Source organism: Phalacrocorax carbo, chromosome 4 (genome assembly GCF_963921805.1).
Source record: "Phalacrocorax carbo chromosome 4, bPhaCar2.1, whole genome shotgun sequence".
Taxonomy (NCBI): Eukaryota; Metazoa; Chordata; class Aves; order Suliformes; family Phalacrocoracidae; genus Phalacrocorax; species Phalacrocorax carbo.
In genome coordinates, this window is record NC_087516.1 from 55,987,857 (window position 1) to 56,276,214 (window position 288,358).

The 288,358-nt window shown below is 39.3% G+C and overlaps 3 protein-coding genes and 1 long non-coding RNA gene across 8 annotated transcripts in view; 2 read left to right on the forward strand and 2 right to left on the reverse strand.

Annotated features, from left to right (window-relative positions):
* The first annotated feature begins 6,065 nt into the window (after positions 1-6,065).
* Positions 6,066-160,235, forward strand: BANK1 (B cell scaffold protein with ankyrin repeats 1). 2 transcript variants are annotated; one of them, XM_064450025.1, is made up of 17 exons: positions 6,066-6,174; positions 27,468-27,866; positions 36,770-36,835; positions 48,676-48,824; positions 49,976-50,114; positions 52,177-52,319; positions 58,657-58,777; positions 73,895-74,091; positions 132,987-133,083; positions 135,237-135,542; positions 138,369-138,650; positions 148,757-148,822; positions 150,564-150,748; positions 152,393-152,456; positions 153,936-154,006; positions 157,376-157,425; positions 158,611-160,235. In XM_064450025.1, exons 2-16 carry the CDS (start codon positions 27,473-27,475, stop codon positions 157,418-157,420), a joined length of 2,325 nt encoding a protein of 774 aa, XP_064306095.1. In that variant the 5' UTR covers positions 6,066-6,174; positions 27,468-27,472; the 3' UTR covers positions 157,421-157,425; positions 158,611-160,235. The 2 variants fall into 2 exon arrangements, with proteins under 2 accessions (XP_064306095.1, XP_064306096.1); XM_064450026.1 differs by having other exon boundaries at positions 150,564-150,658.
* LOC135313114 (uncharacterized) lies at positions 155,472-162,234 on the reverse strand. Its single transcript, XR_010372708.1, has 3 exons — positions 162,002-162,234; positions 161,542-161,705; positions 155,472-156,295 (listed from the first exon to the last, which is right to left on the reverse strand). It is a non-coding gene; the product is annotated as an uncharacterized LOC135313114 (long non-coding RNA).
* A 33,995-nt stretch (positions 162,235-196,229) lies between these two features.
* On the reverse strand, positions 196,230-223,340 carry SLC39A8 (solute carrier family 39 member 8). Of its 2 annotated transcripts, none has more exons than XM_064450035.1 (8): positions 222,896-223,340; positions 215,434-215,602; positions 209,394-209,563; positions 208,717-208,839; positions 207,509-207,676; positions 201,448-201,655; positions 200,740-200,924; positions 196,230-198,069 (listed from the first exon to the last, which is right to left on the reverse strand). In XM_064450035.1, exons 1-8 carry the CDS (start codon positions 223,085-223,087, stop codon positions 197,923-197,925), a joined length of 1,362 nt encoding a protein of 453 aa, XP_064306105.1. In that variant the 5' UTR covers positions 223,088-223,340; the 3' UTR covers positions 196,230-197,922. The 2 variants fall into 2 exon arrangements, with proteins under 2 accessions (XP_064306105.1, XP_064306104.1); XM_064450034.1 differs by lacking the exon at positions 196,230-198,069 and adding an exon at positions 199,336-199,452 and having other exon boundaries at positions 222,896-223,225.
* A 37,760-nt stretch (positions 223,341-261,100) lies between these two features.
* NFKB1 (nuclear factor kappa B subunit 1) overlaps positions 261,101-288,358 on the forward strand; it is a 59,187-nt gene continuing 31,929 nt past the window's right edge. The window contains exons 1-5 of one of the 3 annotated variants that reach the window (XM_064450030.1): positions 261,101-261,463; positions 273,532-273,584; positions 274,752-274,833; positions 282,620-282,657; positions 285,267-285,365. In XM_064450030.1, coding sequence (XP_064306100.1) covers positions 273,540-273,584; positions 274,752-274,833; positions 282,620-282,657; positions 285,267-285,365 — 264 coding nt within the window. In that variant the 5' untranslated portion in view covers positions 261,101-261,463; positions 273,532-273,539. Of the gene's footprint in view, positions 261,464-261,548; positions 261,568-273,531; positions 273,585-274,751; positions 274,834-282,616; positions 282,658-285,266; positions 285,366-288,358 lie in introns of those variants that run through there. The other 2 variants (XM_064450027.1, XM_064450029.1) reach the window with 2 other exon arrangements.

Here is a 288,358-nt window from a genome sequence, read left to right on the forward strand (position 1 = left end):
CATCTATTTATCAGGCAATCTAAAAAAAGCTTAAAGCCTTGCAAAACCTCAAGCTGAGAAAAATATGAAAAAGAACTGTATCTTTGCAAGTAGTTAACTGCAGGCAAATGGCAATGTAATGTATGCTGAAATCGCTTCTGCAACAGGAACTGTTAGATTTTCTCATTAGTTGAAAAGTAAAATATTGGCAAATTAGACTACAATTTCAGCAAAAAACTCTTAGGTCACATGGTCTTTTTCTTCTGTTCTGACAGGACTGAGCTGTTCATTTTGAAGTGTTTTGTACAACCTGGTTTTGAGTAACTCCAATTAAAAAGTGAACAACATCGTTCCAGTGAAAGGTTCTTTATAATTCATTTGCCACCTGACAAGCTGTCTTTGAAAACTACCACAAAGTACTTAAACTTCATGCTATTAGAAAATATTCCTTAATAGACATGTTATTGGTTTCTTCATACTGCTTCAGTTGTACCTGAAAAGGAATTTCTTACTTGAAGAATAATGACTATAATCTGGACTAAATAATTCTAGGGTCAATGGTCAAAGGTAGGCACATTACTAAATTAACAGGAAGAGGCTGTAAATCAACATTGTTTTATCAAAACTTTACAGCACAATAATTAGTTCTGAAAAATTACAAATAGACCTCAACAAATCAAATGTCAGGACTGCATGATGTTACATGGCTACTGAGAAGAAAATGATGCCACCTTAGTCTCTCAGGTGCACACAATCAGTAAGAAGCAAGTGCTGACTGTTGGTCAGGAATTATATACCACCTTTGCTCTGGTTTCATTATTGGATATCTCTCTTCACAATCCCAAATGCTGAAATCAATAGCCTCGTTGGTTTTAAATCTCCACATGTTGCTACAATCCTAGTAGGTGTTTTAAATTAGTCCTTCCCTGTTTGCAACACACGCATTTGCTATTTTTCAAGAATGCAATTCAAGTGCCCCCTTCCTTTATCTTCCAGATCATTCTTAACAATTGATTTTAAAGAGGAGCTAAGCATTACTCTCGCGTGGTTCAAGCAGTCACTACTTTGCCAGACATACTGGCATATATTTTACTAATTTGAGAAGAACGTACAATATAATACAAAGGAAAAATGAGCGATGCATAGGAAGGTATGTCCATGAATTCTGAGGAGAGTGAAGAGGGAATTGACTTGCATTGGCCAAGAGTACCGCCCAAAGACACTGAGTAATCTAGGTCTAACAAATCCAGTATGTATGCATCCAGTGATGCTTTCACTGAAGTGAAGAAACACGGTATTCTGCTGTTGGGGGTCTGAAGAGAGTTGAACAAGTATTTATTGTCTTTCTGCTCATTCCTTTGTTTGTGGGTTGCATGTGGGAAGACAAACCAGCAGTTCATTTATGACAAAGCCACTCCATTGTCTATTCAATGGGATTTGAGTCCAAATCAAGTCAATCTAAATTTTTCTAACATCCTGTTGGGCACCGCATCAAGGTATTTATTAGCAGTGTAGTTCTTTAATACAGATACTCAAATAAAGGTATAAAACAACCATGATGGCAGGCATTAAAAATTGATATTTACCAACAATTACCATAAGATATAGACAAGATACATCAGGTATTACCTCTCTAAGTACGTAAGAGTAGCTTGCTATATAGCATTGTATTGTGGCATTGACTTTCTTCTGCTGTAAACAGCATTTGAACTGGTTTCTAATCACAACATGATTAATTCAGTTTGTTACCACTGAAGGCTTAAATGTCACCCAATTCATAGACTTTTTTGTTAAGCAAAATTTTGAGGATTAATGTGACCTGTACATGCATACCAAACCAATAACAGCTAATGAAATGTGAAATTATATTCCATAGATGGCGGGGTGAGGGGGGGAATTTCATTTCTGCTCTCTGTTATACCTGTAAAAAGACTTTTTAAAAATCCACACAAATGTATAATATATGTGAAGCTTCTTCAGAACTATATACAACTCTGTTGTGACCACCAAGGATTTTATGGGAAGAAACAGAATTTATATATATATAAGAATGAAATTAAAGGATGACACAAATAATTTTCATGACATACTGGCAGTGCTTTTATGCTCCAGGCCACCTATTCTATATTCTCTTATATTTCATCTCTGTCATTAACCAATTTAATCATAATGATATTAGAGAAAGAAGCTATTAGATTTGTCTCACTTGACCCATTTTTTCCTTAACTGACAGTGTTACTGTATACAGTAACATTTTCTTTTGGACTCTTGTTCCCTTCTAGATCTGCTGTATTATTATTTTAGTAGGTGTGAACTTAACAAAAGGAAGGTCTCAAGCACTATTTTCTTGCTTTCTTGAAACCTATCACACACACTAACACTTTTAATTCTATGGTATCTCTTCCTAAGATTTAACCAATATTTAGAAATATACCATATACCTAGTTTCTCCTTTCTTCCACCAGACAACTAAATCTGTTTGAATTCCTAAAGTAATATATGATAGCAAAATGAAGTATCTGTGCGCATGGGCAGGTAAACTAACATGACTACAGCATGAACCTAAAAAACCCCACATACATGCAAACCCCTGCTAAAATACGAAACCAAACAGCATCATCTCAAATGCAATACTACCAACTGCTTATATTGGTGATTATAGCAATACTACCTGTATTGTAGTATAAGCTAGCAATTTTATCAGTGGATTTTACAAAGAAAGCTGCAAGTAAAATTAAGAGTTAATAATGAACTACAAATAAATCTTTCAAGACAACTTTAAGCTCTTTAACAGCCAAAAAGTTGTTCAAACCTTAGCAGACCTGTAGGAAATGAACATGTATATATGTAGGAAATTAAACTGGCAATGTATTGAATATTAATTACTTCTAAACAAGAAGCCACTATTCCAACAATAGCAGTACATTCACGAAATGAAAAACAAAATTAGCAAGGAATTAGTTTTGAGAAGATCAGTGAGAAACCATAGCTAAAAAGCATTACAGAAGTATGTAAGTATCCCCAAATGAGTGTAATCAATCTAGGATGTTTGGAGGAAAGATAACACTTGAAGTAAATTTATTAAAATTGAAGCTTTAAATTCATATTGAGGACACCCAGACAACTTGAACACAACACTGACGTCATTCCCAAGACATGTTTTTTTCATGTTTCAACATGGGTTTTTTGTTTGTTTTCCCCCTAATATAGCACAGCTTCATGATAAGTGCTGAGGTTGCTTAATAATTTAACTAGATTTTCCTTGCCTAGAAACAGTGAGTGTTCTTAGACCTCTGGCATGAATTATAAATTCCTTGATTTTATGATACATAGAAAGGGCAGTCATTAGGAGGCTGAAGAACTGGGGAAGCCTACTTCTTCTCCTGGGCTTGTAGAGAAGACCTTGATGTGAGAGACTTCACAGCAAACTTAGTTTGTCAGCAGCAGTCTTTGCTGGAAATGGCACTGGCAGCAATACCTAGTCATATGCAGACATTACACCTCACCAGAGAAAACCTTCATGACCGGCTGGTATAGGAAGAAGTATAAATTGATGGCAGTAACCCTGCAGTTAGAAAATTCAGCTGCTTTGTTCTTAGAAATAAGGCTGCTGGCTGTAGGCCTCACCATACTGAATACTGTCTTGAGCTGCAAAGAGAAACCAGCACCATACTCACCATTACCCCTGTTGTTCTCATCATTCTCCTGGGCAGGCCAGGGAAATCCAGTATCACGGTCTCAAAAACTGATTGCAGCAACATAGCTGAGGAAAACCCAGTGTTCAAGCCAGAACTCATTCAGCTCAGTAGCAAAGGCTCAGTCAGGAGCAACTGAAAGCACAGACCCAACACATTCAGCCTAACGGTCAGCAGGTAGAAGTTAAAGTGCACATACCATGACAAACAATCTGCATCACACCAGACAGTGCTTCTTAAAACTGCCACAATCCTCATCAAGTTTTATCCTCCATTAAACTGTGAGCTAAAAGCAAAACTCCTGCAGTACGTTCCATCTCTACCTTCATTTTCTCAGCAACGTGTCCCAGATGGTCTCCTTCCAGCCTTATCAGGATCACCCTACACCTAGCACCATGCTTCCTCCTTTCCCCCTGGATGAGAACACACATTTTGCCCATACCATTGCAAGCCTTCGCACATACCATGTGCATTGCCCAATGCTCCAGCAAGGCCTCTGTGTGGAGCAGAGCTTCTTGCTTTTGGCACCTCCTGAAGGCTTACGCTTCTATGACTAGTAGAAGCCTGCCTGTTGTTTGGTTTAAAATATGAGTAGAGCAAATCTTATTCTTCCTTTTAGGACTCAATTCCACAGTGCTGGCTTATTTTTCTTTCCTCTCAAAATGTAAATAATTGGCCTATCACAATTCCATTTTGTCCCTCATTCTAACACCCAAGAAAAACTCTGAATTTTGTTTTGGTTTTACTGTAATGACAGAGTTCCAAGTTCCATTTTAGTTATTTTTATATTTAAATATGTTTATAGTTATCTTTCTTTCATTTTATGAATTCTTATCTCTACAGTGAAGATCATCACAGTTCAGACTACTAAATGATCCCAACAACAACCAATCACATTATCTGACCTGTCTTTTAAGAAGCAGCAATCCTTATTGCCTTCGCAAAATAGTCAAATACAATATTTCCAAATGTTTTATCTTTGACATATTGCTTCCTCCATTATAAGATATCTCCTTCCTGCTCATGACTCAAGATTACTGACACTCTAGCACTGCGTCCCCTGCATCAAAAAGTACAGTACTGGAATGAAGTACTGCCTAGGTACCTGTCACTTCAATTAATGAAACCTGAAGTGAAAAATGAGCAGAAAGGAACAATGGGAGGTATTCCATGCTCTTCCCAGTGTATGTGTAGACTGACATGATTGGCTCTAGTCTGGATTTTCCCTGTGCATATGTAGTTAGAAGTTTCCTCTGTGTGGTAGGCCAAGCCTAGCCAGAAATTCACCAAAACCACTCAGTCATCAGCAAAAGTATACTGAAAAAAAAACCCAACCCCAAACCATACCAAATAAAAACCAAGTATGTACCTGTGTAATGACAGAAACAGGAACAGCTCACAATGGTGCAGGCTTTTCACATATTTTGGTTGGACATGGTCCCTGCAGTGTGCAAGGGCTTTACAGAAGCAGTTCTTTGACTGAGCCTAGCCTCCTGCAGATTGGTGGTTTGTGGCCGGTTGCAAACCGTGAATGTTTTGTCATGCTGAGGCATCTATAAAGCCTGCCTCTATGTGGATTTTCCTTTCCCTAACACTGCTTGAATTCACACTGCAGCCTTTCCTTCAGTTCAGGCAGAGCTGAGCATTTGTCTTCTCTGTTTTGGCCACCCACATTCCTGAAACTGATACATAGCAGCTTCACCTTTGAGATATTTAAAACCTTTGACAAATTTCACTAAAATCAGCCACAAGTCACTAAAGTTCTGGTAGGGAAAGGGAACACAGAAGTTCAGACAGGCAAGAAGCACACACCCATGCGTGAAGTGCAGTTGGACAAGCTTCGCTTCCTTTGGAAACCAAATGAACATTTTTTTCTTCCAGAAGGTACTTGCAGTTTTCCTGTAATCCTATTTTAAGGGGTAACTCCAGCTCCTCCTGGTGGGTCTGGCCTTTATTTTGAACTTGAAAGATGCTACCTTGATCAATGGCTCCTGACTGAGTTGGTGGCCAGCACAGCAGCGAGCTTAAGCGTTTGCAGTCTCTCTCATGGGCTGCTTTGTCTCACTCATTTAGGTTTTGGTTTTCCTCCGTGCCACATCAAAAAAGAAATATATGGCATAACATAGCGGAGGTGTTTAATCATGCCTCACCAGAGCCCAAAACTGCAGAACTGGGAAGGCTCTACTCATTTTCTCTCCCCAGCCAACCAACTTCGACGGCCGAGGGCTCTTGCGGCGTCTAACGGAGGGAGGAGGGGGGCTTCAGCGGGGATCCCCTCAAACTCCCGCCTCAGAGGCGGGTGGCGACGCTTCCCGCCGGGGATGGAAACGGGGGGGCGGCCGGGGCGGGCCACGGAGCCCCAGGGCCGGGAGGAGCCGGGGGCGGCCCCACGCTTCCGGCCCGGCGGCAGCGACCTCGGCGGCGGGGACAGCGCCCACTGGCCCGGGGGCGAGCGAGCGAGCAAGCGAGCGAGCGGCGGCAGGAGCAGCGGCGGAGGCGGGTCGGTGAGGGGCGGCGAGGGCGTGAGGGTGGCCGCGCGCCGGCCCGTCCGTTGCAATCAGCCGTCGGCGGGAGGGCAGGATGCCGCCATCCCACGGCCGAGGGGCGAGCGGAGGGGCAGGGCCGGCAGCCGGGCTAACACACGCCGCGCACGGGTGGGCCTCGTGGGAGAGGAGGGTGTTGTTTTAAGGGCTGGGCGTGAAGGAGGGCGTGCTGGCGGAGCGGATGCGGTGGTTTTCTCTAGGGCTGCCCGCGGGGGGCTGTTGGTGAAGGGTGGAAGCAGGGCTGTGAGGTGAGATCCTTGTGGGGAAATGGGATGAGATGCGCTGCTCGCGGGGAGGTGCTTTTGCTGCCCTAGGTTGTTGTCCAAGTGTCGTGTTGGAGAGTGGAGAAACTTACGTGAGATATTGACTGCTTTTTCTTGATAAAGCTGGGTGCTTATTGGGTACATACCCTGTTAGCATAGCTAGTCCAAAAAACCGTTTTCTTTTCCTTTTGGTATTTCAACTCATGTCACCTGTTTGCATGTCTTCGTGACAAATTATACCAGAGTTTTTATTGAGGCAGCTGTTCTTCGTACCTCAAGACAGTTTAGGCAACTTTTCCTTGAAAATAGTCCTCAATTGCAAGTGGTATTCAAGGCACCTCTTATTGTCTTGCAGTACACAGTGTAACTTTTCTGAGAAGTAGGAAGTCTGGCACCAAAAACGTAGGAAATGAATGAATAAAAGTTGTATGAGCAATGTTAATTCTGTCCTACATGCATATCCACTCTGGGTTATTCTTAATTGGCCAATCATATGCTATGTAATTAATTAAAAATTGATCATCCTTTTTCACCCTCTCACCATTCAGTATGGGGTCCAGCCTTATTTTATACTGTACTGCAAAACCCTGCCAGACTTTGCACAGAAATATTCATTTCCTTATTTATGTTTCCTTGGTGTTTGTTACATTATCTGTGTGCCTCAAAATTGTTAGCGTGTATTTTGTTACTCCCTTCATAATATTGTAATGTATTACCATCTCATTTATTGGTGGATAAAATTGATTAAAAGAGAAAATTACTTATGAAAGTCACATGTAAATCAGAGGCCGTCCTGAATCTAAACCAGGAACCCCTGACTCCTTGTCCCTCTGTTTGTTCTTCCTGGTCATGTTTCCGTATTCACAGAAATACTGTGTATTTATTGCTCCCGTTTTCTTCATGTGCATTTGCAAGGCTCAGCAACACGTAAATCAAACCCATGACTGCAAAGCTGGGTGCTCAATAAAGGGGAAATGAAAGACATGCAGCCAAATGTCAAGAGTTTCGACTTGCTTGCAGTAGGGAGCTCGGGTTTGTGTTTGTGACTCTTCTATTAGTCGGGATAATATTTTATCCTTGTTTTATGAATGAGGAATCAAGAAAGAGAGATCTGAAGGCCTGACTGTGTAAAGGTGACTCGGTGCTTTGGTTTACTGTTCTGGTTCAGCATTTTAAATGACTGCTTCAGCTGTCAAGACAGGGTTTGGGTTTTGGTTTTGATTATTTTTAGAGTACCTAATGCTTTGTATTATTTTATGACATCAAAGTAACCATATTAGGTATTAATTATCAAATACAGCATTCTAATGACAGTAGCATTGCAAGCCATCTCTCTACCTACTATTCTCATTGTACAAATGAAACCACTAGAGAAGGAAGGCAAAGTGACTTTCGCAGCTGTTGTGGAATAAGTTAGTTGCAGATAAAATATCAAAACTCAGGACTGCTTTGCTTTCTACCCAAGGCTGGTTGGAAAACGGATATAATTATTTGACTAGTATCTAGCCTTTGACAGATAGGATTTTTCTGTCTAGACTTGACTTGCAGTATTACAGGCTTCCTTAAGGAAAAAGTAGTCTGCATGAGCAAAACGAGACATTTAATAGCATTTTTAAATGTGCATGTACTATCCCAGTTATTAGGCAAACAGATATTTCTAGATGTGAAGGGTCAGTTGTATTCTGATAATCACAGGTGTTTGTTTAGTAATCACTTTATATAAATGACTGTATGCAATTGTGCATGACCTGACATCCAGTTTAAAGTCTGGCATTTGGTGAATAAAGGCAGTCAGATCCTGAGTATGCATGCGAAATTGCTGCAGTAATTGCTGAGCAAATATGTAAGAACACCAAAGAAGGATGGTTGTTTTCCTAGCTGCTTGCAGCCAGTTCCCCATGTTGGCGTTGACAGAGAAACAAGTAACTGTAGGTTCAGCCAACAGTGGATGTGCTAGCCTTCTACTCTCTCATCATTTGTCTCCGTCATTTTTTTCATGTATTGCTCTGTGCAAGCCTCATCCACCTGGGGCCACCATGCATAGATACCTCTCTTCTCTCTTGCAGTTTTACCACAGCACCAAGCTTTTGTTTCCACAGTGAAAAGAGGTCCATTTTCTCCTGATGGGCCATTAGCTGTGAGGTATTGAAGTAGCTTTGGGTGGATGGCCAAAGCCTAGTCTAGCTGAAGTCTGAAAACTGTTTGGGGTGCTTGGTGGGAGAGACAGACTTGGTACTAGTCAGTACTTTGTAGGAAACCCTAGCCTAGATGAACTTCTTTATGCAAATTCCACGTGCCTAGTACAGATAAAATGTCCGTAATGCATGATCCTTGATGACACCTGTCTTCACTTGAGGCAGGAGCCACTGATGGGATAGCTCAAACATGGCACAGCCATTAACAAGTTATCACCCCTCACCACACTTATGAACATAAATAACATCACTGAGGTCTTCCATTGTGTGCTTTTTATTTAAGTGATGTATGTTTCTGTGCCTCCAACTGTTTCTGGGACAGTGTTTACATGACAGACATCCTGTGAGAGAATCTAGCCAGTGAATAGACACACGTAATACTTGATTTTTGTTTTTCTCAAGAATTGGGGATTGCTTGAATTTTTGGTAGCCTTAAATAATTTTAAACTCCTCACTTTTTAGGGACAAAATAGTCTCGGAGCATTATTTGATTGAAAATCTGAGGAGTCTAGTGGTGGAGTTCTGAAGCAGGTTCAGCAATAACATAATATGAATAATTAATATTACTAATAATAACATATTAGTAATTTGAGTAACAAAGTGCTGTGAAAGCTGCTGTCATCTGTTTACAATCTTATTATTCTGAAAGGAAGTTCCTAATTTTTATTATTGAGGAAACATTTTGATGTTTCTGCAGTGAGAAAGAAAAATATAATATTCAGTATAATATTCAGATATTTTAAAGCTGACGTCTGTCTCCTTAAAATGTAGCAATGGAAATCTTCACCGTGGATAAAGAAGTTATTCTGGTGTGTACTCCAGATGCAACATCTTCAGGCGAGTCTGTTGGCTAGAAACTAGAATTTCATGTTAAAAAAATATTGTATGAGGAAAAATTAAAATGGGATCCATTAAGCTTTGAAACTCAAGTACCTTATAATTAACACAGAGCTATCATTTGTCGTCAGAAGTGTTGGGTTGCTGATTCGGATTCAAAAGTTGATCCTAACAAGATGTTTTCCTGTTGCTAATCCTCTTGGGTCTCCCTTCTGTTGCAAGCAGTGATTACTGAAGTTTGCATACAAGCAATTGACCACCCACATCTGAAAAACTCTATCACTGATGCCACAACAAAGGTGAAAGAAAGAGCAGCGATCTCAGTTTCTAAAAAGAACACTTGTGCCCAGGGACTCAAGAACTACAGGGTCACTGTTTTCTTGGCTGTATATCTCCTGAAGCTGGTCTTTGAGCATTTGGTTAGCTTATATACTCCTTTATTTGCTTGTAGGTAATAAAGAATATTTTGACTCTCTACACACTCCTCTAATAAGTTTAAGTGCCACAGTGCAAACAGCGGCAATAGCTTCGGATATAATTGTATCCTCTTAGGAGGTCCACTCATTTCTGGCTATCATTAAAAAAATAAAGTTGCCCTAACGTTTTGTATAAATTAAAATCAGAGAGTTGCAACATGATAAATGGCTAGGTTTTCTTAATATAAACAAAAGTAATAAGTTCAGAATGGTAATTTAAATATTCAGGCATTTTGAAACTGCCATGAAAATAAGAAGGGAGTCACAAATACCAAGAGCTAAATTTTAAATTGGGATCTATTTCATGGCATAATATTGATTATTTAGTGTTTATTGGCTCCCTGCATAGTATGAAAGCAAGGCTGTGTATTAAGCCACAGAATATAATTTGTGCTGTCGTAGGCCTGACAGTGAAAGCAACCCGGTCTTAAGCAGTCCCATCATTACTTTGGTTTTCACTGTTTATGTAAGTCTGTGTACAATTAAATAAGATTTACACATGTTTGACACCGAGATAGCTCAAGCAGAGGTATAGCTGAGTTTGGAAAGCACCCTGTTGCTTTCGGATCACATGCTTAACAGCTGTAAACATCTTGAAACTTTATACAGTTGTTTATAAATAGCTGCAGTTGGTGGCTATGGTTCATTGCCTCTTGTAAGCTTAGGGGTGATGGGCAGTTGTTTTTATTATACGATCAATTGCCAACTAATGAATCTTCATTATTGCCAAATATTACGTACTATTAAAAACACATTTACAACAGTAAGTACAATTCAGTTTAGCAGTATCTTGAAATCACTTTTATGATAAATGAGAACTCACAACATAGCTATAGGAAATACAGTTACTGCCTGAGTATAGCCTACTCGGAATATCAGCGTTCACTGATACTCAGTTACTACTTTCATCAGAGAACAGTGTTTTACTAGTATACCATCTGAGCATTGATTCGGAGTGTTCAAACCCTAAGGTACGCAGTACTCTGTACCTGCAATTACAAAAGGAAAGCAAACTTTTTTCTTCCTTCCTTTTTGATAACGAATATAGTACCAGTGTACTTCAAAAATATATGCAAATGACAGTTCTTATTAAAAAAGATGTCATGATTTTTCAAAAGCATGGGTAATGTGGTTACTGAAAGTATGCAGGTCTGCCGTAAACCTAAATGTTAACTAATAAGCTGCATGAGAACTTTCAGGGCAGTACTTTTCAACTTGTGGGGAAACAAAACATTAAAAGATAACATTACATTTATTTGTTTCTGTATTTATAATGACTTGCTTCTGCTGCCTGTTTATAAAATTGACTTGAACATCATTGTTAGAGTAGTATCTCTCTTATTTGTATATAAAAGGCTGGAAAACTATTGTTACTCTTCAGGCATGTGCAGAAGACACATTTGTGTGTTCTATCAGATAAGAGCAAAATTTGTTGTGAGTACACCTAATTACAGCTCCCATACTTTTTTAAGCAAATAAATAAAATGTACTTCTGGTGAGGGCAGAAAGAGTCAAATATTCAGGGTGCTGTAATAGTCTGAAAAAAGCAAAGGGTAAGTCTTCATACAGCAGTTCTTTGCTGTGCAGACAGATCCAAAACTAAATCTAGAGAAAGAACATGATAGTCCTACCAATAAGAATTCCCTTGGGTGGGGTGCTGCACGGAAGGGAACTTGTTATGTTATCTTGGTGTTGAATGACTCACTTTAAGACTATGGTAATATATTTTTTAAAAATTAAGATAATTGGTGTCCTAAATTAAACAGCTTGTCCAAGAATGACATAGTTAATTAGGAATGATACCCAAGATATGAGTGTCTTAATGCTACAAACCCAAGACCCTTATCTCTCTAAGTAAAAAAAAAAAAAAAGATGAAGATATCACAGTACTAATGTAAAATAGTAATGTTTGCTTTTAACTGGAAAAAAAATTTCAAAGCCTATTCAAATTTTTGCAGTCTTTTTTGAGCATCTGTGCAGCATTTGGGCACAGTGGTAGTTTGCAATGTGCAGTGTAAGGCTTAGCTTTCCTGTCCAGATAAACTCTTAGAAGATGCTCATATGAAAAAGGAGGAGGTTTTACAAGCATATAGTCCACCTTCCTAGTGGTCAATGCAGTAGCAGGTTCCTCAAAAGAGGTATTAAGAGTAGTGGGCTTTTCTTGGAAATGCTGTCTCTAGCATATCCAGCGGTCTTGATATACCCCATAGTTTTACTGCTACAGCTGAGATCTATGTGTGTATCAAGTACAGATTCATACTGCAATATTTCATTGTTGTTATTAATAAATACAACACTAAAATCAGGAAATCAAAAAAGAAAAGCAAGCAAAAGAAAATGGGTGAAAAATTGTTGAGACTTCACTGTTGATCTGTTGGCATTTTAAATAGTTCCTTTGCAAGTGACAAGTGCAATGTGCATGCATATACCTAAAGATGTTCTTTAGAGAAAGGGAGTGGGGGTTTTCGTAACTGCTGTTGCTTGTGTTTAAGAACTAGGGACAATTCATTTAAGACTAAGAAGCTGAAATGCAATACCTTTGTCAAGTTCTGTATTTCTCCCCTCTGTACCTACTTGTAAACTTCTTCAAGTGAATCTTGCAGATTTTCAGAGCTGAAAAAAAAGAACTGCAAATGTCTTCCCTCTTTTCTACTAGAATGTCTTAGTAGATGTTTTTATTTCTTATTTCCTTCATCTCACACAAAAACTTTTCTTCCTCTACCTCTGAAGTCCGAGAGTCCTGCACACATTTCTTGTTCTTCTCTTTGCCCTTGTGAAACATGTCTAGCAGTTTTCTGATTTTGCACATGAGTTTGGGGTAAAGCATTTGAAAGGAATGAGGACACTGCATTCTTATAAGGTTCTCCATCTTTCTCTATTTAGCAAAAACTGTTAAAACCACAAGGAAAACATCATCTCATTAGCCAAGTGACTTTTATGGCTGTGTCTGGTACTTCTGCTGAAGTGTGCCACAGCTCCTGTCCAGCTCAAATTGTTGGGTTTCTTTTCTATGGAAACCAAAATCAGAGGTGGGAAGAAGTTTTCATGGATACCCAAGTTTTGCCCTCACACCAAATGAAGGTGCAGCTGGATGCAGGAGCTAATACCTGATCCTAGATCCCCTGCTCTAGACATACTGTATTAACCAGATAAAAGATTTTTCTTACAAGAAATAAAGATAATGTCAGTCTAAAAGATAAGCAACACTGCCCCTGCCCAAACCTGACTGGGATCCTGTCAAAGGCTCTTTAATGCATTCAGGTCCTTGTGTGAGAATGCACATTCAGTTCAGTTCATGCCCTAAAGTACTTTACCCTCCTAAGCTTCTCAGTGTTGGGGACGTGCCTGTGTTCTGTTTCTTGAATAATGCAAGCTATTTTCCTGTCAAAATGGAATGAAGTAATGATATTTTCACTTGCTATTTATTATTAGAATTTCTTCCAAATAAACAAAAAACCCCCCCCCGAATATTGCATTTTTCAGTTGTTCTCTATGGCACAGGGGGAGTGTTAACTCATGAAGAATAAATAATTCAAGTTTGTTTAGGCAATAAAAATGGTGTTTTTTTAATATCAGATTAGCAGTATGACTGAAATAGTAAGCATTTTTTATTTTCTAATGGAAAATATGAAAAATTCTAGAAGCTTTTGGAAAAATAGAAAAATGAATGGCACTTATGAATTGAACTTTTAAGAAATTGAATAATACATATGTTAAACATATTTTCATATAGTGCACCCTTCTATTATTCATAATTTTAATTTATTCATGAAACATTTACAGTATAAATAGCTGAAAGGAAAAAATATAGTATGCCTGGAAATAATTGAACAAGGACAATTTAGAGCCATTTGAGGACTGAAAATAAAAGCCCCCATCTTAAGTAACATTTGTGTCTTCTGGAAAAGTGAAGGGCTAAATACAGTACAGGCTTCAGAGTTGTTTAATGCTAATGTGATAGTGGGCAGTAAATGAAAACAAGCAGTACTTTTATCAGAAGCTACAAGTGTGGTGTTCCTCTGATTTATTAAGACTTATGTGATTGAAAAGACCTGGGCACTTGCTCTTTGTTAAAATATAATATGCACGACTGATGGAAATAATTTTTTTTATTAACAAAACCGTACAAACAGAAAAACACCGATATCATCTGACTTTAATTAGCTTCCTTTTAAAAATATGAAATACAGTGGGAAACTGGAAGATACGCAGTATTCAGGATAAAATCCTTCATCACCCAGTGATTTCTCTAAGGGTTTGTTACTAAGATTATTTTTTTTTAAGTGTTTGCAATAGCATTCACATAATTCAGTTACGACTGATAAGCATGTAATGGTAGCCAGGAGTGTGTGCTTGAGCATACATATGGAAAATCCTAAGAAGGTGGCCAATATAGTCACCAGTGTACAAGCAGACTGTGTCTACTTAGGATAACTTCCTGTTACAAGCGTTTAAAGAGAAGCTGGCTCAGTCAGATCTAACATGTTTACAACTTTGGAGCTGACTTTAAAAAAATAGGCCTCTGAAAAATTACTGTTTGATCATTATTATTTCTCAGATGCATTATGTTTGTTTGAGGGAACTGAAATAAACAATTCATGTGATTTGAGTCTCAAATTGTGTTTTCTTCAAAGCAAGTTGATCAGGCCTTTAAGTAAACTAGAGTAAACATCTTTATGAGCATCTAAATATTTTAGCTCTGTCCAGAAAGTAATTTCTAGCAGGTCAATCTTACTTTTAATCCCTAAAGATAATTTACATTTCAAATTTATCTGAATCTTTTAAGTAGTATTTTTTAAAAGTACAGCTACATTACCAGAAAATTTAATAAATATTGAATCAAAGAATAGAAAAACCCTTGTTTGGAAAGGATGTTCAATATTATCTAGAAAATACAATAAAAAACCCAGAAAACTCAATACACCTTTTACACCTTTTTTCCTACGCTCCCCTCCCCCAAGATGTCTGCTACTAGAGCATTTCACTGAATCTCCAATTGCTGTAGACTTCCTCCCTGTAAAAATGTAAGGCTAATTCCCCAGCTAGTGTGTGTCAGAATAGCTGTATTTAATCAATGAAGCCTTGTTGCTGCGCACTATCAGAGGAAATTTTTCCAGTGTTTTTAATAAAAACTTTAAGGTTTTCATACTCACATTTTTTTTAACACCATAATGTTATCATAAAAACTTCCAAATTTGTTTCTCTCCCTTATCAATTCTGTCCCCTGCTCAAGATTAACCATTTTAGAGGAGGCCAAATCCAATTTGGCCTGGAATGCATGAAACAGCCTGTAATGATTGAATTGGAGAAAATATTTTTTTTTTTTTGTGAAAGTTTAAGGCAGATCCTACATATATCAGTTTGGAAATAGAAGTATTTTCTGCTTACAGGGTACATTCAGGACCATTTCATTTTTGTTTTCTTGTAGTGCTCTTGTCACTATTGTCAGTTGGTTTTCTATGAGAGTTTAAAAACAGCTGTGTTTCATTGGCAAACTTGTAGCCTGTATTTCAACACTGAAGCTTATAGAATTCATTAAAATGGCAATCCATATTGCTGTATTTTAGCTTGCAAGTAGATAGCGTATACCATAAATCTTGCACTGTTCGTTGTGGATGACATGTATAATAATCATTATTATTCATTTTGTACACAACCTCTTCTTTAAAACGTGCCTTAAATGACGTAATAAAAAGGCAGAACTATCCCTTGAAGCTGTGACAACTCATTCATTGCATTTAATGTTTTGGAGACTTCTGTGAAAAGCTACTCCTTTTTATCAGAAATCAAGGATTGAATATTAACCATACTTAAAATAATAAAAAAGTAATTTATATTATTTCTCTTACCACAATTATGTCACAGATGAGCACTGTAAAATTTAAATTGCCAAAATGTACATAATCTCCCCAAAACAGTCTTTTCAGTGTACTAAACAAAACAGAGCAAATTTTTCACACTTATATAGCAAAAACAACAACAGGCTTGACTGAAACAATCCAGTACTGGATAAATGATAGTTAAGAATCTAAGTCTTTATTAAAGCATTAGGAGTCTTTAGAGGAATGTTTCCAAACTTAAATTCCTTTCTTTTTATAAATTTATGTTTTTCACTGGAAGATCAGATTGATGAAAAGTTTCACAAGAGATTTGAGCAACTGTCATTTTTTGAAAATGACTCTTGGACATGTTCTTTTCTTTCTGGATATTTCCATTCTTAGTATATTGTTGAAATCTTGTTCACTGAATTTTGATTTCATAATAAGCACCTAATGTAATAAGTGTTTCATTTTGTTGTAGTCCTAATTAGCCAATCCAGGTACATAAGTGCATTAAATACTACAGGACCATATGGCATTGCAGCCTGTACCAGCTATGAATTCAGTGAAAGTGTGTACGTTCAAAAGTGTTGCTTGAGGTACCTGCTTTGGCACAAGTGTGCAAGAGTGAGCGGGAGCTCAGATGCATGCTTATGTTACTGCAGTTTAGCATTGAGTGGCTGTGGCCAAGTCAGCGAGCACTCTCAGGGCTTAGTTTCCCAGATGCTGTAAGGCTACTTCCACAATGGTAAATAATGCTCCCTGCAGAAGGAGATTTGTAGAGGCCAGCAGTAGGTGCTAAGGTCCTGAGAGCCATGCAGGGTACATCAAAGGGAGCTTATTTTGAACTTGCTCTAGTCTGGTCCTGTGACATTAGCAGGTGCTGCACATTAGGTGTGATTCTGAAGCACGTGTTCTACTTCACTTTCATCTGAAAGGTATGTACTTTATGTGCTCTGGGGCCAGTCGGTAAAGTGAGGCAAAGCCTGGTAAGTGAGGACAATAATATGATTTGTTTTAAAAATATACTCATGATCTTAACTGAATATTGATGTTGGCTCACTGTAAGCCAGAGCTGTTGCTGTGAGTGGCAGTCTTCCCCTCCCAACAACTTCAGAGGCTTGACATTATACCATGCCTTATTTTCCCTGCTGTCAACAGAAGTGTTTAGGCACCTGCAAGGCAAAGCAGGCTGGGAAGCTGATTGAAGTGGCAAATGAAAAAAATAAGTTGCTGGGATGGGTATAAGCAACTTTATAGTAAAGATGTGTAGGACTGTCCCTTCTGGTAGCAGTGAGATTTTTTTTGTGTGATTTTAAGATGTTTGTGAAGTTATACCAGAGATCTGCAGTAAATGGAAGATGGAGCATAGGTGATATAAACTTCAAGAGGAGGAAATGTAAGACTGCACATTGTGTTTCATATCTATACCAAACATGCAATCAGTTATTGCTGAGTAGCTGGCATGCAGTAGCATGTTAAACTGTGGTATCTTGCAGAGTCTTAGATTAGAAGCTAAGAAAACATATGTACAAAGAAGACAGTGATAAACCTATGACAGCATCAGACTGTTTTCTTGTAAGGTTTTTCTTTTTCTGGATATTCAAGAGGAAAGTAAAAATTTAGTCATATAGATTTTGTCAAACAATGTGTGGCTTGATTGTGTAAAAAAGCAGGATGATTCATAATTTCCTGGACCTGTCTTGTCCCCCTCAAGCTTCTGAGTTTTAATATATTTGAACTACAAACATTCACTGACTGTAGTGAGATAAGGTTTAATTTGGTCTCAGAAATGATTCAATAAGGATTTGTTTTCACTTTCTATTCTGTATCTTTCAAACTAGAAATGGAACATAGTGTGCTTGAAACGCTAAAAATACCGGTGAGATACTTCTCTTGCAGTTTACATAATTATGCAGACATAGTTTTCCTGTTTCTATCCAACAGTGAGAATATACGGCAGCAACAGTAAAGTATGGTAGGTATGTATGGTATGGTAAACCTGTTTCGAAGAACCTGAACATACAGAATTTCCAATTGGTTCATCTCCAGGAAGCAACCTATTTGGTCAAAGGCAGTAATAGTTATGTTAAACCTATCTGTGAGGGCTGTCCACTAGAGGGAGACCCAGAATTGATACCCAGGTAACTCTCCAATTTGGTCCAATTTTAGGACCAGTAATAATTTGAGAATTTATGTTTTGCAGGGGGGGAAGATAATTGCATGTGTTAAACCTATACTGAGGAGATATGCTTCTTGGAAAAATGTCTTTTGAATCTCATGTAAGCTTTAATGGTATTTGGGCATTGCAGTTGATTTTTCAATCCTATGGGTGATTTATGCAAAAGCAGGCTTGGCACTCGTGTGACTAACTTGATTTCTTTCTGTCTAATGGGCAGAAATAAAAGTAGTTGGTTATAGAGCTAGTGTCTGAAATCTTTGTCTTAAGGCAATAGAGAGGAAGCTGAGGTGGGTTTAATATAGAGAAGTCAGCTTTCTACTGAAGTTGTTGCTGAACGTTTTATTTAGCTTGGTTTCTAACTCACTGTTAGCTCTGTCATTGCTCATTTTATGAAGCTACACATATTTATGTAATGATTTGCTACTTCATTTACTTCCTTCAGTGTGCATCATTAGCATGAATGCTGCTAAGAACACTAAAATATTAAATGTTTGTCCAGCACTGATTAGAGATTTGTCTTGGGGTTTTTTTGTTGTTGTTATTGTTTGAGGGGTGTTTTTGGTGACTGTCACCTATTTGTCAGAAAGGGGCAAAAGAAACCAGGCAAAAGCTGAAACCAGAGAACGCTTTCTTCTACAGCCTCATAGCTTAGACTTGTTATACATCAAATAGAAACTGCTTCTCACACTTCGTTTTAGTTTCTGGATGAGTGCTCAAGTAAATGAGATGCATTAAAAAATGGGTTTAAAACCCGTTTTCAAAAGCAGGAGATCAAGCCATTTGATTGATGGGGTGTCAGAAGCCCTCTCTGGATATTCTGCTGACTTGTGGCACAGGAGACATAATAGTTTTAGAAACCTAAAGAAGTATGGGTGAGACACTGGAACAGGTTGCCCAGAGAAGCTGTGGATGCCCCATCATTGGAAGTGCTCAAGGTCAGATTGGATGGGGCTTTGAGCAACCTGATCTGGTGAAAGATGTCCCTGCCCATGGCAGGGGTTGGACTAGATGATCTTTAAAGGTTCCTTCCAACCCAAACCATTCTTTGATTCTATGACTGCTCTAAGAGTTCTATGAGACAGCTTTCTTGTGTCAGGGACAATCTGTAACTTAGGAACTGTTGGGATGTCATCTATGGTTACTTCAGTGTATTTGACCATGTTACAAATGCAGGAAACACAGAAATCTCTGAGCAGAAATTGCAAGCCGTGATATTAATTGAAAAACATTGTCATATAATGGCAGTTGATGATCAGTATCTGCCAAGTTAAGTTCCTGTTGTACAAATTACACTGCTCAATGTGTAAGACATCTTCCTTGTTTGATACAGCAGTGCTATGGTGTGTAGCGCGCTACTCCCCACATCATGGCAACTTGCCCAAACTGTTATTGCTTGCAAGATCAGTGCTTTCTGTTTTGTTGTATGCACACCATATTCTGGGGTGTGTCCTCTTGTGATAGAGGTACATATGCTGTATTTCATGAAACTGTTGCCCTTAGCACTAATTAATATCTGCAGAACATGTTTTCCATTCTCTGCTTCTTATTTTGAAGGAATTAGAGATAAGAATTTGCAAGAAACTGAAGTAACAATGGAATCAAAGGTGGCAGAGGAAAAAAGCAACAGAAGGCAGAAGAAGAAACCATGAAGTTGAATTTAAATGACCAGAGTTTAAATGTGATAGTAAACCCAAAAATCCCTGCAGTAAGTCAGGATGGGTGCATCTAGAGAGATCCTGATAAGAGAAACACTGGAAATTTAATAAATCAATCAATAAATAAAAAGACACTTTGGTCTACCCGAACAGTGAAATTTTGAAATTGAAATTTTTAAAAATGTTTATAGGACTACAGCTATAGTGATAATGTAAGGGAAAGCTTCAGGTAGTGGTTGTTTCTAATAGCAAATAGCATCAGTTAATACAAACCTGATACAGCTTGTTCAGGCTTTCATGTGACCTTAAAGACTTGTTCCACAGCAATTGTAAAAAAAAGTAGTGTATTAGTTCAGCTCTTTATACTGTGATTATGGTATATTTTTCTCTTCAGGACTTGTTCTGTTCCTGCCTAAAGCATTTCTGAATTACCTGATTGTATTCTGCTAAAATCTACCAAAGGTGTGATTTGCTCTCAAGGAAGTGACTGTAATGACGCAAAACTTTGCCTCATTATGATGGTGATAACGGAGAAGGTGTACCTTGAACTAGAGAACTGAGTTCTGATCTCTATATCCCATGTTCATGTTTAGTCTTATTCATTAGGAATGACAGCACCTGTCCATCAGCAGGTATTCAGCTGTGGATGGCCAAGGCCTCTACAGGTGAAGGTACTGTGGTAATCATTATACTTGTATATGTATTCACAGAACAGATCAGAGAAAGGGAGGGATTCCCTAAATCAGGGAATGAGGCTATATTACTCTTGAGGAGAAACAGTTTTTTGGGCATAATGTTAGCTTTGTCAGGTTTGATAGTCAGGTATCTTTCTAGTCTACCTGGGTCTGGTCCATGTGGTGGAAAGGTATCCCAGGAACTTATTTGGCTCTGTGTTCCTGTAGGGAAGGTCAATGGAATGGCTTTACAGGGAAAGCCAACAAGATCAAGCCTAAACTCATCTCATTCACAGGAAAATTGTTCTTCTCTGTAGAACTTCATTTTGCCCCCTCCCGACCTCACTAAGCTTAGTGAGAATGATGAAGACATGAGGCTTGATTTTATACAGCTAGAGCAAGTATTTGTTTTCACACACAATTTAGCAATTAGCAACAGAAGGTACATAAACAATGAAAATGTTCTTATTACATGATAGTTAAATAGCCATTTGAGAACAGAAGTGCAGCCGCTCTGCTGGCTGATACAGTGATGGCAGGAATGTCCCATGCTTTAGGATAATTGCTTTAATTGAAACAGGTGTGCCACAGTGCTGCAGCAATTTAGCTACTTTGTGATCTCACTCTAAAGTTTACAAGCAGGCTTTTATAATTTTCATTTCCATTAGTGGAACGCCTCTGAGAAGCAACATGACTTACTTGAAAATATTTTCCATTATCTCCAAGTAGTTCTAAAGTGCTTTCTGCTGTCCTCCCTGCAATGAATCCATTTTGGCTTGCTTCAGGGGATTTGCCTTGCAGAATTCCAGCAACCAAGAGCTAGAGATGCATTTTGAGATACATTTACTGGATGCATGTCAGGTGTGCTGACTGGGAAAATCAATGCCTTCTGGAGGGGTGAGTGTCAGTTCATTAAACTAAGGCCACTGATTAGTGCAGAATTAAATGCTCTCATTCTGTTTCCAAATGTTAAATTGCAGGGATTGTTTGAAGTACTAGTGAAAATTTTCCATAGTTCCTTATTATATCATTTTAAGTGACCAGAGCAAGCAATATGAAGAGATGAATGGCTGAATCTTTGTGAAGAGATTGCAAAGGGGACAAGAGACTAAAGGTCTTTTGTTTCTGGAGTCTCATCTGAACTAGTATGTATGCTTGCCGTTCTCATCCTATATACACCCCAAATGGAAATGAATCTTCTTGAGATTAGAAGACAGGTTTTGCAAATCTCCAGGCAAAGATGGGAGTCTGGGTCTCTTATGCTTCCTTATGTTTCTCATGCTCCATTTCTTTTGGTCAATGTGTCATGACCCTTGACTATACCCATACAGGGTGAAAGGAATGTGGAGGGAAGGGAAAGCAGAGGAAATGCCTCAGAGGGAAAACAGACATTTTTTTCACACCCTAGTGGTTTTAAAAACCATGGACTAGAGACTCTCTAGGTGAAGGCATGTTTCTGTGGAATGGGGACTCATGGGAGAATGTTATGCATTCACCTTGGGAGGCAATTGATTTTTGACAGTGAAACTAGAATCTTAAGATACATAAAAGTCTAGTCAGATGAGTGTGGCTGACTTCTAAAATCTTGAATTTCCTTACCCTGGTTCTCCTTGCCTGGGAAAAAGTAGCACTTCTTTTTGTCTAAGTTTTTAGTATGGGAAGATACTCATAGTAATCCTGGAGAGTGTAGCCTGCTATTCACAAAAGAATTAAAGATTCAATGGATGTCATTTGGTATTGCTTATGTTGCCCCAATTTTACATCAATATATTACGAGAAAGTGAAAAATAGCTTCCATTCTGTGCTTTTCCACTTTTCCATTGAGATATTCAGCAACTGTACTTTTAACAAATTTTTGCTGATGGGCGGTAGCTCACTACATACTGACAGAGTTCATACGCTTCTTTCTCAAATGTCTTTCCTTTTAAGACTGCCATTTAAAAAAAAATATTAAAACAACCTCCCCTTCCCCACCTGAGGACACACACCTGTGATAGGAAGAAATAAAAGGGATGAATTTTCTTTTTTCACTAGCAGTTGATCCTCTTCCTTCCCAACTTAGCATTTCAGAACAATGTAAAAGGGAGTTTTCTTCACACAGATATCAGAAGCTAATGCGATTGAGTCAAGGATTGTAAACAGACTTGGATTACTTTTTCATTAGGGTTGACTGTGGCAGGCTTGTGTGGTTATAGGAATTCTTGGGTAGCTGAGTGAAAAACAGGGAATGACATTGTTGTGCTCCAGCACCCTAACTGGAGAAGGCTGTGGATGACCCTGAGAAATATGATCATCCATCTTTCAATTAAAACTTGGGTAAACATCAGTGTTCAAGTGTCACTTTCCTTTTTTTACCAAAGCATCCTAAGGCAGTGGGACTGTAGAGCCACTTTTAAAACCCTAACCTAAATTAAATCAGCCTTATTTAAGTCAAAGTATGTTAATGCTGATTTGCTGGAAAAACTGTAGTAAAACACGGATATCTAGAAGTAAAGCACAATCATCTACAAACATTAAGCCTTTAAAAGGCAGGGAATAAGTTGGCATCTGTGCAGAGGACTTCCTTTTCTGAATCTAGCAGTGTCATTATCTAAGATGAGTGTTACCAAGTACTTCTTGCTCACTTCTAAACACACAGAAATTGTCTTTTACAAGATTGCAAGATTCACGAACTGAGGTACCTGTTTAAGAGTAGCCACCAGCCCCCAATCTCTGATTTGTTTCCTTTGCCTTCCTCATGTGTTTAGTGCAATAGAGTTCTTGAGATTTCCTTTCACTTTCTAATATAGTTGCCTTTTTTTTCCTCCATACTATATATTTTAATTGTTGCCATAAACATGATGTTCTTATGCCTTATGTATGCAAGTTCTTGATTCCTGCTTGGCCACACTAGCCTGCAAAGATGTTCTCATAAGATTCAGCAGGTCTTTTCAAAGAAGGCTTCAGATGGTATGTTTCACAAGATGTGCTTTTTTTTGGACAACCACACACCAGTAACTAGAGAATAGTTTTGTTTGTGAGAAGAACCCTTTTAGGTTATGGATGACTGCATAAATTCTCTTACTGTTTCTCATTGCTGAACTAATAATACATATCATTGCTACCTTTGAGTCAGTTTCCAAGTAGGAGTAGTTGAAGCATGGCTTAATTTTGTCAGGATATGATAGTTTCTATTACATTAACTTTCAAGGGAACAAAATTAATCTCAAGTTACGTTATATTCCAAGTGCAGTAACTTCAAAGAAATATTCAGTGAGAGATGAAAATAATGATGGGGAAAAAACTGAAAGTTAAGAATAATTGTGTATTCAATATTGGGTAGTGTTGCATTAAAGCTAGACTTCAGCTTTTGTTGTTTCAGGTTAAAATGGTACTGTTTTGAAGGCAGAGTTTTGGGTGGGCTTTAATTTTCAAGTAAGCTGCATTCAAGCATTTACATCTTAATAAAATTTCTGAAGGCAAAAACATTGTCTAACATGAAAAAGCTAAAGGCACATGGAGTAGATTTTAGATAGGGGATTTATAACTGTTCCTAGGGTAGACTTTGACTCTACATTTAAAGTCAGGCAAGCATTTCAAAATATTAATACTTCACCTTTTAATACAGTTTTGGGGAAGTCAGATGTAGGTCTCACAGTCCTGCTTAATATCAAAGTTAACTCTCAATCTAGAAGGCAGATCAATGGCAGAAAAAACATACAAGCATATAATTCAAAACAAACCCACATTTGCATTCCCACAGGTAACTTGGTAGCACTAGCTTCTTTCTTCAAACCAATAAACATTGCACTAAACTGCAGCATGAAATACCGTGCTCATACGAGTGTCTTCTCAATAGTATGACTGTTCCCTCTGTATACAGGTAGAAAAGACAAATTAGATACGGCAGCCATATTAAAGTTTTATGAGGTGTATGTTGCAGAGCCTTTCTTCCATCAAGTGTGATATTAGATATATTTCACTCCCTTTTCTTAAGCAAATAAAGCTTTCTTTCTCATATATAAAAATCAATATAGTTAAAAAGAAATGAAGTCGAGCCTTCAATAAACATGTTAAAAGCTCTTTCTCATTCACACTTAGCTAAGATCAAAGCTGCAAACTTAGGTGTAGATGTACCGTATGGAAATAGAATTACTTCATCTTCTTTTATCATTTTAATGCAACTTCCTCACTTTTATCTTTAGAATTTCTTGAGTACTCAGCTGCTTACTGTCCATTTGCGCAGGGGTGAACTTTATACCTTATGTGTATTTTTATTATTATTATATAAAGTCAGCTCTTTAAGAATATTTCTACTGAAGGACTTATTCCTCCATGCTCAGCACACAGGGAGCTCTGCAACTGAGCCTGAATCATTGGGTCCAGCAGCTCTTTCCTGCTCTGGGATATGCGGATGCCTTTTGGGTGCTTCTAGTCCACACAGGGATGAGGTTCAGTTGTACACCACTCCTCACCAGTGCTCTCCTTCTAAGAGGAGAGGAAACTTAGGCTGTTGGCCAAATGGGTGCTGTGGAAGACACCAGCAGATCATCATAATATAAGGAAATGCAGCTGAGCGTGAACTTAAAATGAGACCTTTTACCTTAAAGACTGAATGTGAACTTTCTGTGCATATCTGAGGTAATCTCAAGTGAGATATTTTTATTTTTCCTATACACTGTATCAAGGAACTCCTACCCTGTATACAGTTTTGTGTTCCTCAAAAAGTATTTTGGAAAGGCAGGAGGGTTATTAAAAGTGCAGAAAGAGTGGTAGGAGTTCTACAAAGCCTCTCATGTAGTGGGACGGGTAATAATCCCAGTTTACAACTGTAACGAAGGCAAGGCTAAGAGAAACTTCTTGAGACTCTGAAGACCTTAGGGGATGGATTTCTGAGAGCAGACACTTCAAGCTTGCCAAAATAGATAAAATTATATTCTGTGGCTGGAAGTTGAAACTATGCAAATTCAAACAAAGTGTAAAGAATGAATTCTTAAATCTTCTTCATGGAATAAGCCTCCTCTTTAAATCTGTATTTTTAAAGGACCACTACAGTGCTTTTAGTAAATAGGGACTGAAAGTAAAAGTTGCTTGGTGATTCCATTTTCTGTGATATGAAATGGTGTGGTCAGACTGAAAGAGCTTCTGGCCTTACAGCTCTGTTAATATTTCTTTTTTTGAGACTGTGCAGGAAGCTTCATAGCTTTTTGTTTCTACTTTTTTTTTTTTCTATGAATGTTATGAAAAATCGAATGAGATTCTGAAAACAAGTAACATTGCAGCAAGCAGGTTTCTTAACCTAGTGTCATAAAGCACAACTTCGTTCCGGGTTAAACAAGAAATACACAACTATTTACTTTTACAATTAAACTTCAGCATTTCAGCAGAAACAGGCATTTTTTTCAGAATGCTTTTACCATGGAAAATGTAGCAGTCACCTTTCCAAATAGATTTTGACAAATATTACCCTGCTGTAATGTATTTGTCAGGGTCAGTCATCTTGAAATATCATCACCCACTACTGTATTGAGCATGGCCCTATGTGATTTCCTGTGACAGAAAATGTTTTGAAAGGAGTATTATTCACAAATGTTTAAAAGATGGCAGTTATCCTTCAAGCAGTTTATAGTCATATAGTGACCTCAAGAGACTAAGCTATAGCGTCCCTATTCTATAAGTTTCAGTCAGATGTCAGCTGGGTAAACTTTGTTTGAAACATCTCCTGAGTAAAGAACAAAATGTAGAAATAGTTTCTTCTAGAAAGTCCAATAATTAAAACAGTAATCCTGGACTGGAGATTTAGGTTCAGTTTCTTCTTTTGTTCGAGGACTTGTGTGGGATCCTTGACAAGTTTTTTATTGTCCTTAGCTGCATCTGTACTATGCTTCCAAGAGTGCATCCTGCTATCCAGATCCATTGTGTGTCCCAAGAGCATTTTAACTTTGTGTATGTCCACCACTTCCATATCTCTTGATGATCACAATGAAGCAGCTTAAGATATTCACCTGCAAAGAAGCTCTGGTGCACTGCAAACAAGTGCCAGTCAGGTTGCCTCACCCATCAGGAACCTGGGAGACACAGTCAAGTTCAGTGGAGGTGAAGTACAGCAGCCGTATCTGCTCCTGAGTCTCTTATTGTTGCTCCACAGGGCCATGATTGTGAACTACTCCAGGGGTATTAAGCTACCCTGGCATTTAATGTATATTTTATTGGTCAGCAAATCACAGGTTTTTATGGTTTCACAGAATCACAAAATGGTGGACGTTGAAAGGGACATCTGGAGGCCATCTTGTACAGCTGCCCTGCTCAAGTAGAGCCACCTAGAGCCAGGACCATGTCCAGGCACCTTTTGCATAGCTCCTTGGAGAGAGATTCCACAACTTCCCTGGTCAGCCTGTGCCAGTGGTCACTAAAAAATAAACAAACCAAAACATTTCCTGTTGCTCAGAGGGAGCCTCCTGTGTTTCAGCTTGTGCCTGTTGCCTGTTTCATACTGTCACCCTAGTAACACTGTGGAAGAATATTAGTCGTCTTTCTAGCATCATGGTTTACATCTTAAAGGGAAAGCAGGACTAAAAAAGTGTGTAGATTTATATTTGTCAGGTTCGTAAGTAATTTTGTTAGCATAAAGACAGTAAAGAAAGATCACTAATGACTATCCTAATACCATGCTGCCAAAATACCCTAAACACCAATCCTGTTTCTAATGAAGTCAGATCATGTCCGGTGTTCAAGTATATATTCTGTACTTCTGCCATTGAAAGCTAACTGTTGCATTTTTAATAGTATCACGTATTTGTCAAGAATCTAGGAGTGAGCAGAATGTGTGAATGCACTCTGCTTTCTACACTGCAATTTCAGTATTATTCTGAAATACTAGTTGAAGCTCTTATCAACATAAAATATTCTGAGCTATTTTGCCAACATTTCTGTGGATGATCTTTCTGCCTTGGTCTAGAAATAAGCAGATGGTTGTCATTTCAAGGTGATGACCTGTCCTGTTTCTGCAGCAGCTCCAGTTTGTTGTTTTATTTTTTTGGGGGGTGGGGGGTGCGGTGTACACATGGGAGGTGGGGACGGTCCATTAATGATCTGTCTTCTTGTCTTCTGATATTTATAATTGATTCAAAGAACATTTGAAATTTAAAAAAAATGTTTTCTTCTCTCTAGAAAATATGAAGGATATTCTTGTGATATATGAACAAGAAGCAGAAGAGTGGGCTCTGTATTTAAAATCTCTTTTTGGACACATAGTGAATGAAGGAGGAATCTTACTCTACGATATAGTGACTTCGTCTTTCAAGCATGAGGAGCTGTGCTCTTTACCCTCTTATAAATGTAAACTCCTGATACTCTCGTGTGGACTTCTTAACTGCCTGAATCGAAAGAGAAGTTATTTTCTGAAGCAAGTTCTAAAACCTCTGGATAATGTGGTGATTCTACTTTGTGGGGTACAGAATTCAGAGATTCTTTATGAGATACTATCCTTAGATGGAGGCAGCAAAGAGATTTCCACTGATCAAGAACCTGAGGAATATCTATCTGTTGTTACTGGAATTATTCAACCAGGTAATCTAAAAATGAAAACTTTTTATGATTATTAAGAGTTTTATTAGCTGTATTAATATCATTTGGAGGAGAGAAAAAGTGATAATTCAGATTTTCTGGAGAAATTATCTCCCTTCAGCTTGGGCCAAGGGTTTTGGTTTGATCATGCATTTCTCATTGAAGTGTGATGAAACTGTTTTAGTCCAGCTTCATTTTCACAGGGAAGCAGCTTTGGAAAGTCTGAAAGCTGCCTCTGCCACCTGTGAACTATCACTACTTCATGGCAAGTTTGAATTGCTGACATAGGCTTGTTTCTGTTTCCTGAGTTTACAAATCTCAGAAACTGTACAAAACTACGGGTTTATGTTTCATTTGTTTCAAAATGCCTTAATGTGACAGTGCACATATTCCTTTAGATAAATCTGACAGTGTGAAAAATAGTTACTGAGTAAGACCTGGTTTCATGGATGGCATTATTTCCTGTTTGAAATGTGGAAGATATAAGAGCAGAAGTTCCCTCCCCCTTTACCAACCCAAGTAATAAGTCTGTACTGGAAGGACTAAAACTCCAGTTTGCACATCCATGGAAACTACAAAGAAGCATTAATGTAAAAATCAGCACTTCTGGAATGTAAGAAAAACCTCTCTTCTGAGGGTGAGAGGTACCGAAATGGCAAAGTCTCTGCATGTGGTTTACTTCAACCCAAAGCTTAACTTTGCCAGGTTGCACAAATGAAACCAAGAACCAACTTTAAAAAGATAGATGCATGGGCCACTTTGGAAGGGTGATGTAAGCTGTGCACAGGTTTCAGGTAGGTGGCTGCGTGTTTTCCTTTGAGATCATATTTATTACTGCTTTTTCGTAGTCTCTAAGTCTCCTGCCTCCTCTCAGCTCTTGTTATTTTGTCATGATTTCATCTACTAAGCACAACATAGTGCTTCTGTTTTTGTTACCTGTAAGGTGCCGTTTTACTGGCGTGGGAGCTTGTGCTTGAGAAAGACATCCTGCAGTTCAGGAGTTTTATTCAGAAATTAACCTGGATTTGGATGCAGATGAACAACCAAGAATATCCTTTTGAACACAGGGTTAGAGAGACCCCAGCTGAGTCAGAGTGACCTAGCTGGATGTCCCTGCAGTCTTGTGCTTGATAAGCTTAAGCATACTTTAAGGCTTTCAAACCTGCCGAGAATGTGTCTACACCCAGCCCAGATATATCAGATCAGTACTTTCAAAACTAAGTTTTAAACTCCTTCTTCCCGACCATCTTCTGTTCTAATATTTCTTGCTGTTCAGTATTTGTTAACCTTTTCCTCAGTATATCTTTTTCTGAGTGTCTTTTAGACTTTAAGTTTTGGGGCTAATTACAGTTGCCTGGTTTGGTTTCAGGAGGTAATGTTTGCAATTTCTGACTGTGTGTGATATGTAGCTTCAGACTGAAGTTCCTTGGCAGCTTTTTAGTGGAATGAAAACAGTGGGTCTATACTATGTGTGTGTATATATAGGAAGGAACTGGGCCCAGAGACAGTCAGTTGAATCATGCACAGGAAATTGCAAACTTTCCTGCAAAGATAAACAGTTTCCTAGAAGGCAGATGACGGTTCTTTGCTTAGGCCTGTGCATTCACAAAAATATTTATTGCATCTGCCCTTGGAGTTTTACTTGCATTGTAATGTCAGGTGGCTAATAGGTGCTCAAATGGTCTTTTCTTTGGCAGTGGTCAATATCAGCAACTTCAGAGACGCGTATGAATCTGAATTAACAAATAGTTGTTGAAGGCCTCAGTCTCTGTGTGTACATATTTACCAGGGGTGCATAGACTGTGGCTGGGATCAGACAATTCAATTGACTGAACTAAATCCAGGACTGGGAGTAGCATTGCTACCTGGTGCTTCAGGGTGTAAGCCCTCCTCCATACACATAACTGGCAACTGCACTGGCCCTGTTTTTTTTCTGTACTGGTGTGCCCTGGCCATCAGGCAGGCCAGCTCAGATCAGTGCTTGCTAGGAGACCTCTGCACTGCTCTCTGTACAGTGAAAGTATTCCAAGTGCGAGGTTTGCTGTCATCTGGTTGTTAATTTAGGCTCTGAGGAGTGAAGATGTGTATGTCTTGTTATTTACCTTTGCTTAAAGGTAATGGTGACCGTTTGCAGCGTCTGTATTTATGATACTCTTCTGTAGAAACTTATTAAGCTCTTAGCCTTTGTGATATCTATGGCAGGAATTTTGATAGATTACGCATCTGGGAAAAATCTTTTCCCTTGTATTTATAATGGCTTGCTAAGGGGTTATTAAGTATACTTGGATTGTTTTTTCTTTGGAGCAATATTTTTATGTCTGTCTTCAGGACTATACACTCACAAGATTTCCCATCTCTCTTCATATGGATCACCGTCATCTGTTGCTTTTCATTTTTGTCAGTTCTAATTCCTTATCCCTTATATTTCTGCTTTTGGAAATTGTAATGAAAACACTTTTGTGTATGTTCTTCATGCTTTACTGTTCCTGTTTTTTTCCTAAATGGTTCATTGCTGGTAACTTGTTCCTCCATGCATTTGTACCTTTTTGTCTCCCCAGTACTAACAAGAGCTGTCAATGTACCAGAATCTAAAAATTTACTGATATGCTTTAATTACAGTAATTACATGGCACCACACTGTTGTGCATCACCGCAACTACATTCTGTTAATCCCTTAGTAGAGCAGGCCATCGAGATCCTAGGTCTAGTTGATGCTAGGGCTCAGGATTGGCTTGTGGGTAGTTAGAACAACTGAAGACAGATGCTAAATCAGGTTGTTACCTCACAATCCTGGAGAGTGTTAATAATGGTTTTGCTTAGGTGCTGGTAATCACAAAATCCCAGGTTGGAAGGGACCTCAGGGATCATCCAGTCCAACCTTTCTAGGAAGAGCACAGTCTAAACAAGATGACCCAGCACCCTGTCCAGACAACTCTTGAAGGTGTCCAATGTGGCCGAGTCAACCACTTCCCTGGGGAGATTATTCCAATGGGTGACTGTCCTCACTGTGAAAAACTTCCCTCTCGTGTCCAACTGGAATCTCCCCAAGAGCAACTTGTGTCCATTCCCCCTTGTCCTCTCCATGTGACTCCGTGTAAAAAGGGAGTCTCCATCTTCTTTGTAGTTACCCCTTAAGTACTGGTACACGGTGATGAGATCCCCTCTGAGCCTCCTTTTCTTGAGGCTGAACAAACCCAGTTCTCCCAGCCTATCCTTGTATGGCAGCTCCCCAGTCCTTTGATCATCTTGGTGACCCTTCTCTGGACCGCTTCCAGCCTGTCCGCATCCTTTTTGTACAGCGGGGACCGGAACTGTACACAGTACTCCAGGTGTGGCCTGACTACCCTTCCTTTACAGCTTTCTCCATACTCTGCAAAGTTCCTAGGCAAGATAAGTTCTCAGGAGTAAAGGGAGAACTGAGGCATGGAAACTGACCTTTTCTAACATGTGTTTCCTGGATGGTGACAGATTTTATTATACTCACCTTATACATGAAGAGGAATGCAAATATTTTTATTGCTGTCAAAAGATTCCTTTAGGAGGAAAAGCACTGTTTGAAACTGCTACATTCAGATATGGAGTTGGTTTTGAATTTTGTGTAAGGGCCCATTGCCATAAAAAAAGAGAAATAGCCAAGAAAGAGAAATTTTGTTTTTCTATGTTAACATCTAAGATGGCCTAGTGTGACTCTAGAATTCTGACTTTTCTTTAACAGCTTTCCTTAATATTGCTGAAGTAGAATCAGGAGACACATTTTGTTTGCATCTGTCTGTCTTCCTTTCCGTTTTTCTTTCTACAGCTTCTCCTTGGTCTGCTGAACTGTGTACACCTTTTTATATTAAATTGATATACTTTCAGTGTATTAATTTAGTACCCTGGAGACTTTTAGCCTAGACATAGCTAGGGTTTTTGTTTAGTCATGAAACACTTCAAATTCAGGCTAGCAGGAGATTTGTAGGTATAAATAGATATTTGCAGCTGGAGGTAGTTACTTAGATCTTGAAATGTCCTGAATTCCTCCTGTAGTTATTTGTGCCTCAGTATTGATAATGCAAAAAGAGAACAGGTCTTATCAAATACAAAAAAAAATTCTGCGACACTTTCTAAAGTGTGCAGACACTATTATGACACATTTTAGTAGGACTTCTCAGTACAGCTCAGGAGTTGTAAGAATCAATTAGTCTGCATGCTGTTTTATTAGATTTCATTGTTTACAGCTCAGCAAAGCAACTCTTGTCACTTCTACTCCCAGCCTTTTCTCTAAGCACTGGTATAATCTTCCCACCTCCCACCCCCAAAATATGAAGAGAATCTACTTCTATAAAATTTGATAGTTGAGAACCACTCAACATACATGTATCTATTCATTATCTGCTTTTGTATTGAAAAGTGAGAAGAGGTACATAAAGTAACATAACTCAGCTAGAAAACTGTATCCACGGTCTTTGACAGCCCAGGAGAGATTCTCAGAATGAATATGTAACTTCTACTTGAGACAGCAATATGCCATTAATTTCTGTTTGTTACCTAAGAAGTATTCAGTGTACCTGCACACAATTTTAATCACCAAGATCATGAATGTTAAGAAAACTACTTTTACATCTACTAGTAAGGTATAGATCTGGAGTAATGAGACACTAGCATTAGGTATTTGTCTCCAATAAGTAAATGTAAGACAAACAGGCTGGGAGCTTAAAGTAGGGTTTAACATACACAAATCTTCAGCCTGTTTCACATATGAAGCTCATTTCCATTGTGCAGGTCACTGAAAAGGAATCACTAAACTTTTACCATAAGTCTTTATGGTATCTGTCTGCTGTTTCTTTTCTAGTACAGTGGCACAGATTTTATTCTGCCAGGAATTGGGTATAGTGTTGAATACTGAAGCAATACTTCACATTTTCAATCTACTGCTTTGCTTGTTCTCCAGTAAAATCCTCTTCATGTTGGTACTCAAGTATGAGTAACCAACAAAGATGGATTTTCTTAGGCTGTCAGCAAGACTTGTGCTGATGAGCTAGAACACTTAATTTAAAGTGGGAACTTTACCATTGTCTTCAATGGGCAAGAGTTTCACCTAGATTTTGACATTGACTTGGAGTCTACGAAGAAATGAAGCTAAGTGCTAACAAGAACCAAAGTTGAAGAGGAAAGAAAATGACTGAAATTTGGGGTTGTTTTTTTTTTTGTGAATACTGAATACAGCTTGGTTTTGTGTACGTGTGCTGAAGCTTGGTTGTAAAGATTGCTCACATGGACACACAAGATTGAGTAAATAGAGGGAAGTAGGTAGGTGGTTCTGGCCTTGTTCACTGCTGGGAGGGGTTGCAGTAGATGAGACCACATGCTTGTACCTCCCTTTCCTCCTTCCCCAATGTAGTTACATTCACACAGTGCATAAAACTGTTGGTGCTTAGAGGTCGTCTGCTTTTTGAGGAGCACCCCAAATGCCAATTAAACTTTTTTATTAAAATGACAATAATCTGTATTAATTTGTTGTGAGCAGAAGGGGCATTTTGTTGGCTGAAGTGTGCTACAGTATCATCCTTGTTTCCTTTTTCCCCTGCCAATGAGTCTTTGAACTGCTCTGCAGGGCCTGCTGCTAAGATCTTCCTGAGATGCATTTCTCCATCTCTGCACAGAATGATTGCTGGGATGCCAGTGCAGTGATGGGGGTTTGTACCAGGGATGACTGTCAACAAAAAATGGTGGTTAGTGTCAGTAACTTGTTTCATCTGGCACGTGATCCTGGCTGTTTCAAACCAGAAGGGAAACTGAAGTGGCAGCCTGGAGGTGGCAACCATAGACAGGGTGTGGAGACTGTCATCCCCTGTTGCTTAAACTGAGTTCTTTGTTCTTTCATCTGCTATTTCTGCAAGATCCAGAGAAGATTTTTGTGTGTTATATAATCAGGTTTCTTAGCAGTTCATATTTCGATCTGTCTAGCCAGTCATGGTGACCTGTACACTTGGATTCTGAAGTATGCATCATGCATGTGATGTTTTTTCCTCTTATTTTTGACACTAATTGGATGAAAACTGCTTATACCTGGAAAAGTGAATGCACTGACATCTTAAAGTGAATGTTCTTTAACAGCATTTAGGACAAGCTCATAAAAAGTTTTATTAATAATAAAAGTCAAATGACTAGAACATAAACATTACTACAACAGTGTGCGCTAATTTAATGTACTGTGGTTTTACTGTTGTTTATTTAGGTTATAATTTTTTATTTTTAAAATGAATTAATGGATTTATTATTATGCTCTTTCAAGGTTGCAAGTGGACACCATCCAAATTTATGTATTGTTTATGGTACTACAGCCATCAGTCAGTATTTAGCTGCAGCTGTGAGGCTATTTCTAAAGCTTACAAATAATTTAATTTTAAGATTTCCATCAGGTATTTTGCAGCTGGCACTGTGAAATGTCTGTCTGAATCTGTAGTCTTAAATGTCCTTCATATAATGTATTATCGACTCTTTTCAGGTTTTGCACTGTGGTTACCAATCACAATTACTGAAAAGTTGTTATTGGAAGGTGTTGAGAGACATCGTCTGTAAATACGTTCTTTGTATATTTTTTGGCACACAAGTGTTGTTATAACAAAATCGCTATTTGTAATTTCACCATGATGTATTTCTGTTAAGGTAGTGTCAGCGTCTTGGAAATAGGATAAAATAAGGGTCATGTTGTTTTCCAGATTAAAAAAATTGTAACACCTATCCCTGAAAAAATTTAGCGTAGCACCTATTTAAGTTCATTCTGAAAAAAAAAATCAGAATTAGGATAGCAAAATAAGAACTTTTTTAAAATATAGAATCAGATTTTGCTTTCGGTAGGGTCTCTTTGTACTTACTTAAATGGCTGTGAGGACAGAACTTGGTCCAGAAAATGCTATTACAGTTACAAAGTTAGGTGTTCAAAAGTCAAAAAGCTATAGGTACAAAGTAGCCTATTAAACATTAGTTAGGACATTGTTCATAGCATTTATTGCCTTTAATTATGTGAGCGCATTCTTTCCCACTCCCCACACCCCCCACCAAGAACCTGCCCTCATTAGTACACAGGGTAAATAGTGTTCAGTTAATTAGCGGTTATTTAATACTTTGTTTTGTGTTTGAGTTTGTGATTGCATTATTTATGTACTGAATGCCATTCAAATCCTGTTGAGAAAACAGATTTATTAATTTCCTAATGTGCATTTCTGTAGAACTCCTTTCTGTATTGAGTGCTCTCCAAACATTATTTTATCATCATTTTACATACTAGTGTTTAGCAATATTAGGGGGAAGCATTTCTTCCACTTCTGATACCACTTTACGACATTACTTTTCATAACACTTACAAATATACAGTATTTTTTACATCCATATTCAAACTCCCTTAAATTTCAGATGCATCTGTGACTGCTGAAATGTCTGCAGGTCAGCTGTAAGGTCTTTCATGGAAAGTGCAATACGAAACTCATGAGTACTTCTGAAAAGCATGTTTTAAAAGCCTTCTAGCTTTTTGCCTGAAAATTTCAGGGTGGGAACCTGAAATTACCTGAATTCTCTACACCAGTAATCAACTAATATCACTGTCCTATCTCTCACTGGAATCCTCTCCTCATTCCCTGGACTTTGGTTATTACAAGAATAACTGAATCAGAATACAGTAAACACCACCTTCTTTAAGTACAAAACCACAATGCCCGAGTAGGTCTAACTTGTGCACTGTCCACAGTACAGATCAATTTAAAAGAAATAGTCGACAATATACTACAAAGGAGAAAGAATGCTTTTGAGTGTTTGATTTTATGTGACCTTAATAAAGTCATTATAAAACTATTGCTTTCCCAGGCTCCTCATCCTAGCCTTGGAGTCTTTACCCAGTGACTCTTACTTTTCAGTCTTGGCCCCTTGAATATTGGTTATTCACTTCTGGAGCACTCTGCAGTATACATGGGATCGTGATCAGGATCCCACAGATGCTGTACAACAGCATGTTTGTTGAGTTAGCTAGCTCTCACAATATGGAGTTCAAGCAGGCCTTGTATCTTTTAAGTCAATGTTACCTCAGATGTGGAAAAAGAGGTGGTAACTTGATCCAGCATAGAGTGGCATAGACAGCTATTGCATAATACAGCAGAAAGTCTCCTGGTAGCTATTAAGCCATCAAAATAATTTCAACATATCTGAACTGACAAGTTTCTTAATATTTTACCAGTACTTTACTTCATGTGGCCATTGCTTTTTTGACGCAATACTGGGAGCTCTGTAGCTTGATTGATTGTATTATCAAACGCAGCCCTGCACAGTTGTCTTGTCTTCCAAACCCCAAGCCTGCATCCTTTTTCCATTTCTCACTTCCCTGTACCTGGTTCTATTCTCTTTCCTTTTGCCCAGCTCCTCACCCATTGTTTGCTGTATTGACATTCAGGGAGACTTTTCTTCCTCAAGCCCACATTCCTTACCTGCTATAGTAAATTGAAAAGATCAGTCACAGGGATGTTTACTGAAAAAGGATAAATACAGTTCCATCTGAAGATCTGTCTAGGCTTGTTCCTCTCCACTAGCCTTTGTATTTTTATTCCTATCTGCAAAACGGTAGCTTTACAATAGCTGTACCTTGCATTTAAAATAACATACAGAATTTCGTCTAATAAAAGAAAGTGGAAATTGGTGGCATGGTATTTCCTTATTTCTGAGGTTTTAGGTTCTTTGTCCATTTGTTTTCTTAACTCTGTTTTAGTTAGCCAATTTTTTTCCCCCAGCTTGATATCAGATGCTAAGATCTTCCTTAGAGCAAATTAAACACTGTGAAACAGTCAAGTAGGAGGGCAATGATCACTGTCATCAGAGTTGATGACCAGTTAAAGATATTTCCAAGTAGATACCATTAAAGAATTACTCTTTTTCCCTAGGTAAGCCACAAAATGAAAATCCTGGAGACTCTTTGTCTTACATCTATGAAGCAGTTCTTGCAGATGGTGAGTTGAATTCCCCTTGCATTTACTCAAATAAAGCCAGTACTCTTCAGAAAATTAAATTTGTTTTCTTGCATCTTGTCAGACATGAAAGGCGATAAAACAACCTTACCATAACATACAGCTGTGTAGAGGAACATGCCTTGTTTTCAAACATCCACCCACACATCTATACCCACACAATCTTGTGAGGAGTGTGAAAAGGGGAGGAGATTCAGCAGGGACGTTTCCTTTGATTTCAGAGTATTAAAAAAAAAAAAAAAAAAAAGACATGGAGATCTTTCTTTTCTGTTCCCAGCATGAGGAGTTTTGCTTGCAGTAAAGAGAGAATTTATTTGAAATTTCAGATAAATCTGTCCTACTCACATTACATTTGCAGCATCATGCATTGGCAGCCAGTGGTTGGGAGAAGCCCTGCATCACAACTTCAGCACCTGTTGACATTTACCATTCTGGTTTATTTATATTTGTGAAAGCCCATAGAGTCTTAGTAAGGAAAACAGACTGCAAAAATCTCCACTTGCTTTTAGTAACAAGCTACGTAACATGTTTCCTATCCCCAGTTCTTACGTAAACAACATCAGGGGAGGTTTAGATTGGATATTAGGAAAAAATTCTTTACTGGAAGAGTGGTCAGGCATTGGAACAGGCTGCCCAGAGAGGTGGTAGAGTCACCATCCCTGGAGGTGTTCAAAAAACATGTAGACGTGGCACTTCAGGGCATGGTTTAGGAGGCATGGTGGTGTTGGGTTGACTGTTGGACTTGATGATCCTTAGAGGTCTTTTCCAACCTTTATGATTCTATTTTGGGGTTGATACTGTTGTGAAGTGATTAGCTTAACAGCACCAGCATGCTGTCTGATGGAAACGACAAGTAAGTTATTTTGGAATTCCTGGCATACCAGTTCTGTACTGCTGGTTACTCTCAGGTTACTGGCTCTGTGGTCTGTTTTGCTGGCAAGGTGTAAAGGCAGAAGGATGCTGCAAGGGCACTGTCTCTTCCTCGCTGGCACAATTTCAATATACATGTCAGTGATGTATGGAGTTTAGAATTTTAGATTCTTCAGTTAATTACAAGACACGAGCATCAACCTGTGTGCTTTTAAATACTCCAGTCATTCCTGCTTACTATTCTTTGGTTCACAATCCAGAACAAACTTGGAGTATGTGAATTGGATCCCTTTCTGATAAAACTAAAAGGCAAAGTGCACTCTGGGAGCTCACTGGGTGCACTTCATACACTAAAAGGTGTGCATTCTACAGGTCCAGACCAGAACTAGTTGGAAATATGCCCCTTTGAAATATGTGTAGTGTGGAAGGGAGTATTTAGCACCAACCATTTCTCTCTACTAAATCTTCTCCTATTAGTCCTCCCTTTCTTTCTGACAGGGACTGTTTGTGACTCTCTTAGCATCTCAGGTGTACTGGTGTGATCTCAAGCAGAAAACTACAGTAAAACAACACTTTTTTTACCCCTACAGAGCTACTGTCAAGGTTTCTAAGGGTGTCTCTTGGTCCTGTGTTGAACGTGCCATGGGTCAGTGCATTGAAGAAGTTTGTTTGTATAAAGGCGACTTTTTGTCATTACTGGCTCATCATCCAGGTGCTTAATAAGCTGGCATCACTGTTCCTCTCATTCATGATCATGATGTCCAAAAAACGAGACAGTAAAAGAGGGAATAATGGTCAGAGAAAACAGAGAATCCCAAGAAAAGAAAGGACTGGGGAGGTGTTCCGCCAAGCTACTCCCACTTTAAACCTTGACTTTTTTTATATTAATCCTTTTCTGCTTTTACATGGGGACTTGAAGAGCACCTTTAAATCAAAGTTTACCATCAGCTGAATGGTTGATGTTGTAATAAAGTGAATTGAAGATTTTCTAGCCAGGAAAGGCTTGGATTAAAAGCAAAAATTTCACTTGAAATCTTTGCTGAAGTTGCCTGGACCACAGTTCTTAGTCACCTTTTGGCAGTCATCTTGATAGCACTGATTGTATGTCGCCTCTGCTGGCTAATGATGTCTAGTTATTGCTAAGAGGACTAAAGAGGTTCTCAATTGCTGTGATGAGTGAAAGGGACAATTAGAAAAGAGGGATTCCCAAAAATTGTGTCCCTTATGTGAGGTTAAGACTGATCCCAAATGAGTGTAAGGAAATACATGGGTCAACATTTCTTCTGTGGTGGTGCAACAGGGAGCAGTTATCTGATACCACTGCAGAGCTTTGGAGGGAAAAGTAGACCAAGAAGTGAAATTATGTCAGTTTCCAAGATTCAGCATATCAATCTTTATAAAGCCAGGAAAGGTAAGAGACCAGATGCAAATGACCCAGTATTTGTGCCTGTAGAAAGTAGGTGAACCTTCAGGTAACCAGACAGGATTTGACTTTGGACAAGTTGTGAAAAATACGTTTCCAAGGACTCTCTCTTCTCTTTGCTCCTTCCTAATAAGAAGGAAGTGTACACAGTGCTAACTGTATGTAGGACGCAAAACAGAAGTGTCAGGAGAAATTATAAAACAAGAAAGTATTTTCGCTAGAGCCCTATAACTTCACAAAAGAACAGCACTTCCTGTAAGGTCTTAAGTGGAAACTGGCATGCCAAAAGCTGAAGTTTGAGTGTACAGATATTGTACAAAAGAAAGGATAAGCTGAGAGAAGATGGAATGTAGACTTGAACTGGAATGAAGGTTGAACAGATCAGAAGTATAAAGCTAAATGAGAAATCTAAAGCAACAAGGGTGGAAAGAGCAGCAAGTGGATGACAGGACATAGGGAGAAAGAAAAAAAAAACAAACGAAAACAAACTGAAACAAACTATATCCAATAAAGCAAAGGTAGATGGGGAATGAGCAAGCACTAACAATCAATAAGAAGTGATTGACTAAAGTGAATTGTGCAAGGCCTTGAGGGAAAAGGTCAGACAGTACACAGGAAAATGGAAAAACAATATGATCACTGAGATCCTTTGGGGAAATATGAGCTACAATCAGATGTGAAAACAATTGATTTGCTAGTGAGTGATGGAAAAGATCCTGTTGTGGAATGCTAATCACCATGATATGAATGTATGAGGACTCATTCCTGTAGGTGATAAGTGAACAAGTCAGCTCTCCAGCCACTCACAAATGTTGTTATGTGTTTATTTTGGGTTTCTATGTAAGAAAAGCAGACTTATTTTTATGGCTAGAAAGCTGCATTTTGAGAAATTCGCTTGTGGTTCCTCAGGAAATTTTCTGCTCCCCAAAGAGCAACTAAGGTTGGAAAAGTTAAGGAGTCTTACTAGGATCTGGGTACACAGCCGCATAACCATACAGATAAAATGTGAATGCCTTATTGTGGAACTGGCATTCATTATTTTACCTGCAAAATAGAGATAACCTCAGATTTAGATACCCATTAGGTGATATTCAGCTTCAAAAAAGGCTGTTCTCCTGTCAAATAGCTTCGTCTTTTTTAACATTTGCCATTAAGGCTTGAATCCTAGCACTTACTAATGGAACCAATTAGGAATGGGGGAGCAGAGCACAAAAAGATGATTTTGAAGTTTGGTAGCTGTCTGCCTATAAGTTTTAACAGGAGACATCTTTTGGTCCTGCTCAGAGGTCTCAGCAAACTAACATATATGTGCATACCATGTTACCTGTATCCTTTACCAAACTAATCTGGAGAAAAGCCAGCACTTTGTAACAAAATAGATGGCATCCCTTCTGCAGATAAAGAAGAGCTATCAGAGTAGAATCATAGAATGGCTTAGGTTGCAAGGGATCTTTAGAGGTCGTCTAGTCCAACTCCCCTGCAGTGAGCAGGGACATCTTCAACTAGATCAGGTTGCTCAGTACCTTTGCTATGCTATTCTTTCCTATAATGCCATCTGAAATCCTATTTTAGTAAAACACGCCTATTTTGGGGTCTAGGTGTTTGATAAAAGGACAGTGCCTTAAAAGATAATGACCTCAGATTACTTTCCTATTCATAACCCTAGTAAAAGGAAAATAATCAGGAGTTAGAAAGCAAGCATGGCTTTCAGATGTGTCTAAAAACATTACTCTTGATTGTGTTCCTCAGAAAGGAGCACACGTTTTAGCCTGCTTTAAGGGTCAATAGATTTTAGCTATTTCAAACCAAAAGCGGGAGTAAATTGCAAAGCAGCAAAGCAGCGTGTCTCCTAGTGAGTCAGTCAGTCTTGGTAATCACATCCCCCCCCCCCCCCCCTTCTTTAATACCAAATTACCAAATGTGTCTGGCATGAGTCTTTCTGCTGACAGCAGTTGTGGCAGCATGGCATGGAGAGATGTGGTCTCTTAGACAGAAAAGTCCCATGTAATTTAGAGCTGTACAGATTAAGAACAGCATCGTAAATTTCACCCAGGCATTGATACCCTGTGCAGGTATTGGAGCTCTGCTGTCATACTCAGACTGATACGCTATTTGGTGAATGAGCTGTTACAGTTCAAGCTAGCTGCTGTTACCAGAATGATTTAAAGGATGCTATAACATGGAGTATATTGTCTTGTGTCAGTAAATGTGTGGATACTATTAATGATATGTATGCTGTACTTTGAGTCAGGCAAAGGCTGAGAATGCCAGCTACCAGCGTCTCTCCCCCTAGGCTCTCCCAATGCAGTTGTTAAAGGACTTCTCAGTTATGTTAAACTTCATGACCTTCCAGACATGTAATTTTTTTACTTTGACCATAAAGAATATTCTTCATCAAGATAATAGCTTCAAACATGGCCAAGAGGGGAGAGTTTGGCTCCTCACTAGTAGTTCCTTGAGGGTGATATCTGTAAAAACTTGAATCCCTATTCAGCCTGAAATCTGAGCCTTTGGCCTGCCTGCCGCGTGTGCTTCACTGAAGTATGACTTGATTCTAAAATGATCCCCTCTACCTGTGTTCTTTCATATCTATATAATACAAAATGTAGCCACATGCCACTTCTGTGTCCAATGTGTCCAGTGTGCAGTTTGTGCAGGCCAGTTATAAGAGGCTTGAATAGTAGTTTAGAGATAATAGAGCCACTAGGCAGCTGTAGCTAGCCCGTTTGGAATAACAGGGAAGTTGCAGGACTATTTTATCAAGCAAACACATTTTGGAGGTCTGCTCACAACCCAGGATGCCTCTGCTATCAGTCCTTTTGTCTTCAGCGGTAATTTGAGTCAGTAGCGGGAGGATAACCTGTCTCTGTTGTTGTAACAGCATGTCTCAGATTTTGGGCTTCACTGAAACAGATGTGATATGTGTGTGCTGATACCACATAGAAATGGAACAAAAATGCCAAAGTGTTCTTATTGTGGTAGAACTTTAGTAACTCTGAAGTGGATAGATGGACTCTTTAATAAAGCATTAGGCTTTAATAACTGAGAACTGCTGGTGCACACAGAGGGCCAGACAGACTTCAGTTTACTTTTCCCTGGAGAAGAGGCAGGATGAAAGTATGAAGAATGTAGAAACTGGAAATAACAGGCCTAGGCTCCATCAACAGTTCTGCTCAGCACCTAAATGACCTCAGGCAGGTAGTTATTTCCAAACTAATCAGTGTGCCTAATAGTTTAGAAACTCTTTGGGACAGTCTTACTATGTGTCTAAAGCTCAGCAGAATGGTCATTAGTGCTACTGCTGCAGCTGAAAATCATAGCTTTGATTGCAGTAAAAATAATAACATGAATTGATAAATTCTGGTAAAAGATAAATTTAGTCCCAAAAAGCCTTTAAATATATGCATCCTAACCAAAGTACTGATTGCAGACTTTAAGTCAAATCTTTCTTCCAAGCCACAGACCAGTTAGGAACTACCTTGTCATAGCCTTAGATTGCCTCAGAATATACAGTTAAAATCATATGAAAGTATATATATGAAGAAACACCCACAGTTTCATGCAAATTATTTCTCAAACATTATTGATAAATTAATAGTAAATGGCTTTTTGCTGTTTTGGGGTTATTTGAAGGCAAGATTTTTGGTTTTTGCTACCAGATCCAATATGACTACACATGATAAGACTCTCATATTGTGTTTAGATGCTTTTATGATTACTCCATTAGGCTACAATTAGAGTGGTAAATTTTTGTGTACAAAAACATAGCTGATAATATAAGAATAGGTGGGTGTGCACCTTTGCAATCAGATCAATCTTTGCCTACACGTATATAGTAATGCATAAAGCAATAGATGCAAGGGGGTTCCAGGGGTTGCTCTTATGGGAGAGAAATAGACGTGAATGAAAATTGCAGCACCATCGGTTGCTAAGATGACATAAACACCAACTCCAAATATTCAGAAAAACTGCCCTTCATAGCTTTTAAAGGAACTGTCAAGTTGATGCTTATTTGCAAGAAAAATTGTTCACTATAAGTAAAGTAATCGAAACAATTTGGAGGCATGGGCAAAATAGGCCAACTCACAGAAAGCTACTGGTTTTGACAGAACTCAACCATGCAGGAGAAACTGGGACTAAGAATGCTTTTGAGAAAGACAAAGGTAACTGTCAATGTATTTGCAAAAGATAGATGATTCAGCATAGAGAGAAACATTATTTAAAGCATGTTCAATAATGAATATGTTTACTTTGGTCTGGAATTTATACATGATAAAAAACGAAAGAAAGATTTAAGTTAGATGTTTATATGTTTGAGTATGTATGTAATCATTTTCTGTGATTTTTAGAAATCTTCCCATTCCTAAGCCCTCTCTCACCATCAGTAAAGGAAAACTTTTCAGCAGAGTAGAAAAGGGGATTTGTTTTGAAATCATATCTTAGAAAGGACTTACAGTAAAAATTAATAAATCCCATGTTCATGCTGAGGTAAACAGGCTCACTGAATGAAGCCCAGTATGGTGGATGTTTTCTGCCTCCATGTTTCTCTCAGCCTTTCTCAGGTCATTTATAGAGCAATTTGTGCAGTTAGAGGCTGCCTTACAATCACACTCTGCTGCGCTCTCAGCTGAGTTCATACAGCATTTGCAAATACCCATACTTGGAGAGGATTAACTTTCATGAATATCTGTGATAAACTTCTGGTGGATTGCAGGAAGAATATGGTGTGCATAAGTCTTTTTTTCCTGATTTTTCCACATTGCAGAAGGTTACTTTTGTTTTTTTTCTGTATGGCTCTACTTTCATCCACATTCCTGCAGAGCATTCACACATGTGTTTGACTTTAAGCTTTTGAATTATGAGGAAGTCACTTATACATGAGCACCTTTCCAATTATACCTCACAGAACCTAGTGGGACCACCTCTGCCTTCATCTCGCATTGTGCTGGGGAGTGGTCCTACCATATTGCATGGGATGACTCTTGCACTTAAATGATCTGCTGAACATAGCCTAAGTGTCCTTCCCTGTAATCCTCTTTATTTTCATCTTTGACACTGGAACATCCTGTCTTTTCATTCACATGGCAAGTTAACCATGTGTGCTTAATTACCTTTCCATTCCTTGTCATCTGCCTAACATGATTTGCCAGTATTTCTCAGCCTCTTATAGTTGTGTGATCTAGGGATAAATGAGGACCTTTTTTGTATGCAGTTTCAGTTCTTCATCTAGCATTGCTTTAGCAAACTTGAGGAAGAACTGGAATTTGTAAAGCTAGCAGGCATTTTGCTTTTGTAAAACCAACTAAATTTTGGCTGTGAGATTCATCCTATGGGTTGCCTTAGAAAACACGTAAATCTTTCATAAGTTTGTTTTCTGCTATTTTTAATACCCCAAATCTGTCACATACTTTTTTGACTTGAAACATGTAGCAATTACCAAGCAAAGACAGAGGCAATTTATAATCCTCATGTAGACTGCAATAGGGATAGCTAAAGAGTATATTTGAAAAGTTGGAATTTGGGGGTAGGGGAAGGTTGGATGTGGCATGAAATTTGTTCAGAAGCCATGGTACAGCATTAATTGTTGAATCCACAAGAGACTAGAGAGGGTTCATTAAAACTTCACAGTTTATGCGAAGGAATGCAATTTCAAAGTTATTTGATGAATTCAGTTGAAAATGTTAAATTGAAAGCAATAATGCATTCCAAGAGATTTTGTGTAAAATATACCAAATTGATGTATTGAAGTTACATGAATTAAGACAGAACATTGAAGTAAAATTGAAAACATCAGCACTGTGCCCAATTAATTGAATAGCTGTTACAATAAACGTGTGTAATATTTTATTATTTAAATATGAGCTTGAATTTAAGATCAGTCCTTTCAATGTGACTGTCAGTAGTAGATATTTATCAAAAGTCAGCCAACAGAAGTAACCTAATGGAAATGGAGAATTACCCTCTGTAATAGACGATAATTCCCAGTAGGACTGCCCTGAATACTCAAGGGAAGATGATAATAGATTTTCCTTTCTTTTTAGCCTCTAGCTCATAGTGCTGTCTAAGCATCATTAGATATAGTTAATATTTCTTATACTTCGATCCTACAAGAAAGGGTCTGGTTTTATTCATCCATTATTTTAGTCATTACTGCTACAGTTTAAGAACCTCACAGATAGGTCACCACTATATAAAACGTTAAAAGAACACACTCACCAAGGAACAACTACCTTTTAATAAATCCTCTTTCAGATATTCCAGCATTATGGTGATGTTCCTTTTCTTTTAAGCTAATCTTCACCTACAGCTCCAAATCCTTGTTAAGTGATCATTTTTCTGAAAGCCTTAGCAATTAGTGGAGCTCCCTAGCCATTGCTTTCAGGTTAAAAGCAAGACCATAAAGGGGATTCACAGTGAAGATGTCCAAAATTTAAGTGTTCAAAAGACCTGTACATCAGGCAACACTTTCTGCCCCCATTAAACAAATATTGTCATACATTGCTCCATTTGTGTTACTAGAATGTCATTACTGTAAACCCTTATGAACTATATTGTTTTAGTTAATGCCACCAAGCCAAGGCTTGCTTAATCTCTGATGTATTGCTTATTCAGCATTTATAAATATCACTTCATATGGTTGTTTCATGTTCTACATTTTAGGACAGATAGTGTGCAACTGCAGGTGGGAATCTGAGTGCTAGAGACATCTGGAGTTTGGTTATTAAATAGAGAGTAGTGATAACACTTGTTATTATCACTGTTATTCTGGGCTGCTGTAAATGGCTTTCACTGATTGTCAGGTAGACCTGACATTTAGTTAAAGAGGTCTTGCTTGATGTTTTTTAGCTAATAAATTTCTAACCACTTAGCAGGGGAACCTCTCGTTCTCTTAAATATCCAAGCTTTGAGGTAAGAGCCACATTTCTTAATAATGTGTCTAAACTCTAGGGCTGTGCAATCCCGATACTGACTGGGTTGAAATCCTGATATTGTAGTCACATGTCACTAGGCATAATAAAAGCATTAAAGCGCAATTAATGCATGAGGAAAACGTTATCCTAATTTAAACCAACTTGTTAGCACTAGCATTGACCTTCTCAGTAGATGAATTATTCTGGACATTAAAAGGTGGAATTAACTACTGTCATCTTCAATAAGTAGAGTGCAGACAGTAGAAATAAAGCTGTCATGAACTTCACATAGACAAGAATGCATCCACACGATCCTTGAAGAATGTTCACTGACAGAAAGCTGACATCTGAGAATCCAGTGCCTACCAGATTTGTTATTCAGCCCTTTCATTTTGTCAACCTGATAATGAAGTGCTTCTTGTCTTTGCAAGACTCCTTTGCCTAAAGTGGCAGAAAAAAATTCAGAAGCAGCATGCACCTCATATGTGTTGTCTTCTGAAGTAAATTCTCTAAGATTTATGAGTGACTCAAAATATGAACACATAATATTCCCTAAATATGTGCTGTGGGCATACAGTATCCTAACTGTTTTCCTCAGCAAGGGTTCAGGCCTTCTTTTTTTCTGAAGGGCAGTGCTAAATAAAGTCTAGTCTTCACAGTGCTAATCAGAGAAATTGTACTTACTTTTTAACCTGGATTAGTTAAACTGTGTTGAACTGTGAGTAGATTCTAATTCAGAATCAAAATAGCCTTTGTTCAGTGTAGCTTATTTAACTTCCAAAATAAACTAAAGCAAATGGGATTAAAACAACTTCGATTCAAGTATGCCTACACATAGGTTCAGTGTAATTTTACCAATCTGTACTGAATTCAGAGCTTAAATTAAGAATTAGTTTGCCTTAAAGGCATGAGAATATAAGCAGGAGTAGGCTGGGGAGATTCTACTAGCTGGTGATGAACACTGAACCTGTCCACCTTAGGTGTTCAAAGAACCTTTAGCTTCCTCAGTGAAACATGGATAAATGATACTAGGGGTTTTTTGGGTTTGTTTTTCGATTTTTTTTTTTTCTTTTTTTTCCTGAGACCTCTCTAACAATCAACGCACATCTCTGGGGAAGAAAATATTCTACATCAGACAGAGCGTACCCAAATTTCTGTACTACAGTCCCTGGCATAACTTTACTTAGCAGGCACATTTATTATAGAAGTTTATTAAATCTATGTCTTCTTAAGCAAGGCGAGGTTAGTAAGGAAGGGGAACATTCTGTATCAGACAAACTGGTACATATGGGGGAAATAAAGGCAAGCAAGAAGTGAGAAAACTAATTGTAAATTATCAATACTGATGCTGAATGGAAAGAGTTCTGTGCCACTTAGGAGCACTGCGTGGTTTGTGTACCTCAGTCACTTGGGCGCTTCTGGAAAAAACTCAAAATGGCTGTTGTACTTGTTTGAGCAAAGCCAAATTGCTACTGTTCTGTATTCTGCCCATCACTAATTTGTATTAATATTCTATATCCATTTAAGAAGAAAAGATGTGCCTGAAAAGTTATGTCATTGAATGTAATTGATCGTGAGTCTTCCATAATTTACAGTAATACAAGATACTGTTGTTGTCTCAGGATATTTTCTCACCAGCTAGTCAAGATTTTTTAACTCTGAGTTGGTTGGAATTATATCATTAATCTAAGTCGGTGACTGCAATACACTGGGTAATCCTGCATGATGAAGAGCTGCTGCAGTCCTTTGAGATGGGTGGCAAGAGCATTTTGTACAGGGTAATAGAGTGTCTGGAAAGCAGTAGTAATGATACAGCTGAGAAGTAGCAGGTGTGAAGAATAGCTTTTCTAAAATACAGGCTTAGTCAGAGCTCTGCAGACGCAGTTGTCAGTTCTTTTATATTTCCTCATTAAAATTCTGTGATTTGGTGAAGGATTCACTTTTGCTTTTGGGCCTTTACTGGTACAGCAAAACAGAAAAGAAAGTGGTTGCAAGCTATCTGTATGACTGGCACAGCATTTCCAAACCCAGAATATCCTACACAAAAATGTATGCCTTCAGTCCATCATTTTTTCCATGAAGGAAGGCAAAGACTATGTAGTCTGTGTCAAGAAAATCTGCGTCTACTGTCATAGTTTCCTGTTCATAGGTATCACTGCCGTCACATAAATCCTTCCTGTAGACAGGTGGGCTGACATTGTAAACATGTAGCATGTCTTGTTTACATATAGGGAAAGTAAGAGCAATAAAAACCCCAGTTTATCCCAGTGTAGGAGAGTTTGTTCTTCTGAGATTACAAAACCGGCTGATCTCTGTGACCTTGTTGGTCATGACGACTTTGGCCTAAAGGCCATGTCCCTTTTGACTTTAGTAAGATGAAGCATATGAGAAGAACCTGCTCATATAAATAAAGGCTGCATGATCAGAACTTCAGAGGCAAGCGTTTTATCAAAGGGGGAAACCTCACCACATTTACACGAAAAGGAATTTTGTCAGGCTTTCATGTGGTGCCCTTAATGTGACTCCAAATGCCATATGAGGAATATGTTGGAAACCACGTCATGTTTTGTTGTTCTGGGATTATTAACAGTGTCCTCATTCCACATTATTTATTTCAGATCACCAGGCTAGCTCTGATGTGAACTTGTCAGATGTCAGGGGAGCATCAGAAAAAACAGACCTCAGTTTCAAAACAGAGGTACTTTCTGAAACATTAGAAACTAACAAGCAGTCGATTTTGGTGCTTCCAGGAAGAATATCATGTGAGGTAAGCTTTTTGGATGCTAAAATCTTTGGGATAACAGTCAACGTTCTTCTCCTCTTCCTGCTGCAATCTCAGTCATACTATGACAGTTAAGAAAGCAAATAGCATATACGGGGCCAAAATGAGAGTGCTTCAAGACTGCAATGGGATTTATTTTGCCTTTGTGTCACGTCCACCCTGCAGCCCAAAGATTTGCAAATAAAAGTTTTGAGACAGCCTCTGAGGGATTTTATCTCTATTAGAATTATTTGGCACCTGTCTACTACTGTCACATGGACCTTGTAGTTTAGAGGGAGCATGTAGTCAGGAACTTCCTGAGAGATGCAGAGTGTCTCTTGGCAAGAACCCATAATGGGATATACAGGGATATGCATGTGTGCCCATACCAGGAGTTACACAAGTGCTTGTGTGAGCATATACCTTGTCTGATTTTTAAATTAAATCACAAATATTTATACGTACATATCGGTATGCATACACGATGGACACAGATGTCCGTATGTGTTTGTTTTTAATCAGACCTGCTGTGAGAAAATATGTGAAAATGTAAACAGAGGAAGTACAATATCCAGCACTGCATTCCTTTATATAAGTGAGTGGCCACGGTCATATATGAAGGTTGCGGTGTGCATGGAATGTCACATATCTTGCTCGCTATCTGTCTTTCAAAGATGACTTACACTCATTACTTCATTGCTGAGATTAGTACAGTTCCAAGGAAGTAACATTCCCTTTGGTTCAGGAGGCAGTAGGGGGGTATTGTGTCATGCTACCTGATGCTTCTGTCTTACTTTACTGTCAGTTCACTGTAAGAGTTTAAGTGGGTCTAAAGTATTTTAGGTTCTTCTTCTTAGGCTGAATGTAATTCTTCTAGACTATAGAGTAGAATAGCCTTAGAAAACGCATTTAAAATTCTGTTTTAAAATATTGTTAGGTAAGCTGAAATTAAAATACTACATTAATTGTGTCATTTATGTCAGTAAAATACTATATGATAATACTGAGATGGCATCATGTTTTGGTATTATGGTTTTTTTGTATGAAGCTGTTAGTAAAGGAACTTTCCTTCCAACTTACGGGTTTTTTGCATTTGCATTTTACACTTCCAGTATAATTTTCTGAAGGACTAATGGGAACATATTTTACTTTTATAGAACCCTGGTGAGATATTCATTTTGTTGAAAGATGAAATAGGTGATGAAACTTTAGAAATTGAATTCATAGCAGATAATCAACGAATTAGGATACAGCCACCCTCTTGGAATAAGAAGGTCAAGTACATGAAAGCCTTAGGTAAGAAAAACATTCTTTACCTTTAAGTAAATAGAAAATTTTGGACTCCCTTCACTTTTTCTGATAAGTAGATTCACTTCCCACTATTCTGTAGGTGTTTCCTGTACATGTTTTTTGCACACAGAGATTTATTAATAATGCAGAAAAGTGAGGCCTTGTGATTTATGGGAAACTAGGTTCTGTTAGATTGGTTTTGTGTAGTTAAATGGCAGGTGGCAGTCCTGAAATGGCATTGATTAGTCACGGATTAACATTCTTCAAAATCACTGCCATAAAATGTGAAGCTAATACTACTTTCTTATTACTGTATTACTAAAATGTTTCATTTTATGTTTAATGCAGTAAATTTGGTTATACTCCTCTATAATTCTTGCTGACACAGGAAATAATTTTTCTTTGTTCATGTCCATGCCATTTCTCTGTATCACACAGCTCTGCTAGTTTCTAATGATTTTTTCAACTGCTCCATCCGTAACTATTTGCCAACAGTTTCAACTGGTGCAAAACAGTTTCTCTTAGGAGATCTGTGCAGATTTAAGGGCCACACCTAACCCCAGTCACTTTATGTGAGTTAAGAATTAAAAAATTTTCACCTAAGTACTCAGAGTGAAGCTTGCTACTGCACTGCATGCTGTGAATTCCCAAAGGAACTTATATAATATTTTATTCTAAAACCATTGCAGTACAACATTAGATAGGAAGAAATATATATGTATCGGCTACGGTTTTCAACAGTGGCTTCTTGGAGCTGTGTTTGGGTAATTCTGTGGCCTGATTTTCCTCCTGAACACTGTCCTGAGGTGAAAGCCACATATGGTCTGAGAGTTCTTTATCACTATGATGGTGCAGAGAGTTTGTTTTTAGAGTCAGTCCTGATTGGAAAGTACATGACCAACAGGAAACTTTCATCTGTAACTGGATTTCAGAGGAGGAAAGCTGAAATCCTCATTCACAGATTGTAAAAGATTCTTCCAGAATTATTCTGCGAGAACATTGTTGATCACAGGAAGGTTTCTGTAGTGGATGAAGAAATAAAATATGAACAGTAAATGAAATATCATGAAAAATTTGGCAGAGAGCTGCAGCTCAAGTTTAATTTTGTTTCTTGTGTCATTTGTATTTAATACTTCTCTCTGTAGGCTTTTTTCTGTTCCAAATCTGGAAAAGTTGGAAGTTTGGGAGTACCCTTTTCTAATAAGGGTCCAGCTGATCTGATATTATAAGTAAAAGGGGTTTTAAAAACAAAACAATACAAACAAATTAAAAAACCCACCAAAAAACCCAACAAACATTTGGGCATTCCCACTTAATTGTTTTAAGTTTATGTTCTATTAATTTAGGGTTTTGGGCCTCTTCTCCACTTTCAGGATTGCCCATTTTTATCACTCTTTGGTGGGCAGAATTAGGATTTTAAGAAAACCACGATAGTGCTGGTATGGTACAGCAGGATGCCTGGCACAATGAATACTAATGAATTATAAAATGTGCTCATAAAGAGGGCTCATGCTGCATAAACAGAGCAAGTCATACTTAAGTAGCAGTCTGTACAAATGCCTCTTTCCTTTGCTTTTACTAGGTAAACAACTGGAATGGAAGTAATTATACTGCAATTTCTGCAGCCTAGTTCAAATCCACTTTTGAGAACCTTGCCTGCAATTAAGAAAAATGTTTCAAAAGATGAAGAGCAATTCCACTATTTGTAATAAATGAACTTTTCCTTAATTTGTAGGCATAAGGGAGCTGATTGTAGGTCATCAGTCTATCAAAGGGAAGTTGGAAATTTGAAGTATACTGTTTTCATCTCCTTTCTAACGTGCAGCTATACAATAGCTTTGTTTTATATAGGTTTACAGCTATGTATTTTCTTCTGTCAGCTTTTTAATGTTAGACTGAAAGACCTGGATGAAAAAATGACTACACTGAACCGTCTATGAAATACAAATCCAATTCATCTACTCTGTGTTTTCTGTGATATTTTCCTTTTCTTTTACTCATTCCCTGAGACCTCTGGTCTGGGACTGTGAAATATTTTCAGCTACTGTTCTAATTTGTGTTTTATAAGATTTTCCTGCTGGCCCTGTATATATAAATGTCTACTGTGGGGGAGTCATTAAGACCACAGCACAGATTGAGTACTATACTGCACTAGAGGAGATTGAGCACAGTTTTAAGAAAGTGGCTGATCCAATAGCTTTCACTTGTCAGGTAAGTTGACTTCTGCATTTTTAATTAAAAAAAAAAGAAAGAATATAAGTGCCTATATGAGCTAAGAGATAATACACAATCTTTTGCACAGAAATGAGTAATGGCTCAATAACAGGCTTAAGATTACAGAGGCCTGTCTTTGAGGTGTCTAGCTGTAAGCAATTCAGGCAAGTGAAAACAAATTGTCTCTCTTTTTTGTTTTTGTTTAGAGAGTGATATATACCTCCTTTGTGCTATATATGCCTAATGAACAACATCCTGCATTACAGAGGATGAAAGTAATAACAAACAGTAGGGATATCCCTCTCTGTTTAAAGTCTTCTTTTTAGTATGTTCTAAAACCAATAGAAGCAAGTAATCTTAAATCACATTGTATTTGGAGGATTATTATTCATTCACCAGCAAACAGAATTTTTCTGGCGTAGCTTGTATGGAAGACAGTAGGTTCCTATTCATATAGAGTCCATTTACAGCTGCTGAATTATCATTCATGTGGTTTGCTAGTTGCCATGCAGATTCTTTGCATATATTTAGAAGAGTTCAGGTTTTGAGCTGGGTTTCAAATCAGCACAGCAGGCTGCAGTGCTCTGCAGCATGCCCTTTGCCAATGGCACATACAATATAATAAGAAAAGAAAGCATCTATTAAGAAAGGACAGAATCTCAAGTATCGTTTGTTGAATGGTGGGTAGCCCAAGCAGACTTGTCATGATGTCTATATTGTAATTGCAAAGCCAGAACAAAAATAATAGTCTGTGTTTCCAGTGCAGACAGTCTCATTTTCCTGTGACAAATCTACCTTATCTGCCACCTAAGGCATTACACTCATAACAAAAGGATTAATAAAAAAATGATGTATTGCATTATTAGTCTTCTGTTAAGGATGGGGGTAGATTCCGTCCAAGTACAAGTCACTTCTAACAGTCTGTTGCACAAGAAAAATACTGCAACTCTAAGTACAAGTATAAAATCTTTATAGTATCCATCATTCTTTAGCCTGTATTTTGAAGGGTATCGAAGGAAGCTTCTAACAGTTTTAATTTAAAATTTTATGCATAAGAAGTGAGTCATGATTTAAAAAGTTATAATTAACATGGTAACCTCGATACCTACAACACACCTGGTATTTCCACTGGAGGTTTATTTGTGTTATTCAGGAGTTTGACCCTGCGTTTAACCAGCACGACTAATATTTAGTAAGACACATGTAATTCAAATTATATTCAAATGCAAAAAGAATTCTGTGCAGTGCAGTAGTTTACACCAGTAAATACAGCTGTAGCGTTATGACTATCAGATATGCTTAACAATATCCTCACCTTTACTAATCTGGATAATAAGCAAGGGTTTAAATGAGGAGACACTGCCTGCTCTTAATTTTTTTGTTTTGGCAACTAAAAAATTAATGCTGAGATAATTTTTATGGTCAGGTAAGTTTTACAATGCACACAATATCATGGCTGCTCTGTGGGAAAGCATGCTAATGGCAGTTCTTTCGTAAGCATACATATGTGTTGGAAGATTTGTCATCATATTTAATGGTACTTGCTGGGCCACAGAGTGAGGTGCACTAACTACCTAGGTAGCTAACTATTTCCACAAACTTTTAAAATACTTTAAGCTCTCATGTAAACCTGATTTAATGGCAATAAGATACATCATAAAGATGCAATTTACAGAACACAATTTAACTTGATCTTTTAAAATATGTTCACACAAGGAAAAACAAAACAGACTTGATACTAATTAGAATTCCCATCAAATAGCAGGGGTAGTAGTAACAACTTTTTTTTAACCAGGATAATTAAAACCTTTGAGACTATCAGCTTATTTGCAAAAGTATCCTGGGGCAACAGCAGTTTATCTATGCAAAGTAACAATCAAACACAATGGAAAACAAAATTAAAGTAAAATAGAAAAGCTTACAGCAATTATTGATCAAAGTAATATCACTCTGTGGTTCAAAGAAAAGTTCAAGATTTTCACAAATGCTTCCAATCTGAGGAGTATCTCCTTATTAAAATTCTGTGATGAATGCAAATTGCTACAGTAAAGCATACCAAAGACAATGTTTTGGTAAAATGCTTTCATTGTATTGTATATTCTGTTGCCTACCCTTCCAGCTACTTTGAGATGCTATCGTCGTTGAGATTATTGTCCCCTTCTCCACTTTGTCTTCCAATAAAACCAAAGAGAGAAACAAAACCCAAGAAATAGGCTTAGAGTTACCCATTTACTGCTGGTCAGGTCCGTTCATATATCTTAGTGGGAGACCAACCAAGTATGGTACTGCTGTACTTACTCATTCCTCTTTTCGGAGAGGAATTAGAGATTAACACTAGCTATATTTTAGATTAAATCTATTCTAAGATTTTTACAGATCATGTTTTTGGATTAAATTCTTTGTCAAATCTGATAGATTGTCATTTTCTATGTTCCAAATTTGTCTGAATTTAAAAAGTGTTTACCAACATTAGCAAGACATTTTAAACAACCAAGTAAATATTTAAAATGTAAGGAAATAGAGTAAAAAATGAAATAAGTTTCTTTGCAAAAGTTTTGAAAGAAAAAACCTTGATATTTTATAGTAAAGTAGGAAGAGTTGGGATGATAATAACTGAATCATAATGCTGAATGAACTTGCTATCAGAATATATGTGGGTGGGCGTTGGCTAAAGGCCGTGGATTTTTTGGTTCTCTCACTCTCATATAATTCTGCATTAATGAAACTCTCTTAGGGTGTTTGTGTTCTTACAGCAACCTGGTGTACAGACTGATTTTAAGGTTCTTATAATTCATAATTAAACTTTTCATATTTCAGTTTTTACTTTTTGTCAACTTTTCAACATTCTGCTGGATTTACATGCTGTATTGATTTTTCTTTCAGACTTTCTACCAAATACAACTACTGATTCAGTTACTTAGTGTTGGGGTTTCCTGGTACAGATTTCTCAGATTTAAAAAAAAAAAAATTGAAACTAAGGTCATATCCTTGTTACTGATCTTGATATGTTTATGCTGCTGGTGATGAGCTCTGGGGCAGGTAGTAGCACTTGCAGAAGGACCAAGACTGAAGGGTGGAGCAGAGAGCAGCTGGCTGTGCTGCAGAGGGCATGGGAAGAACTGCCTACAAACTCACTAACTTAATTCTGAGTGGCTCCTGGAAAGAAGAACTTGCCTGCAAGGACACGGGGAGATAATGCTTTTACTTTTTTTCTGCCATGTTTTAAATCTTTATTCAGAAAAAAATGTGGGCTCGGTGCTCCCTTGCAGTGTGCTTAACTTTATTTAAAGTTCTACTTCTGTTGGCTTTGGTGAAGCTTCAGCATGAACTTTGGCTGCGTAGTTTTGGTGGGATTTCTTAGGAAGGTTTCATGGGCCTATAGAAACCTGTGTAGAGTACATCAAAATACGTAAATGCAGAATACTTAGTCTGTGAGTGCTCTGGAGAAGGAATGGGCAGTATCTAAATTGAATTCCTTCTTCAGGGAGGTGACCTGATGTTGGTATGGAGCTGGGTAGTGCAGAGCGGTCTTATTGCGAGTTCTGTTTCACTGTTATTTCTTCTATTATCCTCACATAAGTATTGGAACTGTCCCTCCTGTATGTGAGACAAGGCATTAAATAGACTTTTTTTTTTTAAGTAACTAAACCAGATTTTCAAACTATGTCTCTGCTGTCGAGTAGCAGAACAAAGCTACTCGTTATGGTTTAGTTAGCAAGATAACTTGCTAAATCATTGCTTCAGATTTCAGATCCCTGGAGTAAGAGAAAAAAATTGAGGTGGAAAACTTGAAGCAAATTGCACTGATAACTCTGTGTCAGAGGTGTATTGCGCCTGACTTGGAAATTATAGAAATGGATAGGCTGGTCATTGGAAGGCAGGCCTGATAAAGCATGAGAAATTTAACTCTAATTTAATCTGTCCCTTTGGAAGAATAGACAGTCTAACTTCTGTTTCAGCAGCTTGTAAAAACTGAGCTAGCCTGGTGTGGTGAGGTCATATAACTGTTTATGTCCTTGAAAACTTTGCGGCAAGTTCCTGAAATGGTGCGCTTTTCTTATTTCAAGAACTTGCTTTATCTTGGATTGTGAAACATAGTTTTATCCCATGTAAATTTGTTTGTCTGAGTGCAAAGTAAGCGCTATACACTCTTAAGGTACTCCTCTCCTCAATTTCTCCCTGAATGAAAGGGAGAAGAAAGGGTTCCTGCCTTAGCTCGTATTAAAAAGCAGAGATTTGTAGGCAAGATTACCCTGAATGCTTGCTGAAAAGAGACTGTGGGGTGTTTATTTGGCTTTGATATATAAGACAGTCTGAAATGGATTCTGTCTGAAATTGCTCCTCGAGGATTTCAGGACAGATGATAAGGGGCAGGTGTTGTTGGGGTGGTTTTTGTTTGTTTGATTTCTTTTGAACAGAGAGGGCTAGATAGGTAGCAAAATGTCTAAGGGGTGTCTCTGCCATTTTAAATGGAAATTAAAAATATTACTTCGGGTTCAGTTGGTCTAGAAGCCCACCTATATGTTTATTCTCTATATAGTGGAATTTCTGTATTGCAGTTGCTTCAGTGAATACCAGTGTTTTGGGCCGCCTCATGGCACAGTATCTGCATATACACTAATCTGAGCTAGTTCCTGTGTTATTACTTATTTTATCCTACTCTAGATTGAAGTCTATTAAGGTAGTACCAATGATGATACCATATCTAAGAAGACCTACTTGGAATAAGAGAGAATAAAATTCAGTTAGGAAACTGTAGTAATATTATTCCTCTTAATTTTTAAACATAATGTTAATGTTAATTTTAAACATTCATGTTAATGGGGGGGTGTTGATAGACGTTTGGGAGGTTTTGCATATTCTTTCTCAATTCCCACTGTTAGTCTGATACTGTGGATAGATCTTTATCCTAGAACAAGCCTTAAAGATTTTTTTTTTTCCTAGGTGGAGTCTTTTTTTTTTTTAATGCTTACTGAGAACTAAATTATGTATTCATAACTACTGAATAACAAATACAGAGAATGTAATGTGACAGTACAGAAGGGGTGAATTATGGAAAGAAATAAGTCACAAGTTACTAAATGTAATGGCTTTTATGTATCATAATCAATATTGGAAGGGCCAGTATTAATTATGGGAAAAATAAACAATCATATGTTATTGGTAACTCCCTACCTGCACAAACTTGTCTTCTAATTCTGGGTAGGACTCAGATTAAAATTATATCTTGCCTGCATATTCAACGTTTTCTGATCATGTTACACTTATTTTCTTATTCACTCTTAACAGCCTCAGGAATTAAACTTCATGTTTCATCAGTAGACCCCTCTGTCCTTTTCTCCTCAACATGTCAGTCACAGAGTTTCTTTTTAAATTTATATGCTAAGTGTGCCTGCAGATATTCCGTTAGTGACCCCAGAATTGTCTTGACCAGAAATGATTCAGCTATGGGAAGGCAAACTTCAACGTAGGGCTGCTGACATCTGAACAGAGTAAACCAACTCCTCCTGAGCAATTCTCTGCTGTGGCTGAGCATCTTTTGGTGCCCGGTGCAGCACAGACTGAACTAGCACAGTAGTACTCAGTACGAAATATACATACTGTTCAAATTTCTGTAGTCATGCTTCTCTTGTGACACCAAGCAAAGAAACACTCAATTATGACTACCTCGAGAGTCATTAGGAATAGATCTTGGCCTTCTGTCCAGAAAAAGGCAGGCAAAAAAAGATCTCATGGCAGTCAGTGAGGATTTCCTTGTCTAAAGACTATGTATTTAGTAGGAAGCAAATCTAACTGATTGCTGTCAGTTTCTTAATCCGTCAGCAGTGTTATGCCTTGGCTGATGGAACTGAAGCAGTTTCCTACCTAGCAAATTACGCAGTCTTAACGTAAAGGTTTTGGGTAACAGAGAGCTACTGTAGTCTTTAAACTCATCCTGAATTACTGCTGTAGTAAGACCTTGGATTTATTGACACCTCGCATCTGTCAGAACAGTTCCTGGTTATTACACTGCATTGTTGTAGCTAAATCAAGAGTTTGATAAACACAAATATTCCTGTCTTTACCCTTCATCCAGAAGTTTTTAGTCATGGCTGAACTCATAAGTTATAATACCAGTTTTTCTTCAATTGGATTGTGTTATCATGATCCTTCTATATTAGATTCTCTTCTGCAGCTTTCCAAAACTATGCTGCTCTTAGTAGGAGTGAGTCTGTAATAATACTGTTTTGAGTAACTTGATTCACCAGCACTCTAAAGATAAAGTTAAAAATACATATGCAACAAATGCACTAATTTTTTAATTAATTTTTTTCTTTTTTTTTCTTTTAAACAGGCTTTTAAATTTTCTTCTGTTGAGAAGCTGGACAACATTATGACTTTGTTATTGAAAAGCAAAATATCTTCTTACGAATTCAGCCCATTCCAAAGTGAAGAGAGGTGCCATCAACAAGCTAGTGAGTCATTTCTTGTATGCGTTGATTTTTATTACTGATGCTATGGTTATTACTTATAAATGTTAATAAGACAATCTTTAAGTATTTAAAGCCCCTAGTGAAATGGAGGAATCCACAATAAAGACACCCTAACTAGGAAAAATGGGAAAAAGAATTCTGTAACTCATTACTTCATGACTCTATACTGTGTATTTATACTTGTCTGGATGTTTGATCAGCTTTGGATTAACTGCAAATTGTCAGCTTTACAGCTGAGCAAATTTATGCTTACAGAGAAAATGGGCAATAGGAGACATGAAGAAATCCCTGTGCATTATATTTTTTTTTACTAATTGCTCTCTGCAATACAATTTAAAATTCACTTTTTCAAAGTTTGGTAACATAAAAAGAAAATCAGAAATTGCACTATCTGAAGAGAATGGATGCTTTTTGAACTTAGAACAGCACTAGAACTTCTCCATTTATTTTAGTACCTATGCACTTAATAGTTTCCATTACTTCTAGCCAAATGATAATGATATTATATTTAATTTCTTAAAAAAGCATCCCAGTGGGTTAAAATAGAATTTGTCTATAAAGTATACACACTATTTGCACAGTTCAGTAGTGTATCAACAGAAGCTACTGTTAAGGATGAAATGGAGGGTTCTGGTTGAATTCATTAACCACTTATTAAGGATCCAAATTGGTTTGCAATAAACCAAGAGTATGATTATTTAGCTTGTGTTATGGAAGCATCGTTGTTATGTTATTTCAGGTGTGTGTTAGACCTCAGCTTTTCTTAGAAACTTCTGAGGAAAAACAAAAGCCAAGAACATGTGTTTCCCTTCTGAAATAATTAAGAAATACGTGTTTGAGTTGTTGCTTGACTCCTGTTTTATGTACCTGGACTATGGTTTTGAGAGAAAATGAGCTCGCTACAATCAAGTACAATGTAGCGCTTACTTCTCATAACCAAATATAACAAGTTTTGAAGGTAGCTCTACTGTGATCGCTATCATGCTTCCTTTGCTTTTCAGTAAGGTTTCTTTGATGATGGAATTCACCCCTCTGTAGCAGATAAACATGATTCCACTTGTATTTTAAAAATGGGCTTAAATGTGAGTCTAGGTTAGTGGAAGCAAACAAGTAGGATGTTAAGTGAGGCACCTGTCCTTGACATTTTCCAGTGCAAAACTGCAGGATGGGGGTGTATAGGACACATTGAAAAATCATTCCCAATGTGAAATGTTGGTTCTGATGAACAAAAGATTTTCTGCTTCTCTACTAACTAATTAGATCTGGGCATGTTTTTGAATATTTAGAATAATGCTTACCAACCTGCAATCCCTCCCCAAGAGTCCTGTGCGGTTCAAGAGCAAGTTGACTGCTTGTGAGCTTGAACCAAGCAGTGACCTTCTTAAAATGAACTGATTTGATGTACAGCACAACAAGAAAGTCCAAAGTTAGACGCCTAGATTCTTCATGAAAGAAAGATGTGGTTGCACAGCTCAAAGCACTTGGAACGTAGGAGGCCTAGGCTCTGATCCCCCTTCTGCCTGAAAGGTGTCTAAACCCATGTTTTTGACTCCCTATAAGAGCATCCGAAACAGGCCCTAGACAAATCAGGTCTAATAGAGGACTAGCATCTCCTTGTTCATCCATTTTTATAGCGTTTTATTCCCAGCACCATTTTTTTCTTCCAAAGAGAAAATGCCAAAGAATGAAAACTAATTAAATAATTTTGGGAAGGAAGTGAAGCTATCAGACAAAAAGGTCTTTAGCACTGAGATGAGTTATTCTTGTATCTCTGAACAGACAGATGAATCAGCCCTAATTTCATCATTCCTGTATGGTCAAAATAAGCTAACTTATGCCAGAAATCCAATTGTCTCTTTCCAGGGGGAATACAGACACTTTGCCTTGAGACATACTTGACTGAAATAAAGACATGTCAATAAGTCAGAATAAAGATGTTGTGGTTTAGCCCCAGTCAGCAACTAAGCTCCACGCAGCCGCTCGCTCACTCCCCCCTGGTGGGATGGGGGAGAGAATCGGAAGGGTAAAAGCAAGGTAACTCATGGTTTGAGACAAAGACAGTTGAATAGGTAAAGCAAAAACTGCATGCGGAAGCAAAGCAAAATAAGGAATTCATTCACTACTTCCCATCGGCAGGCAGGTGCTCAGCCATCTCCAGGAAAGCAGGGCTCCATCACGTGTAACGGTGGCTTGGGAACACAGCCACCATCACTCCCAATGTCCCCCCTTCCTTCTTCTTCCCCCAGCTTTATATGCTGAGCATGACGTCATATGGTGTGGGATGTCCCTTTGGTCAGTTTGGGTCAGCTGTCCCAGCTGTGTCCCCTCCCAGTTTCTTGTGTACGCGGCAGAGCATGGGGAGCTGAAAAAGTCCTTGACCAGTGTAAGTGCTACTTAGCAACAACTAAACCATCTCCGCATTATCACCACTGCTTCCAGCAAAACTCCAAACCATAGCCCCATACTAGCTACTACGAAGAAATTTAACTCTATCCCAGCTGAAACCAGGACAACAGATACACTTCTAACTTCTCCGTGGTAACCTGTATGCGATTCTATAGGATTCCTGCCACTTCCAAACTGTGCTTCTAAAGGCTTCAAAGCCTGTTGAACTCAATAAAGGGAGCCTCTGATAAGACTTGGTATCAAATACTTAGTTCATAAAGCTTTGAATATGTAATTTTCCTGCAAAAGCTGAAGTGAGTTTTTTTGTGCATCTAGCATCTAATGGAGTATACTTCATCTTCTGGCTTTGCAGTCTGGTGTAATAGCTCTAGCTTAATAATAATTCCTCTACCCAAAGGTAGATGCTTCCAAAGGAAAGATGCACTCCTTTCAACCAACCACTAAAATAAGTTTAAATCTTTTTAAACCTTATCTTTCAGAGACTGTTTCATGACTCCAGTCATTGGCATGACTACAGGAGGTCAATCTTGCAGTATGAGCATAGATAAGAGAAACCCTTGTCTGCAGGGTTTTACCTTGATGCTTTATTTTAACTTTATAGCTAGGGTACAGCTGATAAATTGCTGTACTTTAGAGTTCTCAATACAGACTCAAACAAATAATGAAGAACTCATGACTGATTTTATTGGATAACGAATGAATTGCATAGTTTGACTTCTCACAGTGTGTACAGCTGTGTGATAAAAAACTTAGTGTAAAACTAAATATGAAATCTAATAGGAAAAATGCACGTAGTGTAATCAAAGAAAAATGCAATGTGATGCTTGCCTATATTAACAGTGGTTTAGATCGAGACATCACCAGATGTATGTGTGCTTGCATAATTTCTAAAGACCTTCTCCCCTCCCCAGAATGGCTGTTTAACAACTTTTTAGTATGATGAATCCAGTACTTGTGAGAGGTCAGTGTCTAGGCTGGCAAAGTCAAGATAGGTCGCAAAGGTGCAAAAGGTCAACTCTGATACCATCTAACTTTCAATGCATCTATTACAAATGTCTGAATAATCATCTCAGCTTTGTTTGGTTCACTCTTCAATCGTAGTTTCAGATTGCCTAATTTAAGGCAATCTTATTTTTATTGTTTTTATTTTGTATGCAGAATCTCCACCAGAAATGCCATTTCGTCATTCTAGTTGATAAGAATGAAAGTACCTACATATTACTATAGCTCTCACTGTGTTTCCTATCGTGTACGTACATGATCATATTTATAGTATTGTTTTCTTGCAAATTCTGAGGCTGTTTACTTGTGTCATGGTTTAGCCCCAGTCAGCAACTAAGCTCCACGTAGCCGCTCGCTCACTCCCCCCTGGTGGGATGGGGGAGAGAATCGGAAGGGTAAAAGCAAGGTAACTCATGGTTTGAGATAAAGACAGTTGAATAGGTAAAGCAAAAACTGCATGCGGAAGCAAAGCAAAATAAGGAATTCATTCACTACTTCCCATCGGCAGGCAGGTGCTCAGCCATCTCCAGGAAAGCAGGGCTCCATCACGTGTAACGGTGGCTTGGGAACACAGCCACCATCACTCCCAATGTCCCCCCTTCCTCCTTCTTCCCCCAGCTTTATATACTGAGCATGACGTCATATGGTATGGAATATCCCATTGGTCAGTTTGGATCAGCTGTCCCAGCTGTGTCCCCTCCCAGTTTCTTGTGTACGCGGCAGAGCACGGGGAGCTGAAAAAGTCCTTGACCAGTGTAAGCGCTACTTAGCAACAACTAAACCATCTCCGCATTATCACCACTGCTTCCAGCAAAACTCCAAACCATAGCCCCATACTAGCTACTATGAAGAAATTTAACTCTATCCCAGCTGAAACCAGGACAACTTGTCTTTCAGTTTCCATTTATTCAGATTAAATTCGTAGAATATTTTGGGTTGGAAGGGACCTTTAAAAGTCATCTAGTCCAACCCCCCTGCAGTGAGCGGGGACATCTTCAACTAGATCAGCTTACCTAGAGCCCTGTCCAGTCTGACCTTGAATGTTTCCAGGGATGGGACATCTACCACCTCTCTGGGCAATTTGTTCTAGTGTTTCACCACCCTCATTGTAAAAAATGTCTTCCTTATTATCTAGTCTGAATCTATCCTCTTTTACTTTAAAACCATTACCCCTTGTTCTATCTCTAAAGGCCTTACTAAAAAGTCTGTCCCCATCTGTCTTATAAGCCCCTTTTAAGTACTGAAATGCTACTGTAAGGTCTCCTCGCAGCCTTCCCTTCTCCAGGCTGAACAACCCCAACTCTCTCAGCCTTTCTTCATAGGAGAGGTGCTCCATCCCTCTGATAATTTTTCTGGCCCTCCTCTGGACCTGCTCCAACAGGTCCATGTCTCTCCTGTGCTGAGGGCTCCAGAGCTGGATGCAGCACTCCAGGTGGGTTCTCACCAGAGCGGAGTAGAGGGACAGAATCACCTCCCTCGACCTGCTGGCCACGTTCTGATGCAGCCCAAGATATGGTTGGCCTTCCTGGGTGTGAGCGCACATTGCCTGCTCATGTCCAGCTTTTCATCCACCAGTACCCCATGTCCTTTTCTGCAGGGCTGCTCTCAATCCCTTCATCCCCCAGCCTGTACTGATACCAGGGGTTGCCCTGACCCAGCTGCAGGACCTTGCACTTGGCCTTGTTGAACTCATGAGGTTCACATGGCCCCATTTCTCAAGCTTGTCCAGGTCCCTCTGGATGGCATCCCATCCCTCAGGCGTGTCAACTGCACCACTCAGCTTGGTGTTGTCTGCAAACTTGCTGAGGCGGCACTTGATCCCACTGTCTGTGTCACTGATGAAGATATTAAACAGACTGGTTCCAATATGGACCCCTGATGGACACCACTCGTCACTGATCTCCATCGGGACATTGAGCTGTTGACCACTGTCCTCAGAATGCCATCATCCAACCAGTTCCTTATCCACCGAACAGTCCACCCATCAAATCCATATCTCTCCAATTTAGAGGGAAGGATGTTGTGGGGAACTGTGTCAAAGGCCTTACAGAAGTCCAGAGAGATTACATCCATAGCTCTTCCCAGTTGGAGACTTTGAGCACTTGATGACAGCCCTTATCTGTAGTTCCTTGTTTAATAAGATCTTTTCTGAATGACTGGTCTGTATACCTTGTCTATTATATCAATATAACCAGGCCTCATAAATGTGTATGATTACCTGTCTCTATACTAGCATGTGCAAGCATGCTTATAAATAAGATGTGGTTAGGGTAAAATTGTCCATTGTTATTTCCCAGGCGTAGACTCAACTAGAACATTTTCAGTGTTCCTATTTCTTTTAAATACTAATAAAAAAAGCAAGATGTCCTGATAAACTTACTATGTTACCATAATATCTAATAGAACAACTTTACCTGCTTAGGATAGGTATATCACTGGATATAATGATTTATGATAAGGGAAGTTTTTTAAAAGATGCCATGGATCACAAATACGTATCCTGGAAATTTGAATCTTTTGCCATCTAAACAAGGAGAATTTTTTGAGCAGCAAATCAACTTTCTCTTAAGTTTCTCAGCATTATTCCAAAGAAATTGATTTATAAAAGGCAGCGATTGGAAATGGTAAAAATAGAAATTTGTGCTGACTTTTGTATAAAATGTGTTTCCCAGTGACAGCCATTGGAATGTGTTTTGCTATGCACAAGATGAGTTTCAGTTGCTTGCTTTTGATGAAATATCCTATTGTAATAGTTATTGTAGTAACCAAAAAGTAAATCAGGAGTCTTTACCAGAAAAATGTTGTTGGACCTGCTGTATATGTAAAAGCTTGTCTTAAATAAAGTGCACACTTCAGACCTGAGCTGTGCCTTTATTTTTAATTGCCTTTTTTTGTTGTTGTATCACATGTTTTATGTAATTCTAAAGAATATAAAAGTATCTGAATGTTGTGAAAATATATTTAGGATTATTCATGGATATTACCTACTAGCAGTATAGGAGAATTAAGATAAAGACTTTTGTTCAGCTTATCAAGGGGAAGAATGTTTTAGTAACAAGTGATATTTAAAGATATTATTCTGCAGCCTCTGAAGGGGAGTACAGGAAGCCCAATCAGATGAGAAAGCTAAATGCAGACTGAATAGAAGCCACTGGAAAAAAACACTGTGTTTAAAAGCAGCACTAACTGAAAGACAGAGCCAAGACATGTCTGGGATTTTTAGTGGTGGTACCCTGCATTCCTTGTGAATGCATGTAGCTAAAGCTGGAGGTACTGTCCTGAATATTGTATGTTCTGTACCTAACTAATTTCAGGATGTCTTGTATCTATATTATTCCTTTATATTCTGGTAATAGAATCCAGTCAAAACATACCAACAAATCCAAACTCACATTTCAAAGCTTTTCTTGAACTTGAGAAGCTGTGATTCTGCTTTTGAAACCTCAGGTTTGGGAATTCTTGGTGCATCGACTCCTGTCCAAGACAGCTATTTATTTGAGGAAAAGCTGTTTCTTTTTCCACTATTAATGAATTTTTCTTTTTTTTTTACAAGTTATCTGTTACTATTTTTCTGATTAAACTCAAACATTGAGACATATGAAAAGTCCTGAATTTACTCTTTTTGTAGAAAATACTGCCTTTTGTCACCTAACACTGGTAGAAATATAGCAAGTCGTATCCTAATTTCTGCAATTCTTTCTTTCAAGCTGAACTATCTATCCCAAAAGAAGAAGCAAGAATCTGGGTTTTCATCTGCTAGTGAAAAGATAGACTGGGGGAGAAGAAACAGATGGGGCTTTAAGGTTTTTTTTGTTTGTTGTTTTTTTTTTTTATTGTTATTGACACTGTAGAAGTTATTTTAAGTGTCTGTTTAAATTGACAAAAAAAAGTAATGTCCAGTATCAATAATTTGCGAAATAAAAGAAGGATGTCTTACAAGATCTGCAGAAATATTACTGTAGGCTATTCTGTTTGCTTACTGCAATTTTATGAAAACTCCCACAAGCTAAGACAGTGCAACAATACAGTAATATTAGATTTTATGTTCTGTTTTATAGCTGAGGTGTTCCAGAATGCTCTGCAGAAAGAGTAGAGAGGCATTATGACAGGACAAAACATACAAAACAGCAATTCCCTCTTAACCTTGTGTATGTCAACTAAAACTTTAATTAAAAGCAAGCACTAGCCTCAAAGTCAGTTGAAAGTTGAAGAAGCCACCTTAATGCATTTAAAAATATGCCAGTTGGGCGCTTTCTATTTAACCTTTCCTTCCAGCTTATGATCACCAGCTAACTCGTTCTTAACATAGGTGCCTATCAGCGGCAGCTTCTCTCTGTTAACATTCTTCATTAAAGGACTGCTACTGTGTAAAAGCTGATCACTTCTAGTTATCCTAATAACTACTACTTTTGTTCGGTTCTATGTATTTAGCTGAAATGTATCAGTTGTTCTAATTCCACAGCTGATAAAAGTTCCAGCAATTTTCCCCAATTCAGTGTGACAAACTTGCAAGTTCAAGAATGGTATTTTCTGCCTGAAGCATGTGTGCTTTCAAATAATTACAGCCTCTTCCTACTGTGTATCATACAAAACTTCAGTTAAAGCAGTTAAACACAGTATGGTGGAAATTTCTTTACAGTAGAACATCTAATTTGTCTTAAGAGCTCACTGAATTTCATGAATTTGCAATTAAGTGAACAATTATAATTAAAAAAAAAATACAAACCATAGATAGATCTTGCAGTGGGTTATTCTTACTAGGTTATTTTGACAATCCCAGAATCACAGAACAGTAGGGGTTGGAAGGGGCCTTTAGAGATCATCTTGTCCAACCAATGGTACCCTTAGTTGCCATTGACTTTTTGCTGTAGAACCTGGAGGAAAGAGGTAACTACTTCACGTTCAAGAGAGTGATCATACCAGGGTGGCCTCAAGTAGTTCAATATTTCTGAGTTTTCTATCAGCAAGACTTGGAAAATCTGGCCCTTGAAGATTGTATCCTACTTTGTGTAAGTGCAGGGGTCTGCCAGCTGTGTTGCCTAAAAAGGCTTTGCGAATCAGTGTGTTAAAAGCTGTCTTAAATTGGTTAACCTCAGTATGGTCGTCTGATGGTCCTCACAATAACTTTTTACCTTGTGTCACAACTTGGTGTTTCCTGGTGTTTTTGTGGCTCCTTCCCTCTGCACCATGTGGTATATATGAACCATCTGTGGGAGTAGCTGGTACAGTTTGATGTCTGAAACTGTTCATGGCTGACTGGAATGCAGAAACAGCAGTTGTCGTGGCTGTAAGCTTTATCCTCCTACATTGTTCATTGCTGAATCTCTAACTCTGCAGTAGCAACCAGATCAATCTCATGCCTAGCATTAATTCCTCAAGGGACAGGGAAAAGAAGTCTGAACAGAGCTTTCTCTACTTCTAATCCCAACCTTGTTAGTACCCAGCCTAGGCTGGAGAAGGAATATTATCATGACCAAAAGAAAGCAGCTGAAGTCCAAAGTAAGGTACGGGGAACAGTGTGATGTTGTGGTTCAGAGATGTTTGGATTCCTTAAATAGAAAGTCTCCCAGGTGGTCTCTTGAGTTAGGAGCCTGTATTTCTTGTCAACAGAGAAGAGTTTTTGGTTGTTCATTTGGTTGTTCATTGTGCCTGAGGAAAGCATGATGGTGAGTTTTGTTAGCCCTGATGACCAGCTTAGGGTGGTAGGACTTGTGTAAGAGGAGTCAACTATTTTCAGATATCTCTTTGCTCTTAATGCATCTGTACAATAGGAAGCCCCAAAACCATGTGTGTGTTCATCTGATGTGCATTTTTTCTAGACAGTGTCCGTGTAACCACCCTGCTGTATGGGGCCTGTGTAGTCCAGATTTCTTTGCACAAGAAAATAAGTCTTTGAGTTCTGCTCATTTTGAACAGAGTATAAGCCCCAAGAAGTTCAGTAATGTCTGAACGGAAGGACTTGGAACTTTTGAATGTGGCTGTATATTGTGTTTTATGATCATGTCCACTAGCTAACAGTGATATTACGTATTAGGTTACATGACCTGGCAAAAATCCAGTGTTTTGTCAATACTGGAGTTTGCTAAATCTTTGCTGGGAAGAAGAGTGTGTTCATACAGTTATGCTACTGAAAAGGAACTGTGTTTAATTTCATGGAAGGCTCATGCTAAAAAAACCTCTGGTCGTAGAAAGTGCAAACTGCATATTTAGCAATACAAAATATTTCAGGCAGCCAGTCTTACTCTGTATTACTATAACATTAATACCAGTATTATATAAGAATAATAATACTGTTAATAATACTGTACTGTAATAATAATGTTAACCATAATAACAGTATACCAATAATGGTATAAATGTGATGATTATTTTTTCCCCCAAAGCATTCAATTCCTGTTAAAATTGCCATTATGCCATCATGCCATCAATTTTATACAGCTGAAAGACTTTCAATTCAAGGGACAGTTATACATTTGTTTATAGATAATAAAGCCATATTTGTTATAGAAATGGATTTCACCATAGGATTTAAATTTATCTGTAACAGTAGATGTTGCAGAGAGAGCTCTTGAATGAAATTAGGAGATAGGTTACAATATTTTGTAATCCCGATGCAATTTATGTCATTTGTCCTCTCTGGACTTGGGGGTCTTTTCATGGTACTCTTGTCTGTTGCACCTGTGTTAAGCACTGGGTGAAAACTCATACTGTGAAAGTAATTTGAATTATTATGTGAACAGAACTTTCCCTTTTATGCTCATTTTTGAAATGGATGCTGTGAAAAGATAGAAGAGAGAAAATTGTTTATAGTGGCTGTCAGTAGATTTGTCTCCAACAAGATTTGTATCCTGGAATTAACACTTCAGTAATTAAGTTCAGTCTTTAGATTTAACATACCCCCAAGAAAATGTAATCCTTGTAGCTTCTTTGTTCAGATATGTAATAGTGATGCTAGCATTGATGCTCATTTAAAATTAACCTTTTTGGAAATTGCTTTTCCTCATTGGATCTTGTACAAAAAGAAAATCCCTCTGCTATTGAATAAGACCAGTCCTGCTTGTATGTGCATATATGTATGGAATTTTGCTGCACTGTTGCACACAATTGCTGACTGCTGAGTTGGTATGTAGCAATAGCACTATCCTCAATGGCTCCTTCAGCTATAGTCGTAATTGGAACCAACATTTTGAGGTTGTATGATTTTATAACAAAGCTTATGTAGCCCAAGTAGTTGTAAAGGTGTACAGGTCAGATTTATCTGAATACTCATTATCAAAATAAGAAACTAATGAAAGTATTTCTATTTCCTGTTCTTGGTGAAAGTGCTTTAATATTGTTTGTGTGGTGTTAAAAACATTTGTTTCACTTATGTCTTTTTTCAGTATTATGTAAAAGATCTCACTACCAGTGCTGATGTTAAAGTTTTCATACCTGCGGACAGCCTTTTTTTCTGCTTACCACAAGGAGTAATATAAAAAAGTTTGTTTTGGGAAATTGATTTATTGTATTTTACCATCCTCTGTGGCTAGCTGAAGTATTTAATTATGTGATCATGTAGCCTCCTGTCATGTTTGAAGTATGTAAGTGTAGCAGTCCTGCTTGAATTATCAAACCTAGCTAGGGAGGAGTTGAGTGGTGACCAGAAAAAACAGCTCAACTGCGAAGAAGCTGAAGGGATTTTGGAGTTGGTTCTGGGATACGTCTGTTTTGTGTTACTTTGAAAACTCAGATGTAAGCCTGGAACAGGCTTACTGACTCTCCTTCTTTTACATTGATGAAGAAATCATAGCATCCAGTCCATTGGTAATATAGACTTGATTCCCTTTTCGGATTTGTAACCATCTGTTTGAGGTTTCATTAGCATGAGCGGAAATTCTCTTAGAGCATGTTATTAATAGTTTGTTAAGGTTCTTTTTACTGACTATATTTAACCTTCTAGAGTCTGCTAACAGGATGTAGTCTATTGACTGCAGTTCATGTAATTTGCCCTTTTAAAATTTACTGTTCAGCACCTATTTCATTGTTGGACATCTCAAAAAAAAAAAAAAAAAGGCAGAAGACAAGCATTAAGAAAAGCAATTTGACCATGATTTGTGCATACTTTTTGAAACATTAGCTTGGGCTTGGACACTTTTTTTTCTTCTGTTCAAGAGAATCCTGTGTAATATGTAAAAGTACACATTGCTTTGATGCTGTCATCCCAGCCTTAAAATTACTTGCATACATTTTTACTGCTCATGCGACAGCTCCTTAAGTTGGCATATATTTGTCTTAGACTGTAGGGGGGTTAGTTTTGCCCTGCAGTTAGCGCACTATGGACAGAAGTACGAAGTCAAATAGAAGTAAGATTTCTATTTCTATTTACAGAATTAAGCCCAGTTTGTGGAATTTCAGTTGAGCAATATGGAGTAAAGCACCTAATTCTCTCAGAAAACCTTAGCTGCTATACAGTTTTAAGACTGCCTATTGTAACCCAAAGGATTTTAAAGCACACTGCAAATACAAAGGAATATAAGCTAAAACACATACCCTTGTCAATAGACGCTCAGCCTTGATTTACACAGGTGCTGTGTATTTACAGTTTCTTGACTGGATTTTTTGATTGCATGGTGAAAATAAAATTCAGGCAGCACCCAATTTGTTTAAAAATCAGTTTAGGGTTGTTAATGTGACTTCCAGCTGGAATGTAGACCACTCAAATACCTTGTGTCAAAACACTATTGGAGTGGGGTAGTGATGGAATACTTTTTCTCCAAAATACAGTCAAGAATTGTCCTAACAATTTTTCTCATCAATCAGTACTTAGCTATGCCTGTTCCAAGGACTGTTCTTATTCCTTGAATCCTTATGTCTAATGGTGGGGTAAGGTTTTTGCTCTCTCCCATATCAACATTCTGCAGGAGCAAAAATGGGGGGAGGGAAGGCACACAAATTCACCACTGCTGAGCCAAATTTTAATATGTTAAATGAATGTAAAAATGAGAAAGTTTGTTGAAGACTGGCAGCTAAGATAATTCTGAAATGAGTCATAACTACTAATGATTCTTTCTTCCAGCATATGAAAGGCTGAAAACACAGTGACTAGTCTGTAGGACAACTGATGACTGGGATATAAAAGAGAACTCAAGAAAGCTAGGAGAAACTGTGTAGATTCCCAAGCTGGGAGACATGTGGAAAGAGACTGTCTGGAGTTGAAGGAATCATGAAGTTATAGCAAAAATGGACAGGTTGAGCACAAAGAAATTACCAGGACAAACTGGTATTCATTAAGAGCTCTGAGGAAATTTAAAAGTAAAATAGCTGGATTTCTAACAGTAGTGTGCAATTTTTCAGTTCTGTAGTACTAGAATGTGTAACTGTAGTGCCAAAACTCAATTTCTCTGGGGACCTTGAGAACTAGGAGGAGGTTGATATGTTGTCTCTACCAGACAAATTAATAGAAATTGTAGTAAAATAAATTTTCTGTAATGTGAAGTCTTGCTTTATAGATTTCTTGTAGTTTTTTGGAAGAGTCAGCAAACCTGATCAAGTCAGTAATTGATTGGGCATGGATGAATAACTGGCCAAAACCAGGGGACAGACAGTTGGAAAAAACTTCTGCCAGTGTTACAAAGTATTCAGGGTAGTAAGGAGGAGGGCTAGTTGGGGACAAAATGGGGAAAAGGCGCTATGAGACTTAGTAATGATGCAGTAAAATGTCAGATGATATTAATTGTAGGTAAAAAAATGAAGTGATGCAAGTGGAAAAGGCAGTCCTATGTTGTCATACAAAATGAGAGGCTTTGAGCAGGCTGTTAGCACTGACGAATGAAACCGTTGTGCTGGTTTTGGCTGGGTTAATTTTCTTCATGGTAGCTAGTATGAGGCATGGTTTGGATTTGTGCTGGAAACAGTCTTAATAACACAGGAATGTTTTAGTTACTGCTGAGCAGGGCTTACACAGAGTCAAGGCCCTTTCTGCCCCTCACCCCACCCCACCAGCGAGCAGGCTGGGGGTGCACAAGGAGCTGGGAGGGGACAGAGCTGGGACAGCTGACCCCAACTGACCAAAGGGACATCCCACAGCATATGGCATCATGCTTATTGTATAAAGCTGGGGAAAGAAAGAAGGGAGGGACATTTGGAGTGATGGCATCATTTGTCTTCCCAAGTAACCGTTATGTGTATGGAGCCCTGCTTCCATGGAGGTGGCCCTGCCTGCCCATGGGAAGCAGTGAGTGAATTCCTTGTTTTGCTTTGCTTGTGTGCACAGCTTTTGCTTTACCTATTCAACTGTCTTTATCTCATTGCACAAGTGTTTTCATTTTTACTCTTTGGATTCTCTCCCCCATCTCACTAGGGGGGAGTGAGCAAGCACCTGTGTGGTGCTTAGTTGCCAGCTGGGGTTAAGCCATGACAGCCATGCAGTTCCATGATAACATCAACGTGTTGCTAGGCAGCAGACCAAAAAGCAAACAAAATACTAGGAATTATTAGAAAAGGGATAGAGAACAAAACAGGACATAATTATGACAACGCATAAATTATATCGTTCACCCAGAAGTTGAGTATCATGTGCAGCTTTTCTATTAACTCAAAATAGTTACATTAAAGCTGGAAAAGGTTCATAAAATAGCAGTGGGGGTGATGGAGTTGAATCTCTGTAAGGCACAGTTAAGTAGACTAAATCACAGAATCACAGGTTGGAAGGGACCTCAGGGATCATCTAGGAGCTCTTCAAGAAATTCTGGGAATGAGTAAATCACTAGAATTGCAGAGGGGGCAGACAGGGATGGAGAAGACGACAGATTAAGAGCTATCAATTGAATCCAGCAGGAGCTAGAGGAAGCACTTCTTCATACAGTAGCTAGTAAAGACGCTGCCAAAAGTCCTGGAGGGTGCAAGAAGTTGAAATGCTGATAAATAGACAAATCACTACATAAAAAACCACAAATTATTAGAAAGTTGAGTATAAAGGCAGTGGGAAGTATTGTTTATGCTTGATGGGTTTTTTTTTTTGGTGGTGGTTGTTGTTGTGTGTAACTTGTGGCCACTCTTAGAGTTAGAATACAGGACTGTGCTGAAGTGATAAACTGACTTCAGTTTAGCTTTGTCCCGGTTCTCCAAGGTGAAAACTAAAGTCTGTGATAAAAATTAGTATCATGCTATTTCAGAGAAATCCAAAAAACCCTTATCTGATCCATTCATTTTTAAATTCTCTGATTTTTCATTGCAGGGATAAGGAAATTTTTGCAAGTCACTGGTAGTCATGTGAATTTTCAGAAGTGTCTTCTAATATGAAAATGTAGCACCATAAACCTATAAAAATGTCCCATTCAAATGTCTCAAATTAAAAATATTCATAAAGCATTAAATAAGATATACCTAAGCAAAAGCATGTCTTGGTTGTTGAGTTTTCTCCCCTTGCAAGAAAACTTACTTCTCAATAGAAATAAAATGCTTTAAAGCCTCTCTGTCGGGGGGGGGGGAAGAGATTTCTCAGTTATGCTAAAGGCTCCCTTATTAAAATATATATGTGAATTGTAAAACTGTTTGTCGGAGGAATTGTTCTTTGGATGCCAGTTCTGTATTAGCAGCTTGATAACTGTGATTCCATAGCTCTAGCGTTCAAAGGGCTTTTGTAAAAGGTGGTGAAGGGTGTTGTATAAAAGCAAAACTGTTCTTTATGAAAACTTTTTTTTCCATATACAGATAGCCATTTGGAAGAATTTCCTACTCTCCTTCACTGTGCAGCCAGATTTGGATTAAAGAACCTTGCAACATTTCTACTCAGTTGTCCTGAGGCCACACGGGCTTGCAAAATAACCGACAAATATGGAGATGATCCAGCAAGTATCGCTGAGAAACATGGGCACAGAGAACTAAGAAAATTAATCAAAGAATTGTCAGTAAGTCTTTATGCGTTTTCGTGTCATCTATAACCAGGGGACTATAAAGTTTTACTACTGAGATCCCTTAGTATCTCTTCTTGTAAAGCCTAATACGTTGTAGTCCTTGTGTCTGAAAATATTATTATGCTCCTTCTGTCTCAGAAAGAGGGGTCAAAATGGGGTGCAGCCTCTTTGTGCACTGTCATAATGGAGAACATATTTTTTGTGCTGCTTGAATTTTAGGCATGTAATGGCATAAGAACAGTGAATCAGAAGTACCTCATGTGGCCTTGCTAGACCGGTGTTTTCAGCTCCCAAACAATGGTTACATTGTAAGTAGTCTAGCCCAACCACCTAGAGTAGGAGATAAAGGCTTCTTTAAAAGTCACTTTAAAAGTGACTCTGAACTCTCGTACCATTGCCACCCTTCAGCATTCAACAAAGAGTGGTTGCCCTGCCTTGGCTGTCCACTCCACTGTGAAGGAAGGCTAAATTTTACCACACTTTGCTAGATGGAGTAAATCTTTCTTCAGCTGGGTATGCAGGAGGGTTTTTGGGCAAATAGTTGCCTTTCAACATGAAAGATAATAATAGAATAAAGTTCTGTGCATAGTTCTAGCACACAAGCTATTGCCAATAAAATCTAACAGAATTGGCAATATAAAAAAACAATATACTATAGTAACATTTGAGAGCTTTAACCAGTTTTAAGTCTTTATTGTGCTAACTATAATATGAGCAGAGATTATAATTCTTCCCCCAGAGGTTTTAAAGCCTAGAGAGCAAATTACATATATCATATACCAAAAGAAAGACAGGATGTGAACATTGGCATAAGGAAGTCTGCGTTGTGAAGACCTGGTCCTTAGAAACGCATTCATATTTAACCTACTGCTATAGTTTGGGGCCTCTGTAAGAGGAGGCACAAGCACACATGGTACAGGCAGGCTACAACTGATATGCATTGAGAGAGTACATTGCACTTCTATAGTTTTTTTTTATATTTTGGTAGACCTTGTCAGTGACAGAAGGCAATGTTTGTGAGGGTAATATATTTCGCTGTAAAAAGCATGTAAAGTATGTGCATAGCTCTGATTAGCTTTTCTCTTTTAGTAGGATTATTAATTGTCCTGATAGTCTCAGTATAAAATTATCAATCTAAACCATGGATTTATAATGATAACTCTGACTTTATACAATGTAATTTTTCACTAAAACAGTTCCTTCATGGTACATATCTGTTACTGTTTTCATGTAAACAGTTAACAGTTGTTCTTTGCTCATGATGACTGCTCTCCTAAGTGTGAATACTTATACCAGCACTGAAGTAAAAGCAACTCTACTACCATCATAAGCATGGTGTAGTCTGGTTAGGACATGCCATTTTCAGTTGATTCAAATGGCATGGTTTACTACTCTGACACAAGTAAAAATCAGAGCATGCTTCAAGTCTGCCAAATGTGAAATATGGTATTTTAGAAATGTTAGCTCCAACCACTGGAAGAGAAATGGCTTATTTGTGTCCCCTCTAATAGTGCACTTAAGAGCAAAAACACTTACTGTTCTTCTGTAATTGATGGGGTTGTGGAAAAGAAATATTTGCATGGCTCTAAGCCAAGCAGAATTCAGTTTAATCACATTGGAACTTCCCGTTACCGCTGAAGTATTGAAATTGCTCATTATTACAATAGAAGTACTTCTGTACTCGGCATACCTCTCACTGTTTTAAAATTGTTACCTGTGTTTTGCCATTCCTTAATAGCCCAGAAATATACACAGTAATCCATCACTTCTATCTTAAAGAGCAATAGGGTTCCAGAAAAATAAGTATATTAAAACATATGTTAAATTTGTCCAAAACCCTATGAAGTGTCTTTCATTTGCCTTGTGCTAGGGAATCCTTAGGGGAGTAAGAATTCCCTGAGGTGGTTAGAGAGAGAGAGAGCAGCAAAAGAAGTGGCAACACCACATCTACTATTTCTACCCTGAAACCAGGACTTTGCTGTGCAGCCCTCTTTGGTGGCTGGTGAACAGATCTGTCCTCATGGCTTTTTGGTGATGCAGTTTTGCCGGTCCAGCAGGCTTACCGGAAAGGTGCTCAGGGCTCTGTTGGCAAAAGTGAGCTGTGGTAGCTGGCTAGCTTGCACACTGGGTCATCTGTATGGCACAAGTTCCCTGTACTTGTTCAAAGGGAAAACCTCTGGAACTGGACACCGACAGTGTTGATGTTGGGTGCGTTACAGCCGCAGAATGCAGATCTGGAGTGCCCGGTGGACATGCTGGGAGCTGGTCTCCTGATTTGTGGCAAAACAAAGCACAAAGGAAGGATCACATAACATGTGGCATGTTTCCGCTGATACAGCTGTATGAATGGGGGGGAAGAGGTTTTCCCTTTTTAGTACCAGTGTTATATGCAGGGTCATTAAATGCTAAAACATCACACTCTCTGAGAACCTGTATAAATGTGTGCTCCCACAAGTGGTAGTGCCTGCCTTCTCAGTCAGAATCCTGCATTTCAAACACTCCTTGAAAATGTCTCCTTTGTGCTGAGGGACCACTGAAATACTTGATCCATTTGTATTAAAGGTACTAAATTGATGGAGCTGTCCCTGAAAGAGTCTTTAGTGGGGGTTATGATAAAGCTCAGTTTTAAATGTGCCAGCAGTTTATTAAGCAATTTGTATTTTTCTTGCATTTTAACATAAAGCTACCTAAATTGGTCATTCATTTCCAATTTCTACATGTTTCATTATAGTTTAGATTAAGTAATTCCCTCTTCTGTAGCATAAAAGAGGGATATCGCTTAACATTCTGCGATAACATCCTGAATTGTTACTGTCTTGTGATTTTTCCTCCATAAAACCAAGTACTTGAACATTTTTCATAATTGCTTTTAGGTTGATTTGCTTGAATCAAATGTGTCCATTTAAAACTAGTAAGAAACATTCACTAGGAATACTGGCAGGGATCCTTGTCTCAGACTATCTGAACAGGGGAAACGATGAGCCTTTTGAGTTTAGTTAATCCAGCTGATGGCTCAAAAGCCAGTAAGAAAGGCCAAAGTACTTTTGCTTTCCGTTAGCCACAGGCTTGAAACGTATCTGTGGTCAGTTGTTACAGTACCCGTGATAGATGGTACCTTGTTAAGCCACAGTAGTTTGCTTGGATATTGGGGCCCTATTTCAGATATTTGTCTTCTGTGTATGGTCTGTACCTGAAAGGTGCTTTGACACTAGCTTGTTGTTCTTGTCGCCAGCTGTGGTCTTCTAAGCCTACGTAAAAGGTTCCGCCTGCAGAAAATAAAGAAATCACTTAAATGAAGTTCTTTTCCAGCACACAAAGAAAGACTTTAAAAAATAGATGAGAGAAAATGTCTAAGCATTAAGTGACTAATGAGGGGAGTATGTTCACTTTGTGACCTAACCATTTAAAACTGGAGGTCACGCTGATAGCTGGTTTAGGCATTTATGCTTTGGTATGGGCGTAATTCTTTGTTCCAGCACTTTGGGTTGCTAATTTCTCCCTTCTGTTACTAAGAACTGTGCTGCTGGATATGTTGTACTCAGGAAGATTACTGTGTACCACTTCTAGTATACATCACAGTTTCTAAGAAAAATACAAGCCAGAAAGTATTTTATTGGTTGTTTAATGCAAATAACTACTGATTGTTGACTTTGGCCCTTAAAGCCAATTTCTAGGGGTGACATAAATCCTATTTAAATTTAAAAACTGAAACAGTCATTTCAAGTTGCCACCATACAGATAGTACAAATACATTTTTGTTTCTAAAGTACCTTCTAACATTGCAGAATTGGTTGCCTGAAATCTAAAGCAGAAAATGCAGGTCAACTGAGCTTTCTTAAACCTGCCCAAGATCTGTGGTCAGGCCAGTGACAATCCATGGAAGAACAGTGGACTGACAGCAGAATCTTCTTCCTCTGCCACCAGCAACACTGTCTAGATTTCTTGTGTGATATAATTTTCTGTCTGCCTGCTTCAGGTAGCTATTGAAAAAATAATAGGTATTTAATTCTGTACGTATTGGTGAAGTTCCTTTAGAATTGTATAGATTGAGACAGTGCCCTGGGGTACGCCTTTTGTAAGAAGCCTGTTCTTTCAAGAAGGGAGAGTTACATCAGTTCCTTTCTCATTCTATTGAGGCACATCGTGCAAAGTCTAGATCCATAGTTACTGAATTCCCTCAGTAGCAGAGAGAAACATTATCATGCAGGTAGTCATAATTTTCACTCTGAGTCTGTTTTATGGAAGACACATGTTTTATGTAAGTTGGGGGAGCAGGGAGGTTTTGAGGTTTTGGTTCTGAAGTGCCAAGCTATATTTTTATAAATCTTAGTGAACTTAGGATATAGGTTGGCAAGTAATTCGTCATTGTACGCCTCTCCCCTCACCTCTTTTTTGTTTTGAAATGAATGGTTGAACCAATATGCAGAACTTCTTCAATTATCTTCACCTTGATGAAATAGAAGATAATCTACAAAAACAGTGTATTGTAGAAACTGAGGGTACTTTTTTCCTCAGTTGCTTTGTGCAAAAAGAATCTTTCATGGTATTATAGCTACTATCACCAAACAACAATAAATCCTTAGATTACAGGAATCCTTTCAACAAGGATTCTCATTATTTGCTAGGGAGTTTTAGAAGCTCATCAGAAATCAGCTTTTTTGAACACAGAAGTATTATTCTTACATTTATGTTCAACTTCGTGTTTCTATAAAAAGTTATACGATACGGCAGCATGATACCCCAGCATGAAACTATTGTATTTTTAAATTTGGCTGAAATATCTTCCTGAGCTATTAATTTTCTGCTGGGGAAGGACGATGTGTAGAAAGATAAAGTAGATATAAGTTAAAGAATCTGAAATGAAATTAATCTGATTGCTATCAATATTTGTTTAATTACTTTAAATGCTACTATAGTGTTGCACTGGCTCATAGCACATTACTGAAAGAGAAGAGGATTAGTCTGGTTTCTGAAATTTGTGCTAGTCCACTAGTGATTCCTTGGTGAAGCTCCCTGGGACTTTATTCTTGCCACAATATTTTAGTATTCAGAAACGTTGATTCCATGCATCATTTGGTATACTGGAAGTTACTTAACCAAAATGAGTAAGTGAATATATTCTTCGATAGTCCTTTGGTGACTGGATATTCACAAATCAAATTCTTAAACTTCTTGAGGAATTGGAGCTAGGTCCTGTGAGTTTCTGCCAGCTGATATGCAAATGTTATCCTATGATTTCTATAGGATATTTGTTCACTGGGTTCTCTTTCTTTTGCACAATTGCTTGTGGAGAGGCTTCCGGTTATCAGTGCTTGGTGTCCTGTGTTTTGGATTTGGTTTCAGGAGTTTATTATCTTTCTTTTTAATAGCTGACAAGATTTCCTTCTTCTCTTTTTCACATGTTCTCAAAGGGACAAGTTCCCTGTAACAATAACTTGCTGGCTATGCTGCCTTTTGAGGCCAGACAATTTATGTTACAGTGAAGAGATACGGTAAAGACTGAGCATGGAAAAGCTTGGCTTTAAGGAGAAATGGCTAGATTTCTCATTTTTAAAAAATCACAGTCGTTACGCTGAACACGTTTTTAAAGTTTCTGTGTAGACTTTTATTCAGGGTAGAACCTTGCACCTTAACTGTGATTAAATCTTCTGTCATAACTATGCAATTGAGTACAACCTTCTTAAAAAAAGAATGATAAATGGAACTGCAGATTTGGAAACCTTACTTCTGTATGAGAAGCCTATTGAAATTTGTGTGTAATTTAAAATGAGCGGGGATAGTTTTTCAAATGAATTGTCTGGTATTTTGTCTCATCTTTTGATATTCTGTAACCATATCAGTGACACAGTGGAAGTCAGTAATTTGCAATTCACCATTTCAAAAAGCCTTTACAATTTTTAAGGCCAACTTGAATACTAATGGAATTTCAGGCAAAATGCTTGTGAATTAGAACCAGGGAAAATGAAAAGGGTTCTGTAATGATACCTCTCTTCTTAAATGTGTTTAGGATTGTAAAATCAAGGGATTTCCGGAGGTCCTTCTGACTGGTTTGTTGACAGGGCAACATCAGCAAAGATACTTAGCTAAGGGACTTTTTGGGAAGGTGGGGAGTGTCCAGTCTTTCAGAAGTAGCGTTCAGGCTGAAAAGAATCATCTGTATCATTCATCTGCATTATTAGTCTCTGAATTTGTTTGAACACGTGAAAAACATTTGGCTAAGCTCTTAATGAAAAATGCAAATACAATGCTTTACAGAAGGGAGAGAAAATAAAAGTGACCATGCTACACTGTTGTGGAAATAAATATGTTCAGGTAGAGAAAGACTTTGTACTAGCCTGAGGAGGTGTTAGAAGGTATATGGTAAAGATATGTAGAATAATGACTGTTTTCAAAGTAAATGAGTTGCTTCTGCTTAACCTCTCTCATGGTAAGTGAACAAATAAGTTTGACATGAAGTACTGTTCTCTGTGAGATGTAATTTCTCTATAGAGCTAGTTAAGATACCAGTGAAGCTAGAGGCATAGGAAGGATTCAACAGGCTAGAGATTTTTGTGGATGTTGAGAGCTTTTGGTCACTATGTAGTGTGTTGGTTTTGCATCATGAAGGCATGAACCCTCTACCTGAGTTACAAAGCAGTTGCATGAGGTTGAGGAAAAAACTTTCCAAGGGAGAAGCTACCCCATAGTTGTCCATTAAAACAATTGCTCTTTGCACCTTTCCATCATCTTTCCTGCACTGACTGTTCCAATAACTGTATTATTAGGTGAGAAGGTTGCCTTTCTTCTTCCTCCGAGACAGACATCTCAGAAACCCTTACAATGCAAAGGAAAAGGTGAAATGATCTAAAATCATCTGCTAACTCCAGGTTTACTACAGAAGGAAGGATTGCTGGGGCATTCCAATGGAAATTCTAGAAGCAAGTTTTGGGTCTTGCCTCTGTCAACTGAAGCAATTGGAAGATAAACATATAAGTGGCAAAAGCAGGTTTACCTTGAATTAGTATATGCTCTCCGTGAGGCTATCTAGAGTATTACCTTTGGCTGCCTCCCAGTGATCTGGAAGGAATCAAACATCTGTCATATCTTACAAGTTGTTGAGCACAAAGAAAGATAGCATATCAACACTGCTTTTCTCCAGCCCCTCAGAAGGGAAGAAACAGGAAAAAAAAACAACAAACCACAGAGCAAAATAAAGGCTTTTCAGTTTCTTGGGGGAAAATAAAGGAAAATTAGGAGGGAAAAGGAGCTGTTAAAGTTATTGCAGTATATATAATCTGTGAGTCAAAACCACCTAGCTTTTGAGTGACGTAAGGTCTGAAGGGAGATTTTTGATCTCAAAGCCCTAAGAAAAACTAGGTGGAGATGCAAGAATTAATGACTAAAGTTAGGTAGGAGGCTTGCAGTGTCCTTAGCAATCGGAAAGTTCAGAGCTTTGCACAGATCTAATAGTGACTTACCAGACTTTCCTACAGCTGTAATTTATTGCTTAATTAGAAAAATTGTCTTTAGGCTCTACATCAATAGAATGACCATTAGGGAAAGGCATTTCTCAAAGCTACCAAGCCCATTATATGAAACTGCTTAAGAAAATCCATTTCTGCCCTGCATAGTGTTAGTTCTGTTTAACACAGCCATGCACAATCTTAATATATAATTCTGTCTGAGGACCCTGGACAGAAGGCACACTTTTTATTTTGCCTCCTGTTCTTCCTGCTTCCATATATTGTTTTACAATAAATGATTCAGTATTTCATTGCCAGGTCTCTGGGGTGTCTGGCAATAATAATTTCCTTTTCTTATGTTTGGTGCGAACTTAAAAATGATTTCTGAGTTCCTACACTCTACCAACCTCAGAAGAACGTGCAGAGATTGACATATATATGTTCACTTTCATGAAGAAAGCCAATAATATATTAATAGATTGCTTTATAATATGTGTTTAATAACCATCGCAATCACTGTAATTGAAATTGTATGCTGTGTCTGTAACAGACATGGGCAGCCTTCCTCAATCCCATGAGCTATGTGCCAGAATCTTGGTGTGGCTGGCAGCAGCAGTGTATGTATGTCAGATGTTTGGGAGTTGTTCTCAGGCAGAAGTTGTTAATGGTTCTCTACAGCTCTTACTGGGACCATGAGGCATATAACTGGATCTTAGCACTCTCTGATTATGCCAGTCTTATGAGCCACATTGGCTTGATTTCACTTGCTCCTGGGATTTCAAGTTATTTTGCTGCATCTGTATGGTCTTGGGATGACCCGGGAGCTATCCTTGAAGTATTAGAGAACTGCTTAAGATCTGCAGTTGGCCACATGTGGCCTTCTGAATTCCAACTCAATTAGTCTGCTGTTAATAAATACTGCTTTCTGAGAGCCACAAGAGTGAAAGTAGACAGGAAGATCTCCTACCATATGGAAGACACTAACAAGTTCCGTTCCATGTACCTAGGAAAATGCAGAAATCGGTATCTGTACCAGGTGTGAAAGTAATATAATAAGTGTGGTTCCTAACTGGATCACTTAATCAAACCTTCAAAGATCTTTTATTAATATGATGTATTTTTTTTAAAATGCTGCCAGTTGATAGCATGTACTGTCCTACCTAAATGGGTCAAAGGATCGAACAAAAGTTTCCATGGAGACTTTATATGACTCCAAGGTGCTTTCCAAATTAATCAGAGTCTTGTGTTGCAAGGAAAAGAGGTTAAAGGTGACAAAATCTTGTACTGCTATATACATCTGCAGTTAGTTCCGGCCAGCTTGTTGTAGGGAATCTGTCATCACTGGCAACGTTATCGGTGAAGTTGTAACTGTAAAAACTAGTGATTTTTATAGATTTCTTTGTTCCTCTCTTCAGAAAAGTTAAACAAGACAGACCTAGGTGCAGGCCTGAGCTAATCATGCACATACAGAAAAAGCAAAAAAAATCCTTCTGGAAAATCAAAAATATATAATTTTAGAAATCTGAAAGCAGTCATGATTGAGCTCATTAGTGAGCTCCTATCTTCCAGATTGTTAAATAAAGAATAAGTTTTCATTTTCAATTTATTTTCCTTTTGTGCATATTAAATGCACCCATGTAATGCAAAAAGAAAGATGATATTTCTTACTAGTTTTTTAGTAAATAAAATTACAAAGAAGCAAGTGTGCCTGTACAGTACATTGGGGCTGCTTTGTGTTGTGTTATGGCTCATGAAATACATTGTGTTTAGTTTGAGCTTGGGCACTCAGTGAAACAGGCTTCTATCAGACCCTTGACTGTGAATCATTACTGAAGAACAAATAATGCACAGTGCCAGGAGCAAAATGTAGCACATTGTTCAGGCACCACTTAACTAGGAGTAGTTAAAAGACTTACTGGAGTTGAAAATCTCCAGAAAGGTGGTAAACAGCTGGGTAGGGTTTTAACAGCAATTCACTCTATATCTGCAAGCAGCAGATGCCAGCAAAAAGAGTAGGTGGTAGAAGTACATGAACAGAGGCTGTAAGCAACCTTGGAAAAATGCAGAGCTGGTGGGCTACTGTTGAACAAAAGAGAGAGAGAGAGAGAGAGAGAAACTTGGAGAAAGAGAACTTCGGGATCTGCTGCAAAAAGGGCTATGGAAGGTTTGTGGATAGTAATGATGACAATAGTACAAAGCAATAAAGGTTGCATATTCCCAATTATTACTGTAATAAGTTTTTCTGCTATATAGGTAGGATTTCTTCTTTTTTAACTGTAGCTGTACGCTTCTACGGGAGAACTTATCTTGGGCCGCATACCTCCGGGACACAGGGCTCTACCCGCCCTGGGGACAGTGATGCACAGACATCAACATGATGGATACAAAATGTCCGTTTATTTGGCTGCGTCACACACTTATATAGCTCTTGCGGTTCCTGTTCCTGCCACTCCTATGGGGAGGAGTCTATCTTTCCGTCACATCCCGTAATCTTCCGGTCGCCGATCCCTGTCTATTCCCCTACATTTAACTGTGTGAGACTGGAAAATTTTATACTGTTTTGGCTGAATACATTATAAATGATACAAAAGAGTACAAATCCATTTAAGAACAGAAAAATCTATGGCAGGAGAGGCAGAGGTATTTTATACTTGCACTGAATGAACCATATGATTGGAGACACAGCTAAGACTTTTCATATATGTGAAAAATATAGGCCAGGTCAAGTGAAAGAATTCATTGTCTATACTTTATGAAGAATTGGCTCCCTAGAGAAAAGTAGACACAGGTTTGTTTTTATTGCTGGGGCAGGGGAAATCGTGTGTTCTATACTTATTCTCATTTCCTTAAGAGAGCTTCAAAATATCTTCCAATAGCTCACAGAGCAAATGTAGATAAACTAGTGATTGGATATATCAAATCTTGATTTTGCTGGATAACACTATACTTCACCTAATATATAAAAATTGACCATATTTATATGGGCAAGAGTGAAAGGCTTTGCAGTTAGATACAGGTTTAAAAATTTGAGTGCTGCTATTCATTATTTCCATTCTTAAAAGACTAGAGAAAAATGATATTAAAAAGTAGCTATATGCTAACAGGCTGTAGAATTACACTTGGATCTGTATTAAATCCTATAAATTGGCAGAATAATGCAAATGAATCATGGATTGTCATCTGTAACCAAAAAGGTTGTGCTCTGGGTAGCAGAGGACAGTTGCTGTAAATGCGAAGGACTACAGCAACAGAGAACAGTCAGAACTCAACATGAATTTGTGATCTAGCAGCTCTCTTATTATACAGGACTATTCAGAGTGGTCTCAGTGATTGCAGATTTCAATGTTTTCACAAAAAATAGTGGGCTATTGTTCAGACTAACAGGAGATTACCGTAAAAAACTGAGACATCAGAAGTGCAGGATCTAACCCATCCGGAAGAAAGAAATAGGTTGTTGCTACCTGACAGCAGCAACGTTGACATATGTTAGAAGACTTGGAAATTAACCACATTTACAAGGAATCACGTGGAGTATTTGAATGCTACTATATTGTTTAGTTAATAAATTGATTGTGAGAATTTTAATTGCAAAGAACCTTAGCTTCATAATGCTCATTTCAAACATTTTCCCTGGTATTTTGTGAGACTTGAATTCATCATAGCCTCAATAAGTTTATGAGTCATTTTTGATATTCAGAATTGTAATTTGACCTTTCTTTTGGATTTCTCTAGTTACAGATATTTCCATTTCTAATACTTAATAGTTGGGAAATTTTATTGTGTTCATTATAATTCAGTTAGCAGTGAAATGTTAATTGCATACTGCTAGTTTGTTTGGATAATAGCTCTAGATTAATTTGCAGATTTTTTCTGATTGGAGGAAGTTTTGTGTTAGATTGGTACACAAATTATTATAATGGGTTTATAACTGTTATTGATTCTATTGGTACTACACCAAGCTCATAGCATGTTGGTGTATAGGATAGGAATGTGGTTAAGAATTGTTCCTGAGTGATTTGGGGAGTAAATGATTCCATGGTTACTGAATTCTTCAATTTTTGGTCTCAGCATTGAGAGGAAATGTATATTAACATCCCTATCTCTAAATTAGTGTCAATAGTGCGATTTAACAAACTTACTCTAGTCTTTGGCTCATAACATTTGCAGTTCTATGTTTTTAGTGAAACATTTTGTAATTTAAAATTTGTAATGTTCTTTATTATATCCTTCAAGTGTTGCTTTAGATGTAATATTCACGTAGTATAGCTTGTATGTAGAAGTACGTGGTGATCTTTCCTAGAGCTCAGTTATATGAAGCATCATGCATTAAAATGTGGTATTACAAAGAACAACTAGAATTATCTCACATTACAAAAATCTGCCAGTATTTGTGGTCCTATATATCAATGGTTAATTACCAAACTGTATTCTAAGTTTTTGTGCCATCTCCAACATGTTTTAAGCATTGCATGCTCAGAGTATGCTCACTTTTTTCAAGATTTAAAGCTCAAAGTCTACTTGGTAAATATATGTTTTATACCACATACTGTGGTATAAATGGACCACGTACTGTGGTAAATACATGTATTATACAGATTAGACAGCTTCTATTCCCATCACCTTGAATGATCTGCAAAATGACTAGAGATCTAAGTTCAGAAATACCAACAAAATCATTACCCTGACCCATTAAGCTCATATTCTATACCTGGGTACAGAAGAGCGATAGAGGCAAATTATTCAAGTCACAGACTGTACATGTGTTATTCCACATTTCAGTTGTCTGTAGCTACTGAGAGGAGTGAATGTCAGAGGAGTGCCTGTGAAGCCATTTCTTTATAAGAAATGGGCCTACAGAATCTCAGCCTTCCTGGTATTTGCAAGCTTCTAGATCTGGCTTTCTGTTACCCCTGTCACAGCTAATCTCTGAAATAGGCCAGGGCCATGTGGGTGTAATATGCCTGACCGAATAAAATGTCAGATCCTGTTTGTGATTTTGATCCATTTCTAATTATAATCACATTTTTTTGTTGTAGTGCTGATTAGGAATGAGGTGCAATGTAGTTACAGGTTTTTCTTGTTAACACCAGGACTGTGGATATTTTAACATCATGAATTTAACATCATGAATAAGGAACTTATTCTGCCCAAAAAATAATACCAACAATACTCAAAATCGTGATAGTGATGTGCCCCTTTTGAGTAGTGTTTTCAGGAACACAAAATTGTCTGTCTCTTTCGTGATGGTGAATCCTCTTTCCCTTGTTCAGGCTGTACATGATGGTTAGGCATTATTGCTGAGTAAGGTTGGTTTGACTGAGATGGAAGAAGGCTAAATTTTATTCCTAGAGAAGCTTTAAGTTCTGGAAGAGGCCTTTAATAAATATAATTCTGGGTAACGTGATATTTTGTTGAGATCCCAGTTATATCCATGTGAAAACTAGCTCTTGAAGATACTAATTTTATCTTTGTCTGTTTTTTTCTTCTGTCTTTTTTCTATTACTTTATCTCCATGCACAGGAAGCTGGTAAAAAAAAAGTTGTAAATGTGTCTTTAGTGTGTCAGGTGTCTTTAAACCAGCCCCCATCTGGACTTAGTCTTGCACTGTGCTTTGCACTCTGGCTTTGCGAATACTCAGCAAATGAAGTACTAGGCCCCTGAAGTTCAACAGATGCCACTAGGACTTTGGAAAGGAGAAAATGTCCTTCAGAAAAGTTCTTCAGTCCTTCTCCAGGAAAAGCTTCTTTTCCTAACCTTTTTATACAAAATGGGCTGGAGTAGAGTAAAACAATGAAATGAAAGCAAGGCAATATTTAAGTGAGAGTCCTAACATTATTTGCAAAGCACAGGACAGTGGTGAGCAGAAGGCAGAATGTAGAGATGACTCTAGTCTGTGGGCTAAGCGGGAGGAGGAGGAGAAATCAGTGCAGAAATCTAATATTTATTTTATTACTGATTTCTAAGATATCAACCAGTTCTACTTCACAGAAGTTACATATGTTACATATGTAAAATTTAGGATGGTAATCTGATTATGATTATTTTGTTTATTTTGTCTTCCCCACACTGAAATTTCTGATACTTTATCTTGAAGTTGCTAATGTAGTAGAGGTGGATTTGTGGACATCTACCCAATTCTTTACAGTTCTGGCAAGTGAAAATGCTCTAATTTGCCCATGACATGGGCAATGTCTTTTGAGCTGAGTGAGTTGGTGATTCTGTCCCAGGAAACTCAGCAGATGAAGAATCAAACTCCCAGCTGAATCCAAAGTTATGAAAGTTAACTCTGATTATTGGTTTTTGTTAGACCTGGTTGCTATTTTCATTGCAAACAATTTTTTTTTTTCATATCTATGCGGTTTATCAGTTTATTCACAGCCACTGAATTTTGTTATGACTTTGTTCCATAGTTCCAAGCCTCTATAAACATGTCGTAGTTCAGGTGCTTTCACTGTCATTTCTTCTTTGTCACTTGTTACCTCAGTCAAAATTATGTTCCTTTTTCTATTGATCAGAGAAGCGCAATACTAATTAAGAAAAGGATGAATGCCATTGGGGCTGTCAAGTTTTATTTCCTACACAGAAATAATAGGAGGGTGTTCTCTAGGGTTAGAGAAAGGTAAAGGGAGTAGAAGTCAGGAGATTTTGTTGTATGTATATGTGGGGTTTTTATGTATGTGGGCTTTTTGTTTAGTGCTACCTAAATTATCTATGCTAATAAAATTATGGTGCTTGTATAAGATGCTTTTGTATTAATTATGTATGACGTGGATATGTTAAGAAGATGTAAAGCTATTTTAGTTTAGTGTTAATTTTCTCTGACCTAGTAGGATGCTGACTGGTGGGCTTGGGATGTGATAAAGCTGTTGTTCAGCCTTACGTGTTCTTATTCTACATAGAGAAATGTTTCATACCTTTACATCAGCAGAGACTATTTTATTTTGAGGTATGGGTCTCTGATATCTCTCTCTCTCTTTTCCCCCTTGTAACTCCCCTTATTGCCCTCAGTGGGGTTCACTGTACATGTAAATTATGATACCCTTGGACAGTACCCCTGAAATAGCTTCTAGGTCTGGAAAAAAGGCAGCAAGTCTGCTTTTTTGAAATTACAGGTTAGCCTGCCCAGTATTGTTTGTGCTGCTTATCAGCATACAAAAAGAAGAAAAGAAATAGCTGGAGCAGAGGTTTCAGCTTAGCTTTGCCTGGCATTTTCAGTGATAGCAAGCCGCAGTGATGTGCTACAACAAGAAGAGCTGTATTTTTGTCTCTTTTCCACACTTTGAGGAATATTAAGGCAGTCAGGCTTTTGATCTTCAGGTCGCAAACAGGGAATTGGTAGTTTTTTGCACACAGGAAACTTGACCTAGGCAGTGTATCTAATTGGAGGGTAATGCAGGTTAGAGCATTATTTCTGAAGAGGAAAGGAATTTGTCTGGATGACACGTGCCATGTCTGTCTTTCTATGGAGAGAAAAGCAGATAATGCTCTGGGAAAATAATGCAGCTAGCCTGGGAAAGAAGGAAAAGTAGGGATCCTGAGGTTAATAGTGGTAGACACAGAAGAATAAGAGCATTTTGTAAGTTTTGTATGCCGGCGTGGGAGTTGTTAAAAAATTTTGCAACTGTAGGGATTCTCCAAGGAAATGGATGTGTTCTATAACCAAATGACTAGAAAAATTAACCAACTTCATAAAAAAAAAAAAAAAAGAGATGACTGCTAAATTCAGAATGCAAATTCAAGTATAACTTGTCTTCCTGTATATTAATACAAAAAGTAGCCTTTATCCCTGAGACTTTTGTTCCTTGTTGTATACAGGCTTGCACTTTGTTGATCATACTGGTCTTCTGAGTGAAACAGGTTGCTCTCTAGGTAATCAGCTGTTCCACATACAGGCGTTGCCATTAAACTTAAGTATCTTCAAATCCTGACTTAGCTGAATAAACCTAGTATCCTTATCAAATGATCTCAGCCACGTTAGAGCTGGCAGTGCAAGGTATTCCTGTGTGTGTACCCTGTATGTGTCCTTTAAAAAAACTTAAGCACTTACATGATGAAACAGAAATTAATTCTAAGTATATATAGTTATTATATATAATAAATAAATATTATAGATCTATCTATATTATAGATAAATCTGCACTATTAAAAGCTGGCAGAGAGGAAGACAGTATTTGACAATCAGTATTTTTTAAGTGCTTCCAAATCTTAGTCCTGCTGTAAGTCTAGTAGTAGACTCGAGATGAACAGCTAAAGATGAATACAGCTAAAAATGCTTATGAAAACCTCTGTTTGCAGATCAAATGTATTATAAAAGAACATATGTGGGAAAGACTGGAGAAGTGAAAACTATTTTTACAGAAGTAAAATTTATTTTGAAACTTAGGAAACCTTTGTGTTTTGCCTGCTGTGATTTCTCCTTGTGCTTTTCCCAGCCACAGAGCGTGTGGATGTTTAAGTGGGTTAAGGACATATAAAATGAGGTGCTACTGAGTATTACAGTGATAATTCAGAAACATTTAGTAGACGGATTCTGTTGTTAAGTGTACAGTCACAAAATTCATAACCATAGTAAGGGAACAGAGTAACTCCAGTGACAACTGAGATATTTTATCCATTTATTTCTATTTAGATGTTTCGTCATATATTCTGTAATTTGCCAAGTCGTTATCTAACAGCAAAGAATAGCTTGATTAAGGTGATGAAAAACAGAAGCAATCTATTAAAAACAAAAGAGCAGGACAAAATATCAGAAGGAAACTCTTCAGAACAAAATTAGTCCTGGAAGATATATTTGACAACCAGTAGAAACAGCATGACAAGGCTCCTGCTTGGGTTTTGTGCTGCCATGACCAATGAAATGTAGTCAATAAAGAAGGTACTGAAAGGTTTGCGCTTTTTTTGGCTTCTGAGTCATGTCCAAAATTGGTTTGTGCATGTTATCTCACCTCTCATTTTCATAAGGAACTGTAGGCTGTTCTTCAAAAAGCTGGGGGAAGTGGCCAGTGTGTTATGCCATGTATGCAGCAAGATGGTGAGGTTTTTTGAGAAGCCAGACTGCATATGAGGAGCTTGAGAAGAGGTTACATATCTGCTGTCGCTCTTCAATCTCCATGCTACGAAAGAGTTGTATAAGACAGCAAAATGAAGGCAAAGGAAAAGACCTGCTTTCCCTGCCGCTTTATCTGTCTTGCCCCTCCTTCCTTCCTCTTCTGGATCATTTTGAAGGATCCAGAGAACGGCAGATTGTGCAATTTTAGGGATAGTGTAGTTCTGTGTCTGCAGTTCCCAAAACTTAGAGTATTACCAAGATGTGTTGATCAGGGCTTTCTAAACGGTGTTTACTGTAGCTGATGATTCATTCACAGCTGTTTCAGTAACTGTTACTGTGTCATTTGTGCATTTCAAACAAAACAGACAAGTTTGGAAGTGGCTCATGCAGTAGGAGCTCAAGATTTGTAACTGATGCAGGAGCCCTGCCTCTTCGGTGAAGCTGCTAGATAAGGAAGGCCTTTTGACTTCAAGGAACGTTTTTGGTTTTAATTTCTGCTATCATGGGTCTGCCATGTCTCCTATGAATGGAGCAATGTAGAGAGGAGTATCCCTGCCCTTTTCCTGCTTGAGTGTGAGGGGCGGAATGGTTTGCTGTTGATCTATACACAGTTGTTCTACCCAGTTTCCCTTATGTTGTAGTACACACTCAGAACCTCCCTCTTGTTCTGGGACCACAGCAAAAGGCCAGCGCGCACAAACAGTGAGAGAAATTTAAGGGTGCTTGCAGGCAGGCCAGTGGGATTTTTGCCACCCTCTTCTAGTACTGGTAAATTGCATAACTCAAATTGTGATTTTTATGCTGCGGCAGTTTGGAAAAACTCACAGATTGATATGCAGATGTTTACTGAGGATTTCAGAATAATAACATGGAATTTGTTAGTATCAGAATTGCTGCGGCTTGTGCAGAAGGCTCTTTCTGGCTCCATTTTTGCATGCTAGGATGTGTATTTTCAATCCAATTTAGAGACCAATGCCTGTCTGAATTCGCTAATCTGATGCCTGCTACCCATATTTGGTTTTTGCGATTCCCCGCTCTGTTCTGGGTTACCCATTCCACAAGCAGGGATGAGTCATACTCGTCTTGTGAGTCTCTTAAGACTCTTTCGGAACTGGAAGTGGAACTAAATCACACAGGAAGTTCTGAAGAGTTGTATGGTAAGAAGAGTGCGTACTAGTTGTCTCGAATTCAGTTGCTTGGGGGAAAAGCTGCAGAACTTAATGGTTCAGAATTGACGAGACTGAAAGAAAAGGAAGCCGTGACAAATGTGATTTTTAAATGCAAATTATTATTTTTTAGCCTAATGGTAAGAATTACTGGATTTTGGTTCTTAACCCACAATTTTAACTAATATAGCACCATATTATGCCCAGTCATTGGTAGCATGCTCTGACATAAGCGATGGTGATAATATATTATCCTTCTGATTTATTATTCATCAAATTAATCCATTGGATTTTTCTTTTTATTTCGTTTGCCTTACTTCTGGAGTGAGTCTGTCTTTAGCCCCTTTTATGCAGGAGATCTGCACATGTTTTAGCAATTTTTACAGATTTCTCAGTAACAAAGAACTATTTTTTGCTTTTCTAGTAAGGCCTATGTATTAGTAGAGAACTTCCTCTTTAGAAGATGCTTTTTAAGGGAGCTGAAGTGTTAGACATACAAACCTGCTACAGATATATTTTTGAAAACATAAAAAACCAAAATCAGTATTCACAAACCATTTTTCTGTGCTTATTTATGAAGTGTTTTGTGTTTTCTCCTTTCTTTATCTTTTCTTTTCTGTGAGTGTTCTAAAAAATGCCTGAACATCAAAAATAGCTAGAACTTGATGCAAGCAGAGCAAGACATTCACAGAGTTAAATATCCCATTATGGAATCATCAGCATTATTTGTTATGGCACCTCCATGAGAGATTTTAGCAGTGACTCTCATTTATACCCATATAAGAGATTACAACCAAGGCAAATCTGGCTAGCCAGGAATATCTTCTCTGTAAAGCCCTCTTCTCCCTTTCTGCTATACAATAATATGTAACAAAATAGCCTTTTCTCTGGATACTTTAATAATTGACATTGCTAGTTAACAAACATCATTCCCAGGCCTTGCATATTTGTTTGTTTATTTTAACTTTTGCATATTTATTTGTCTTAAGTGTTGAGCAAAACAGTGCAGGGCTTCAGTAAAAAGAATGAAAAGATGAAGGTGAACTTTTAAGGAGTAGATAAGCTATTGGAGAACTTGAGGGTGTTCAAATTTTAAAGCTATTTGGCATTTTTAAAATACTCTTAATGATTAGAGCCAAGTTACTTATTTACATTTCTGCGTGTGCTTATACATGCCTATTTGCTGTATTAGCTGTGATTTTGAAGATGTCTACAGCTAAAAATATTTGATGCTGACTGTCAAAATACTGCTGAGGGACAGTCTATTTCACAGGACTTGATGATGTTTTCTAAGCAGATGTTTCCAGTTTTTATAATACCATTGATCATAGTTCTAGCAACACAGTCTGAACTGGTGTAAATACGTTCAGATGACATATGTATGTGGGAAGTAGTTTTGTCAGAATGTTTCAAGCATGATTGTTCTAGAGATGTGTATGACAGCAGGTCACTATTTAGCCATCAGTATTTATGGCTGAAGTATATTTTAGAGCATAGATTTAATTTGACTTGACACGTGGCAGAAGACATCTGTCATCTGTTGTTTTTATCACTTCGCCCTTCTTGTATATTTCTAAAATAATAGAAAAAAAGGGGAAAATTTATATTAAAATTTTTCTGACAAGAAAATGTCATTTTGCCTTTTAGCCTTAGTGCTGATTTCACAGCAATAAACTTTAGTTTTAAGCCCTTTTAATTTTTTTATTTTATTTTTATAACTTATTGAAAAGAATTGTCTCCTTTTTGCTGCTCAAGCGTTGATTAATTTGATCCTAATTTGTGGAACTAATGCCAGTAATGCAGTTCTTTTAATTCTATCAGACAGGCTAAAAGATTACCATTTTCTGCACTTTTTTTTAAATTGTTCTAGTAAAGCAGTGCTGTTATTACATTTCTCCTATTTTTAGAATTAAAAGGATTGCACAGAAACTTTCAACATTAGCTTAAGATATTTTTCATTTGGAGATGAGAAAGTTGCTGACCTGGGTCAGAAGTTATCTGAATAATAAGGTAGTTTCCTCTAACCTCTGCAGAAGTTGTAGTATGAAAAAAAAACTTTCATAATTCTAATACATATATAACTCAGTATTGAAGTGCAGATAGAATCTTATCCTCTTTATTCATGTCTCATCTCATTAAACTGGGTCCTGTTCATATACATATATGTATGGTTTTATCATAAATATTCTGTATACAGGGCTGAGGAGGTAGTCTTGTGTCACGTTCGCTCTGTATTTGTTACAGTACTTCTGTAAATAGTAATGCATGCAGCTGGGGAGAGCCGAGTTGTACACCACTTTACATCCGCCTTCTGCTACAAGAATACCAAAAGATAAGACTAGAGAGTCTGTTTCCTGGAAAAAAAATTTGTTTTCAAGGCATTAGGCCCAGAAGTAGGAGCTCTTTAGAGACTATAGGGAAGAGAGGTTAGTTATCCTCTGGTGTTTGGAATCAGATAGTATTTAGGTTCAGAGCCATGCATCCATCAGGCTACAGTGCGGTTTTCTTGAGCCTCTATGGAAACACTAAGGCAGAGGTTTGCGTATGCCCTCTGGCCATGGACTTGTGTGCTACTCTAGTTCATGCATTGAGGTTCATTCTTCAGGATTGTGCAGGTAATATTCTGTTTTACAGATGCCTATACTTTCTGGAAAACATTGATGCAACCATCAGGGAGCCATATGCAATGTACTACTGTAGGAAAAGAGGAGACTTCTTCCCACCCTCACCCACCCCCCCAGTGGATATGAGTCTAAGACAACATCCAGTTAAGGCAGTAACTTCATGGTTTATGTTGTAGAGGGTTTTATTGGTATGACTCTACAGCCTGAGTTCACATTTGAAGGTCAGAAGAGAGAGAGTTCATTACATAAATAGCCTGCATTGTTTATACATCTTGCATTAGTGCTGCTGTGCTGACCTTTCAGCTCTGGAACTGATATGGCCCCCAGGATTTAAGGCAATATACTTTCTCCAAATTCAATTGTGTCTTACAAAAATATTTGCACTAAGACAGTGCTTCCCATGGAGCCTGTGGATAGAAGGGGAAGATCAAGGTTTTATGAAACTATGTATTTATTCCCCTCTTCCTCTCCTGAGTCCCATAGAGGACTGAGTAGGCCCCAGCTGTGGCAGAAAGGAAATCCTCTAAAATCAGAAGATACAGAAGACAAAGGGTGGGGCAGAAAGAAGCATTGTAGTTGCTTTGGGTATTTTCAGATTTCTTTCCTCTGAAGTATGAAAATGGATGCTGGCAGGAAATCTCTTTTTCTTTCACTTTTGAGTTTGTAGGTGGAGAAGGAACAGATGATGGACAGCAGCAGCTCAAATCTCTGTACCATCTAAGCCATACAGCACAGTGCTGGGCACTCATCATCAGTGTTGACAGCAACAGAGATGGGGGTGGACAAATGATTACTAGAATAGCATGTATATCACCAGGAGAATGTAGTCCACCAAATGTGAGAGCTATTCCTGCTTTTTGAGAGGTTAACAAACTCCTTACTTTTAAATACATTGGCTGTGCGTTACCGAAGGGGTTAAGCTGTTCTGTGTTCAAGCCATCCTTTTATGCTACTGCAGGAGAGTAATATCTGCATTGCAAGGTATTTAATTTCCTTGCCTAATTAAACTAGAAGGAAAATGAGTACTGTTGTACAAACAGTAAATTCCTCAGTGATTTACTTCATGTTAAGTAGGTTTGTATAGAAATTTTTCTTTGTTGTTTCGAGGCTAGACAATTCCTATCTGCAGTGCCATCTGTCTAGATTAGCCATTCAGATCTAGCCCGTGTCAGAAGAGACTGAAAGGTGACAGCTAAAACTTAATTTAGCTTCTGTTCTTTGCCTTACTTTTGCAGAATACTATCACCACTGCAGTTACTTGATGTCTTTGTTGAATGTCTTGGTGGAAAGGCCAAAGCATGTTCTCTTGGATGATGGACTTCCAAGCCAGAGTTTATAGGCACAGCAGGGTGGGAAATCTGTACAGTTGCTCTCTCCTAGCTAAACAAACAAACAAATAAATCAGCCTTCAACTGACAATTGCCATCTTCATGAGAAATGTATTGGATGTTTTTTAAATGTAAGAAGAATCAAGCCTACAACTCTTTCGTCTGAAAACCTTCAGAATACTTGAATAGATTACAAGCAAAGCTACACTGGGATGCTGTAATTAATTCTTATTAATATAAGAATGTATAGAGCAGATTTTCAGAATATTACTTGCCTCGTAATTTGACTGAAAGAAAAAATGCAGTCATATTGCAGAATTGTAGGGAAGGATGAGACGCAGCACTGAGCTGAAGAAATAACCCTGTATGGAGTCGTGGATGCAAGAGCAGAGAAATGTTTTTCGTCTGTGACAGCATGTAGGACACTAGAGTGTTCTTGTCCCTGATGAGGGCTTTGCCATAATACATGTTAACAGTTTGGTTTAATTTCTTATAATTTTATTAAGATTCTTATTGCTCAGTCCCAGATATAGGGCAGAAAAGGGCTTTCCTCCTGTTTTGATTTTCTTGACTGGATATTTCTATACTGGTTTGGGGCCTTTTTTTATAGAAATATGGTCCACGGATGCACACTTGGTTCTGCTTACAAATGTTTTTGGGGTGTATTAAAGAAGTAGTAATAAATAAAACTGTGTAGAACTTAGCCTGTAATGGGTTTATGTTTACTAAACAAAAACAGAAAGCAAAAGTTTAATGCAGTTCATTGGCAGGGGGAGAGCAACAGGGAAGGAATTTTGATACCTGCATTGTTTTACACACATGCCAGAAGAGGGAGACTGTGGTGCATCCAAACACAGCATTATTGCTAATTAGCCAATAATGTAAAAGGAGAAATCAAAGGTGTCAAAATGTGGACTGACTACTATGCTCAGGGAGTGTGCTACTTCTTGAAGGCCATAATCAGATGACTCCAGTACAGAGTATGATACTGTTTGGGCAGATGGTCCCCATGAATTATTCCAGTAAGGATTCAGTACAAAGCTTCATTTGAAGGGTCCTTCCCTGAGGAACCCTATGGGTGCCGAGTGAAGCAACTGCACCTGAAAGGTACTTGTGTGCTTGTCTGGTCCCATTCATCTCTAGATGGAGGTGATTAGCTTAACTAGTTCCAGTCAACACTGAGTAGTTGTTCAGAGTTTACGTGGTGTTGTAAAACAATCAAATGAAGAGACTTGCATTGCCTCCATGCACTAGATTAAGAAAAAAGAACATTGAACTGCGGTCTGTCAAGGACTAGCAGACTTGGAAGAATTTAAAGCATCAATTGTCGAGTGTGGTAAAGGAACAAAATTTAAGACCAGTTTGTCTAAAAACTCTTGCTTTTGGCCATGGGGGTGAATGTAGTTTGCCAGAGCTTTCTTTTCTTCTCCAGAATCCCCACAAACTACTGCTGCTTGACAAAATGGCAATGATATGAGGACTCCAGCATTTTATTTTGTCTGGCAAACCTTACATTAGTTATACTAGTGTGTTTTAACATATTGAAAGTAACGTTCTTCAAATCAGAAGGGCGTGAGTCAGATTTCAGGATGATACATTTCACTTAGATACCATTGGGATTTAAATGTCAGGCTTGTCTTTAATTTTCTCATCCATGTATTTGGAAGGCTTTTGGGCATTGATTTTTATGCAGAAGCACTGAACAATAAGCTGGCTTCTAGAATCTGACTATTCCTATTGTTCTTGTTCACTGACCACCAAAATCTCAGTATGTCATAGTTCTGTGTACAGGTTAGGGTTTGATTGCATTGATTTAATTTTTTCAATTTTCCATTCTGTCTTTAGTCTGTGTTGTTTACATCAGCTTAACTGGCAAACTGCTAACAGTAAACATACGAGGTTGACTGTGTAAACAGCTCTAGCAATCCCAATGGATCCTAATACTGGCATTTTACTGTTACCTCAAAGGTAACATGGGGAAAGAAGAGAAAGTAAAAAGAATAGAAAATTCTGATCATTGGTTAATAAAAATTTTACACAATCCCAACCTGGGTTGGAAAGGACCTCAGGGACCATGTGGTCCAACCTTTTTAGGAAGAGCACGGTCTAGACAAGATGGCCCAGCACCCTGTCCAGACGACTCTTGAAGATGTCCAAAGTGGCCAAGTCAACCACTTCCCTGGGGAGATTATTGCAATGGGTGACTGTCCTCACTGTGAAAAATTTTCCTCTCGTGTCCAACCGGAATCTCCCCAAGAGCAACGTGTGTCCATTCCCCCATCTCCTCCCCATGTGACTCCTTGTGAAAAGGGAGTCTCCATCTTCTTTGTAGCTACACCTTAAGTACTGGTACACGGTGATGAGATCCCTTCTAAGCCTCCTTTTCTCAAGGCTGAACAAACCCAGCTCTCCCAGCCTATCCTCATATGGCAGCTTCCCGTCCTTTGATCATCTTGGTGGCCCTTCTCTGCACCCCTTCCAGCCTGTCCACATCCTTTTTGTACAGCGGGGACCAGAACTGTACACAGGACTCCAGGTGTGGCCTGACAAGTGCTGAGTGGAGCGGGATGACGACTTCTTTATCTCTGCTGGTGATGCCCTTTTTGATGCAACCCAGCACCCTGTTGGCCTTCTTGGCCGCAGCAGCACACTGTTAGCTCATGTTGAGCTTCCTGTCCACTGGGACCCACAGGTCCCTTTCTACAGAGCTGCTCTCCAGCCAGGTGGATCCCAGTCTGTGCTGCACTCCTGGATTATGTTTTCCCATGTTACATTCATAACCACAGGGTTTAGTGTGCAGAAGAGTGTAGATTTGGCTTTTGAGCTTGGACTTTTGCTCCCCTGCATCCTGCTTCGTTGTCTAGGACAATAATTACCCATATGCTAAGTCAGAACAAGGTATGTATTGTAAAAAGAAAGAAAAAAGGTATGAATGTGCATAATATGAGGTCACCATTTGTCATTTGTCTGCTCATTTGTTCCTTTTTTTTGTTTAGATTTCTTCTGTGAGCTATGTTCTAAAATGAAGCGCTTCTAGTCATAATTAAACAAATTAACTATAACTTTAGAATTTAACCATCCACAGACCATATACAATCTTTTCTCATAATCTGTGTCCAGGGCTCATTTGAGAACATCCTAAAGACCACACATCCATTTGGCTGGATTTCCTAATGTTTCTAGATAATTCCTTTGGCCTGTATACAGTAGGTAGCAGTAAGGGATCTGAGAGTGGAAGGAGAACACTTCCTCCTAGATTTGTATTTTGAATACCATGTTGTGATTTTTATTGTTGTTTGTTATTGTTGTTTGTTGTCCTTTGAGAGCTGTGTTTGTGGAGTGTTGATGTGGCAGGTGAGCATATTTGACAAGCAATCAGACTCCTCTCCTACACCTCTCTAGTAGGACAAGAAGTGGTAACTTTAAGATACTTTTCCTTTGATAAACTGCATTTTTTAGGTTTTTCCTTTGCATGTAATTGAGGAGTGACAGATCTTCTCAGTTTAAAGTCTGTAGAATTTAGTTGAAGGCTGTGTGGAAAAGAACCTGACGTGAAACCCATGTTTATATCATTGACACAATCCTCCTTTTGCTCTGCTTAGTGTGAACTAGTAGTATCTCTACTAGTGTTAGTTTAATTGCATTGTTATAAGCCCTTGAGCTACCAAAACATTTTAGGTGAGACTTATTTGAAAGCTGTAAAGAAGATGTAGGCATTCAGCATCTTTCTTCCCCATAAGCAGCAAATATTTGCTTAGTTTTCAGTGGAGCTAGTTTCTTCTGTCAAGTGCTTAGAGATTGTAGCTGTGTGGCCTACTTGGAATCTGAGAGAGAGAATAAAGTCTTGAGAGGTTCGAGCAAGGGTTTTTAATGACATGTTCCAAAGAGTATGTATTGCACAAAAATAGCAAGCTTGCAGATCACAAGGAAAATAGTATCTGTAGATGAATTTTCTCAGAACTGTTTCTTGTGATTATGATGTGGAAAGACAAATGCTTCTCTGATGTTATGTAATTTTAAAAAATAGACTTTTAAACAAAATTACGTCTTACATGTTTTGCACTTATTTGGCAAACAGTTCCATTGTATGATATTTAAGAGAAAAGCAAGTCGATCTTGGATTGAGACCATGAGAACAAGTTAAAAATTATAGACAATCTTTAGGATTTGTGTAATGAAGCGATAAGTTAGAGAAACAACGCTGACCCATCAAAAAAGTTGGAATTACATCTTTCTTTTTAATAAACCTGAAGTGTCAGCATTGTGAATTAATTTCTTCCACAGTGTACAGAGTGATATTTTTCCATGTCAGAGTAAATCCTAAAAGCCAGGCCTGAAGGAGGAGTCACTGTTTTGACATGCCTGTTTGTGCCTAGATGCTTGGAAGGGTGCTGCAGCGCACCTAACCAGTTGTGACAGAGGAAAGCTAATGTGGCACGCGTTATTCGCCTCGATAGTGTGATGAGAGTTTTCTCCCTTTATAAAATGCAAAGCTGAAGAAACGTGGAAAATTACCTGCCACTAAAACCACTTTTACATGCAGAGAAGACTTGCATCTCACATTGTTATTGCCTAATACCACCACATTTGAGACATCAGTTTAGAGAAAGAAATTCAAACTGAGCTATACAATAGCTCAGGAATTTGCAAAGGTAGCATAGCAAGAACATAGTGTAAGGTATTGGTTTTAGTCATGATATTGTAATGTAGTACTGAGGAATATCTACTTCAAGAGTCTTACCGCATGCACCTAGAAATACATAACAGATTAGAGCTACTTTTGTTGTGTAGGATGTATATTTCTTAAGGGTCTTTAGGACGTTCAGTACAAAGTCTTTTTCCTGATTGTTTGCAATAGTTTACATAGAAGTTTTGGTAATCCCCAGTAAATGCATAAGCATATTCTTTTCCATATGAGTTTCACCATAACTATAAAAGCAAAACGGGGCTTAGGTTTATTGGTCCATTTCCAATTCACTATGATGAAAGGTTTAGTATTTGGTGGAAATAATTTAGCTACTGTTACCTTTTAAAGATGGTTGCTTTCTGCAGATTTTGTAAGAAGAGATACAAGTGTGGAGGAAAGACCATTGGGGTTGTGCTCTAGGGAGGAAAGCAGCCCATGTGAGCTCATGCTGGTTACTCAGCACTCTGACAAGATGTTACATGCTAATGAGAAAGCTTTGCTTGAAGTTTGACCATAACAGTTAACAGAAAGTTCATTCCTCATTCCAGCATCTCTGTTTCCTTTGATATTTGGCCAGTTCTAGACCCACAACTAAATCCATTTCCATTAGTATGATACAGGCGGTCATATACAATAAGCAGATCACATGCCTTAGCTGAGATCAAGGTGTGTAAACACACACACAAAAAAAGCAGTAATTCCTGCTTCTCTCACTCCCTAGTAAATCTAATCTCCAAATAAGAATAGCTAAAATCAAATGTTTTTACTGTAAGATGTAATATAGAAAACAGAATATAAAATATGTTAAAAAGGAACTATGCTGATATACAACATTTTGCTAAGACAACAGCTTTTTTCCCCCCTTTGTGACCTGTGGGGAAAATTCATTCTAGTTTATACTCATTTATTACTAACTTGCTGTAGTAATTTCCGTAGAAATAATAAGACACTGTTTTGTTTATTTGTATGTGGTTCATTATCTAAGTTTGTTTCAAACAGAGTCTTTTGCTGTTTGGACATTTCATAAAATGTGGAATAAGTCAATACAGTGTCTCCACAGGATAACTCCAGCAGTATGTACCTTAAAATTTTCCAGTGGAGCAAAATTCAGGTTCTAAAGTAAGAGAAAACAAATGCTGGGCCTCTTCAGTGATGATTCAAATAGTAGTTTAAGATGTTAATTAGGTCTGAGTTTTCAAAACGAAATGCAATAGAAGGGTGGTGTTACTAGAAATGATTTTGGATTATTATGTGTGTGCAAAAAAAGTATCTTAATCAAACTCAGGCCCTGAAGTGAGCAGTGTTCCCTGTGATCTGGTGATGCAAACATGGAATTTGATCACACAGCGGGCCCAAAAATGTGCAGGTGCAGCTCATATCCTCTTCTACCTCCTTGCCCTCTGAGTGTTAAATCAGCTCAAGACGACTCATCTCACACCTATTTTCCACTTGGTTCCTATCCTCATTTATAGCAATACTGCTTGTAACCAAGTTGTTTTCACAAAAGTTTCTTTCACTGGACCCTGTGCTTTCAGCAAAGTGGCTCAAATTAGGTGCAGCTTCAAAATCTAAATAGTGAAATTACCATGATTAAAAGCTAAGTTGATGTCAGAATAAATTTGCAATTGTAACGCGTCTGAAGCAATCTACCATGTGACCCAGGTGACTAAAATAAAACACAGAGAAGAGTCAAATATTGACATTCCCAGCCCAAAGACTAATGCAGATGGCCAAAATGTGTCAGGTGTTACAATCACGGTGACCACGTATATTGTCAGCCTGAAATGGTGTCTCTACCCTTAGAGTGTTAAGTCTATCACAAAATTATGAAACAACTGGAAAGTTTTGAATAGTCCACTCCCAATTCTTCCAGTTATTTTATAGATTTGATATCCTGGGAAATAGCGCAATGGGAAAGGTTAATAGACCATAATGTGTAATAATTTGGAATTAATGTTCAGATCTTCACCACTATCATGCCATATAGTTAAGAGATTTTTTTTCATTACACCCTTTTCCTGAAAATACACTCCAGTCTAATTAGTGGAAAGCCATACCCTCATTCTTTTAGTTGCAAGAACAAAGGTAGTTGTCAAAGATTAAAACTAACACCAACATTTCTATTTTAAATGGGGTCTGGCTCATAAGCCCATTTACTTTTCCCACTCCTCACAATACTTGTACTCACCTCCCTTCTTATGTTGATTTCTGAGCTCATTTTTTATCACAGTGCTTGACTTCATTGCTGGATGGCAAAGACTCAGGCTTCTGATTTTCTGGATTCAGGGAGCTCCTAGCCATGAAATCCATTTGCTGATTGTTCTGCCCTCCTGGGCCAAAATGAAGTAAATGTATTCTCGCTGGGTGTGATTTTGCAACAAAATGCTAAATTAATCTATTCTAGTGGAATGATACTTAATACTGTTTTGTGTACTTCAGGAGAAAAATGAATTGGGAACATGCTAGCACCAAAACTCACCTGCATTGCCCACAGTGGGTTTTTAATAACGGAGCTCACCGGCATTGTCTAAGGGTCACAGCAGGCCTCACAGTGGCAGGTGTTTGATGAGGCTGATATCAGAAAGTGTGGACAGTGTTACGAGAAAATGAAAGCATGATTGCCAGCTTTCACTGAGCTCATTTGCAACCTTTTGACTGTCAGGCATGTTTTAATGTCCTGCTTTCAAAACCTTGATTTGACACAGAAGGCAGTTGGGCACTTTAATGATTCATAGCTTTCTATGATACTTAGAACAAGATAAATTGTGCCCATTTAAATGAAGTTATGGTACCTTGCTTACTGGCAGCTCTAAAAGTACTTGTTCCTGCAAAATGATGAGCCCTGATTCAGCAAAGGGTCTCTGTCCTGAGTTCATTGCAGCACTGACTGCTGAAATTGAACGCAAAGCATGCAAAATGCATAAACTCATGTCTAGCTGAATGCAGTGGATTTGCAAAAGCATCTATGACTCTAAAAATGAAAAGCTGTTTTGATGGGACTTGGATATCCATGTTCTTTGGATGACAGCGTTTTTTTAAAAGCTTTCCCTGATTTCATCACTATAGCTGATGTGTAACCTTTGTATTTTTTATAACTGGTAGTCTCAGATAAAAATGAAACCAGAATTAATTGGGGTTTTTGCATTAAAAGTAACTCCTGAATTTTCAGAGTGGAGTTTAGAGGAAAAGTCCATTGGTTCTGACACACAGTGATGGTAATTGTGGTGGTAATATTCCTGATTCATTTAATTCTAATTTAAAGGGAAAACTGGGTCTAGAGAGTTTGCTACATTTTCTGGACTTCCAGAGGTAAAGAACCGGAAACTGATACGGCATGATAGCTCAATGATGTGAATCATTAGGGACTGGTCTTGATTTCATTACGACTCCTTGGTCTGCAGTGGAATTGCTTCTGACTTACGCTGTGTATAAATCAGCTGAGAATTGGGCTGAAAGAACGTAGACAAGGTAAAGCCACAAGTTTTGTTTGATGATATAAGCAAATGCAATCCAACACAGAATATGTAGAGAAATGTTGAAATAATGATTTGAACCCCATGAGTAATGCCAGGAGCTTTACAAAGGCTTTTCTTCTTTGAAACCCCAACTTCACTACTGTCATGGTAATACTAAGATATAGATTGCAAGTAGGGGCTGAGAGGGCAAAGCAACCAAAATAATTCTGTTTGATTTGTATTACCCCATAGCATGATATTAAAATAAGAAGTAGAGTTTTCTAAGGAGTGTATGGCAGAACGTAATAGATCTAGTGCTGTGAATAATGAGAAAATTTTCAGTTAGGTGAATTCTACCAAAGACTATCATGTTGACAAAAGTTATTCCATGATTTTATGATTTAGAAAAAGTTGCTTTATAATCCAAATCCCAGGAAAATATTTTATTAAATCTTTTCAACAAGAATGTTTAATGCAGATAGAACTGAAGAATGTTGTTTGCATCTTTATATTTTACAATTCAGAAACAGCCAGAAGGGTTTTAATTATACTTTTTTGAACTTCCAAAGAATAAAATACAGTTCTGTCAAGAACTTGACTATTCTGTCAAGAAGAGGTTTTAGCAGTAGTAGTAGTTTTACAGATCTTTTAGTTGCTTGGTACAGTTTACTTAGGAAAGGAACAGCTCTGAGGGCAGGATATTTGTGTCAGGTAAAGAGCTCATAGTTTATTTTGGAAAAGGCAATACTATTATATAGCACCGAGCCAGATCTTTTAATTAGTTTTTAATCACAGTAAGAACAGCAAGTATAGATAAAGTTAGGATTCCTTTATCAGTCTTGGGCCAAGACTGATGCAATTCTATTAGAATATATGCTTCTGGAAGAACTTGCTTTACATAAGTAGTGTTCTTCAGCAATGCATCAGTAGGTGGGAATACAAGAGGGGAGGGACAGAGGCATCTTGAGGGGCAGGGAGTGGGGCAGTAGGCATCCCTCCATCAGCATGTCCTCTGGTGCAAGAGCTAGGGAGCACTGGGTGAAACTGGCAAGAGCAGAGTTCAGAATAGATTATTTTTCACAGAGTAGGCCATATATTCCTGGAAATCATTGCCACAGGGTGCTGTGAATGCTCAGAGTTTAAAAGTGTGTCAAGGAGTGATTAGGTTAGTATTGGAAGAGAAAATCATGGTGGGTTAATAAGTGTAGGGAAACTATAATTGGCTCAGGAAATCTCTTGAGCTGAAAATAGTTGATTTGAAGAGCATCAAAAGTGTTTTGCCCTATGCCTACTGTTGGCACTGGGTTGACCCAGTATATTAATTTCTATTTTCTAATGGAATTAAATGTTGTAAGGCAGTTTGTTTGCCCTGGGATTCCAGATGAGTTGGTAAGTAGTAATAGTGTGTAATGTGGTCATATTTTCTAATAGAGCAGTGTGCATCAGGCTGTTACAAAAAGGACATGCAACTGGAGCTGTTATCAAACCCTTTCTAACATTGGCCCTTGACTGACTTGTTGGATGGAAAAGGAAAGTGGGTTCAGGCTCACTAATATTCTGTTTCATGTGCTCTAGCAGCAGAATTTCCCTGTCTAGTTTTACCTTCATAAAGGTGATCATTTGATCCTCAAACTAAAAAGAAGCAAAGACCCTTAACAGCATTTAAATCTCTAAGAGAAGTGCAGAATTATGCCTCCTTTTGTAAGATATCGTTTCAGTATTTACAGCAGTATTCTTTGACAGTCATCCAGACATGAGTGCTAGTTGTGGATTTTCATAAACTACTATGTTTATAGTCTCCCATGGTTAAATTTGCTTCCTGTTTTATTCAGGTGGCTATGTAAATTCTGTAACTGGGCCAGTTTGCTGTATCTTTTAAGATCTGTGGCTTTTCTCATTTGCATATGTACCAGAACAAGAAGCGAACGATAACTTTATAGGCAGTCAATTTTTTTCTAAAGAAATTTTGGTGCAAAGTTCCACTCACAGCATTATCTTTCAAAATACATCGTTTATTATATATTACCATTATTTTGATTATAACTTTGCTATTATTTCTTCCTGTCTGCTATTTTTTATGGAACTGTCAGACCTCCGGATTAGAAAAGCCTATTTTGGCTAGAATCCTCCTATTTGCTACTTGTTGTATTGTTTCTGTTAATTTGTCGTGGAATTTATTGTTTGAGATCAGAAAACTTAATTTTGCATCTTTTCGTATATGTCTGTCTTGTTAAGTTTATATTAAAAAATATTCCCTCCTTAAGGAAATGTGTGCATAAAATTATAAACATGAAAGCAATTAAAATAATTGTAGAAGTCGACATTATCAGTAGGTGACAAGCTTTGTGCTTTGACATTACTTGCACAGGATGCCGTTTTGGGTCTCATTGTGTCAAGGCAGAGATTTGTATTTTAATGGAGAAAGCATGAAATACAGGCCCTGTAACTGTTGCATTGCTATTTAACAAAGGGGCATTGTTTAGAGCATATTGTGTTTGTTTTAAAGAGCTGGTGCTAAGGTAGTGCAGGGCAGGTCTACACTTTCCGTCACTGCAAATAGGCTATGTGGGTATATGTGTGCTTGACACATGCATGCATCTCTTAAGCTTTACTGTTTTCTTCAGCTGTTTGCTTTAGCAAAGCTGAACTGGACTATGGTGTGTTGAACAGAAATTGCTTCAATCCCTAAGAGAAGTGGAAAACACAGCTTCCACTGCACATCAAAGTGGGCATCGAAGCAGCTAGAGTATTCTGCAGAAAGGCACCCCAGGAGCTACAATTTAATCTCTCTTAACCTCAAAATGGGAGAATGGCTATTAATTCCCACTTCTTCTTTTAACAGTCTCCAAATTCTTCCCTGTAGGCTTCCGTCTTTGATGTCTGCCTACCCTTATCTGGATTTTACTCTTCTTTAGACTGTAATGTTTTTAGGGAAATGAGGCAGTTCCATTTTAGGGAAATGAGGCAAACCTCATCCTGCATTTGCATGGCTTTGGGAATGCTGTGTTAGTCTTTTACTTCTGGTCACCAGCTGGACAAAGGAAAGTATGTTGACTGTGTGTTTTGGACTGTGCTACATATAAGCCTCCAGTGAGCTGATTTAGACGTTTCTGTGCAGGAGTGATACTCCAGTGCATATCTGTGGTTACTTCACATTGGTTTTGAAGTTCTAGGTGGCCTTAATTGTAGACAAAGCAAGAACATAGTAGTGTCTGCTTTATATCATGTGGGAGATAATATTTGCAGTTTCTTTGAATGTTGAAAGGAAAAGAGATTATTGCTACTCTCTTGCTTTAACTCGGATGCCACTTTTCTTCCCAGTACACTGAATTAATATTTTGGTAAGAGGGGACTCCAAGTGTGTGATATAGCTTAATACATTGGCTGAACACAAAGAAAGTCTGAGATCAGAAAAGAATATATACATTCAATGCACAGAGCTTTGAAGTGACTTTTGTTGGTCAAAACCTGTAGAAACTAAACACAAGGCATGTGCTCGACTGCAGCTCTGAGACTAGCTGCCCCCAAGAAGATACACGTACCAGTCTTTCATGGAGACATTGCATTTGTTTATTCTTGTTTTCCCCTAATATAAAAAGCAATTGAGGATAAAAGTGCATTTTTCACAGGGAACAGAAAATCTTAATGACAATGGGAACATTACTCCACTGTGTCAGAACTAGCAGTCTCTATATGTATGTGTGTGTGTATATCAGGGGAATTAATGTAACCAGTCAAGAAAATAATAATGCATTGGGATGGTGGGTTGTGCAGCTGCTTGTAGAAGCTACATTATACGTCACAGTATAAAAACAGCTAAAAAGCACACTGAATAGTATCAGTAGTCATGAATGTAGTCCATTAAATCCCTGGAATAATAATTGGACTTTTAGTCAAGAGGTGCAGAAGTAAATAAGTGCATCCGTCCTCAGTTTAATATAAGCTTCAGATTCTCATAAGGCAGCGCCTCAGCTGACATAAATTGATTTCAGGACTCCAAAACGCTATCTGAGGATCTGCCTCACAGAATATAATACAGTCAAGGGTTGTGTGCTCAGTCACAAATGTTCAACATCTTTAAGCTATAATTGTTGCTTAGAGAGAGCTTTCTATTTTAGGTTTATATATTATCACTCCTTACCATATTATCTTCCAGCTTTCAGCATAAGAATTGATAGCAGTAGTAAGGTCCCTGTGGAACCTTTTCTTTTTTCAGTGAAAAACTTGATATTTCTCCTTTTTTTTTTTTTAAATATCATTATTGTTTCACAGTGATACGTGAGGTTGGATTTTGAGGGTAGAAGCACAGGTAAAACAGAGACATCATGCAAATATGTCAAATGCCACAATGTAAATACAAAAAGGAATTTGATTAGTTTTGGAAGGAGAGCAAACTTTGTACTTAGCATAAGCTGAGCTTCATACTTTGTTGCGCCCTACTACTCTTTTTAACGTCATCACCTTGTTGATAGTCTCCGAGAATCTTAACTATATTTCTTGGGAGACACATTCCAGCCTTGTCCCGAATTCCCCCCAGCACACAGTTCCTGCTAATGGCAGTGGTGGTGTGCCTGGGTGCACAGAACGCAGCGCCTCACGGCCCTTTGCTTTGGGACAATAAATGGTTTTCCAGTCAACCTGCAGGCCTCGTTCTCTTCTATGACTGTAAAGATATTAGTGGCAAATACATGGACCCCAGAATAAGCGTCTCTTATGAGACAGCATCTGAAAAACACATAAAGGCTGTATTCACATTACAGGGCAGATACTCTGCAGGGTGTTCCTCAGTCTGGATTCCAATGCAGGGTCTCAGGAAGGCCCCTCAGTGGGAAATGTGGGCATCCATGTGGGAAGGGAGCAGTTGTGCTTTCTGGTAGGTCCGCTCTGTGGTCATTGACAGTGGTCTAGACAGATGATAAAAACTGCTTTATAGAACAAAAATGGCCTCTAGAACAGCAATCTGGAAACAATTTCCTGTGTAAGCTTACTCTGTGTACTTCCAGCTTTTTAGCTATTTTAAGTTACTTCTGTGTATCTTTATCAGCTAGATTATTTTAAATACTCTTGAGGCCAGAGTTTTTATGGCTTTACTGTTAGTAGTCCTTTATCTTGAAAGCACTTGCACTGTAAAATATAGGAATATAATGCTATCTAATGAAAATAAGGCTGTAGGAGATAGTTCATGTAGAAAACATACTCATTTTTGAACCTTGAACTACATCAGATCTCATGCTGTAAACAGTTGTTTGCCTGCAGAAATAGAGGAAGGAGAAAAACTTTTGTCGCATTTTATCTCAATTTCTTGTTTCTCCACTCATGGATGCTTAGGGAATCTAGAACAATTCAGCTGAGGTGGGGGGAATTGGTGTGGCTTACAACTAGCAACTGGGAAATCAGAATCAGGCCTGTAACTGCAAATTTTGAGGAAGAAAAAGAGGTATGGTCTGGGGAAATTTAAAAGATACTGTGTAAGAAGGTCAAACCGTAATGGATTGAGTTCTGATGGAAACAGCAGAACCAGTTCATACACCACCCAGCAGCACAGTATTAGCATGTTGTAAGTGGGTTTCTGCACTTCACTACAGCAAAATACAGCTGGCACAATTAACTCCATGTAAAACAAAACCACATATTTGGAGTATGTTCTCCAGGTTTGTAACATGCTACTAAAATATGGGGTTTTTTTCAGTTTTTGTGCAGCATGGGACTTCAGTGCTAGGAACAGAGTCTGCACAAAGCTGCAAACCCCACTTTGAACATGGAGCTTGGTTTCTTTCTTGGCAGCCTCTATTCCTGTGTTGTTATGAAATCTACCAGGGAGAAAAGGGAGAATATCTGCAGTGCCAGAAAGCAAAAATAACAGGTCATTTTAACTACAATGACCATGTATTTAAATAGAGCGATATTGTACAAAAAGTTGGCTATTGCCCCAGACAGATCACTTTTGAGTCTGAAACACAGAGGAGTAGTAACTAAGCAACAGATCGGCTGATACGACTTGGATCACCTAAGGAGGCTGATGGAAGAGTCCCCAGGTAAAGAGGACGGGGATTATAAAACAGAAGTGCTTGCAACAGGGAGGTTCTGAGAGGAAGAAAAGGAAACGGATTGCTTTAAAAAGGGGACACTGGTTCCCTTTTCTCAAGAAAAGCTGTACATTGAACCTCTGACCTAGCCCCAAGGAGGGCTGAAGTATGGCAAGGAATTTGAAGTGTAGTAGGGCATGTAAGCATCTGTTGTTTAACAGATATCTTTAGGTTTTTATGCTACTGCTTTAGGTAAAGAGTCTGGACTCCTTGAAAAATTTAGAGACTCTGTGAGCTTTAACTTGTCCCCTTATGCACAAGGTTGGAGCTCCTGACAAATTAATGCCTAAGGAATTATGGGGGCCAACACTGCCCCTATAGCCCTTATATTGTACTCCTGGGAAAGTCGTAGTAACCAGTCTACCCAGCAAGAGCACTAAAGAAAGGAACTGGAGTTTTGCAGAGATCTAAGAAAAAATGAAACCAAACAGCCTAAGCATTATAGGACATCAAAGCAAAGATGTGGCTGTCTGGCAGGTAGGATATAATCAAGGCCATATAGCCCTTGTATAGATAGCTAAGACATCTTGCTTTCAGTAAAGGAGCAGAATTTGATTATTTTTTTTTAATACCACACATTTCAGCTTCACCTTTTTTTGTTATCATCTTGGAATACAAGAGAGTAGAAAAAGCAATTTTATGTCTATGTTTGCCAGTATCTTTTTCTACAGGTCTGCTATGATAAAAACGCAGCAAGATGTTCTCTATACTATGAGTCTGAGTAGAAGATAACATGCTTTTCTTCACTACTGTAGAAATTATCCAGTGCTAATTGTTGGGTTTTGAAGAGGAAGTGGCAGTGTTTGTGGTTGACAGGAGGTAAAAATGGCATCAGTGGTGTGAGATCCACTGAAGCCAGCGCAAAACTTGTTTGCTTCAGTGCGCATTGAGTCATGGCATGTATACTTCTCTGCCTTGGTAGGAAGTTGCCTCCCTGTGTATATACCACAGTTCATTTTGTTGGTCAGTGAAGGTCAGCTGCTACCCTTCCTTTGCAGGCACAGTATTGCTCTTCAAAGGCACTTAGGACAAAGAACAAACTTCTAAGTATTGCTTAGTCAGTATATCAGGATGGTGGTTCTACTGCTCGCTTATTGGAGCTCCCAGAGGATCTTCTCATTTCTGTTGTTTCCTGTTCTTTCACAAGAGTCACTGTAGTTATCTCCAGATACTCTCAATTTCTTTTTTCTTTTTGAACCCCACAAAAAAAAAACCTTGTCTTCAGATGGGTCTGCTAAGTGTAAAAGACTGGAGATGGCTGTGCTGCTCCACTGATGTGAAGTAGTGCTTGTAATGAAATGACTATTTACCTTCAGCCACAGACATCATAAGTAGTGTCATAAATATCACGTTTGTGTTCATACAAAACCCTTGTTTCATATGAAGAACATTAACTAACTTCTTTGCTAAAATTGAGTTATGAGAGTTATCTCTTCTGCCTGAAGAGGAGTCATAATATTCTGACTATTCTGCTGAAAAGCACCATAGCTTGATTTAATATTCTTTTCTCTTTCCTTAAAACTTTCTTTCTCTTTCTTTCTTGCTGTCCTTCTCTCTCTCTCTCTTCCACTTTGTATCTTTTTGGTGACCATATATAATTTTGCTGTACATTCTTTGGAGGTTTGGGGAGTGAGTTGGTTTTTTTCGGGGTGGTGGTGGTGTTTGTTTTGGTTTTGTTTGAAAACACCTTTCAAGTATTGAATTCTGCACTTAAACATTGCAACAGTTGATAACAGTGACACCTTTACTACTGTAACTAGAAGAGAGTTAGGCAGCTCAATTAATTTCTGCCTTGTAATTCAGTGAAAGCCTGTTTGCATATATACCCCACAAAGACTTGGGTGTGACTCCAATCTTCCACAAGATGTGCTGATGTAGATGAACTTTTGTAATTATACTGCATTAATACATTCTGTGTGTTATTCTGAGGTATGTCTGAAGATGCACAGTATTTTAGGCTGTGATATCTATATTCATGTGGATTAATTAGAAAGCTACAATGAAAAGCATTATGTATTTCAGAGATTGGCACCCTTGGTACATGATTTGTGGAACAAAGGGTTTACACAAAGAATTCCTCTGACCAGTTTTTCTTTTCTGGCTGAAAATCTGCTGGGCTGGTAAACAATCTTCTGGTATGTTGATTACATGAGACCTTCAAGTTATTAAACATGAGAGAAGAGATAGCTCATTCCCTAAAATTTTTCTCTGTTGGTTTTAATAGGCTTTTCCTAGTTACTTGCTTGCTTTTTAACTGAACGGGTGCGTAGTTTGGCCGTGAGTTTTGGTATATACAATCCTGCACTGAGAACTGTGAGGACAAATTCTTTGTTTAAGCTTCCCAAGCTGTTTGAGGGACAAGAGCCTGTCCCTGAGCCCTTTTTGTGCCAGTACTTTGGGTGCTGCAGAGCTCTAGTTTTCATGGGTTTCTATTTGTTTTTCTTACATCAACAAAACCAGTTTGGATGTTGCACATTTTTTCTAAACTGAGCATTTGCATCTTAAACATTGAGAGTATTTTATTATAGAAGGCAATCAAAAAGTTAAACTGGAATAAAAAGGGAAATCTAAATGTCTTGACTGGTTAAACAGCCAAACATGTAGAGCAAAACAAAGTGCAATATAAAAATGTAAATGAAAGTTGTCCCTAAAGCTTGTAAATTAACGACATCATGGTTTGCAAAACTGCAGCTTGAACTGCACAGGAGAGAGGTATGATTTTATTATTTTCTTCCTACTTTGTCTCCTCTTATGGGAAGGGAAAATGATATAAGGTGTGTGTCCCTAGGGCTATGGAATCCAATTCCATTATTCACTTTCTGGCAGCATGTTGGGGGGTTATGAGTCTTGTATAGGTCTTGGAAAGAAGATCCCAAGCAAGAGAATCTGCTTATATTTCAGTCCCTTTTCCCTTGTTCCGGATGTGCCAAACCACTGTCATCATTAATGAAATGGTTTTTAACAAAGCGTCAAAATCTAACTTGTCTTACCTTTTCGCTGGAAAACGTGGGTAGTGTTTGTATTCTTTCAGTATTTCCATTGCATCAGTCATACAAAGCACTTGTATGACTGCAGAATCTGCTGTGCTGAAGGGGAGGCATCCCATTTGAATTGATGGTAAAGAAATAATGAAATCAGCTGCGATCTGCTCAGTACTCATGAGATGGTTTTCATTTATTAAATCTGAGCTCATTTAACGTATAATAAACATTGAGTGCAATAGTCTGCAACCACCCTAAGATATGAAGCATTGACAAGTTACCATGGAACACTGAACTGCAGGCGTGACCAAGTGTCAAAGCCATGTATCTTCTGTATTAATGATATCTGTTCCTGTGTGGTTTTTGCTGATCGCTAGTTCAGCATGAGTTACCTAGTGTAGTAAGTCAACGAATTCATGACTCGGGCCCCAAAGCCTTTGTTCATCTGTCAGTCTGTTAGCTCTCTCTTCTGTCAGTCTATCCTATCTACCTAGCTGCTGAAGTAGAGACAGGCTGGAAGTTGAGCAAAATTGCAAGTTTCATATTAATCTATTATGTGACTGCCTATTTTTCAGGAATGCTTGGATATTTTTAACCAGCTTGTTAAAGCTAGATATTTGGTCTTGTATATCCCTCCTGCCCCTTAGATATGTTGTTAATTTTTTTTTGTTATTCTTGGATTCCTCAGCACTCAATAACACAACAGTTCATCCAGCACTCATGTGGAAATGAGCCTTTCAAGCATTTTAGGCAGGAATGGAAATACCAGTATGAAATACACTTGGGTTATGCTGGTTTTCATATCCTCTAAACTATAATTCCCCTGCAATAGCATTGTCTCTTCTTTATGGTGTCTGCTAAAGCTTTTGAATTTAAAAATATATTGAATATTAAGGTTTCCTATTCACCCATTCCTCCTCAACCAGCAAAGTTATGTCTCTCAATGCTTCGCAATTTCGTGCTGTGACAATAAATAACCTCCCTTCAGTATTAGAGATTATTTTAGAATAGTTTCCACCCTCCACAATAAATCGGATTTCTAAACTTCCTCAGGATCATACACTACTGTATGAAGTTACATGTACTGTGAGTTTGTTCAGTGAAACATGAATATCAAAGATTTGCCCATCACAGGAATTGTGTGTCAGAGTTTATACACATTATTAGATTTCCACAAAAGGGAATTTACATTGTAACAGAGAAAGAAAAAGACACGGCAGGACACTCAGCAGTCCACTGAAAAACAACACCAGAGAGCTGTGGGCAACAGGTTATAGTGCCATCTCTATCTTGCTTTTTTTTTATTCCTGCCTGCTAGGGTAACCACATTTAATAAGAGATCATCTGTGACAAGTGACTTTGAAGTGATAGTTGGTAACAGTAGTCCATTTGTCTGGAACTCTCTTTTCCTCCACAGACCTGTTTTTATAGGTACATTTTATAGACCTTTAGATTCAGACATTCTTCCTACACGGCTACATGTATTTAGACAAAAAATAGGCTTTAGTGTTTCGTGTAAAGTATTATAGTTCCTTTGAGGGGGACATATGTTTTACTGCACATGAAGATCTGCCCCAAGAGTGTTATCCTGCATGCACATGTTGCAGCAAAGTGTGTGCAACACGGCTGGCAGAGGCCCCAGCAGAGAGAATAAAATGGGTCTCCTTGTGTAACTGGCTGCTACTGTTCTTCCCATCTGCTGCTGGGGTCCGTCCAGCTCCTGAGCTCTTGTAAATTTACCCACTCTTTACACCCAAAAGCTACTTTCTGTGTGGTGCTGGGGGGGGAAGAGAAGGAGGGGAACAAGTTAGTTAAAAATTGCTATATGTCCTGTTAGGGAAAAACAAAAATTCTTTTAAAAAGACTAAAGTGAAAAGATAGGATCCAGTCATTCAGTAACTCCAATATCTCTGCTTGTTTATATTCCTTTTCTGTTATGTAATGTTGTATTATTGATAGTAGTGGCTACAAGGTGTCTGAGAGAGATGGGACCAGGAAAAAATGAATCCACTAATGTATTCCATCCCATGTTCTTAGCATCTTGTTTTACTGTAATGTAGCAGGTACGTCTGCCAAATTCAAAACTTGGCCCACTGCTCTAAATTATGAAGCTGAGTAACTAAGCTTCTGGATCCTGATTATGAATTAGAAAAATATAAGTGACAGCAAAGGCAGTTGCAGTAGACTAACACTACTGGTATTAGATAAGAACGGGATGCTGTAGGAAGCGACATGCTGAGAGAGAGATGTAAGTTGGTTTCCCCTTTTTCTCTCTTGCTTTATAGTCTCTTTCTGCCTTGGCTTTTATTTTGTTCTTTGCTCCATCTTTCTGGTCTTGAGAACTTAAAGTCCTCTCTGAAAAGGTAATAGTTGAAATCCATATTCATATCAAGTTCTGATCTAGTAGCAGCTGTCTTTAAAACGGCTGTCAAACACATTTTTAGTGAGCTGTGCTTGCTAAGCATTTTCTAATACTGATGGAATTAGCATAAAAGAAAGCTGATTACCCAAGTGTGATTGGTTCCCCCCTTAAATTGAGAATAAAAATATTACAGACTTTTTCTAACAGAAATTACATAGATTGGTGTCTTAAAGTTATAATTTGTCTTTATGTCTCTCTTGCCTTCCTGAAGCAGAAGTAGGCCTCACCCTGTCATGCAATCAAAAGCAATTTTTATGACTTTTAGCAGGTACCCCACTGCTTCCTGCAAGCAACAACTATTTGTATTTCTGTCATCAGTCAGGGAAAGTATTTCTTTCAGATTTATTCAAAACACTCATGTTTGTTTAACCTTTCCTCAGCTGTGACAGATTTTATGGTATATAGCATACAATTCAGTGCATTATGCTGTTCAACCCTTATTTGCTCAAAAAAATTCTGAGGGGATACAGTGCCTCAGGTAATACATATTTCAATGCTGATTGTGTTTATGTGGAAAGCAGTTACAGTTGATGGCAAGCTCTGGTGAAGATGGAACAAATGGAACACCATAGATCAAAAAGGATGCTCTCATCTAGAGGCAGAAACCATTTACCACAGGAGGTTTTACAATAGGTCACCAAAAGTCAAAGTACACATGGCCCCTGGTACAAATCACATAGGTCTAGTCTCGGAAAGACTATCAAAGCACAGGTGACTGCTCACTGTTAGTTTTTTGCTGTTCATAGAACAAACAAAGCTAAGAGGACTAGATATCTTCATTAAGATATGAGAGCATGTCAGAGAGAAATACCTTATAAAATTAGGACAAATAAACCTTTATTTCCTTCAATAGTGTGCTGTTTTTGGCCGGGTAGAGTTAATTTTCTTCATGGTATCTAGTATGAGGCATGGTTTGGATTTGTGCTGGAAACAGTCTTAATAACATAGGGATGTTTTAGTTACTGCTGAGCAGGGCTTACACAGAGTCAGCGCCCTTTCTGCCCCTCACCCCACCCCACCAGCGAGCAGGCTGGGGGTGCACAAGGAGTTGGGAGGGGACACAGCTGGGACAGCTGACCCCAACTGACCAAAGGGACATCCCACAGCATATGGCATCATGCTTATTGTATAAAGCTGGGAGAAGAAGAAGGAAGGGAGGGACATTCGGAGTGATGGCGTTTGTCTTCCCAAGTAACCATTATGTGTATGGAGCCCTGCTTCCATGGAGGTGGCTGAATGCCCCTGCCTGCCCATGGGAAGCAGTGAGTGAATTCCTTGTTTTGCTTTGCTTGTGTGCACAGCTTTTGCTTTACCTATTCAACTGTCTTTATCTCATTGCACAAGTGTTTTCATTTTTACTCTTTGGATTCTCTCCCCCATCCCACCAGGGGACAGTGAGGCGAGTGTAGTGCTTAATTGCTGCCTGGGATTAAACCACAAGAAGTAGCATCTTCTGTGGATTCACATTCCATGTTGTATAATTTTTTGCTCAAACATCAGGATTTTCTCTGCATAAAACTATTCAAGTGAAGCACAATGTTATTTTACATTCCATAAATGTAAATAATTCTTTTCAGGTCACTGAAAAGAATTGTGTTTTGCTAAGTTGCAAGTACCTTAGTTTGACTTTTTTAAAAGTAGCTTGGTATTCTTTTTCTTTTTTGCTACCTTCTGTCCTCTGGAGTTCTGGATCGTCAGAGGGCTTGTAGAAGCCATGAAGATGAACTTCATATTGTTTGCATGCTGTATGCAAAATGGACCCAAATTAGACTGGATTTTTGGCCTCTTTTTTCTGTTTTGTGTACATGATGGATGTATTTCTGAGACAATGGTTTACAGTTTGAAAGTAGTAAATATATAGCCATCACATAAAACCGTCACCGAAATATGTGAAAGCAACAAAGCACCTTAAAGGGAAATTATTTGTCTGAAGACAGTACTGTAGAGGTCACTGATCAAAGGCATAGATTGTCTTTCTGGGAGAGAGAGAAGAGCTTTCACTTAAATTGATGTCCAAAGGTCTCAAAGTAGTTTGCAGCCTGTTACCAAGTCCTGAATCTTGCTCACAGATTTAAAAAATTATCATCTCCATTTTACACAAAGAGATGAAGTTTTTAACAGACCCTGTCTTCTGATTTGCTTTCTAATGTTTTGACTACAGTATCACCATCCTTCAGTTTGTATGTGAAGATGTACCTGAACTAAAACAATAATACAGAATGGCCAGGGTACTAGCAACAATTTTATAATAGTTGAATCTGAAAGCCAATACATACGTCAAGTTTGGACCCCTTCAGAGTTAAGCAAAAATAAGAGGAGGACCTTGGATGTCTTTTGAAAACTGAATTCTACAGAGGCTAATTATTTATCTGATTGACTAGGGGTATAATTTACATGATACATGTTTCAAACAGAAAATTGTGTTTTACCTTTTTCCCTGTCTTTGTTTCTCATAAAGTGCCTAATTTTACCACATGCTGTACCAATGTTTTCCCCACAGAAGAAATGTTTCACTAGGTAATTTTTGCTAGTGTGTACATGCATAGCCTGAGAACAGTAGCTTTTCTTAATTGACAGAGCTGAGTGCAGTACAGATAATAACTGCTATTTCAACTGCTGTTCTCATTCTTTATCTTAACTATTGTTTAGGAATGTAAAGATGATTTTAAGAACCTGACTATGAAAACCTGTATCTGAAAACTGACTATTGATAGCCCATGTATGTGGAACATATTCTAGAAATACCATTACATTTCAGAGATTTAGGCACTTTATCCCATTCCTTTTTAATTCAATATATAAAAAAAAAATGTTGGCTAGACAGAGTAAAACTCCCGCTGGTTTCTGTGTAAGAAGAAAAATTTCTGGGCATGCAGCAGGATCAAGGGGAAAGAGCTGAATCTCAGAGGTCACCAGAGAGCTTAGAAATTTCTGTTATTTGAGTGCAGATGACAATACTGTGACTGTCAGTATCTAAAATGTAGTTCTTCTGGTGCAAAAATATAGTATCTGCTTAACACATTAGAGTAGCACTGTGCAGTATACAGGGCATAAAATGAGGAATAATTTCATGATGCTGGAGAGCTAGAGCCCACTGATAAATCATAAATGTTCTACCGGTAGCATATATGCAACTGTCTTTGACTCCAGCCCATGACATACTTTTAAGTAATCTGGAGCACAGGCTTTGAAACACGCCATACTGAAAGACTGCATGTTCTTTTCCTCAGCCAGACCATGTTTGTCCTTGTTAGTCTGGAAAAGGGTTGAAAGGCTCCTGGGTGGTAGGCACGTTTGACGCATTTACTCAATGTCTTCTCCATCTTCTTCCTTTCCTTCCGGTTAGAGTCACTGATTATTGCAGTGGTCCCAAACCTTGCAAAATGCCTGTTATTTACTCTTCTTTTTTTAAGCATAAGCTGTTCAGTTGTGCTAATCTGAAGTTTTCCACAAGCGTTGCTCTTCCACTAGCTGGTTATCCTCTCAGGTGCATTCTATCTACCTGTTATTTAGCTGCTGTGTCCCTGCAGTATTTGAAACATTTCACACACCTAGATGATATTATGGTAATCTAAAACATAATTATGCTTTATGAAGCCAAAATTCTTACCTGTTCACATTATTGTGGTCTAAGACAAAAAGCTCTTCAGAGCTAATGAGCTTTTTCTTACTTTGGATTAAAAAAAATAAAAGTTTTAATATTTGCCATTAGGAGAAACAAAAGCAGAAATAAATAGGTATGAGATCTAAAATTCTGTCTTATTCTCTATCTGTTAGTCAGGCACTGCAAATCCTCTCTTTCATTAGCTGAGGAACCCTTATAGCAGGTACAGCATTTTTGTTCCATTACAGAGTGAGTTTTGGGGGTGCTAGGGGTCTAGATGAAGCTATGCCAGAGGAGTTTTGTGCTGGACAGCAGCTTCTTGAGAACTGTCACGAAATGATGGGAGGAAGCATTCACTGCATAGTGGCTGATGCTGAAGTTGGCATAGGCTGAAAAGCTTTAGAAATTAATGTTATGCCACACATGTCCCTTTTTACAGGGCTATACTTATCTAATGTGGTAAGTTGACCATAGCCAGCAGCTAAGCACCCACACAACTGCTCACTCGCCCCCTCTGCCCCACCCCCAGTGGGATGAGAGAGAGAATAGGAAGAGCAAAAGCAAGAAAACTCGTGGGTTGAGATAAATACAGTTTAGTATGTGAAGGAAAGAGGGGGAAAAAAACAAGTGAAGCAAAGGAAATCGTTCACCACCTCCCACAGGCAGACCAATGCCCAGCCAATCTCCAAACAGCCACCTTGGAAGCCAAAAGCCCACCCTCTTCTTCCTCCACCCATTTTTACTGCTGAGCATGGCATTATATGGCATGGAACACCCACTGGATTGTGTCCCCTCCTGATTTCTAGCCCACCTCAGCCTATTTGCAGGGAGGGGGGACAGAGGTGGAAAAAGAGGGGCCTTGAGGCTGTACAAGCACTCTTCAGTAGTAACCAAAACATGGGTGTGTTATCAACACTGTTATAGTGACAAATCCACAACATGGCACCACAGGGGCTGCTATGAAGAAAGTTAACTCCATCCCAGCCAGACCCAGTACATCTGTATTTATAAATGCTGTTCAGATTCCCACAGGGAATCCTTATGGAAAGGGTTCTTCATTTCACACCATACACAAACCCTAGGTGTTACTTAATGAACCTTCCACCTCCTCTCTCTGCTACCGGTTGGTCTGCTAAGAGAGCACTAATTTAGTAACTACACTGGAAGTTCAAACAGTGTCATTGTCATCAAGTGAAAGAGAAGCTCTCTGGAGAATTGTTATCATTTTTGCCCAGAACAAAACTAAGAAAAGCAAGAAAAGTTCTTATCCTGCTAGATTGAAAAATTAACCTGTTGGCGAGATGGAAGTGCTTTTGTGGAGTTTGCAGTGATTACACAGGCTGTCAAACAGCAGTGGATATTTTGTTCAGCAGAATCAGTACTCTACAAGATTTGAAAGTCTTTCAAACAAGTCATGTGGGTGTGTGAAAAGTGAAGTAACAACAATTGTCATTACAGGAGAAATGAGCTAAAATGAGTCTGAGGAGGAATTTTATTTTTGAATGCTCAAAAGAAAAATCCCTTGATACTCAGTAGTTAGATTAGAGAACAGCACACATGCTTAAAAGAGAGAAAGCGGGCACAAGTTCTTCAAATGGAGACTGCAGTGATTTGATTTAAAAAAAAAAAGTATATATACCAGTAAATTAAGTTCTGTGATTAGAAGTCCCTTTTTTGTTCTGCTGCAGTAATGTTTTACTCTCAAATCCGTAGTCATGAGGGCTGTATAATAATAAATGGACATTTAAAATACAAAGAGGTATACGGTTATCGACACACCAAGCTTTTACTTAATTTGTTCTTTGCTTATTGTTTGTTTCTCAGTGGTGGTGAATTTTTACAAATGGAGGGCCTTTTTTTCCCAGAAATTCAGTTAAAAGCAGGAGATGAAAAAAAAGTTACAGAAAGTTTACTATGATTTGATAGAAAGGCATACAAAGTAAGTGTGAAGTTACACAGAATAGTGATGCAAATAGGGATCGGTTCAGGGGTGCTAGCTGGCTGATAGGCAGTGTGGTAAATCTGTTTGTAATGAAATTAAAGGTAGACATGCAAATGAAATGGTATCTTAAGAGACCCCAGGAGGAAATTGTTTAAGATTACAGTAGATTATTTCAATTGAAGCAATTCTTTTTGTTCTTATCAAAATATCTGACCCCAAAGTTGGGTTTTCATTGATGTTTTAATTTGTTTAGTTTCTTAATACACTGAAAATCATCTGTTTCAGTCATACATTTACTCCAGACTGATCCCAAAATCATTAGATTTTAGCAGTGGAGTGTTTAATGTCTCATTTCTTTTATTCTATGTAATCTTCTGTCTTTGGTAGTTCTGTGCATTTATATACTTTCAGTTTGTTGACATGAGAATTCTAACACTTTGTTATGTTCTAGTATTGCAGAGAATATGGTGGCAGTTGGGACTTCCGGCAAACTATATGCTGAAGGAATTTTACAAATTATTGTCAATGTCACAATATTATTTTTACCATCATTCTGTATCCTTGCTTGGTTTTCTACCTGATTTAGTATGTGTTTGCTTTGTTCTAATTTGTTAGGATTAGTTTAATCGGAATGTAAGTATGCTCGTCCCTTAGATCATGAGATAACTCCTGATTTAAACTAATATGAACAAAGCAGAAACTGGCCGGTTAAACTGAAATCCATACCGATAAATAAAGCAATTACACACACCAATGACCCAAAAAGAGAAATCTGTGCTCTGGGGAAGATGATGCTGCAGTTTTAGACAATGGGAACATGCCTTTGAAAGAAAATCATGTGTACTGCTGAGAATGGTTTGGGTCAGGAGGGAATTTTAAAGATCATCTAATCCACCCCCCCTGCCATGGGCACAGACACCTTCCACTAGATTATGTTGCTCAAAGCCCTGTCCAACCTGACCTTGAATACTGCCAAGTGTTAGGAGTTAAAGGCATAATGGACATATGTTAAAGACATAATAGGGGTAGGGGTCATATATTAAAGAAGTGGCAATACTTCTGCTTTTATTATGTCCTGATTAAAAGCCACCTGGTTTAAGCAGCTGCATGAGAAACTAGAAAGGCATGAGGGGTTTGCGATAAATTATGATTGCTTGCTACTCTGAGAACTTATTTTGAGTAATGGAGCAATCATTGCCTTTTGTTCATAGAACGAGCAGCTTTATTGAAAAATACAGTTACTGATCTTAAATACCCATTCTTTTTACGTTCTGACTCGTGTGGCACACACAGGTTTGGGTCAGTTGCTTCTTGCTCAGCTGACTAATGGATGTTAACGGCACTGTGGATGCTGTCTTGTATTGATATCATAAGGCCTCAGTAAGGCATGGAGAACTGAAAGGAAATCATGGAAAACATAGCACTGAACAGCATCAGTGAGAAAAATCCCAGGAACAAGGAGAGCAGAGAAAGGTCTTCTAACGCTTATCTGGGCATTGGTTGTGCTGATCTCTGGCTCAGCAATGCTGCACATGCAGCTTCTGGGCACAGCCTGAGATGTGCATGAGTCAAAGATGTGGTGTAGAGCTGAGGCACTGGGGCATGCGTGCTCCCTTGTACATGGTGAAGCAGAGAAGAAGGAAGCTGAGGGCGCCCTTGTACAGCAGCATGGAGTACGTCAGGGATGGCTCAGCCATGCTCTTTGAGAAGGCAGAATGCATTGCACATCACACAGCTTGCTCTGACAGATGGGGAGCAAGCAGGAGAAGGCAGCATTTTTGGCTGGCAGGATAATATATGCTGTTCTTGGCTTTCTCTGAAGCAAGCCTTGCTTAGGTCAGGAGGCCAAGCTCAAGTGTTCAAGGGCTGGATCCAGCCCCCAGGCTACTCAGCCCACGCTGCTTTAAACTGCTCTCTGTTTCAGCATTTCATGGCAGAACATGTGCAGCAAAACTTCTCTCCACCCCCTTTCTTCCCACCTGCTCAGCTTTAAAACCAGGTTAGATTCCCAAGTGTTTTTTGTCTTTGTATTGAATGTTTCACTGTGCTCATGCTTTAAAGAAATCTGTGTTTTCTCATCTGTTTTTTTGCAAGCATGAGTTATTGAGCAAGGTGGTAGGGCAGTAAAAGTGCTTAACATTAATAAAGCTAATGAACGGCAATGCTGGATCTGTCCTCATGCATGCAATCAATTTTATGAGGCTGGCTTCTTCAGTCATTTCTCCAGGTGCTCATACAGGGCCCTGGGAAAAATGAGTAATAAATACTTAAACACTTCCAATACTTTGATGAATATTTTACATTGTAGAATATGTGAGTATTAGTAACATTAATGCAGACTTGAGAGTTACAATAATTTTTATAACCTGAATAGCTGGTCACTAGGCTGTAGCTCAGGGATACGAGTAAAACTGGATGAAAGAAAGTGTTTGCCAAATTCTCTGCTTGCATTTCATGAAGTACTGAGAGCGCAAATGGAAAATGTTTCCTAGAGTATATCTAGTTCTCACCTTTGCATTCTGGAAAGCTCTGGCAGGCCCAGTGACAAAGGGCATAGTACAGACTAGACTGTAGCAAGGGTGAGACAAAAGGAGGGGTAACTGCAAAGATGGAATGCCAAATGGGACTATATTTGAGGTCCCTTCTGCTTTGGTTGCTGCATCTAGGGTCTAAGCAGACAGTGCTGGTATGTCTGAGGATTGGTATGGGCAAATCACCTGGGGCTGGAAAAGTAGTCCAACTACTGTGTTTGAATCCAGTTTCTCTGAAAGCAAAACCAAATACTTTAGACAGCAATTCTGGTATGCCTATGACGGGGAAGTGGAGGAAACACACAGCTAAGGAAAACAATTTCTTCTGCCTTGAGGTTCTGAGATGACTTACCCTATTTCCATCCCATTTTCCTCTGTAATTAAGCTCACTCCCAGTGAGAGGATGCTATAGCTGTAGTTGTGGTCTGTGAAGCAATGCAAGTTTCCCACCTCTGTAATGCCTGCCCAGTGAGGTCTGTATCCATGCGCTGAAGCCCTCTGCCTAATAAAGCCATCGGAGCACAGGAGAGGACTCCCTCCCCTGGGAGGCACCCAGCATGTTGCTTGGGCTAGAGGGCAGAGCTTTTGGTTTTGCCAGCACAGTTCACCTCCCATGGAAATAAATAACCTGCCAAGTATGCTACTCAATATCTGGTAACAGAGGAAAGTGATGTTTTATTGTTGCTACTGCCTTCTAGGAGCAGATGGCATAGAGTAGGCCAGCTCTTACATGCAGGCCAGAAAGACAGCCCTTTCTTTTGAGAAGGGTTCTCCACACCCATCCCAACATCAGTTCTTACTGGAAGGCAAGGCTGTCTTCATTGTCATCAAAGTGGGAATGCTTGTCCAACAGAAGCTACCCTGAAGTACTCCATAAAGTTAGCCTTAAAATCATTATTCTGGTAGGACTTAGAGAGCTGGAATCTAGTCCTACTTTTCCTAAGTCCTTTCTAAATGAAATGTAGATGTGTCACCCATCCAAAACCAGCTAACATTAAAATGCAGACAAAGTTGGCTGTGTAGAAGGCACTTGGAAGCAGTGTAGGTAAGAAATATATTATGTTGATGTTTTAATGCTAGGTAAGGAAGAGAGCTGGGTTTCCAAATGAGCATGTTAGCATCAAAACCGATGGATGATTCAGTAATGACACATGAACTGATGAAATCATTTGAGAAAATACTTTTCTGCTCCTGAGACTAGAAACGCCAATATAGGGCATAGAACGTGAAGTGTGGCAGTATTTTGAATGATATTTAATCTGTTTCTACATCTTTACAGCATACTTGAAAGTAGATTTTGTGGGAAGACCAGCTGAGTTTTTTCTATGAGTTTTTTCTTATCAGAGGCAATCTTGGTTCACAGTTTGTGAAGACATCAATAAGGTTTCCATTAGGTCAGGCAGTCACATGGAAAAGGCCATGAAATTACTGAAAAGTTCTGTCACTTAGAAAAAACAAATTCATAGTTTTCTTTTTAAATTATCTGGAAGAGTCTTTCCACTTTGCCCTGGAGAGGGTGTAGACACTTGGGTTTTATATTCGTTTGTTTGGGGGGTTTTTTTGTTTGGTTTTGGTTGATTGGTTGGTTTTGGTGTTTGTTTGTTTTGTTGTGGGTTTTTTGTTGTTTTTTTTTAAACATGTTGACCTTGTTTAGAAGAATCCAGCATACTATTTTAGAAGGAGGCCAGGATATAATTTTTTGGTGTTCATGCCATTGTTTTGAATTAAACAGATGAAAAAACATCACTCTCTTGGAGTAGAGGACTTCTCATGATCATATTAGGGCTTGTTGTTCTCAAAAATGGATTGAGGCTCAGGTTGCTTATGCTATCTCCCTTTTATAGAATCTTAAATGCTGATCAGTAGTGATTTGCATTGTTGTCTGCAAACTGGGAAGGCAGAAGTTTCACTACAATTTCATTTGGAGGGGGTTTTTAACCTAGAGGAATAATAAGGAAGAGAAAAGTAGCCCAGTTTTTAAAAAACTTAGGTACTTCTGTAAAAATTTAAAAAATATAGAAATTAAGATAAGGATACATTTCTTTTATGTGACCAAACTTGCAGTTAATTCATGTAACAGATAGTTGATGGAATAATCTACATGATTTATGTGAAAGAGTAGAGCTTGTTCAGGAAACGCAGTCAAGGGGTAACAGGAAAAAGTGCTGTGTTTGTGTACCAGCGAGGCGTAGGCTTGCGCTAAGGTCCAGATCACCAGCGTCTGCCTGGGAAGGCGTACAGCAGGAGACATTATCCAGCAAGTTTTTAAATGCATTGGTAAGGTTTTGACATTTAAGGTGAAGGAAATAACTAGAGGACTCTTTTCTTTTTAAACAAAGAAGAGAAAGTCACTGAGATGTCTAGACAGGGTAAAGTTGGTGAGAGTGATCTAAGATATGTTGTTATTATATACAGCTCCTATAACGGGGATAAGAAATAATGGTGGATTTAAAAGTAGATTTAAAAAAAAAAAACAAACCAACAACCCGCCAACAACAAAAAAATCACATATCTAAGTGCAGACTTTCCTCACTGTGGAGGAAAGATTGAAGGCGTAGTAAAAGAACAACCCCAAATAGGAGAACGAAGGAATTAAGTCCATAAGAAGTAGTAAGTATATCAGGTTACTAAGGTTAAAGACAGAAATGTAGCACAGGAACTTAGGGGCATTATGAGAAAGATCAAGGCAGAAAATAAAATGCAGCTAACAAGAAAAATCAGAAGTAATAAGAAATGTATGTTTCTATAAGGCTAGTTTTCAGTGGTTCATTGTCAAAATGGAAAGACTTACTGATTAGAGTCATCCTGGTCCCTGTGCTATTCAGTACCCTATTAGCAATTTAGATAATAGAAAGATTTTTCAAATTCCTTCCAACTCCATGATCCTGTGTTGTGATTTATGGGTTGGCACACTTTTATCCGGTTACATGAAGTTTTGAAATGTTCCCAGTTCACATTTACTTCCAGGTGTTCAAAGCTGTTGATTATACTTTTAAGAAAGGACAGTATGCAATATTGAGGTATGCACTGAAGAGAAGAAAGAAAGAAAAGACACTGAAAGTATAAGTGCAAATGAGTCCACATCCACTTGGTTTTCTTTTATAATGACATTTAGAGAAAATAGTGATTGTTTCATTAGGGTGCACTGACCCCAAAGACATAGTCATCCATGTACCTGCATAGTTGGTATTGGATCATTTTAAAAGCACTGCTGATTCTGGGCTCTACATGCCCTCGCAGCCTGTCTAGCAAACCCATATAGACTGTGATAGCTTTGACCAGCATGTGTCAACTTGTTTCTCAGAGCCCCAAGAGAATCAGGGCTCCAAATCAACAGAGGGAGAGGGCAGCTGTGGAGTCTTTCAGACCAGTGCATCTCAAGGAAGCCACACAGTAGAAAGTTTCTCTTCTGATGTTCAACTCCAGGTGACTGGCAATGTTATCTTCTTGCTTAATAGTCAGAAGGTGATGCCTACGGCTGTGCCTGTAGGACAGCCATACCAAGGTTGTCCTCTGATCTGAAATGCTGAGCTACAGACGAATGAGCAACGCTCCTCTTGGCAGAGCTGCAGACTTTGAATGTTGGGAGTGCGATAATAAGGAATGTTGCAGTGACCTGTTATAAACAAATCAAGCAACCAGGTCTGTCTCAGCTCTGGAAGAATGGGCCTTAGTGTGTGTCCTGGTTTTGGCTGGGATAGAGTTAATTTCTTTTCCTGGTAGCTGGTATAGTGCTGTGTTTCGGATTTAGTATGAGAATACTTTTGATAACGAACTGATGTTTTAGTTGTTGCTAAGTAGTGCTTATACTACTGAAGGACTTTTCAGCGAGAAGCTGGGAGGGGGCACAGCTGACCCAAACTGGCCATAAGGATATTCCATACCATAGGACATCATGCTCATTATATAAACTTGGGGGAGTTACCCGGGGGGCAGCAACAACTGCTCAGGAACTGGCTGGCCACCAGTTGACAGGCGGTGAGCAATTGCATTTTGCATCACTTATTTTGTATATTCTTTTATCATAATCATAATTATTATTATTATCCCTTTCTTTTCTGTCCTATTAAACTGTCTGTATCTCAACCCGAGAGTTTTACTTTTTTATTTTCCCTGATTCTCTCTCCGATCCCACTGGAGGGGGGAGCAGCGAGCGAATAGCTGTGTGATGATTAGCTGCCTGCCAGGTTAAACCACAACAGTGTGACTGGATGATATTTTCAAGATGTCTGATAGCAAGCCTGAATGCTATCCAACAGGCAGCTGGAAATGCCCTAGAGTACAGAAGAAGGTCAGATAGTCTTTGTCCTCAACAAATTAAAGGCAGCACCTTCCGGTTAATCTAGTGTTTGAAGTCTTGCTTCTCCCAGAAAAAGGCTTAATGAAGAAAACTGGTAGGCAGTTGCCTGACTGAGGTGTGAAAATTGAATTAGAATTAAGATTAGAATTAAAATTTAGATGTGGCCTGTGGTAATCCTATAAATTATGGGCTTTGCAAGACTGGCTGCAGGGAACTGCCTTTTTTGTGCTCTCCTACTCGATATACTGGCTACAAGAAAGATAATTTGTACTGAAAAGGAGAAGGGGATCACCTAGCTCAGGCAGTAATTCCGTGACTTTCAGGAAAGAAAATCTTGTCTTAAGGAAGGAACACGTGATGTTCTTCAGGCCTCTTTTACATAGGATGCAAAAATATCATTTCATCCTGAAGCAGAGGATATCTGGGGAGAATGCTGCAAAGTATATCCTGGTAGGCCTGGCAGAGTCTGACTTACAGGTAGGGAAGAAAATAGCCTACATTCCAGTGTTTTAATTGAAAGATTCACTGCAGAGCCCCACAGAATATACATTTCATTTAGTGTTGTAAGAGGTCTGCAATAATGTATCTTGTTCAGATTCAAGGAGTTTGCCAAGGCGGCATGCGAGCTGTCACGTACGATGACACTGAACACTGGACAGCATAAAGTTGTGACTTGAAAAGACAAAGTCTGCAAGAAATGGGAGGTTAATCAACAGAAGGGATGACAGATTTGTCAAGACAGAAACACAAAACTGTTGAGGCCGTGTCAGCAGTGCTTGGTATTTAAGCCTAAACAAGCAACTCTTTGTTAGTCCATACAACAATTTAAATCTTCCAGTGCACTTCTATGAGCTATTCTGTATCACATCAGGGAGCTGACTTCCATGGAGTAATAATTCTTTTTTAATTCAGCCATAACTGAGGAGAATGTCTTCTCAAAAGGTTCAGTGAGAATTTTACAAGCAATGGTAAGGATTTTCTCCTGCAGTTTTCCCAATTGCTGCAATCCAGAAAAACTGAGGACATAAGAGAAAGCATGAATTCCCAAATTACAACACAGACATGGAAGCCTCTGTTACATAAATTTATTTTTTTTTAAGAAATACCAGTACAATAAGATGAAATAGAGACATGAGTCTGAATTTAGACTCATAAGGGATGTAACTATTTGGTGTAAAAAAGATAGGTAGATAGATGGGTAGGTAGCTATACCCACAGTTGATTTTCAACTTATTAAGGGCAATTTTCTCAAAGAAGAGGACAACTAATAAGGAGACAATTGGAAAACAGTGGAATCAAACACATAAGAATCATATGGATTAATGAATTACTACCCTAGGCATTGTCCCAGGCCCAATTTGAGCATGAAGGTCTGATTTTGAAAGCTGTTGAGCAATGTATCATAAGGTGTTCTGTGTTACTTTGTTTCTAGGAATATAAAGTATGGAGAGATGCATTTATATCTTAAAGGCTAATGTGATCTGTGATTGATATATTTACCTCTAATTTACTGTTTATTAATGAAGTGCTGATGTCCACGTGCTTCTCACTCTTGCCATAACTTGATACAATACCAGATTTCAATGGTGTGGGCCCTTGCTGGGGGGATGATTCCCTCTCAGTATATATTCAGTGGAGAGGAATATTACTGAGGGGTAAGGAGGAGGAAATCTTTAGAAAACGTGCCTTAAAAGGATGGCTTTTCAGAAGAGCATTGCAAAAAAATGCTGACAAGGTGGTTACAATAATTTTGCTAATGTCATTCCTTAGAAAATACCTGAAGTAAATCGATTCAGGCTTTGTATAAGAGGGACAGCTTTGAAGCTATTAAAAAACTTGGCCTTTATGAAAGTCATTAGTTTGACATGAAGCTTAATCAAGACAGTTAAAATACATAACTGAAAGAAAATCTAGCATCTATCTTTTGATGTTGAGAGATGGCATTTAATCTTAGGATTTGGATCATCATCAGTCTCTCGGAGGACTTTCAATTCATTCCAACATTCCTGTTGCATCTTGAGGTAAGGAAATTTTAGGGCTAACTCACAAACCAGAGTTTCAAACCTTCAGAGTCCTTTTCAGTAGTCTGTTGTAAGCAGTCCTGCGCTGACAACAACTTTGTTATACCTTTTTTTGTAATACCAGTTTCCAATAAAGCTCATTTTTCCTTTGGAAGGCGGCTTGGCATCCATAAGAAATCTCAGTGTAAATTAGAGTCATTTTCAGCCACACAGACTCAAAAGACTTTAGTTCAGGTCTGTATGCATATTGTACACCACAGCCTAAATTCTACTGTAGAAACATCGTGCTGGCTTTGCTATTATGTTCAAATTATGTGACCCAACCCCTATAAAAGACAATCCAAACCTAAAAGTAATGGATATTCATTCAGGGCATCATGGCAAGCTTTGTAAGCTGACGCATGCTGCTGTTCTGATTTAGGTACGTTACTTTGTATTCTTAAATGAGGACACACTCCACTGCCTTTGGAGATGCAGCACCATTTTCAGCTGCATGGTGTCGTCACGCCCAGTGTCATAGGAGGCTTTTATCAATAATGTATGCATTACACAGAATCTTTTTCTAATGTAAACATAGGTAGTGTAAAGACTTTCCATCTATCCAGCTTTTCTGTGTCTCGCAGATCCAGGGGACTTTTTAGGAAGTGCAGTTAGGGGCTAAACTTCTGAATTGCATCCTGAATTCCCTAAGATTCAGCATTATCAGTGGAGCCACTATAAGCAAGCAGTGCAGGCTGACCTTCAATCTTGCGAAACACTGAGGTTCAAAGATGCGTATTACTCCCATCTATTCTGTTGTTTTCCTGTGAGTCACCACGTTTCCTTCAGTGGAGAAATATCTATTCCAAAGAAGAAAATCAGAAAGTGCCATTTGTTTCTTCCACTTACCCTTTTAACCTCATTCTACCAACTATACATCCATGTGTACTTCTTATTTGCAAAGATAAAAGTGAACGCCTTTAAAGAATTTCTCTGGTGTGGTACTCCACTGTAATAGCTGGAGAGCTTAATATATCTAGAGCTCTGCTTGCTTGATTTCTTCTGCACGCATCCTCTATTCACAGGAGAAATCCAGAACTTATCAGAAGGCCTTCCCCCCCCCCCCCCCCCCCAACTATACAGTTACATTTAGCACATGCAGGCCTAAATCTTTTGAAAATAAGTATTCTGAAAAGCTCTAAGCTTTTCAGGCCTTTTAAGAGGTATCCTGTTTCTGTGAAGTATAGAGGAACCAGATAAATGATGCGGAAGTTAAAGCAAAGCAGAGATTCTCTCACTGATGTGCACATTATATGGGCATAGAAGAAAGAGTTTAATACTTTACTGTTGGAGGCAGGTATAGCTTTGTGGAGATCCAGGCGTATTCTTAAAGCAGCAAAGCAAAGAGGGCCAGGGAAGCACCTGATGTACAGTCTGATGGCTTCACTGTCTTAAGATTGGTATTCACGAGATGGCTGTGTACAGGAGCAGCAGGGAAGAAGGCATTCTCAGTTCCCTAGAAAAACCCACTATTTCTCCAAATTTTTTCCCCTTTCACACAGTGAGAACTCTGACCCCGAGACAGTGGCTCTGGATGCCAGGAGGCAGTGCGATGCTAGGAACAAACTTCTTTAGTGTCTGGCACGAGCTCATGGGAATCAGTTTCTGCGCCATGGAGAAGGGTATAACCACTCATCAGTTTTTCCTCTTGACTTCTCATGCCCTGTACTCAGTACTGGGGAGGCCACACTTTTAATATTGTGTTCAGTTTTGGGCCCCTCAGCACAAGAGGGACATTGAGTTGCTGGAGCGTATTCAGAGAAGGGCAATGAAGCTGGGAAGGATCTGGAGAGCAGGTCTTATCAGGAGAGGTTGAGGGAACTGGGGTTGTTTAGTCTGAAGGAGGCTGAGGGGAGACCTTATCGCTCTCTACAACTACCTGAAAGGAGATTGTAGCAAGGTGGGTGTTGGTCTCTTCTCCCAAGTTACTAGCAATAGAATGAGAGGAGATGGCTTCAAGCTTTAGATTGGATATGAGTAAAAATTCCTTTACTGGAAGAGTGGTCAGACATTGGAACAGGCTGCCCAGAGAGGTGGTGGAGTCACCATCCCTGGATGTATTTAGAAGATGTGTAGAAGTGGCACTTCAGGGCATGGTTTAGGAGACATGGTGGTGTTGGGTTGACTGTTGGATTTGATGATCCTAGAGGTCATTTCCAATCATAATGATTCTATGATTCACCATCCACTAATCTGCTTGCAATTAATTTTGCAGACTGGGTGATATATGGACCGTGCTATTTCCCTACCTGCTTTGGGGTTGGTGTATTCAAACCCCAGAGTTAACATTTTTGTGATTCAAAATTCCCAGATGATTACTGAGGGCTCTGTTGTGCCTGTGCAGGATAGTTTCATATTACACTTCCATGGGAATCAAGGTCCTGCTGGGTTCCTTGAAAAAAAACTGTCACCTTTTGAAATTCCAGTTGTTTCTGAAAATCAGCGATTAACAAGTGTGTGGTGTACATTTTAAGACAACAGAACTATCTGTATTGTGTTACAAGTTTGCTTTTAGTGGCTATGGATGGACAGAAGTTTGTACCTCTTCTGGTTGAAGAAATACATTGATAATGTTTTAGAGAACCGATTGTTCTCACCCTCCTGAGGCTAATTTTGAATAGTGCTGGGTGAACATAACAGCTTTCAAGAGGAACAAGAAACAACGCTTTGCCACATTTGGGCACTGAGGTAGAACTGCCAACATGCTTTGCAGTCCCATTTCTGGTTTTTCAGTGCACGTGCAGCTTTTGGTACCGACCACTAGGACTAGGATATGGGAACTGTTTGTAATGAGCTCTCCAGAGCTTTCTTGCACTCTGCACACCCTTGAGCTATTCAGTAATGTCCTATAGACTTTCTGGTTTTCTGTTACTGATCATTCTCATTACCTATGAGTGCTTCACAGTTGGGAGCAGAGTTTGGAACTGTCTGGACAGCCCAGCACAGTGCTAAGGAAAGATCAGTTTAGCTTCAATCCTTGCTGTGCAAACTTGGGTATCACTTCATGGCAGAACCTTGTGTCCTCTATATGTACCCAGATATATGCACTCCTTTTGCCTGTAATATGTATGCCACTACATAGCTGCAAATGCATGATGTTTCTGCCTCCCACTTTACCCTTAGTATAATGTTGACTATTATATTGATAGCAGAGTCTGAAAGTAGGAGATGATATCACCAAAACAAATGTTCTCCTTTATTTTTCTATCTAGATTAATACTGCAGATAATTTCACCAATTGTACGGGGGAAGCAGAAGACGATGACACTTATGTGCTTATGTCAGGTTCAGAAACTCTACCAGCCGTGAGTAAGTCATGTTGTTAGACAGCTTTATCAGTAACAAAGCATGTGCTGTGTGAAGTAAGTGGGATTATGTACAAAAAGAGAGGACAAATTATTTTAATATTTTCAATTTCCACATGTTACTGCAACTTCCAGGGACGGCAGATGACTTAGGAGAAGGGGGAAGGCAGGTGAGGGATTCAGTTGTGATAACAAAGTCATCACTCAGTAAGACAGACCTCAGTGTCACCACCCCTCCTGGTAAATTCTGGAAATTTGTGATCTCTGCTCTGAATCTAGAAAACAGATTAATTCTCCAAGTTCTCAGAGAACAGCCTTCATATAAGGGGAGGTACTGCCTACAGGTGCAGCCAATTCCTGTGCAGGGGCACAGATAGACATTTTGCAGTTTGATGTTCATATGTCTAAGCATAGATTGATGACAAGCTTGTTGACAATCTGTGTGGTCATATGCATTTGCCTTGAAAACTGCAAGCAAACTTGCTTGTCTGCATTTATTGATGGCATATATTTTGCATGTGTTTTACAGTATCATGGATCTGTAAAGCTAAACTTTATCCTATTTCTATCTTATCTATTTGTTGACAAATCTATCTTTTCAGCTGTCTCAAATTTTGTGTGAAAAGGGTATTTGTTACTTGCTGCATTTAAACTGGTTGTTTAGCACATCCAGGTAGATGATAGACACTGAAAATGTGAGCTAGAAACCTGATGTCGTGGTTTAGCCCCAGTCAGCAACTAAGCACCACACAGCCACTTGCTCACTCCCCCCACCCCAGTGGGATGGGGGAGAGAATCGGAAGAGCAAAAGCAAGAAAACTCATGGGTTGAGATAAGAACAGTTTAACAATTAAAATAGTAATAGTAATAATTGTAATGTTAATAATGATGATGACGATATAAATAAAAAGGAAAAGAATGAGAGAGAGAAATGAAACCTGGGGGAAAAATACAAGTGCAACCGCTCACCACCCAGCAACTGACACTGCCAGTCCCTGAGCCATGATCGCTGCTACCCCGGCCAGCTCCCCCCGCTTAATATACCGGGCATGACGTCATATGATATAGAATATCCCTTTGGCCAGTTTGAATCAGCTGTCTTGGCTGTGCCCCCTTCCCTCCCGGCTTCTTGTGCGGCTGGCAGAGAATGGGAAGTTGGAAAATTCCTTGACCGGTGTAAGCAATAGTTAGCAACAACTAAAACATTAGTGTGCTATCAACATTATTCTCATACTAAGTCCAAAACACAGCAGTATACCAGCTACAGTGAAGAAAATTAACTCTATCCCCAGTAAAATCATGACACCTGGTTAGCCCTGATCTCTTTTCACTGTCTGTGTCACACTGTATATGGGAACACCTCAGGAGGGACATACGGAAGAAGAACACAGACTGTAACAGCTGGCCTTGTTAGCCAGCTAAATGCCCTAACCTCCCACTGGAATCAGTGGTGGAAGAATGGCATCACCAAAGGATAGCTCAGAATGGAAACCTACCTCAGGAGCTCGGTATTACCTGCTATGCGTTGACTGTTAGTCTACTGACAGACTTGTATAGCTTACTCTGTTACGTTACTGAGGTTGCCTACCCAAATCTTGATGCTGTACATAGTGATTAAAATGTACACTTTCACATCCCTCCACTATATTCTTGTTTTGTGGTCCGTGGGCCACAAAAGACAGAACAGCTCCATTTCTACAGGAATTGACAGCCATGTCTCCCAGGGGGAATATTTATTTCCTTTTAGAGAGATTTAAATAAGCACCCAAACCCCATTGTATAGAACAAGTTACACAGCAGTGTGAGCTACCGCTTTATTTTACTAAGTGTTGCACTGTGCTGCATTGAAAGTCAAGTAATACAGATTATGGTGGCAAGGCTAAGTGTGTGTGATTTTATTCTGACAGCAACTCCAGAAGAGTTTAACATTGTGTGCATGAGGATGGTGTGTATAAGAGTAGTAAGACACAATAAAAACTTCCACTGTTGATCTGGTAAATATTTAAAAAGCTGTTCACTGACAGTATGTATTTGACAGCTTTCCTACTGTATCAGTTCATAAAAGTTTTATTAGCCATTGTGTTGCTTCTATGGGAATTCTTGAAACAGGAAATGTTTCCAGATGGCAAATTTTAAATGAAATAATGCATTCTTTAGCACTAAAAGCCAAGCAGAACCCAGGAGATCAATATGGAATTGGATCAAGATGCCAACAAGAAGCCAAGGTGGATCAGGAAAAGAAAGATGATGTAGAAGACAGCATAGAGGAGACAGAACATGAAGATGAAGAGGAGGAAGATTCATACAGCTTTCAAAACAGTCCTGACAATTTGTACGCCAGCATACCTGATGATCTCGAAGAGAACAGAAGAGGCTGCTTTTTCTGTAAGAGGCCACCCCCTCCTCCTCCTCGAAATCTGCCTGGCCTCCTAAGACGGGACGATCTGCACAATTTATCACAAGGTACAATCTTGGGAGGAAAATAACCCCAGATACAAACATGTGTAAGTGCAGACTAGGTGCTGCTATAGAGATTATGTATGATCACTTGTTCTAACAGCAGTAGCTAGGCAGTATGGCCCTAGTTCTGCAAAGCAAGCGTGCACATATGAACTTCGCTGCGTCAAGATATTCATGACCAGGTATGTTGTATGGGCTGCTGGGTTCAAGGTTCAGGTTTTCCTTACTCTGCCCATCTGGGAGAGCTGCCAAATAATACGTGATGCATTGGATTTACAAAAGAGGCTTGAAACAAAAGATTGAGCTTGTATTTTGTCAGGTTGACTTAAGTATTTACCAATTAAAAATATTAAATACTAATTTGATTTAATACAGCTTGGAATTTCACAGGTAGAATTAATAGAAAGTGACTGTGCGGAGAGAAATAACATAGTCATTTATTACATTTTACCCGATGTTGTGGTTAGAAACAAAAACCTATATTGTGTTGCAGGTTGAAAAGAAAGGGACAAATTGTGACCTTTAATTAAATGCTTTGCTTATTTCGTGTTTTTTTGCCCTTTTTTTTTTTTTTAATACTTCTGCCCCAGAGTAAAAATCTAAAATTTAGTGTTGGAGTTTGATTCAGGTGATGAGAAGACCAAAATACTATTTGCATCTATTTCAGGAGGCATGATTACCATTTTTTTCTCTTTGGGAAAAATAAGTATGCAAAAGAATTCAAGCTTAAATACCAGTCTTAAATAGTTGTGTAGGAAAAAAAAAATCTATTTTGTCATGGACACTACTGACAAGTGTGCACACAAATTGCTTCTCAGTTTCTCCACTGCTTATTACTGTTAACCTGGGTTTTAAATGTGGCATAACCTATTGCAGTCTTAAATTACCATCACCAAGCACTTTGAAGTTCACATAAGTAGATACAAATAGCTTTCTAGCCTTATAGCCTGCTATAGGTAGGTTTTCGTCCTGTTTTCTGCTGTGAGAGAAAAAGCTGGTTATATGCAGGAAGTCACAGGTAGATTCTAAGAGAAAGAGGGGTAGAATAAAAATTAATGTTAAAGATGCATTTTACTTCCCACAAAATACTCAACTGCAGCTATATGTGTGCATGAATGAGGGGCTGGGCTTGGCATACAGGATTTGTTAGCTTAGGTCTGATATAAATGCCTGTCTTGGAATAGCTCTCACGTGGCTATGGAGTCAAATAGTCATGTGGCCCTCTCTGCCAAATGGTGGTTGTCTGCATGTGGGTACCAGCAGAGGAAGTTTCTTGGCTATGTGGTGTCCTGTGCTGAATCCTGTGCTGGTAGGGCAGAGTTAATCTCAAAACACTTCTGTGTGAATAGTTCATTTAAAACATGCTGTGGATTTTCCTGAAGTCTTAGCCTTGGTTTCATCGTTGGGGAATGGGGTGGGGGGTATCAGAATTCCTCTAAATGAGGATGATGCTTGCTTTCAAAAAGGAGCTCTAATGAGTCATTGCTATGTACTTTCAGTCAGCCACTTGCCTGAGGTATTGCTGTGGAACACCTAAAAGGCAAGTCCCCTCTTCTCAAAGTCTTTGTTTTCGCAGTGGCATGAGAGTGCCACCTGTGGGAGTTGAAAGAATATCCTGCAGAGAAAGAAATGGAACTTTTATAGTGACATGGAAACAAAATTTTTTTCATATTAAATATTGCAGGTGTATTAATCCCACTTGTTGTTTTAAAATATTTTTATATCCTATCCAGAATACATGTTGATAGTACGTATTAATAATACATCCCGTTTATAAACAACCCACCCCATTTATAAATGTATCCCACCTACAAAGATTGTTTAGCTCCTCTGAACCCATAAAGAGATAAAAGTCTTTAAGTAGCAGCCAAAGCATTGAAGACACCAGTACTGACCACGGCCTAGTTTAGCAGATACACATGTACAGGCAGATTACAACGCGACGAAAACATGACTCAGTACAAGAATTCCAGGCAGGTCTACTGTTTTTGCAGGAAAGATGCGTGATCAGCACAAGGAAGTTATACACATTTATCGCAACACCAGCCTCAGTAACAGTTTCTAAGTCTTTGCAGTTTGCGGGGGTTTTAAAGACAAATCAAAATAAGCCCAGGTATCAGGAAACTCATTGATTCCTTATAATGCTGTAAAATGTAGAAGCTAAAGGAAAGCAAGTTCTGAGTAGTTTTACTGCAAAATATAGGGAGTACAGAGAGTCAGGGAAGTTACTGGGGGGGGGGGGCGGGTTGGATAGTCTTAACAAAGATTATAAGAGGTCATAAATTTCATCTGCACTGTAAGGGGCTTTTTCATTTTTTTTCACCTTGTCATAGAGTACATCTTAGTAAAGCCCTCAAAACCAAGTAGAACATTGAAGATGTAGGATAGACAAAACCCAACATTTTCTAAAGTAAGTTTTAATTCTGAAGTCACTGCTGCAACAGCTAACAAGTAACATTGACTTTCCAAAACGCCAAGGGCCACAGGTACTACCTACTTGGCTTCACCATTAAAGAACATGTTTGTGTGACTCTTGCGGAAGCAGCTGGGGCACTGAGTATTTCTTTTAAATAAGCCAGTTTATTTTGGGGCTGATAGCTAAGCATCTATTTTTGATAACCTGATGTGAAATCATGAGGAGGCCCTGAAGTTGGAATTATTCCTTTGGGACATCCTCTCTACTGACTTAGATGATCAGAAGCCTCTGAAAATCAGACTGCTGTAGTTTAGAAGTGAAATTAGGAAATCACTTTAGGAAACTCTAAAGCTTTAAGTCCCCATCTCCTTTTCTTTACCCGATGTATGGAACACAATTCCTTGCTTTTTCAGAGAGGAATTTTGTGGAGGATGGAAGTGAAAGAGAACATGGTAATGGACTCATAACAGCACGCTACAGAGAAGACCAAGATACATGCAAGGAAGACAGCAAGGAGGAAGACCCATACACTTTTGCAAAACTGGATGAATCTGTGTATGATTTCATACTGGCTGAGGAGGACGGGAAGAAAAGGAATGAACACAGGTCTTTTATCTTGAACAGGGCACCAGCCCCTGCCCCTCGTCCCATGTGTTTGCCAGTCAGAGAGGAGAACACTCCCTATATAGTACAAGGTTAGTGCTGCTGCTTTGTAAATATTTGACAGTAGAATATAGAAGTGTATCTTTTATTTGATGAATAATATTTTTTTAAAGATTAAGATCCTTGTTCAGTTACTTTCAAACCAACAAATTGGTTGATTCAGTTAACCTTTTCTCACCTTTCGAAGGAGCTGAGAACATTTCTGACTAATATTAATTTTCAATTTGCATCTCAGATAGCATCACTTTTTTGGTTTAATTTTACAAAATTTATGACAATATGATGGAAAATAAGAATCACTGGGCTAGATATGAGTGTGTCTGTTTTAATGGTGTGATACAGAATGTGCTATTTGAATCGCTCTTCCTTTCAGTTTCTTCATCAAAATGTTTTTACTTAATTCTAAGAGAGAGATTTTAGCCAATTATTTTCTTCTGATGAGAAGGGTAGGGTGAAATGCCTGTGTGAGAAGTCCTCTTTCAGCTATCCTTTCTCCAATGCGAGATGCTAGAAAAGGCCACGTGAGGAAGGATTATGTCCTGTTACCATTTCTGTGAAAACTGGGGGACCTTTTTGAGCCTATTCATGGAAATGTAAGGCTGGAAGAGATTTCAGGTATCTTGTAGAGCAATTCAGACTAAAGCCAAATGTTAAAGTAACAAAAGGAATTTCAGTGAACCTACCCAGAGATCTCTGTGTAAGCCCCAAAATCCATACTGCCTGCATTTCTAGCCTCTTCTACAAAAACCTGCCAATGTATAAGAATATGCATAAGAACAAATAGTAGAAAACCAGTCTGAGAAAGGACACCAGTAGATTGCTTACTCCATCCAGCACATTTTGCACTAAAACAGTATTAATACTTCCCAAATCATCCCACTAAATACAGAGAAGAACCTCCTTTTTCATGCCTATTTCAGTCAGTGATTTATTTTATTCTCCCTAGCTAGCTCTATGCCTCCAGCCTGTATAACTCCAGGTGAGGTCCAGAATGTCTGGGCAAATGCATTCATCATTTAGTTGCTCTTTCTTCAGCATCTTCAGGAGGTATAAGGATGAATCATTACAGTAGTTGAAGTGTAATCCAAGAACGGATGTGTATAGGGGGGCCTGTTGCAACTAAGAAGTCCTGAAATGGCTGCTTTTACTGAGATTGCTAGAGAAGTGTCTCAAATCTTGGTCCTCCATCATCATAGACAGGTCAGTGTCTTGAAAACCCTTACTGTGAAGATGCTTTATTTGGGAGATTGCTTTTACTGTCTTTTATTGCAGTGGAGTGTTTCTGCTTTGTCTGCCCTAACTGGTCACTAAGGAAGAGACTATCAGAGGAACTGCTTTGATGGGACTGTGGTTCTTTTACATGAGATAGATATATATATATATACACACACACATATACACACATCCATATATACACACCCACACCCCCAAGGTTGTTAGCTTTGCTTTTATGAGCAGGCAGTGGCATCAAATTAGTTTCCTGTTGTTCTGTGAAATCAGCCTCTGGCTCAAGTTCATTTACTTATAAAATAAATGAGAAAAGTGGAAGCACTTCAAGAAAGCTTCAGCTGATCACTCAGGCCTCTGTTTTGCCTGGCCATCCTGCTAGTTCCAGATCTGGAGTTTCTCACCCTCCTGTTTTGTGCAGGAATTTCTGAGACAGATAGTGGAATTTTATATCTTCACCTGAAAGATTTTTCTTGCTACTTGGGTTGGCAATTTTTGTCCTTCTCCACAGCAGTTAAAAAATTCTTCAGCCAGTCTAGCAATATCTGAGTTTCCAGTTTATTATATTAAACTGCTTATAATCAGGAAAAAAGATTGTTTCGGCTGTAAGAACCAGAAAATTTCATTCCAGTCCATCATTAAAATCTGCATGTGTTTGCAGCCATTGCTTTATAATTTAATCTAATCAGTGTAAAATAAAATTATTCTGACTAGTGCATATACACATATTTCATCCCTCAAATAAATTGATGATAGTTTCAGGTTTTGTTTTCATATACTATGTTAAAAAGAGCATTGCAGAAGTTGCAAAGTCAAATACTCAAAAAGTTAGTATTAAGGTCGTTTTGCTGTTTTACTTCTTTCTCCCTGCCACAAACACTACAATACAGTCCTTAAGTATAGAGCTGTGCGCTGCTATTTATCACAGATATCTTGTTTCATCTAGTGTTTAAAGTCAGGGAGCATAAGATGCAAAACTCCTCAGTGTTTTTCGTTCCCATTTTTGTTTGAAATATAATTCATGGCTGCCCTAGGCCCAATGTGTTGTTTCAGACCCTCCCATAATAAACCCTTTGATTTCTTCTGTACCCGTTCACGTTTTGGATGCCCAATATGAAGCAACTAAGATGCCGTTCTTGGGATTAACAGCATTATATAATAGTTAACTCTTTCAAAGCACAGATCCCACTGCTTTCAGTCGCCACTATGAGTGCTCAGAACTTCAAATTAAATCATTAGTGTGTCTAGTCAGCACCCGAATGTCAGGGAGTCGTGAGCCTGGGGTTATGCTGGGGCTTTGTTGGAGAGAGAAGTCCTGTTCCACAGAGCAACCTGTAGTTACTTAACAGAGGCATCCTTCCCTCCGTCTGTGTTCTCTCTCCATTCAACTAAATACCTTTTACCTTCTAAACAAATCAAATAATATTCCTGTAAGAAACAGGTTGTCTTCACTGCCCAGTTCTGGTTGATCTTCAGAACTGTTCCCTTCTGGTGTTCAGTAAGACACAGGTCCTATGGGAAAAATGGGACTAGAGAGTGGAGCATAGTGCACAGAGGAGGGCTGTGTTAAGGCTACGCAGTCACCCACAGCTGGATCCCCATGTACTTTGGGAGTTCATGGAAAGAACAAGCTTCATGCTCCAAGGATTGCAGGGGCTGTTGTGATAGTGCCATGCAGAGATGCAAGAGGTGGATTCCTTTTTGCCCTTTATGTACACACAGAGGTGATGGAAAATTATGAGCTCACTTATTGGCAAAACAAAAACTTTAAGCAAAAATGCCTTTTGCCTCTTGGATTGTGTGCTGGTGCTTCTGTTTTAATTTAGGTTTTGTATCCATCAGGACAAATCAAGTGGCTGAATTCCCATGAGGGCTTTCACCACACATTGAATTCCATGAAGTTTCAAAAGCATATTTTCTCCGTTAAGCAAAAGTGGTGGTGTTTCCATGAGAATAGCAACAAAGAAAGCAAGCGAACAGCCCTCTCTGTAATAAGTACCTTTCAAATACCTGGAAGTTCAAGTTTACACTAGGCAGAAAGCCTGCTCCATGTAGGTTACCGCTTGCTGCTCTGCAGAATAGGATAGTGGAACTGTTGATCTATAGAAAACAAACATGGAATTTCACAAGCCCGTTTTTAGAGTCTCTTTCAGAGCAGGCTCTACACATCGAAACCTAGGCAGTAGACACTCAGTGATGCAAGTTGTCATAACTGAACTACTGTAATTTACAGTTTGAGCATCTGACCTGAATTTGCTGATGAATAAATTCTGGGAAACATGAGTGAGTTGAAAGATTTAAAACATAAGTGTTCTAATTGCTTTTACTCAGTTTCGTTTATCCTATTTTCAAATTTTAATGAATGTGCAAACTACTATATGGAACACTGCTAAACGTACTGCATCTTTAACAAACAGAGAGTACATTTGTTCTTTAATTTAGAGTACTGCAAGAATTCTGCCTTCTGTGTGAAAGGCTCATCAACCAATGGAGCTGCAAACTGATGCCAAATAGCTTGTTGTCCAGATGGTGCGCACTCTTAGTGTGCTCCCTTTCCATTCTTCAAGTGCTTAGTATTCCTTTGTAGGTTATTTCAGTGTTTTTTCAATTGTGTGCTGCCAAAACAACTGTTAAATAAATGTATGAAGGTGTCGTGTTTTCCGTTTACAGTGCAATTTTAATGTTCCCTATTGATACCAGATTTGATTGAGCTAGAAACTTAAGTCCCCGGTGTATTCTTAGGACAGGTGCCTGAGTTTCTGTAATGCCTCCCTACCATTCCTGAAGTCTGACCTACCACTACTGCCTCAGGGCTTAAGGATTACATTACTGTCCTGGTTTGATCATTTACCTCTTATCAGAGACCACCAGTATGGGAGGGGTTCTCTGCAGCAAGGACACCTGTCCTACAACAGCATAAATAAAACTTCATATGCTATAGTCTTTGTACCTTTGCAAACCTCTCAAAAATCCCTGAAGGAATGCATTTCCCCTCTTGTGCACTGGAAACATTTTACTATTGAAAGATAGCTGTCTGTGGGACTTGGCGCTAGGGTTAAAAGTTAACAGTGGAAAAATACATTTCCCGGTTACTATCCCAGAAGAGAATAGCATTTGCATTGCTCATCAAAATCATAGGGTATGCAGAAAAAGTAGCAGCCAGTGGATACTTCAGGGAGGTGGAATATCTCCTGTACAGAAAAGGCAACATAAACCCGAATGAAATAAAAAAAAAACAAATCCAGAACAGAACTGTTAGTGTCTTGGAAACCTACCAGGCTGATTACTGGGAACGATAGTGCTTGCGTCCTGAGTTAGTAGTTCTTATTACGCAGATTGTTTAAATGCTCTAAAGCAGGGGTTTCCAAAGTGAAACCTCGGAGCCCGTGCAAACAGCAGAACATTTATGTCCCACAGAGGAATTTTTTAGTACTTTCCTACAGTGAGTATAAAATACTGCACTGCAGATGAATTTGATTATGTATCCCCAACTCAAGGATGTTTTTTCCATGAATAAAATACTAAGAACCACTGTTCAGCTGTCTTAGAGCACTTAGACTGTTTTTACAGATGTGGTTGGAAAGTGCTATACTGGTTTTGTCCCCTGTGTTCATCCAATCAGATTTTTTTGCTACCTTTACTTTTGTAGATTGAAACATGTACTGAATAAGGTGCACAGAGAGAAGATATTTATAGGATGCTGCCTGGTTGAAAAGCAAACTGTTCTAAATAGAACAGGTAAAGCTAGATGTAGAGTCTTCCCCTTTTTGCTTTTCCCTACTGAAGAAAAATGGGACAGCAGAGGTACATTCAGGTTTTACATGCTGGAGCAAATATCCTTGAGTATATTGCTCGAGTCCTTCCAAATTCCATAATCCACTAAGTTAAATTTCTGACAAGAGCAACAGTGGGAGAGTTCTCTTCATCATGTGTGGTACAGCAAGTACATTGACACCACCTTCTGAACGGCATCTGAAACTAACCACCAGTACCTATTCTTCTCTCTCACTCTTTACTCCTGCTGTAAGAAGGGGTTCTGGTATTACTTTTATTATCTTGCCTGAGTGGTGGTGGGGAGTCATCTCTGTGTAGTCTCCTGAGGTTCCTCCCTGATCAAGGTCACTGAGATTCTAACAGATTTGAGCTCATATTTGACAGACTCAGAATCTTACTGCAAATTGGGAAGAGAATTGCTGGTGAGCATATGTTTATTTTTGGATTAATGTTTTCACATTGTCATTACACTCTGATTCTTTTTTAAGTCATTTTACTTTTGATCTCAGAAAACTGGGTTTTTTCAGTCTCAACTGACTAATTATGTGGCTGTGGAAGGTAGAGGCTGACAACAGCCTGTATAAGTTGTGATAAGCAGGTGTGATGCTGTGGCTGAAAGACTCGGGCAGCATTGGGCCACTGCAAATAATGGAGCACCACGGCAGTTTGATATTTCTGAAAGTGCATTTGACATCACCTAGTCTTTATTCTGATGAAATGACTGTTGCATGTTCTCATAAATGTCTTGAGTGTCAGGCAGCACATTTAGAATGGATCAGAACTTCTGTACCACTTTAGATGTGGCCACTGGTTTTCTCACACCAGTGCAGTTAAAACTGGCCGGTCTTTTTTCCCTTGCTTTCTGACGGTGTAAGTGCATTCAGACACCTATGCTACCATAACAGGATAGGTGGTGGGACTTGAGCCTTTGTTACTTTGCACGGCACAGCACAGCCATCCCTCCTCCACGTGCTTGGACCTAACTAGACCAGAGTCATGAGGCATGCTGATGCACTGTTGTTGTGTGCTCAGCTGTGTTGCCTTGGAAAAATAAGAGAGGCCATACTGTTTACAGTGTCCCACTTCCTTAGTTGATTTCATATTATGAAGAACTAGAATTTTGTGCTTTAATCTTAAATATGTGAAACATTTTGTATAAATTTTAGGAATGGTCCTTAATCATCTCTTCCAAAACTTATTGGTTAGCATTGCATTGGTGACCTCTGTCTAGTCCTCATGCTGAGTGATGCTCAGTGTGTTAGCAAACAAAACAGACAAAAGGAAAATGAGATCTAAAAAGATGTGAACAAACATCTGCAGAGTTCTCATCTCCTGAATAATAAACATCATTCTACTATATTCCTTCCTTAGTATTCTCTGTGTATTTGTCATCCCTCGGTGTGCTACAACTAATTTACAATCTAATCCCTACCAGAAAAAGAACTTGCAAGTTTTATTTGCCTAGGTTCTATGCACACGCCGTTTAAATGTTGAAATAATGGGTAAAAAATGGAGTAGGCAAAGGTAGGAGCCTCTCACTGCAACATATCCCAACTAGCAATTCACCCCTCCTCCTCCTCCATTCTTCCATTAATCATGAGTTAATTGCGTGACAATTCTAAAATGAATGAAGCAAAACCCTACTAAGAACAAGGAGGAAGCTTACAAACTCACTGTAATTTGCAACTGAGTTGAGATGTGTTAATAACTGCAACCCTAGTGTATTAATTAATTTGCGTTTTCACTTAGCCTTGTGTTTCTATAAAGATTTTGTTCCCTTGGATTTTAATTTTGAATGTTTCCTAAATAAAACAGTTGTGGCGATAGATAATTTTGTTTGGAATAGCAGCTCAATGGAGCTGATGAATAAATGCATCTTGAATTTCCCTAGACAAACTGAATTCAAATTAGTGATATCTATTGATTATTTTTTTTTTTTTTGCTGTGTATTTTCTCCTTTGTGTTTGTTCTGCTGAATGTGTTGAGTAAGTAGGTAAGTATTAGGTATGATTAGCTCACATATTTTTCCAGAGGGTAGGTGTAGCTTTATTTGAATTGCTAGTGTATAGTGGTAAACAGTTGTTTGATTTTTAGAGGTGACGTTGCTAATACAGCAAATTAGGCAACATCCCTCGTAGTTTAGTTGGGTAAAGTAAAATGTAAATTAGAAACCATATCTTGGTTGATCATCACCCCTTAACTTACACAAATTGTCCTTGCTCAGAATATCTCTTCCCACATTTTGATTGCCTGTGTTTCTCGTTATGTCACTTCTTACTGGCCTACCACTAAGCAATTTTTGAAATGTCATAGTGCATCTCTGATTCCTTCCCATTATGGCTTTGTGTTAGAACCTCAATTAATTCCAAAAATCAAATTCCGGTTCTTTTTGTCAACCTGCAGCTACTGTAAAAAATGTCAGTCTCTCTTTCTAGACCCTTTATACTCATCACAGCTTCTTGCTCAGTGTGTGACTATAAAATGCTCTTCTTGGTACAGAATTATACACAAGAGACTTAGATTTCAAATGTTTCTAGCCCTTCTGTTTGTGGTGATAACCGTGAAAATATTAACCACGTTTCAGGCCTCATAACATTATTTACCTGGATGTGCAGACAGCCTGGAACAACATCCGCAGCTAGTCCCATTGAGATTAAAAAAGGCAATTCAGATTTCCTTGGATCTCATTCACTTTCCAAACCTTCTGTTAGGGATTTTCCCAGACTTCTGCATATTTGCCACAAAATTTGTGTTCTGTCACACTGTGTAAATGTTGTTTTCTGGTTTCATGTCCTTCTAGAAAATATTGCAGAAGTTTCTTACTCTCTAAGTTTGCTTTCCTGGAGAAATATTGAGGTTACATTACATTCCTAAAAAGCGATCTCACTACCTAAGACATAAAAATGTATTTAGGGCATGCAAAGAACTTCATCTGTGTCCTGTAGCAACTGAAAAGAGGAGAGGGAATAAAGTAGAATAACTGATTAGTTCTCTCAGCCTCCTTTAACTCTGAGAGAAGAGGAGATACGTTGTAGCATAGCATATGTCAGGTTGGGACATTTGATTTGTAGATTTTGACTTAGAAGCATCTATGGGTACTTTAACCAGTCACAATGTGATTAAAAAGTCAAAAGGACTCTCCTGCTGATCATACAGATATTACTGAAGGGTACATATTAAGTAAAAGCGTAATAGAAGTACCGCAAATTTTTAATCAGATTGCCTATGGCAGAGAGGCTCTGAAAATATAAATATATCCTTCCTCAGCTGAAGGACTGTGGCATTCTGACACTTGAAAAAAATTGCCATGTTCATATTGCTTTACTGAAGGAATATTCACTCTATCTTCCATAAGAAAGAATGGAGTATATCCCTGTGCAAGATTACCTGTTTCTTTCATTCCGCTACTGCATTCAAGCAGTTTGTAAGTGATCAGAATGTGGGAGTGAAAGAGTAAATTGCTGGAGTCTTCCCTAAGCCAGTGGCAGTTGTACAGTGGTGTGTGCAGACATCTTTCCAGGCATTCCAGAAACAGGAATTTGTTTTCACTGACCTCAGCCACACTGATTACTTGCTGCCAACTAAAATATTGCAGTAAGATGCGGCATGTAAAGTGGTTTTAACAATTTTACTTTGAACTGGAAGAGTAATTCCATTTCTGATTACTCCAACGCTGCAAAACTCAGCAGAAATTTCAAAGCCTATCAATTAAAGTGCTTTCCAATCAGGGACATTGTTGAGTATATCTCTTCTCCTTACACAGTAAAATTCAGGCTGATGGCCTTACCTGTGTGTTCTGGTTACTTTTCTTCTTTAAAAAGAAGAAAACACTGCAACCATATTTAGCAGGATTCTTTGACAATTACGGAGAATTTTGTAGTATTACAAAAGCTGAAATCTATCAGTGTTAGACTGAAGCTAGGGACACAACATCAGCAGATCGCACTGCCTGTATAGTTCTTTTACTCTCTCCATTTAGCCTGAGAACATTTTAAGGAACGTCAAGTCCCCACCTGTTCTCATTCATCATCACCTTCTGTACAAGCCTGCTCAGGAGTTGTTAGTGTAAAGACTTTATTCTGCAGTGTAGAAAATACACCCTTAGGAATTGTTCCTTCCTCACCTCTGCATGTAGCATGTGCAGAGTTTAGATGTCACGGTGGTCTTGAGCATCCATTTTACAAGTTTCCCTGAGAGAAGTGGATGCCTTGTACAAGGCAGCCTGAGCAGGCAGACAGGGAGGCACCCAAGGTCCACTGGGTTTCTCCGGTCAGCAGGAGCAAGAAGGCAGGACTCCGGGGTACCGTGCAGAGCTTGCCTGCTCTGGCGCTTCAGCAGAGCTCTGTTGTACTGGGCCTTGGTCCCCAAGCAAATATTTGCGCCATTGAACTGGCACGTTTGCTGCATTGCAGTAGTGCCAGAAAGATTACTTAATGGGGAAGAATTAGGCTAGATTATCAACTTGTTTAGCTAAAATCAGAACTGAGGCTTGAGAGGGGAAGCCTGTATGGCAGTAGGCATGTCAAAAACCAAGCAATTCCCACCAGCTGGGTTTTATATATGCCACCAGCAAAAGTTTGACTGCAGCATTTCAGGAAGTATCCTGGCTGGCTGTACTGTGGGCACCTCGCAGGAGTGGTGATGATGGGCTACTCTCATGGAATAAGTGATCATGCTTTGCTGTTCCTAGTGCTTGAATAAAGTAGAGGAAAATATACACATACTCTTTCTTAAGCAGTGTCATTATTCTCACCTAGTACTATTGATTTTTTCTGCCTTAGCTTCCCCCATAAAATAAGAAACAGGCTACAGTAGGTGTCTGTACTATGTGAAGAACTCCGAGATCTAGCTGTTTTTTTCTAAACAAGTAATATGTTAATGTGCTACATCTATTTTAATTTCTTCAAAGCTTCTTGTCATGAGATCTGTAATATCAGTAATCCTGCCATTCTGTGCAACAGAACAATTTTTCCAGTAATTAACATTAGACTGACAAGTGGGTTGAGAATTACTCCTAGGCTAGAACAAGAAATTTATTCCAGCCTGCTTTCATGAGCCTCCTTCCTTCGTTCAGAATGTGTGATGGTTTTTATTGCCATTTTTCACCAATTTCCTTATATTCTTTATTTTGTTGTAGTGTTTCAGCAAAAGGCTGCTCGAGTGCCCAGTGATGACAGGACGTACTGCAATGCCAGGAAGCCCGGTACAGAATTTAATCTAGCTTTTTAACTGCCTTGATGCTTTTCAGTAGAACTAGTAGAGATTTGCTGTGCTGTGATTTTGACTTATTTAGCATCTGTTTGCCCCACATATGATTTATATCCTGAATGGTGTTGCAGCATTAAAAGAGCAGATTAAAAAAGAAAAATAAAAGTTACAGTCTTGTGGGAAAGATTTGTAGAGGAAGAGTTACTTTACGCTTTTGCATTTCCTTTCTCCATTGTGACAAAAAATCAAGAAAAGGAAGGGCGGGAGGGCTCAGCTGTGCCCTAATTCCATCCATGAAAAGGAAGCAGTGTGGGGAGCAAAAGTTCTCTCCTGGGTACCCCAGGACCTGTGTAAAATGAATTACTCGTGGCAGTCCAGTTGTTTTTGGAGTTGTACCACACCAAAATGTTGCTACCATAAATTCCATTAATGGTATGCTAAAATAATTAACAATGTTATGTACAAAATGACTGAACATTGAGTGTGTTCCCTCCCTCTTCTGTTAACAAATAGCAGGTCAGGATTAAAGCATATAGAGCAGTGTGTCATCGCCTGTTTATTTCTGCAGTGGGGAACTGCAGTCTCCAGCGCTACTGACATTACTTTTCATGCATGCTAAACCACTTAGGAAAATACAGACACTTCCAGACCTTACTGTGTTGGAATATTGGTGGCATACCTCTGAAAACCAACGTAGTGGCCTTCTATGATGGAGTGACCACATTAGCAGACAAGGGAAGAGCTATGGATGTCATCTCTCTGGACTTCTGTAAGGCCTCTGACCTGGTGTCCACAGCATCCTTCTCTGTATATCGGAGAGAGGATGGATTTGATGGGTGGACTGTTTGGTGGATAAGGAACTGGCTGGATGGTCACATCCAGAGGGTAGTGGTCAATGGGTCAATGTCCGGATGGAGATCAGTGACGAGTGGTGTCCTTTGGGGATCTGTATTGGGACCACTACTGTTTAGTATCTTCATCAATGACACAGACATTAGGATCAAGTGCACCCTCAGCAAGTTTGCAGATGACACCAAGCTGAGTGGTGCAGTTGACACGCCTGAGGGATGGGATACCATCCAGAGGGACCTGGACAAGCTTGAGAAATGGGGCCATGTGAACCTCATGAGGTTCAGCAAGGCCAAGTGCAAGGTCCTGTGCCTGGGCCCCTCCAGTTGTGCACCTATACCATAATCTCTAGGAGGACTAGACTGTAATGTTTTTTTTTGTCACTGTCTGCTTTATTCAATTTAGTAATTCAATATTTTGGGGGGAAGAAATCACATGAAATTTCAAAATGCTTTCTAACCAATTTTCAGCCCCAGCTTTTCAGAAATGTAATGTATGAAGTTGAGAAGGAAGGGGAAAAAAGGCACTGTGCATATTTTTTGTGTTAACATAACAACAATTTTCTTTAAAATGTCAGTACTATAGCTTTAGTACTAGAAGGAAGTTCTTATTTGAACTGACACTAATGGAGAATCCATGGATCAGAGCAATAGTAATGAATGAAATGTTCAAGATTCTACTCTGTCAAAGTGCAATGGTAGAATGCTTATTGATTCATTGCATTTCTCTCGTTGGGGGGGGAGACACCCTAAAGATGGTGCGATTTTATTGATGGCAGATTATAAAACCACTGCTTACATGCCTCTGTTGAAAAAAGTGCTTGTATCATAAAGAGAAAGGAATTAAATGGGTTAATATTTTCTACCTTTTTCTTTCTCATTTTGTAGGAGCACACAGAGGCCACACTGACACAATAACTGATAGCACTGCGAAATACAACATCTCTGCTGAACAGGAAGCACTCATCCACTTGCAGAAACAGGTGAAAAAGGGGGCAATTTCTGTGGATGAAGCACTTGACAGATTTAAACAGTGGCAGAATGAAAAACAGGGACTACAGCCCAGTCAACAGGTACAAGTCTGAAATTTATGTTTCTGGATAGGAATCTTCATCAGAAATTCCAAAAACAAACACTTGTTTGGCTCCTACACGTGAGGTCAAAAATAAGAGTCATGATTTACATGCCCATCAGCTCCCAAGGAGCTTGCTGCTTATGGTTCTGAATCTTCTAGATGGCCATTTGCACTGTTGTTTGATTACTTGAGAGGCTTCCTGAATTTATTTTGCCTAACTTCAGGTGCTGTTGCATGTGGTTAAAATCCTGAGTTAAATATGATCATCTTTCAAGACTTTTGTTCTAATCTGTTAGGTCATGCTTAGGTCTATGCAGCTTTTATGAAACCACAAACCTTCTATAGCTGAACAAACCAAATGCACTATTGAACAGTGTCAGCTAACAGAAACATAACGGTATCGAGCATACCTTTTTAATATACATTGGCTTACATCAGGCTTATGCCTCTCTGAAAGTGTTGAACTGTGAAATTCACAATTGTTAGCAGTGCTCTTCAGCTCCTTTATATTCAATGTACGGAGTAAATTGAGGTGCACAAAACCAGGATTTACAAAAGCCCACACACTGAGTCACTGAAAGAACTGCATCAGAGCTAGAAGCGAAGGAGAAAGGCATGGTGAGGAGGTTTGTTAATTACTTCTAAGGAGACAGCTGGAGGAAGAGGTTATGCCCTCATTTTATATGAGGTCTTGCGTTAACAAAAAAATATTTTCTTGTTGTCCTTTAAGTACATTTAGTAGAAAGAAGAAAACTAAAGCTAGTCTACCATACAGAGTGGGAGAGCTAGCAGATGCTGCCAGTGAAGAGAGACGAAATGTTCTTTGTGTTTCTATTTACTGAAAAAAAGAGTATGAGCTTTGTCATCACAGTGGAACGCTTAACAGCAAAAGCGCAAGGGCTTAGAACGGTTCAGGAGCCCGGTTCCCAGCTGGGCACCAGCAGCACAGCACTAGCTGGTCAACAGTGGTCTGTGAGTGTGGTGGATGCCCCCTTCCAAATCTGTCTGCAGCCAAGCACGCAGATGGGAACTGCTGGTATTGCTCTATCAGTCAGGGGAGCTACTTGTGGTAGAAGATGATATCTAATCTGTGCAAAGATAACAGCACTACGTTGTAAGCATGTATTTCAAGGAGGATTTACTTGGCCAGTTTTCACTGCTTCAGGGAAGAAGCTACTTTCTAGTGGTGGTTTATACCCTGCATTGCACGTGTGACTTTTCTTTGGTTTTATACCATAGAAAAGTCTTTCACTGTTACCCCAACATGAACATGATGAATTTATTTCACAATACCACTGCAGTTGTCTGGTCTTCACTGGGATCTCTGAGGAAAAAAATTGCTTGTCCAAAGCAAAAATAAACTCCCAATCCTCTGTAATCTAACACCACAATCAATGTAACTTACTGATAGGAAAAACTCTGCAAGACTCTTAGGTATAAATGCTAAAATTAGCATCTACTTATTGTGCATCATAGACATTTTTCAGCCTTTTAAAATTATTTTTCTGGAGAGAGCAGCTTAGACTTCAGAATACTAAAGAATCCAGCTTTTTATAGGTATTCGTTATTTCTACAGTAAGCTTCCGTTACTGATTTCTACTGCTTGTTTTATGGGGTTTGTTTTTTTTTTTTTTACTTAAAGGAAAAAATGCACCACCTTAGAGACACCACTATTGGAAACAGACTAGAAAAGGAAAATCTGAATGGTAAGTTGCACTTTCTTTGCATTTCAGAACACTGAAGCCTTGCACTGTAAGTACACTGCAAAGGTCTGATCCAAAGCAGAAGCAGACTTTTGGACCAGGCATTGAATTTGTAATGAGAATTTTCTGTATCTGACCACATTTAAATTGTTTTAGTGTAATCAGGCCCTCAGCAGGGTCAAGATTTCGTCCCAAAGATGAGCTCACTGAGAGTTAATGGGGAGGAAAATTTACCAAGTCTTTCTGGCTCAGCTTTTCTGTAGCCCGTTTCCTACTCTTTCATCACAATTACAGTAGATGATTTCTTTGGAACAATTTACTTGATGACTTCAATGTTTTATTTGCAAATCAGCAATCAGTTTGCACTTGCAAATTCTTGATGAACTTTCCACTGCTACAGCAGTTTAGTATTGTGAGTCATTAATAAAATCTGTACCGCTGGTCACTTAAGATGCTTTTTTCCCCTTTGTGATTGAATGGCATCTGCAGCAATTTAGATCACCTGTATTTCCTGCAAATTATTTTCTCTCGTCATTATGAAAAGATTGTATTAGATGGCATTGACTTTAGGCCTATGATTTCTGTAAACTTCAGTACGTCCATGTTCTTGGAAGGGAAGCATAGTATTTCTTTTTCACATTGGACTTAGTACCATTTGTATATCGCCATTTAAAATTATCACCTAAATATGTTGTCTCCTTACTGCAAAACAGAAGAATAATCCACAGTACTGCTTTCATTATTCTGTTAGACAGTGTTGTATTTATGCGGCCCAGTGCCAGGGTTGCAGTCCAGAGTATTTATATTTCAGCTTTAATCTCCTCCATGGTTGGCAGGGGTGCAGCATCCTGAGCCCATGAACAATCTCAGTCCATAAGCCTTCACAAGGAGCTCAAGAGCCCGAGGGCCTGGGATGACTGCATTTGTTCCTACAGTCTCTTTTCTATACGCAAGGCAAAGCTCACAATGACCTGAGGGTGATTCTTGAAAAGTATTGGTCTGTAGGGTTTTCTTTTATAGACACATAAGTCGTGCCTCTGTAGCTGTCCTCTCCCTCCAGAGTTCGGTTACTGAATCATACCAGCAGAAATGTAGTATCAACACCAGAATTGTAAATTTTGTGAAATTATCCAGTAACTCAGATAATGATCACTATAAGTTCCCTTCTTATCCTAACCTCTCTGCCCTCAGTTACACTCTCTCTCTTATATCCGGTGATGCATATAAATCGGCAGCTTTGCACTGCAGAAATACAACGGAAAGAATCATTATGGAGGCCCCTGTCTTGTCCAACGGTGCACTTTATTATCAAAGATTTAAATTCTTCAATATAAGAACTCCTAAAAGACAGAACTCCCTCTAGAGCTGGAGGCATATTGATAGCAAGAGTAAAGAAGGATCTCAGAAGACCAATACCTAAGTCCAGAAATACATAAAGTACCTGAAACAAAAATGACGGTCACATTCTTTTCTCTTTCATAGTTCCTAAGGAAAGCAGACCAGACAACATTCATTTTAGAGACCTTTTGTTCCACATGCCATTTCATAAAACGGTAGGTATGAATGTTAGCACTTCTCAGATTTGTTTAATGAATTCCAGTTTTTACATCTGATACAGACTCTCCACCTGAACATTTAAAAACATGGGCTTCCTGCTCCAGACCCCATGTTTGAAAGCAGGATTTGGATAGTCTCTTTCATAGATGGTTTTTGAAGACTTGATTGAGGATTTAAAGAGGTCACATCGGAAGCCTGTTAGAAAAGGAATTTGATTTTATTTTAATGAGAAAAGAAAATATCTCCTATAAATTAGTATGGAACATAATTCTTAGGTTTTTGATAAGTTTAATCTTTCTTCCACTGTAATGAAAGTTATTAATGAGAGTGGCACTCAGTTCAGTCTTCCATTATAACATTTGATGCTATCTCAAAGTTCATGTCTCATTTTGCAACAGTTTAATACAGGACTGAATAACACCCCCAAAAATAATCAACTGTAAAGCAAAAAGTTCTGTCACTCTTGGAGTGAAAAACCTATTTTACAAAACCTACAAAAACCTATTTTAAGAACAACTAAGTATGTAGAAAGTTTATTTGCAGAAAGCACAGGCGCAGACAATGAGTTAGCTCATTGCTGTATAATACACATATGGTCTTGCCATAGACATTGATAATATCCTATCTTTTTTCCAAGAAGAGAAGTAACATGTTAGCCAACAGAACAACCACCACAAAAAAAATAGCTCTAATAAAATTTCATCGAAATACATAAATGATTTGGGGACAAAAAGCCCAGATGTATTTAAAGTTTTCCTCATCATCTTTCCTGACACCACCAATGTACTGAACTAGAAGTAGCCTATTGTCTATGGCAAACTTTATCTATAAGCGAGGCTCATACACTATTTGGAAAGCCACCTTGCCAACCGTGACATACTACAGGGTAGGAGACAAGAAAGAATGGAAAGAACAGACTTGAAACAGCTGAACGGATGAGGCGTGTCTTGGCATTTGAAGTCCTCAGCCATAAGTCTCCTCTGGGGGATGTTGCCACATTGGGCCAGACAGAATGTGCCCATGGCGAGGTAGATGTGTGCTGCTCTCACAGTACGATGCTGCGCACTCATGCTAAGGCAGACACATGCTGCTGCTGTGGTGGGGTCCCACAAGGCACGAGCATACAAACTTGGTTAGACCTCAGCTTACACTGTGGTAACTGATCCTTTGCCTATACCCTTAAGCATAAGCCGAGGCTTGAGAGTCTTGGGTTTGTGCATCTCTACTAACAGAATGAAGAGCAGCAGCTTAGCCAGCATTTATGTAAGGATGACTAAAGGAAACTTCTCTAAAGTCTTAAAAGATAATGCAGCTTTCATATGCAGTCCGTGTCCATACTTTCTAGCACATAGGAATTAAAAAAAAAAACCTATATGATGCCTATCTACGTCTTTGGACATTTGAATTACCCATGTGAATCTCATTTAGCTGTTTCTGAAAATGAGATTTCAAAATCTGCCTTCTATTGCAGTTACGCTATGGCACCTTATGTGCCACATCCCACAGATTTAGTCATACAGCATCTAAAAATAAGTGCAAGATTGCTGAAACTACATAAGATGGTTTGAATTGCTTGTAGTTATTTATCCCCTCATAGCTAGTCTCTGCAGAACCTTGAACTGGGTCCTTAGGGCTACAGCTAGTATAGCGTAAGATTCCTCATCAAAACCAGGAATGACTGATACGCTGTTCTCCACTCTTGGCATAGCAGCAAGAACCAAGTAGTAGGTGTCACTGCTTCGTTGCTAGGTAGTGAGCCAGATAGAGGCCACAGAAGACGAACTATAACTCAGATGGACTTCAGTAGACTAATACTGCATTAAGCAAATGTTAAACTTGACTCTCTTTTATTATTTCAATGCCAGCAACTTACACAATGGTTTTGAATGAAGGTAGGTCTTGGGAAACATATCAGGTGCTTCGTAGTCCTCCAGTGACAAATATACCCATGGGGCAAATAAACAATTCAGTCTTTGCATCTGTTCCAGTCTTGGGTTCCTTGGCAAGACTGGCAAGGTAGGTGGCCTGTTGTGGAAAGGTCAGAAGTTTTCTCCACAGGGAACTCAACTGAAACCATTTATTTCTTAGCTGTTAAAATCAGTAGGTACTTACAGTGAAAGCGGCCTTCATATCCAAGAAGGACAACTTTACTGTCCGTTGCTATAGTCTGTTTAATACTGACTCACTCCTGTAAGGCACTGTGAACAGCCAGGTCATCCACTGCAGAAAAGGCATCCTCCACAGAATTTCTTCTTCCAGATTTTGATTTCCAGATTTGTAGATGCCTATGCCAGTAAAGCAGGTCTGGTTTAATTAAATTTGCTCACAACTAGCTGCCAAAGACCAAATCTCTTCCTCAGCTTCATCCAAAAAACACTCAAGAGAGCACTATGCACCTTGCACAGCCTGGCAGGTTATTGATTACGTTTGTGATCCTAAATGTCTGGCTTCATTCCTCAACCCTCATCAGCACCTTGTTTTTAGTCCAAGTTGCTAACAGATTGCTTATTCATCAGTTGATGCCACTCCAGCTTGCAGGTAGTATCTAAGTAGAGTTCCCTCAAACCAAAGAACCAGCACTTAATTTTGAGCACGTTAACCAACTTCTGTTGTCTCTGATAGGTCAATGGAAGATGAACAAAGACAGACCCTAATTTTGATATTTGGATCCATGGGACCTCAAACTTCTGTACTCAGCTCAGTTAGCAAAGTTGAAATAACTTGGGATCCTGAAGCACATACGAGCTTTTGTATGTGTGGAGACTGAGGAAGTCATAGAAAAGAGAGTTTTGGGTTTTTTTCATCACTTCAACAGTATGCATTTCAGCCAGGACCTCTAGTCTTGAAAATACTTATTGGTTGGTAATTTACAAGTGAGTCCACTGGACTTGTGAAGCTACATCTTTAGCCTGGCTTATTTCCAGTTTCTGAAGTATTTTGTAGCTTCACATGATGCTCAAATAACAAAAATCAGTTTCCTGCCCATTTGTCACTAAATCGGGTCTTCATGAGGCAAGCCCACAGGCAAACTGTTGACTGAGTTCACCAAGACAACTGGATATCCATGTACCCCTCAGCCCCTCCTAATTGCCACAATAAAGACGACCCATGCTGTTAGAAGTAAGATTTGTACAAACTCCACCTCACGTCACTCTCCCACACAACACCTGCCTCTTTTTGTGGATGTCTCTTGCTCCTCTGCTCCCAGGGACATGTGTTGTATTCGCATTTAAAGTAAAACACATTAGAAGTGACTCATCCTAGTTATGTATTTTGTGAATTATTCAGCTGTGAAGGACATTCAGCACTGGCCTAATTTATCATTGATATACATGACTATATTAATTGCGTCTATTTCTTTTTAGTCTCCAACTAGGAGCCTAACAGACAAGGAACAGATGCCTAATTAACAGAGGTAAGAGCACGTATATGAACACACACGGAGACATTGTCATGGAAACTAACGCTTGTGGAAGTACTTTCCATCAGAGTGCATTTTTGTAGTGAAAGAATGGAAGTGCATCTTAGAGGTCTGGTTTCACAAGACAAACCATAATCGTCATACGTTCTGGTTTATCCTAGAACTTATTTTTTGTCAGGTGTCAACCTATTCTTGTTACTTCAGGGCAGACTTGCAAGCAGTGGGAAACTTACCTGAGCTGTGGTGAGAGAAGAGAGTTCCCATTAGCTATTGCAACTAATTTTTATGCAACTATAAGCTGTAGTAGAGCGTAGTCCTATGTACCGATAACACATGCAGTATCAAACATATTGAATATTGAAATAAAGTTTAAAGGTATAGATATGCAAGGATGTGTCTAGAAATGCTGACTAACCAGGAGACTGATGGTCATTTAAGTGCTGGAAAGCTTACAGGTGATGATACTGTCTCCATAAACAGAAAATTTTGCTGGTGTTTGTGTTAGTGATTGTGGGTTTCTTGATTTGGGGCAATTAATGAGATCTTTAATAGCTGAGGGCTTTAATTACTATTTGCTACCTGTGTGCTTCCATGTATAGAACAGAATCATAGAAAAGGTGGGAAAAGACCTCTAGGATCATCAAGTCCAACCATCAACCATGTCCATAAACCATGCCCTGAAGGGCCGCATCTACGTGTTTTTTGAACACCTCCAGGGATGGTGACTTCACCACCTCCCTGGGCAGCCTGTTCCAGTGCCTGACCACTCTTTCAGTAAAGAAATTTTTCCTCATATCCAATCTAAACCTCCCCAATGCAGCTTGAAGCCGTTTCCTATTGTTCTATGCCTCATAGCAGTTTTAAAACTGTATGTCTACCTTTCAGTGAAACTTGATCATTAGGATTGAGGGTTCTTTAGAACTCAGGCGGTTTGCAGACTTCATGAATTACCTTGCATTCGTTCTGACAACAGGATACAGTGAAATAGGCACCTGGAAAATTTCTTATTTTGCTAATTCCTCTGAAAATGAAGGAGTCGTGCAACCTTTCTTATGCATGGAAGGATGATTGGCATTAGAAGTTTAAGGCCAAGAACAAGGATGTCTGCATTCTATTAATGTATGTGCAAATCTTTTCCTTGAGATCTTTAACAAATTTCCAATCCCTTGGTTTTCTTAGGCACTGAATTTCTTCAGGTCGTTGATCTCTGCAAGAACAGTCTGTGCTGAACAGCTCTGAAAGTCAGAGTTAGATTTTCTTCTTCAGTTTCCTTTCCTTCAGATGAGTTCAGGACATGAAAGTGTCAGAACAAAAGGCTACCGTTTTAGATATCAGTAGTATTTGCAATTTTGCATTATTATAGTTACAAAAGGGATTAAATAATATTTGCTCGCATTGTAACAAAACGACACAATGTATTCCTGAAGGCATGTAATTTGAAAGGTTTTGTTAGCTAAGTTACTTTGATTAAGTTGCCTCTCCAACTTTTCCAAGTGGGGGGAACATGTTACACTGTTGTAGTGTCATTTTTGTGGCACTGAAAATGGATAATCTTCATTGAGGTCTTTTCTGCCACCCTTCTCTCATGCAAAAAAGAACACAGCTGCTCCGTGTGAGAACTGTGTTCCCATGTCTCATTTTTTGAGCCACCTGCCCTCCTGCTCACTGGAGTACAGTGCCCACACCATAAAACAATAGGTACCTCCTCTGCTGCTGCTTATCCGCTAGATCACTTGTTCAGGCCCCCCTCCTCCAAAGTTCTCATAAGACCCAAAAAATTGGCCTTCTGGCATGACCTGAAAATGAAAAATTTTAACTCCTCCTTCAAGAGGCAGCTCAACTCCTACATGGGTTTTCCTAACAGAGCTGTTTCCTTGAGTGGGGCTGAAGTCACCTACACTAAATGCGTAAAAAAAAGCTTTGAATGTTAAAAGCTCTGAAGTTGGAGAGAACTATTATGAAAAACTTGGTAATAGCAGAGGTGCTTATAAATTGCGGATTGCTAAAGTGAGATGAATCGTTCAAGGGGGTGAGGGGGAATTACCCCTGGGATCAGAATAGGTGATCTGTTGCTTTTAGACATTGTTATGTGGGAGAGAGAAGGTGAATTAGATGTGGGAGAACTTGAAAAATACAATTTACCCAGCATATTCAATCGATTCTGTTTGTGAATTATCCACACCAAACTCCGAGGATCTCCTCTTCTGCAAAGTACAGCTTTGCCATAGCTTTCTCGCTGTTTTCTGTCTTTGGATTGGTTCAGAGGCCTTATAATCCCATAGCACTAAATTTACTAGTATTTGAAAAGCAAAGGGTTTATGTAGAGGCACATGTGCCACAGCTGTAAAGTAGTAGAATGGCCCTGGCAAGATTAAAAAAACTTGGTGGTTTGGGGGTTGCTTTTTTTTTTTCTTCTCTAACGCCACTTTCAGGGAGATCAGCCTGACAGAGAGATGAGGTTTTATATAAAGATATATTGCGTGCTTTGGTTAATTATTGTTAAACTCATTTCAATTTTTCCGTAATGCTTGATAGTTTTTAAAGAGTAGATCATATACACAGAAGAGGACGATCATGAAAAGTTGTGAAGATTATGAAGTTATAATACATTAAATTTAGTTTTTACTTTTTGTTAAGACTTTTTTTATAAGCTTTGTCTTTCCTAGGAATAATAATTGTACTCATCACTACTTCAAACAGTTGTACTCAAAGTAAAGCTAATTTCTAAAGTCAAACTATGTAAATCAGTACTAATTATTTACTAATGCATTAAAGTGATTACAAGAATCGGGTTTACAAGGAAATTTTGTGTTGTTTAATGTTACTAAGGTAAGTGATAGCCAGAACAAAACCAAAAGAATCTCTGCTGCATTTACACAGCAAAAGTAAAGACATTAATATGGTTTAATGGGTGTAATAGTCTGCATTCCCACAGTGATATACTCCAAAATTTAAGTGAGCATGTGATGATACAGGAGTGTGCAAGAAGACTTGCCCGATTTCATACACAAAAAAAGGAAAAAAGGGATCTCGTATGCAACCCGCAGAGGGTATAAGAGAATGTTTTAACTTTCAGATAAGTAGGAGCTTACACTTCCCCCACCCTAGTCACTTGAGCTTTGCACAAGCCTCCTTAAAAGCAGGTAAGCTGTTAGCCAACACTGCCTCTAATCTTCAATCTTTACTAACCCCTTAGTTGTGCGTTATTCACAGGCAGCTTTAGAAACCTAAATTATTCTTAGTGAGCCTTACCTCAAGCTCTCAGTAATGTTGAATCTCTGCTTTGCATATACTAAGAGATGCTTGCACTTGACCTTTAGTTAGGAAAAACTGAAAACTACTTCCAATCAGAAACCCTTAAATCTAAATAAATGTTGCTCCTTAACTTCATGTTAATGTGACACCCAAATTTGGAAGAGGGGAGCGTGTTCAGACTTATGAGCCTTGAGGGACATTATATTTCTATTTTCAACAAATCATCGTGCCAAGAGTCATTACAAATAAAAATAAGACAAAGAGACAAGGTTGGGATGTTAAAATAATGACAGAATCTTCTGTTTCCCATGTATAGCTTTAGGGTAATTAAAATTCTATTTTAAATAGGTTGATTAAACATTTTCAGGAAATTATCTGTTCTCTGGGGAAACCCCCCCATTTCAATTAGAAGCACTCCCACAAACACTGCAGATATATTGCTATGAAGTCATAAATATTCAGTGACTGCTGTATTAGTGTGACAGCATAGCTTTGTATTCCATACAAAGGCTTCTCTTGAGCTGTTTGAGCCACAGTAAAAGCCTTGAAATGTATGAGGTCTCGCAGACCTGGGAATACAGTCAGTGCCTCTGAACTGACGGACAAGACTGTCAGGCTTTATAGGCGAGGAGCTGTGATGTTTTAGACTTACCTGGCCACATGGAAACGGAGTGGAGAGAATTAATAGGAAATAAGCTGCTATTTTCCCTAAGAGGTTACCCTCCCGCCCCCCCAAAAAAGTTTATATTCTTATAAGCCTAGTTAGTCAGTGTATCCCCAGCAAGCATTCCTGACGAGCCAACATATAAATTGAAAAGATAATACAAATCATGAAAAGTTTCTTCATGTCGGTACCTGGTGTCTTTGCTGAAGTTTGTTGCATGTTCTGGTAGCAGAGGAGATGAAGGGACCTTCCTGGGGTCGGTCCCCACAGACCTCCAGGCAGGATCCGGGTGCTCTCTGTGCTGCCAAGTGAGAGTCAGGGCCCCAGCGGCTCCTTTGCCCCAGTGAGAGGGCACCTGGAAAATGTAGAGATTTGATCAATTACAGATTGGGCAATGATAAGAAACTAATGAAACGGGAAATTTACAAAAATAAAGCACAGAAAGTTACATCAAGGAAACACTATGGGTTTTCTAGGGAAAAGAAAGAGCATAACAATATAGCAACAGTGCCAAACACCCAAACTAGAAGCCAGAGTGTAGTTCCCCTCAGAAAATAAAGAGGTGTGCTCTGTCTATGTATGTACACGTATTTGCATCTAATGCATGGTGTGATACTCCACAAGTTCCAACCCAGCGCAGTTGAGGATTACCCAAAACAAAGCAGCTCTTGTTCTCTGCTTTTGCTGCTTCATTCAAGTGCGGCTCTCAGCGTACCAAGTACAGTAGTGCCGGCGTTAAAGGTTTCAGCGGCATCCAAGCATAGCACCGGTTCCTGTTGGGAACACAACCAGGGAATTCCCGTTTGCTAATGAAGAAACTATTGCCTTGTTACAGAAGTAACAATAGCAAAGAGGATTTTAGAATTTTAAAAGGCCAAATTCAAGCCCCAGCAGCATTAGCAAGATTTAAAAGGCAAAAAGTTTCAGTAATCCTTGAACAGGAAGGGTACAGGAGGACAGGCAGAGGAACCTCTCATTTTTCATCAGCAAATCATTTGCTTAGTAGGGAATTTCCATAAGCTAGCTTTAGCCGCTGAAGGCACTGAAAAATTTCAGGCTAGCCCTCCCAGCCAACATGGTCTCTTTTGGGTTTTTTTTCCCTTTTCTAATCTCCCCATAATTTTCTATGGCTGTGTCATTTTTTCAGGCAGCAAGTGCACCTAGCGTTTGACAGACACAACGTCTCACTGTCACACAATAGAAGTGTAATAACAGTAAATATTTAAACTAGCTAAAGCTGTCACTGAAACAACTTTAAACTTGAGCCCTGATGTACAAAAAGCAGTAATATTTCCAGTTCCTACAGCTGGGACAGCTGCTTTTGCCACTGTCACAGAAATACAACTATCCTACAGAGTGCAGTGTAGTCTCAAAAGGATGCGAGACATCAACGGGGAAGAAACGCAGTGTCACTTTAATGAAAAAATACTTTAGCTACACCACAGATTCGCTTGCTTCTATCACTCTGATCTTCTGCTGCCGGTGGATTTGACACAAATAGGTTAATATCTCCTCTGATTCCTGGTATTTTACCGCAGAACCAAAACCACACCCCACCAAAACCCTTTCAATGTCTTACGAGTCCTGCATCTCAGATCAGTTGTTGTCGGTGTACGAAATCTTTCTGCCAAATTGTACGTAATCCATGACAATGTAATTTCTATGGTATGAAATTCCACCCGGCTAAGCAACAAGTTGGGAACAGGGCTTTTGTTCGTTTGGGTTTTGTTCACACGCACACAGAGCTCCCACCCACCCACCCATACTCTGAGGCATCCAGCCAAGGCCCCAGAGGAGAAATGAAGGGATGGATGCTTTTTTTTTTTCCCCCTCCTCCAAAGGGAATTTCTGAATCTCAGTGTTGTTAATTCTGTGCAAGCTACAAGGAAAATCGTCATACGTCTTCAAAAATAAAAGCATCTGTTCCCCACCCCTCTCATGTTCAATATTCACGCTCCATTTTTCGCTGCAGGTTTCCCATGTACTTCCCCAAGGTGTGCTGCTAAACTACAGACACGTTTCTAAGCAGTCATTCTGACACAAAGGAAGGCCTGAAGTTTTGCTAACCAAGTGTGCGTTACTGACAGGAAACATCAGCAAGTGTCTTTAGCAGTCCATGAATGATTACATAAGTCACAAGAGCCTGAAAGCCTAGCCGACACGAGATCCCTGTAGTAGGTGCTCTAAAACATTACCTTCATTGTAAGCTAGAAGATTCACTAACCGACTGATCGGCAAAACAATGCCACTCTACCCTTCCAGTGGCCAGTGTGTGTTCTATTAAACTTCAACCGATAATCCATTCAAAAATAAATATTTTAAACATGGTGACACCCAAGAGAGAGGAAACAGTACAGAGAGATTCACAGTGACTCGTTATCAGCAAGCCACAACTCGTGCCAGGATCCTGTGGGTGGCCTGGCTGACCTGCCAGGAGGAGCCTTGTTACAGGAGAGGTTTCACTGGGTCATCAGTGCGCAAAGATTGGCCGCTTTTTGCTGAGGTACCTCACCGGTCAGATGTAGCCTGTCATCCATGAGGGTGCGGTATAGCCTCGCTGGATGTTCACCCTGTGAAAAAAATACCTGTAGCATTTCAACAACAGCGTAACATATAGCAGAATAAGAATAAATCTGAAGTCCTGCCTTCTTTTTATTAAAGAAGCTATAATCCTTGCAGGAATGTAAGTGATGCTGAAGATGCATTTCAGTCTTGGTAGGAAAGCTCTGCTGTGATAAGAGCAGGAGCAAAATGACAAGAGTTGTCCTGACAGCCCTCAAGGGGGTGTTAATAATGAAGGGGAGGCAGGACCACGCAATGACTGCTCGTTCCCTTCATTTACTGCAACCAACATTAGTCCTGACAAACTTCAGCATTACTGAAATGCAACTCTGAAGTGATTCATTCCAGAAACAGGCCCGAAGATGAGCATCAACAAGCGAGGTAGAGGGATGTGCTCAGTCTCATCCCACTCCAGACATGCTGGGGTCCAGTAAGTGAAATTAAGAACTGCATCAAGAGAACAGGGGACAGTTTGATGGAGACGGAAAACGGTCCTGGGGAAGGGACAGCCAGCTTATGCCAGACTCCTAGTACAAGAAATCAGAAGACCTATACCAACATCACCTCCAGCTCTCAACAGTTATTCCAAAAGTTTGGGTGAGCCTCTTCTGAGAAACCTCAGAAAACCCAGAGATAAAGTGCCCAGGTCTCAGCTCACTTCTGCAAAGACCCCATACGTGCAGGCAGCAGGGGCTCAACATAGGTGAAGAATCCATTGGGACTGCCCAACACGGATGCTCCCTGGTCGGCATGGTACGCAGTGCAAAGCAGAACTAAAAAGTGAAAAATACTTGTATTAGGTGCAATTGTTTGCAGATGCAAGTGGCCTAAGATACTTGCTCCTGAGGGATATCTAAGCCACAATAGTTGTCTTAAAAAAAAAATAAAACCATGTGGGGAAACATTTTTCTGTTAGTAAAAGTTTACTGTTGCCATCTCTACAGAGAATGCACCTACCCTGGTGAAAGAGAAAAAAGCAAAACAACAACAAAAAAAGCAAAAAGCGGTATTTTTTACTCAGCGAGTATTCATCAATTGCAGCACTAAGATGGCTCATTATGAACCTGTGGTCTCACTACTGGCCGAAGACAGGCCAGAACATTTCACCCCAGTGCACTAACCTACAAAGCTTGGTTTGGTTACAGCAGCTCTTCACACGTAACCTTGGATCTAGTGCACTTCAAGGCGAGACAGACAGGTGTAACAACTATCGCCATGTCAGTACCAGTGATTATGCCACAAATGCAAGCTGCAGCTTAGCCTGACAATTCCCAACTGCTGCTAACCAGATAAGCAAATACCAGCAGCTGCCTAGCTGCAAAACAGAGCCTGCATCGGGTATCATCCTCCCAAGTCATAGTTTTGGCCTCACGGCACACAAAGGGCGTATGGAGAGACACATACTGCTCTGGTGAAGGAGATGGGGAACGGGAAAGGACTAGCAAGGGCTAAATTGCATCATTAGTGCAAGAGGGAAGCCTTCGTTTAAGTATGTCCTCGAAAACCCCATCACAGCCAGTACAGCCCCCAACTTAGTCTATTTTACAGTAGATTCAGTCAATCTATAACGACAGGATACAATAAATGGAGTTCCTGATGCTGTCTCTACTGACCAGTTAAATCCCTTCGGAGCCAAGCAAGCTCCTTTATTAATATCAGCACCATTAAAACCAAACTTTTTCTAGCCCTGACACACTAAAAACTTTTGGAGTGATATTAATACAAAGATGGCACACAGGTACTACAGGGCAATCCACAAACTGCAGTACGTATTTTATCTTGCACAACCTCCACAGCCTTCCGCTTCCATAGCTTCAGTCTCACAATGTATCAGGCCCAATGGTGGTGCGAGTGCTCTGGTAAGCAAGACTGACCAAAAAGTGATGAGGCCAAAACAGGTGAGACACTTCAGCCTCAGCTCGACAGATGATCCTTCTCCCCTTGATCCATCTAATGAGTTTTAAGTTGCCTTTACACCATACCTGACTTGCCTTAGTTTATTAAGAGGCAGCTAAAATCACACTAACATAACCCATCTCCTGTGGGAAAAATGACTGAAGTATTTTTGTTCCTCAGCATTAGACACTTAGGGTAACAGCAGAATGAAAGGAAAGAAAGAGGCAGCAACGTTCCTCTGCTCTGATAATTCCGTTGCCATTTGAGCAGCGTCACATCATTTCTTATTTTCTCCTGCCCACCTAAAGTAGAAGCTTATGCGATGTGAACTCACCGTAAAAGGAGTCTTGGAGGAAAGACACATTATAAAACTTCTCAGGCAGGACTATTTCTTTTGTTAGTATTTCCTGCTAAGTGAGCTCGAACACCGAGTTCACTTGCTATCACACAGTATGCGTTACCTCAATTTTTATGGGTTTTGTTTGTGTTGCACAAGAGTCATTAACATTTTGCGTTCTATTTCTGACTCCTGATCTGAACGCGGTTCCTATTCCTTTTGCCAGTTTTACATACTAGATGTCCGATTTGTGTTTGATTGTATGCCTTGCAAGCACACGCAAGGTAAACAAAACTGCACACTGGAGGCATTTCAGAGTGAAAACACGCACTGTTTGCAAAATTAAGCTGAGATCAAGATTCTAACAAAACGAGCTCTCTAGAGCATGCATCGGCTTCCCAAAATAGTCTTAGAGAAAGCCACGCTTCTGCTCCTGCCACCCCTAACCCACCAAGCATCAGCTATTCTGAAACAGTAAGTAACACTTCCTACAGCCCAGTGCTGTGAAACACTGACTATTCTGCCTTGTAAGGACCGCAGGTGTAGTAATATTTTATAAAATAAGGTAAGTAAATAATTTTGTAGATCCAAAGTAGGCTCCCTTCCTCCTCCCAAATGAGGCAAGATGGCTTAACCCCAGCATGGGAGTTGGTGTTTGAATATCCCTGCGCTGGGATATTCCCTCCAAGTCTCTCCTCTCCAGCTCATCCAGAGCAGGGACTCAGCTGTCATCACTCCCCGCTCAGGACCAGGGTTAACTGGATGAAGGCTGAAATAGTGACAAATTTCTGATGCTTAAATGGTAAGAAAAAACATAGCTTCCCATTTGCAGCACAGATCAGCTGATACTTCAGAGTTGGCTGTTCTAAACGTTATGTCCACAACCACCGTACTGTCTGTCAGTCATCCAGGCCTGACAGTCATTATCACCCTGAGACTCCTAGTTTCGCAGGGTAACTACTCTTTAATTCACCTTTGAATGCAAGATGGCTGGCTGGCACCAAATAACGCAGATTAATAGTTAAGATTGTAAAAGCTCATAATTTGAAGTGTTTATGACACTACAGAAAAAAAAAGCAAACGTTTCACCTGCATAGCCTATCGGGACACTGTCCAACTGAAGTCAAAGCAGCAGTGTTCGTATCAAGGCACGTGAATTGAATTACACGTGCAAGAATGCCTGCGTATTCCTGTGGTACCAACAACAGGGCAAAAAGAAACTGCTTTGCCATTACGAGAAGACTTTTAGTTCACTGACCAGGTTAATAACTTTAAGGCTACAAAGCAAACCACAATTAAGAGTACAAAATACCTTTTCTTACAGGCAGTTGACAGAAGGCTTTTGAGGTACTGTACCATTTCCCACAAGATACCAAATTAGCATAAATGAAAATTAAGGCTAATGAAATTAGACAGGGCTAGAGCAAGTCACGCTACTACAGGAAACGAAGTCCCCTAGCTCAAAGGAAGCCACACAATAGTTGTTTGTTTCTCTCCTGCTCTGCCGTGCTCAAACGCTCACTGCCTCTGTACAAGCAGCTCAGCCTACCGCCCCCTCCTCCCTCAATTCCCTCCATCTTAGCTTGGTACGTGCCTTGAGGAAGAAAAGCCGATATCCCACCCACATACTTCTTACTTCTCCCTTCTGCTCGGTTGCCTACCCAGGAGGCCATAAAGGGCATGCCTTTCCCCGCAGCATGCCAGCTAACCCTTCTGCAGCCACACAGAGACTTAGTTCTTTTTTATTCTCCCTTCAATTTCTGCAAGCCAGCTACGGCCAAACCACAACATAGTCCAGAGAGAAAACAGTTCAATGGTGGGAAACGTTCTTTTTTTTTTTCCCCCCTCCCCATGAACAGGTCACAGATACCATCAAATTGGAGAGAGGAATGAAACATCCGCATGTGTGGTTTGCCTCACTGCCCTAATGGCTTTGCTAAACTCTTTGGGTTTTAGGATATCAGAAAATCCCACAGTCAGTTGCTTGCTCAGTCTCACACAGCCAAGCTCTCTTTATCTAGCAGCTTTCCATGGAGCATGAAGTTAAGCAAGATTCTCTGCACTCACCACAGGAGCTGCAGCTTATTTATTCGGGAAATCCAAGCACGTTTTTAAGAACACTGGCAGCCGGGGCATTTTCCCCATTCCTAAAGAGAGTGTAGAAACAAAAATATGCCCAAGACAAAACCACATTAAGTTCAAAAGGCTGGGGGAGTAAGGACCTCTCCATCCTCTTCTCACTTGTATACATCATTGTAAAGAACATATTAAAGTGGTGGGTGAGCCGATTTCAAGCCTTCTCTTTCCACCCACAGCTTTTGTTGCATTTACCTCTGTTCAATCATTCATTCATGCTCCCTCAGCCACTCGCCCACATATATTCCTTGCTGACAGCCCAGCTGCACGTATGCATTCAGAATTACAGTAACAGCTTTTGTGATTCTGCTGTTGAGAGAATAAGAGAAGCAGTGGGGAGAGGAGGCCCTGAAAGGCTGTGCAAGATGGACCGTCACAGATTTACAGCACGCGCACACGTAATGTTCCAGTGTTCAAGCTAACGGATGCAAAGCCACTGAAACAGCCCCTAGGGGCTATTTGCAAGAGCAAGTAGTTGCTAATTTTAGATCCGGAGGCTGCATCAGTAACCATCAAACGTGGAAAGCAGGGTTTTCAAAGAAGCTGAAGGCAGCTGAAATTGAAGAACCTGAACTTAAAGAGCTCAGCCTTAATAGCCATGGAAAAGGTAGTTCCACGTTACAGTCCCTGGGTTGGAGCTACCCCCGCTCGCCCAGCAGACCCATTGCACAGGAATACTGGGACAAACCACGCCATCCTTTCCAGAGGCAACGGCAGCTGCCAGGTTCAGTGTGCTCAGCTGCAGGCCAGCACTGCCCATGGCCTCACCAGCCCTGCACAGAGCACAAGCCTCCCGCTGCTGAGCCCAGAGCCCCACACTGAAGAGCTTGCTCTTCCCAGGGCGGACACACAGCACCTCCACCACCGCTCCAGGGATCTGGTTATTCAACAGGCCAGCTACAGCCCAAACGCATGAGCAAGGACAGGCAAAGGGAGAGGTCACCTCCTTTCCCCCAGAGCGCATTCTCTCTGCCATAGCCCCAATCCCACCGCCTGAGTGAAAAGGACTCCTGACGCACGTGACAGACCACACCTGCCTGTGCTTTTGCTTGCCGCTGCGTCCTCAGGCAAGGGGGCTGACGCCTCCTGCACTGGCATCAGACGGGGATGAGAGATGAAGGTAAGGTAACCATTGCCTCTTGCGTCACAGTGTCCAGCCCTTCTCTCAGACAGAACAGGTGTATCTGCCTTTTACCCTGTTCAGGAAGAACAACCCTGTCTAATTTGAGGGGGAGGCCTGGGCCGAGGGACTCCCCTGTCCATTCATTCCACTTCACATTGTAATAAAGGGTCATTATTGAAGAAAATCAGCACAACAGAATTTTAGGAGAAAAAGCAATCATCTTCTACAGACACCATTAGAACTATGATACCTGGGCATATCTGGGCCCACTATTTTTTTTTCTCCTGTCATGTTTTTCTAGCAGCATTTTTTTCCTCTTCCCTCTGGGTTCAAGACAAGCTTCAAGACTGTATGGTTCTGCCTCATGAGGCAAAGAATCTAGCCTGACCCAGCAGTGAGCTACACAAACAGCCCTGCAAGCAGCATTTCAAGCTCTCTGAAACCCATTTCATGAACCTGGGCATTACCAGTGAAATATGATACATGCAATAGTGACGGGAAGACATAATGGGGCACAGACATGGAGGATAATAGCAGGAATGGCATAATTCCCTTACTTTATCTTCATTATTTGACAGTTCACCGTATCTTCGTGATGTAACCCACAATCTCTTATCAGCTGATGGGCTCAGCTGACTGCACTGACACAGGCTGTTCTCCCGCGACCAGACTGTAACAACGCCCATTGCTGCTACAGATTGAAACTACCATTTTAAATCTATTCGGTTTTCTCAGTAGAGACAGGTTTCTTATGAATCATCGTGCCTCAGTGCAGCAGAGGGGCTGGATTACAACTCAGCTAGATAACCAGCAGTGAACACAAAAGACTGTATAGCAACATGATACGCAAAGCACGGAAAAATAATGATCAAATGAAGGCTTTCAATCCTGAATGCATGAAACCAAGCTTCTAAATTATAAAGACCATTAAATAAGTATGGCAATTTCAAATGTGGTGAGTACCTGCTAGGACTATATTGCAAAATTTACTCTCATTTTTAAAGAAATGAGGAGGAAAGAGAAGGATGCTCTTGCTGTTAAAGCCCCAGCCGAGACTTGGGCAGCAGCAGCATTATCCTAGCACAGCAGCTATTGCATGTAGCTTAATTCTATATTGTGGCTGGAAGGTGCCAACCGCATTTTTCAGGGGGTGGGGGGGCACAGTCAGTGTGGCCGCCGCCACCCGACACAGGTGCATGCACATTACACCCTGGAAGATTTTGTCCTTGTGATTAGCGCTCTCACAAGGGATGAGAAGGTTACGCTCTGAGATTCATTCTGAATCTAAGCAACACTTTTGGAGCCCAAAGGACGCAGCTGTCCTCTAGCTTGCGCGCTTTGGCCGCACAGCAGCAATTCAGGCCTACTCTAAGGCACTGAACCCTGGGTGTACTGTAGGAAGGGCCAAATACCCATTTGTAAGGGATCAGAGCTGCAACACCTGCAAGTTCAGAGCCAAGAAGCTGACTCTCATAAGGCCTACGATCATTGGGAAATCCAGCTTTCTCAGGCCTTCTTCAGCAATTAGCAGTTTCACCTAACTTCTGAAAAGCATAAAGCCGCTAAAGAAGAAAGATGTATTTGCAAGGCTAAGACTTAGGAGCACTACAGCATATGCCAGGTGTCTTGTCCAAGACAGAGAGTACCACAGAGCTTGAGCTAAGGGGGTTACAAGCTCCCTCTTCGGCTATTCTACCTTAAATTTTTCACTTGTTGCCGACACGCGGAGCTGAAAAAGGGCCACACAACTGGCTGCATTGCAAGGGTGGGTGAATTCATGTTATCCATAACCACTGCAAGCCTCCTGGGGTCTAACTTTTCACTGTGAAAGGCATCTAGCAAATATAAGGTATTTCTTAGCAGCAGCAGGGGAAGTAAATAATGGGGAAAGCACTCTTCAGACACTTTAAGATATTTAAATAAATGAGGCTTAAAAGCCATTTATTTTGAAACCACTGTTGCCAGTGATTAACATGGTCTAACAACTCAGCCTTGTGTTAATCTCTCTGGGCAGACAAAGAAACATTACATTAACCTACACTGTTTGTTCATAATTTTTAAACTGAAGTTTCATAAGTTACTCTGGGATGCAGTAGCCTCTAGAGGTCCAATATAAATGGATTTTTTTTTCCCCCAAATATCCACAACCTAAGGAGCAGAGGCTTTAAATTAGTACTTCGCATTAGATCAAATGGCTTCTCATTGCGCTCACTGCAAAAAGTGAATTAACAGCGCAACATCAGTAGCTGTGCTAGCAAATTATTTTCTAATTAATCATATTCTCAGAAACACCCTTTGCTTTCTCTCCCCTACATTGACACAACTGCATTGTAATAAAACTGGCAGAAGCTTGCCTCAGAGAAGTCGGCGCTGTTGAAGGCCGTTTTAATGATTGTATCAGGAGAATTCAGAGGTATGCAAGATTCAGGCAGGGATTTGGGGGGAGGCCAGGGTGGAGTTTGAGGGGGTTTTTTAAAGCCTTAATATATTAGGGAGTGCAGTGGGAGCAAAAAACAGGATGGATGATGCAAGAAGTCCTTCCAGGCTAAACGTCTGTAAACTAATGCCCAGAAAATACTTAAATTATGCTTTTGCATCCAGTGTCAGGACTGACAAGTGCGGTTCTATCTGCTGAGTTGAGCCTTCTCCATGTTTTTATAATTTATGATTCACATTTTAGCTGACACATTCTTTGTCAGTCTCAGTATTCATCCAGATAATACATCTGTTGAACATTCTTTTTTAATTTTGGTAAATTGTTTTTGATCAATAGCATTCTTGCTAATAGTCAGCTTCCTAATTGGTGTCCCAGCATAGCTTCAGCTTCTTGTCCGATTTGCGTTGGGATGGAGAGGTCCTTCAGTGCCACCTCTTTTCCAAAGTGCTTGCAATGCCTGCCTAGCATGCAGGATGCAGAGACTCCCCTGCTTGTCCAGGTCCCGTCTGCAGATAAGCGTGGCTACCACACACACAGTAAATGTATTATTCCTTACATATTAAACATGGGTAGAGCTAATTAGACTGCGTGGGGCAGCCTAGGAACGCTGATTCCAGAGCCTAAAAAGCTCGGGTAACTCCTGACCAGCACCGAGGTGTGATGTGTTGACAAACCAAGTCTCTCAGTAAGCCTAGAACTAAAATCCTAACAAGCTTCAGGACTGAAGTCGCAAAGCAACAAGATGCCAGGTTGAGTTCACATTCTGAAATCAGGCATGTTTTTTCTCTCCAGTTTGAATAAACCATACATTCTCCAGGAGCTTGGACAAGAAACTTGAAGAAACACTTGGCAATCACTTTGGTTAGTTCAATGAGAGGTTCTGCTGAATCTGCGGTCGTTGCTAAAGTGTCAACAAAAAAAAAAAATCTTACACTGAAGTAAGAAAACGATGGAGGATAAAGCTGAAAACACATTGCTATTTATTAAAAGAAAAAAATCAGTTGTTCCCTCTCCGGATAGTGTGCTTTAAACCACCTCCACATACCCAATCTCAAATACCTTGTTCTTTTCCATGTCTTCCCTATGCAAATGATTTGCACTACAGGTAATTGTGAAAGACTGGGGTTGGGGGGGATGCTACTCTTAAGATCAGAAAGTCAAGCAAGAAAGGATAGCACCAGAATATATGTAAAGACACAGAAAGAATGAACTTGACATGTCTATTAACCGTACCTTCAAAATACAAAAGAGCAAACCCAAAAGGCAAGCTTAATGGAAAGGAAAGAGATATAAATTAGTCACTGTAAGTGTTGCTAAAAATATATTTGACGCCAGGAATTCAACAATTTAAAAGAATTTGACATGCATAGGCAATAAAATTTGCACATTCATAAAACATACCTCAGGACATACCTCAGCCGCTGGATTCGGGGGAGAAAAAAAAAATCTATAGTAGATGGTTTATACCTATTTGCATGACAATTCTTAGGTTCCTGCCTATTCTTTAGAGCAACCATGAGATTAGCCTGTGGTTATCATCCTACCTCACAGCATGCTAACCCCCAGCTAACGGTAGGGAAAAGCCACTTATCTTGTTAACAGAGACTGCTGTACTCTGCTCTCATTTTATTCTGGAACCAGATGTATACAAGAAAACAAATGTCAGGAACTCCGAATCTTCTCTAAATTCCGCCACAGGATTTTTTCATTATGTGCATAATATTTCAGCCTAATTTCTTAAAGATAAGGGAAACAGCATTTGTAGATTAAAGTAAAATTAAAAAAAAAAAAAAGACATTTTGAAAACAGCAGGAGTTTAAGGCCATAGATCTCCTCCTGCCGCTGCTGAACTAGCATGAGGAAACAAGCACTGTGGTGGCATTACACCACAGAGGGCTCCAGAATGCCCAGTTCTGCACTTTGGAAATAATGCATTGGCTACTAAACCTCTCAACAATAATCAAAGCAACTTCTAGGAAGCCAAAGCAAAGACTTAGCACAACAGCACAGGCAGATCCCATTCAAAGAAAATGCAGATTTGCAAGGCTGCTTGCTCATTACACCGGATGCTTTACTGGTCAGAAGATGTCTACACTGGAATTCCGTTGCCATTTAATTTTCTGGGTTATGCCCCAGAAGCAAACAAAAATCGATAAACTATTGCAGTGAAGCAAATTAATGAAGAGTTACAATGATTACCTGTTAAATATTGAGACTTCTGTTTCTTCTGAACTGGCTTTATGCACTTGTTAAGCGATGCACTCTTACTCATCCTTCCCTACCTGTTCTCCAGTACCACGTGACCTCAGGAAGCTGTCCTCATGCCACAGCTCCCTCAGATTTAAGCAAGTTTAGAAGAGGACTATTTGCTGTGAATAAAAATATAATCGTGGTTGACAGATGTTCCATTTCCTTTGACATGCTTCACTGAGATCCCTCTCCCCCCACTAAAACAAAAGAAGGAAACGCTGTATTGTTTTCACTTCAAGAATGGAAGACAGCTCCAAATATCCATTCTTTATGCCAAAATGGACATTTTCTTCCCTTTCAACTGCTATTAAAGTTCTATTAAGGTTTTGGGTACTTAACAATTATGGTTAAAGATATAGACATGCACAGAAAACCGACTGATCTTCTAAATAATCCATCCTAGACAGCCACCAGTGGTGCAATTTGTTGTAGTAGGGAGGTGTTGAAGAAATTCACTGTTTTAGCCTACATCCCCAAACCATGCCTGCTATGCCAAGAGGCCAACAAAATCCTCAACAGGAAGTTCGGATAGATTAGTAAATCTTACCCTCTTTATAACACGGAAGCTGGTTGGTTGTACAAAAAACCCCACTGCACTACTTTGGTAAAAGCGGTTTCAGTAAGAGCTGACATAATTCATACTCATTTGAGCATCCTTTGACAAAGGGATTTTTTAGTTATGAAATATGAAAGTGCAGTTCTGTTCGTATGATTTTTTTATCATTTAAAAATACTAAACCATCCCATCCCCCAGTTCATTTTTTTGTTCCTCCCATTAGTCCTAGCATATCTGCAACTTCCACTTTCTGATTTACCCTGATGTTAGATTTATTATTTCTATCTTATGACAACACAATATTAGTGCCAGAAGACACATTGCAAGCATGTTTTCCTCATAAAGGCATCTGTCAAGCTCTAGCCAGTAGATACATCAAAGTGTCTAATGGGAGCCTTAACACTAATTCTCAACATCTTACACTTGGGATATTCATACATAGTTGTGTGGTCTGGCATAAAAATATTGCTGTTTAACCTTACTGCTGTATATGACGTGAAGCAGTGGGTGGGTTTTTTTGGTTTTTTCTTTGGTTTTTTTTAAATGAAGATGACGAGTTGGGGGAATTTGCATAATTTCAGTGGCAGTTATGGATTTCAGCATAGGGAAAAGGTTTGTAAGGACATGGTCCTACACCATTTGACTTTGATAACATGAAAACTCAGAAGCACTTCAAGCGCTACCAGGACATATTTTACACTAACTAGAGCTGCTTGTTGGAAATGCAACTCACAGCAGGTGGCTGCTGTGCCTCTCCTAAGCAGATTCACAACTCCTAACTGCTGCTTGAACTGGTGGGGAATCAGGTCTCACCAGGTTCAGAGGGGCTGTGATAACCTTTCCCCACTTCTTCTCTTCCCCCTTGCCAGCCCTCCTCTCCAATACTGAAATACCAAACCCCCTTTTTCCCATTCACTCACCTTCCCAACTCAAATGTGGTACATTTTTATATGCACACTTTTCAAAACTTTTGGTGGAGAAGAGGGGGCAGCAGGGGGAAACACCCCACTATTTAACACTACTAGAATGAAAGCCTATTTGGAGAAGAGCCAGCCACCTATAAAGTACAAGCAGAGTCTATTACTCTACCTCAGGGTTGCTTTGGAAATAGGATATAACTAGTTCCACTGATTTCACTGAAAGCAATTGTGCTGCTGCTATCATAAGTTATTACCTACAGAGAACAGTGATTTAACTTACCCTGAGAAGAGGGAACAACATGTGATATGATTGAATATATGAAATATTTACTATAATTTAGAGCTGTATGAAACGGGGGGAAAATTAAGCATAGTTATATACACGACACTGGTGGTACAGGAGCTTGGTTGATTCATTGCCATTGGTATTCTTGTCCTTCCTACCCCTTGCAGCCATTCTTTAGGTGAAAAAGATGAAGTCTTTTGTTTCATTACTTTGTCTTCCCTCCCTTCTCCCACACCCCAAAAGTCCGCTCAGTGAATTGCCTTTTCTAGTCAAGAGATTTAATTTCCAAAGATTATGGAAAGGCAGTTATGCCAGTCACAAGAAACACTAGAGTCTCTATTTTACAAAGAGCTAGGAAGTGTTTCTGAAGGAAGGCTCTACCTGCTACAGATCTGCATAAGCCACCTTATGCCTGCATTCATTACATAGATTTAATAAAGAAAAATATATTTTCCAGCATGTTCCACTGTGCAAATCACTGAACAAACTTTCCCCAAGATATCCTGTCATTACTCTAAGGAGACAAAAATAAGATCTGGAGCTTCTCTTTGAAAAAAGAAATCTCCAACAAGGGCAAAGCAGCACTGCTGGAATGGTCCAGACCTCAGGTCTACCTTTTCAGTTCAAAAACTGTTCTGCTACCTGCCAGTATTAACTGTATTGGCAAAAGACCTGGAGGATTCTTCTGGAATAACCTGCCAAAGAGACAGATTTCTTTTCAAACCCCTTTTAGAGGTTGCTGTTTTACCTAAGCAAGTGACTAAAGTCTCAGCGTCATTCTATAAGTGATGTCAGCATTAGACACAAAAATAGCTATTTGTACTATAGAAGCGTTACTACTGTGATCAGGCTCCACTGAACAAAGACTTGGGCTTCCAGATTACAACTGTCTGTGCCTAAAGCAGTTCACAAAGGAGAAAGGAAGTGCTATCTCTGTATTCATATAAGGTACCTTCAGGAAAAAGCTGAGCAACATTAGACTGAGAATGTGGCATTTATTTACATAATATACACGATAATCAAAACACAGACTATTTCTGCAAATGTAGATGCAAGCTCTCACAATGCACTCCATGTTTCATTGGTTAGGGACTTAAGACCATTTTCGATACATATTTAATTTTGCAACTGTTTGTCTTATTTTCTTTCACTTTTTTTTTTTTCCCCTCACAGTGAGAAGTAAGATCACAGCAGGTTTAAAGTCAAGCACACCTAATGCCCCATTAGGGGAAATGTCAAACTGCCCATTGGAAGCATAAACTGAGAGCAAATTTTATTCAACATAAAAATCCCTGTCTGGAAAAAAACCAGGAAAATGCCTGTATTGTATGAATATGCCTCACTCATTTGAGATTCTAGCATGCAGCCCAGAGTGCAAGTCATCTCTCGTTTAGATTCACAGCCCTTCAGCCAAAGCCATGGTACTTGCTGTGTGCCAGCTCGTACCCAGCAGTAACTGAGGAACAAGTGATCTTTCATTTGCCAAGCAGTAAAACCCACACAGAATAATTACCGAGCAACAGCCAACGTGCTGTAAATCTAAAGTTGTTGCACAACCATCCTCTCAGAGGCAGATTTGCTGGCTGTGTTTCAGAGATTTGGACTAGCCTGGATCTGGAGGAGGCCACATCATGATAGAAACACAAGTCTCAAAGAATGGGCCCTCTCCCTGCTTGCAAGGGACCCCTGGGTGATGGGGAAGTTGGAATGAATGGTCTTACATCATATTAAATCCCACTGCTCCTAGTAGCTCCCAAGCACCTAAGAACAAAGTTGAGTTCTTGAGCAAACAAGTTCTGCCTTCTCCCTTATGGTTTTCCAAGCCTGTCTCCACTAGTGATAATAGAAGCCACTGAAAATGGTAGTAACAAGCTAGGAGAAATTATAATAAGCATAATGGGAAGAGGATACCACAAGAAAAGGCAGTTCCCAGACAAGTCCTTTTTCCCAGGATCTTCACTTCCACATGACCTCATTGCACTGACCACTGAAAACAGAACTGTCCCCCTAGCCTGCAGACTAGGACTCCGTTATCCACACAGCTCTGCTCAAAGATGAAGGCATCCGACTCTGGTAAGATTATCAAGGAATGAATCTTATTCCACAATCTACTCTAAGCAACACGAGCCACAGCATTTAGTATCCTTTCAAAAAGCATGGTCATACAGTAGAAGACGGTGCTCTAAAAAACCGTCTAAACTCACATGAATGAAGAATGATGGCCCAAATACTGTGAGAAAATAGCTGATTCCCCAACAGCATGTCACCTGGGACACGTTCAGCAGGTTTGCTTGTTGCTGTCCGCATCTGTCCCAGGAAAGACTATGGGCCTGTCTGGGGTAACACTCACCGCAGCCTTCCTCACACAGCCAAGGAGGGGCACGGGATGCACCGAGCTACAGGCTTTTAACAAGGACTTCACTGACGACGGAGTCCCCATGCCAAACTTACTTATCAAGAAAGGAACAATAATTGATAAATGATTACTTTTGGAACACTTAGAAATTGGAGAAGTAGATTTCACGTACTTCATAGTTATGATTTAAAGTGATCCTCATCACCACAGGGTCTGAGTCATGCCAGGCAGGGATAGGAAGGTGGCTATTGAATCTACTGCTATAGTGGTCAAAAGATCTAAATCTCTCTGATACAAACTATACACAGGCCGTGGCTGACATAAAAAGCCAAATTAGTTTGTTCAATAGCACGTTGTTGCCTTACGTAAAGGTGTAAAGGCTGGAAAACTATTGCCTGCCAGAAGTCTCCCATCACCTCTTCCACAACCTGCTTACTCTGGTCTGCACAAAGGAACTTCTCAGTCTCAATAGCTGTAAATTAAGTAAAACCATAATGGATATTAAACTGATATACAACTTCACTGTATTTTTACAGGGAATGGCTTCACTTGGGTGTTTAATAGTTACCCATGACTGAAAAATGCCACTCTTTGCAGAGAAATTACTAGTTTTCAGAGCCAAATTAACCTTTAGTCTAATGAAACTGAATCTACTGACATTGCTCTTTGGTGAGACAAATTATTCAAAAAATTCATCTGTCTGTAACAAGCACTGACTAATGCCCTGTGACTACAAAACACAAGCTAACTTGCGGCAGATGCCACTTTCAGATTTACACTAATTGAGGCCAACTCAGACTAGAAAATTCAGATCAATGCACGGCACGTACAGGCTCAGAGTGCTGGTATAACCCAGCCCTTTCTACAGTTTCAGCTTGGTATCACACACGTCTGTGCACAAACACACATTCTCTCTGGAGTTTTTATCCACTAAAATTGTAAAGAACGTTACTTCTTGCACTTATTACTTGATTGACCAAGTTTTTATAAGCATAGGAAAAAAAGTTTTTTAAGATGTTCCAGATTTAAGTAAAATTAATCAAAACGTTTGGGTTTTTTAACCCGGATATACAACTACTTGCACAGTTAGAAAAGCTCCCATATTTCTCTTAAGAGTAATAAGTTACAAGGCTCTTTTCTTGCCTTTGCAATCCAATTTCTTATTTTATCTCTTGATTTTTATTCTCTCTCTCACATGTTCCTCCCTTAATTACAACTGCAGACATTAGAGGAAGAAAATTGTCACAATGAATCAGATGGTTAGTCCATGAGGTGCGATATTCTGTTTAATACTGATGTCAGACTGGCAAATTACTTGGAAGCAATACTGTGTTGCAAGTCAGCTGAAGAGAAATTCACACACACTTTTTGAACAGTCAGTGCCTTTAGTTGATTCCATAGTGGATTTAACCTATGGAAACCAAAGGAAAGACTAAGAGACGGCCTGCAACAGTTGCCACACACGGAATTCAAACAGGTGGCATTTCTGTCTGGTGACAGCACAAGATACCTACAGAAAAGGCACAGCAATTGGGTCTGCAGAACACATTTCTATACAAAAGTCAACTTTCTACCAAGGCAAGATACTTCCCCTATAGCATACTATTCTGTATGTTCAGGAAGAAACTAGAGACATATATTAAGTTTATGCATTTGTCGTAGCAGAAAGCGTTCATCCCCCGAGAATCACATTTGCACTCTCTTTTCAACTATCTGCTTTTCAAGCAACAAATTCTCCTAACATTTCAGGGTGTTGAGAAGGTAAGCAACAGAGTTAAGTTAACCTAAAGACCAGCAAGGTTTGCCTGAAGTCACAGGTAGTGCCAGGTTCGGTTTAATCTTGGGCTGAAAGTCTCCCAGTTTCAAGTTTACAAGTTTTATGCCTTTCAGTGGCCAGAAACTTCTGTTTTAAACTATTTCAGTGTTATCCAGTGTCAATAGCTTCCCCAAAAGAATCACACAGCTAGAGTTTTAATTTCAGATTGGTCCAAGATGTGTCTCATGACGGAGAAAGTGTAGGGCAGCGTAGAACTAGGGGCTATATAATTAGCTCCACAGTAACTCTCCCTTTGGTTTATATGAAATCAGAAACTGGCTATTCCATATGTTTTTGAAAGGTAAATGCACATGTGAGAAACCTGAAGTGACTAAGACATAAGAGAACAGAGACACAGGTAAGAATTTCTGCAGAGATGTGGTTAGAGAGAAATACTGAGTCTTACAGTTCATGATTCAGCAAGTTCTTCTATATATCCTGTTGTATATTCAGTGTGATCTCTCAAGGTTTTAGATAAAGTAGGCCGGCCTTAGTGTAGCAGCAGGGCGTGCGCCTGCAATCAATAAGATGCTTCCACTCACCTCCACAAGAGCAAGATGAATTTTGAATAAGCCTCCTTGTTTATCATACAGATACATATTGTTTACTTATTTAGTCTGTTCTCTCCTTCCTGCCTAGGTAGGTACTCAGCAATTGCTGCACTCCTTTAATACAGTTGGAATATTTGAAGCATGAACCAGAAGATAATATTGCACACACAGTTTTGTTAGGTATTTTATGATAGATTATACTCATTAAACCTGTGATTACTGTTTGCATTTATGGTGTTCCAAGGCAGGATTACAAAACAATTATCAGTCCTACAAACCTGCTAGGAGGCTTAATTGCAGATTTGCTGTATCTGCACCACAAATTGAAAAGCAGAAAGTTACATTCTTTGGGCAAAATTAAAGTTTGCCCACACACACACAGAAGTTTTATTTCTAGTTGCTGGATTTCACCATACTTTATTATATGGTCCTGATACATGAAAGGAGCTATTTCCATACTCTACATGATGCTTCGGGGATTAGAAAAGGAGAAATAAATGCAGCTGCACAAAAGCTTAAAATTATTCACAGTAGTAATAGTCATTGGTACCGTACCTCTACTTACTTGAGCTGTCTTTTTTCACTTATTAGCAGACTTGAGATCAAAGTCCATCCAGGTATTTCTGCCAAGTTTTCTAAGGGTTGCACAGAATTATTGGGCTACGTGGTGTCCAATTAAACAAAGAAGTAAAAATGCTTGTTATCATATAAAAACTTACAGGTCATGGCAGGATGGAGTTTGAAGAAAAGGATGAGAGCAGAAATATATTATAAAAAAAAAATAAACCACCACCCCCCTTTTCTCCAGTAGGTAGCAATGTGTCTTTTACATGTCAGTAAGATTCAGGCATTGTCAGTTTTCATCCTTCTGAAGGCTGGTGCTATTTATTCAGCACTTCAAAGGGATCTGACTGAGTTTCAGCCTCAAACTGTGATCTCCTCTCGTATAATTGGAAGAAAACTGCTTCAGATTTGCAAGAGATTTCAAGTTTTTTCTTCCTAGTATAGAGATCTTTCTGAAACATCTATGCCATATGAAGAGTACAGAAATGACCAAGCTAGATGGATAGGAACCCATACTACTCATCTGAAGGGAGCAGTTCAGCAAAACCCTCGCAACACTGTCATTTTTCTTATATCAACCAATCCAGCTCCAAAGCCACGCTCCAAGGGAATGACACCGAGTCATTTCTAGTGGACACACAGGAAACGCTGAAACCAGTTCTTCATGACAAACTGTGTACAAAGTAGATACATGCCAGAACAGAACTGTGATAGTGTTGTACACGTAAGTTGTAGGAGCCAGCGCCATACGAGGCAAGGCCATTGGGAACCAGGCTTGCAAGCTGTATGGGGTGGAGGCCATCCGGTAACACAGGCACAAGTGATGCTGTCAGTGGAGACTAGCCTACACCTCTTCCCGTCTGCAAGAACTTAAAGTTAGATGTGACATGCATGTGTCGCATGCATAGGGAATGGTTGTACACCTGTGAGTGCCGAGTGCAATCTAGCACTAAGGAATTAAAAATAAATTTTATATCCAAACAGGGCACAGATGTCATGACTGATTTGGGGGAAGACTGAGAGATATCAAGTGCTTCCACAAGCCAGCGATGACCATAGCAACATGGACTCTTCACACCCTAAAACTTCCTCAGAATTTTTCCACCATGGTCCAGCAGTTAGCTTATTTCAGTGTCTCAAAGATCTGCCCTGGACTGTGGGATCTTTTTTCCATTTAAGAAAGCAGCTGGCCATTAGTGACTGGTTAGCTACCTCACAATTTAAAGCCAAACGTGTAATTATACAAGCTATAAATAAGCACAGTTTTTGCACAGCAAGAACCTTATTGTAGCAATGTAGCTATGCTGAGACAGGAATTAACGTGATTAACAACCGATGAGTATCTGACAACTCAATAACTTGTTTTTGCCTTAGAATAACCTACAGCACCTTCCAAGTTCTGTGGTTAGTGCCTATCTGTTGTTGTTAAGTCTCTCACAACAAAGGGGAAAATTGTTTCCAAACATAAGGAACAGCCAGTAGGTATGCACCAAAAACCTGCAGTCTACCAAGTGAAGAACTATTTTCCACTGTTTTAATTGCTGGGAAATTCCTTCCTCAAAATTATGTAAGGTGGTGCAAATTATGACAATAAATCCATTTCCAGTTATTTCCAAAGGGTACTTTTCAACAGGGTATTAACAGGAACTCATCGTACATTTGAAGATAATTAATTTATTTTTCTGTACGTGATTGCCTTTTGAAGGGAGGGAGATAGTCTCAAGAGATGGCATCTGCCAAGGGAAGAATGAAAGTGGCCTTTACGTTACAGTCCCATGGAGACGGCAGTCTGACAAGAGGGATAAAGATCACTAGTCTAATCTCACAAAATCCTTCAGCCTCAATTATGAAACACACGCTTATGACTAAGAATTGGGGTGATGCAGCTGAGAGGAAGGTGTTACTCTTCTCCAGTACAGGCAGTATTTATAGGAGGGACACTGCACAGAAACCTCAGAGCACCTTTGAGACCAAAGCCAATTTAAGCCAACTGAGGATCTCCCTCCCCTCAGCCCATATATTATGCACAGCTGCATAATCAGTGTTATTCTTCTGTAAAACATCTCATACGGAAATCCAAAATGAGAGATATGACAGACATGAACCAGGTATTTCAGTGGCAATTCTTCCATGAAATCATCAGCTGAGCTGCCAGCAGCACTAAAGGCAATGAAAACACTACAGAAATTACAAAAGCAGCAGCTGATCTGCAACACAGACAAGCCTTACTCTTTGTTAGTAGCAAAGATAAGGAAACTGCAAAGAAAAAGGGGTTCAAGGCTAGGAAGCTAATTTCTCCAGCTGCTCTACCAGCCAGCAAGATCAGAAAGGCTTCAATCACAGTTGATAATAGCTCCTTTCCTCTTGACCTTCCTTGGAAACCACAACTAAATGGCCAACTGTGGGAGGAAAAAAAATCCCTTATATTTCCTGTATTATTGAGCTACAGAGTGTCTCATGAGCAAGGAATTTTTATCTTAATATAATCTGTCCAAGTTTATCAAGAGAATACTGAGAGTTATATTTCTTAGTTTGCCATCATAAGTAAAATTTGCTTCCTTTCCTTCCTTCTTATTACTGGGTTAAAGGGAACACTAACACAGGACCTGTCTTTCAAAAACACACCCTGATTTTTGAGAACACGACGTGGATGATGCTATCTAGGAAGGGCTTTAGGAGAGACATCCTGAATAGAAGAAATCGCTAAGATGCTCCAGTAGTTCCTCTCAATTAAGGTCAGGTCTTGGGCTTCTGTTGATTCCATTTTTTGATTGCCCATACCACAAACAAGAACTTCAAGAGCTTCAACCAGCAACAAGAAGTTGCAGTACACAGTAGCGTTGCCCGACACAAGTATTCCCACAGTGGATGAAGGTTTTTTACCTTAATTTCAACTATGTGATTCAATTTTAAGAACAAACAGGCAAGTATGGCACTCTTGACTTCACCAAAACTTTTTGCACCAACATTGAGATCAAACAGTTCCCACGAAGGGAACAAACCAATAAATAGTCATGAAAAGTCTGAATTAATTTACCAAAAGGGGAAGTGACATTAGCAGCTCAGGATACCCAAATGGAAAGTTACAGTGCGTACGCCTTCAGCAAGAAGTTGCCCATTCCAGTTTTCTCTGCTCCTATATATTTTGCAAAAATTCAGTTCAGCTTTGGTACCTTTTTTAATAGAGAAGGGAGGTTTCAATATATCTTTCTTCATGCTTGAGTACAAAATTGATGTAATATGGCTAAGCTTGAACGTATCCTCAGTTCCTTCTGTAGGAAAGCACAGTTGCACCCAGTTTCTCAGGCAAGACAGGAGGAGCTGTCATTTCTTACCCAGAAAACGGTCTAAGCAACCATCAGCAAACTAGTAGTCGACTCTATCTCTGCTTTAAAGCTCCAGTGTCTGCCAGACTCCAAACTGTTTCTCCAACTTGCTATCTCTAAAATCACTTGCTACAGACTTTAAGCAAGTTTGAGCTCTCAGCTGGGAGCACTATGGTTTAGTGTTGTCTGCCCTACTTAGTCCAGGCTGCCTTTTCAGGCCCTTTATCACAAATATCCCAGTGCACAGATCTTTGCTGGGATCTGAGCTTTCTGGTTTCTTCCATGGCTTAAAAGCCTTGTTCACCCCTGCATCCCCTATCCACTCAGCAATCATTTCCCCCACACCTGCATTTCCTCTAGTGTTTAGTATCTTGGCTCAGGACTTAGAAGCTGCTCTGACCTGCAGCCCACACACGCATGTTCCATTGCCAAGGGCCTGGCCAGCCCCATTAGCCCAGTCTGCCGACATCAACAGCCACTCATGAAGATGTTCTTTTCCTAGAAAGTGCACGACTACAGTCTAGTCTACCCTATGATTCTATGAAGTGTTCAAGGAAGCCAACAGAAATTGCTGTAGAAGATATGCCATATATATTCTTACAAGTCCTACAGGAATTACGTTAATCTCAGCATTCAACTCCAGTCTGTGTATTTTTTATGAAAGGAGATTTTAAACTTGACCCAATTCAGCTATGAAATATATGACGTTACTAAAAAGGAACATCAGCTTATTTATGCTGACCATGATATGGACCAAATCACCAATCTGGACATGGATCTAGAAAGACTGGACCTCCTTCCAGTTTTGCAAAGCCAGTTAGGACTCCTGCATTTGTCTATTCATGTTGAGAGAGTTTCTATGTTCTTTTTATCTTCTTTGAAAGAATTGAGAGCTTAGAAATTCAGCCTAAGCTAAGCATTTTACTTACGTGACTAGATAGTTGCCACCTTGTCATCTTGGATCTTAGCGTCTGGAACTAGAAAAGACACTTCTAGTTAGTTTGCCAGACAAATTAATGTTAATAGCAGCAGTCAGCCATGCTAAATCCTACTCCTGTGGGAAGGCCCAGGATTTAGCTGGGACTGCTCACTGAAGTAGCAAATATTGGGTTCTGACTGGCAGAACTGTGCCACATCCGTGGAGAGGAACTTCCTGTCTGGGGTAGCTAGGGAGAGCTGTAAGAAATCAGATTTGTGAATTTCAACAGGCAGTTTTTGATACTGATTAGTAGAAATATAGAAGGGTGGGACTATGACAGTACTCAGTATCCTTTATAGGAACAACTTTTCCTACTACCACCCACCCACTTCTCCCTGTTTTCTTCCAGCATATTGCATATGGTTTTGCCATTCCCAGGACTATTCAGAGTACTCAACTTTTTTTTTTTTTTAAATCCTGAGAACCTTCCCAGCAACTTGCCTGCTAAGAATTAATATAGGAGCAAAGCAGCGTTTCACCTCCAAGGTTTGAAACGCTTTCCTTGATTTGCCTCCCCAGGCACAGGCTTCAGCATCGTTAGGCCTGGGGTCAAAAGTGGATCTGAGGCAAGTTGACACTGATGTGCTTTTATTTCTGTGATAAGAACAAAGTGGCAATTTGATCTCACCCAAGATGACTATTCATTTTCTAAGGGTTTTACAAACATTAACAGCTTACAATAAGCAATGCTCTAAACTGATAGACAAGAAGGACCATCATTGCCATTTCAGGGAGGCAGTGGAAATGAGGGGAGAAGGTAGATTTAGGTGACCTACACAAAATCACAGCAGCAGTTAAAGAAAGACCCAACTTGAAAACCACATTTTGTCTTTATCTAAAAGTCAACAAATATGCAGGTAGGAACACATGGACTCACCAGTGTGATTTGGGGAGTAGCACGGCCATATTTTTGCAAACTCATACCCCATTTAACCAGACACTGGCTGCATTACCAGACAAATACAGTCAGCCTTGTTAGAGATGCATGCTGTTGCAGACCCAGGGAACTTGAGCATCTCTGTACTGTGTTCCCCATGCTTCCATTCAGGAATTACTGCAAGCCAAGCTGAATATTTCTTTAACTGCAATGTCAGCAAGACTCAGGGTCTTACTCCTCCTTGACCTCTTATTTTCCAGAGGAGAAAACAGAAAGCATTTGAAACTGTTAATTTAAACATTACATATTATTGTCTGCATAGCAGTCACTGTAACATGTACATACTTAGAAATTTTGCTCATACCACTCCTACAGGTAGGAAATTTTTAAGATTAAAGATCAAAACCACAAGCAGAGAGCTCTCAACAGTCCTTGCTTCTCCCATCTTAAAGACGGTATCTTCTTTACTATTCATTCTCTCTGTTAATTAGTTTTCAGTGATTTGCTGCTCCCCCACTCCCCGCAACAGTGAGTGAAGAAGTGATAAAAGTTGCTTCCTAAACATCTCTCTCCAAGAAGGTGGGTTCACATCCATTAAAACTAAGCAAATACACTAACATTAAAAGGGAACCCAATTGTTTAAGCTGGCAGGCACCCATGAATGCCCACAGCCTCCAGTGGCTTAATTCCCTATAGAAAACACTCATCACCCTCATTACAAGAGCAATAAAGCAAAATAATTTAAAAAAACCACTAACAGTCTGGACATCTAAGAGGACAGAACCATTTAAAAGAGAAAGAATGACATCTTCATAAAGCTTCGTATGCTCAGATAAAAGCAACTGAAAGAACTCATTAAGAGTTCTCAGAAATCACAGTTCACGCACCTTTAAAAAAAAAAAAGCCCGAACAGCAAAACAAAGATAGGAATTTAAGCTATAAACAAATTGCTTTTAATTAGCCCAGGCAGAGCAGCATGTCAACCACACTATTTCACTTACCCCACTCCTGAGACAGCTCAAGCAGCAAGCACTTTGTGTTACATGAACACAGTCCATGCTCCGCTAAGAAACTCTCTCTGGCACCCAGCACAGCTGTAGCAAGCAGGGCAACAGACTTGGACTCAGGTGCCCAACAGCATCTTGTTTTCAGCTGCGCATTGATATACAGCTGAACACACATGGATCTGGACAAATACAAGTGACCTGCAGCTACTTCACCCTCCATCATTTTTATGGTGCCCACAAATTATACCCCACAGCAATTATAAAACTTCCAGCTCTTTTAGCAATAATTCAGACCAATATTCTATGAAGATTTTGTTACAGGATTCCTTTAGAAACACTCCATGCTGCAGCTACCACCATAGTCTACTTGCTCCTGGAGAAACCTGCCACAGCATTCCCTTTGCCTCATGCTTCCCTTGGGTTTTCCACATGCTGGGTTGGAGCACAACCCTCTGACCAGCATCCTCAGCACTTCACTTCAGAAACAGCAGAAGCACCCAGTGCTTGGTTCAAAAAAAACCAGAAACACAACACAGGTCCATACCACCCACAATGGTAGAGACTCCTCAGCTCCCCTAGCTCACCCTTCCCAGCAACGCCACTCCTCTTACCTCCTCCTCAGCTCAAACCTACGCACAAGTCCTAAGCAGTTCAACCTCCTCTCCAAGGTTTCCCAGTGCAATGCAGGCTCCAGCCACTCCCTTTTCAAAGCCAGGCATTTTGTTTCCTCAGAAGCCTTCAGGTAGCAAAGCTTCTCTGTGACTCACCTTTATCCTGGCAGAAGTATGAGTGCCAGTAAGACCCAGGAGAAACCATCTGTTCTGTTACAAATGCCCTTAAAAGTGCTTCTTTAATCTGTTTATGGTGCATCTTCATCAGTTTTATATATTTAAAGTTTTTAAAGCAGGTTGTTTCCTGGCCCTGCAAAAGCCTCTCTCAGCCCTGTTAGCCACCTGAACCCAGGTGAGAGAAGGTGTGAAATTAATTACAGCTAATGGCTTCATGCATACCACCTGGGCTGGGGCACTGCCTTGGCATTTGCTTGCAGTCCCCACCAACGGGAGCCTCTTTTGTCAATGTATAGTTCATATTTGCAACACATACTACAGCATATCTATATAGTTTTTAATTACCTCACCGATGTATTCCAAATTGGTATGTCATGTCTCTTATATGCCCCAGCCCTAATCCTTCCCACACTATAGGGGATCTTTTATGCTACTTTCTTGCAATTCTTCAGAGCACATGCTCCAAATCCATGCAGGGTTACCAGAAATCAGAGGGTAGGCACGACAGACCAGAGTCACCCGCCTATTATACTTGGCCTTTTCCAGTCTAGATAAAACATCAGCAGTCTTCCCATTTTCCTTCTCCTAAGACATCACCCATCCCCAACATAACCCAACCCTGCTTTCTCAGTAGAGCTGTCCCCAAGCCCTCCAGCTGACTCCTCCTTAAGAAGTACTTCCATCCTCTCAGCCGTGACACTGTCAGCCCAAGCCTTTGCTTCTCTTCATTATTTAGTTTTTCACCAGTTGCTCCAAGATCCACCCTCCAGCAGCCTCCAGTTTTCAGTAGAGTTGCAACTCCTCCTTAAATCCCCTCACAACAGAAACAGTAGGTGTGCTATGCCATTTCACCTTCTTCCTGTCCTTGCACCTACTGCTGGGAACTTCACCTTCCAGACTCTGGCCTGAGCCTGTTACTGCCAGGTGCTAGATTATGACTCCTGTTTACACCATGACCAGTTAGACTTTGGATGATTAGATGAGCAGACCTCTCTTTCCTTTGCTCTTAGTGAACACTGAACAGTGCCCAGAGGAGCTAGTGCCTTCCATATGCACCCATCCTTGGTCGAGTTTCTTAAAGAAATTCATTATTATTATTTAAAGTATAAAACTACAACATTTCTTAGCCTCAGAAAGGAAGTCACTGTTCACCATGCAAGGGGAAAGCTCTATTTGAATCATCTTTCGCTTCACAAGCCACAAATCACAATGTGTCCATAACATTAATTACAGCATTTAGTGCAGAATTAAATTTATGTAAATAAAAGTAATTATAATAATTATTGCTACTGTGGTGCAATTATATTGCTAATTGTGCCCTCTCAAATCATGATCGCCCTGACTAGCATTTCTGGTATCAGCTATGTCTTTATAGACTTTTACCCTCCCACAGTGGGAAAAAGAACAAGAAAGTTCTCCCCTCACACACAGCATTTCATCACCTACCATCAACCTGACCAAACTATCCTCTTCTGACCTGCTAGTATAGATTTACTGATCTTCTTAGGTTTAGTTGTTCAGGAGACAAATAGAATAGATATAGCTGGGGGAAAAGCAGGATTTGTGGCTCATGGAGTGTCTTCTACCACATAGTTTTGGATTAAATTCCCTACCAATACCAGTATTTTCAAGTTTCTCGTAAACTTGAAACTTCCTTTTGAAGGCCCAAAAGGATAATATTTCTGAAACAGAGCATATTCCCTGAACCGTCTAGGCTGGGAACTTTGCAGGTATTTCACACCCACACAGGACAAGTAATTACTAGTCAAATGTGGTCACAGCTCAGCTTGTTGCTCTCTAGCCTTGTTGCTACCCATGCTTTTGTGTAAATCACAGGCAAGTATGCCCTGGGGAGTAAACCACAGTCCAGGGTATGCCAGTTGCCTAAAGCAAACAGGTACACATCTACCCTTGTTGGCAAGCCATTTTCCTTCCACTGGAAATTAGAGTAGACACAGAAGATAAGAGGGAGGAGGATGTTACTTACCTGGGTCTCATCCCAATACAGCGTAAAGATGTATCTGGACACCCATCCAGTTATCAGTTCTCTTAAGTTGCACTGGTGAGATCTGGCTTATAAATAGATTGACACCTCTCTGTTCTGTTTTACTCTACGAGTTTTCTCCTCAGCATGGCTAAGGAGACTAGGAAATAGGACTTTAGCTAAGAAGTGAGGCTGCAGTCAAGCAAGCATTTAAAAAGTCTTCAAGAACTGATGACTTATAAGGTGTTTAAAGAGTATGTTGAACCAGTATTACATTATGGTGCTGGAAGTACCAAAGGTTATCATTTTTCAGATGAGATGCAAAATGCAGGTTCTGCTTGCTGTGACCATTGTTAGCCTTTCAAAAGTTAGGAGCTTTACTCTCAGTGAACAAGCAGAAATTCCTCATGGCATCCTTTTCCACTGTTTTGTAGAACTGTTTCCTACTATCCTGTAGCTGCATTCTATACATCCTTCTCTGAAAACAGAAAAAAAAAAAAAGATAAGTATGCTAAACTGAACTAAAGAGCGACGATGTTGGTCTATAGGCAGCTTTTATCCCAAATGTGTTAGAATACAATTATGACAGAACAAGTTTGTAGTGCAGTAAGCTATATACATTTAAGACAGAAAATCCTGTGCCTGACACTTACTATGCAAATATAAAATACTATCACTGTGTCACAAAGAGATTCTATCATTTCATGACATAGAACACCTTTCTTATTAGGCTTGACTGCCTTATCAACATGGCTGTCCTTCCCACATACACTATTTGTGAACACATACTGCTCTGTTTATCTGAGCTAGTGTAGATCCCTCTCAACACAACTCTTCATTGTGCAGTGCAGACATACCCATTCAGCATGCCAAGCAAGAAGTTATACACAGTGCAAGTCCAACAGTTCCACATTGGTTTCTAAGTCCACAAGACAATCTTGGCAAAAGACACCTTCAAAGACATACATTTTCAAGTATGAATTATGGTGAGTACGGTCATATTTAGAAATCAGCTCTATGCCTCTTGCATAGCCAAAGTTCTCCCTGAAGTACGCAAGAAATTTGTTGCAAGTAGTTCAGTGAACAGGCCCTTTGTTGTTATCAAAGCCATTCATTCATTCGAGCTGCTAAGTGATTTATCATTATGGCAAGACAAGCAACCATAGATTTAGCTATGACTGGAAGAGCAATAAAAATGCAAAAAAGGAGAAGTAATTTTTATGGACCAGTTTTTTAAAAAACAACAAAAAAAAAGGCTCGGGATCACTACATACCTCATCTAATTACTTACCAACTCAGCAGAAGCTATAGCTTTGATTTCACTAATACACCAATGAGGTGAAAAATTACAAAATCTCTACTGAATGGAGGACAATTTCTCTGTTGGCACAGAGACCCATGCTTTTTAATACAGGAACATTAATCACGACAGAATGTCTTTTTTTGCAGTTGGGTCTCCTGTTTGTAAAAGGAAATCTCAAACAAATCACACCTTAACTTCACTCTAATGAACACTTACCTATTGCAAATCACTACCAACATTTTAAAAACCAAAAGGGGATCTGTATTATCTTACTAATACATTTTTAAAATGGTCAAGAGCTTCCTGTAGACTACATGAAGTATATAGAAAATTAGAATAACAGGCACTAAAAGTTCTGTGACCTTTACAAGATATAATTAATTTCAGTATATGAAAACCTGAGAAATAATTTCAAAACCTTCTCAGCATCACACACAAGTATGATCATCTCAAAGATAAAATAAACATTCTTTAAAAAGTTTTCTCTACAATTAAGTCAGCTTAGTGCAATTCATTGCAAGGACAAAAAATACACAAACCAGTGATGTAGCAATAATTCTTTTGTCTTACAGAAACAACTTTGAAATGACTTACCTTTTTCTAGACAGTATTTTGTTGCATCTACTGTGAGGGAAAAACTCCATTAGCTTTTGCCCATGAATTGGAAAAGTGGTTTTAGTGCAGTTTCTTGTGTCCTTTAGGCCAACGGCATCAAAGCCATTCGGTATTCTCTAACTAACTAGATATGCTTGATTCCTATCATCTCATTTCATGTTTCTTCTAACTAGATAGGTTTTCTCACTCTTTAGCAGTAGAGGAATGCCACTGTGTATGTTTTCTTCTCAAGAACCAGCATATCCAGAGATGACTGCTGTTGTCTCTCCAACTAAGGCTAGCTGGATAGAAATACATTTCCTTTTTGTCTTTGATTATCTATACCACTACTATTCTACGTAATAAAATATCTGGTATAATAACTAAATGCTTTTATTGAACAGGATTACCAGCTATTGTTATTTTCTTTTTGATAACTCATGCATTGCCAAGACCAACTCCACAAAACATCATGGGGCTAACTTCAACTTAGGTCCAACTTTCAACATAAGTCCAACTCTATTTTCTTCGCAAACAAAATCATGATGAGCTCCTCCCTTACTAAGATGGTAAAACAGTATTTCAGAATGGGGTATATGTAGCTGCCATCAGGAGATATGGGCTGTGATTTATGAGGTAAATCCATGATAAAAAACAGAGCAGAATTGAGGTGATCAGGTTTTGGAGTTTCTGAGCAGCAGTATGTTTTTGAACTCAGGCAAGAGCTATTCATAAATGTTCTATTTTTTAATGTATGCAAGGTCTGGATTTTATTGCCAGAGAATAGCATCTTTTTCTCCTTTAAACTAAACCAAATTTATACATATGTTGCTCCCAGTGTCATTAACAACAACTGTACATACACAAAAGCTACAGAAAACAACAGACAGATTGTAACCAGTTTTTTTAAAAGAGGGCAACAAAGAATCAAGGAAAGTTGCTGATGATATTAGCTTTTCGGATGTCATCAATCTTCTCAAATGGTCTAAAGGACAGCTAACAAAGATAGATAGAAGGCTCATATTTTACTCCTAACTCTGTTTCTTGCCTTCTCCTGGATAGCTATTTCCTGTTATTGACTTACTTCCCTTATCTGTAAACTATCTCCCTTTAAAGGGACAATATGGGATCTAGATCTGAAGCAAGTACATGAGAAACTAAACAGTTCAATCTGAAGTCAACACAATAACTTACATGCATTGGATTTTATAGTCACAATCACAATAGAAATATTTTATATTCAAAACTCATAGAAGAACCCGGTTAAGCACAGGAAGAAGGGCAGTACGTCAGAGTGAAGGTGGGTTGTTTCTACAATGTTAAGTAAAAATAATGGCATTTTTTTTTGTCTAACACAAGCTAAGATTGAAAGTTAAAAGACTGAGCAAGATAGCTAGTAATCAGTAGAAAATTAACAACTCTCTATGGAGGTAGTTAAGGTAAGGAAAAACAGTACTGGACTGGAATTAAACAGGGTGGAATAACTCAAAGGCTTTGCACATCTGTGTAAAACTTTCAGATACAAAGGCCTTGTTTGTGGTTCAGAGAAACAAAATAGGAATTAAAAGTCCAGAAAAAAGTTTTCGTAATTCTTTGATCTGGAGTTTGGTCTAAAGAAGCAGAGCTGCAACAGTTTTGCTAAGCAGCTTTAGTAAGAAAACAAGCATTTTTCTTACAAATCAATTCTACTTGATATTCTTTCCTTGCACGTGTCCTGTATAAAGAATTACTTCTTGGAGCATCTTCATCAGCACAGTGCTCCTGATGTGGTTTTAGGTATATTCTCTTTATTTTCTTGTACAGAACAGACACCCAAAAAAAGCCCCCTCCCAAAATATGCTGACCCACGAGTTTCCTTAATTTCTAGAGGAAGGCAAAAGAGCAGATGGAATTCAGCACCATGGAGCCTGCCACGTCACTATTACAAATGCTATTCCCCATTTGCATCAGTGATTCTCCCAAAGTCTATTGCCACGTACAAACAAAGACTGCAGATGACACAGTCACAAGACAGAAGAGCTTTTTGAGTGTGGTACAGATATCCAGGTCCCACTTTGGATACTGTAGTTGCCTATACTCTGCTCTTTTGATTATCTTCTACCTTGAAGAATGTAACAATCCTTACTTGAAGTTGTTTGTTCTTAGAGTCAGGAACTGTTATCTCTTTAAAGGAAATAAAATTTGGGTCCTATGAATCTTTCATAGTGCTTTCAACCAGAGCAGCAGTTAATAGCTACATTATGAAGACTTACATTATCTCCTAAATTCACATGCTATCCATAAATTCAAACTACATCTTCCCCACAGTTCACTTCCTATGCCATTCAGTATCTCCTACTTTTACCCAAAACCTTAGATGCTGTAGCACTTAACTTTAAAATGGAAGAAGATGTAGAAATTGTGGAGGGTTTTTTAAATTAGCATAAAGCATTGTGATTATAAAAGGAACCACAAAACATATAAATGTATTGTCTTCTTCGAAAGTACTGTAATACATAAAAAAATTTAAAAAGACAATATATTGGTTACAGAAGAAACATAGTAGGGATTAAGGCCCAAAAAATAACAGTGTAACCTTAACTTTGACAGGTGCATTATACCTACCCCTAGCAGACTTAGGGCTTTCTGTCTAGTTTTCGTTTTAGCAACCTTTGTCAGCTTGTCACACCTATACATTTTGAATTGAACTGCAAGATAGGGAGAAGAGTTTCTTCTTAAATCTTAGAGAAATAACTTGTGCCTCAAGTATTATGTAAGAGCTGACAAGGCAGCTACAGGATTCCTGGAAACTTCAGGATATTATAGTAAAATAAACACCATAGAGTAAAAGAGCTGCAATATGCATTTGGTGCATATGCATACATGAAACAGTTTGCTGGCACCTACCAATCTACACAGAGTAACCACCCGCAGAAGGATAATCCAAGTTAGTGCCCTTTTCCATATATATTTCTGAGTCCTGAAATAAAACATGCATTTCTAGAGACAATTTTTCTCTATCTTCTTTTTCCTTTACTCAAATGTCCATTGAGGAATTCTGAACACTTCTGATCCTTTGGAAATGGCCTCACAGCATCTGTGCTTTCTTGCACCTATCAGACAGGCTGGAAGCTCAAACACCTGAAGCTGTTGCAGCTCCCATAACCATAGAGAGGAGAGCGGGACTCTGTCTCTTGTTATATCTTGTTGTTCTTACAATCAGATTTTTCTCTTGACTTAAACTGTTTGCGGCGTTGTTATTTTTTTTAAGTTTCAAGGGACCTGAAAGATTTCTTGAATTCTACTGCCTAACATTATTGTCCAGAGGAATAAGGAAATGTGTGTTCAATCCAAGCTCTAAATTTAGCAACAAGTTACATGTTTAGAGAAGGTAAAACTTGGCTCAACACTGTTTGCTTCTGTAAATGGCTTATTAGAATTGCATGGCATAGAACAGCAGTCATTTCAGACCGTTTTCTCCCTGGACCGTAGTTGCCTTCAGATCACAAAACAACATGAAATATGTAAATCTGTTCACCTATGTACAGGTAAAACCAGTGGTTTCATTAAAAAATTGCAGATTGCAATACAGAAATTGGCACACACTTGATTCTCTACATGTATCTAATAGGAGATGTTCCCACTGCTATCATTAGTATGACTGAATGCAATTTATGCATGGTCATGTCACCTTTAAACTATGTAGATCAGGTTTTGTAGCTCTTTTAACTAAGGCAATGCAAAGCTTCAGGCAGGCTGCAAAACTTGTTGGAGCAGCAGAGCCAATACTTCAACATATAGAAGACCACAATGAGTTCCAGGCTACTGTTAGAATGGGGCTGATACTTAATTTAGCTAGTTATAGTTGAGAGCAAACAATTTTTTGAGTGTTCGCTCATGCTTCTTCCTCCCTGGATGTATCAGCAAAATCTAGGAAATCACTGGCCGTCCTAGAATTGGAATAGATTTATTTTACATGGACTGGACAAACATAGAGCAAAGATTACAGACAAACCAGCTCATACAGAATTCAGAAAGCTTTCTTACCTACTGAATATTCCACTAGCAGAAAAGGCAATTTGGTTTGTGACTAAAGCACTACCCTGAAAAATCAGACTTCGTTTCATCTCTAGTCTGCTCTGTGATCTAACAGCAGGTTATTTCAATGACTCATTTGTCTCGGTTCTTCCTCCTTAGGGAGACAACAAAAATCAAGTCTCCCTTGCAAATGTTTGGATTTAAAGGTGAAAAGTATCATGCAGACATTTTATTTTAATAATCCGTTGAGCGAGTAATGGTCAAACGATTTTAAAAAGTCAATGAACATTCATAGTTACTATAATACATTCTTGTCATTCACACGAGTAGCATTTACAAACAGCTTATATCCAAGGAATTAACAAATGGAAGAATTAAAGGAAAGAACATGGAGTGGGTGGACTCTTCTTCATAGAAACTTAAGAGGGCATAAAGCAAAAAAATGCTTTTTCCATGCAGCAATTATCATGGACTACTATAACTACATTTTAACAATTACAACATATTTTAAAATAAGTATCAGTTACAACTCCTGTGCAGTTTGCCTTCAAGTTTTTATCAACCAGACACCTAGAAGTTACTTTCTCTAATGTAATTACAGATGAGATTCAAATAATATTAGAATAAATCCTTTACCTGTTAGAAAATATATTTCAATAGTGAATTAAAAATAAAAGATTTGTCTCTTCCTACTACCAAGGAAATATGTCAAGAAACAGTATCTTCTTTGAAGTTGTAACACTTGCCTAAAAATCAATGAAAAAAAAGTAACTTACTAGAGAATAAGAACACTTCCTTCAAAGCTGAGTGGTGACTGAAATGGAATACTTTTTTTATTAATTTCCTTGCACACATCTTACAACACCAGAGTGGCTGAATTTTTATTTTAGAAGAGCTCGTACATATAAGCATGATTTTAGAAAAGTAACATGCAACAGATTGTGATAAGTGTTTGTATATTTTAGTAGCACTTACTTTCACCCAACTGCCCACAAGAAAACTATTCAAATTACAAAAAAAGCTTACTGGAATGTTGAATTTAGCAAGTTTTTTTCTAAATTCCTCTTTGAAAAACTAACAATAAATTTCTACACATCTTAATCCAAAATACTGATTTTTAAAAGGGATACTTATGGAACTTAAATATAATACATTATTATTGCCATAAAATACAAAATGCTTGAACATTTTTAAATGACTGAATGTTTCTAAAATACTATGGAGTTGATAAATTGTCATAAATTTAAAACAGGCTCCCTCTAATTAAAAAAGTGGTCTCAAAATAAATCAACAATTCCCTAGTGCACTTATAACGAGAAAAGATCAAAAGCAGTAACTGGTATCTTTCCTTCCAGTGTTAATTAGTAATTAAAAATCTCAGCTTCGTTAGTATCTACTCTGAAATAGTTTAATTTTTTTTTTTGGTGGAGGAAGGGGATGTTACACAGACAAATCCTGCAACAAAAGTAATGAAAATTAACCAGCTTTGAAACTGCTTGCCTTCATCACAGTTAAAGAAAAGGATATGAGACTCCATTATTTTCTTTTAAATAAGCATCTTCTTTGACCTCAGCTTTCATTTGGTCTTGAATCGCATGTATTGCGTAATTCTACTGGCCAAGTAACATCCTTTCTCTATGTTCAGATATGTCTGATAATTTTAAGTAGAAATAAAAATATTAAAATCGGTTCTTTGGCATAGTAGAGAAGTTGACAGCTCCTGTACTTGGATTGACTGCAAGTCCTAAAGAAGAATTTCCTGTGTTTGGAGCAAGGGGGACAGGGCAGGACTTATCACCATTTCAAAACCAAGTAGATTAAGTGAATGTCCCTTTATGGATCTCAAGTGTCTTCCATTTGTAGTTTACTTGATGTCTTCAGTACTGATTCCATTTTCACTTGCATTATCACAGCTGAATATCTCCTGCATACACGGTAATCATCAGTATAGCAGTAAAGCCCGTCAGTAAACCAGCATTCTGAATAAGGAAGAACGTGAGATCCATCTTTCTTCCTGTCACTTTCTCTCGCAGCATATCGTTCATCTCTGGGAACTGAAAAAAGGGATATTTTTTGGTAACTATTGCCATCTCGTGGCAGCATGCATAACTTAAGGCATTAAGAACTGAACCACACTGCTACTTTGGACTGAATATTAGAACTAACAGAGGGTGAAGGCAGTCACAGGAACAGGTCAAGCTAATTATCCTGCAAAACCACTTCACCAAGGATGATGAAATGAAGTGGTGCTTTGTTCCTCTCTACTGTGATTTCACCTGGTTGTATTCTCACGCAAATTTCCTCTTTTTGATTCCAGCAGTCTCCTAGGGTCCAACTGTATGGCTCCCCAATAGGGAGCAGCTGCCCTTGTATTGCTAAAGGTTGTGTTTCTTCCTTCACTGGTATAAACAGATAATTCCTTGTTCAGGAAATGGAAGATTAGGATTCTTCTGCTTTATCTATAAGCAAATGAAGCAAAGCTGAAAACACAGTCCACCCCTCAGAAATATGAAGCCTATTACAAACAGAAGGTCTGGTGGGCTGATGAGGTAGTGGTAAAGCAAGGAAGAAAGAAGAATGTTGTGGAACTGGTGGTAACACATGCAATATTACATTACAGCGCAATGAAGCGATTCTTCATTCCGTAACACCCATCGTAATGGCAACATAATAGCAAAGGACAACTGGTCTGCTGTTAACTGCAGAAACAAAGATAACTCCTCTGAGAGCCAATGGAGGTGATGGCAGATGAGCACTGGTGATAAAGTCCCCTGTAAGGGGTGATTCAGGGTATGTGTTTGCTGAAGATAAAGCCAACCACAGTGGATTTTGACAAGCATACTCAAATAGGCTTTAAACACTTCTGTTGTGCTGAGAGCAGTATAGCCAAGAATGCAACAAAGACTGTACATTTCAGTGTTAGTTTAGAAACCTTCATGCCGGGTGACTCAGAAGCTGTTATCTATCTTTGATCTCACAAGGCAAACACAGCCATTGAAGGTAATGCAACTGTTGAAGAACAGACTAAGGTTAGTGGGAAGTGGCCAAACCTTCCCAGAAATCATTCCAGAGCTCTGTAATCCTCTTGCACAAGAGGCAAAGACAACAAACCAGATCAGCTTCATGCCATACAGCAAGGCTCATTTGTGCACACTCCTCAGTGTACACATTCTCACCTGCCCACAGCCTCACCACACAGTGATCTTACTGGCAAAGGTTGCACTATGCCAATACTGGAGGAAACAAGAACAGCAAAAAGAAGGAAAGAATGACATTCTAGGTAATCCTACCTGCTTCTGGACAAGCAAACCAGAAGTGTATGAAAATCGTAACAGAAAGCGGAAAGCCAGATCTCTGTACAGAGCACTTGAATACCCTATTTCAGACTTTTCAGGGAGAAGAAAAATTCAGATAGGTTTCTGATACAATCCAAAAACCTATAAAAAGAGCAAGAGATTGGGGGAACAGGGGAGGGGGGGAGAGAGAGAAACAGAGAACAGAACAACAGATACAAAGAAAAGAATGTTACCTACTTTGATAGACTTAATAACAAATTTAAGTTGAAGCACTCTAAATTTTATGCCATGAGTTTTATACATCATAGTTGAGTACACCAGTATTCATTATATGAGTGAAACTAAATGAAAAGCATTAGCTACTGCAAACTTGCAAAATAAACTATATAGTTAATTTAACTAACACTATTCCTTATTAAATTCTGTTATTATGTAAACTATAATAGTATTTCATGAAACAGTCACTATAACCATATGACCGTTCTTAAACACATATAGAACAAAACTGGGGGCTGAAATCTTTTCAAATTCAGGCCTCACTCTTCCAGTTCTACGCCCAAATGGATTCTCATGTGGGAGGTATAAACTACCTTTGCAGATACACATGTTCTCACTACACTGAATTAAACATAATAGAACTTAAAATTCTTGAAAGATCTCTCATTCTCAGATAAAACATCATCATAAGTGTAAATTATGGAATATTGCTGACTGCCTGTGAATGCAGACTTTATTTCCCAATGTCTAAATCTGACCTAGATCTTAGCACAATTTCTTTAGCTTATATCTTCTAGCACACTTTAAAAAATAAATAATGGACAAACTGTTTGAATGGAAGTCAGTGAATTTTCAGTCTAAACCAAGAAACTCAGGCTGGCACTGTTTAATTTAAACCAGAATAGAATTTAAGTTGGGTTTTTCACCTAAACAACCCCAAATTTATTACTGTGGTTACACAACACCTTTCATTCAACTCAAAACTAAACATTTAGTTTCATTTTGTTTACCTTTTTTTTTCTGCTTTTCTTTCAAAGTACTGTTTAGACAAATGAATCTCTTAAAAATAGTAAGGTGAAATATGTTGCCACTCCAAAATGCTGAAAAAGTATTTATACACTTTTTACTCTTTGATGAAACCAGCCCAAATTCACAGAAAGCTTGTCTCTCTATAAAACTCTTTCAGCAATAATCTGATATGCACTATAGGTGAAAAGCTTTCATGTTTCATGAATAAGCATAACTATTTGTGCACCTCCATTAAGGGTATAATTGATGATTTAACATATAATAATAATTATTATTATTATTATTATAAGTAGATGACACTGGAACGCAAGGGACAAAATACTAAATTCTACTGGAGACACTCATTGCAGTCTTTGTTTTCTTACAGAAAAATAAATAACTGAAAAGGAACTACTATCTCACCATATCTGCCAAAGAGATGTACAAGAACATTCCACCGGCTACGGCAAAGATGATGTTAGGAGCAAAGTTGTTGCCTACTAATATGCCAAAGGCCATCCCAATGTAACAGGAACATGCGGACAGAAAGTTGAAAAACAGAGCCTGCCGAGTACTCATTCCAGCATTAAGCAAGATGACAAAATCCCCTAAAAGAAAAGAAGGAAAAAAAAAAATAAGTAAACCATCTTCAGAAAATGAGACTCTGATTATTTTCTGATTTCAGAGGAAGTCTGAAGAAAAGACATGATTTGTACAAAGTATAACCCCCTGCTGTTTTCCTTCATTCAAGTAAATGATAAGAATTTCCCTTCAATACTAAGGTAAGTGAAATATCCTAAAGCAAGTAGGCAATGCACAATTGAGCTAAGAGCACAGGAACAAAGAACTACCTATAATGATTTAAAAAAAAAAATGAATACAACAGTGTATGCAGCATATAGGAACAGGGCAATTAATACCTCTTTAATATACATTCCCAGCTCCTACCCACCTGCACTTGGGAACTTCCTGTGCTAGATGTATATTTTTGTGCTTGGGAATTTTTTGATGACTATTTTTTTTCCATTAATTTGTCTAAACTTTCTTTCAATCTGCGCCAACTTTTGGCCAGCACAACCTCCTACAACAGCGATGTCCACAGTAAGCAACATGTTGAATGAAGTTCCTTACCCAGTTCATGAGGAAACTCTTCACACAAGATGGCTATGGAGGTACTAAGCCCTTGAAACAGAGACAAAGTGAAAGAAGCACCGATAGCCAAACCATCTATGAAGTTATGTACGGCATCACTCAGCGTAACCATCCAAGCAATGGTTCCAATTTTTGACAGTGGACGGTCGTTAAGACACTTGCATAATCCGCCTTGCGTGGCTTCTTCCTAGAAAAAAATAACACAGTAAAGCAATTACATAAAACACTGAATAAAGAAGCCAACAAATCACACTTCTGTCTTTAAATGAATGCCAAATATAAAATAAAGCTCTACTGCATGTGGACACCAAAATGCTTGGTCCAAGAAGCAAAAGGCACAGGTAGCAGCAGCAAATGTTTTCTGTTTCAACAAGTCAACATGCAGGGCCCAGTCGCCCTTCTGGCTACAAAGCTGTATCTGAATGCCCTTCAGCTGAGGCAGAAAGCAGTTCAGACTGTAGTAGTCCGAATGTCTCTCTGGAGTCTCCGTCCGATTAAGAATGCCAAGGCTCCTTGCAGCCTCCTCAGCCCCCTATATTAAGCATGTTGAATGAGAAGGATCTAATCACAGAGACTTACAGCATCTGTATTTCCTACCTAAAACACATCTGGCTAGTACACCATGCTGTCAGGGACACACTTAGCTGCCACCATAACAGCCAGGTACATGTGAATATAGACACATATCCAGATACTCCATAAACTTTATTTCTAATTTTGGGTAATGATAGTCAAGTCCAGCTATTCAAATTAGCTTCTACGAAGTGCATGTTTAATAAAAACAGCAGTGGGTAATTCTGACTGTGCGAGCTGAAGGCTCAGAGCATGAAAACAACAGGCTAATATAAAACTGCAACGCACATACACACCAGGGATCTCAATAATTCCTCCCAGAAGTAGAAGTAATTTATACATGTGGTGCCATGAAATAATGAAAAACCTGAAGCAGATAAAAAGAACTGCCATTTTAGCTGGGAGCACAAACTGCCTCCCCTTAAAAATTCCTGATGATCCATTCTGATAAATTTCTGTACACATATATATTGTAGTTACAAAATATTTGCCAGCATTATAGTATTTCCTCCCTAAAATAATAAAAAAAGAATTTGCATATAAAGCATTAATTAGTCCTTACTAACTGGAATACATAAGCAGTAATATATACATCTGTGTGCCCACAGACATATTTATACACCTCTCCTCCTCTTGTAGGAGAAGGATGTAGGGGAACACCTCATCCTCCTTATAAAAAGGTCACAAATTATTCCAAGAAATTTTCCTTAGTTTTTAAGAACATTGCAAATTGTTTTAGTTTTGCCATATCAAATACAAACACTACCAGGCAACGGAATTTTGAACTTCAGGGAAGTATAATAATGATTAATAAATTCTTACAAAATCTGTAATGACAGAGCAGTAAGGTCTGTCTCATGATTTGCTCACCAGACTTATCTGACATACTCCATTCTTGTATGTAGGAGCTGCCTTGGGACAGGACAAAAGTTCACGTCAGGGATTTCTGTGTTAGATGCCTAGTGCACTACTTGGAACTTGTAGCTGATAACGCCTTGGTTGAGTAGTGCCACAACTGCCATAAAGCACACTTACAGCTCCTACTCAGTGCATAGGAAGTCCTGAAATTATACTTCTGCAATGTGAAAATGAGCAATGGTATGCAAAAATTGGGAGTTTCCCCACTAAGCCAAACACATAGGTTTTAGACTTGTACTACATGCTGGCCTTCAGTTTTTGGAGGTTTTCCTCTCAACATTTCATCTAACACACAAGCAATGCCAGCCATATTTTTGGGATGATTCATTTGTACCTGTACTAATTCTGTTTGAGATAGGATCTCTTATGAGTAATAGACCCCTCTCTTAATCCACAAAAGCAACTTGAACTTCACTTTAAGAAATACTACATAGCAAGCCACATAAAATACATATATTAGGTAACTGGAAGTAAAAAGAAACATGAGTATGAGAAAATCCAAATACAATTAGTGAAGCCCTTCCACCTATTCATCCAGCTCCCTGAGCAGAAGTTCTGTTCCCCTGCGGCTTTATTCTGTTCCCTGGTGACCATCCTTCAAGCTGCCCGAGAACTGATGGAGGCATTGTTTTGTAGATCATCCTCATTCCTGCCAAAAGCACATCATCTTTCTTGGGTGTGTTTCTAGCTTCATTGAGCAAGTGGAGTTTGAGACAATGCACAATTTTCATTTTGAATAATTCATTCATTTTTCTACTAAAAAAGAATATTGTTCTTTTGGAAACCACACACACACACACACACACAAGAACCCCAACAACAGCAAACATTTTCTGATAAAGCAACAATATTAATCTCGGGAGTCTGTATTTTGAAAGAGTACATTAGCAACTTCTATTATACATGAGAAAGAGGTGGTGGTGGTGGGTTTTGTTCTGTAAAACTTTCTATTACAAAAAAAAAAATCTCACATCAAATGCCAAGCATCTCTAAAAAAGAAATTGTTTTATGGAAAGAATTTATTAGAATTAAAATTCCTAAAAGAATAATGCAAACAGTGAGCAAGTAATACAAATGTGCAAAAGTATCACTTGTACATACTTGGCTTTGTTTGTTCCCATCAAAGCACATTTGTTTTTATGTGGGAACCATGTGCATGCCTACAGTTTTCTGAAGGCTGTAGGGGCATTCCTGCCTTAGCCATAGAAGTATAGGGGCTATAGTCCTAAGTAAAGGACCCATGTTCTGGTACCAGTTGCACAGCTGAGAATTCCAACTATAGTCCAAAGCATTGCATGTGTATGACAAACAAAAATGTGATCTAAAGGGCTTTTTTGTTGAAATAAGTAATTTACAAATAGACATGCTGAACTTTCTATGTGTGTTTGAAGAAAATGAACATTTAGTAAGAAGCTGCTATTAAGAATTAGCTGTTGAACTCATCAAGAATGGAACTGACACCAGAAATGTGCTGAGGTTTGGGCTGTTTAGTCTATGTGTTTTTTTAAATAATTGCAATTAATTTAGGAGAACTGTATTGATTTACTTCTAAAAATTACTTTCTTGATCCCATCTTTCAAAATGCAGAAACAATTGCAGTTTAAAAACTAAGAACTGGTTTCTGAGAGGCTTCTGTAACATATATCTGGCTATCTGCCGTTTACTGTGTAGCTTTGAAGTACCATAATTCTTGCCTGTAATCTATTTTAGATAACGTCTTGACTTCTGTAAATTATATAAGGTACAATGACATTGCTTGTCTGGGTTTACATTCTGAACTTTGCTAGATTGCCTGTCTGATAGAAGTGGATGAATGACTAATACATATTCTTAATGTTTAAGATAAGGCAGACTACTGACAAATTTGCCCTACAAATATATAAGATTCCAAGGCAAAAAACAAACAGTGCCTCTCTCTGCTGGATTTTTCCCACTTTGTCATGGTAGTTTAGCAGACGTCACAGAAGAGGTGCCAGCTAAGGAGCACTGTAATACCCAGCTGACTATCAGGTCTGACTTCTATTCATTATTAGTCTAGCTCTATATTATTTGTATCTCTACAATTTATGGTAAACCAAAGACACCTTTGGTATTTTTGCTGTTCTGAACACAATTTTTTCTTTAAAATTAATGGCCTCTCCTTTGTTCCCAAACTTAAGAAATCATACATAGACTCTCTTATTCTATGATATCTCACCAGATTACTATTTCTAATGCATCTCTGACTCCCTCAGACATGAACCAGACATGTCCTTTTGTGTCCTCTGGAAGTGCCCACAGGACCAAGAAGGAATCCTGACACTGCCCCCAGGGCATACATAAAGGCCACCATAAGGTTTTGCTCTACAACTCTAACGTTGTACACTTGAGGATACAGACATTTCAGCAATTTGTCTCTGAAACAACTTTTTTCGAAAGTTATATTTGCCAAGCCATATAATTTTAATGCATGGTAGATACAAATTTTGGGTAAGCACAGAAGAGATTTCCAAGGTTGCGATTACCGCTGCAAGTGAAATCTGAAAGTATGTGACTAATTAAACGTTTAGATTTACTCTGGCAGTCAGTCTGCTCTGGCATTAAAAGAGAGAATATGGCTGGATCCCCATAGCTGAAAACAGCTACCACACTTTGGCACAACTGGACTTCAAACTCCCTCCTTAAAGCCTACATGATGATTTCTGGCTACGCTGTGTTTGCCCTCTCTAGTAAGCTTTAGATTACAAGGACATGTTAAAATTCTATTAGGTATGCGTTGGCTTATGCCAAATGGTTCCTTCATAAATACCCAATGCCTGTGAAGTTGAATGCATGCCTACCCTCATGGCACTACCCCAGCTTCCCCAAAACCCCTCAGCCACCTCATGACTCTGAAGGCTACCTACCCTCTTTGAACATGGCTGGAGGAGGAAAAGAGTAATGACCACTTTTTTGTTGCTACCTCCAATATCAGCAGCAGGCTATCTGCTACTGGGATTTCTTTGCAGCCAGCCTTGGCTCCAGGGTGATTTTTAACCTGTTACTTTTAGGAGGTTTTAATACAACTTATTCTCTTCCTGGCTTTGGAGAAATGGAGAGGAAGAAAGAATAGAAAGCATGAATTTTTGTAAGAACAATAAGTACAGGAGAAGAACCTGTGTGAAATTTTAAGTGCTTAAAGTCAAGACCGCATGTAAAAGGAGATATGAGAGTATTCCATAAAGGACCTTGGGGTGACCTACAATACTTCATGATCACAAGCACTGCAGCTAAACTAGTTGCTAGAAATAAATGCTATATTGTTCATTTTATTATTATAATATATGGTATAATTTTGGTATGTTTATGTTATGTGTAAGCAGATGGCTAGCCAAAACATAATGGAATAGGTCCACATGAAATTTCTCACAAACAGGGCAGAAAAAACAACACCCATACTACTGGAGATGACTGTCTCCACAGAGAGAGGAGGGTTCTTTCGTCTGTTTTATAAACCTACAAAATACAGTTTAGGGATGCCCATAATACTAATTCCCTCTTGGTGCCCAGGCAATTTTAATTATTAAACATGTTTCTCCTAGCTTTCAAAGCGCCCCTTATTCACCAGACTTCATGACATTTCTACAGTAAGGACAAGTACCATTTTGGTACTTTAAACTGCGTGCATCAAATGCCCTGTGAGCCTGCGGGGTCAATGCAGAACTCTCAGGTGCTGTTAGGGCCTGCCTCTGGCTTCCTCTCCTGCTCCTCACTACTTCCCACAAACAACTTACTGGCTAAAGAACATGGGTGGTAAAAGAGAAATCTCTGCTATGAAAAAATCTGCCTTAGTCACCAGTGAATTGTTTCTATATGTTTTTACTTTTTTTAAATAAGGGACAGTACTGCTCCTCCCTGTACAGGGAAAAAGATGTAAAGCAGCACACCAACTTTCTCTTCCTGCTTTCATTTTCTTCTCAGACAGAAGGAAGTCATATTTGTAGTATGAAAACAAAGAGAGAGAGATACAGAGAACAAACCTGAAAGATGGTAATACTTAAACTAGGAGGAATGGTGTCTGTCTGAACGTATTACCTCCATAATTCCCACAGTATGCAAATATACTGGACTAGCACAACCAGTGCTCACAAGATACTGCACAAAAGTTACTCTATTAGTTTTGCTCATTAATAATTGATTCAGAGGAATCAGGTTCTATAATTTATGGCTTTACATAGTCAGGAACACAATACAAATCATGCAACACTAAAACACACTATCCCTCTTAAAGCAAAGCAATAACAACAACAAAATCAAAATTAACTGAATTATCTGATTAGATATGTATCTCTGTCCTACCCCTCCCGACACTGATACCAGTTAACTCTTTTTGTTGGCTACAAATTTAATGCACCATTCAGCTTCTATAAGCTTGCCCCAAAACCCCACATTTTTTTCATCGGGCTCAAGCAAATTATTAGCTATAAGTCTACAAAAACTTGACAAAAGTAATAAAAATTCATATTAACTCTCCCTTCAGATATGTTTATATAATTGACAGCAATAAAATAAATAGACACCATTTTCATACCTGTGTTGAGACCACGCTGATGCTGTCAAAACCAAGATTTCCATTGCTTTCTATGACAGCTGAATTTGCATAACACGTCCCGCCATTGCTCGATGATAGTGGTTTGGGTGGGTTAGTCTTATCCTGAGAATTATTCTGTTCGCCGTTTTCGGAGTCATTATGACCAGTCTAGGTGACAAACAAATAAGTAGGTAGCTAATTAAAAGAAAAGCAAAATAACAAACATAAGAAAATAGAGACCAAAAAAGAAAAGGTGGGGGCATTATATTCATGCTGCCTTGCTTTCAATACCAAGTAAATGTTTAAATGGGCAGCAGTAAAGATTTGAATGTTTGAATGAACTCCAAACATATCTAAGTCCCTAACTTGTCTCTTACTTTTACCTAATCAGAATACATGTGGAGATTTTTCATTTTTATACTTATATAGAACCTCCCAAGCCAAACACCTGACCATAAAAGATCAACATTTGCTAGTTATTCATGGCTGCTTATCAGCCTTTGTCAACTCTTCCAAAAAATAAAGTGCAACACTTTTTTTGTGCAGTTATTACAAATGAGGGACAATTTATCTTCATAATCTTCAATATCAGCAACAGTTTGGGAGGGGGGACCTTCAGCCTCACTCATTTGAGTACACAGGAAACAAATACTCTGGCGTATAGGTAGAAAGCAGAGCCCCGTGCAATATGGATAACTTCAGTGCCACTGAAGCAGGTCTGCGTACCAGAGCACGGGGAAACAGAGCTGAAGTTACTGAAGGTGAGATTCAGGCACTGTCAGCACAGCTACACTTTACTGATGACTAAGAAGGTATACATGTCACATTGATTTCTCCTGCCCAAAGGGGAGCTCCAGAGGCAGACTCCATTCTCTCCAGCTCTTACATATTTCCACGTTTTCCTGATGTTTTTAGCTAGCATGGCAATGACTTGGCCATTGGGAGCAACTAAAGCATATGCCAGTGACAGCAGATCACACTTGCATCTGGATTCTATTCCCAGCTCTGCTTGTAGCTCCCTCCAAAAAAGTGAGATTACTTCCCCTATCCATGTGGATTCTAAACAGATGTATCAGAACACACAGTAAGGCTGAATTCCTCAGATAAAATGGAAAAAAACCCACATTTTATTTAACTATCGAGTACCTCATAAAATGTAACAGGTACTTTAAGGCAAGGCTTGTTCAGTCAGTGATAAGTTTCATTACCTCGTTATAGATCTTCAATATCACTTTAAGAATCCTTTCCACAAAGAAGAGAATATAGAATCCACCAAACACAGCAACTGCTTTCTCGATATAGTTATCTACTTTGGGGTCAAACCCAAATGCCTAACAGTGAATTAAAAAAGCAAAGCAAGTTAGTCTGTAATCTTAGCACATTTCCAGAGAAACAAACAAACAAAGTCCCACCCGCATCCCCCCCAGATACTCCTCTAAAATACAGACTGTCTCTCTACCGACCATGAGTTTCCATCAGGCTGAAATCATTAAAGATCCTGACCTTTTTCAATTTTTTTTACCTTGGATTAAATGTTAACAGTGTTTTAGTTCAGTAGAACTTCACATTCAGAATGTAGTAGTGCAGTACAAGACGAGGAGGGCCTAACCTGCAGTCCCGTTAAAGTTCACCAGAATTGTATCCAATGTATTTCTCTTTCTGTCTATAGGCAGAATAGCCCTTGGTCTTTCCAATGGCACAACTAGACATAGATCTTGATGGCTTTGCTCACCCAGCCAGAAAGAGATGGTAGCTAATGGCGCTGAAGCCCACCCACAACTCTGGAGATTGCAACCCACACACAGAACCCCACTGCACCATGCTTCTAAAATTAATACACTTTAGAAACTAGTATGCAAACCAAATAATGATTCCCCTTACTTACCTCTGGAATGAGCTGGAAAATTGCATTAGAAAAGAGAGTACCAATGGCCAAGCCCACAAAGTAGGTTAAAACCTTGGGGAAATATGACTTCTTTAAGAGGGGAGTTAAAATCAATCCCAGAAGTGATGCCAAGTTAATGATAGTCACAGCCAGGAACCCAAATCCCCAAACTGTGGATAAACAAGCAGAAATATAAGATATTTTAGTATAACACCCACTTCAGGCTGTTTTTGATTTTTCTAACAGCTAAATTGGCACGGAACTGGGAAAAAAGAGTGGTTGCCTGGTTGAAATGATACTTCACAAATATAAAAATCTTAAAATGCGCAGATATTTAAGATGCATACCTGCAGAAATGAAATATCTGGAAACATTGTCTGGGACTACCATATTAAAAATGGAAACTGTGCTAGTGTAAGATCTGGGATAGCCTATCTGTTGGTAGTATAAATCAGGTCTTTCTACACTCAGTGAAAAATAAAAATTAAGGCTTAGGCCAACAGTCAAAGTAGCTACAGCATAGACATAAGACAAAAATGTCTTACTAGTCCCAAGGCTAGATCTGATTGTCATTTAATCCTAAGGAACTCCAAGTCTGCTGTCTTGGCTGTACTAGACCCAAAAATCCTTCCTGTTAAAGTATGACACCTTCAAATCATCCTGAGGTGTTAACTTTTTTAACACTCTTCCCCCTCCTCTAAATCAAAGTAGTTCTGCTAGCTGATAACGCCACCCATCACTGCTTATCGAACAAGTGAGGTGGCAGATAGCTGATAGTAGAGACAATTATAATAGAGAAATGAAAGCATACAAAAAAGAGGTTCTAGGTTCAAAAACACAGACGTGTGATTTAGGTACACAATGGGGAAAACTCTTCCTAAGAAGTGGCAAATGCACAAGGGTTCACCATAACTTAGCTTCTTCACTAAAAGCATAGTCTCAGATTTTTAGATTTCAGACACCAGGAATTGTACAAAGCCATATCATAATTATTCTGGAGTCTGAATTATTGGGGGGTGGGGTGTGATTGCTAGTGTTGTTCATAAGCATCACAAAGTTGTACCTCTATGCATGACTACTGTTTTTCCCAGTGACATCTCAAGTCCCTGTGACTGCAGAGAAAATCTTCAAAGATTGAACTGAAGAGGTCTATGACACTGCCTCAGGTGATGCCACAGAACCACAAGACAGTGGGTTTGTCTTTAAAAATTAACCACAAATAATAGTCAAAGCCAACACAGTGTTGCCTATATAAGAACAGTTTGGTATAATCCAGAAAATTGCATCATTATAAGTTTTACAATATGTAGGTACATAAGTTACCATAAATTCCTTTCTGTATAGCAGAAACTAACAGATCAGATTACGACCTGCAGCCTAACTTTCCTGCAACACAATTGTCAAACACACTAAGCTAGATTCCTCACCTGCAACTGGGATGGCTCTGCCTTGTTTGCACGGTGTACAATTTTTATATGTAATGAATTTTATATTATGTCAAGAACAGAAAGCATTAGAAACATTTAAAGCATTTGCAGAAGGTAAATCAATGCCAATTAGAATATTCATTTGCCATATTTTTGAGAGAGAGAGAAGGAAAAACACACAACTAAGCTACACAGGAGATCAATTTTCATTAAAATAAATTACAGTTAAGTTTGTAAATATTTTTTTGAAATCAAATCCATAATAAACAAATGAGCTTCCAGTGCCATCATGAGTCACTAACCACTGTTTACAGTTTGGGATTACTATAGAAGCACAAGTCTGTCTCAGTTTAGTATATGGACAACTCCCACATGATATTCTGTGCAAAACATACATTTTAAACTGAGTTAGGAAAATAAAAACCCACTTATATGCATTTATCATATATGAAGCATTTAGCATACCTGCCCAAATTACTTCATCAGACACAGGAAATTAGAACAAGTTTCAAAAATTACAACAAAAAAAAGGCAGTACTAATTACTTCTTACAATAAAAGACAAAAAGGATAAATTTACAAATTGTGTGTGTAGATCAGTTGATGACAAAAATGATATGAGAACAGAGCTTAACATCAAGCACAGAAAAACAGGTTACTGCCAAATTGTGAGAGAAGTTCTCGTGATACTACACGCTTCACTAACAAATGGTCTAACTTTCATGCTGATGCTTTTTCTTCAGAAAAGCAAAACATACTGGGACACTTCACTTGAAGTACATGTTATGAATGATACAGCTGTCACCATTTGGTATGCTTGATGCAATGGAAGATGCTTCATAATGTACTAAAGGACCTGTGCTCACAAGCAAGGACATATTCTAATCAACCAGTATGCAGTATCCCCTTTTGTCACCAAAAAAAAAGTAAAGGGAAAAGCCTTTCTTCTTCCTGATTTACCAGAGATTAGGGCTGCCAGGAGATAGATGTGGGTTTATTTTGAAAATTCTGTTGTAGATCCAGATGGCCCAAAGAACTTGGGATTTTACATAGTGATATTCTGTTTCTGATTTACTCACCCCAAGCGGAAGAATAAGGAAGAATTAAAATGAGCAATTAAATAACCTCAGATGATGAAAGAATAAATTATTATCCATCCTAGGCATTCCACAGATCCTGCAATGAGCCTCAGTAGTATGGGGACTAGTTAAACTAATGAAATTTTTAAAGGCATAAAATAAATCTAAGAACTTCCTTATATATTCTCCAGGAAGGTGCTCCTGGGACTTGTGGCAAGCTTTTGTTTGAGTTCAGAAAGGCCTGAAGTGTAATTGGAAAGGGGAAAAAAATTACCCCATAATTACACAATTACAGGAACTAGTACTTCAAGAAAAATACCACAAATGGGGGGTGGGGGAAGGGGGGGTGGGGGGAGTGATAAAGTTCCAAGACAACCAATGTTGCCAAAGTTCCTGCATTATTGACTGTATTTCACAATATCATGTATGCACTATTGTCTTAAAATTAGTTTTATTCACTAGGACTCCACCAAAGCTAAGCTTTTAGAGTCCATGCATCTCAGAAAGCTGGCTAGTCTGACCGGGGCACGGCAACCCTGGCTGTACATACAGACTGGGGAACGAGAGGCCGGAGAGCAGCTCTCCAGAGAGGGACCTGGGGATTCTGATCAATGGCAAGTTGAACATGAGCCAACAGCGTGCCCTGGCAGCCAAGAGGGCCAACCGTGTCCTGGGGTGCATCAAGCCCTGCATTGCAGCCGGCCGAGGGGTGTGACTGTCCCGCCCTGCTCTGCACTGGTGCGGCCTCATCTCGAGTGCTGGGTGCAGTTTTGGGCGCCGCAGTACATTAGGGGTACAAAGCTACTAGAGAGTGTCCAGAGAGTGCCCATGAAGTTGGTGAAGGGTTTAGAGGAGAAACCATATGAGGAGTGGCTAAAGTCACTTGGTTTGTACAGCCTGCAGGAAAGGAGACTGAGGACAGGCCTCATCATGGTCTGCAGCTTCCTCACAAGGGGAGGAGGAGGGGCAGGCCTGATCTCTTCTCTCTGGTGACCAACAATCGGACCCAAGCTAATGGCAGGAAAACGTGCCAGGGGAGGTTTAGGTTGGGTATTAGGAAAAGGTTCTTCACCCAGAGGGAGGTGGAGCCCTGGAACAGGCTCCCCAGGGGGGCAGTCACAGCGCCAAGCCTGACGATAGTCAAGAAGCACTTGGACAACGCCCTCAGTGACATGGCGTGAATTTGGGGTTGTCCTGTGCAGGGACAGGAGTTGGACTCGATGATCCTTGCGGGACCCTTCCAGCTCAGGGCACTGGATGATTCTATGATTCTATCAGAGCAGAGCATTCTGCATTAGGATGCACACACTCTTCCCAGAGGCTGGTGGCATGGTCAGCTTTTGCCAAATACCATTATTCTTTCTGTCTCTAGAACTGTGGACCCAACAAAAAGACAGCCAAGATACCCAAAGACACAAGAAATCTGAAAAATAAAATGGCAGGAGTGCAAGTAAGGTTCCCCCCTTAGAACACCGTTGCTCAGTACTGTTCGTTATAAGAAGTGGGTACGACTGCTCTGGGCCTTCCTGAGGCAGGCTCAGGGACTTTCTTAGTCCTGTCCCAGGATGAAGAGGAAATAAGCATATGAATACCTCTCTGAAGAAGCTAAGCAGAGAGCAAAGAACCTGTTTGCCTTGCACAGAAGGAATGCCACTGGGCATTTCCAGCTATTTCATGCAGTGATATGCACCTCCCTATTACCTTTCAGAGAAGCAAGAAAGGGAAGAACACGAGTGTGCCCCTAAGGACAGCTAGGTTAGATATGAGATATACAAACCACAAGGGAAAAGGACATGTTACATGCTGCCTTCGAACTTCTACTCCGCTTTGGCAGCACTTTTTTTTTTTTTTATTGCAAGTAGCTGCCCCGTAAAGCTAATTGTACTAATTTCTTCTGTATGTCTTGTCTGTTTGTCTTGGAAGACAGAATATTGTTAAGTGTGTAGGAGTCCCTGGGCAGAAAATTCACATAAGCACAGCTGGAAACATGCACTGAGGATTTTGCTTCATGGGCACCGACTGAAATCAGCTGGTCTCAGTGCTGCCACAATACAGATTCATTTTGTGATGGCGTGGGGGTGTGCATAAATCAACATATACATTTGGCACTAGGCCTTTCTGTGAATCTCCCTTCAAAACTGGCACCACTGTGTGTCACAGCCTCATACATTTTGGGTTTTAAAATACCTTAACCCCGGGCCTTGCAGATTTCTTGTGCTGTAGCCAAGGGAGGGGCAGGGAGAAGGCTGCCTTGCTTATCTGGCTACTGGACATTGCTTCTGAGCTCACAGGATAAAAGAAAAACAAGAAGAATGGTCTAAATAGCTTAGAAGGTTAACTATAGGTCAAGCTTCTACGTACAACCTACTTAAACAGCCCCAAACTAAAAAAAGACAAAGACAGATCCTAGCCTCCAGTGCAGATATTATGGACTTCTTGACAATATGTGCCCTCATATGGTATAAGCAATCTAGAACAACCATGGTAATTGATGCCATGGTTTCAGCGATTAATCAAATATAATTCCAATTATTCATTGACACAGATAAGTTTTAGGAATGATCTACAATTCTTAATAAATACCATAACTTACATTAGAATGTTTTAATACTAATATTTCAAAAGTTATGAAAAACACTGCTTCATCTCTGCTCACAAATGCTGGCATTAGGCACCTGTTCATCCAACATCCTCTTAACTTTAATTCAGCTGACTTCCTTGGAAAAATAAATTTATCTGGAATACTGAGTCAAATAAACAGGCCATTACACACTTGACCCCTACCAGTGCAACAAGTGGCTTCATTAACCAGCTGAATCTCCCCTGTCCTACGTTTTTTACTGCACTGTACAGTTCTGTGAATAATAAATACAGAACAAATAGTGAGGAAAAATAGGAGGAAGAAAGATTAAGGCTACTCAGCGATGTGATGATGTTCCATGTGTAGGGGGCAGTACAGATGATGATATGAAAGCAGGAGTCTGAGTTGGGAAAGAATATGAGTATTTTTCCCCAGTAAAACAGTCACTTGCTCCCCTGATGCCACGACTTCCCCCTGCAAGTAATTCCACTCAAATGAAGTCCCTTAATAATTTTACCTTAAGTTGCCTTGATACATGCACATCCTACTAAGTCTGATTTCCCACTGCAAATTACCTGCACAACTTCCCTTCCGTACTCCCATCTTCCCTCCTATTAACCACCTATAAGCGAGAGTCCTTACGCTGCAGGGCACAAGCCATTACCCAAATAAAACAGGTCGGAAAGACTCTTCCTTTAATGGGCAAATTATTCCATAACTACCTACTCAGTTCTTTCACCTTTCTCTAAAACATTTTGAATAGATCACTGTTGAGAGATAGGATATTTTCTGAGATAGCCTGCTGACCCGAAACAGCATTTTAATTTTATGTTCCCACTTTACAACTATATCCTCTTAAACAAGACACTCCTGTCATGTACAGATAAATGCTTACTATTGTCCCAAGAAAACCCCACTCCAGTTGCAGTATTAATGCAATTAATATGAACTAACCTTGTAAAGAAAGTGGTTTAGATGTATCCACAAAGTCTTCCTGATGATCACACGGGTGAAAAATTAGCTGTTGCAAAACAGCAGGACATATTACAGAGAAGCTTGAATTCGATACGTGACTGTTGTTCGGTATCTCATGCAAAGAAAAAATTTCCTCACCAGTCAAGCACTGGAACAAAAAGGGATTTTACCAACTTAATACATTAATGCAAAACCAAAAAATAAATCATACACTGAGAAACCCAAGAATTACAACATGAAAATACTGTAATGCATTTTCAAGGAAGTGTACACAGCATTTATACACTGTGCCTGAAAACACTGTGATTGCTTAACGTGAAGCAGAAGTGATTCAAAGTATTTTAAGTAAGATAAATCACAAATCAATGAAACACATTTTAAACAAATATTTCCAAATCTTATGCCCCATGAACCAGGACAGCTAAACCTTACAATGTATTTGGAAAAACAGCTTCCAAAAAATTCAAATCTCAGGTAATTAAAAAATAATTAAAGACCAGGCCAGATGCAATTAAATTCTCAGTGACAGAGTATGTCAGAAAATGATTGGTAATTCAGTGACTGCTTATTCATGTAAGTGACCACGTCACGACAATGCTTCTTATTTATCTCCCCAAATTAGCTGTTTAAAAATGCTCTGAATGTTGGCAGCACTGAACATTTTTAATTCATTTTATAGCAATAACTGTTAACAGCAAACATTGTTTTGTAAAACCATCCCATACTTCAATGAGAGAGACTCCTAGTGGGGATCTTTACTTTGCCTTCAGCTCAGGACGTAACAGTATCCAATGGGTCAAGGATAAATGTACTTAGCAGTGCTAAACCAGGCCAGGGGAAGGGTTGGTTGCTCAGTTCATTATTTTCAACCAAAAAGATAAAAGGCAAACCATTAAGTATCTTAAAATATATATCTACAGAAAATTTGAGTATTTTTATATGAAATGTTGTATACCACTGAAGTCCTTCATCTAACACCTTCCTTTAATTCACATTATTTCCTACAACGATAAATAAGGAAATAGTGTTCTTTTCTGGGTGTAAGCAAAAGTGATTTGGCTTACAGTTGTACAACAAATGCATTGAGTCTGAAGACAAAATAAAAAAAAAATCAAATGTTTTCTTTCTATATGGGACATCAAGTTAGAGCATAACTTCCCCTGTAGCAAATATCAGTGTGGTTGCAAAAGTAGAGCATTGGAAGCCTTGGCAAAATAAAAACAAATGGTCACTCCCTGCTCTTTTCAGTTTTGCTAGCCTTCAGATTCCGCAGCACTTCTCCAATAATTCAAGATTATTATTTATGAAGCAAATTCCTTCTAGGGATAACCCAAAGCAAGTAGTTTACTTCAACAGAGCTGCTTCTGATTCCATTAAAAAATATTTTTCTAACACTGTCCAAAAGGTGAAAGGCATGCACACATCATTTGAATATGACTATTTCTGATTTAACTTGGAGGAAGGGAACATGCAGGCCAATTCAAGTGCCTTCAGCTCAATTTCATCCAGGATGTTTCTGTCCTTCCTCTAACAACCCGGTCTAGCAGAGCACTGAAGTATACGCTTGAACCTAAACATAAGTTTTTTTTAAGGCCATGAGACCTTGAAGACTCAAATATATACAAGCAGCATGCACATACTTTCATCTTTCAATGTCAATGTTAATGCCAAGAATCACATACAAAATAAATATAGCTTGGTAACCGAAAATACTTTTGTTTTAAAGCATGTTGCTCCATTTAATCTCAATGGAAGCAGTGAACAGAGAAATCACCACTGGAGATACAGCCTTTAACAGCCCAACACATGAACCTCTGGAGCTTTCTAAACTAGTTATGTGCCTAATCATTTTACTGGTAACTCCACATTATGGAATAATGCCAAATACATGGCTGATAATGTCCAGTGTGAAATAAAGAGAGGATATTTGTGGTCTATAGGAATAGTTCCCATATGGTGCTTCTTGTATTAGTGGCTTATAGAGCCAATACTGGAAGTTTACAGTGAAAAGCCCTTAGAAAAACAAGCCAGCAGAAGCTGAGAATTCATAACATAACTATATCTAAGAGAAATAATCTTTAACTATCTTGTTCCTAGAAACACAGAATGGATGACTAGTATTTTAAAATACAAATATATTAGTAGTAATATTAGCTCACAAAAATCCAAAACATGTTGTAGGTAGAAAAAAAAGATTATGCAGAGAAAATAAATCAGACACAGCATTAATTAGTAAACCGGAGACTTGCACCTTTGGCTACATACAAACAAATAAGTGAGAAACACCATTGGACAAGAGCTCCTTTGTGTGAGGATGAGAAACAGCATTTTATTTAATTACTATTATTATTTTGTTCAAGGACAATCCCAGAAGATAATAATTCCTATAAATGATTCAGTGTTATAAATCACCTCATCCTCTCAGTAAACTCCTGCATACATCCAAGAGCTAAGAAGCAAGCTTGCATGAGTTCACTGGCACAACTAAAGGATTAATTAAAAGATTAAATCTATTAGAAGCCTTGGATTGGAGCAACTCATGTTTTCACACTGCAAAACTCTGCATTTATCTTTGGATGATAAATACATTAAGGCAGCCACACTACTATAAAAACATAAGCTATTTATTCTGTAAGACTGATGGATGATCTCAGCAGAAAGGAAATTCAGCTTCATGGAACAGGGGACTGAGAATGACGCCCTGGCTCACCAGGTCTACCATCATGTCTGTCCCCTGCTACTCAGTAAGCCTTGCCATAGCGATTAGGTGAGGGGACTGGCTACAATGTGACTGTCTCCCAGCATTTAATAAACAATTGCAAAAAAGATATGTCATAATGGGTCATGTCCCCGAACTGTTAAAAAATAATTTTTAAAATGCCTCCATCAAAATTTGGGAGGACTTAAAACAGCAGAATTTACACAATTACAAAGTTCTCAGACCTAAAAAAAATTAAACCATCAACTGGCTTATTCAAACAGATGTTTTCTTTTCTCCTGATAATGCTCTCCCAAAGATGATTGACCAATATGGGATTACTTTTTAAGATGTTAAATGAATAAAGTGATGCTCAACTGTCTCAAATCTCTCTACACCAGTATCTTTATAAATGAAAAGCAGACACCAGTTTACCACATCCTTTGAAGGAAAGGATGGGATAATTGCTCAGACGAAAACAATGCAGAGAGGGCCTCTAACTGGAAAATTAACAAAAAATGCCACAGTGCCAACCGTCTTGTAAATGCTTCAGTCCCTTTTCTGATCTTCTGCCATGTTCTTATCTTTGCTCACCCTTTATTTTATCTGTAGCATCCACGTGTGAAGTGCTAAGATACCCAACAGCAACCTGGACTGCAGTTTCTAGACGTTTCCAGATTGAATACTAGCCTAGCCCACACCAGGGCTGAGCAGTGGGTCACACTGCACAGAAAGAATGCAGTGAATACCTACTTGACCAGCATTTGTTTTACTTTTTTTACTTAGCCTGAGCCTGGATAAGGCAAAATAGAGACATATTACTATGTCTTCCTCAACTTACTTATAACAAATTAAAGCATCTAATGCTGATGTGGTGACACCTTTTTGTCACTCAGCACAGGTAAGAACTGGATGCTAGGAGTCAACCATGCCTTCAATAAGCAGCACTCCATGAGAATGAGTCAAAGCAGAAGAAGCTGCTTGAATACGCCTGTACGCTTTAGGGATTTCACCACCCCCTCCACCCCGACCCCCCATACATGTTCAAGGCAGCTGTTCATGCCGGGAGCTGAAAACTGTCCACGAATGCTGAAATTTGCTGAAGATACTGTAGAAATAAGACACTTAGAGGGTAGAACAAATAAGCCTATTTATCTCCTCACTGGCCAGGCAACATCAGATCATGGTGTTGGATCACCACCATAAGCCACGCTCTGTCAGGCCATTCCCCCTCCTTTCAAAAAGCACAAGTTGTAACTTGTGAAACACTACCAAAAAAACCCCAAATCAGAGCAGATACTAGCCTAGCAGTAGTCTATCTGAAACACCAAAGTTATGGGGTTTTGACACATCTTAAGGTGAAAATTAATTCTGTCTTATCATTAATATTAACGAAGACTTTAATCCAAATCCAAACATTTTAGTCCAAATGTTTTCTTTCAAAATTAAAATGCACTACATTAAGATACAGTGTTCAGGTATGACATATAGACTAGTATAAATATAGATTTAGAAAAGCCAAAGAAGGGAACTGATGCATGATTTTAGCACCTGCTGATTATGTCAAAGCACAAACTAAAGGTGATGTTAACAAGTCCATTCTTTGCAATGCCCATTTACCTTCCATGTACTTTTGACCAAAGCTTCTGAGCATGTAATTTTATCCTCCGGCACACACATGTACAGCTGTCATACTACAATGAACCCAATGACAGAAGATCAAGTATAGTTTCACGCTTTTACATCTTGCTGATAATGTAAAATACAGAATGAGTAAACATGCCATCACCTATTATACTGAAATTGCTAATTTTATCCCTATTAGTAGGTCTAAAATGTGTTGGAATGCCACAGTAAAATGTGAAAAAACAGCAGCAACCAGTATTTGAGTTTGCTCAGTTACTGCTTACTTCTCTGACAGGAATTCTTAGCTTACATATTAAGGAAAGGTGATAAAAGAAAAATCGAAGAGCAAAGAAAATATAAACACAAAGTAATGAGAACTATAAAAGTGCAGGATGAAAGAAAAAAAAGAGACAAAAAGCATAAGGAAATGGAGACAGTTCTATGAAAAAATCCAAAACAGTACTCAAAAAATTTCTTTTTTGTGTTTTACACGGAAAAGATTAGCATCTTCAGGGACATCATAGGACATAAGTTACCATAAATGCCTATGTGAGTATACATTCAAACACTATCATCAACAAATTAAATAATTTTTTCTTCTCCCTTATCTTTTCAAGTCAACCTGGTATCAAAGGAAAACAGAAACCAAGCATCTATCTTCTTCTGGCTTACACATCCAAACTCTTTCAGTCTTTAAGAAAATGGATCAGCTTCTGGTAGATCTTCTCAGGTGAGATTAATAGGCTTACCAAAACTGTATGAATGAAACATTAAAACTGAACACTAATAGTGAGATAAAACTAAGAGAGACTGTTCCTTCCTACCAGTTTGTGCTGTATCACCTGTTCCTTACAGATCAGCTCTCCACTAAAAATTACTTCAGGCTTGGAAGAGGGGCTCTCTGATAGAGCAGGGGTGTGTTATCTTGGTTGGGAGAAAGGCCTGCGAGTCATCCCGCTAGCTCTGGACACTGAAGTTAAGAACTGAAGGTCTAAGATAAACCTTGCTTCCTCCTACATGCAGATATTTATGCAGCCTGAACGGATTCAGCCTATCTGAATCACTCTCCAGGGGTATTTACTTTCTTCTGCAGAAAATCGGTAGAGCTTAGGCCTCTGATACCATCCAACAAAGTTAGAATATGCCGCTTTATGACTTCTGTCATAACCAGTAGATAACACTAAATTATCAACCTGTAAGTACAAGGAGGCACAGTGTTTGAAAAAGATCACGTATGATTTACTTGGTATGAGTATGCATTCGCATGCCCCACCTGCCCAGAGTCATTGATATACCTAACATCTATGAGGGATCAAAAGCCAGTAGGCAAAATGCACTTGCTTAAATGGTAGCTGATGGAGCAGCTGTGAGGCGAATTTTAAGAAAGAATACAATTAACTTGGCAAGAAAGCATACACATTTTAGTATGGTACCCTAAATATTATTCAAAATAGACACAACTAAAATAGGCCTGTAAAAAAATTTGTTTCAGTTAAGCGTCAAATGACTTATGAGGAATATTCATTTACAGTAATAAGAAACAGCATTACTTTTTTTTTCCCCTCTGTAGCCTGTGCCAAAGCCTGTGTACGAGGGCTACGTGCTTTTGCAGAGGGAAAACCTGAAGGACTGAAGAATCTACTCATTTCTATGCCCATTAAAGAAAGCTCCTTTTCATAGCCATATTCAACACTGCAAACTTGTATTTAGCACATGTGGCTGGGAAAGTTTATGTTTTTAATACACTGTGTTGGAACAGCACTCAATTTGAGAGTTTTGAAAGCAGTGACTCTGGCAAATATTGGCATGCTTACACTGAATACTACATTGATTTCAGTGGCATTAAGTCCCAATTAAACCTTCAGTAAAGGTAAAGACATCAGAATTGCACTCTTCCTAAAACAAACTGAGCTCATCCAAGGTTTGTCTCCTTCACAGACCAAGCAAAAGGGCTACTACTCCTAAGGTAAGAAAAATTCCTCAATCCCCCTAGAACCATACCTCTTCTGTTTCTTAGGGATTTGAACCAAACCAGAGCAAACAGTCATCCCTGCTTCCCTTTCATTTTCCTGACTGACTTAATGTCCCTGATTCCTGAGCATAAGGAAATCTCCACTAGCCTCAAGATTCCCCTTCAAGGAAACAGTCAGTCTAGGACACTATAGAGATATTAAATTACATAGACTTTGAAAGTAGCAATGGGGTCTGAGTTTTGCATGGAGACACTAAACAGAATAAAATATTTTCATTGTTCAAAGCTGCACCACAGGAGGCTTAGGCTGGACATTAGGAAGCGTTTCTTTACTGAGAGGGTGGTCAGACACCAGAACAGGCTTCCTAGAGGGGTGGTCGATGCCCCATCCCTGTCAGTGTTTAAGAGGCATTTGGACAATGCCCTTAACAACACGCTTTAACTTTTGGTCAGCCTGAATTGGTCAGGCAGTTGGACCAGATGATTGTTGCAGGTCTCTTCCAACAGAAATACTCTAGTCTAGTCTGTGAAAAGTGGTATTCCAAAGATAATTAGTAAATAAAACATCACTTTAAATAGCTTTTAGTAGATGAATTGATGGGTGTGCATTTTGCGCTCAACGTAGATGAAAAATATGAAAGTTTCCGAAAAAAAGTTTCTTTACACGAGTAGACACACCTGCAATCAAGTTTGCACTATCACACGACAATTGTATTTTAACAAGTCCCAAAGATTTGCTTATACAACTCTGGAAGGGAAACACTAGCTGATTCCCACCCGCTTTTTACCGTTGCCCAGATGCTATTTACCCAGGAAAAGCGTCAGTTTAAGAGCCGAGCAGGGAAGAGGCAGAGCTCATCCCACGGGCAGCCCCGCACTGCAGCACGCAGCCGCTCCCTGATGGACGGCGGTCTCTCCCTTACCGCACGCCGGTCTCACCGGGGGACCGGTTCCTTTGCCCGAAACCCGGGCCCAGCGCCTGGGGGAGAACTTTGCTCTCTCTCCCCCTCCCTCCCTGCTTCAACGTGAGGAAACACGACGGCGACGAGGTTTAAGAAACTCGGGAGGTGCCCACCCGGCTCGGGGGGCCCTTGTTCCTGGCCGTGCGTGCCCGGCACCGGCCCGACCCGGCTCCCCCACGGTACCTGGTTGTGGTGCAGGTGGGTCAGGGGCAGCGCGGCGCCCAGGGCAGGCGCGGCGCCCAGCCGGTGCAGCAGGGCCGAGAGCTGCCCGGCCGACAGGCTGTGGTTCGTCCCGAAGACGCGCAGCACATCGTCGGCGAAGGTGGCCGGGACCGGGGCGCCCCGCACCGCCGCTGCCGCCGCGCGTGGGAGCATCTCCAGCCCCGCGGGACGCGCCGAGTGTGGCTGAGCGGGCAGGACGGCGCAGCCCGACGGCACTGCCCGCTCCGCACCGCCCGGCCCGGCCCCTCCCCGGGGGGCGTAGTGGGGAGACGGGGCGGGCGGGACCGCGGCGGGGCGGGCGCCGCTCCGCCGCCGCAACGCCCCTGCGGGAGGTCCCGTCTGTGTCCCCCCACCGCCCCCGCGAGGGGGCCGTCCCGCTTGCCGGTCCCCGCCGGGGCGTGGGGCTGCTTAGCGAGCGCCAGCCTGCTCCGCTCCCCCGCCGCCCCGCCTAACGCCGTGTCACGGCGGGAGGGTGGCTTGGGGCTGTCCCCGCACGGCCCCACGCATGGGCAAAATGGCTGGTCGCTACCGGCCCTGGCCCAGGGGCCAAGGGTCACGCACAGACCCATCAGACACATCCATGGGGGCAGGCAGCCTCCCCCGCGCTGCCCCGAGGGCGGCTTCCAGCCGAGCTCGGCCTGCCCTCCCCACGCAGGCCCCGCACCCACCCGCCGTGACCCACGGAACGGCAGATGGGATAGTCGAGGCCAAGGTCCAGGCCCAGGCCAGGTGCACAGGCAGGTACGGCCCCGCCGTACACACCTCACCGACCGTATCTCCGGGCCGAGGCACCTGGACCTTGGAATGAGCCGCTCCGTTGGCAGCCTGTTAGGCAACTTGCTTCCCTCAGGCCTCCCTCCCGCCCTCCCAGAGGCCGAGAAGCGGATCTGTGTCTAGCCTACCTTTTTAGGAAGGTTTAATGCACACAAGAAAGCGTGTGATTTAATGCATCCTTTTTAGCAAACAGAGGAAATTGTGACTGGTCACAGGTGTTTTCCTAGGGGCTGTCACTCAAGAGACTGTTTAGATAACAGCTTTAGATAACTACGTTTATTAGATAATATAACAACATAAATTTAGATAACTAGGTTTAGATAAAAATTCTCCTGTTTCAGGTCAGCAGCCATGTAGTAGCAGCTCTGGCTCAGGACAGATTTGTACTATTAACGAGTTATTCTGTAACTGTCCATTACAAAATTTCTTACATATCCCTGTAGTGGGCAGAGATAGCATATTTTTAAAATGATATATTTTTTTAAACAGGTTCACATTTAGACCTCCGTGGAACTGTGCTGAATTACATGAGCTGAGACACTATCCCTGATTCCAGATTTTCTGAAACCAGAATTTTTGCACTGTGTGCCAAGCAGTCTGGGTAACAGCACTATGAAGGACGCACGGTTAAAGATACTTCACAAGCAGTGAAACTCATTTGGAGAAATTCTTCATAAACAACTTTCATACCTCAATGCACAAAGCATCTAGCAGAAAAAAAAATGCCAGCAGCCTAACCCACTACTGGGGGGGGGGAGGTATCTAGGGAGCGCTACAATCATAAATTCTACAACAGGAAAACCTAAATGTTACTCGTTCTGAATTAGATCCTGAATAGCTAAGATACTTTCACACTTCCCTCATACTTCGTTGGTGGCAGCTAAAACAGCCCCAGCACAATTCAGCTGCAGGTTGTTCCAAATGACAGTCCCCATCTGCACTGGTTATACCACCAGCCGTGGCCGAGGATGCTCCACCCCACCCACCTCCCCATTTATGTGTGCGTTTTGGGTCTCTTCCAGAGAAATCAACACAAGATGTCCTTGGCTGCTAGGGGAATCACAACTTTCTTCTTTAGGCAGCAGCTATGTCAGTAGCGGAACTCGCACCTCCTATACTTTCTCTTTCAGTGTAACTATTTGTAAATGCAGCTCTACTAACAGTTGATTATTGAAGGCATTCTGAAATTTTAAAAAGTCTATACTTGAAAAGTGCCTTATGTCCAGTAGATAAATTGGACACAACTGCGAACTGGTCAAAACTGGTAAATCAAAACAGGTTGCTGATTGCATCCAAAAGATTTGTCATTGCTCTGTTGTGCAGGGCCAAAGGGTTAATCTCAAAACTGATTACTTTAAGACTTCCTTTTTATCAGTAACAGAAATATAAAGGATTATTTAAATTAGTGTAATTAAACAAACTCATATTTACATTAGTTCTTAGGCCCATATTTGCATAATGCTGAAAAGCTCAAGGAATTCCTGGATAATTCTCTGTTGGATTTACTCTCTGTTGCCAGTCCCCTGCAGAACAAAAATCCTGCTCTATTTCTGAGAGACAGCCAAAAATTTTCTTCAAGGAGTGATGTATTCATATCACTCTAGTTCAAAAGAAATAAAAAGTTTCTAAACTGAGTGTTACCAAAAAAAGACCGCAAGAGCTAGAAGGGCATACTAACATTAAGACCAGAGGCCATGTACCTTTCAAACTGTATATACAGCACTTGAAGAACTAGTCCAGGTTTTGTGTATATTCTTGTGATGTAGAGGCCCAATCAGAAAGTCTGATCTTTGTTCATGTCAAGTCTGATAAAGCTTAGCCAAACGCTAACAGAGCCAAATTCTCAAACTGCAAGAACAATCTGTTTGTATACTGTAAACCAACAGTACTTCATGGTCCTGATTCACTATTGCTTTGTTTTCTCTGCTTTTCTTACACCTGTGTAATGTAACTGTCACATTTAAACCACCAAAAGGTGCCAGCGCACCAGATGGTGACTGGCAGTGGGCAAGACGACATGTAATCGGCTTCTCCAATCTTCTAAAGGGCCAAATCCTCTCAGAAGTGGGTTTCTCTTAAGAAATGTAGTGAAGCTGTAGCTAACAATAAAGCTAGCACAATTTAAAACCATATGTGTTATTTATTTATCTCAAAGTCAGAAGAACCCTCTGTGTTTATTGCCATTCAAACCAATTGAAATAAACCAATTTGAAAATAGCAGTGATATTATAATTCTGTTGTTTGGCAGGTAAAATGGACACACCTATCCCGTGTACTAACATTTGCACCCTTTTTCTCTCAACTCTTAGTTGGATTAACTACTTAAATAGGACTAAAAAATTATATCCTGTAACTAAACACCCTTGAATAAGATGACACGTTAGAAATGGCTATTTCTACGGGAAGTACCTAGGTAGATATGTTAAAAAAAAACCTGACTGAGAGCTTTTTTAACGTATTTTCCCTAAGTAACTTTCTTCACTGTGGTAAGTGAATTCCCAGCAGTTCTATTTGTTCATTTTTAACTTGGCTGGGCATACCCAAATGCTCACAGCCACTATATATTTTAACTTCCAGAGCCTCACAGTCAAACAATTACAGATAATAGCATACTAAGAGAGACCCTCAGTTTTCAATATTGCCAGCTCAGGAACCTTGCGGTTCTCCTCAGTTCTGTGCTCTTGCAAATACTGAATGAGAATTCAGGGATTAGAGCTCTAGGAACACAGTCAAAGGGTACTGAAAAGACCAAAAACCACAGAAGCCAAATAAAAAGCATACTGTTCATCTTAAAAATCTTAAGACAAAAAAGCCTGAATCTCATCAACATGCAGATTTTGACTCATTTTTGAAAGTTTGGGCTCACAGAACAGCACTAGAAATAGATCCTTACAGAATTAAAAGGAATCTTTCCTTTAAGGCATATTGGCCAAAATACCTCATATTGGTACAGTAAAACATTCAAAGGGAAAAGTGGGATCTCAAGTTTGACTCTGTAATTTTAATATTTTAACAGTGAATTACAAGTGCTAGGGGCATGATATGGACCTCAAAGTACAAGAGGTATAATGGCATTGCTACGGTAAATCGATCACAACTTGCTTCTTCTCTGAGGCTGCCCTATAGGTACCATTTATGTATTGTTACTATCCCAAGAAGCCTGGCTCATGCAAAAGGTTAACGTTATGCAATAGATTTTACACAGCAAGAGGTATTACTTGTTCTACAACCCTCCACTAGCCAGTTCATTGGCTGTCTCTCTGTGAAACTGTAAAATACCCTGTTTCTGATAAGAAATGTGATCCATTTGCTCCTTAGGACTAAATATTGTTTAAGGAGGTATTTTTAAAAACAAAATCTCTATACTAAAATAATCAGATTAAAATCTTCACTGCTTACATTTTCAAGTACTAATATATTAGAGATATTTAATAATCTTCAACCACCCAAGGATAAGAGTTCTCTTTAATGGAGATAAGCAGATGAAATTATCTCCAGTTCATGGCTGCTCATTAGAAGACTAAGTTTAATAAAATTCCACTGACACTTTAGAAATGTTATCTGTCCCCACCTTGTTTGCATAGGACTATTTAGATCATATTTCTAGTGTCAAAGCTTAAAGTTGTTTTGAATCTGAAGTTTTAGCCTAGGGGAATCTCTAATTTTCAGTTGGTAAAGATGCTTGTAACTTACAAATCCAGTAGCTGTTGTGCTACAGCTTTGGATGGTACTAAGTGAGCTAGTGCCTGGAGAGCTAAGCCAGCCTACAGCAGCTATGGGTCATGACTCAAAGTACCCAAAACAGGTGTGCAGAGAGAGAAAGTAATAAACTTCCTTAAAAGAAAGCAGTATTCACCATCAAGACAAATACTGCTCACATCACATTGCTCAAATGATCTTTACCAGAAGAGTCATCCTCTGCAAAACATACAGGTCTTTCGCAATTTTGAAAAAAATGAGGTTTTAGAAAAAACAAAAAACACACTACATATTCTTATCAGTAAAACTTCATTTTGTAAGAAAAGGAAAGTTCAGAAATTTGGAGTTCTTTTTCAAGGTAGCCTCATTTTGAACTGTAGCGTTATAAAAAAGAATTTTTACATTTACAAATTCAAACATTTCAGCTTTTCTCCCCCAAGTCTTGCAATCACACATTGAAATCTAAATTTTCTATTGTCCTAAAATTAGATCAAAACCAACCTTAAAGTCTAAAAATAATTGATGAAACAATTCATGTTTTATAGGAACATGCCTAGTAGTGACCTCTTACCTGGTGATGACCTTTAAATCCACCAGAGGATCCCAGGGGAGGGTCAGTACATGATTGAAAGCTACAAGCCCAGATTACATCAGCATATCTGCACTGAATTGTATGTATCTAAAGAACAAGGGTTACCGCAGAATAAAGGAGCACCGGTCATATGTCAATATTAGTACGATTAGATAAACAGAGTAGTGTCAGCAGGATGTCTGAAACACAACATGCTGGCGTTGTATTTTAAAGGCTGGATTCTGCAGGGATCAAGATGAACCCTGTGACAGAGCAATGCTAAATCAGCTGCAGAAGTCACTTAGGTTTTTTCCTCATAATCCAGTAAAGTGAAAAAGTACATAGAGTTTCTGGGGAGGGACCAGAACGGCCTTGCCAGCTCCTATTACAGGACCGGGGAAGAAAACAATTGTTCTGGACGCTTTTCTAGATCAGTGGCCTTCAATACATCAGTCCTTTTGTTTCTTGGAAATACAGCTGCTAAACATGCTTGAATAACTGAATTCTTTCTGAAGACATGAAAACTCAGCTCTGAGTTTGCAAATCATGTCAGTATGCTTAGCACATCTCCAAAACAGGTGCTGTACAGGCCCCTGGGATTGGCAAATGTGCACTGAACCCGGCTTAATTTTTCAACAACCACTAATATAAGAGATGGGAGAAAAGGTGCTATACAACAGAAGACATCTTACTTCAGAGGAAAACCACAGTCCCAGCTAACAATTTCCTAGTCTGGGATGCAGTGAGTTACCACGCAGAATCAGGCCCTATCTGCCTTCAGTCACTTCTCTTCTACACAATTACTCAACATTGAAATTTTAAAAGTTCTAATTAACAGACAGTACTCCAAGCCCCCATGAATTCTTAAATACTGTTGCCATGCCAAGTTTAAATTCAGGACATACTTAAAACTGTGGTGCTTTTATCTATTAAAATAATATCCCCCAAATGACAAAGTTTTTAAATTTGCAACATGGCTCTCAGTCAAATATTAGTTCAGTCATTTGGGGGATATTACTTGAGCACAAAAAGCACCTCAGTTTTAACTCCATCCTCAATGTATTTTCGCAACTAACTGCAGACATCTGCAAGTAACAAAGTGTGTTAACATGATTTCAAAGATAATTTGTATCTTTTTGTTGCAAGAACAGCAGCATTATCACAAAGGAGCACCAGCATTGCAGCAGTTCATGGCTTTTGCGCTTTCATGAACTGGTTACAAATATTTATACCCTAGATTAATATTCAAACTCTACCCAGCATGATGACAGGTTTTGTTTTATTGAAAAGTAATAGAAAACAGGTTTTCTAAAACTATCACAACTCATAATTACGCTGTAGAATACAGCCACAGGATGCCTTTGAGGCTAGATAAGAACTAAACAGGATTGAAACAGGATTGAATATTCATATCGATAATCAAAACATTCAGGTACATCAAGACAGGACTCTCTAAAATGAAAGAGAAAAGTGTATGAATCCTACATATAGGTATAATGGTTAGCTATGAGGTTGCATACAGCCAGCCTTACCAAGTTTGGACTCCATACATGCCAAGGTGAAGCTTCTAATACCAGACACTGATGCAGCACACTAAATCAACCAAAGGCAGTTCCTGTTTCATCTTGAGGTTATTCAAATCAGAATCGTTACATGTATGAATTATTATGGACCTAGTTCACACAACAGTGGAATCCATTTCCATGCTTATTTCACCATATATGAGCGTGCATAAACACAAACAAGAGAGCTGTTCAGAAAATTCTACCACTAAATAATTTATAGGAAAATCTTTAATGTATGCAGCCAGAAGTACAGGGTCATCCATAGGCTATCCACAGCACTTCAAACCTAGCGTCTGAAGTATCTAGTAAAGAAAGAAGAAAAGAATATTCAGTGTTATGGTAAATAGAATTTGCAAAATTTTAGAAGTTCTCTTAAGAATCTGAAAGCTATTAGTAACTTAGTACTTCAAGTATGGTCAGAATGCTTAATTCCTTAAAGGAAAATATACGCAATTCAGTGAAACAGAGAGCTCTTACTATTTTCGATGTTCTGCAAATTTTCACCAAGGGCATTGATGCATCCGACTTCAGCGATTTAACTGAGCTGATGCTTGTGTGCTAGAAGTCAGCAGAGTGGAATAAGTCCTGCCAACACTGTCAAGGGTCAGGGTAATGCTGATACTAGGTCTTCCTTCAGCAATTAGAGGAGAAGCACTGAACAAATACCTGTTTCAGTTACATGTGTAAATTAATAAATAGATTCAGCTTATGTAACAGCATGTTCTAGAGCCCACTAGAATTTCTGGGGAAAAAAGCCCCTCTGTGAGGGTTCCTCATGTGGAGAAGGAAACGTTACTTCCAGTAGCAAGCAGCTTTTCATCAATGGTCATGCTGTTTTCTTTCTCTCCCCAACAAGTTTTCTAGTCAAGCAGAATATTTCAGCATCCACCCTCCCCACAGTGCCCTCCTTTCCACGATATGTCACTCTCTTGGGCAAGGTATGAGAAAGTATACTACAAAAATCATATATTCCCTTGGCATTCTCACTTAGAGGAGTGGTAGATTCTTTCTCAGAGCAGATTCTTTCCTCACTACAGGAAAGTTGTGTATACGCACAGTAGCATTTCAGTATTGCTTAACTAACATGTCTGCAACAGCCTCTGGCAGTATGAAGTATAAGTTTGAACCTTCTCTCACTGGTACTCAAAGTGCCAAAATCTTAATGGAACAGTTATTTCTGACAAGCACATATTTAATGTGTATCTATCTAGATGGTGGTAGTGATTTTCAGATTTGAATGCTCACTGTTTGTCTAAGAATATCTAATGCATCCTGGCACACCTGTTTTAAGAGTTTTATTTAGAGCTGGAGTTGGATGTTGCAGCATGTATGTGTGGTTGGGGTTTGGTTTTTTTTTTTTTTTTGGGGGGGGGGAGAGGAAGGGGAAGAACTATTTCTAAGCAACAGCAGATTCTTTTCATATTCAACTCTTTTTGCTTGTACTCACATTTAGACCTAATGCCATTAAGCCTATCTTACTGAGGTAGGAGTTCTGCCAGCTCTTTCCTGAGTAGTCTTTACACACAATGTGTATAGAAGGCCAAGGCTGAAGTCATGTATATGCCAGAGCACTGATTTTAAAGGAGTCATCATTTTACAGAACCAGAAAGGTTCTATGATTAAAAAAAAAAACAAACAAACAACTTTAAAAGAAGTTTTTGGAAGCTGTATGTTAACATCATCAGGTCAGAACACTCCACAGAACCATTGCTGTTGTTTACCACAACTCAGACATGTGAATGAATGACTCAAACCTTAATAAGTTAAAAAAAAAAAAAATGAGAACACCCCTTACCTCACCCCACCCCCAAAACAAAACACCACTACCTTCCAAAGTATTTACTATCAGTTGTCGAATAGAAAGTGTTAAAATGGCTAAAGGATAACACAGTACAAACATTTGGTAGAGAATACTTCCTGAACAAGTTACAGATTAAAAAAAAAACACAAAAGGCTCGGGGATTTGCAACTGTCAGTCACATAAAAAAATTCACAAGAGAAATCAGATAACTAGTTCAATACCATAAACTTCAGGAAGTTGGCTGCAGACGTGTTAAATAATTTCACAGTTCAATTCACACACTGGTTTCTTATTATCCTATTATCCTAACCCTAAAATGCTGTAAAGGATTTATAGCCCATTAACACTTTTGAAAGGTCTTTGAAGACTAAACACATTATGTTAACTCCTTTGATTCAATTTATGCTCTTCTGGTATAAATCAGAGTAGAATCTCTCTGGCAAAGAACAGAGGACAAATTAGAATCACGATTTACAAGTAAAAAATTAAGAGTCCCAGAGTGTCTATTTGCTTGGCCTACAAAAGGTGTCCTCTCAAGCAAGCCCAGCAGGGAGAAAAGAAACATAAGAGTTCAGGTCACCTTGTTCCCCATTTTTGTAAGCTTGTGAAGCAAATGTGTGGACACAGCATGTTTCCAAGCTCTAGGCTGCAGAAGCAGAAAATAAATAGCTACAGATGAGGAAATGGCCTCTCTATATCCTTCATAGCTGCCGAAGTATACCAACATGAACAGATAAGATTATTCAAAATTATTTAAAAATAATTCTTATTTTTAGAACACAAATATGTGAAGAACTGAAAAACTTTGTGAGCAAATGCTAATAACTGTAAGAGAACCAGTTAAAAAAACCAAATGGTCTAAAGCAACTGCCCTAGAAATGGTTCATTTTGGGGGTGGGTATAGACCGCCGCACGATAGAAGAGCACAGCACAACCAGTGAGAAAGCTTCATAAGTAAACAATTATCCCTCTACTGCTCAACACCACAGTTGTTGAGATTCCTAACATAGTTGCTGGCAGTTAATTGTGATTCTTCAGGAAAGAAAGATTCACTATCTGAGCCCTGTAAGTAAATACAGTTTCAGTCCTCACTAAAGGGCAACCAAAGCAATAGTTTAATAGCAATAGGCACCTCAAGTGTGACCTTCATCTGAGAATCTCAAGAACATAGAGTTTAAGGAGCTCATCTTCCCGAAACCTGTAGGTGAAGGAAATACTGCATTAGTTGTTACAGATTGGGAAACTTACAAATAGTGAAGTTCAATGACTTAAATGCAAACAAGTGCATGGAATCCACTTTTTTTAACTCCCGCTGCACGCCACCCATCCTGGTCTATAGATCAGGTCTTGTACAAACACTATTAAACAAGGGCAAGGCTGTGTATAGGATTAAATTCATAAACAAGAGAAGCAGAAGAGGTGAGCTCAAAATTTGTGAGGCATGTTAAGCACTTTACCAAGACTCCTTTTTTTTTTTTTTTTTTTTCAATAAATTTACATCAGGACACAGAAGACCCTGTTATTTAAGGACATGCTGCAATTTTGTTGCTTGGGAGCAAGGAAGCAAAGTTAAGCATTGGTTTACAGTAATATGGGAGAAGCACTAGCATCTCCAATTTCTAGCAACACATTGCTTAACTGTGGTAAGAGATGACCCTCCCTAACGGTTCCAAACTTTTAGCTGGTATCTTTCGTAGGGAAAGCATTCATCACTAATACCTGTGAGATAAACGGCAGGGAAAGGATTTCATGCGTGACAAAGCTACTACATCACTGAAATACCTGTCATCAGGCCCAGTGGCAACTGCCCAGTGGCCAGACAAGTTTTCTTCCAAAGACCAGCTGAAGCAGTCCATTAAAACATGTTCTTTGGGTTTCACAGAATAGAAAGAATAGGAAGGGAAGGATTTAGAAAGCATCAAATAACTATCTGGGGGACAGAGTCCGGGGTCTTGAATCTGTAACTACATTGCAAGAAGAACCCAAAATTAAATAATGGATCTCAAATGTGGTCCTGCATTTTAACTTCTTCATGCTTTTGTCATTTCCGACATAGTATCATTATATTTCTTACTGTGATAAGTCTTGACTTAACCACTCAGACGGTGTTTGAGAAATCTGAAAAGATCTCACACAGACCAGTAACATCAGAAGCTGACAGAAACAGAAGTGTTAAAGACAGTGAAACCAGGGAACTTATTCCTACAGTGCCCATTACAGATATCAGCTCAGGGCTAATAAACTCAGCATCATGCAATACCTTGTTCTGCTCAGATGTAGAAAGAACATTATTAAGAACAGATTAATTTCTCTTTATTGGTATGTCTTCTCACACTTTCATGTTCTAAATTTTTAGAGAACTTGAACAGTATTGCTAAAATATCCCACATCACATCATTAAAGACCCAAGAACACACACAAGTTTTGCATTGTAAAATTACCAATTCCGTGACATTTTAGGAATTTCCAAGGCCTAAACCCTTGAAGTGCCATGTAACATCATACATGCTTCACTCTTACAGAGTATTTTATTAGTGTTTTAGCATCCTAGGACTTTTTCACTAAGAAGTGTTTAAAGTTTTTGTTGTGATGAAAACTAATGCTTGAATTATAGATCAGTTATTAAATGTACAACACATTCAAAATGGATTTGCTGATACCTATCTAGGTGACTGAAAGTAACAGAAATAAAATTCAGATAATTTACTGATGAGTATACATACCTTTGTTTACCAGGAAGAGATCCTGTCACAGGGTCAGCTAATAAATATTGTGACTATGTACTTAAATGCTTGTATCTCAATACTTCCATCTTCTCAGATACACTATTTTCCTTACTGTTTATAAAGCAAACCTTTCCCCTCTCTGTCCACTTGGCTTGGTAGTAAGTAATATGAGAGTGTTTGAAATTCAAACAAAACCTCCTTGTCCTAAGAGTACAAGGGGCGGAGGAAGATGCAGCTAGAGCAATAGGTTGTTCTTAGTGCTTTGCACCACCCCCTTTGACAAAAGCCAAAGGAAGGACAGGACACTAAAGAGGCCATTCAAGGGCAGCTGTTCCTGGGTCGCTTTTCTCCAGCTCCTTCTCCATACTATGTTACGGAGTTTTCTGGCCAGTGGACTGAAAGTTGGAAGTTATTTCTTTGTAACTTTTATAAGTAAGATTAGACTTTTCTGACACTTTTTGATGGCTTTACCAATACAGTAAAGAGGTGTTAGCCTTATGATGGAAAAATGCAACGATTAACACCCGCCCTAATACTATTTATATGCAATGGTGACTTTAATGTTGCCAGGCAAAGGTGGTACATATGCACAACTTCTCTTTTGGTCTTTTTAATGAAGCAATAGGATTTGCCTCCTTGATTATGACATATCTGGCAAGAATATGGTTCTCATACACAAACTGGAAGCAGATAGGGGTTGATCATAATGCTAAACTGAAGAAGGAGAAAATTTGCATCTCCTGCTACAAGATTCAAGGAATAAATAACTTAGTATTAACCGTGAAGTTATTCCCCTACTCCAATATGTGAAAACAACTGCCAACACTCAAGAAAGATTGTGTTAAACAACTGAAACACTTCCAAATGATTTATCCAAAATAAACTCCCATCAGAAAACTACTACAAACACTTACTCATCTTAGCTCTTGAAAATGAGCAATTGCTCTGGTTTAAAAGCCATTTCACATTCTTGATTGAAACTTCAGATTTTACATTCTTTTAATTTAATATCATTAACTACTACTATGTTTAACACTGAACACACTAAGGCTTTGCCTGACTAAAACCAAAGGAAAAACTCCTCTGATCTTAAGAAGAGCCAGGATTTTGTAGCTTAGCTTATAGCGAAAGGGCTGGACACGGATGGGGCACTTTCTCTCTCTCTTTCTCTCTCTCCTGTGTAATTTGCAAGGAGAAATAAAATTGTTTAGAAAACAAAGCAACAGAGCTGCAGTGTAAGACCTAACTCAGTTTCATCATTTCTAGGAGATACACAGAGATAGCAGACTGGCATTGACATAGATGGCCATTAGAAGACAAAGGGACAGAGAGGAAACTCAGGGATGTACATCAACAAAAGATCTGATAAATAAGTGTGCTGCTGAGCGGGGAACTGGAATCACCCTGAGAAAGTCAATGTGCTTAAACAGTGTTCTCACCTGCTCCCTAGCAAAGTATACAAAATCAAACACAAACAAACATCAAAACATGGAGTGATGGCTCATTACTATATTGCATTTTTATTTTCATCTATATGACTCTTGCTTTTCTAGGGCATTACCTTTTAGTCCTGTTACAGCAAACCCACAGTATCAAAGAATATGTGGCACAGCTCCTGCCAAGACAGGAGATTCACAGCTGTCCTCTTGGCCTGCCCCCGCCCTTGAATCCCAGCACGCTGCTGATCAACAGCGAGGGTTGCAACCGTGCAGTTTGTTCTGCTCTGACAGGTGCTGGCATTGGGCAGCATTCCCAGCAAGCAGACAGTTGCAGAGATATGAAGAGACTGCTGCAAGTCAGAAAGCCAAGCTCATGGAAAGCCTGGAAGGATCTGGACGATGCAAAGGTGTTAACTTTTACAGAAGCTAGAACACCAACAAGAAAACAAATAATTTGAAATTAAGCATAGCCAAATATTTACCAGAAAACCTAGAGAATGCCCCTTAGCTCTTCATCATCTTCCAGCCCATGGCACACTAAATTATTGGAGCTGCCTAAATCATGCTGTCTGGATTAGTTGCAGCTCCCAGTCTGGCTTGGAGCAATACACCTGCAGTCTTTCCTCAAAATGAAGCCTAGTCTCTCCATCCTCCAACATCAGACATCAACCCTCCACTTTCTTCTGGAATTGCTGTTTTGCTTCTACTGTTTAACAGCTGTGACCCTAGAGCTTTAGTGTGACACCAACAGGTAGGACTCCCTTGAAGCTGCACTAAAGCAACACTAAAGACAGTTGCAAGACTGAGCTTTCTTTCAATTAATCATGTTTAAATGCTGAGGATCTCATGGGTAAGCAGCACACAGAGCAGCAGAGCAAATTATTTCTCCTCCTTCCTCCCTCTCCTTGCTCACACATTTCCAAAATATCAGCATAAGAGCAGTACCCAATTAGTGAGTTTGGGCTAAAGTTAAGCAAGAAAGGATAGTTATCAATTTAAATCGCTTTGTACCTCAGCTTACTAATGTTCTTGATTACACATCAGCAGCGATGCTCAAAGCATGGTTACAATAATCAGGGAGAAAGTTCGTAAGAAGTTACTTCATGTCTTCTCAGCCAACTTTATCTACGTTTAGCACATCACCTTCCCCTGGACTGATGCTATTCCTGCTTATTTAACTTACACTAAACAAAGAGTTATATTATCAGGAGACCTATGCAGGTAGCCTACCAAACCATAGGCGATCAATTCTCCATAAAAATTTAAAATTCCATTTTAAAAAAGTCATGATGTGGTCATCCTACTCAAGTTGCAGTTTTGTCTGTTTGGGCAGGGCTTTGCTGTAGAAAATTGGCATCGTAGAGAAGCAGCACATTGTTGTCAGGAAAAGCACTGTATGCTTCTTCGGTCAGAACCAAACTAGATTATTTGCAGCTACTTGAATATTCCAAGAAGATTGATCCAAGCAGAATTATTTTGTCCCAAGACATACAGATCAACATGGATACTTTTATTCCAAAACTGTACACGCAGCATGCACAAATGTAAAATCTACAGGAGGTTTAGGACAGTATAAACATGGGACGACTTGTTGACTGGGACAACCTGAGAATCCATATGGTAGTCTTAAGTTACTTTAGAGCCACAGAACTGCATATGGGACAGAACTGTAGAAGAAATGAGGGTAAATATAGACAGATGGGTAGGATTTATAATATTTGTCCTAAGCTATGCAAAGTCAAGTCACAACTTGTATCAGTCATGTAGGCCTTTTATCAATGGAGATATTTGGTGTATCTTCAAGTCAGAGTTTGTCAAACACTGACAGACTCATTCATGAAATTTAATATTTCTTATGGAAGTAAATCAAGAACATCTGTCATTACAGCAAAAAGATTAAGTACATCCTGGCAAAGCTGTTCTTTTTTTATAGTACTGACACCAAATACTAGCTCATCTTTTCTTTAATACACTAAAACCAGTTATTTAACACTTGCTGAGAAAAGAGCTAATATATCTCATTTACATTGGGGTTAGACATGGCACAGTTTCTAATCCACAGGAAGCTGCCCTTAATTAGAGAGTAACCATGCTGTAAAGTTAGATTAGAATCCAGGATTTGAAAGCCTACAAATATGAGCAGAGCATTGGTTTATTTTTAGTGCTGATTTTAAGAAGTTAATCTCGACCCAGACTCTAAAAGCATACACGCAGCAGACTAACACCAGTGTGTTAGTGAGAAAATCTGTACTTCTAAAACCCCTTGTGGAGGTACAGGTAGGGTAGACAAGGCCTTTGCATTACCATTTTATCCCCATGTTAGACACAGTTAACAATGCACATGAATACTAGCATTAAAGTAGAGGCACAGTTTCTTAGCAAATGTAGTTGCCTCTAATGACCTAATGAAAGAATTCAGCTATGAAACCAAATCTGAGTTTCTGTCACACCAACAATATGTCTTTCAGTCACTTACTGGGAACACCCAGTACACCAGCCTTTCACCAAGTATTTATTAAGGAGCCATTAATTACCATGTATCCAAGTGCTAGAGTATTTCAGTTCCCTCTGCTCTGATACTAGTATTGTTGTTCTTGATAAACCAGAACTGTAGCTAATCCTCTGGCTTTATGCCTGACTGTATATTTGTTTTTAGTGATATAATCTAACTGTGCTGGATGTTTTATGAAAAACATGCTGTTAAAAGGATAATTTGAAACTTTTTTATTTGTTTGGACAACTGAAAACTTGGCTATCCCTGTTGTGGCCTTCCCTCTGCACAAACACAGCAACCCTGAGGGAGCAGAAAACTATTTTGACACTATAAAGCAGGCATACTGGTTTTTCTGTGAAAATTTACTTGAGAAATTAGGCAGCTTTCTGTGCTTTCTCTGATCCAGCTCCCCAACACCCTTTTCTTCAGCCCACCTCCTTTCTTTTTCTGACTCCTCTTCCACATCCTTTTCCAACCCAAACAGGGCTTCTACTTCATACCATCACCATCTCCATCTCCTCTCTTCTGCTGCTGTTTCAGTCCTTCAGCTCCAACTGTGGGCACTCAGACCAAACTGACAACCCAAGGTGACTCAGTCTACAGCTTCTCAGGCATCCTTAAGCTACGCTCCTAGTTCCAGTTAAGGTATGCTAGGACTTGTGCATGTGGGCTGCAAGCCATGACAGCCTCACCTGTAACATGATTATGTCTCAATCATTGGGAGATATTTTACAGCTTGCATAAACATATCAACTTGCAGACACATTTTATGGATGCCTAAGTTTAGAAAGCATTCCTACAACGTTAAGGTAAATTAACCTGACATTTTGCTTCTGGATTTTCAAGCAGAGATACCTAATGTGGTGTACAGCTTTGTTACCTTAAGTAAGAATTCAGCTGTTCATGCCTGTGCTCTCAACAGCCATTCCGTCACTACAACTGCACTCAGACTAAACCTTGGTGAAAGTTTAGCTTCAGAGTGGTACCATTCTGAGGTGGTCGTGTTTTCAGGTTTTTTGTAAGCGATGATCATAATGCTAGATATACATGTTATATACACTGCCTCCAGGAAACAGTACTTTTCTGTATTTTATATCGTTGGCAAAGCAGACGACTACCTACAAAACACATGGGAAAGTGGGCAGCAGGGACCAAATGCGCAGGTTGGGTTTCAGATCTTTCTTCTTCTCTATACTGACAGCAAGAGAGAGAAATCCATACACTTCATACCTCAGCGCTCTCTTCCTACACTGAAGAGTCAGGCTGTGCTCCTATTTTTATCCCACAGAGTCACAATGGACTTGTTTGCAAGCATAATAAAACTTTGTTTCCCCCCTTCCCTATATAGATATTGCAAACAATATTGTCCTTAACTACAGAATGGCTACTTAAAAGTAAAAATTACCAGATCAACTGCTAGATACCAGTAAAGACTTAAGGGGACAGACAGAACGAACCAGTTAATTTGTGCAGTCAACAGAACAGCTGCAACTACTGGTAAGGCTTTCCAAACAATTTCAGTGCTTTACTTAAGAGTCTCCATTACCAGACAGCTTGAAGACCCGGCTTCTTTTTCTTACCTATCTCCCCGAGTTTCAAGGATTGAGCTTTAAATCATTCTACTAAAGCCACTGCCCTAGATTTAGAATACCGGATCCCAATTTCTGAATTTCCTCCAGTCCTGGTACAAAAAAAACCAGACAGCTTTCGAGTTTTATACTGCCTTTACCCTGGGGAAGGAGAGACATGCACATACTTAAACCTAGAAAGCAGCACCACCAAAGTAGCAGCAGAAGGGAGAGAGTCTTGACCTGTTTACCTCTTGTTCTGCTACCACCAGTACTCTCTCTCAAGCCTTTTAATTTCTTCACTTTTCAGACACATCTAACCTGATCTAGTTTTGGAAATGAACAAAAAATTCAGTGATGAAGCCACCTGATGTCCTGTGAGTCACACAGCTGGCTCCTCTAACAGCTTAAACAGTGAACAGCGAAGTCTTTCTTAAGGAGAGGGACTAGCCCTTTGTATGTTCCCAGGTGGGAAATACAGTCAAAGAGTAATCAGATGGGGATGTTCAGATTGAGAATCCGTAAGTATTTAGTTTGTTGGTTGACAAATAGCTTCCTCCACTAGAACGCTTCAACCTGTTCAAATATGGGTCTGTTCAATGATTGAAGTAATTGCCTTCCCCAATAGTGGCCTCCAACAGGACATATGATCAAAGGTTTTCTGATGTGTAAACTGGGGAGACAATTCTTGGTGAGAAAAGGTCTCTGTTGTTCACTTAGTTGTGTGATTACCTTGATTTTAAAATAAAGACTATAAGTGGATGCACAACATAACAAAAAAATGCAATCAATTAATTAAAGATTATTTTGATGTGCTTGTCATTTCAGCAGAGCCAAACACGCATTTTTTAAGAACCACTGAAAACTGGACTACAAGAGCTTTGTAACAGACACAAGCAAAGTTCTATTCAGCAATTTCTGAAGTTTCATCACTGTTTACAAATGAAATTTGGAGTAAATCTAAGTCTCTGTGATATACTTTGGAAATACCTTTGCTGTCAGCAATGCTATTTTTGTTAGTGCTTATTTATCACACTTTTTTCACCCCTCTAGGAATTCTTGCAAGAATGCCAAAAGACAACATAACTTTACTTTTTTTTTTTTTTTTACTACTGCCAGTGTTACTTTCTGCTTCTAAGGAAGCACAGTGTAATCAAGTCTAACCAACAATGGATATTTAATTTTATCTTCTTTTGTTAAGTGAAATAGTTCAGTTTCTGTTCACAAAATAGTTTTCAAGAAACTATTATACCTAGAAGTGTGGAAGGTCTTCACTTCAGCTAAGCCAGTCTCCATGTTAGAAATTTAAAAAAATTCTTCAAGCTTCCTATCTTTAAAATCCAATTAAGCAGAGATACCTGCAGAGCACATGCTCCATCTAGGTGCATATTTTAGTTCTTTAAATCAGTCATGCCACCAAAAAAAAATATCCAAACTTCAACAGTCATTACTGCAGTTCAGAATTTATTTGTTTGAGATTCTTAAATAGATATTGCAGAGAAAATATTATCCAAGTAATTAAGTGTCACTGGAAAATCAGTATCAAAATTATTAATTGTCCTTAACATTAGAGCTAACGTTTTAAAAACAATGTTAAAGATTAATGTTTTAATTTTGGTAACATGATGTGTTCCGAGATGTGTTAGATGTTAAACAGACCACTCAAAAGCATGCTTACCACCACCTTATGTCAACGATGTTCTTCAGGGCACATAGCATATCTTCAAGTGCTTTTACCGAGTTGGGGATCTTGGCAAACTTCAGGACAAAGAAACTTCCAGATACTTTCTGGAACCAAGGAACATACTTAGGAGATGGGAAATACTTTAGATAATTATTCTTCCTGCTGAGAGAGCTCTTAGCTTATCTCGGTTTTACCACTGTCTCACTGACTTGAAGTGCTTTACCTTCCTACAACTCATACCAGCATTCATCTCATTTTTTTTCCATCAACTGTAAGAAATTAAATAATTCTGAAAGGTACCATGCAACTGCAAAAGACAGCACAAACACAGCACATGCACTTTAGCACTGCCAACTGTGCTTGCTCTTTCTAATCAGCTTTCCATATGCAATAACCAATAGTTATTAATACACATCTTGCCATCCTGTACTTGGCCAAATAATTATATAACCCATTGGCACAAATGATTTGCAGCATGTGAAACAGTATTGGCATGCATAATACTCAGAAAATATTTTTTGTAGAGCTAGCAGGAGGCAGAAGTGGTACCTGTTGCCTTTTCTAACCCGCCTCTGCTGCCATCACTTCTAACTTCCTTTGACACTTGCCAAAGACATCTTCGCACTCCCTATGGAGGCCTACAGTTTTATTACTTGTCATCAATTTTCGTTTAAATCAGGGCTCAGTTATAGCGCATGAATGGCAGTTTTGCATCAGGAAGGCTTCTAACTCAAGCAGCAGTAACAGTTTCTCTGAATTAGTCTCAAAAGTTTGAGCTGCTGAAGAGCTGAGGCAACCACCCTTGGACAAGGACTTGCTAAGCATGTGAGATGTCCCACAGGGTAATTAGATTTGCATTAAAACAGTATCATGCATTACCCTGACAGAAACTTTCTGTGAAACTTTCATGTCAGCATGGAAAAAGCTTGCTAAAAACAATTAGCTTAGCTGAAGATAGTAAGGTGGTGTTTCTTACAGCTCTGTTGCCCTTAAGGTGTTGCGGTTTTTTCCATAGTTATATGTTCAACACAGGTATGACTGCAGGAGGCTTGAAATGCAAGAATAACAGAAGTCACAGTAAGTGCAGTGACATTAAAGGTACAGTATATAATCAAGATAGGGAGCACTGACCAGCATGTGGCTGCATCACAACAGCTTAACTAGCCACTTCACCCCTAAAAATGCTGATTTCAACATCACTAATGATACATATGCTATTTTTTACTTTGTGACTGGATTTGTCTTACCTAGACTATTGCTGTACCAGACTGTCCTCTGATAGTAATATGTAAACCCCAGACTAGGATGCCGTTGTACTAGAAGCTAGACAGCACAGCCAGTTCCTACCCCCCAAAAAATTACATTTGAACATTGGATGGTAGCTGCGCTTGCAGTATAAGTATGGGACAAACACACAGAAACCCACTAGCATCAGCACATGCTTGCCTAGGTCATCCCATATAGACTCCAGATTCCGGTCTTCTCAGCATTCAGGACTGGCAGCAGTCATAAGCAGGCACAGGGGGCTCTCACTGACACAAAGGCATGATGAGATAACCACAGCAGTACCCTGCCCCAGCTCTTTATCTCGCTCCAAACAGCCTACTGCTACAGAGAGCCAAGCTGCTCACAAAGTAGCAACATGAGCTACTGCAGTTTACAGACAGCCTGTGAAAATAAATCAGCACCAGTTTTGGTTTGGTTTACTTGTGTCAAACTCTAACTTCCAACAAGTCCTGCATCAGTCTACAATACCACAGGAACTCTTATGTCTCTCTTGTATGTCAGAGAGACATCCTAAAAATACAAGCACTTGCAGCCATTCAGTCAGGATATATTAATTCATTCAGATGACTTAAGTTCAGAGACAACCCCTATTCCCAAACATCATGCTAACAGTCTTTTGCCAAGAGATAATGCCAGGAACAACTTTGCACCACTACTTCTTCACTTTCCATTATTCAGCTTGGAACTGTAACATTACTGAAGCGTTTTCAGCTAACACATACTACTGTGAAAACTTGTAGGCAGTGAGTGAATGCCTCAAGTGTCTGGCTTTACCCCTACCCAGGAAATAAAATAAATGAGATACAAGCTGATGTCCTGGTGTGAGACCCACCTGGAATATTGCATTCAGCTCTGGGGCCCCCAACATAAGAAAGGCATGGACCTGATAGAGCAAGTCCAGAGGAGGGCCACAAAGATGAAAATTTCTCACAAAGAAAAGCCTGTGGACTACCACAAATCTCCTACACGAAAGCAAGGTCTCTTCCAGAAGATTCTTATATCCAGTAAAATTTGATCCCACATTTCTAGAGTTTCTTAAAAAGCACAAAGCTCCTGTTCTCTCAAACTTATAGTAATTGTATTCTGCCATTTGTCTCCTAAAACTGGACATGAAGAAAATCCAGGAACCCTCAATGTAAGCCTGCAGCCCTGCACTGGTTTAAGTATTCTAGCCATATTTTTACATGAATTATTCATCAAGAATCACGCATTAGCCCAGCTGCCAGCATAAAACTTTGCCACAGAGAAGATTCTTGACCTCTTCCCCAGTTGATCTAAATCAATGTGATTAATCATGGTGAAGGTATAACAAGTTAACACTGCTAGAGATTAAATGTAGTTTTGGAGGCATACCTGAAGAAGGGACATGTCTCATACCTTTTTCCACAAGTAGCTCACCTGGGCTGAAGGATTAAAACTGAATCCTCTTTATGACATAGATATGGGAAGGGAATTAATGTATACTTTTCTGCTCTTGCAAAAGGTTACTAGCCTTTAACCTATTACAATACATCAAATTAAGACACAATGGAGTCCAAGCATAAGACGTTTGCTGTGTCAGTAACAAGGAAGCTGCGGTAGGTCTCATTTCTAGGTGATTTATAGTACTACCTGAAGTACATATCCCTCCTTCCTTCTTAAGGGATTCAGAGGACGGGTAGTACACCATGTTCCCAAGGAACAGCTGCAGCAAGCCAGATCCGGAACTCAGCTCAGCAAAACTCACCATGCACTGGCTCTCATTCACAGGTTTATGGCAAGGCTAAATTCTGAATCCAAACAAAAAAACAAATTTAATTTTCTTAGTTTGCTTTCAACAACCTTTAGAGAAACCAGCTAAGATCAGAGTGCCATTAAGATGGCCAGTATATACTAGGATGCTTGTCCCTTTAAACCATGTAATCAGTGTAGACCAGACCAACAGTGGAATGACTCAATGGTTTCTACTCAGTTGCTGCAAAACTGGAAGGCTCAGAGCATGCTTTCTCCTTACACATACATGTGTAAATTACAAAAATAATAATTTCAATGCTGGTCAAACTGTGGCTTGGTTACCTAATTAACAAAACTAAATGCTGAAGAATGATATGGTTGGTATAAGCAGTTTCATATTAGGGTAATCATGTGTTTCCCTAAGTCCCTTAGTACAGGCTTATTGAAATATTTGAGAAGTGTCAGAAAGTGGATGTAAGTAAAGTCATGTACTCGTCTTCACTCATTGTCTAGTTAGGTGGATATTATATCTGAAAAATTTGCTAACATTTTGGCTGTGTGTTTTCTAGCTTTGTTTTTTCTTTCCTGGACAGATCTGAATGCTAAGCTTTTTTCCCTTTAGTGTGCATCTTTCTGATATCATACAAAGGACAGAAAGGACAGAAAGAACATGTATTAAATTTATATATGCATCTCTCATGAAAGCAGAACTCAACCAGTAGAACAAATGTTTTTTAGTTTGCACCCATGTACAGTGTATGCCTAATGAAAAATCTGAAATGCAGTGATATTAAAAGTCTTACTCTATCTGATTCTTCTTCTGGAATGTTAAAATATGAGGTCATTACGTTATACTTTATTTGCCAATTTCGGCAGGGAATACTGCCACTTAAGGGACACCCTAAGGATCTAAAAAGGAATGTAAGCAATGTGACATTGTCAGATGCAGGTGTCTCTGATGTACGGTCTATGAGATTGCTACAGGAACCAGTCACACACTCTGCTTTGCCACCCATCCCGAAAGCTTTCCATCACTGAAGGTACCATTAAAAATAAGCTGTGTTTAAATGAATGTTTGTCCAACAAAATTATACTTAACTGAGATTAAGATTTCTGTGGGACCTATTCTCTTCAACTTTTCGCTCAGCAAAAAAGTGTTATAATAAAGGCAAGACATCCCATCATGATTTTTTTAGATAGAAATGATGCAGTAAAATGTCCTGAGTGACTTATTTACAGTACAAAACACCAAAATCCAAGCTCCTGCAATTACTTCCCTCTCATCTGGAGTCATAAGAATTCAGAAAGCACTTCCCGTTTCATTGTCTTCCACAAATCATTTACCATTTGATAGAGACACGAGAGAATTTACACATTTAACACATCATCAAAAGCTACAACAGGTTTATACCAAGAACCCCTTGCTTTCTGAGAGAAGCACATCAGTCTAATTTCCCCTCCACTCCTTGTCAGTGAAAGAAATACGTTTCAAGCACAGAACAGAAAGTTCTTAACTCTTTCCCGGTGCTGGGTGTGGTTATTATCACTAGTCCTACAGATTGTTGTGCATTATCTTACTGTCCATTGAGATTAAGATACTACTGGTCTCTCCACATACTGGTGAAAAACAGTCCTTAATGAAGAGCTTGCACAAATAAGAGGCAAAATCGCAGCATGGGATAGAAATACCATCCTTATTTCAGATTAAATAATTGGACATAAACAGAATAAGGGACAAATCTGCAATGAAATTCATGTGTCTAAGCACTTTTATTGGCCTTGACCCACATACTTGGGGTCACACAGACCCTTGCAGAGTTAGAAGCTGAACCCATGCTGTCCAAATCCTTCTGTAGCACGTTAACCACATAAAATCATCCTTGTGTTTGTATATACAACCTCAACCATTATTTCATTGCATTAAAAGGAGGATACAGGATGTGGATTGAATCCATTCCTGAAGCATGCCAAATTCCCAATTAATATTACGTTTTCTAAGTGTATAACTTCCTACCAAATCCAGAGCTGTAAGACATTTCAGTGCCATAGATACCTCACCTATCAATGCCAGAGTTGCTCATGGTTTGAGTTTCTTCTGTCTACAGTCACTAAACTGCAGCATGTGTTCCTAGATGATAGCAATACCAGCCACTGCCAGGAACAGGACACTGCACTGTCCTGTTGATTTACCTCTGATTTCCAATGCGTGTGCTCCTATTAAGTATAAGGCCTTCATTTTGCAAAGAACACAAGTATACAAGTAATCATTGCCCAAACCCAGTGACAAATTCAAGCCTAAATGGCTAATTAGGACCATGTGAGTTGGATTTGATTGATTACTACTTTTAAATCACTGAGAAGGTGGCTATAGCCTGACAATAAACTTAAAACACCTGACGCTAGAGCTCCTACAATTAATACGAAAATTAGCCCATACTTTCTATATATCACCGTCAAGTGGAGTTAAACATACTATTACTATAGCCTACAACCTAGAAAAAACAAGCCATTAAATACATGTTTAATAAAAAGGCTTTAAAAAAAATTAAGTTTGGTGTCAGATTACCGACAAAATGTAGGTCCAAGTGCCTGTGTTACTTCCAGAACAGAATAATACAGACACCACCACTGAACATATCTTCACCACATTTGCTGGTTAAAGAGGATGAGGGGGGAAATAGGTCATGCATGACTACCACCAAGTGTTTTTTCGGTATCTTCGTCTCCCTGAAGATGAGTGACAGTTTAATAAAAGACATGCTAAGTTCCTGACTTTTTGAGACTAAATCCTTTGAAAACTGGGTGAACATCCACTAGAAAATAATGGGGCAGAGGGAGGAGAAGATAAAAAAAAACCCCAGAAACCCAAACCTGTTCTTTACTGGCAATAACAAGGTACTTCACAAAGAATAGAGCTTTAAATTCCCACTCTTTGCAGGTTTTATTTGTATAATCTGTTAGGAATCTACTTCTGGTTCATCTCTTGCTTTACCTTTTTGCTTCCCCAGCATCAGGAAGACCAGAGACTGCTACTGTAGAGCTTACTCATGATCCCTTTGGAAATATTTTAGAACCCTACCACTTCTCAGGATGCACCTCACCTCTGTTCAGTTGGTGCAACAGCATTCATTACTGTGCTGTCAGCAGTAACTTATTCCTCTTTACATCTGGGGTCTATTAAAGTGGTTCACTGCACAATGTGGGGAAAAGAAAGTGAGAATTTTTTAGGGTGTCAATCATTAGTATTTGCAAGAAAAATTAACTACCACATAATAAAGGCTAGGCAAATAGGACCTGATTAAGATCTCCTTCAGAAAGACATTTCAGGATCCTTAGGTGAATCCTAAATGTACTTTAAGTTATTTGCTTTATATCGTAGTGTTTTCTGGGTGGACATTTAAGACCCAGTTATTACTACGTTTGTATTTTCCCCTGCAGCTGGCATTTTTTCAGCAAGACTGTAGGTGGCAGTAGTTCTACAGTTATTTATTTTTCCTGCTTCCCTCCTGCAAACACTTTTAGCTGGGGAGGGGGGGGGGGGGGGGGGGAGAAAAAAATAATATTTCTTCCTTTCCTGTTAAATAGGTGGTGGGAAGACAGTCATTATCAAGAGAAAAAAAGAAGCATTCCCCCTCTGGTTGTCAGAATTCTAGGATGGAAAATGTTCTCATTTCCAAAGATTCCCCCCTCCCCAGGAATTAGATGAGGTTCTGGGTCTAAGAAAGTAGAGTTAATGCTCTTCAGGGCATACTGCATAAAGGGGAAAAGATGTGTTGTAATTTCTTCAGAACATAATTCACGGTTGGATTTTTAATAGTTGCATACGCTTATTTTGATGTCTAAAAGCAATACTGTACAGTTTTCACTTAAAAGTATATCATTCTACATTGTGATTTTTTTAATATTGGACAAGTGGCAAGAGCTAAAATAAGCATTTAAAAAGAAATCACTTAAAACCATAAAATCTAGTTTTATGGATTGTGATTCAATATTCAGGGTGAAGACAGTGAGAAACCCAGATTAGTAATAAAACCTGGATAGTATGTACCGATGAGGACACTACAAATAGCCAGATTGATCCTCTGCTCAGTTGCCCAGGTCTAGCCTGGTTGCCACAAGGTTGGAGCTAATAAGACCAAACTGAACTTAAATTAAATCCTTTCTGAACTACTTAATGAGTTCAATACAGTTAAAGTGCAATTTTTATACATGTAGTTATACAGTGAACATTATGTTTGTGATATCAGACTCAGCCACAAGAATATCAGCATTTAGGCAGGCTGTATACCCTTATTTCATGTACCTACACCTGCACCTTATCCAAATACACCATGACTGCCTTTATCTACATGATACCATCTTTTATTCCTCGCCCTCCAAGTCACAATTCACCAGATGAGCAGTGATACCTTGTCCTGTTTTCCTTGTTTTACGTGCATTCCCATACCTTGTTCAGTGAAACCTATTAGAACTTGGCCAGTCTGGAGGCAGTGTTGATTTGTCCATGGCTCTTTTTTTGCCTTTTCCCCCTCCTTTATGTTACTCATCCCCACAAAAATAAAAAAGAAATACTAACATTATTAGATATAACCTCATAATCACCTCTTGAGTTGGTCCTCCCCCCAGATACAGTCAAAGCACAGCAAGTTTGAAAGTTGCAGCCTAGCTATATGTAGCTCTAATACTACACCAGCAACTGCTTCCCTCCTGCACATACACACCATAGCCTTGACTAAATATTTGTCGTTGCTTTTCAAGTGTCAGGCTTAGTATCAATGTCTTTTACAAAGACGTCATTAATTTATTCTGTTAAGAATTGGAACTAATCTTGAGAGCAGGGTTTTAGGGACATTTTTGCTGTTAAAACTAGTTATATATTAAAACACAAGGAAAACTAATGCAGCAAACAAAATAACTGACTTTACCACAACAGCAGTCGCCAATGCTGGACACTTGCACCTATACTGGCAAAAGTGAATGGTTTGCATCAAATTGTAATGAACCCACTGCTGCATTCAGCACTGAAGCTAGCTCTCATACCTGTAAACAAGACTGCAGTATATGCAATAAAGAAAGGAATCTCTGATTCTCTTTACTCTTAGCACCAATTTTACCTATAGGTATCATTGCCTCCTGTACATGCCATACGATGAGTTATACGATGAATCCAACTAGTGGATCGCAGATCTCATAAGCCTATTGCATTTCATTTTCTGTAAGTAGTAACAAACATTATAAAGTAATTTCAGGTCTCTTAATAGTGTTATGTTGGTTTGATAATAAAGATCCATTTCAAATCAATGAAAAGAGGTGAACTTACTTGAAAGAGTTATAAAGGAACAACCCTGTGGCCTTCATCTTAGATTTTAGGAGTCCCTCTGTATAAGCTTATGAAGGAGACACAATGTTACAACCCTGGCTACAGCCCAATTTCTGGATGGTGGATGACATCCCATAGCGTACTGACCCCACAGAAACGGAAAGATCAAAATCTGTCAGCTACTGGCATATTGGTTTCTGTGGCGAGGCAGACTTTGGGCAGGTCCTCAGATGAAGCCATTGGAGGACCAGGATCCTTAGGCACGATGTGGTATGCACTTGCTATAACCTCTCACATTTACATGGCTGCTTTGCGATGACTTTCAAACTTTCCTTCCCATGTCATTTTCTCAGCTGGATATTGAAGCTAGCTCTGCAAATCTGACTGGCACTGCATGTAGTATTCAGCACATTTCAGAAATCGATGTATGGAGGTTCTGCTTTCTGGTTTTCTACATCACAGCCTAAATTTGACTGCAGAACCTCCCTGTGTCACTGTTACCCGTTTTACCACAAGAGTCAGTTCCTCTCTAGCATTTCTCAAAAGCCTGTCCATATAGCTGGAAACAAGACCCCCTGCCTTTGCACCCTACAGACAACTCATAATACAGTCTTGTCCAGACTCTCAAAGCCAGTTACCTGTTTGCCCCAACAACCAGACTATCACAAAAGTATGCATCACATTCCTCCTGCTGTCACCAAATACCCTGCAGGCACATTTAGTTCAACTGCTCTACTCATTTTCTAGGCTGAAGCTTTCCATGGACACAAGCTTGCTGTCCTTGTCATCAGTGCTTCACTTCCGGTGAATCCTGTTGAGACACAGCCTAAAAACACTCACGGGGTACAGACCATCTCTTCTAGGAGCCAGGTTCACAATTTAACATTCTCTCCACAGAGCCTAGCCCTAAATCCTTGAGGAGCTTAAATACATTCCTTCCCACAGAATCACAAAGTACATGAGTTCTTCTGAAACAGAAAGGCTTTGCAAAAGATTTCTCTTTTTCTCTCAGATCTCCCATCTGCACTTTTTCTCCCAAAAAAAAGTCATTTACAGTTCTTGAGGGAGAAAGAAAAAGGGGTGGGGGTGGAGGAGGAACACAGCCCCTAAAACCAAGCACCTTTACTCAGACTCACCATGTCGTTAAGTGTCTCAGAAATTTCATATGTAGTGAAAAAAAACAGGATATTTTCTGGTATTACCGTCTTCCTGATAAACCATAGACTGTAGCAGCTAGAGAAGACTAAGTTTTCAACTCCTGTTAGAGCTCTTCAGGCTCTCTGTCATACAACTGAAGTAGCCTTCTATCAGCTGATGAGATCTTCATCAGGAGACTTGAGTGCCAATATGTCTTTTCTGGTATCCCCAGGCATGCTGTTTCTTCTCTGTGGTAATCTATTTAATGTCTAGAAAGCCGTTATTTTGAAAGTAATTTCCTTAGCTCCATGACCTTCTGTTTGTACTACAATTCTTTGGCATTTAGTTCTGCTGTGGAAAACCTTCATGCAGTGGCAAGCAGAGTACTATACCTAGTTGTCTGTGTGGGTTAGCATTTAATGCGATGGATTAGATGGAAATCCACTGGGGCTTTTTTTTGTTTGTTCTGTGTCAAGTTTGTCTCCTTTCTTTTTCAGCCAAGACAGACACTGATAAATATTGACTCCATTTACTCAGAATTTCCTCTGCATTCTTTCCCTCTGGTCTTTGTTAAACAAGTTTAGATTGATGTAAGAAGTCTGACATGCTGCCTAGTTTTTCTAGATCTATTTCAGCAAGTCTGGAGATCCCAGAGCTACTGTTCACAGCTCAAAAGTACTTGCCTAACAAATGCCTGCCATACGAATATTACCAAAACTGGAAATTTTGGAGATTGTTCAAATTGTCAAATGCCTTCTAAGCTAGATTTTAAGAACAGAATAAGTCTGTTTCTTCTACAGATTTCAGGGCAGAACTAAGTTTTGGGTGGTCTCCATTAATGAGATGCGACTTTTCTGTATGCGCCACTCATTTTATTTCCATTGTGTCTGTTCCTTAATGCATCTTTCAACTGTTTACATGCAAGCCGAAGTGGAAAAGATGTAGAATTCAAAATCAATAGGAGGTTTCCCTCTAGAAATGGCCAGTGAGAATTTGGCAAAGTATTCTGTCAATTGCACATTTCTAAACAGAGTCTAGCTCAGGCCTTTACTGCAGTCTTGGCACAGAACAACATGCAGGAGTTAAAAGGAGTTAGAGCTAATTTTTTAAATTTTTCTTTCCATGATACTTTGATACATGCATGGAAAAAGAGACACTTTGCATAGCTATTAAGAGAACTTAATAACAAACGTAATAAATCTCAATAGCTGTTTTTTCTGTTAAGGGGTAAGGTGATGAAACAGAAACACGTGTGGTTGGTTTGGGCCCCTGGGTAAAGAACTAACAGGTTTGGGCATGCACTGCATGTGATCAGGCTTCTCTACCAAAACCTCTGACCTGCTCTGTTAAAGACATGAATCACAGTCTGAGAAACACTGCTGGAATCCTCAGTAAACCATGAGGCTCCTGACAGTTTGAGATGATAGCACCCTCATTGGCAGTGCTACTTGATTATTTCATGAATTTACATATTTTATGGCAAATAGAGTCATGCATATACTTCACATTGTGGGGAACAACTATCAACGACTTCAGAAATATTTTTCTTCTAAAAAGGGTCAGGAGAATCTTTCAGTAACATCAAAGAACTAATAAATGCCAGAGACGCAATGGTACCTGACAGTTTCAGGTCATATTGGATGAAAGTCAGTGGGGGTAGACCTTTTATGTAGGTCATCATGATAAAAGGCATCAAGAGTTTTATAGCTCAGTAGTCCAGTTTTTATGTTTACCTTCCCACTCAGCATTTCTTTTTCAACTTGCGCTGTTCATAAGCAGAGCATCTTCTAGAGAGGGAATCACTGCCTCCATTTTCAGGGAGCCAGTATTCTTCAGCTAGAGATGCTGCTTATGTGACTTTGTCACACAAAATATTGATAAAAAGTGGAAGATGAGTCATATATACTTTGATTAAATCTGGCCCTGTCTCTTCCAGTTTCAAGTTTATTCAAGACTCTTTCAAGGTTTTAAAGCCACCCTTCTAAAAGGCACAGCTTAGTGAAACTATTGGCAGATCAGGAGGCTGACTTGTGGTAGCTATTCAGTTTTAATGCTTCACACCACAGGTGTTTCATGCAACCAGAAAAATCATACTACTGCATGTCAGTGGACGGCCAAAATAAGAATAAGTGGCTTGCCATCCAAGTCAGCAAAACCAGGATTTGGAGGTTTGTTTGCTTTACTTGCTGCTCATTTGTTTGCAGATTGGAAATTTGAGGGTTATAGGCAATACTAACCAGGAATTGGTCACTGGCTACTACCTTTGTTTTAGCCCTTCCCCTACTTTCTCCAGCCTTTAACGTTAATAGTCAGTTTCTCTTCTCTGAAGTTACACTGGAAGTCAACATAGAGAACACAGATTCTGAGACTTTTGCTCTAACCACAAGTTTGTCTTTATGGTATGAATGGGGCTGATATTACTAGCAGTAATAACCTATTGATGAAAACATCTTCTTAAGAAGAGATTATTTTCAGTTTATAGCTTTAGCAAAATTTCTTTGCTTTGTATGAAAGTTGCCACTCCCAGGTATCTGTATCGAGCTGAATTGTTAGGATGGGGCTGCTCTAGTGAACAGCTGTGTGTTAGAGACTGGTTTCCATAAGGCCTCCATGAATTTCCTGGAAAAAGTTGGTGGGATTATAACCAACAAGCAGGTAACTGCTGGAGGAAACAGGATTATATCCTTAATCCTGACTAAGTGAGCTGTTATGTCTCTTATTTTGTGCCAGAGTTCCTGTGTGATGCTAGTCACATCACTTAAACCAAACTTTTCACAGGTAGTCGGTGTTCCTCATTTTCTAGGTGCTTGACTTGGGCACCGAAGTCTGATGGCAGGAGCACTAAAAACACATCTGCAACTGAAGTCAAAGGGGGCAAATATTTTTAAAATAGCAAGTACTATACCTGTGCGTCCAACATTTCTAGTCAGGTAGGTCCCATAGTATTGTCCAATGACAGATGAGTTTTTTTTTGCAATGGCGCAGCCACCACCTCCAAGTATTCTCACAGAATGGAGCAAGACACAGTGGGCTCCAGCGCCATGTGAACTGACCGAGTGTGGCACATACAGATGTTATTTGACATTGTGGGCTTATTCATCTCTCTAGTGATAAGAACTGTGTGGAAAAGGAGAATCTTAGTGTTTCAGAATCATCCTAATGTTCATATTTTCAATCTTCATTTCTTTGGGCTTTTGTTCTGTATCCTTAGAATAAGAACAGCATTTTTGTCACAAGAACATCATTCTAACCTGTCTAGACCACTGTCAGAACTCCAGCAGGCTCAGCTGGACCTACCCAAAAGCATTCACAAAGTCACACTGACACCCACCTTACCTTCCTGCAGACCAATATACAGCTTGCAAAGCTAAGTCTTACTTCAAGAAAATACTTGAACAGTTTTGCAGGTGCTCCCCAGCCTTGCTATTTATAACCACATGAGCCCACTGTCAAAATGCTTTCCAAGTCTGTAGAGAAAGCAGAGATCCTCCCTCAGCTGCCAACCCTACACCAAGGTAGGTCAACAAGAGTTTGCTGTTGATCTAAATACAAGCACCACTGAGTTCTCACTATGCTGTCTAAGGGAGTGTCTTTGGGTGCAGCCAATTGTTGGCAGCACAATGCTTGAAGACAGGAAGAGCTACAGTAAATACACCCAAGGGCTTAAACACTAGTCTCATATTCTTATTGGGGCGTCTAGGTAAACAGCAACATTTAAAGACTTTGCAATTCCATTTCCCTACCCTCAGGTGAGAAAAGTCACGTGGACTTTCAGGTCAGGTCTCAGCAGCTCAGAGACCCTGAGCCTGTTCAGGTACCTGTACCTAATGTGTTACAGCACTGTGTGGGGACCCTCCGCCTTGAAAGCAAGGCAGGTCATGTAAGCACAACAGCGTCCAAGACAATGTGCTTGGGAACAGCAACAGAATGGCATGGCCATACCAGTTCTGGGTTTGGTGCTGTGTGTTTATTTATAGCTTAAAAGCCTCTGCACCATGCTCTTACACAGGGTGGAGAAAGAATAAAAGACTGTCCCATTATCACCCAGGCTTCAGCTTCCAATCAGTAAATCAAGAGGGGAACTGAGAAAGAAACTAGAATAAGGAGAACACTCTGCTTCCTCCACTACTATCACTCACTGCTTTTCTTGTGTAGAATAGAAAACAGACTAAGGTCACTCTCTTTCCCTGAGCTGTGCTCTGTCACAGGGCTCTTTCTTGTTATGGCACACTCTTGTTTTTCATCAGCCTGTTGCGTCTTATCTCAATCTCAGATAGCACATACACTGTTTCTGATGTTGCAGCTTTGAGTACATAATACTTTCCTAAAAAAATGTTTCTAGCCCTCACAGCTCTGGAGCAAAGATAGAGAACATGAGCTTTTATGAAACCAAATGCATGAGACAAATTGCCTTTCCTACTGCCTTCCAAATATTCTTTTATAATCTTGTATTTTTATAAGGCCTGATCCATTACACTCGTGATTTGTCTTAGCTCACCACTCACTGTTCTTAACCCCACCAAAGTTATAAATAAAGTCCACTAAACCCACAGGGTTTGCCTAAAAAGAGTCACATAAATTTTAAAGATACCTTTTGAATGTTGATACTTTTGGATCCTTAAATGTAGTTTTAAGTTTTCATAAAAACCTGAGAGAAGACTAGCCACATATCCAGAGATTCCAGAACTGGAATTTTAAGGAAAATATCACAAATTATGGTACAGACTTAAAACTTGCAGTGATTCATTTAAGTCTTCTTGTGACTGTTGGTAGAAGTACTGATTTCCCAAACTGTTTCTCTTGCATGAGCCCAAACAGCAATGAGAATGCCACTTTGTGCTTCCATAATCTGTTTTCCATCATATATTTAGATGTTGAAAGTTCTGTGGCAGAGGAACTGTCTTCCCTATATATTTGTACAATGCTTAGCTGTCTGGAACTTCTATCCTCTGGGGCCCTAAAGTGTTTCTACAGCATAAATCAGCAGTAATACAAAGTCAAGTTCACTAAATTCTGCTTTCTCTACAGAGTTAATGTTGGTCCTATTCAGTACACCTGACCCAAAATGACCTCAGAAATTAAGCTGAGCATCTATTTGATGACACTGACTATTAACAAAAAATTATAAAGACAACAAAAATCAAACAGCTGTTCTTGTTTGCATTACCTAACTGGGTGAAATACTGCTATAGCTCTAAAGCTGCAGTCATGTAATGGGAAGAACTCTTGTCTCTTGGGAAAACAATTGGGTCCCTGAAACAGGTTCTGATGGGTGCAATCAGATAGATTTACATGGGTTTTCTGCAGTATTAGTCATAAGACAGGGAAGGTAGGTGGGAAGAGAAGGGATTGAATGCAGTGGACTGGTAAGAACCTGCTGCCACTGAACTCAAATGGCAAAAGCCCATTCCTGTGCCTTCAGTGGCTGGCCAAGGTGTTGGGTGGCTGCATGACAGAAAGGTAAATGACTCACAATCTTTACTAGGTCCAGATTCTGAAGAACTGACTGGTTGTTTATTACATTTATCACCAGAAAGCACACATCTTAACTGTAATTGTACTTGCCAGATCAATTTCCTTTTGGCTCTAAGGCATACGTCCTTACGTTGTTACACTACAACATACCACTAACAGTCCTATAGTTTCTCTAAACATAACCATTTATACTCTGAGAATACACGTATGTTCTATTGCACAGTATTACACAGCTCAACCTCCAAACCTGGACTGGTAAGCAGGACCAGCTTAGGCAATGCTTTCAGAACCGTCTGTATCTATTGCATGAAGAAGCTTCACGGCCCAGGCAAGCTAGTCAGCTAACAACTTCTGACAGTGCTCTGGTAGCTCTCCATTGAGAGCACCTACCTTGCAGCAAGTTCACACATAATACATAAGCCACCATTTTCAGTGGAACTGAGCGGTTTGCTGTTGAAATGCTCCTTGCTATCTGCCAGTGTAAAAGAATGGAAGGAAGAAGGCCTGGCATTATACAGCCAAACTGGTGGGAAGCTAGGCGAACCATTCCAAAAGTGACGCACATAAAATTGCCCTTTCTGCTTGGTTCTTTCCATGTCTTTAAGTAAGTGATACCCTACACTGTATCATAGCTCTAAGGGTAACTGTTGAGCAGTCATACATGAAAACAAAGCAGATCTCAGAGCTAAGGTTGTTACTGTAACACCCAATATGAATTTTTATGTCTAGATTTATTTTCTAAATTAATTGGTAGGCTTACTTCATGGAAGAAGAGACAGTAGTAGACTCATAAGTGTATCTATCGGCTATTAATGTAAGAAAGCTATAAGACTCTGGAAGAGAAAATATAGAGAAAGCAATCTGATAAACTCCCTTCTACCCATTCAGACCTTCTCCCCACTTGAGTGTAGGACCAAGCTGACCTGTTATTTCTCTCTATCTGTATCTCATGCACCAAAGTTAGCTATCACATAAAAATACAGGTTCACTCACACTCCTTTGCAGATTGTTCAGATTAGTACTTATCCTTAGTAATACCCTATTCAAGGTTTCATGATCACTTCTGTATTTTTTTTTATAATCCTTTAATCTTCCTTTTCTTGTTTGCTTCTAGCTCTCTCCAGAGGTTCCCCTTTCTCTATTAATTCTACTAATCAGCCATGCCTACAGCGTCATGGTTCTCTTAAAGTCTACTAAATCTATCCCTCCTCCCCCCCCCAAAAAAAGAGCTACTCACTACTGAAATCTTCTCCTGCTTCAGCTCTGGCTCTTTTACCCAACCGACTAGAAGTTTAGTCTATCAGCATAGTTACACATAGCACAGAACCACTTTGGAGGTAATACGAGATCCCATCTCTGATTTGCAGTTCTACAGGAAGCAAGCAAAAGGTACCTTTGGGATGCACCCTGTGTAACTACAGGGGACACCACAGTGGCCTGAATTTTGCAGGGTGTTTCTGTGTCCACCTACGTCCTGATGAAATACATGATGAATTGAGGCCAGGTCACCATGCACCAGAAAACTGTGAAAACAGAAAGTATGTCTCATGGATGCTGCAATATGGGGATTCATCAGCATCAGTGAACTCTAGACTATGCTCTAGCCACAGTTCAGATTGGTTGGCTTTGCAGATGTAGTTTGGCTATTTAGAGATTTATTTTTTTAATACAGTTTCTATTGCCTACTTCATTAGAGCTTGATATATATTCTGTCTTTAAAAGATGACCTTTTTTTTTAAAGCATATTGTTGTCTCATGTTCCTAGTAGATTCAAGTTACAGGAGATAACGGTAACACCAACAGCAAATATTGTCTAAACATTGATAACCTCTGTGAGGACTGAGATGCATCTAAGACTATCACTAGCTACTGTCCAAGGCAATCAGTTTTTAAGTTAAAACTTTTGGAAGATAAAAAGAAAAACAACAGATTAACCAGAAAGAGATTTGGATAGTATGGCCTAGCAGGCCAATGAACATAGGCAGTTGAAAGCTTTAAAAGGAAGTATCTCTCAGTAGCTATTTTAGACTTTCCCTCATCTCTTCCTGTTTCAGTATCAAAGCTATTAGGTCAAAGAGAATGAAAGGATCCTTTCCTGATTCCAATAAACAGGGAGGGAAGGAAGTAGGAAATGTCAATCTTTTTCTTTTCCACTTTGGGCATACCAATTAAGTGAAGAGTGATTATTTCAAAAGTCTCTGCTAGTCTTATGTGCTTATCTGTCTTCAGCCATACCTAGAGAAATAAGGCTTAACTCTTAGAAATAACACTTTGTTCTCAAGGAGAAACAGTATTAGTTATGGGATTAAAAAGTACTGAGGCCAAAGACTTTTGATCTTAATAAAGGATCTGTACTCCCAGAGCAAACCTACCAGAGAACAGATGCAACTCCCAGATCACACTTACCTATCAGGAAACTTAAACGTACACAACCTTACCAAGGCGAGACAGCCTGGGTACGTGGACAGCTAGAAAGCCTTACCTCTGATATACCTCCCCAGCTACCAGAGACCACAACTTAGCTAGAAACATTTTCTAACACCTCCTCAGCTCAGCACATAAGCATTCGATCCTTTGAATTCAGCTTTACTCGCCTGTTCTTCATTTGTGAGCTGATATTGCCCAGGTACTGAAATATCTTGATGCTAATAGTGCAAACCTGTGTTAACCAGGAAGGAAGCACCGCTTTATCACTGCAAACCAGTCACATCTGCATCTGAATCATCTTGCCTGATTTCCCTAGCGGTTGGAAACAGCATTAGAGACATAATTGCTCATTTACCTCTTCAGGTGAGAATCCTGTGCTATAAAACAGTTCATTAATCTAGAGCATTCTGTGAAGATAATTTTAGCAAACTGAGGGCTTATAGCCTGGTGCCTTTGTGGGCTTCAGTAGCAATAACATTTCTGTTATGGTGTTAAGTTATAAAATTACAAACTTATCTTTTAACTGTAATTGAGAAGTAAATTTTCTTTTAAAACCTAGATGTTTGTGGAAGCTAATTAGGATTTCATAGGGGAAGGTAAACTTGAATACTTGATAACATGTCCTTATAAAAGAAATCTACCAGGTAAGTCTCCTTAAGTTTTGGAACTTTTCCACGTCGTCTGACTTCCTGGTACTTGTTCATACAAGTTTTGCCCTCTGAGCACGCCTTTGACTAGCTGTGACATGGCACCTTTCCCTTCAAATGAATCTTATTTTGAAACACTTCTTGTATTTTAAATCTATCTAGACTTCCTTCTTAAAGGGCCGTGGGGCCTAATTCTCTCTTTACTTGCTCTGCTTACTTCAGTGCACTTGCTTCCACAGAAAAGATTAATATTGGGTATTAAGAAAGTACCCCTGTTTAATAAGGAAAAACATATTTTACTCAGAAATGCTGAGTCATTCTCAATTCCCAGTTTGGATTGGAAAGAGAATTGGGGAATACTTTTTTTAGAACTGCATCACAGAGCATGAGTGGTGATCCAAATAAAGGATATGACTGTCTCCTCATACATATGTATGTGTAACCTGTATGAGATTTCAGTTCCCTTATCAAGAGACAGAAAAAATCCTTTGCGTTTCCAAGCTCCCTTTCACAGTCTCAGTGCTAATTTTAAAGGAGTGTGTCTCTGTTCCAACCCAGAGATGGGGCACAAAGCATAACATCTGACTCTACTCCCATTCCAGGAATGAACTCAGCCACCATCTGGATAGACTGGAAGTGTTCAGCGGCATAGTGTCCCTCTACAACATGACTGAATGATCTATACAGTGTTAAAAGACAAGGCTGTAATAGCTGTCTGGTAAAACTACCACTTTCTTCTTATTCCCAGTCAACAGGTGGCTTATGATTTGACCCTGTTTCTACTCCATTTTTGCCATGGATTATAATTCCTTGCTTCAAGGGAAGAAGCAAAAGTCACAATTTCATTCACTTATAGGGTGTTTTTTTTTTTAAATCCTTCTCATAAGTTATTATTTTTGTTAGCCTCTTTTGATTCTGACCTAAATAATTAGCAAAATTCCACCTCATGTGGCCTTAGCATAACAAAATCCCCCATGGGTGGTTTTCAGGGGTGCTGCTGAATCTCTGGGCTAATACACATCAGGTGAGCCATGCTGGCTGCTGATTTGAAATGCTCTTTGCCCTTAGCAAACCATGCATTTAAGACTCCGCATAAAGATGTTTGAACTTAAAACATTTCATATAATATTTGTGCCAATTAAGCATGGTGCTAGCTGACCTTCAGCTTTGGTTAGATGTATCTGGGAGATGCGGTTACTATATGACAAACTTGGATTTCAGTGTCAAGATGACCAGCGTATGACTGATGGTTGGTGCTATTTAACAGAAGTTAACCGACCTGGGAGCCTGCTCTGCCAGAAGCCGTATCAATCAGCAGAAAAATGGTGCTGTGCAGCCTGTACTTCCTGCTCAGTGCTGCTCTCGGACATCAGGTGGTCGTCAATCTGTAAACCTCCTTTTATGAGGTGCCCATGAAAGGCAGCCCAACAGCCAGGCGCTATATAAGTGGGTTTAAGTTCCCTCTACGCACAGTCCCTCTTCCCTTAAAAACTTTTTTAAGGGTCAACCGACAGGAAAACGTTGGCAGCCGCCAGGCCGGACTCCTCTGAAGTGTCGAGAACGTCGCTGTGGGCCAGGCAACGCGGACAGCGATGGTGGTGGTCTTGTGGCTGTGTTACTCCCCCCGGGATGGAGAGGCGCGCGTACCCACGGGGCTTCCCTAGGCCGGAGGGCGTCCCCGCGGGAGAGGGATCTCCTCGCCAGCGGGTGGACGCCGGCCGCTTCCACAGCCCCGCTGTCCCTCCTCCCGTCGAGCCGTGAGGTGGCGGGCGGTGCTCGGCGCTGTCCCGCCGCCCCTCCTCCCCGCGGGCAGCCGCTCTCCCGCCTGCCGCCGCCGCCTCCTCTTCTGCCCTGCAACGGCCTCCGCTCCGTCCCGGCCCGCCCCGCCCGGCCCTTCGCGCTGCCGGAGCGTCAGCGGGAATTTCCAGCCAGGAAGTGCGGCGGGCCGGGGGGCAGGGGCGGAGGCGAGGCGGGCTGGCGGCCGCACAGGCCGGTGCCGCTCGGCTGCCCTCGCCGGCGGGCTAGACGGACGGACAGGGAGGGACGGACGGACGGGGAAAGTCCGCGCGGAGCCAGGGCGCGGGCGGCGCCGGCGGCGTCACGCCGGTTACATGGCGCGGCGCTGAGGGACGCGCGGTCGGGACCCGCCAGCGGCAGACGACAACGAGGAGGAGGAGGAGGAGGAGCCCTGCCCTGCCCCGGGTGAGCCTCAGGCGGCCCCTGACCCGCGCTCGCCGCCTTCTCTCTCCCCTGGCTTTACCTCGGCGCCCGTTCGCCACTGCGGCCCGACGCGGAGCGAGACCGGGGTGGGAGCGGAGAGCGGCTGCGCCCGGCTGGGGCTGGGGCTGGGGCTGGGGCTGGGGCTGGGAGGGGGGCAGCCGCCGTGGAGGGCGGGGGGAGCGTGGCGGCCCTCCGCGGGTGAGGTTTGCCGGCGGGAAGCCGCTCGCCTGTGACCTCGGCCCGGGCGCGGACCCCCCCGCCAAAGCGCCCGGAGGGGCGGCGGCGGTGGGCGAGAGGGGGAAGGCGGGCGGCCGGTGCCGGGCGGCCGGGCTCGGGGGCTGGCGGCGGCGGGGGGCCGGGGGTCGTGCCGGGTGCGGAGCTTCTGAAGGAGGGGCGATTGCCGCCTCGCTTTCCTTTCTGCTGCGGGTTTGAAAAATGGCATTCTTGTTAGCGCACGGACCGCCCCGCGCCCCGTCGGGCTTTTATTTCTTTAAGCACGCAGTAAGCCTTCTTGCTGATGTATTATAGGGGCCTTCCTAGCTAGGAAGGGATGTCAAGTGAAATGAGAAAGTTCGAAAGCCCAACTAACGCTGACTGTATGTATAGTGGGTGCTGGTAGGCAAAGGGGGTGCTGCTTTTTATGCTTTTGGTTTCGAAGGTGACATATGTGCTTAACCTGAGCCGCTCGGTTTGGGGTGCCTGTCCTCTCTAGGCGCCGGCTGGCCTCGAAAACACAGGGGGTCACCGTGCAAACGGAGGTTTGCTGCTGGCGACTTTTGGTGTCCTGGGCTTGGGTGGGGCCTGCCAAGTGTCACCGAGGCTGCTTTCAAAGGCAGTAAATAGTGAGCTCTTTAAAGGCGATTTAGTACTAAGTGATGACACTGAAAAGTCCTCACCGTGACAGGGAATATTATTGGAGTGATCGTTTTGGTACATTTGACCTTAAACCAAGAATAATCAACTTTTCATCGTCGCAGTTGTTTTGTTGTTGTTTTTTTTTTTTTACGTGTTGATGCTTTCTGCTTTGATGGTAACTTCGATAAAGAAGCACTCTTGACTTATTATATGTGAATGTAAAATGGGGTATTTCTGAACTGTGGTACAGATGAGCTCTGTGTTATTTGGCCGTTACAGTAATGCAGCGTACTGCTATGTCATTTCATTCAAATAAGTAACTGTGAGTGCCTGTAAGCATTTGCAGAATAAGGCTTTGTAGGCAAGGGATCATCATAACTTCGGTGCTGCATTTCAACTCTGTTTTAAAATGCTCAAAATCTTTGCCAAAGAATACCGTAAAAAATGAGCTGTATTTCTTTTGAAAAATGGTTTTAAAGTGCCGATCACATTTGACATGTTTTGCGCTTCAGAAGTCCTCTTTTTATTTATTCTGTTCACGGACAAAATTAGTACTAAGTGGATGAATTCTCTGCCATATCACCTTGTGCCATACATGCTGTAAAGTGCTAAACTGCCACTGTCAAGCTCACAGAACAGAGTTAAAACCACAGCTTTTTGTTTTTATTGGCACCCAGAGTCTCTGGGCTATGTACTGTGAAGTATCGGCTTTTGAAATAGTACTTCAGTGGAAGCATTTTTATTCTTTCAAAAGGGAATGTAGCTGCCCATTCTAGGAAAACATTAATCAAGACGTCAGCCTAAGACGTCATCCTGTCTGCAGTGTTTTGTAATCTACAGAAACGACTACAGTTTAACTGAGAAAACGAAAGGAAAAAGCAGCCTGTAACTATGCAGGGGCAGATCCTCTGTTCTGTAAACTTCCCTGCCTCAAGAATTTAACTGGCACTTAGGCTGGAATATTATTGTCAGGTTCTGCCACAGAGTGTGGCGATTTCAAGGAAACTCAGTGCTGAAATATGTGCAAGACCTGTTAAATAATCTAATTTGAAATATTAAACAGAAGGGAAAAGACTCTTTTTTTCTACCCTTTGCCCCTTTTTTAAAGAAAGAAGTGTCAATCAGTGGTAGAGTCATCAAAAAATTATTTTCTCATGCAAGTGGTGAATGCACTTTAAGTCGAGTTAAGGTTAGAAAACTGAGAACCGGTTTCGTGTCATGTTGTGTGTTTTTAAAAAATAATCTTGTAGCAGATAAACTTCCTACCTGTAGGCGCTTAGTTCAGTCAGCACCTTACTAATGTTTTTGTAGTATGTAGTTTGATATCAGAAAAGTTTACTGTGGAAAAAAAAGTATGAGTGTGCAGGGAGGGATAGCAAGGGAATCTTGGGAGAGGGTGAGATGGTGGAAAGCAGACAGTGATACTTCATCTATGTGCACATTCTAAAATTTCCTACTTCATTTATTGAAAAATAGCAATCTAATTGTTTCTCTGTTATTATGTATTTGACTTTTAAAACCAATTTTAATAATAAATTTAAATATAATTATTTCATTGAGCTGGCATTATTTGACTTCAGTAATGGATACCTACAAATATCACTGATGCAAATTTGCTTATTAATAGATTTTTGAGGTTTTCATGTAAACAATACTCCTTCTTTTCATCATTACCTTTTCCCAAAGTCTTCCCATGCCACTGGCTCATGAATGCATGCAAACTCCAGAAGTAACTGCAGTTAGGAATTCGTGTTACCGTGCTTATCATTGCTGAACCTGGAAGGACAGGAACCAAGTCTGAAGGCCTGTGAGTCTTTACTATGAAGGATGCTCGATGCCGACTAGAAAGTTGAAGTCTCTCTGAGTAGTTATATGCATACAAAGTAAATGCTGTTTTGGAGTTGCAAAGATACATTGAAAGACAGCATATTTTTTTACTGACTTACATCTGGCTTTCTGATGAAGCTAGTGGTGAGAAAATTCCACGAACTTTGGAGATTCTGGTTAATTACTCTGTTTTTTTTCATAGATTGCTTCAAAATATGCTCACTAAAATCCTCTCGCCTTTCAGTGCTGTGAATGTTTGCCAACTCTAAAATCAGAAGTATGTCTTAAAGTTTTTACTCATTTCCCTAAGCAACGAATGAAAACTCTAAGTTTAATTTTTTTTTCCACCAGCATGTTGATAGCTTTTCTTTGGTTGTCAGACACAAAATAACACAGCTATTATAAAACAAAGAGAAAAGAATATTTCAGGCAAATAATGAAAAATAAATTCCTGGTCTTGGTCACTTAGCTCCGACACAGATATTTTAGAAGTGGAAGTTGTAATTTGATGTCCTTTAAATAAGCTCTGAATCTTCTATAAAGTTCTACATCGATAAGATCATAATTACGTTTGTCATTAACTGTGCCCTTAGGTCAGTCAGGCACTAAGTTTGCATCTAATTTTGAGCATGGAAATAATTCAGTGACTCTTCTTCAGTGTTTTCCTTTAAACATATATATTTTGCTGAAGCACTGTTGACAGTTTCAGAACTAAGGCCTTAAAAGATGTTTCAAATTATTCTAGTCTCAAGGTAAAAATCCTTTGTTCAGGATTTAGGTGGAGCTGACAGACCACGTGTGGGGAGGAAGCTACTATTGCTCCTACTAGCATTTTTTCTCCCTTTCAACTTTTATGTTCTTTTGAAAAGCTGTGCCAAATATATTTTTTTTTCTTAATTTAAAATGCAGAATTAGCTAAACTAAAATACCTCTGTATTTCATTGCGTTCTCCAAGCAAACTGTACTGGTGTCAGCAGATCAAGAGCAAAGCAGGTCTGAATTGTGTGACCTTGTTGTTTTGGGTGGTTTTTTTTTATTTGTTTCTTTTAAAGATCATATTCCTATCTGTTTAAACACAGACAGATATTAACACATGTGGCTAAAATACAGTGTAGTTACTAGGGTTGTTTTGCTGTGTTGAACCTCAGTGTTTTTGCATATACTTAGCATTATACATACACCAGAGTATGTTTGCTGTATATTTGAATACTGTTTATTCCTTTGGTTTACGTTGCTTTGAATGTGTTTTTGTTAAAACATTCTAATTTTATTGTAACAATATCCTGAAAAAACAGTTTATACGTTTATGGCATCTTAGTATTTCCTCTTGTCATACTAGTTCACTACTTTGACATTTGGGAAAGGAATAAAACACAAAATTCTGTTTGTAAAGGTACTTAATAAAGCAACCACTCAGGTAGTCCAGTTACTCTTTGCCAAGTGAATTTCCTCTTGCTATGAATTTTTCTTTATATTTAGTAGTTATCTGATGTAATAAATTTAAGTCTAAATTTCCTATAATAATTCTGCACGCAACAATTCTAACTCGGAGCATCGCACTTCTGAAATCTCTTTAATACTTGTGATTTATTTAATCTCTGAAATGTTTTGAAATTTTTGTATTATTGTCCAATAATGCATCTGCTCATGAGTGAAAATATTTGAAAGTTTTAACTTAAATAGCTTTTTAATTTTAAAAATACACAGACTGAACTCCCAGGTCCCACCCAACAGGAAATAATAAGCAGGCTTAATTAATAACAAGAAGAGGCAATTCATGTTGTTGTATTAGAAAAACAAACAGCGTCATTTAGGGTTATGTAGTAGTATCGCAGCTGCAACAGTCTACGGATGAGGAAGAAGTCTGCAGAGGAAAGTAGTATCTTGGATAAAAATGCCTTTGCACAAACCTTTTCTCACTTGTATACTGAGAAATTATACTCAAATCTTTATTCAGAGATTACATGTCTTTGTAGCAGCTGAAGGAAAGTAAAAAAATACAGCTTCTGTATGCTGCTTTTGCGGAAATTGAGCATTGTTGAGTTTTATACTGAGAATAGAGTTTCCTTAAAACAGCCCCCTACCCCCGCACCAAGAGTCAAAGTCATAGAGGGGAGAAGAAATACTAGTAAACTTTTAACATTTGAAGTCACATGTCAAATTTCATGTCTGTTTCATTACTGAGTTATAATCCCTAACAAAAAACATAGTTGATAGGGCTCCTTGTCAACTTGAGCGAGTTAGCGATCGCTCCTCATGGTTTTTAAAATGCTTTTTCTTTCCTGTTTCTGCATAAGAGGCCTATGCCAATAATGTGAGTGAAAGTATGCATGATGTTCCTTTAATATTTTCGTTCTACTTACCTTGTATAGTTCAGAATACCATAGCTGTTTATCACCTCTTTATTTTGAATAATCCAGGGATTTGCTGTATGTAGCACATCTTTTTCTTTTATTTTACAAAGAAAAACTGTGTGTGTGTATAGCTTGCATTTTTCCCAATTTTTCCAGACTCTGCATCAGGACAGTGTTCATCTAAATGATAAATACTTGGTCCAGCCTTAACCTTTGCCTGGGGACTTCAGAAACAGTATAACTTATTTAAGTGGATGCCATCAAAATGAGTAGTTTGAGAACAACATAAATAAAATAACCACTCGTAAAATCCTTTCTGTGTTAAGATTTTCCTTGATTAGCGTTTGGGAAGGGGATGTCTCTCTTTTCCCTCTCCAGGATATTTTCTTCTGCAGTAGCTTCATTAATGGCAACAGTAATGGAAGTACAAGGACTTGGTAGCTAACAGCTGTTGGAGTTTAGCTGTGTAGACCTGCTTTAAGCCGTTTTGGACAATATATGTTCAAAATGCCAGCAACTGCTTGGACTCCTGCCTGTACAATATTCCCACTGTTGTTACATCGCTTTTAACAAAAATGGGATTTGTTTCTCTTAAGAAAAGCATCTTTAATTCAGCCTTAAAAAACTGAAGTGGTTAGAAGGACATGCACAGCTTAAACTGAGGGTTGTCCATGTAAATTCTGTAGGTTTATGATCCAGCTTGTGTGTCCTCTGAAGCGTCGGGAGACATAAGCCTGTGTATTTGTACGGCCTGCTGTTTTGTGCAGGGGTAGAAAAGAGCAGTCCTCAAACTTCCTTTTACCCTCCCTGTGGTTCTCTGAGAATATATTCTGCACCAAAGGTTTTTGCCCTGGAGATGTACTCCCAGTATTTTGGGAAAAATAACTGGGTTACAAGGGAAATGAAGTGCTGGATGAAGTTGAGAAGGGGTGGCCGGAGCTAAGGTGAAAAGGCCATTCATTGAAAGGGGTGGGCAGCATCCTGACTTGAAGGCACTGCAGTGATAAAGGTGTGAGACTAAATGTCTCGGATCAGCATTTCTGTTCTGTCAGAGCAGCCTGCTTTGTCCTGTAGCCAAAATCATCTCAGCAGCCCATGTCCTGCTCCCAGACCTTGCCCAGCAACTCGTACTGTCTATTGCACAATACATTTCCCAGCATCTCCATTTGGGAAATGCTGATCTCTAACAATTGTCTCTATACAGATTATGTTTTGCAAAGGGTAGAAAAGTGAGGCTCAAGGGTAGATAGTCGTCACTAACAGAAGTAAACAATACCAGGTAAAATACGTTGTAGAGGCTGTACAGTAAAATACTTACTCCTTCTATGTCAGTATTTCATGGTTGCTACAGGATTTCAGAGAACTTGATGCCGTTCCTAAAAACATAGTTCTCTGTGATTAGTCAGTCTGCCATGTTTTATAGCCCCAATGTAGCAAAAATATACTTACAATATAATATATAAAACACAAATGTCTTTGCCTCCATTTCATCCTTATTACTTTTTATTTTTAATAAGGAAAATAAACAGGCATAATCACAGTGAATTCATTACTTTCATTCAGTGTTCGGTTAAAGCTTAGTTTTAACAGGTAAATTCCAATGAAAGTCAAGGTAAACAGAAAAAATACTCTGCTAGAAGACTTGCAGAAAGAACTGTGCTTTCGATATGTCAAGTCGGCTGGAGTATAGTTGAGTTTCTCATCTTGAGGCTTGCTTCCTGAATCCCAGCCTTGACAGGTGAGAAGAGGTTGATGTAAAATGTCTCATGAAGTAAGAGACAGACGTTCTTCAATATAGAAACCTATTTAAACCATCAGACTTATTCCAGTTCACAAGTATAATGAACTCTGGGTAATAAAGATCATGATTCACTAATTTACATATCTTCAGTATACCTTTTACAGAATATGCCTTAATTGCTATCCTGTTAAACTGATCTGTCCTATAACCAAACCTTCTTCCATAAAATATTAGTCTGTCCTGAACTAAATCTTTATACTGAACTAAATAAAAAATAATGCACAAGTTTTAGAAACGATGAGTTGATTTTTTGTATTTTAAAACACAACGGCAGGCAGGTACCCTGATGCTAGTCCTTTGCATTCATTTTCTGAGGAAATAATGGGCATTCTGTCACATCCCTTTTTATGCTTTTGTTTTTTGTTTGGTTGGCTCAAAGTACCCAAAGTTTCTAAAAGAAGAGTGGCTGATAAGAGTTTCTACCTTTTATGATGAGGCAGGTCTTTGTGGGGTAAAGAATTTGTTAATACTGTTCATCCTTCGTTTTTCCAAACTGATTTTAAAAAAATGTATTTATATTCAGACAAGATAGATTACAAGTAGAGTCTGCTCACCACGTCTCTTTTTGAAGGCCTGGGAAAGGAAGTGTATGTCATGTTTTGGTTTTATTTTTCCTCCTGGTCCTATATGAAATGTTAGCTTCATCATTAAGCATACTGGTATACTTTGAAACATGGATAGATTTGGGGTACTAAAGCTCAAGTTTTTTGTTTGTTTGTTTGTTTTTGGGGGGGGGATTATTGTTCAACTAGGGTAATATTAAAATGATTTTATTTCATGCTTGGATGAATAAGGCGTCTTCCTAATTTGTTAGTATATACACTGTTCAAGTTTTTAGCCAAACCAGTATGAGAACAAAGGTAGGAAGAAAAAGAATTCAGTCTTAGTTTTTTAAAAGGCATGCAGCTTCTGGGTGAGATGTCTGTAAATGTTTTCTGAAATAACTGGACTATTAGTATTTGAATCCAACATTAAAGCTTGTAAAGATGATGAACTTTGCATTGGGTTATGCTTGTCTGTAGAAAGGTAACAGGAAGAAGTCCCATTCTCTGTCTGTAGGTATTGGAGTGGATACTGGTATTAAAGAGAAAAATGGGTTTACCTCATTTTTAAAATTCAGGCTGGAAAGTTGAAGAGGAACAGTAGAGGGAAGGATCTGTACTCCAAAAAATCAGGGGCCTGACAATGGTTGGTTAGAGACACCTATCTTTGTTTTTTAAAAGGTAGGTAGCTACAGCAGGAGAGAGATCTGAAATAAAATGACCAACATAAACAGAAATGAGGATTCGTGTTCCCGGATGAGAGCATTCCTACATTAATTATGTTGTTTCCATTTTAAATGGCTGATCCTTTTGAAGCTTTCAAACAAATATTCAGCTTACAATAAATGAACTCGTGTTCTTCCAGCTGTGCCTACTTGTACCTGCCATTATTTGTTTTTTAAGGAGGAGTAGTGATGTGCCATTATGTTTCCTTGGTTGGTTGGTGCAACCCCATTGTCTTCCATGTGTGCATATGTAGATATATCTTCCTAGGTTTTTTCTTTCTCTCCTTTTTTAACCTTTTTCACAGGGGCAACTGGCCTGCTATGGGGAGAAAGGAATGCTGCACCAATATGCATATGTACACTCATACACGCTTATAGTCCCTCAGCAGGCACAGCTGTGTGGTTTTGGACAGGTTTAACTGGATTTTACCTTTTCCCATTATGCTAGGAGCTGAATGGCGTTCCTTCACCCGCCTTTGAATTTTCACACTAAAACATACTGTGAGTTGAAATGTTTAGTTTCCTGTGCACCATTATCTGAAAGACTTTAGACGATCTCCAGGGGTGGGGACTGTTGTGGTTGGTTGTGGTCTGCAGGTGTAGGGGTATTTTTTAATTGTAGATGCAAGTTTGCAGTACGGTTTGTGGGAATTGGAGATTATGTGGGAAGCAGGCATATATGGTAACACAAACTTCCACAAAGCAATTTTAATCCCAGTCATCTTCAAATGAGGGAGAGGCGGTTTTGACCTGACTTCTCTAAGACGCTATAGCAGCAAATACAGCTTGGATAAAAACAATCTCTGCCCTAAAAGAATACAGCTCATGTAAAGAGAGAATGAACAAACCTACTCATGGTAGATGCTAATCTTGCCACTGAACGCGTGTAGGAAAGGTGCTTAGAAACTCAAGCAATGAGGGAAGAGGCCAATTAGAAGTCATACGATTAATGCTAGGGTCTGTTTTTCTGTAAATGCCTATTTGTTTTTTAATCATATTATTGATGGATTTGTCCCAGTTTTCTTGTAAAAAGAGGATGCTTAGTTGTTAACTGAGTAAATCCTAAGCAAACAAATTCTATTTTGGAGGTAGGGTTTCAGGAACATTTTTGTCATTTTTTTGGTTTTGAGAGGGGACAAAACATATACTGAAGCTGAGAGTGTTTTCAGTCCTTTAGAGGGGTAATTTTAAACCGCTGGGTTAATTTTTGTCTAGGCCCTGCAAAGGTAATCAAGTGTCAGTTTACATACACAAAGGCATATGTGTGCCCATCTAAATCATAGTGCGCTTATAATAAACTGGCTTAGCATTCAAGCCAGAGAGAATGTCTTTAACCTCTTCCCAAACACTGCAGCTGACTCCTGAACACAAAAGATCTCAAGTAAGAGACACCTGTGCTTTTGGTGCAAGAGAGATTGTGGTTAATACCTGGTTAGAAATTCATTAGTACATACCTACCTGGGTAGTATGTGGGTAGTTACCTGGCTGCTTCTGAGTGTAACATTCATCTTTAATGGCTGCTGTTTTGCTCTCATGACATTCTTCATTGCATCAGCCAAAAAGCCAGAAAGGACCAGTTTGATCAGGCAAAACTGAAGGACTGATTCAGGTAGATGTAGGTTTTATTTCTGTATGGATTCTAATTTTCATATCAAAGTACTATAACTGAAAAGTTTTCAGAAATACTGCCTCTGCAGTATTTTTCCACTTTGTTGAAGTCATGTATTGTAGAATTGTAAATGTGGCCAGGAAGCATAGCAGGTGTGAGAACTGCCCTTCTCCCACAGAGTTCTGCTGGAGTGAGACTGATACAATATGAGAAACTAGAATAGGGCAAAGACGATGGAACATGCTGTTAAATGTATCCTCTTGGGCTTACAGAAGAAGCTGTGAGATGCTTTGAAAGTTTTGCAAAGAAGTATATGTTTAGCAAACAGGCAAGCGGTCATGTTCTATTTATATTAGCTCCTCAGAATCTTTTTTTTTTTTGCCTGAAGAAGCATATATACCATGTTATCTGGGTACTTTAGGTATTTTGTAACATTATTTTGCACATGTGACTCAAGTAGTAAGTGATTAAATATGAGAGATCACAAAACAAGGCTTTTAAGACCAGGTTTTTTAATTCTGTTTATGCAGAAGAAATCTGGCATTTGCACTCACAGTTACCTAATCAGTGTGCATCAGCAGGGTGGGTATTTTCTGACACTTCCTGAAAAATGTTGGCTGTTGAGGTCTTCAGATTGTTTTCTGTAATACCTACACCTTTCACTGGGAAGTGTCGGCCAAAAACTAGATTACAGTTATTTCAGAAACTTTTCAATTGGTGATGAGGGTTATATGCTTTCTATGGAATGGAATGTCAAATAAAAACATCTTAAAGTTTGTTGTATGATGAAGGTTTTGTTGTGTTGTATGTTGACTTTTTTCTGTAAAGATTGATAATAACAGTAGTAAATTACTAATGAAAATAATGTTTTGCAGAATGTGCCTGTCAGATAATGTGATTGACTGGTATTTTCTATATTGCTGAAATCCTGATGTATTAGGTGGAGAACAGCCCGGGTGACTGTGGCTGCTTGTTATATCTGTTATTAATTTTTGGCTGAAGTCTTGTGACCAGTTATTTGGTACTTGCTCAAATACTACAAATAAATATTATCTAGTAGATATATCTCTCTAAAATTGAATTACAAACAGGTGGGTACTTTTTATTTTCTAGGTTAAAAAAATATTTTATCTTCATGGACCTCTTTTTCCTGGAAGTCGTCTGGGTATTAAGTGTCTCCTATTTCTCCATTTAAAATTTTCTTTCATTTTCTACTAGTGTGGGGTGGGTCTTTGGATGGAATGGGATATTAGTGTGGATGGGTCTGTAGATACGTTGTCTTTGGAGCTTGTTAACAAGCTGAGTTGAGCCTCCACAAAGTGAAGTGCACCGGAGTATTCCAATTTTGGTTTTGATATTTGACTTTCTAGTTCCTGTAGAGGTACACGGTGACTCAGTTTTTCTTTTTCTCTGGTTTACTGATCACTTGTCACTCTCTTTCATAGGGCAGTAGGTTTTCACAGTTTGCTTTGCTTTGCTGGAAAACATGGCTCATGTTCGTTGTGGTGGAATACGAGGGCCAGTGACATGTTTCTGTCTTCTGTTAGTTATCAGCCTTATTTAAAGTGTCTGCTTGCATGCAAACATGAGTCTCTTGAAAGAGTCACTAAAGTGATTTTCACATATTCCCTTGGAGAGCCTTTTTTTAGTAGGATCAAGTGAAATTGTAATTCTTTCAGTAGCATCTACATGAAAGGAAGTAACACTAATCTTATATAATACACCTAATAAATTCCTAAGAAAATTTCCATGCTCTGCTACTGGCCCCAGGAAAACTAAGCCAGGCTAACCTTTCCCAGTGTTCAGCATTTACATGTAGACCTGTAAGAGAGGATTAGGTATGTTGTACGTCCATAACTGTAATCGCCAGCACTGAGTTGTTGTGGGTGCCAAGCACTTGTGGAACTCTGGAAATAAAGGTGTGCAAAATTAGTCAGTATTTGACTCCAGTTTTTGTTTGAGGAAAACGTATTGGATGTTCTTTCCCAGGCATCTTTATCTTGCATTTAGTAAATACTTCACAGGAAAACCATTAGGGTTCATTCATGAATGCTCAGAAGTCTTTTTATTGTATAAAAATGCAGAGTCCTGCTTTTGCCTAAACACTAATGGCAAAATAGTCAGATCAAAGACAGAAACAAATCTAGCTGTAGCCTATCCTGTCCTTAGCCTGCCCCTTGCAAATACTAAGGAGTTTTAAGAGTATTTTAGAGATCATTAACATTATGAGTAAAATAAGAAGGGTCAGAGATGGGGCTTTTAACTAGCATTTTTCAAGTTTCTCTATTGCTGTACATTGGAAAAAATGAGAGTTCTGATCATGTGTTTGTGTTTCAGGACTTAAAATGGCAGGAGAAGATTCCTATATTATGGGAGTGTCTGATCCCCAAGTAAGTGGATTTGTGTATTTTCAATATCCCTGTAATCTCTCCTAGCTCTCTGTTGTGGCTTCCTCTCACATTGTCCTGTCGTTTCCTAGGCTTAACAACATGCAGATATGAAAGCATTCTAGCTATTGGCAGAAATCAGGTTTAGGGAAATCTAGGGTTTTTTTCTCTAAGGTGTTTTTTATGTGACCTTTAAAGTGCCTTGCCACTAGTGAAATGGCTGAAATGAAAAGGAAAGCTAGGCCTGCTGAAAAATACTCGTTTTTTATGACCTGTCTGCCTGTGACACTTGCTCTGAAATGTCTTCTGCAGTGGACATTGGACTTTATCTGAAAATTAAACCCCTTATGCCCTAAAAGTCCCCTTTGTGTCATGTTTTATGAAATCTGCATTGGCATTGATGACTAAAATGTTCCTTCACTCACACAGATCAGTAGGCTTAGCTCTTCAGAAGCTCTTCCTGATCTCATTAGGTCATTTCATGATTCATTTGAATTGTGAGACTGGTGCTTGAGTAAAAAGTTTGAGTGAAGAACAGATAATTTCTACTCACTTTAACTTCCAAAAAGAAACTATTTTCTTCTTCTTTATGCTTGCTTCACTTTGGAAGAAGATAGATTTATACCTGACAACAATTACAGTGAGCTAAGACATGGCAGTGCTCAAAAAAAACACAAAAATTTAAAAAACCAAACCAAACAAAAAAAAAACACCCAACAAATTTTAACCTGGGTTTACTGTTTTCTAGCTTTAGAGCTTGTAAATACATTTACGTAAGGAATGTAGTCTGGTGGGGTTTAATCAGAAAAGTGGAAATAAAAACTCACAGGCTCTCAGTAAGGCCTTGGGCAAGACATCTAGGGTCAAATTTTCAGCATTTACCATGTAAGCTCTTTGGAATATGTAGTTAGTGCATGTAAGCAAAATGTGTGCTTAGAAACTGCAGAGTTCAGTGAAGTCCCATGATACTGGTGCAACTTGGTCAGTACTATCAGCTTTGCTTGCACTGCTGCTGTCAGCAACAATAAAATAGATACAAAATGTTTACGTACTGCACCGAGGTGTTTGTAGTCTCAATATTTGCAGAGAACTTTGAAATTCTTTACTGATAGATGCTTTATGAAATTATGTATATATTAGTAATAAAGACTATATTTTCTTTCAATATAGATGTTTGCAATGGATCAGTTAATGGGAATGAACGCATTATTTAATACAAATTACATCACTTCAGATTTACCACTACGAACAGGTAGGAATGGTTTCTCCTTGATTGTGCTGTTTTCCTGCTGTTTCTTCCAGGTTGTTTTTTTTTTTGTGAAGTTCTTTTCAGAGGCTTTTTTGTTTGTGCTCTGGTATTTCATAATACTAGATCCCAAAGTTGCCAGCTAGACTTTTTATTACACCCTTATGAATCTCTATCTTACCCTCATGAAACTTTCAACAGTGAGGCAAATCTGATTTTCTTTTGGCTTGTACAGAAACTGGAAGTTCAATTTGTTAAATGGTTTGACTGACCAAAAAGAGCTTTGAGTGACCTGTTTTTATAAATTATTTTGCATTTTTTTCTACGTTGGCATCTCCAGTGACCTACGTGTTTGCATTGCCAGTTTGCAGAGTGCAACGTGTACTTTTTTCTTTTGAACAGTGTTTCATTTGTTGTACTAATTCTTCGGGTGCTTGTTTTTCACTAATAAAATGTAAAGTGTATTCAACTTCCTGTATCATTCGAATCTGTTTTTCCTTCTTGATCACTTCTCTGTTTCCTGTAAAGTGACAGTCTGGTATTAAATGTACCTGACAATTTCCTGAATAATAACACTAGTTTGAAAGTTCAGAGTCAAATTTTGCAAGTAACTGCTGCAAATAAGCAAATAGTATTCTGCAAAGGTCTGATATGCAGCTCTTCCACTATGGTTCCAGAACAGGAATATCAAATAGGAGTGTGTTGTATCTCAGCCAGAACTAGCTGCTAGGTCAACCTTGGCCTGGTTTTGCATTTGAGTATCTTTAGAAGTATTGCTTCTTGCTTGAATTTAGAAAATTCTGTTTTTCCTGCTTAGTTTATTAGAATAGCTGATGTGAAAGGAGGAAGGAAATAATATTTTTCTTAATATTTATCTCCAGTAGTAGATCTCCAATATAGCTATTAATGCCTTTTAACAGGACAACTTTCTGTTATTGATCTGTTTGACTCTGTTGTATCAGGATGTGGCTTGTATTTTCTGTATTGTAGATTGCTTTCTTGTTGAAAATGCAAATTGCTTTTGTTTGCAATATTTGATACACTTGACAGCAGCGAAGGTGTAAAGGGTGAAATGAAAAAAGCTATTTGCTTTTTACTTCATAGGTAAAATTCTACCCTAAAGTAACAATCAATGCTGGTTTAAAAATAAAAATTAAGGCATGCTTACTGTTTCAGTGTGTCCTGGTTTAAATCATACTTCGGTTTTCTTGACTGAATAGTAACGAGGGAGAATCAAACACATATGGTACAGATAATTTTGTTTAAAGATAAAATCTTCTGATGAGCAAAGCTCTTGACAAACATGGACAAGCATCCAACAAATTTATGTTGCAATCATTTGTTTGCAGTGTGTTTTTATTAAGGCGGATAAAATTGTTCAGTAAGGTTCATCTGTGTAGGGTTAAAGGGCTTGTGCAGTGTATACCAAGGGCTTTTTTCACTGTTCTCACAGAGTTTCTGTGGAACAAATAAGGTTATTGGAATTTTGACTTCTCCATAATGCTCTCTTACACATACCTTTTAAGCTTACTCTGTACTCCTCATGCCAGACTCATTCCATAGAAATTATTCAGATATATAAAACTGATTTTTAGATATCTATGTCCTGTCTAAACTAGAAAACAGCTGTTTTTAAAACCATGTGGGGGAGTCAAGAATTCACTGACTTCTGGAGTCACAGAAAACTCTTGCTGGGCTAAGTCTAGCTCTATCCTTAATTTTGCAAAATTGCTTAGAAAAGGCGGGGTTTTTTTAATGGCACTGCTCTTTTCTAAAGCTGCACTATAGGTGGCAAGTTCCCTGTGTACAAAATGGGATTTAATAAAGGATCATGGATTTCAGGTTATCACAAACAAAATGCTAATCATAAGTTATAGAAAAAGTTGATCATTTCAATGCCATCTGACGATGCCATAGTGATTTTGTTTCTTGAGTAGTATCACTATAATGCTTACATCCTCCCCTGCTTGAAACTATGGTGTGTCATTAATGTGGACTAGCTATTCAGTTATGAGGTAATATAATAATTTATATATTATGCTTTAGTTGTTTCCAAGAAGAAAGTAATGATTCCTTTCTACACAACAAGGCCAGTTAAAAATTCATGTGGGATTTTTCCAAAAGTTCTTCCAGCCAACATACTGATAGGGTGAAATAAGTGTTCTAAAAAGGTCTTTCCTCTAGGACAGGTGGATGATTTAAACATAAAGAACCAAAGATGTTAATTGTTGCTCTTGATTTGGTATGGTGCCTACTTTGAATCTGTGCGTTCATAAACGCACAATGTCAGACTTACTACACTGGCAGGCAGGTTTAATATGTAACTATGGATTGCCATATCATGCCAGCATAGCTGAATCAACAAATAGCTAGGGAGTTTGGGGATTTGCTGATGATAGATGTTCTGCTGTTATGTTAATATTTACAGTAAGAGTAGAAAACCTTTGAGACATCAGGACAAGGATTTTCTCAATCAGGTTGTCCATGCTCAAGTGTCTTTCCTTCTTTTTCTCTCTCATGTATGTCAGTTTTAAGTAAAAATGAGGCTTGGTTATTTTGGCTCTAAAGCTGTAGTAGATAGTTCTGTAGTTCAAGTTCTACATTTACATCTAAATCAAGAAAGAGAAGTAGTCTCTGTGTGCCTTTATTGACAAAAGGATGGGTCTATAAAAAGTGCCATAACAGTGCAAACTGCAGGACTGAGCTGTGTGTTTAAAACACCTCGAGCAGGAAGGGCAGTATGTCATGAAGTCAGCCTGTTTGGCTTGTTGGGAAGTGTCCTGCCTTTGAGACTTAGGTACTAATTCTCAATGATGTTGGGGATGGAGGGAGCATTATCCATGGCATGTATTTAGGTGGTGTAAAAGCAGATACACATCAGTGTGATGTCCACTGTGTAGTGGGGGGACAAAGCAATACCTTAAATTGGAGAGGAAACAGGCAGAGCTCTGAGCAAAGCGTTTTATAACTCTGGATGTTCCTTACTTCCTCCTGATCATACAAGGCCATCTACAACTACACAACGGAGCAATCTGTGTACAGGTTAGAGGTGGTTTGGGGAACTGATTAATTGTTTTGTTTTTTAGGGGCTCTGGTCTAACTAGCTGTTGGCATTGAGGTGTTGTGTGTTTTTTTTAATTGCAGTCAGACTAAACCTGTGAAGTTGAAGCAGGGCTATCAGCAGCTGTACACTATTGTCTGGAGGCTGCTAAAGTTATGTTTTTCTGATATTTTTTTAACCCTCTTTGCCCAACCCTCTGTGATACTTGCTGTTGAGAAATGAAAGGGGGAAAAGAAGGTGCTTACAAAAAATTTATTTCATATTTTTTCAGAGAGAAGTAACGTTAGGAAGAGATTCAAGGAAGCCTGACTGTCACCAAAAATTAGATGAGTGTTCATTTTCCCTGTCCCGTAGCAGCGGCCCTAATCCTCGGAAGCATGAGCAGACTTGCATACTGCTTCTGGTGTTTTTTCTAGATCTTCTGTGCTTGTATTTTGAAGAGTGAACTGAGGGAAGGGAGAGGTTAAGCGAAGCCCATGAGCTGCTTGATATAAACATCATGCTTTGAAGGCTGCAGAGCTGAGATGCAAGAGTGTTCCTGTGCGGGTGAATCCCTGAGGGGGAGGACTTAAAAATGCTACAACAGGCCTTCAGGAAGGATAAGACACTAGATCTAGAGCCTGAGCTTTTAGCAGCAAGGTACCACTGCTGGGATGGATACAAGAGGGTTGGTGTTGGATTTAACAGTCAAGACCTGGAGGCTATGAGTGTTTTCATCCACATCCGCAGAGGTCACCAGCACACAATTACCAGCGTGAGGTGCCTGTTCTGGGGGACCCGCTAACAGACAGGAGGTGAGGGGGGGACTTGACCACAGCTGGTTGCAGGTTAAATTGAATGGCTTCAGGTACTAGGGAAGCTGTTAGATAAAGGACACCACTGGTCCTACAGTGCTGCCAGGCTTGCAGGGATATCCCACCTACCTCACAGGTCCTTTTTTTCTTGACTTTGCTGTGATGGGAAGAAGGAACCCAGAGGAGCCTAAGATGGATGCTCCTTTGGGAAGTGTGTGTGCAGGGTGAGGCCTGTCAAGAGGAAGAAAGAATGCAAGTGGTGGGAGTGTCAAGATGGAGGAGGGCCTCTGACTCAGGCAGGAAGGAAAATGAAGAAATGTAGCAGTTGAAGAAGACGTGGGGAAGTGGGACTGTGACTCAGGCTAGAGGGGAGGCAGTGGGATGCGAGTTGGTCTGTGGCAACTGAGGCGAGAAAACAGAAAAGGAAGCACTGAAGCATACCCAGGATGTGGCAGTCTGCACCAAACCCCCTCCAGGCTGGAGGACTGCATGTTTTAGTTGCAGTTCTTAGCCCTCCTGACTGCAGCAGTGCCAGGCAAATCCTGAGGAGTGCTCGTGTCAAAACTTGGCTCTTGGCAACTGTGAGAGTCTTGCTTGCGTAGAGGCTGGCTCCATGACTGTATGCTGCTTCAGCCTCTCTGTAGGGCAAAAGTAGAAATTAAGCTATGCATTAAGTAGCGTTCCTTCTCGTGATTGTTTAATACTTAAAAGGGGTTAAACAAGTACTTGAAGCAAGCAACTTTCCAGCCTAGAACAGAGGTGCAAAAGATCATTGCAAATCTCATCATTATTAGTTCCTCTTACAAGGTGCACATCTCCAGGTTCCTGCTGTCTGCTTAGACCAGACGTGCCTACTAATAGAAACAAAATATTTAAAACTTCCCTGTGCAAAACACTAAACATCTTTTATTTTCCCCATGGGAAAGGGTGAGAGAGAAAGAAGGAACCACACATAACCAATGTTAGGCTGTCTAATGTACTTTTGGAAAGTATTCAGAGTTTAGTGAAGACAGCTGTATGAGATCTTTCACTAAGTAAAATCTTTCTTATAGTCAAAATAACATGCCATTTATGCTTGGAAGTTACCTTGAATATTGCTGCTTTATTTTTAAATAGCATTGCAGATGTAATTAAGTGCCTTCTCTGTGCTGTTACTTGGATGTGGTTCAGATGCTACACCAGAGAATTACTTAGTCATTGTAAAAAAGAAAATGTTCAGTCACAAAACCCAAAGGTTAAAATAAGACCTCACAAAACTGTGTCTTAAATACACTGGTATATGATTTGTGTAATCTGGATTAATGATAACAGGCATCTAACTTGTCTTTGTATGTTTACACTGCACCTTTTTTGCACTTCCCTAGTATTAGTATGTAAGATACTTTGATTTTTTGTATCAGTATATTTGTATGCTTTTTATAAGCTTTTTTCCAAGGGGGCGTAAGAACCACAGTCCTAATTTTTCAATTTTCCTGAGTTTTCCATGAGTGCCATGAAAAGTGAAACCATTTCAGCAGTATGAAGAATTCCCCGTGAGCTTTCCAATATGCTAATATAGTGTATATCCCTCTCTTAAGAGTTTGAATTTCCTTATGCTGAGGAAAAGTTGGAACCTGGGTCTGCTGCATCCTGGGGGACTGCTGTTGGATAAAAGAGTGCTTCCTTTTCTGGCTAAGAGAAAGCAGTAGTATTTTGTGCTGATACTAACCCAGCGTATATGCCTTGAAAACTAATTCTTAAGGGGAGAACAGCCAAAGAACAATTACTTGACAGATCCTGCCCTGGAGGCTTGGTTGAAAGTTGATCTACACAGTTGTATTTTAGGTGCATTATTTCTGCCAGTGCCTAGCAGATACAAGGCCTCTGGATTGTTGAAGTATAAAATTTTAGATGCCTAAAGCATGAGGAGGGTTAGAGGTCTGTGAACAGAAGTCTTAAATTTAAGTGCTGATGTAATGCTTAAACCCAGCTCTACTCATCTTGACTCCATGTTACAGACAAAAACTAAAACATAAAACCACACCAAAGCTAAATATTACTCTGTCTTTTAAAGTTTCTGAAGTCCAAACTGGTTTTCATGCTTTCTAATGTAAGATGATGTGTATATGGTCTTGAGTCAATTGTTTTGCATGACTTCAAGATTTTAATTGTAGCAGTGTGCACTTTTTTCACAGGAATAGTGTTGGACTTTGGAAATAAGTGATCTTTATATGTGAAATTGTCATGACTGACATTTGCAATATAACTTTGGCATGAAGCTAATTCGGCTGCTGAGTCAGCTAACTTCAACAGCAAAATACTAATTCCGTGTATTAGCATTTTTATCAACTTTTCGTTTTGAGAGAAGATCTGTGCTGACTAAAGACATGAAGGTCTGTTTTATTAGAGTGAAGTTGTATTGAGGAGCTGAGAAGGGTGCATGTAGTCATTCTGCAAACTATAAATTAATGAATCCTCTGCTATTTTTAACTATGTGTGAACATTAGGCCTATTGGCAAATTAAAGTTGATGCAAGTATGTGGTTCTGTGCGGAAGCCAAGTACTACCTAGTTGAGGTAGCTGGATGGCGTGGTACTTGCAGATGGTGCAGTTGTTCAGAGGCAGATCTCACGTGGGTGTTGGCAGGGCATGGTATGCTTTGTATGCTTGCAGGCTCTGCCACATAGCTGTGGCTTGTCTGCTTTGGAGGTTTCACATGTCCCAGTGAGCTTGCTTGATTCCTTAGCATTAATACCTTTAACAGAGTGTAAGTGATGATACATAATTCCAACAGGAATATAGCTGGCAAAATACTCTGTAGGTATTCACAGTGAACCTGTCATGTGGAATCTGCTTTGATAACAATTGGATTTTTAGCGCTGAAATCCGAATCTTCTTCTCTGCTTAGCAAGAGGCAGGGAAGAAATCATACCTCTCGGAACCATCGTTTTCAGACTTGGAAGTGGCTTCCATTTTAAGAGGTATTTGACAGCCACCCACTGAGAGAGCTTTCCATCCCGATATAAATAATCTAAACAATCAGAGTTGGAGCTAAGCTTTCATCAGGTGATGAATTCCTAACTCTGGTGGCACTGAGTTTTCACAGGATTTAGGGCTTGCTCAAGGGCTATTTAAACTGGTGAATTCTGAATATTAATTTAGCCACTGTTCAGAGGGTGGTGCAAGACTGAAAGTTGTTTAAGGAAGCTTTCTTTGAAAGACACAAATAGGATTTTAATAGAACATAATCCTATGTATTGGCATCATGCTCAAAGATGGATCTCTATAGAGTCTGCATCAGTAGTCAAATAGTGTATTCAGTGTTTTTAGAGGCACAGCAGAACAGTATGTTTTAAAATGTATCTGAAATTATTAAAAGAATGTAAATTGTTTTGTATCCTCAATTCCAGGGTTTTTTTTTAAAGCAGTTCTGACTGTTAGGGCACGTTGAGACAGTGTAAATTCCTCCTATATTCCCATACCTCAGAACTTCCCATTGGCTGTCTCTAGACTTTCAAAAGCACCTATTCAGTAGGAAGCCCTAGGGCCAAAAGCTTGTGAGCATAGTATTTGGAGCCCAAGGGGTTTAAATACAGAAGTTAACCTTAGCTCAGGAAGGCCAGGCTGCTTGTCAGTGGCAAGGGGAAGATCTTGTTCTTACTCACCCTTGTGAGTCTCAACTGACTGATCAGAGTTGCCCATTTAGGCCCTCTGAGCTAAAATTAACTTTTTGAGTTAATCCTTCTCTTCTTACTCCACTGGTCTTACAGAACATTGGAAATTACAGGCTGCCAAGTGATTAAATTATTTATTAAAATTTAAGTTCTGAAGATGCTTAGGTGCTTTCAGAAATTTATCTCAAGACATTCAAGGACATCAATTTTATGCCTGCAACTTATATGCCATAGTAATAGAAATATAATTTCTGTTATGACTTTTCTTTCTTTTATGTTAGCAGATGGACCATATCTTCAAATCATAGAACAGCCAAAACAGGTAAGAACAGTACATTTTGAAAATCTTTGAGGTAACTGTGTCACTGTATTCAGATTTGAATAAAATTATGACTTAAGATGAGGAAAAAACGAACATTGAAGAACTTGAACTCTCATAACAAATGTGGCACTTAACCATGAACAGTTTTTCCTCTCACTTTTGTAGTTAATCGTTTCCTGTTTTGTTCTGTTTTCATCTTTGTGTCTCTCTGGAAGTGTCATAAAACAAAAACAAAAAAAAGACCCAAACCTCAGGCTCTTGAAAAAATGTCTTGCTAAATATAGACTCTCCATCTTAAAAGTGACTCTTACAGTACCCCAGTATTTTGAAACATAAATGATTAGACCAAACACGGAAGATTTTTAGAATTTGTTTCATGTTTCTTGAAACACATGAAAGAAAAAATGAAAATCTTTCATTCTGTTCCCAAGTTACAGGAACTTTTGACTTGTGCTTTGTCATTGTAAAGAAATTCTGTTGTCCTTTGAGATGCTTTTTGCCATGGTTGGCTGTTTTGAATAATCCAAGAAAAATGAAGATAAATGCTTGAATATAACTTTTTTTTGTGACTGTATAGCAAACGCTCACTCAAACTGCTCTGACAGTATGAAAGTCATTCCAATGCACTGGTTAGTGCATACAACTGATGTACTAAGTAATTGCTGGGGGAAGATACCATACCCCTGAAGTATGCCAGAGTATTGTTCCCCTTTATTTGCTGGCATCAGCAATTACAAGTATTCCTCCTTGAGCTCTGACAGTATGGAGGCCCCTTTCCTGCCTCTCCTAAGCAGTTGCATAAATTCCTACCTTATGGAGCTGTAAAGTAGGCAGCGGAAGAGGGTGACTAGAAGCTGTCCCATCCTCTGCGTGGTCGTCTGCAGAAGCATGCCACAGTCCTGTCCCCATTGTAGGAGGCTGTAGAGAATGTTTGTTTCAGCCACACACCAAAAACATTTTTGTTCTCGAGCATCCCTCTGGGAATAGGGAGACTTCACAGTCATAGGTGAAACAGCAGTGTACTGTAAACTCTTGGAAGAGTACGCTGCTGCTTCTTTATTGTTTTAGCTCGTCCCAAATGAGGCCGTGTCTGCATGGCAGAGCCTACAATGTGCAGCGCCTAAGGAGAAACCATCATTTCCATGCATGACTTCTCAGAAAGCAGCTACTGTAGCGGAGTACCCATGTGGCAAGCTGGGCAGTGGTTTCCATCACTGTGATGAGGGTGATCCATCAGCAGAGTGCTGTGCTTGTGATAATTTTTGGAGCAAAGAGACAGCTGGGAGGAGTAAGATTGTATGTATGAAAACATAGCTAGGGTGCCAAGGGCAGTAGACAGGGGAAGGCCACACAGATGACTGCTGGGTCTGTTGGACCGAAGGCACAAAGGTGAAGAGAGACTGGGTTGTCTCATGCGTCGTGACTGCGGGGGTTGGTTTGCCTTTTGGACAACTTTAACTCATAATAGCTGGGCACTTCACTTTCAATGCAGTTGGTCACTCAGTTCATTGTAGGAAGGCAAATACATGCTTTAAGGTTGAATTACATTGTCTGACCAGTATCTGAATAAAAGTCAGATCTTCCCATTTGCCTGGGAAACAAGTTTTTAAACTGAAACGGCTTTAGTGAGATGGGTATTGAAGCTAATGATTACAGAAAATGTTTGAACTGTTGTTTACTGTGAGCTAATACAGACTTTGAATTCAGAGTTGTCTACTATTAGAAGCTGAATGATTCTTGACAAAGGATAGAACACTAACTGGTGCTGTTTGGACAGACACTGGGAGCCCTATATAAGACAGGGATTTTGCCAGAATCTGCAGGACTTGGGAGTAGATCTGAAAGTCTTCAAAGTTGGGGGCCACTTGAAATAATACAGCTAAGTAGAGTTAGAGTTACCAAATACGCTTGCTTAAGAGTTGCATCTTTTGTGCCTTACAGATTACCTTGTAAAGTAAAGGGAGTGTTACTTCCTACAAATAAAAATAGAATAAATGGACACCTGTACTCTAGAGTGGTTGCTAATATGCTGCAGTTCCCTGAAGTATATTTAGACATCTGTTTATGTAGCTAAGATGAAAACCCAGCCATTCAAAGTTCCCTGAAGCTTTTGTACTGTTTCTGGACTCCACTTGGAGACACAGCTTTCACATGCTTTTCCTAGAAGGAAGAAGCATTTCTGTTTCATCTGTGTTCTTTTCTTTATGATGCTTTGGACTTCCTTGATTATTACTGGCTTCAATTCTATCTGGCAGAAATCGTGGTAGAAAGAATATCTGCTCTTGCATTCTCTGTCTTTTAAGTTTTTCTTGTTTTGAGAGTATAAATAGATCTCTGCTTCACAATATCCTCACTTACTCAAAGAAGTATTTCAGGTTGCTGCTGTGTGTAAGAGTGAGAATAGAACAGTTTCTCCAGGGCTACAGTTCAGTGGTGCTTTGTCAGCTAGCACTCAGCATTTCAGGGATGAACAGTTTTAACTTTCCTGTTTGTGGGCTGTAGGGCAAGTCTTGTGTGTGTGTGTGCGCACTCACATATGCATGTGCTATTTTTTTGTTTTAGTTTTGTTTCTAAACAGCTTTCAAGCTTCTTTCCCTTTATTTCCACAGAGGGGGTTTCGTTTCCGATATGTATGTGAAGGGCCCTCACATGGTGGACTTCCTGGTGCTTCTAGTGAAAAGAACAAAAAATCATACCCTCAGGTCAAAGTGAGTACATGAATCATTGATTTTGCAAACTGAATGCAAGTGCCACATGTATGTGTATAGGACCTTACTGTCTATCAACATAAATTTGTATGAAATTACTCAAGACTGACAGCATTTTGATCCCAACTTTAAAAATGTAATTGATTTTAAAGACGATCAGATTTGTGGAATTATTTTGGCACTGTATTTAGTATTTATCTGCCAGCAGTTAAGCAGTAAGCTTTCCTGCACCTACCACCTCACTGCCCCCATGCAGACTAATGGAGCGCTTCCTTAAGGTGCAGTTTTAGCGTAAAGCAAGGCCTGATCTGCTTAATTACTCCACTTCTAGCATACTGCAAAGCACAAGTGTGGTCAGTTATTCCACTTCACTCTAAGATGCTGTGTACTAAGTTCTCCTTCTTATTCTGTTTGTGTTACTCCTTATTCAAAATCTCTAGGATATTCTGTTCTTAAGGACTTAATTCCTTTAAAGTCAACAGAACACTTCCATTTTAATAGAAGCAGCATTATATTCAGGTGTTCGTCAAACATTTTTTGGGGCTTTTTTTCTCCTGGAAAAAATTCAAGGATGTTAATCAAAGAAAGGTTCTGTGCTAGCACAATATGAAGATTATAACAGTGGTGATTAATCATTCCAGGATTAGCGAAGAACTGTCTTTGCCTACAGTTCTTGCACCAAATCCTTTTACCATGGAAGAGGGGAAAAGATACACTGTGTCTTTTCAGTGGTTTTTTTTTTTAATTTAATGAAAGCTTTAGTCTGGTATTGCATTACCTCTTTGAACTATTGCGCTAGAGAGTGTCTCATGAGGAGCCGGGTTAATGTATTTTAATTCTGGCATTACCTCTTACTCGGACCTTTATGGGGAGAGAAGGAGAGGGAAGAGTGGCAAGCGGTCAGCTTCTGACTTGGCGTGTGCCACTCCTCAGCTTTCTCCACAGTATGCGTGTAGTTCTGCAGTTCTGGAGAAGGGCAGGAGTTGGAACAGTTGCATCTCTGTAATGAATCAGTATGAGTATGACTCAATGGAAAATAATCAGCATTGGCCGAGATAGCCTAGGGTGTTAGTCTTGTGAATTAAGAAGAGGCTGGGAAAGCTGATTTCATGTAGCGTTGCAAAACTACTACGAAAATGAATAGCCCAAGCAAAGGATCTCCTTGCCTTTCTCTTTCCTAGTAGTGATGAACCAGTGAATGAAATTTCACTGGTATGTTCAGATATAAAAGAATTTACCTCAGTTGAGCCAGGCCTTTGGATTCCAATTCAATCTGTATTGATAATAATACAAATGATACTTTATAAAAGTGTGATGGGTTGCACAATAGCATGACAAGGAGCAATGAGGAGTTATACAGGAAATGGAATTTTACCATGAGTAAACTAGAAAGCAAAATGTTCTTTGGCTTTCCATCAAACATTCTGTTTTCATTGATCATCAGATTTTAATTTACTCTAAAGCTTCCACACAGAGGCACACGTGTGTCCCTTCCCCTCCCTCTGTCTTGTCCTACTGTGTGCATCTGGGTTTTTTCTAGTGCAAATCCCCACATGGCAACACCTGCTGGGAGAGGCTGGCAAGGGAACACAACAAGTAAATTCCTCAAGGCCATTGCTTGCTAGTGCCTGTTCTTGATTAAAGTGGTGCCAGTAAAGACAGAAGTGTTTCACACCTTTTCCTGTAAGTCTCTCCTGTGTTTTGTCAAAGGGTGCTCACCTTGTCGTAACTGAGGTGAGCACAATTGAAGATCGCCGTTTCTTGTTGCGTTGGGTTTTTTTTTCTTGGGTTTGGTTTTGTTTTTTTAAAACTTTTGTGCCAAGGCTTTCACCATAAAACCTCTGTTAGTTGATTACAGTGCTGTGAAAGGACAGTAGCATGAGCTTTGGCTGTACTGTAAAAAGGGGGGGTTGTGACAGACCTTTAAACCTTGGCCATGGTGTGGTCCGTGCGGCTCACAATGGGATCTCTCGTCTGCTTGGCCAACTTGGCACAGAAAGCTGATGTAATTTACCAGTAGCTACCATGGGATGTCCGAAAATAGACATTTTCAGTGCACAAAAAAGCATTGTGGTCTCCCTACTTCCTTTTCATAGTATTATGGGTTGAAGGCCAAAAGAAAACACATTTACCTGATATGACCTCTTGCATAATGTGGACTGTTCAACCTCACCCCCCCTGCACCTAGTCTCTAACTTGTAGCTGAGCTGGAACACATCAAGATGTATCTTTCATTTAAAGGCTGGAGTCCTGAAGACTTAGCTGTGTCTTCACATATTTAACTATCTCCTCTATAGTATATTAGGAGTTAGTATAGCACTTCTGCAATGTCAGCCTTTACACTTCAGGCAAACCTGTGCTGGCCAGCAAGGTGAAATTGATTTAAAACCTCCTTTTAACAGCACAGTCATGACAAATGGAGTCTAGATAACAGTAGAATTTTTCTATAATATCAAAAATGATATTAATCATTATGATTTATGGAATTATATTTCTCTGTTTAACCCTATCTTTGCTAACAGTAATCATAATATAATGTACAAAACATCTTATATTTTCAGAGGTTTTTGTATAACTTTGCATGCATTTATGGAGAGCAGAGAAGTTGTAGATACTGCATATGTTAAAATGAAGTTACATTTCATGACAAGTTTCATCATTTACAGTAGAAAGCTATCTTAAAATTCTTCGTTTAAATTTTATTTTCATCTGGTTAGTGTAAGTAACACAATACTGGAAAATTTTACTGTCTAGAACAGCTGAAATCAAAGCTCCTGAGCTGCTTATTCATCGTTAGCTTTTAGTCCAGGGGAAACAAAACAGTCGATAGTATAAGCAGAAAGAATAAAACTCAGTTGTCTAATTCTGTCACCAGCTTACTTAAGTATCTAAATTTTTTATTCGTAATTTGTTTGGTTTTATGTATTTGAAAAACTGTGAGATAACTTGTACAGAAAATTTCCACTGGTGGTCTTACACATTTACCATGTGTG

Excerpts from the sequence above, each read along its gene's own strand:
- BANK1 (XM_064450025.1), top strand. The coding sequence starts at position 27,473 with ATGAAGGATATTCTTGTGATATATGAACAAGAAGCAGAAGAGTGGGCT. Across the intron at positions 148,823-150,563 it reads CTGCAATGCCAGGAAGCCCG|GAGCACACAGAGGCCACACT; the intron begins GTACAGAATTTA and ends CTCATTTTGTAG. Across the intron at positions 154,007-157,375 it reads ACATGCCATTTCATAAAACG|TCTCCAACTAGGAGCCTAAC; the intron begins GTAGGTATGAAT and ends ATTTCTTTTTAG.
- SLC39A8 (XM_064450035.1), bottom strand. The coding sequence starts at position 223,087 with ATGCTCCCACGCGCGGCGGCAGCGGCGGTGCGGGGCGCCCCGGTCCCG. Across the intron at positions 209,564-215,433 it reads TAAACCACTTTCTTTACAAG|TTTGGGGATTTGGGTTCCTG; the intron begins GTTAGTTCATAT and ends GTTTATCCACAG. Across the intron at positions 207,677-208,716 it reads TATTGAAGATCTATAACGAG|ACTGGTCATAATGACTCCGA; the intron begins GTAATGAAACTT and ends TTTGTCACCTAG.